This window comes from Thunnus albacares, chromosome 5 (assembly GCF_914725855.1).
Source record: "Thunnus albacares chromosome 5, fThuAlb1.1, whole genome shotgun sequence".
Taxonomy (NCBI): domain Eukaryota; kingdom Metazoa; phylum Chordata; class Actinopteri; order Scombriformes; family Scombridae; genus Thunnus; species Thunnus albacares.
In genome coordinates, this window is record NC_058110.1 from 11,408,193 (window position 1) to 11,644,285 (window position 236,093).

A 236,093-nucleotide genomic window follows, 5' to 3' on the forward strand; every position below is an offset into this window, starting at 1 on the left:
CAAACACGCAACATAGATATAGTGGCCCTCACCGTGGGTAACCTGGTTTCCATGACATGGTCGTGTCTGCCTGTCAAGGTGTGAAAACTATTAACGGCCAGGAGTGACACGAGGAGAGGGTAAGGATGACGGGACGAAATAACAGGAAGACAAATAAAAGGAAACACAAGAAAGCAAAGAAAGGTGTGAGCTCAGAGTGAGGCCGAGGAGGACAGAAGGGAAATAGAAGAATGACAAGTGGAGATTTTTAAAACAGAAGAAAGTGTAACTCTGTGTGACTAATTGGAGAGAACAGAACAGTGACGCAGGCAGGGTTAGAAGTGTTGACTTTGTCTGACTATTCATAGTCAGACAAAGTCAAAAAAAAAAGAAAAAAAGTTGTCCCACAAATTGTGTGAGGTATTTTTAATGTCGAATCATCCTCTGCAGCATTGTCCTATATATGAATTTGTGATTCTGTCAGTAATAGATATAGCAGAATACTGATATATACAACCAAAATTGACAAGTCATGAAATCTTGTACATTAACTTCTTGTGGACAAGAATTGATGTGTTTTGTTTTTGGAAGTGAAAAAGGCTGTTCATTTGATACTTTCTCGACAAATGTAAATATGAAACATATATATGAAGCATTTATGCAATACATTTTTTATTTAATTAATTATTTCTTTCTTTATTATCTGTTTAATATACCAAAACAGTATGTTTTACCCCTGTCTGATTACCTCTTCAAGAAATAAAAGCACGTGAAATGAAAAAATGAACAATGAAATGACTGGACGAAAAAGTGCTAGCATGAAAATGGAAGCAAAACGCTTTTAAAAGATTCATCAGGCAAAACAAAATTGTGTAAAAAATTACCATTAGCCTACACAGAGATTGAACATACTCTGCTTACGTGAAAATGATAGGTAGTGAGTTAACTTCTTATAAAACGGTAGATGTGAGGCTGGATAATTTTGCAGGCTAATGTTTGTGAGCTAGGTAGCTAAGTTAGCGCACTGATCTGCAGCAGCTAAATGTGCTTCATCCCTGCGACAGCTTTCACGTGATTGTAGTCATTGCTCACAAGGCATTTAACTACAATTTTCTCATAATAAATTGAAGAAAATAGATTGGTTAGACTAGCCAGCAGAACCAGGCTGTTGTCATTAGCATGTGTCTGCTACAACTGCATGATAAATTCACCTCTCTTCAAAAAAGAATGAGGTACTTACAGTTTTGCATTTAATTCGTGGTTACAGATTTAGATTTATAGCACGTCCTGTGACATAACTTGTTACCATTATAACTTGTTTCTCCAACATCCAAAACTGCCACTGAAGATATCTACACTAAAGTTTTTATAAATCGCTTGGCAAATCTGAGATATGGGTAGCCGAGGTCAGGGCATAAAGGCCCTTCTCTGTGTTGTGTGCATTGTTAGCTATTGACCAAGTCATGTACAGTACATAAAATCATCTTTATACCTGCTGACCCAACAGGACAATATTAAACAACAGGATTTAAAAAGGGAAGAGATTAAATTAAAACCTGATAATAGACAGGTGAACATTGGTGTGGCCATTTCAAGATGGAGAGCTGAAGATGGATCGATCCATCTTTGGAGTGATGCCAGAGTTGCTTGTTTTTTGTTGGAACCATAACAACCCAGTCTCAAATAACATCATTTTACACTTTCAAATTGCATGCAGTGCATACGCCAAAGTCAATTTTGCATGATGGTACATACATTTTAAAACTTTTCATGTGTAATTTAATGCAGTTGGTTTGTTTTAGACACAAAAACCACTTGGTTAGGGTTAGAGGAAGATCATCCTTTGGGTTAAAACAGTAAAATGCGGTAAAAATGTCCAGACGTGACACTAAAAATCTCTGGTTAAAATGCCAGATGTAACATTAAGGATGTCCAGTTGGTGTTCTTGAACAGTTCTCTTGTGCCGCTTTTGCAACTTTTTGCCAAGTAATATCTATTATCTAGCCAAAAATCACCTTACAAAATACAAGAAAGTCGCATTATATTGACATCACTTCCATGGGAAGGACATGTATCACCTGCAAGCAAAATTGGACTTTGGCTTACGCACACATGCAATTTAGAAGTGTAAAGTCATGTTATTTGTACGAAGACTGAAGAGACCAGCTTGGTAATTAACCAAATTAACCACTTTTATTTAACTAATCAAATTATTGGTATTGGTACAATATTGGTTGTGGTTGCAGTGAAGAAGAACCCTCAGGGAAAATCTGGTTAGTCCATATATACTGTGTATATACTTTATGTCCTGTGCTGATACCATGAGCAAATGAAAATGTGTGTCAGTGCCCACATATGAGCATCTGCATACAGTATGCATGTGTGTCTCCACTCGAATTTGTTCATAAGCATCCTGTGTATGTGCCTCCATATGTGTACACGTGTGTATGTGTGCGTGTGTGCATCTCCACTGAGCTGTCAGTTCAACTGGAGGCTTTCAAACAGGATTTCTGCTGCTTGGCGGAGGTTTATGCCGACGCTGGAGCTTTTGATTCGCCGCTCGCTCACGGAAAGCCATGCATAACAGACTGCTTCCTCTACCGCAGAGAAGAAGAGAAGGGAAAAGGGGGCGAGACAGTGAAGATGAGTGGAGGGAGAAAGTGAAAGGCAGACAGCGAGGAGAGAGGTGGATAAAAGGTGGAGGAAGGAGGAAATATGGACTTGAAATGCCAAGAATGAGGGAGGAAGAGAAAGACGGAGATTGGTGAAGAGGAGGGAAAAACGTATTTCCAGCACTGTGTTGATGATATTTTACCCACATTTCTGTGAAGTTGAAAGGTGGAGTTTGAGACGTGATTATTTCCAACACTTAATGTGAAACTTAATTGCATGTCAGGATTCAGGCAATCGCTTTAAATTCTCACTGCCAGCAACAACCCGGTAATGACATACATTACGACTAATAACGTACATTATTTGTGACCGCTTTTTGGGTCTGCTGTATGATTTCACATAAGCCAGTGTTTCTGCAACTCAATTAGGATTACTGTTAGCAGGGAGCTTTCAGGCGGTTCAAACTGTGTGAAAGAGTTTGCCAGTAATAATTTGCGGCAATAAAGACCTGCTCCCTCTTGAACTGTAATACATTTGGCTTGGTTTCAGCTAGGGGAGCTATTCCGAAGCTGCTGTGTGATGACTTCCTTGGGAGTGATTGAGTTACTGACGAATAATATGATGATCAGATTTTTGTGGGAAAAATTTACAGATTGTGGTTTGGTTAAATAGTGGAAAAGTAAACACGTTCTTCACATTCATCACAGTGTACTAGAGCCTTTTATGTAAAAATAAGTTTGTTCTGAAACATTACATAAACACTTGGGCAGCATTTTGTATTCAAATGACAGAAGAAAAGCAAGAGACAATGGAGCAGTGATGAGCTGACACCAGTCACTATATTTATCTCAGTTCTAGGTGTCGTCTGAATTATAATCATTATCCTCCGTCGGCGGTGATGAAAATATATCCTTTCATTTAGGTCACCGCGGTCATGTCCGTCATTACAGAGAAAATCGTCATTGTTTTTGGTCCTTATGAGCGACCGGCTCCATTCCTCCAGAGGGAAACTGCCATTAGGCTGATAAATATATTATGTCGTTAGCGAGAAATGTAAGAGGTAATTACCAAAGTGTCAGTCCTGTAACCTGTGTCATTAGCGTTATTATTATTATTATTATTATTATTATTATTATTATTATTATTATTATTATTATTATTATTATTATTATTATTATTATTATTATCATCATCATTAGCAGGACTGCTATCAGGAATAGGACAGCCACCATTGGAGCCCCACACACACATTGCTGAGGGGGTTGCATGCATTTATCACTTTGTGGGTTTGAGTTTGTCTCATGGCTGAGCTGGCTTAGATATATTTACACTAAAGGAAGAGACAGGAGTAGACACTAAATTATGGTTGGATTACAGAGAATTACTTTTATAAGCCCTAAAAGATGATTGGAAAGTTCCTGGTGTCATTGCAGTCAAGAGGAAAAGTTAAAAATACTTTTTCCTGTGTGTGTTCCTGCAACTCTACTCCCCAGTTCACTTTCCTGATTTATTGAGCAGCAGTTATTACTTCTGATTGGATTTTTTTTTTTCAGTAGGCTCATGTTGAGACTAGAGGTGGAGTAGTGAGCATGACACAGACGTGACCACAGTAGAGAAAGAGTTGATTATTAGACTAGATTATTTTAGGTGTATTATTTCATGTGTGACAAAATAATCTTCGCAAAGTCCACTTACTAGCTTTTTAAGAGATTTCAGCTGCATCTCACAGACTTCATCAGTGATTGGAACTGGTTAATATGTCATCATGTGACCTTAATGTGGAGCGCTGGTCACATGATACACAATATCATTCAATTTAGGTCACATGATGACAGCTGTGCCTGTTGAAGACAGTGGGATGCGGTTAAAAGCTCCAAAAATGCCAGCAAGTAGATCTAAAATGAAGATTATTTTGTCACACATGTTTTTTGGTTATTTTTATTTTCACAAGATTTCTCCTGTTATACAGTATACAGCATCTTCATTGGGCTATATTCTTATATTCTATATTCTTATGTTAATATTTTATCTTATACATGAAATGTTTTTGTATCCTTTTTTTAACTGAAACAACCCATATTCCTCACAGTTATTACAGTCTTTTAGTGTCATGAATACACAAACTGAAACTTATTTGTTTAGTAGTTATTTCCACTGATGCATTTTTTCCCCCATTTGTCAGAAATGTATTTCTAAATATATTCTCAAACAGAACATCGACATGTGAAGTTCTGGTAATGACGATAATGTTCCCTTTTGCACTTGTGTGCTGTGTGTGCGGGCGTGTGAGTGTGTGACCTCCAACTGTGAGGAAGATGTTTAATTAGCCATGATGAGGTATAGAAATAGCTCACATGTGAAATGGACTGGAATGTTCTCCATATCAGGCATCATGGTGGTGGTGATAAAATGCTCTGACGTCCTCGGCCATATTGACGTAAAATGGTATAAATCCATTTACCTGTGTGTCTCTTTTCTGCCTTTTTTTCCTCAACTTTGTTACATACCGTAACTCATAACTGCCTCTGCCTTTTTCTCACACTGTAACACCTTTTCTCTCTTTTCTTCGTCTTTCCTTCTCATTCACACATTGTTCGAGAAGTCACAGTATGAATCAAAGAGTGAGAGATTGAAAGAGAGATCGGCGCTCACCAAATCTGGATGGATTTGACAAAACTGACAACCAAAGTAGAAATTCTCTTTATATACTAATAATTTGGAACCACGTGTACGTTTTCAAAGAAATGTAATGCCATCTGCATTACATTTTGTATCAACATAATGAGAATATGTTCTGTATATCTGCAATCTTGCAAAATACTGATTATATCTGTAAAATATTCAATAACAACAGATTTCAGCTGCATTCTGTCCACTCAGTATGTTAAACAATTTCATTTAAAAAAGTCAACACTGCTGAAGCGCAAGAGAAAATGTGTTTTCCTAAATTTAAACAGTGTTTTGTTGTCTAAAACTAACCATCATTTGTTTGTCTGCTTTATAATTTTGCTTTATTCCTACACAATTTATTGTGAGTAAGAGTGAGGTGTTTGCATGAAAGAGGCAGCTGTAGATACTGAATGTCTACTACGTTTCCTCTGTCGACTGCACCAGAAGCAGGAAGGGATGTTTGGGTGCAGAGATGGTGGGAAGGAGGCTGGATAGATGGACAGGTTTTTACCTCAATCACCCTCTCACCTTGTCTGTCTCTCTCTGCTTCAACACAGTGTCAGGAACAAGGGGTAAAGTGAGGGATCTGTAAGTCCTGACTGTCAGTGAATCCTTTCACATGCAGGTAACTTATTCCCACATAGAACATAACACTCTTACAGTCTACTTGTGCTTTGTTGTTGGCAGCATGTCATATATTGTAAGATCTAATATTTCAGCTTTTAAATTTTTACTCAGACGCCTAAAATCTTTTTTTTTTTTGCTTTATTGTATGTAAAGTATCTCTAACATAACACTGGAAAAACCCACAAAGGATTTCCTCACAGTTGCTATCTTAACTGCACAATTTGTAAATAAATGAGTCAATATATAAAATCATAATATAATTATGATAATCATAATATGATAATTATAAAAAGATAAGTAAAACTTATTGTTAATCCTGATCTATGTATAAGCAATACCAGGACATCAGTAGTTATTTGTCCCAATGAAATTTGAAAATGCTCAGTAATTTAAAAGTGACACATAAACGGTCATTAATCCACAGTCACGGGTAAACTCCATAAACATAACACACTGTGTGTATGTGGGTTACTGATTACTGAACACAAAGAAGTCACACACACTCACAGAAACAGTGTGTGACAGGCAGTTGCTAAGATTTCAGAGGCGAGAACAGAGGAGCACAATCGTCAGATTCTTCCGGAAACTAATTAATCCACCTCACACACACACACACACACACACACGTTTTTCTATTAGCGGCTCTACGTGCACACTGAGTCTAAAATTAGTACTCAGTCTGTCAAACAACAAACAGGCTACAGGGAGGAAGACGTGCTGCCAAAAGGCTTATATGACTGACTGGCTGAGAGACATCGATGGGATGGATGCAGGTCGCCAACAACCCAACAACAATCGCTCCAAGAAGTATCATCAAACCTTCAGAAGCTTTAAGTCTATTTCACACGCTTAAATCAATTCATTTCCTTTAGTTTGATCTCTCTGACAAGTCTGTTTATATAAGGTGTGAACATTCTACATTTCCCAGGAGTCATTCATTTTAAGTAATGAGACAAGCAGAGAGACCTATGAAGAAGGAGTTATTTAAATTTAATTTAAGTCTTAGTCTTTTAAGTCTAAGGTGAATAACTTACCGCTAATGTCCTACAGCAGGTTTGGAAACACACATGATGTGAACAACATGGGAAGTCAATTTCTCTTCGTCCTTTTTCTCATGTTATTTGTTTAAGTAAACCTGTCAATAAAAGGTAAGAGCTGTGCAGGGAATCAGTGTGCGACACATAGAAAATGAAATAAAGTATCAAAACAAGCTAATGTTTTAAGGCACTCCATTTACATATAACCTTATCTATTTTACTGCTTTCAATTCATTCCGCTGCATGAACATTTAACTACTGATGCCGACCTCTTGAAAGCTTTGAAACGTTGTCTGGTACTCAGGAAGTGATGTGTTTAATGTTTACTGCATGAAAATTTCATTTTTTGGAATAAAAAATGCAACTGGCTGGTTATTAGTTCTGTCTTTTTCTTTAGTTCTTATGTTTAGGTTTCGTCATTCATTTTTTATTCTATGAGATTCTATTAAGTTTTTATTATAACTCTCCTTCCTTGTATAAAATGGTAGAAAAGATGTTGAAGTGACATCACGCTGAATTTAAGAACTGTGAATTGTGATAATCATTCACAGTTGTCTCTTCTCTCACGTCAGGCTCGTTACTTGTTACTTTAACACTGACAGGGTTAGAGTGTCCATTTCCACTGGGCCGCCTACTCAAGGCACTTTGGATAAAAGCTTTTACAGAATTGAATGCATTACTTTCCTTTCACTAATGGCTCATGAAGTCACTTTTATCAGCGTATCCACATCATGGTTCACACTTCAGCATGGAGCTCTATGTTCACTAAAGAAACATTTTAAAACAGATGATATGATGTCATTGATGCATCAGTTCACATGACCACAGGCTGATAATGTATTTCCCATCTCTACGACTCAGAGGACTCATGTGATGTGGTCGAGAACAATCAGTACAGAATGTTTTAGTCTAACAGCAGCCATGAGAAATGAAATGCATTAAGATTTTCTGGTTTGTTCTTCACTTCACTTCACTTTTTCCGGTGTGTCTTTGTTTTTTTCTTTGTGCCATTAAGAGGATGTTACAGTTTAGGGATGTTTGTTCCTTTATTGACAGATGTCTCAAGCTAAAATATTCAGTTTTTGTGGTTGCCACTCGCTCCTTCCACCTCAGCTCCACTCGTGCTCCACCTCTTTTCCTATAGTTGGGTTTACAGTCTTTAGTCAACCTAATCTAGAAAATCTCAAGAGTTGGAGCCAAAGAGCGATAGTTTATCTGTAGAGTAGTTTAGCTGTAATATTAGTTGTAACATTTTAATATAATGGTTTAATGTTGCATTAATGTAACATTGGGCTGAAAGCTAAGTAAAAGGTGAGAGCGGAGGAAGCTAATTCAATGAAGCCTAGTGGTCTGCTATTAACTGAAATACATCACAGTGGCAATGTTATGTATGTTACCTTTCAAATTCTTAAATGCCTCTATGGGAAAGGAAGATGTCACTCTATTTATTCATATTGGGACCAAGGATCCATCTTGTTTCTGTCTCTGGAGCTGATCCGCCGCTTAAAAATCTTAACCAAAACTCCAATCTGTGGTTCAACAATGCTCTGCAAATGAGGGAAGGTGAGCAAATGGTTGCAAAAAAATATGTAACAGCCATGGTCGTTTGTTGAACTTGTTTTTCTCAATTCCAGAACATCTGGAAAAGGTGACAAAATGCAGACATAATTTAGTATTCGCTGCCACAGTGAGGGGCTTTTAACATCTCTCACAGGTGTACTTTTTCAAGGATTGAATAACTCATATAAATGAGTTGCAAATACATGGCGTGTGGGTGTTTCAGTATCCCTCATCCATATTCATAAGAGCTGCAACACTCGGGTTTATCCTTTTAAGGCGCTAAACTGACAACGCCAGCATACAGCACATAAAAACATCAAATGAAAAGGGTTTCATCTGGTTCATTCCAAGATGCTACTTATCCATTTTAGAGAGAAAAATGCTACCTGTAATTTTACAATAGACATTTCTAAAACATTGAGATTTTACTTTTAAAAATAGATATATTTTCCAAGTAAAAATGAGTCACAACTTCAACTGCTAATTTACTTTATAATGATAGTGCAGATTATCTTATAAGGACAGTGATAACATTTTCCTTTGATTATTTTAACTGTTGATCTGGACTCAGTTCACACATATAACGCCCAGTAAAAACCCTTGCTAATCGACTATGTGCAGATGTACATGTATAGTTCAAACCTATTTAGAGCCCAGATTAAGTTCAAATGTAAGAGACAAGTATAATAATGTTACATCTCTTTTTTTGTTACAAACAACAACCAGCCCTAACATGTAATACTATAAAATTTACAATGTTTATACCTGTATTTCAGCACAAGTCATTCCAAAAATCAAGTCACTCATTATAGGTCACAAAGGTCAATTATTGTTCCCACCACTCTTCCTGAGACACTGACCATTATCTCCCTCTGATCCTCCTAATTGGTGTCACTTTCCTAGTTTTGTGTGCTAAATGTTATCTGATGCAACAGACAAGATATGGATGCTGGCAGTGCTTATTAGATTACCAGGACAGAAGGTACATTGATTAGCTATAATCATGATATAGGATGCTGAGTTAAACTATTAATCTGTAGGCAGGAGAAAGTGGTCGAAGGAACTGGAGAAATTTTATCATTATGTGCTTTTATGGTTAAATGCTTAAGGTGGTAAAAGGTTTGTTATGATTAAGGTCATAACAAAATGCTTCATGCTTCTGTTCATTTATCTTATCTAGATTTTTCTCCCTCTCAAGAGTTTTTTTTTAAATCAAGTCAACACCTTTTTAAAAATGTAGAAGAAACCTTGTCCTACTACATGTGCAGCTTGGTGCTTGTTAAACACCAATAATGAAACATACCTGACCTGTTAATATAAAATAATCTTTTCAGCTCGCCCAGCTAAGTCTGCTAAATGTTATCTGATGCAAATGGAATCAGAGCGTAGTACGTTGGATATGGAGCCCAGCGCTGCTTATTAGATTACCAGGACGCACAGTACATTGATTAGCTGTGATAATAATGGATAATGTTCAGTTTAAGTATTAATCCATAGCTACAGACACAACATGGCTGGAGCTCTGCCACATACAGCTGTGGAAAGGTTTGTTTATTTTTAACAAATATTTTGGTGCAGGCAAGGACAGTTGTGACATTTAAAATTAAGTTTTAATATTTATGTGTATTTTCTCCATCTTAAAGAGGGCAAAACACCTCAGAGAATATACATCTTGTATGCACGTTCCTGTGATATTTCCACTCAAAAGCCAGTTTGAAAAAAGTTTCAGAGTCTATCATATTTGGCAATATTTGGATTGTGCAACACTTTTGATGTAGCATTATCATTTAATTATAAATGTGAGCTGTTTGTTGTCATATCATTGCACTCAGTGAAGTAAATAAGCGTACGTGACATGTTTAATCTCATACAGCCATGTGGTTAAGTCACCTTAATGTTGTAAACTGCGTCAGAGGTTTGAAGGTGGGACCGTTTATTAGATTAGCAGGATTGAGGGAACATTGATTAGCAAGGGCAATAATGGAGAAGATAGTGAATGTTAATAGGAGTAGAGAACTAATCCATAATTCATAGGAACCTGAACAATGGCAGGACCAGTACATTAATCTGTACAACATGAAGGAGATAGAAATCAAAGACAGCAAAGCTTTGTGTGCAATGCATGTGTGCTTGAAACTTGTAGAATATTTTTTTGTTTTAGGAAAGTATTTAATAATACGTAGAAGTAACCAAAAATCTTAAAATCAAGCCTCTTCCTCTTCCTCTCTATTGATGTGTGACAAGAACTGAAAACGTTTTCTGTGAACTGAAAAGGTGATGGTTGGATCTTATGCTGTTGTGTTGCATTTCATGTTGTCTTCCAATTTGTCCGACAGGAAATCCCTGTGGGTTCCTTTAAGTAATTAACATCACAATTTATTTCTCTGGCTCCTTGCATGAATAATGTTAAGGCAAGTGGGGATAGCTGTGTGTGTGCATGTCTACACGGTATCTGCATTAGTGACTGTGTCTGTGTTATTTTGTGCATATACAGTACACGTGTAATTTTGTGTGTGTTAATCCCTAAATCAGAGGCTTATCAGCTCCTCCCTCCTTCCACTTCATTAGCATTATCCACCATTATTAACCTGTAGTACTCGCTCTGTTGCTCTTTCTCATGCACACACACACACAGGGTCTCACATACTGTACGAGCATGTCTACGTGAGCAGAGATCAAAGTTTGGTCTTACAGAGATGATCCCACATGAGCCAGACAGCAGCTGCCATACTGAAAGTACAGTAAGCAAATTTAAAACCACACACAGCAAAACCTTCATAGAGTGATGTGTAAAGAATAACAGACATTTCTGTTAAAATTGCAGTAATGTTGACTTTTGCGTGTTTCTGGGTAACTGACACCCTGCTTGTTAAGTGATGACAACATAAAGAACAAAAAACCTCAATGTCCTGCCTGTAGATTATTTAATCTTCATGTTAACATGTTAAACATTAAATATATCAAGAGAAAATGCAGGACTTGAATTATATGAAAAAAAAAATCATCAAGATTAGAAGCACTACAGCTTAATGGTGAATAATTTGTGGAACAGGGCTACACATCTATTCATAAAACAATTACTGTCAGGATTTTGGCTTCTAAAAATACACTTGTTCAGGTCCAATATTGGCACTTTGTGGTTTATCAAATCAGGTGCTCCCTATATTGACAGTCAGACTGTGATTAAATAAAAATAATCTGTCTGACAGAACTTAAGAGTTCTAGTTTATTAAATACGAATGTAATTACCTCCATCAATCAAATACAACAAACAGCCTACCTTTATAAAACTTATAATTTTATGTTTGTTGAATTTGTAGATTCAACTCTGTTGTTGTTTTGGAGTCAGTAAGGTGCTCCTAGCATTTTGTTCATCACTATTTATTACAGGTCAATTCTTTATTTCCATAAGAGGTGAGTTGCTGAGTAATGGGACATTGTGTAAAGCTGACAGTGAACGTGATTATAGGTTTACTACATTAGATGGATTATGATATATCAATTTTATAACATCTATGAATCAGCAACATACCACCAATAAAAAGATACAACTATACCAGTACAGTATGTCAATGTTCTTACCTTGAAAAATATGAGTCATTTACAATGACCCAGCAGTGGATGTTAATTTGTTAGCATGGAGCATCAGGGTGAATAATGTACCGGGTACATACACATGGATGATTCTGGAGCCAATGTTCTCCCCCACAAATGCAAACAAAAAATGAGACACAACAACACAACCGCAGTTGTTTGTTTAATCCAGCAGAGTGTTTATCGTGCTGTCTGCCAACGAAAAGCCCCTGGACCTGACTTCACTTGGAATCAATGGGTGCCAGCATGGCTAATATATCAAACGTAGCCTCGTGCTACTGCACCTTGCACGGTTGTGTTCTCTGTCTGAAGTCTTTCCTGTCTGCTCAGGGAGGATGCAATTTGATTTTTGTCACCAGAAGCTGACTGATAGTTTGAACCCATCACCAAAGGCGAGCATCCACCTGCTCACTCCTCCTCATCCCTCTCTCCATCTCTGAATATCTTGTGACATTAATCCATCCTTTATTTCTTTACTTCTCAGTATATTTTCCCTCCATCCCTTTTTCTGAATGCCAACTACTATAGTGCTTCTTTCTTCATATGACACCTGAGTACAATAAACTCACAAACACACATACACTGTCATGATCTGTGTGCCTTGCCTCGGTACATTAATGGAGATTCTGTTAGCGCCTCAGGTTACTGAGCCTTTACACTCACTGTGTATCACAAATACACACATACACACATTCTATACCTTCTTTCTGTCATTCCTCTCATTCATATATTTTTTCTTCAGTGACTTACTCTTGGCATTACATGCATAAATATCCACATAGTTGAGGCTTGTTGTTATATATATTTTTTCTGAATGTCACCAAAAAATAGGCAGATTTTTTAAAGGAATAGATCTGTTTAAACAGATTTTATCCTGGCTTTTATACTCCAACAAAACCAAATGTTACTGTGGTTCCTGCTAGATTATAGTGAATGTGGTCCTATGGCAACAAAAAGAAGTCAGACAATGTTTCTAGTAGAATAAATTGAGAAGAAAATTCGAAAAAAGTCACAAATAAGCTATTAAAGGTAAGTTCAGGTGAGTATTAAAGGTGAGTTAATAAACATATTAATGTCAATAAATAGAATGTTTCTACTGTCGTGGTATTCTTATGATTTAGATTTTTGTATTTTTACAATCTAATCTTGATCTGCATTAAATCCTTAATTCAATGACGCTCATACGTATGGTAACTAAAAACATCTACAGACATACACAGTATACAGTAGATTAACATTAGCTAATACACAGTTACATGGAGTGTTTCATTCATATGACGTAAGACACTTTATTTGTCATAGTAGGCATAAAACGAAATTATGTTTGGTAATTCTCAGAGACCAGCAGCAATAGAAAACAAGATAAAAACAAAACGCTGCTGTTTAACTGAACGCCAAGCCGCTGCGTCTGTGCGTGCCGCCATCTTGCCATCTTTCTAATTGCAAATTGGACAGAAAACACACACACACTTCCTGCTCTCTTTCTCTCTCTCTTTCTGTCCTCATTTATCTCATGCGCCTCAAGCAATCTCTCTCACTCCTTCACTTTCTCTGTACTGACTCGTTCGCCTCATTCACTGACTTCAATTCAATCTCATTCGAGCCAAAGGTGTATTATTGGCACGAAAAACAAAAGCCAAGTGCCAAAAACAAAAACATCTCTCTCTCTCCTCCCTCGCTGACTCTAACAGCAGGCTAGAAATAATCTTTATCCTGTCTGTCTCTGCCAGATCTGTTTCCTGACTCAAACTTAAGTGTGTTGTGTTAAGAGAATAAATCTCACACAATCTCCTGTGGTTTATCATCTAAACCTGAAACATTCATAGTGACTTCTGTCCGCCCACAGTATTAAATTATATTCATACACTTAGTCCCCAACTATAAATCAACATTATCAGATTATCGATTTATGCAGCCAGAAAACTACAACAATCTTCCCTTGTTTCACATACTTATTGTGGCAATGTAAAGAGGGACATGAAACTCATGAGTTACAGTAAACTGTTTCTCATACACACCTTGACATAGATAAACACCTTTGCACATCACACACACCATGACACAAGTAACAAACACACACACTCGTACACACCTCCTTGTTAAATCTGACCTACCTCAGTGAGGTGTGGGTTGGGGTTGAATCCACACTGGTTACACACGGTGGCCTTACACTGAGTGCAGGTGTTGTAGTTGGGTACAGCCGGTGGGTTGGAGAGCTCTGTGGTGGTGCAAACTGGGCACAGTTTGCTGCTCGGCATGGGTGCGATCTGCGGCAACGAGTAGGGCGAGGTGGGCGTCACACCACGGTCGGGAGACACCGAGGGAGACCGGCCTGTCCTGGAGCCGCCTGAACTGCTGAAGTCAACTTGGAGGTTTCGACGGGAGGCGTGCTGACCGGGACTCTGACCTACATGGCCTCCCATGCTGGACCCAGCTGAAGTGTGACCCATTCCATGGCCTGGCCCTGAGCCCTGCCCCATGCCGGGCCCCTGGCCAGACTGCATGTGTCGGGGGGAACTTGGACTGTCGTGAGTGGCCAGGCGGTAGGGTTCACCGGCTCTGGAACCTATTCCTCCACCAGTGCCTATGCCTGCTCCTCTTCCACCTCCTCCCATTCCTCCTCCTATTCCTCCTCCCATTCCTCCCATTCCTCCTCCTCCTATTCCTCCTCCCATCCCTCCTCCTCCCATCCCTCCCATCCCTCCTCCCATTCCACCCATTCCTCCCATCCCTCCTCCCATTCCTCCTCCTCCTATTCCTCCCATTCCACCTCCTCCTACTCCACCCATTCCTCCTCCTCCATGGCCTCCTTGTTGCATGCCAGGCTTGGGGCTACCCATCTGACCCATCTGACCCCTGGAAGAGAGGGACAAAGCAAAAGAAAAGAGACCATCATTAAATTAGGTTACAACTTTCCAGCTGCTGGTAAATTCTACACAAAACTAAGAGTCTATAGTCATATAATGGCTCTGGAAGGCCGTATCAAAATGCTAAAGCCACCCTTCTAACAGGCTCACAATGACAATGCTAACATGGTGCTTAGCAGGTATAATGTCTATCATGTTCAACATCTTAGTATAGCATTGCTAATTAGCACTAAACACAAAGTACAACTGAAAACTGATGGGAATGTCATTAGTTTTGCAGGTATTTAGCCATGAACCAAACTATTAGAAAAACTGAAATTTTGACCAGATGATGGTGCTAAATTTAACGTCACGGGTCCAAAGTTAATACAGTCCATCCTCTGGGGGCCATGATTGTTCATAGCAAATTTCATGTCAATCCCTTCAATATCTGTCAAGATACTTCAGTATCAATCAAAAATGTCAGCATGGTTGGTGGCACTGTAGGAAAAGTCAGAAGATCACCAAAATCATTAGAATTCATCCTCTAGGAATTTCATGACAATGAATGTAGTAGTTGTAAAGATATCTCACTGTGAACCACAATGTCAACCTAATGGTGGCAAGGAAAAGTCAGGGGTTCACCAACAGAGGATTCATCCTCTGGGAAACATGAACATTTGTTCAACATTTCATGGAAATCCATCCAATAGCTGAAGAGATATATCAGCCTGCACCAAAGTGGTGGACTAACAGACCATCATTGCCATCCCTAGAGCTGCTAGCATGGCTAAATACTGCATTATATCGTCAGTAATATAAAATGGAAATTGGTTGAATTTCATTTACTCCTTACAACACTGAAAACATCATGGACACTGTCTTACTATCAACTGTATCTTTTGAACAGAAAGCAGTGGTGGTTGGATCTTATGCTGTTGTGCTGCAATAGATTAGCTTACTAAGTAACTTACAGGAGTAATCCAGAATTAATTCCAATGCTACATCACTTTGTGGGGTTACAGGTTAATGTTTTTTTTAAAAAGCCGACGAAGACATTCACTATGTAGGCTCTGATAGGCCAGAGTTAGTGGCACTACACTGCAATCCAAGAACAATGTGGTTTCGTTATTTTCACGTCTCCTGCATGGATCATGAACTGATGAGGATGTTAACTTTTTTCTGGGACATGCAGGTTTAGCATCAGTCTTTTATCACAATTTCATGTTTGTGGCCATCATGAGTATATTTAATACCCCTTTTACAAGATTCTTATTTTAAAATGAAATCTGCTTATATCTACCACTGTTTGAAATCAAGGACCCATTATTTCAAAAATGAGTAAGAATTGTATCTACCCCTGTTATCATTGCAAATTGCATATGTACTGTGTGAGAGCTTGACAAGCCTAACAACAGTAACAAAGGGAGTGAAACTCTAACATTTGTGTTTGTCTCTTTAGAACAAAGATCCCATCAGAACAAAATGTTTTAACTACTGACAGTGACTCATTGTTTTGTCAAGTAAGTAACCAAACTGTTATGAGTCCTTTCTGACCTGAAAATGTCTTTCAAAACAGTTTGTGTCAGTGTTTCTTTGAATTTCATTAATTTCTGAATGCAATTATAGTATTGGTAATCTTCTTTCTGTTGCTAGGACAGAGTAAATGTGTTGGCTGATGCCATCCTGGTATGTAATAGAAGAAATATCTTATTTTATCGCATGCATTATTGAATGAATGAGCACTACAGGACAATACAGCTTGATAATTGTCACTGTATTCTAACAAATTAAATTATCTTCTCACTACCAGAGAAACAGCAGCAGAAACAATATTAAAAACCAGCAAAATAATTACTGATTCATTCATTGGTAGCCGCTGAAAGCCATGGAAGGACCCCCAAACATCCACAGGCATCAACAAATTAAAGTGGAACATAACAGACTGCAGCAAGACAGACCACACACACACTTCTATTGTGTGTCAAAGGCAACATGCACACATACACTTCAGGCAGGAGACACAAACACACACCTGAGGGGAAGTAAATCGGTACAAAATTCTGCCTGAGGACACTACTAAATTATTAAAAGAGCTGATGTTAACAATGAAATATTGTATATACTTTTTTTCTTGCATCGGATGATAAAAATAACAACACGAGTGACTCTTCTTGATAGAGAAATGTGAAATGTGACACAAATGTGTTTACAGATAGTGCTGTCACTGCTCTCGAAATTTCTTTGTGATAAAAATCTGATCGTATGAAAAACTTCATCCTGTTACTTTTCTAGTGTGAGTATTTTAAAATGTATCCAACCTTACAAAATTTTTACAAAGATTTAATGCATCACAAATGAGCAAAACGTGTTAACATGTGTAAAGGTGATACTGGTTCATTGACCATCCACAGCAGCAGCAGCAGAGTCGCAGCACAGAGTAACGGAGTGAGACGTTTGTTCTCCCTCCTGCTCTTTGCTGTAAACACACATAGCTGTTAGTGAGCAGCGTCTCTCATGTCTCCCCGAGTCTCAGTGTTTGTTTACGGCGGAAACTGACTCTCTGCCTGCTTAGCCTGCTCTCGGTGTGTCTCTCCAGATAACAGGTGGGTTGCTCAGGTTCTGGCTTGTCCCCCCTCTGTGTGCGCCGCAGCCTCATCTTTCATTCCCAACCTCTTCGGCTTTACCAAGAAGCTGCTTGGTGATAAGTGGAGCGTCCACCTCAAGTGTGCTCAGCAGATGAAGTCAACACCTTTCTTCGCAACACCCTGAGTGACCCAGCAAGAGGGCAGGAGCTTGGCTTCAACAAGCCCTGCACCCCCCACAACTGAGTTCAACATGGATGAACCAAGCTGGAACGAGGTCCAGGAAGTCATTAACGCTGCAAGAGCAACCTCTGCTCTAGGACCCAGCAGAGTATCGTACAGCTTGTATAAACGCTATCTGAGACTCCTCCAGCAACTGTGGAAGATTCTGAGAGTGATCTGGCAAAGAGTTGTCGACCAGTGGAGGTGTGCCAAGGGTGTTTGGATCCCCAAGGAGGAGAACTCCAAAAACATCGAGCAGTTTTGATCTCACTACTCAGCACAGAAGGCAAGATATTTTTCAGCATCTTGTCCCAGCTGAAAAAGTTCCCTCTAAAGAACAATTATATTGACATGTCAGTACAGAAAGATATGATCTCTGGAACATCTGGCAGCTCGGAGCATACAGTGGCAATCAAGCAGCAAAGAGAGAAGAGAAGAGAGAAGCAAAGGGAGGCAAGGGCAAGGTGGTGGTCCTGTGGTTGGACATTGCCAATGCCTACAGGTCCACATCGCACAAGTTGGTTGAGGAGGCTCTTCGAAGACACCATGTTCTCAGCAAGATCAATGACCTCATTCTGGATTAATACAACAACTTCCAGATGAGAGTTACTTCTGGGTCTACAGCATCAGAGTGACACAGGTTTGAAGGGAATCATAACTGGCTGCACCATCTCAGTCATCGTTTTTGCCCTCACCATGAATATGTTGGTCAAGTCAGCAGGCGTGGAGTGCCGCAGACCCCTGACAAAGATCAATGTGTGGCAGCCATCAATCAGAGCTTACACAGATGATCTGACTGTCGAAACATCAGTCAATGGCAGAAGGTGGATCTTAAAAGGACTTGAGAAGATCATCTCATGGGCAAGGATGAGCTATAAACCATTAAAGTCCCACTTCACAATATCCAAATCCACCATCCAAACATTGACAGAACAGCCAGTCAAGACCTTGGGGAAACTCTTTGACTGCAGCCTGTAGGACAATGCTGCCATCTAGCAGAAACCAAAACCAGTGGAGTCCTTGAGGCCTGGCTTACCAGGGTTGACAAATCTGGATTGACTGGTCGTTTTAAGGCTGGAATATACCAGCATGCTGTTCTGCCCAGGGTTTTATGGTCCCTGCAACTATATGATGTCCCTAGGTCAAATGTGGAAGCCCTGGAGAAGAAGATCAGCAGCTATCTGCAAAGGTGGCTTGGCCTGCCAAGGAGCTTAAGCAGTGCTGCTCTGTAAAGGTCCACCAACACTCTACAGCTCTCCTTTGGCTGCCTCAAGGAAAAATTTGTGGTGACATGAACAAGAGAAGCCATGTAATACACCGGGGACCCCAAAAGTAGCAGTAGCTTGCATTGAGGTACCGCTGGTGCCATGACCAGGTGCTCAAGGCAGTTGTGGAAGCAGTAACCACAGCCATCCAGTCCAATAAACACCACCCCAGGAAGAAAATCATCCCTTTTCTCAAAGCTGGAAAGAAACCCTATTCACTACGAATGACAAGACAGTGCCTCCTTTCCACAGGCCCAGACTGGGAGCTGAGAGTGGATCTTGGAAAACAACTAAAGTTCTGTGATCACATTACACAAACAACACTCCGCCCAAACATGACCATCTTCTTCAACACATGGAGGAGGCTCTGGAGAGGAAGCTTGCCAAATACCAGGACCTGATGGAGCAGTGCAGAAGCTGAGGCTGGCAGGCTCTCTGCGAACCAATTGAAGTGGGCTGCCGGGAGTTTGCAGGGCATTCACTCTGAAAAGCTCTGACTGGGCTTGGAATCACCAGAGCAGTGAAGAGGGGGGCCATATGTTCCATCACTGAAACCACAGAGACAGCCACCAGGTGGCTTTGAATAAAAAGGGCAGGCCCATGGCTTGTTGCTGCTGGGATGCAAACTGGGACTTGATGAAATGCCCAAAGCCCCCTTTGACCCAAGGAACATCACCAATGATGCATCCCAGTGCATCCAAGGGATGTATCTTACAACCTATTCAATTAACTATTGGTTAAAGTTAAACTGCGGCCCCAGTGTTGAAGTCACAGACCTATATGACCTTTTAAGGTGCTACAACAATGACACATAACTTCTACATTTGCTGCTGAGGGGAAAGAATGTTTAGGCTTCAGGAAAACCTATACATGCGTTGTTTAAAGCATTTGAACAACCAATGCTGTCACTTTTCTGGGGATGACAGTAACTATTCTATTTTATTCTATTCTATTCTATTTCATTCTATTATCTGTGCTGTCATTGATTTAATGAGTCTAGGTCCAATGTATTAGCAACTTTAAATGGTTAGTGCACACAAAAATTGGAAATTTTGATTTACTGAGACTGAAACACAATGGAGACTGAAAAATGTTCCAGTCTGCTTCTCCTTTCACTAAAAGGTTTTCCTTCTTGTTGACAGTCTGGCCATGACAAAATCTCTCTGTCTGACTTTTTCTCCCTTCCTATTTTCTTGTCTTTCTCTCTACAAACTTTGTTTTCCTTTCTCCATCACAAACCCCCTCTTTTTGCTCAATCTCTCCTCTCTTCATAGTCTCTCTGTCTCACTCTCTATTATCTTTTCAGCCAGCGCTGACCATTGCCATGCTCCCCCAGTGTTTGTTTTTCTTTGTTGAATTTCCTCTTTTTCAACAATTTCATTTCTGCTCTTGAAAGGGAAGCTCACCTTCAGTGACCCTGTGTGTCTTTCTTGTATCATGTCTCCCAGTCAAAGAAATGCCTTTGCGCGTTGCCTTGCAACATTACAATTCACATAGTTGCAGTTCAGGAGCCTTGTACGTAAAAATCTGAGGTATTAAATCTTTGTGCTTTACAAATCTTGATTTTTCAAGGATACTAAAACACTTCTGAATGTTGAATGAAATTCCTTCAATTTTCAGCATTATTGATGGTCATTTTGGTTGAACCATTTGAAGTGGATCAAGTAAAGGTTAACATTTGGCTTATAGGGCAAAGTGATGTCTCTGAAGCAAAAACAAATGGTGACTTTACACTACATGTTCTGTCTGTACAGTGTTATAAATCAAAGCTATACACTCACATAGGAGTGCAGTTTTGTGTGAGAATATAGGTGTGATTATGAGTTTCTATGTGGTGCATGAGTGTGTTTGCATGGTGTGAGTGTGTGTTTGTATGTGTATGTATGTCTGAGGGGGTGACTCAAAAAGAACCTCAAAGCTTGACTGATTCACCCAGCAAAGACATTGAAGAAGGTAGGATAAGAGCCTTAAACTGTCAGAGGAACTGATGATGGGAAATAAGGTACAAAAAAAAAAAAAAAAAAAAAGCAGAGCAGGGAGAACATGAGCTACTGTACACTCCTAGCTAAATTAGTGCTATACTTTGCCAAAAATGGTTCTTTTTGCCACAAACAGCTGTGTTTCAGTTGGGCCCTCTGTTACTATCAGCAACCCCTACTGACTGAGTTGTACAGCAGTCGCAGTTTATTGTTACATCCAGCCTTTTGTCAGATTTGTGACCCTGCAAGCAAGGATTGGCATATTTTCTCTACTCCCCGAATGTCCTTGTTGGAACAGTATCTGTAGGTACTCTTTATTAAAGAACTGTGATTGCTGATTTGTTGATTTAGGTTTTCTATGACCCATTTACTGCTAACCAAGCTCACCATTATGCTAGCTGTTTGTGGCTGAGTTGCTAATACAAACCTTCTAAGTACTGTAAGCATTGAATAGCTGTTGGGCCAACTGTTAGCACTGCACAAAAAGATGCAGATGAGTCCTGGACCTGAACTTGCTCCAACTTTTGCCAGAATGCAATGTAACATAACATAAAAACACAAGACACTCCCTAATAATGTAACAACTGTAGGTTTATATTATGACCATCAGTTTTAATCAACATCATTTCTGAGAAGTCAGTTTGGCATGGCAGACAGCTCTAAATAACAATAGCCACCAATGAACCTCGGCCATTGTTACAAATTCAAAAAACTTTTGTTGTTGTAAACAAAATGTGGTGTCTGCTGAATTCATCCTAAATTGAAGCTGAATCCAAAAGTGAATTGATTTAAACTGAAGATTGTAACATTAGCTCTAGTGATGACACCTTTCTTGCCGAAATGCACTTACGCAGGTGTAAATCTTTTGGACTGATGATTCAACCAGGAGATTTAATGTCATGTGAGTCATGTAACATTGCCAATGGGAAAAGTTATGGGACTTGTGCTTCTGGAACCAGGACGCCCCTGCAATAGGGCCCCCCACTCAAACCTCTATAATGTCACCAGAACCCCAAGAAACACGCCTACACTGATGCAGATCTTTGCATTTTTTTCAATGCAAGGCTGTTTTTGGTCTGAATCCCACTCAGTCTTGTGGACTCTATGTGTATGTTTCATAGATTTGTTGCTATGATTTACTCCCTATGGGGACTTGTTGATCTTTCAGTAGTGATACTTTGATTCTTCCTGGCATGAAGAATGATGTAGCTTGTTTGATGACTACTCTGTACTTTTGTGAATCTACTTTCCCTGTTACTGTAATAATTTGGTTCTAATTCGTATTGATGGTCTCATCTTTTTCAATTCCTTTCCTCAAACTTGAAACATAGCTGTGCACTTATACGTATAGTGAGGGCAGAAGATTTTGTCTGGGACCCATTTTGAAATGGTCTCCATATCCATAAATATACAACCATTTAAAAATAAATCAATGGCTCCAAATTTAATCTGATCAAGCCTCTACTTCATATATGCTGAGTTGTGATTTTTTTGGTGGCACATATAGATGATTTATGTAAAACAAGAATTTTATCTTCTAAAAACATTTTGGCACATACATTTGGCAGTTTCAGTACAAGAAGGTATGTTTTGGCTTTCCAAACGAAGAATGAGGAAGATAGATTGAAGAACAAGATGAATATGAGAGAGAAACAAAATGAAAAAAAAGAAAGTAAAAAATCTAGAGGGAATGGAGGACACAAAGAAGAAACACAGCTGGAGATACTTGTTTTCCAGAAGACACCATCACTAATTGTGAGAAACTGAGTCCAACGTAGATGACAACACAACTAATAGGAACAGTCCTTCTCTCAGTGTGTTTACACATTTCGCCTCTGCGTTGCACTGGGGACATTTATCACTGTCACACCCAGACTTTAATGATCCAATACACATGCTTGTTCAGTCAAAGTGATTTCACCCAGTCCCATTATAACCCTCAATGTACTGTCTGATTGAGGAAGAGAGGGACAAAGCTGGTCAGGCGCAGACGAACAGAGAGAGGGCAAGAGAGAGAGAGAAAGAGAAATGGGAAGAGGATGTCACATTTTCTTACTCTGATCTCCACAGTAAGACAGTTTTCTTAGATTTAAGTTTAAATAATGTCTAAAAAAGTCTTCACTGCAGTGGCCATTTTAGGACTTCTCAGACTCAGACTGCCAGGCTCAACTCTACATTCAGTCTTGCTTTGTCAGGTTTAGTTTGATATCCGTCACTCTTCTACTTTTGATTTCTTTGGATTTGATCAAGTGGTTTTTTTTTTTTAGGTCCATCAAATATCTTCAAACACATTTCTGTTGGTGGCCTTGTAGTGAGAAGTCAGACGAGCTCATTCCTGCCAAACCTCAGGACAGTCAGATGATTGATATGAGATGCTACTTTTACAGCTGGTAGATTTATGAGTTTAAGATTAAAATATGGAGATACAAAGTACAGCTGATGTAGACAGCTTCTTTTTGAAAGTATTATAATTTAGGAATCCACACTTTCATCTACGACACAGTGATTTTTACACACAATGTTTAACGACAATTATGCCTCAGAGAAGGGCGGTTGTGACTTAAGAAGTCATCTATTAATCACAGGATGGCAGTTTGATCCCTTACTTCTCCTATCCACATGTGTAAGTGTCCTTGGGCATAATGGGTAAGACACTGACCCCCATTGCTCCCAGTGATCAGGCCAGCATTTTTAGAGTGCTATATAATTGCAGCCATTAACATTAAAGTGAATACATTTTGAGATAAAGTTAATATATTGTGTTCTTTGCTTAAGACAAGACCACTATACTGAAGCTGACTACATGCTACAAGGAATTATATGGATTATTTTGTTCTCATGCTATCATCACTTGATGGGATGACCAATGAACCAGTCTTCAAACAATGGTGAGTTATTAGATATGATCTTGTGCTGAGGAGACTGCGGTCTGCTGCCTGACTGCAGCTTTTCCATTTGCAATCCCAGAAAATCCCCAGAGGAGGTGCTTTCACTTTTTAATCGATCCCAGCCTTAGTATCCTTCTCGTCCAGTTGATGTGCAGAGCAAACAAAGGTTTGGGTAGGATTTACCTGATCGTGTTCCCTCTAGAGTACACTCCTTATCCGACCTCTAGACATACAGTAAAACAGGTCTATTTGGGATATTGGTGGACCCAAACTAAACATCTATTTCCTCCTCCTCTTTCATTCCTCCTCTGCCTCTATTTCTTCCCACTCTGGGCTGTTGACTGAATTGCTTTTGTACGGCCCATTTATTTCCATCTGCCTCTTTCTCTGCCTCTTTTCTCTCCTTTCTGCCTGCCGTTATTTGTTGTCCCCTCTTCTTCTCCTCTGTTCTCTCTTTTTCCTTTGCCTCTCTTGGTTCTTGTTCTCTCAGTTCTTGAGAGTTATGCTAAATCAGTTTGTGGAGCACAAATCATCTAATTAACCTGAATAGAAAGGATAATACTGTACAAAACTAAAACCTTGTCCATAACATTTGTGTTCTTGGAAGGTCAGCAGACTAACAAGCTTGTTACCACCAGAGTAACCTTAGCTAGTTTGGACTTGGTTAGCTTTTGCTAATTAACAATCCATTGGCTCCTGAAGATAAGCTATAGGACAATCTCTGAATTTCTGTTAAAAATTTCTTAAACAAGAAAACTGTGATTCAACAACTTTCAATCCCTCCTTTCTCTCCTCCTTGTCTCTCACTTGTGTCTGTGTGCTCCTCCTGTTTCCTCTTTTTTTCATTTTCTTCCCTTAGCCCCTTTTATCATATCTATTAATAAATAGCCATTTAACATGAATACAAAAGAAGGCACTTTAAACATGATATTACAAATTAAATGTTTTCACTCACTCTTGTACATAACATTCATGTTCTTGGAAAGTCAGCAGGCTAATTCAATACAATGTGGCTAAGTAGGACTTAGGACAAGAGCAAGGTCAAATTTGACTATTTAAAAGATACAGTAATAGTTTGGCTAGCATGTTGATAGATTAATGGAGTGCTAGTCTACATAAGCTGCTTCCTTGTCTCTGGGTTTAACATTTTTAGACAAGAAAACTTTCACAACAATGGATTATTCATGCTTCTACAGTGGCTAAGCTGCTTTCAAAAAATGTTTGTAGAGCTAAAGTCCCATTATGCTCTTTCCCTCCTACCTTAAGCTGGTTGCAGGAGTGAGACTCTTCCCTCTCTGCTAACCTTCAGTGACCTTCCTACTTGACTCACAACAGCAGAGTCACTCACAAACTGATGCAGGAAACCCATCTTCTGAACAAGTACATCAGGTCACTTTCTGAATCATATCTCATATCTCTGCTCACTCAGACTGTGCTTACCTCTGTCCTCAGCTCTTCACTTTGTGGTCACAGGAAGATTTCCAAGTTCTTTTTCTATTGTTGAGTGTTGTAATGTTAGTGACACTGATATTACTGGATATTCTACTGCTACAGTGTAAGTATATTTAAATTATCAGGTAAATGTCTAAATATTAAAACATGTCAAGCCAACCCATCATTTACACAATCCACCGGTTTCACCTGAGACAGAAAGCTGATAGATTTGCCAGCTTATGTTCTTTTCCCCTCCTGGCTCATCTGACAGATGATTCAACACAACACAAGCACACCCTGCTAATGGCTGTTACTATGGGCACTGGGTCTATTGGATACATGCAAACATATACTGAATGCATGTACAAGAGGAGGAAATGAATGCACATAAATTTAAACACACGTATGCACTTATTTTGCATATATATTGAATGAAAAATAGAGATTTATTTATTCCCATGGGGAAACTGGGCCCTTGCAGCAGCAAATTATAAGGAAGGAAAACTCATGAAAGTGAGAAACAGAAGCAAGAGAACAAAGAAAATATGCACACATGCCCACGCACACATATTCTCACTAGTGCCTGTCACTCTTTTAAGGAGTGAGTGGGCAGCTCAGCAGGCTATTTTCTGTGTGATAAAGGCAGAGTAAGTATATACCACACCGTGTGTTTTTGCTGTATATATGAAAGTGGGAGGAAGATAAGGAAAGGAGTCAGACGTTTGTCATGTCATTGTGATGCTGCAGGGCTTGAATTGACATTTAATCTGGATACACCAGGTGATTTCACTGATTTGCACACTGTCAAGGCGGAAATAATCAATGAAATCAGGCTCTCAATAAAAAACCTACATGTCAGCCTTGGCTCTCTGTGGCACAATTGGACACATCTAATCAATCATATGAGAGGTGGTGATGCCCTACTTTCTCTCTTCTAACAGAATAGCTTGTTTCAATCTCCTACTGAGTAACAGCTAGTCAGTTATACATTTAATATCAATGTTAAAACAGATATATTTTGTAATTAATAATAGTAAAAATGTACCTTCATGGAGGACAATTCTCTCAAACGACTGACTGAAACCAACTACCTACTTTGTCAACAAGTCAACTGACCAGCTAAATGTAGCATCAAGTATCTTATTCTTCATTGAAAAGCAACGAATGAACATCAAAAACAGCAGTACTGAAGCAATGATAAATCTTACAGTGACACTGTAATCCCAAGTATGTCACTTTGGTGTTTGATTCATCCTGCTTAAGCTAACGTTACATAACAGCAGTGTCTGTTGTACACATTCAAGCTCAAAAGTACATAATCTCTTCTTTGACTTTTGGTGGCGATAACACCATGGATAGGAATTTGTCATTAAATGCAAAAAGAACAAGATGAAAACATGACAAAGGGTCAGATCAGGCTAGAAAAAAAGAAGTTCACACGACATGTTGTCCGACCATGTCGAAAGGCAAAGAAGTTTTTATAACTGTTCCAAACGGTCAAACTCGAAAGCCGGGTGAAAAGCCTGCCGTCAAAGGGAGGTGAGATGCAATAATCATTTAAATAATAACAGTTTTAACATAATAACAGGATTAACAGTCTCTTCTGGAAGGCATTAAAAGCCTTTCACTTGGTTGCCACAAATTGTTGTGTAAAGAATGAATAAAAAAGCTTGAAAGAGAAGTTCACACTGTACTCACTGTCTGACCTTCACACAATTGTCCAGTCACTGCATAAAGTGGGTGTGAATGTCAGATTGTCAGTTTCTGAAAGTTACAAAAAAAACTGTCAAACACAGCAACCAACTCTGATGTCAGAAAGGTTTAGGGGGATTTCTGAAGGTGTTCAACTATGCAATGAGAAGTTCTGATGGAGTATGCTGGTAGCTTAAGGCTATTCTTAGCCATAGCTGTAGTTTGAGCCAAAAGCCAATGTTTAGCAGGTATAATGTTTGCAATTATCACCATCTCAGTTTAGTGTGTTAGCATGGTAACATTTGCTAATCAACAAATGCACAGTGGGGGCTGATGGGAATGTCATGTACAGTAAAATATGACCAAATGATGACCTTATGACATTAGATGAAAAGATGGGATCAAGGAAATCATAACAATTCATCCTGATGGGGACATGTGTGTACATGTTGGTGTGCTACAAAAGAAGATGAAATATCATATAATCTGTTTTGTGAGAGAAGAGATTGTCCTGTTTTATGTTTAAAATCAATTCATGCAACACAGTGTGAGTACTTTCAAGATCGATCTGCTTTGCTACTTTAAGTGTATCTATTCACTATAATAAAACTCTTACAGTGCTAATTATGGCATTTAAAATTGCTTTGAGCTTGACCATGTTTAAGAAGCTTTCATATCATGGATGGATGATGGTATTTATCACTTGATGCACTTTACATTAGTAGCAGTAATGTGACATTCGAGAGTAAGACTTAAAATGAAGAGGTTAATGGGTCCAAATAAATAAAGTTTGCTGCCATATTCTTACTTTGCAGACAGAGCATTATTATTATTACATTATTACAGCATGTAAGCACATTGAGATGAAGCTTTGTTATGTAATCAGGGAGTGGCAACATTTCAGCACAGCTGTGCCATTCACTGTAACACTCTGCACATTAACATAAACACAAACACACACACACACACATACAGACTTGGCAGCATGTGTTCTAATATGCTCATGTATGGTATTTATGCACATGTACAACATCAGAACATACACACATACACATCTACACACATACTGTACTAACAGCACGTGTATTGACGGCAGTTAGGCGATGCACTGTAAGGAGCTTTACTACAAATGACTTTGTAATGATCCCACATGGTGCTCAGTAAAGGCCACAAACACAGATGTGAACGGAGGCATATCAGAAGGGTAGTGGATGGAGGATGCTGGCTAACTCAAGTATATAGTTGACCAAACCACCTTTACAGACTTGATTGTTTGAATAAGAAATGTTAGGAGGTGTCCAATTACAGATATGAAGCAGTATAGAAATTAATTATTCATACTTCAGCTATAGCATAGCTCAATCAACTTCCAATGAAGATGGCTCCTTGACAGTAGATGCTCCAGTTGTTTTTAAAAGAGACAATATATTTCCTCCATATATCTCCTCCATATATGTACTGAATTCCAACCTATTTTTTTAATTGGTAGGAAAAAGCAAAACAAGACTTTGCATATAAATAGAGTAGAATAAAACAGAATCATGGTTATGCAAGGCAAGAAAATGTCATCAGAGTCACCACAGCTATAGAAATTCCTCACTGAAATTACATCCAGTGTGTGGCAGTGCAGTCCCATCACACCAGGTGCTTGATGGTCACTGTTTGATTTACAGCCAGAGAGGCTGGAGACCAACACTTACAGCACAAACTGTACTCTACGATACCCAGGTGTCTGTCTATTCACGGGCAAGTGTTACTGTACACACACATGCACGATTACTGTATTTTGCAGCAGTGATACTCTGTCATCCAGATGTCTAATGCACTTCTCCATCTATTTATGTCTTTAACCAATATCTCTGTAACCCTGTGATGCCTTCACAGCAGATGGCAGCTATAAATGACAACTACTGTTCTGCCATTTAACTGTTGTGTGTGCAAACAGTGCATGTGTGTTGCTTTGTTGATATATGTGTTAATGTACAAGCAGACAGTGTGCACAGTGTGGGTCTTGGCTAATGTCATGCATGTGTGTTTCTCCCTGTGCAAAATCGGTCTCCAGCAGATGTGCTCTTCCACATGAACTGAGTGATGAAATGACATCAAAATGCAAGCACACACACACCTGTCTACATTTACCTCTCGGTGTGAGAGCAGGCTTGCAGTGTTTTCAGTATTTAGAGATGCCATCAACGCCACAGTGTGTAACACACTGTTCATTATGAACCATACAAACACACACACACACACACCTGTCTGCACCTACGTGTAGAGCTCACAATCACAATTTGCATACACAAAAACACAAAAACATCTTTCTCTCTCTCTCACTCTCTCTCTCAACACACACACACACACACACACACACAGGGGGGGCAGACAATGATTGAGATGTTGCCTCATCAACTCTCCTCCCAGTCAAATCAAGTCCCCATGAAAGAACAGGCTGAAAAAGAAATTGGATTTTGAAAATTATATTTGTCTGACTGTGACTGAATGACTCGTTAGCTTACCGTCTCTTTGGCAGGCTGACCGGCTGGCTACGTACCTCACCAACCTTCTGGTTGACAGACTTAGTTATTGACTGATTGATTGGCTAGCAGAATGACTGTGAGCTCAATGGCTGACGGGCAAAGTGACTGACTAGCTTAGTTAGAATTAACAGGCTACATGACCATTTCAAAACGTGACCCTCTAATTGGCTGCTGTTTTTTTGGCTGCCCAAATGGCTATAGCCTCAATTGACTGAATGAAATGCTGACTGACTAGCTAGTGAATTGACAGTGGTGCTAACCAGCCAGAAGATTACTTACTGACTGACTGTCCACCTTGTTAGCTGACTAGCTTACAAAGTGGCTTGCTAAAATACTTTCCTTTTTGCTGCTAATTGATTTTATACTGCCATCTTATCCAGGGTCAGATAGGAACAGTGATTTTCAAATTTTAAATTTGCATTAATTTAGATATACTGTAGGTCTGATATACTGTAGGTTTAGTTTCAACACAAGGGGAAACAAATAAGCTAGCTCATCATTTCACACGCATAGCATATATTTGACACACCACATAGATAGAGGACATTGTTGGAGGTATAATTTGCAATAGCAGATGCACAGAAGTTTAACTGCTGGACACAAGATGTCTCCTACTTCACTGTAAAGTCCATTCCCAGTGTTTTTTGCACTGGAGGCTTTAAATTTCCACATCACACTTTTGTAAGTTGAAGCTCAAATATCCAACTGTAGGAACACACTTAAGAAAAACATGTTTTTGAGTGGAGGGGGACTTTAACTAACAGGCCAGCTAATCAACTTTACCAACTGCCAACACTGCTAACTATTGAACTGATTGATGATTTGCTGACTGACAGCCTGTGATTGGTTAGCATGCTAACTGACTGCCAACTGATGATTTACAGCACAGACTGGATAATTTGCTTCGTGACTGTCTGCCTGTCTGCCTGTCTGACTGGTTTTCTAAATACCTGACTGGCTGACTGACTACAGGCGCTGCCTCGGTCATCTTAGGCACTGAAATGAAAGCAGCCAAATTCTGACAAATGGAGGCTGGTGTGGAAATGATCAAAGGGAAAAGCTGTGAGATGCAGGAGAGAGGAGAGAGGGAAGGTCTCCGAGAAGAATTACCCTGCTTAGCATGCTGCTCCACACTTGGAAACCTTTCCCTCACCCTCTCTTTCTCTCTTCTGATACATCCTTACATTTCCACATTAATACATATTTATGCCTGCAGACACACACACACAAATGGAAATCCATTTCAAGGTGTTTCCCCTCTTTCTGTACCTGCTCACTGAATTCAGTCAGACTCTACCACATGATACATCAATATCTACCGATCTGGAGGCTCATCTGTATTTGAGTTGACTAGTGTTGAGGTTGAATCGGTTCATAAAATATCATGTCATGAGCAGATAAACACAAACAACAGCTAATAAAAGACTAGATATGAAAACACAACCTCAAATATCAAAAAAACAAGGACAGATGTCTCTTTCACATTCCAGATGGTATATACAGTCATTTGTCACAAGCAACCTTCAGGCATCTGTTTAAACATAGAAGAGACATCAAAATGGATTCGATTTCAAAATGGAAAAGTACATATCAAACTGACTTTACACACTACATGTTTTTTTCACATTTTGGAATATGAAGAAGCCAGAACACCAGCAGGGGATCAAAGTAGTTTTCCTCCTCTCTCTCCAGAGTTAACTTTTAAAATGCCCCTTGACCATTTCCTCTGCACTTTAATTGAAATTCCTATCAGTGCTGTATCACCTCAGGGGGAGAGGTGAAAAATACATTAAACAGAGGAGAGCAAAATCCAAAGGGAGAGGATGGACAGTGCAGGTGTAAACAGAGAGGAACATGGCAGCTATGTTGCTGTCAGTTTGAACTGAAGAGACTTCAAACAGCAGCACTGTGAGTAAAACATAGATGCAAATATATGCATTTAGAAGTTTGTGTGTGTGTTTGTCTAAGATGATACAGGTATGGTTAAAATTAGGTCAAAAAGGGATTTAAATCAAGTCCTTCAGATATGATTGGATCACTTTCTAAAGTGGGCGGAGTTCAGTAAATACAAAGTGAAGGAGCTGTAGAGGACTGTTGGCCACCACCCACATCCCTCATCCTCTTTGTCGATCAGGAGAAGGATGAATAAATAAATCACCCTTTTAAAGATAATTAAAAAAAAAAAAAAACATTTTGGTAACTGACATCCATTCTGACACCTCCTACTATGATTTTGCTCTGCTAGCTACTATAAAGAGTTAGCTATCAAGTGTGGTTTTATATGATGAGTGGGGTTATCTAGTAGCTCCAAACCACATTTGATTATATGCCCCCGAGTTTAAGATAACTGACGTTTTTTAAACATATATTTGACACATATCATGAGATAACTTAACAATTAATACAGGGACACCAGATTAGAACTTGGAAAATATATTTTTCAATTTACTGTGTCTTTAAGGTTGGGCTCAAGGGTTAAAGTTAGGGATAAAGTTAGGGTTAGGGCACAGGGGATGCATTTGATCATTGAGTCATTGAGAAATATGACTTTATGATAATGAAAAAAAAGGGGAAAGTCCTGCACATTGTCTCACTTACTGATGATGTATTTACTTACTGAAATATTTCACTCTAAACAACCTTCATCAGGTATATGAAGTACAAGTATCACAGTAACTCCATATGAAAGTATCCAATCAGAAACTATCTTTTCTTGAACATAACATATATTTTAAGTTATCCTCAAAAATACAGAGGTCAAAAAATAGTTCAAACACACTCACACCTACTTAAACTCTTGATATCTTTTATCATTTGGAAATTATTGATACACTATTTTTTCCTCTGTCCGTCTTCTTTCTCTTGTCTCCATGTTGAACATTCCCCACTTTGCCCCTCTATGTCTTTCTCTTCCCATTTACAGTTACTGCCCTCGCTCTCCTTTGCCCAGTCACCCCTCTCCTTTCTCTCACTATAATCTTTGTTTACAGAGCGGCTTGTTTAGCCTAAATAAGAGTCATTTTATAATCACTCTCATTAAGTCAACCAACAGGCCCACGAGGGGATCAACAAACACAAAGGCAGCATTGTGTTGCGGGTAAGTGAGCAAATAGCAGGGATAACATATTTCCACTTCACAAAATCAGAGACACACATGAGTGCAACAACAACTACTGTCAAGTTTGATCAAAAATACATGAAACAGACTGAAGTCAAAATGTAGAGTTCTGTTAGAGTTCAGTCTTATCTTACAGACACGTAGAGATGTAAACAAGGGCAGAAACACCACATTAAATTCAATTTTTAACATTAAGCGCTGCATTAATAACCCTAATATTAGCCTTATCAACACAGAACTTTGGGAATAACTTCAAACTTTGTGCTAAATATACATTCACAGATGTCCTCTAAAGGCCTCAGAGCTGTAGACAGAAAAATCTCATGAGAGAAAAAATAAATCAAGGCAAAGAAGTTAACAACAATGTGCCTGAAATAACTCGACATTATTTGAGAGCTCAATTAGTAGGAGACCAAAATTTGCTTGGTAAATAAAGCCTCCAGTTTCAAACTGACGTCATTGATTATATCTGCAGCTATTTCACATCCCTGATGGTCACAAGCAGTATTAGTGGATTTTACTGAAATTTCAGCAGTTACCATTTTTACATGTCACTTTGAAAGTAACATAAGTGTCCAAGTCCCAAACATAGTAGTTGGAAACATTGGTCTCAAAAACTACAATACAAATTCAAAACACAAAAAATGGAAACATATGACCAAAACCACCCTGTAACTTTTCCTCTTCATACTAAGATGTAACAATGTGATAATCAGAATCTGATTATGTGAGATGACGTACATTGGTACAAAAGTACATGTGCACACACACACACATATACAGAATATTGCAGTATAAGTAAATATAACCAATGCCCAGTGTCTCTACTATTAATGGTGAATTTTATCCCCCAGGATTTTAAATTATGTATATTTTCCCATCAAGGAGATACAGTTAGAACAATCCTGTCTCCTAGAAATTATATTTATATGCAATATGTGTTTTAAACATTATGTTCTGTAGGAAAACATAATTTCTGACTGAATTAGGTTCCCTGGCAACAGGATGACATTTATGTATGGCCCACAAGTTTTAGAGAGGTTGTTGGTGTGGATGATGGGTGTAAAAAGTGCAACAACAAAAGCACTTTGGTTAAGGTTGGGGACAGATTGTCATTTTTGTTAAATACTAATTAATAAACACCTCGTCTATGAGTTCTATGAGTTGTCAAAACATAGCTATGAAAAAATTAATCATGTTTTATTTGTTACCCAGGAATACGTTGCAAAAATAAATTTAATATGTTGTCAGTGAACATTTTGCTGATATGTTTAGTATCAACATTTGCGAATTGGCAAATCTTAATTAACAAAATGTTTTTATTATGTGACTAAACTGTCTGCATAACTAGTTATAACTCTCCAACAAAGAGCTCAATGTACTTTACAAAACTAATTCTACTTAGCCAAAAAAATAATTGTGACCTCTATTTAACACTCTATTGTTGAGGGAGGTGAAGCTTAGCTTTAAACTATAGAGTCTCTAACGAATTCAAGAATACGGCAAATTCCTCTGGATTATGATAAAACTAGACATTAACCTCATGCTATGAAAATGACATTTGACACAGTCATTTCTGTCAGCAATTTAAACTGCTCTACGTATTGTGATGAACAGCCAGTAATTTGACATCAGAGCAGCAAATGAAAAGAAAGGTCAAACTATTCCCCAAAATATTCGACTAAATTGCTTTGGTTGCTTTATCACAAACGATGTTGGTAATTAATTAGTCTCCAATCACACAGGACAGACCTTGGTGGCTTCAAAAAACAAAGTGCATACCTCTGCACTGCAGCCCCGATGAGACTACATTTAAGAGAAAACAATTCAAACTGTCAGGTAACAAACAGGTAACACCGAGAAGTTTTGTCATTTCTAAACATTAGTTATGTAATAATCAGTCATTACTGATGTAGTTCAGTTTAAAGTAACTTTGGAAGTAGTTTTAATGTAGTTATTTGGATAAACAGTAAGTCAGTTGTTTCCATGGCAACCGTACCCTTTCACTACGCACTTTGTTTTTTTGTACATCTGACAATAGTACATTTCTGTTTTCTCCTCCCACCTCACTTTTAAATTTTATTTTCTCCAACCAGCCATGTTTTTGCTCTTCTAGCAGTAGCAGGCTATTTCATGCTGCGTGTGTAATAAAAGGATTAATTTGTGCTGCTGAGACTCAGAATGGGCAGTAAATGGGACAGAGGGATATAAATAGAGACTACCTCACTCAACATTTTCTATATCCTGACACAGAATGCTGCAAAAGAGGCAAATAAAAAAAAACAAAAGAACGCTGTTAGCGAAATTCTCCACAATCATCATCATCACCACTGTTGTTGTGTTCCTAATCATGGATCTTTACTATGATTCGGCTGTGGGGGGTTTCTGTTGATGTGTCTTAAATCTCTGTTTCTTACTCGTTGTCGCTGTCTGACTGTGTATATCTGAATATAGCAGAATGATAACTAACTGTGTGGTGACATGTTGGAAACAGGTGTAATAATAACATGATGAGTGGATACTGACTCAGCATGATACAAGGACATCAGAGCAAATGAAGTGTGCTCAGTTGTAATGTTACTTGACCGTGAAATGTACTTGACCATCACTTAAGATGCAATTGAAAGCTCTAAAAAGTTAGTAAGTGGACCTTTATTTCGTTATTAAGATTATTTTGTCAAACTTTGTCCAAGGTCAATAATGATCTTGAATGCTGTATTTTTTCAGTTTGATTGAGTATATGATGTTGTTATTATACCTTAATTTAATGCATGCAAAAGGTATGTTGCAATTACTCATGTAGCAAAGAAGTAATTGCTCCTAAAATTTATACTCACATACAGCTGTTGTATGTATTTAATTGTAACATCACGCAGACTAAATGGCTTTATCAACTTATCTACAAAATGTCCATATTTAACATTTTGTGTCATATTTAATAATTTTCAACTAAACAAACAATTATTTTTTATATTTTGAGCATGGAAATTCATCCTTGACCTTGGGATCAGTATGTGTGAAAATAATCTCAACTCAAAGTCCACTTACTAGCTTTTTCAACCCTATTTCACAGCCTTCATCAGCGAATAGAGTTGTGTGCAGACTATCTTTAACTAGGGGTGTGTCCGAATCCAAATATATTATACGGCAAAGCACAAATAGTGGGTTTTTATGAACATTTATTTCATACAAATATTTTTAAAATTATTCGTTTTCGGGACGAAAAAAAAACACGTCAAATACCAGCACACAGGTCTGTTACATCACTATCTCAGTCTCTCTCTATCAGCAGGTCTCAACGAGGGGAGTCACATCCACCTGCTACATGACGCACATTTCCTTATTTGGACATCACTCCTGGAGTTGGGGGTGTTCCCCAGAGATAAAGCTGAGCTACTGACACATGTGAAATGCTCCCAAGGGACTCTCCATAACCTGTTGTTCCCCTTCTCTTTTCCACAAAGTTAAGTTGTAAAAAATAGGCAATAATGAAAAGTGCAACACAATAATCGCCTTTAAAGTTCTTCCCTACACGTTACACGGTGTTCTGTGTTATGGGTGTATAAACATTTTTCAGTTTAGACTTTGCCGTCCATTTTTAATGCACGATGTATTTATTTTAAGTGGACATATTCCTTTATTTGATCATGTAACATAAGTGCTGTGTGTAGCTTCAGTAACTCAGTAACTATCTGTCATGGCACTGTTTTTTATCATTTTCCTTCTGATCCTGATTAAAATCTGACAAATTGCTTTTCTGGGGTTAGTTTCCTGGATATCTGCAGTACAGTCCGAACAGGCTGCTGGATTAAATTGATTTTAAAAAAAAGTTGTTCTACACAGAAACAGATGGGAAAAATTGTTGCCAGGCTGAAAATGATGCCATTAGGCTTTAGGATGTAGTCGTGAAGTATTTACTTCTGGTTTGATTTTATCACATCGTTAGCCAAAAGGCTCACAGCTGGCAAGCACAAATTAGCACTAAGCTAATTTCACTTGTAATCAAACTAGTTGGTTCGAGGCTTTGGTGTAACATTGATGTGTTGTGTTAATGCATCAACTTAAATCCCAGAGTGCCTGGTGACCTGGTCTGAAATGAGATCCCAGGTTTTAATTGGGCTGCGGCGGCCTGAAGGTCATGAATCTCAGTGAGCACTCAGAGGACTCTGTCACTTCTCAATACAGGGAGAATAAAATCAATAAGGGTGAGACTGATGTTATGAGGTTGCTGTGTGACGGCGAGGATACGCACCCTGTCCTTGGCAGAGCCACGACACGACAGAACTGCTGAACCACAATATGTCCTGCTGGATGTACGCCCCTCTTCCTCTCTCTGTTTTTCCCACCCTCATTTCCATCTCTCTCGCCCTCCTTCTTTCTCTTTGTCTCTCCCTCCTTTATTCTGCTCATTAATTGTCACACAGGACTGTCAAACAGAATCAGAGACAAGCAGGCAGACTGCTCAGCGAGGCCTTCAGAAACATGGAGGTGTTGTACCAAACTTTAAGTGGAGCTGCAGGGCTCGAACACAGCTGCTCACTTCACAGCGAAAACATGACTCACATTTGTCACTTGTATTTTTTATTTTTATGTTAGTGTCGTTCACAGCCTTTACTCGAGCTGTTTCCCTTTTCTCTCGAGTCTATACTTAAAACATTTATGATTGAAGGAATTTGGATCCACATGATATTCTTAAGGAGTGATATCTAAGATCTAAAACAAGACTAGCCAATGTCATTTTAAAGATTTTCCTGGGGGGACTGTCTGTGGGCTACCAAAGTCCGCGGCAGTTTTATAGTTGACAAAAAAACTATTCTGGGCCATTAGTCACAAAGTGGATTCATCTTCTGGGGACCATGAATGTTTCTACAATGTTACATGGCAATCCTCCAAGGAGTTGCTGAGATATTTCAGTCTGGACAAAAGTGGTGGACGGACTGATTGACTGGCATTACCATCCAGAGCAATGCAGCTAGCATGTGAAATAATCATTGTTGATTCACTTTTAATAACAATGCGCAGTGCAAGGAAGCACTGGTTCCAGAGTATGTTTGGTACTACAGGTCGATGTTATGGCCATCAGTTATAAATACTATAAATATAATATTTAAGTTTTGTTCCTGAGAAATCCCATTTCCTCCACCAGTTTAGCATAAGGAATGACTCTAAATACTACAGTGCCGATCATACCCTTAGCAACTGTTGTTATGGTGCAGACACTAGCCAACATCAAAGCATGTTGTCATTACAGTTAGAAAACACTGCATTATAGTTGCTGAATAATTCTGTTTTTGCTTCTTCGTTATCAAGGCATGTAACAGAGTTTTAAGCTCAGTGATTAAAAGATTGTTGCCCAAATGCTCTGCAGGAACTTCTTATGTCCACAGTCTTGTACCTTTGACTTTTTAATTTAAAAAAGTAGACATTTTGTGACACAGTTAGTTATCTTTTGTACTGATTATTCGACCAAAAGAGTTTCATGTGCATTCAATCTGTGGAAGAGCTCTGAACAAAAGTCATTGAACACTGTGTGCAGAAAATGAACCTAACATTCACTTCTGGAGCCCTGCACACGCTTCACTACTGTTAATAGTGGCATAACACTGCTGACCTCTGATTACTGTAATCTATTCTCAACTCATGCACAGCTGAGTTATTCAAGTAATATTCTTAAAGTACAGCTCTATATTACTGGCAGCCTTTAAAAGGTTTTCAGCAGGATGAAGTCACTGAGGAAAGTCTGAGTACTTTTGAGAAAAAATTGTAATTTAGTAAGTAACTCAGTAGCTGACAGAGACTATAGGAAAAGACCATTAATTGAGTTTCAACCTTATGGAAGCTGTAAAATTCTGAAGGTAAAAGCTGCGTTAAGGAGGAGAAATATGCACTTACTGCTTGAACTCAAGAGCCTGAAACATCTTTGTCTTTTTGTGACAGACAATAAACTTTGCATTGGACCAGCGCCCAACTGATACAGTCTCCCTGACATCCTCCTTTCTCATCTTCCTTCTGTTCTTTTCTTGTCTCTCTCTTCCTCCGACTCTCTATATTTTGAGTTCAGCTCAATTTAGTTACTTCATTGTGAATCAAGATCAAACTTGCTCAACAATGACAAAATGAACTGTTGACTCTGGGTTTATCTTCAAGTGGCATATTTAAATGTCGGAGTTTGGGAGTGTGAATGTTTTAGCTTACCCATGCTGGAACAGAATTGGCTCGTTATTGGATTCATGAGCAAAATCAGACAAGTCGGCGTGATAACAGGAACAGAAGCTGCAGCTCCTTTTGAAGCTGCGGAAAAATTACTCACAAACCTTTGAACACATCAACCAAAGTGACCTAAATTCAAAAATCCCATTTTTTCCTAATTTCATGCTGATAACAAAAACATCCCATTTGAGTGTCTTTTGCTGTGCCAAACCTCCCACCAAGTCCAAATGACTGCAGGAGCAGAGCTGTGCTGAAAATCAAACTGTTTCATCCAGAAGAAACCGCCGCTCTACTCGGCTTTGTCAAAGAGCAAAGTATTTAAAACTGCTGATTTTAAAATGGAGAAATTAGCAACTTTGAATTTAAATCTCATGATTTACACTATACAGTAGGTGCACTACAGAATCTGCATGTTGTCACCATCTTTTACTCGCATACAATTATGAATTTAGAATGATGGGTTTGTGTTTATGAGAAAGACTGTTGTAAAAGTTTGTGGAGTTTTTGGCTTTCAGCTACCTTTACCTTTTTTCCCTCATCCAGCATGTTTGAATAAACCACAATGAAGGATAAAGGACGATGCAGTAAATCAATTTAATGCTCCGTAACAAACAAGTAGAAAAGGTTGAAACTTATTGACTATGAAAAAACACTCATTCATCAATAGGCGTCACAATACAGGAGGGAAAGGCTAATGTTAGTTGACACACATATGCACACACACACAAAAACAATGTGCTACTCTAATTTGTTCCAGGTGGTGCTGTGTCTGTACTTCTCAGCTTTAACAAACACACACACACATACATACAGTACATACACATACACTATATTCAGCCCCAACATCAATACAAGTAACATTTTCTGTCAGGTGGCAACAGTGTAATGAGAAAACACAGCGTGACCTTCACTATTGCAGCTGGAGAAAAATGGCAGAGCACAGCATAATATTCTCTGACAAACAAATGAAAGTCAGAGGAAACGTATCCCCCTCTGAACGGAACAAACAGTGAGTGTAGGGTGCCATTTACACACAGGCATCATCAGAGTGTGGACTGAAAAATAGAAATGCACACTTCAACAGTGTTGAGTAAAAACAACCTGAAAAAAACCTTTTAAAAAGTGAGTTTGTTTTGCTGTAAAATTTAATCTGTTCTACATATGTGTCCGGTTTATTATTTTTAATGTTTACACTGAAGAAAAGACTGGCAAGTGTCAGCCAAGCAGCAACCTCCAGGGCTGAAAAATGAAGCCAACGCGAAAGTGCCAAAAACTGCAGTTCCTCAAGTGGCCACTTGAGGCTGGCTCCAAGAGCGAGTCAACCCCCACGATGAAATGCCCAACTTTACGACAGAAATAAATATGTTTACAACCTGGTGCAAAAAACAATTTTGGTCTCTATAGCTAACTTCATGACAACTGTACGGGGGTGAATTTTTATATAACTCACCTGTTTAAATTTTATTAAGGCTTAAAGTTATGCATAATTAAGGGCGTTGCTGCTTTGACTGACAGGTGTGCGCTGTCATAGACAAGTCACTACCACGGCAACAATGTTGGTTAGGTAATGTCACTGTCACTATTTTAGTGTTTTCAGTTCATGAAAGTTAATGTTAACATTTTGATCACCTAAAAACGTCTTGTTCAGAGTTTGGTTGTACTAAAAGACCCTCTACGAAGTCGGATGGTCAGGTTTTGGGGTGATTATATTTTTGTTTTAATGGTTTTAAGCCTGTTTTTAGTTCTAGTGAAAATTAGCATTTGTATTTTCATTCATAGTTAACCATAGACTGTAGATGCACCGTGCTAATCAAGCTAGCAGCTAGTGTTAGGGTCAGCCCCACCCTGTCATCCAAATATGGTCATTTCTGGCTCCAAAAATCCAAGATGGCGACAGTCAAAATGCAAACTCATGGCTTCGGAACGAGTGTCCACAAACCAATGGGTGACGTCATGGTGGCTACATCCATTATTTATTATGGACATATAATGTTATTCTTTTTTTTTTCATTATATAAAATTTTGTTTAAAATTGTAAATATAAAATGGTACCGAGCAGTGCGATTACTAGCTGTTTATGCAGTGCTAAATTGTCAACATTAGTTCAAGTGTGGTATACTTGATAGTATTAGTATATGTAGAATTGGGACACAATCTTGATCTCATCATAACATTTATTCAGTCAGCTGATGACACCTCTTTGCCTCATAATGGCCACTAGGAGACAGATAGGCTAATCATGAGTGAATGAAATAATTAATGACTTTACGGACTTTTATTTTACAATTTACAGAATTAAACTGGAATGACTAAAATACATTTCAACATTCTGTATTGGTGTCAATAGGGGGATAAATAGATATGGGTTTTTGAAGTCTATCATATGGATATTTTTTAGCAAATGTTTTATGCTAGTATTCATTATCACCGATTTTTTTCTGCCAGAAATGAGAAAGTATTGTATACGCATATACAGAGTGTTGGCAGGATTCCAACAGCAGACATAGTAGCTGAATTATACTACAGCCACAACCAGATATATTGAGTGCAGTTGGTTATTTGTACGTCATTACGTACTGAAATGTATTTTTCAAATTACTATCATTCATTTCTGCTTATTGCACAGCCTTTGTTTCTGTGCAGTTTCTGTAAAATGGACTGAACAGCCTCAATGCTTATTACCAGTAGTGGCTTATTTGTTCATTGTTTTCCATGCTAGGTTTACAGGTTTACATGAATTAAGCCTCAATCCATGCCAGCTATGTTGGATTGAAAATGTCCCATGGTAAAGAAACACAAGGAAAGGTGAGAATGAGCACCTGTATCCAGGTAAATGTCAGGGCAGACTGCTGTATGTCAGTCTCTGTCTTCGGGGAGTTCGTTCTAACCAGAGCTGGCTTATTAATCGTCCCTGTTGTGTCGGTTTCTGGCAGAGACAGAGGAGCTGTGCAGTCCGCTTGTTGACCCTGCAGATGTTCACAGTGCGCTAGGTCAACTAAGCTTCAGAGACGACCAGTTTGTTAATACCAGAGCTTTGCCCAGAAAGGATATCTTGGCAGGGTGAGCTGACCTCTCAACCCGCAGTTAGATCACATGACACTAAAATGCCCCATGTGAAACCAATTCCTCCAACATTACCAATATAATGCTCCTACTCTACATGCAACCCACCATCCTGTCTATCACTGGCAGGGGAAATGTAGTCACATACACAGTTTAGTGCTATATGGGTCAACAGGGAGGATGAAAATTCATTTCAACTCGAGTATTTACTGTAACTGCCTGCCAAAAGTGTCCCTCTGCGCATTTACTCTGTATTTTTACTTTGAGTAGAGGAAAGCCCTTCATTCTAGTCCCAGTAGAACCAAATTAGCATACAATGAAAAAGATCTCTGATATCTCAAACATCTACTGTTTCCTTCCTTCTATCCTCTGCCTGAAGAAATGAAAAAGGAAACTTGCTTTTTCCTGATAATTTCCTGTATTCACACTGCCGTCTGTGCACTGTTTAAAATGGATATAATGCTGATGTGATTGAGCCCGGTAGGCAATGATTTGGTGATTTGCAGGTCAAAAGACACTTTGACATCTAGTATAAACTGGACTAAACTTGTTAAAAAAGTAAGTTCTTTAGACCTCTAGGTTGTAGTCTGTAGCGTTTCTTTATTTCAAACAGTCAGTTTCACAATGAAATACAGTTGTTTAAATGCTGTTATACATGTAGACTAGATGTCTAAAAAAACTGTCACTTTTCAACCAAGTTTTAAAGGATAAGTCCGTTGTATTTCAACCTGGCGTCAACCTGTGGTTCAATGTGTCATGCTAGCTTTGCACTCGCTAGCTCCATTATATAGATTCAGCTGCTGAGCCTCCTATAGTTTTTCAAATAAATATGAAATTCACATGAATCATTTCATTTGTTTCTGAGTCTGAATGAAAGTAAACACAGAAACAAGCAGCCTGTAGCAACCATTTCAGGTTGAAATAAACCTGAATTATCCTTTAACCTAAAGGCCTGTATGTATTTTGACCAGCAAAAGACTGTGCTTACTGGGAGGATTCAAAGTTAATTAAAATATTTTGCTGTTTGAATTTCTTAATTTAAAAAATATAAAGGAGGATAAGGAGAAGTTATTACTTATTTATCATCAGGAAAGGGTGTTATTGATCAACCATAAAACATCAATCTCAAAAGTCTAACTGAAAATATTTCAAACATATCAAAAGTATTATTTGAGTGTTTTAGCCAACAGCTCTGCATACAAATGACCTCTTATGGTGAGATAAAGTCCTTATAATGTGGTTTGAAGGGTTATTAAGGAACAAGAATAATTTCTAAAAATCCCTTTTTCAGCCTTGAAGGGGCCAATCAGTAAACTATGGATCGCAGTGATTTTCTCTGCTGCGTAAAAAAGTTTTGGCACTGAGTACCTGAGAGACCTGAGACCTTTGTGGTCTTGAAGTGAAAAACAGGTGCTAAGTGAACTATTTCCTCAAATTTAACCACAGTAAGGTTTTGTAAGCTCTCTTTGACTTTGTAGTGGAGACCAGATTAACAGTTTTTAAGCCCTGTTTGACCCTCGGGTAGACGCCAGACTCTGAATACTCCACCATCATTGTGGAAACTTGCAGTGCTGGCTGAGGTGGTTCACTCTGCTCACTACATGAGGTCAGGACCGACCGTGCTGGTGTCTGTTACAAATCCCTGCTGAGCCCTGGAACAGGACGCATCACTCCAGGACTGACAGCCAAAACCAGGAAGCCTCCATAATCTGGACTTTTGATCCTCCATTCACCGATGCTTAAAAGGTGTGGCGAGATCTGTGATATGAGCTAAATACATACATTGGACTTCCGTGTTGCAATCTTGTAACAAATTTATTATTATAATCATTATTATTATTATCATTATTATCATTATTATTAATTATTGCACCACTGTGTAACTGTCGAGTCACTGTTATGCTAATGTCACATTTTTAGTCTATATGGACGGTGATGTAGCAGTTTTTAAAAGCAAGTTAACTTGACGTTTTTCACAAGAATTGAAGAAATTTTAGAGTTTAAGCGTTATTGTTTGGCCAACAACTTTTACAGCATATTTGTCAATCTCATTTACACTTGTTGCTATTTTTCTGTTTCTATTTGTCACAGATAGGTAGATAATTAGGGAAACTAGCGAGCTCTGTAAGATGACGCTGAAATTCTTAACTTACAAAGCTCCGACTGGATGATTGTTTCTCCAGACATCCAAACAGCCATCAATGGGTAAAAAAACTGCTTCAGTTTTAGTTCTCATGCATGAATCTGTCATCATCACTATCAAATGCTTCCTGTTCTCCCATCACATTTTCGAATAATAATATGCAGTAAAACTCTTTAATAGGTCTGAATTTGACCAAACTTGGTCTCAGTGAGGTTAGAAAAAACTTGGTAGATGTTTTATTATTTATTAAACTATAAAAATGGGGCTGAAATCACATTTTTCAGGCTTGTGTGACAATATTAATTCTCAGTGTGTAAATATAAAGCGTGTCTACCAAGAGAAATTCCTACATGTTCACTTGACAACTGCAGTAGTTTTGATTTTGTCTGTTTTGAATCTCTTGGTTCAAGAATCCAACAGATAATCCATTAGCCACCAGTGTCTTCCCTGTGATTCCACAGATTTCACCCTTCGTCTTGCTGAGATGGCCGTATCGTTTCTGTTCAATTTATTTCTAGGTTTCACTCATAAGCTCCAGTGACAGCATCTATTTGCTGAAAACTAATACTGTCTTGTGCTGTGATATTGTGCTTATTGCCATCTTATCTCCCGATGCAGCCACCCAAACACATTTAGTATTTGGAGGCTCCCACAAACATGGCCTCCCGATAACAGGGCGGGTAAATATATAGAGAGCCTCTGTCTGTCTCTCACCCACTCTCTCACACATTCACAAACACACAGTTTTTAAAAATCTCACTTTCTCAAGCTCACACACTCAACACGCCCACACGCGGAAACACACTCTGTCTCTAACACGTCCACATTAACTTTTGGAGGTCATTTTGTGGATGACTAATGCGAGGTCAGTCTGTGAACAGTCAGGTGATTAAAGATGGTGACTAACAAGCTGCTCACTGCCTTTCTGAGTAAAAACCAGCAAGTTCACCGACAATCTCAGCCCAGACAGTGTTTTTCAACCATCTGGTTTGAGATCCAACATGAGAGGATGGAAAAGATTTCACAGTTCAGTTGGACTCTTTGTGTCCAGTCTTTTTGGTCTGTTGGGTTTGCTCATTCATGTTATTTGAGTTGTATCTTTGAAAGACTGTATTAGATTATTGGTTAGCTTGTAGTGCTGTGTACCTAGGTTTATTTACTTGGAGACAGTTTGATTTATGCTGGGTTGGTATTGAGTGGTGTTGTGTTTCCTGGGTTTTGGTTTGCTCTGTGTTTCCCTTGTGTGTTCCTTCACTCCTCCTGTGTTCATGTGCTCCTCCTCTCACCTGCTCTGCGTTACCCTCGTTAGCCCTGCCCTGCTCCTAGTGTCTTCCCCGGCCTATCAGCTCCCAGCCTGCCCTTGTGTTTATTCGTTTGAATTTAAGTTCAGTCTTTGTCGAGTCGTCTGTTCAGTTAAGTCAGTTCTGTCCTGTCATGTTTGCTCAGTTTCCGTGCCGCCTGCTCAGTCAAATTTTATATTCTGTTCTATTCGGCTCAGCCTGCTTTTGTTTTTGCCTGCAAATCCTGAAATAAAGAAGGTTTTCTTTAGCCCTGCTTTCCACTCTCTGCATTTGGGTCCACCTGCTCCTCAGTACGGGACAACAGTGACAGGATCACACGAGAGAGACATTTTGAAAACATGAAACAACCAATTTAATCTAGACTTTCCTTACGTCCATGTTTGCATACTGCTCGGGTTTTTCTAATGTCAAAGTTCATAATTGTGTTATAGATATACGTTAATCCCAATGGGAAATTGTGACTAGTGACTAAGTATGTCTGGATAAAAATCAAAGACCTTTATAGAACGAGTGTCTTGTGATTGGTAGTGAAAAGCTACAGAGTGAAATATGAAGCTACTTTAGGTACAAAATATAGTCGTCAGTGGAATCCAACTGTTTACCGCCAGTCACAGATCCTTCCCCAAGAATTGAATAGAATATTCAAATTTTGTTTTGGCTTAAGCCATAGAAAGCAACCAAGATTTGTATTAAAATACATATTCAGATCTAATTTGCATTTATTTTTTTGTTGTCATGTGATAACATTTTACCTCCAGTTTTGTTGAGTTTCGTCTCATCTTTAGAGTCACTGTGGGTTGAGAGAAATCTCTGAGCTCATGAACAAGGTTTTTATGTTTAAAGGCCCAGTCCTTTTTAAATCATACCAATTCTGGCTAAATTCACATATATAATTTCAGAGTTTGTTTTAATGAGTGGAAAACTAATCTTTCATAGGGAAGTTTTTCTGCTGTGTGAAAATTCCTGAAAATTGTTATCCAACTTCACAGCTCAATAAGGAGTTTTTTTTTATCCTCTTTTAGCTCATTTTTGTTTGGTTTTACTATATATTTATTGTCTGGTTCAGAACAGAACAGTCTCACCAGTCCTGTTTTCAGCAAACAACTTCTGATAAACACACTGTATACTACAACAAACAGCAGGTGTTGGTGGCAACAAAACCAGCACAGAAATGAGTGAATATTGGACTGTCTATATATTTTTTATATGTATATATAATTTTTATTGACTGATCAACATTAGGCATAGTCTCTCAAGTTGCTTTAAAGGTTTATCAGCCTCCAAATGGCCAAAAATATAAACAAATGTAGCTTTAACATTTATAATTTAGCTATTCTCTAATCTATCATCGATGTATTAAACAATCTACCAAAAAGTGTGAGAGCACCGGCCGGTTCATGTCCTGTATTTTGACTTTTGGTGGTAGCCCTTCTGTTTTCATCCTAATTATGTTGCTGACCAGGATTTGATGTAAAAAATCCTCTCTGCCAACTGATGAACTGAACAGACCAATAAATCCAGAAATCCACAGCTATAGTATATATGTCACCTACCTCTGTGCTAGCTAGCCTGACATTCAAATTTAAATATTGGCCTACGTACATCTACTCAGCATCACAACCAATAATTTTCAACCTTGCCATCGATTTCCACAACAAAACGCTAAAAAGGACAGCCTATAATCAACTCACTCAGCAGATCAGAACCTGAATTGTATCAGCATTCGTTCATCTGCTGATGTAAGTAAAAAAAATCATGTCACTGTCTCTGTGCAGGACTGTCAGCAAAGAGCTTCGATACCATGTTGAGCTGTTCTGTACATTCACACTGAATGCAGCACTGACAGGCTGCTGCTGTTCTGCAAGACGTGAAAGAATAAAGTCACACTTAAACTTGCACACACACACTCATGTACAAACACACGCATGTCCTTCTGGAAAGTGAAAATTGGTCCCAAGTGTGTGGCATGACAGAGAAAGAAAAACAAAAATACAACACACTGTTCACACTCTCTTTTTCTCTTTCCAACTGACACACATACTCACACTCTCCTACACAAGTAGTCTCTCTCTCACTTATTACGCACGGCTTGATAAGTGTGTATGGGGAATAAATTGCAACGACTACGGATAGTCGCAAATCATTGAGCTTCTCTTCACAGTTACTGATCATATACACAAAACAGTGAGGTAGTCAAGCATAATACACACATTTACACAAGTACACACACAAATGTACACACAGCCTTGCCAATATGTGTCTAACAGGCCTGCAAAATGAGTGTGAGTTGAGTCGGATGTAATGTGAACACGTGATGCCACAGCGAGCGAATGGTCTGCGTCCATATGTGCTGTAGACCTAGCTTCTCTCTCTCTATGTCTTTGCTATGCTCGCTCACTCATTTCTTCCTCATTTTCCTTGAGCCATCTGGACTTCCATAACCTCCATTCCCCTCTTCTTTTTCTCTGTCCCCTTTTTCACCTCTCATCTTTCCTTCTTTTTTTTCTCCTTTTGTGTTTTTTCATCCCTTATACATCAGTGCATTCCTTCATCATCACACTCTCTCTCTCTGTTGCTGGAATTTGGGCTTTATCTGTATTTTAAGTGTCTTCCTGGTGTATATTTTGTATGAACTCTCCTTTTTTTCCACTTTTCTCTATTTTCAGTCCTTGTCAAATCTCAGTTTACTTTGTTTGCACGGCCATAATTAAATACACTACTGTATTACCAAAGCATGTTGTAAAACATCTACAATGTAAGTATGAGAAGAAAAAAAATACAATGCATCACATATTTAAAAATATATATATAATATATGAGCATGTTACAGCTTTCATTCCTTTACATTTTTCACAAGGACCTCTTGTGACTGTATGAGTAATGATTGTTGTCAGTCAAGAACAAAGACAGACGCAGTGTGACGTTGTTAAAACTGCAGAACCTCTTAAAGAGGAGGTTGGAGTGGGTGGATGTGTCAAAAAAGCCTGACTTTGAAACTACTGTCCGCTGTCCACATCGTGATTTGTTCCAAGAACTCTGGATCTTAACCAAGAAGTTCTCAGAAAACACTCATATGGATCCTTTTGGAAGACATTGACAAACTACCTGTTTTGTCTTTTAGGTTGTTTGTTTTTCTTCTTTTTTCATTCTGTCTTTGACGACTTTTTATTTTTATATTTTTTTTATAAAATACCTACATCTTTTAATGTCTGCTTTGTACAGTATCTGCTCATCTGTTCAGGGAAACATTTTGGCATTGGTATATATTTATGGTTAGGCAGCTACAACACATGGTTGTTATGGGGAAAGAAAATCATGGTTACCATGAATAAAAACACAAACATTACTTGCAAGACTGTGTCAGAAGGCAAAGTCCAGTCTCTTACATGAAAGTGCTACATGAAGGGCTAGCTACTTCCTGTATTTGCACTGAATGTTGGCATTGGATTAAAGATTCATCTAATATGAGCAGGACCAAAAACTCATAAATGAGAAAATCCTGAATGAATCAGTTTACCATCCTATCACCTGAGTCTGTTTTGTCATTTCACAGTAAGTAGGATCTGGCTGATATAAGTTAGATTTAAACAGGTTTTTATGAATCTGATTTAAGTATTCTCCTGACATTATAATGGATTTTAGTTTATATTGCTGGTTGCTCCTGGATGAGCCCTGACTGGAGGTAACAGTTTTATCCACCCTTTGATTTATCACTACACCATCACTCCCTTCCCCCCTTCCTTTACTTCTGATCCCTTAAGGTTTTATCACATTGTATAGCCGGCTACGCTTCTATTCCCTCCTTTTCTACTCATTATTCTCGCCCATTTCACCTCCTTCAGCTCTCTTTCTCACTCTCAGTATCTCTCTCCTTATCTATACTCCCATACCCTGTGTAGTTCTACGGTTGTATATCACTGTAAAGGCAGGGCCATTTATAGGCTGCTGGTTATTGGGTGAGATGGGGGGCGGGGATGGAGAGAGGCGGCTACAGTAGGGGGGAGGGATGATGGGAAACGGAGGGAAATGTACAGTATATTTACAGGTGCACATTGACATAACTGTATTTTATAGTTAAGCAAACACCTGTTCCTTATGTTTTTATGACATGTTCTGTATGTTAAAGGGTAATCCTGGAGATATTCTGTATTTTCTTTCTGTCGAGGAATTCCATCAAAAGGCCAAAACCAGTAATCAATTGACCCTACAAACAAGTATTGTCAGTATGAATCCAAATCCTGATATAGCTTATTCCTCTGTGCCACAGAGCTAAATGGTTGTCCAAAAAAACATCAATGAGCCTCACCGTTGTACTGAGTGACTTCATTACACCTCTGTAGCTTTTTTTGAGTCAATCCCAAATACACTTTCCTGTTGCCATAAATGCACTAAGAAGTATGAAATATGTATTAATCTGCAGCTTAAAACAGTCCCCTGCTGTCTTAGTAAATTATGAGACATATTTTAATGTTTTTTATGTTATGAAACATGTTTTATGTTCAAGTGACAGAAGCCCTGGTAATATTTAGGTTGTAGTATTTATGAAGGGAGCAAAGGAGGAAATAAGGTGACGTTATTATATAGCAACAAAACATTAAGAAAGTACTTTTTTAACCCAAACCATGATCTTTCCTTAAATCTAATCAACTCCAACCACTCTCTAACCATAGCGTAAAACATTTATTTTTCAACATTTTGTAATACTTTTGGAAAACAAATGATTTCATCTCGCCTATAACTGCCGATATGGCGTCAGATCAGGAAAAACTCTTCTATGTGTCGCCGTGGAATACATGAACCAACAACATATTTTATTGCTTAATTTGGAGAACTCATTGGACAGAAAATGTTGTTAGAAATTGCTAAGCCTTTTGAAACTATATATTTATATATCAAACTACATATTTGTGGTGCATGGTTAAAGATTTACATTTTCAGTTGGAACCATGGCTTCAGGCTGATGGGAAAGTCAGAAAATACTGAGAGACAAACTACATTGTTGGTTTTGGTCTTTTCATTGTATTTGCCTTGTTGCTTTACATTCTCATTGTAAAGAACATTAAATAATAACTGAGACACATGGGAAGGGAGAGAGAGAGAGCAAAAATGGTAAAGAAATGAAAGCATGGGAATGTGCAGAGATAAAAGACTAATGTAATAGCGGGTGAGAGAGACAGAATGATGCCCTCTTTCCTAAAGCATGTATAGGATATAGGGAGATACAGAGAGAAAAAAGGGAGAGAGAGAGAGGAAAAAGAGAGAAGCAAAGCATGCGAGTGTGCAGAGGAGAGAGGGAGTGAGAGAGAGAGAGCGATAGGCAGTCAGGCAGAGCAGTGCAAAAGAAGGAGGGGGTGTGTGAGAGAGTGAGAGGGGCAGGGGGAGAGCAAACACGCTCTGCACGTGATTCAATCTGTTCACATGGCCTTGTATTACGCCTTTATAAATACTTAATGTGAGGCGCTGCGTACTGCAAAACCCCTCGCCTTTTATTCAGAATGAATTTGAAAGGTGGGCGGCGATTTAGAGGTCTGAAACCAGGAGTGCAGAAACCTGCAGAAACACCCACTGTTTTATAAAAGCTACAAAGACGACTGCATCCATAAATAGAGTAATGCACAAATAATGCATCAAGCACGTTCGGCTCTGTTGTCGTTCATAGGGAGCGAGCCGAAGCTGTCATCTGCTCTCTGTGTTATATAATGATGGATGTGCCTGTGCTGCTCTGCTCTCCTACAGAAGCATGAATCAAACCCAGGATGTGCCCTAAATATAACCTGCCGACAGACCCTGGTGTGTGTAAGCCAGCAGTAGCCCTACTCCTGCATTATTTCCACAAAACGTCAACTTGATTAGGTCTCTGTACAGCAGCCTGTCTGTAGAAAGGTTTTTATGGAGGAGATGGCACAGCAAGTTGGGATTGTGGAAAAGCCAAGAGAGGGTTGCATCTGTATTAGCTGAGCCAAGCTAAAGGGGAGACTGGAGCAGCAGTTTGTGTGCTGTATGGGGGAAAGTGATCCGAAATTTTTAGAAAAGCTACTTCTTTACTGTGTAGGCATTCGGTCTGTAATGGTGAGGTTGTAGTTTGTCTACTCCACAGCAACTGTACAGATGTTTTGTCAGGTCATGTCATGTTAAGACACATTTATGTTATGCTCAACATCTCCAGTTTGAGTCCAGCTGTGGATTTTGTTACATATCATTCATCATCTCACTGTCTCTCCCCTCATTTTCTGTCATCTCTCTACTGTCGACTATGGAGTGACTACATAAATACACAAAAAATATATTTATGTATAAAAAAGAAAAACAGCCCATGTTGGTCCATGATTTTTCATACATATAGTGTCCATAAAGTGCCTTTTTTTGTTGTACAAAAGAGATAAGAATGGCGGCATAGTACCACATACTATGATGTATGTTACAATGCGGTTTCATATGCTGTGGCTTGTTATTCTGTTATAGCATGGTATGGATATTTATATAAATATATTTATATATTTCAGGGTTCTGACTGAGTTTACTATCAGTATTGTGCAATAAGATTATATATGAAACTATAATATAGGCTACAGCAGCTTTAATATTGTATTTTCCTCCTCTTAAAGGCTGCATTATTGATTAGTGATTTTTGATTCTATTACTGCTGAGGTCTAAATGTGTCTTCCATTGCATGATATGTTTTGTAATGCTAAGGGGATGCAATAGGCTATGATATGGTATGGTATGGTATGCTACGGTATGGTCGGCAAGCTGTCTGTCAGACGTTTCTACGTCATTAACGTGAAACAGTGGCATTGCTGATAGTACCAGTTCTACACACCCATCATCAAACACACGCCTACATATCCAGGCAAGCCCCTTACCGTACGGACACACACACATACACACACACACACTCACGCACACATGCACAAACGCACACATTCACTATCCTCCCCTCGCTCATGCGGAAACAAGCGAGAGTATGAAGACGCTTCAAGCATCCAAACTGCATCACATCTCCAACATAAATGACAAAAGCGTCCCGGTGTCACATTTCATAATCGACACGTTTAAACGCTGCAGCTTTCAAACGTTGATCGAGAAAAACGAGGGCTCGGTTGTGCGTTTTTTTGCAGCAGCGGCTGTCAAAGACGTGTCCCATGCAACACACTACGCCAAAGCACAACCCGAGCAGAAGGAAGGAGGAAATACTATTACAACAGCACATGACACCGTGGAATAAAATCATATCTGAGATCAGAACAGCAGCCGGAGAGGCTCAGTGATTACAACCGTAGCAGAGAGCACAGGCGCATGCTGGTTGTAAACCACCTTAACATACAATGTCAAACCTAGTTTGGGAAACCACGATATGTGTGTGTGTTCTTTTTTTTAAAAAAAAAAAATGCCATTCAGGCTCAGCGGTGCAGCTTGTAGCGTTTCAGCACCGCGGACAGCTCTCTGGTTTTTCATTTCAGCATCCAGATTGATATCACTCCTCTCCAGCTTGTGACACACCATCAGATGCACGAATGTCTTCCTTAAAATCGTGCGCGGGAGAGGGAAACACTTTGCAACATCCCGTTACTCCTGGAAATGTGAACCAAACGACATCTGGTCTCCTGCTATCTGTCAACCGTTTCCGTGTTAAAACACACACACTGGGTTGTAGGCTAGCGCTGCCCAAAACACTTCACCCAGCCCCCTTCACCCGAAACACACTGCTGCTCCTACCTCGTCATTCCCATCCCGGGGCCTCCGACTCCCATCCCTCCCCCGGCAGCGGTTCCGTTGACCGGTTTCATGTGCTGTCCTGCCCCCGGTCCTGTTGCGGGTCCTCCGGGCATCACCGACCCCATCATCCCGGCGGCTCCCGGCTCACCGCCCTCCATGCTCGCTTCGTTCCCCATCTCGGTCTCGGCTCAGGAGACGGGAGGGAGGTGAAGAGAGGTATCAGGTCAAATCGGCGGTGTTGCTTCTATGTCGCTATGTTGTCTTTTTTATGTAATCTAAAAGAATGAATGGAAAAAAAGGGACAGAACACTGGGAGAGCGAACTCAGCGTTGCTCCTCCATCACCGCCATCATCATCATCATCATCATCATCCTCAGCTTCAGCACCAGTAGGCTGCCTCCTCACGTGATGACGGGAGCGCGCTGCGCGGCCACGGCCACAGTGAAGGGAAATAAAAGCGTAAGAGGCGCGAGAAAGCGAGATTAGATTAGATTAGATCAAAGTTAAATGGGCCCCGTGTAGAAAAGTGGGTCGCAGCAGCAGCAAGATTAGGATACAAGGAGCACTGCGGTGATTAATGGAAAGGAGAGAAGCCACACTCTGACCTCCTATGGCGATTATCTTAAGGCAAACAGACACAAATATAAAGAAAATTTTCATATTTCTCAACGAGGTATTCATTCAGGTTGTTTTGTCCTGAAAATAAAGAGGATGCTCTAAGGTATACTACCACATTTAGGTTTATGTCATCATAAAAGAGGCTAAACTAATTTTAAGATCCTTATCCCTCAATGTAGCGATTAAGCTCAACTAATTCAGCCAGTAGACAAACAGATGTTGAGGGAAAAATAACAATAAAAATGAGACTTTACAGTATTGGGTTGTTGCAGTGTTTGAATTTTCAGCGTTCAGTACGTAAGCGTGGTGTGAAAATGTGCATTTTCGTTTTAAAGTGGCCCAAAAATGTGGAAATGAGCATTACTGTCTATGAAGAGGCTGATAAACTAAGTATTTGTATGTCTGCATTTATCCAAAAACTATTTCCCCATGATTGATTTTTTTTTTTTTTACAGATAGCTATTTGAAGCGCAGAAGTGCGCAACCACAAATATGAGGACGCGCTTTCTCTGCTGATGCTGAGAGAAGTGAAGAGTGAAGGGAGAAAAGGAGGGAGCGAGCTAGAGTATACGTGCGCGCTCACGTGGCACTTTCTCATTTTGAAGAAGGGCATAAAGAGTGACGTGAACGCGCAGAGGCGTCAGGACCGACTGCACTGGATCATCACGTGTCTAAAAACACTCCGTGGTGTTACACACCTGCTGGGTACTCACTGTTTATTCTGGATGAATTCAGGTCAGAATTGAACACAGTCATCTATTTATTTTAGACATATTGGAGGTTGTTTACATCTGCACAGGCTACTTTAGGTCTGTGTGCATTGCAAAAGAGTAAATGGGAGACACCAAGGAGAAAGTGGAGTTCAGCAACAAATCAATGCATTGGCCTAAAACTTTTATTTTTTTTAAATAAATAAATAAATAAATAAATAAATACAACTTTTAACAGCACATTTGTTCATGACATACAAAGTTGTAATGACCAATACTGTTATACATTCATCACTGTTGCAAAATGAAATTAACTCAAATTAAAATTAAGGCTCTGGATTTTTTTTTCTTTTCGTTTTTAGTTTTCTTTTTTTTTTGTTTTGTTTTGTTTTGTTTTTGGGCTTCTTTTTTTTTTTTTTTTTTTTTTACATTTTATCATAAACTGCTGCACTTGCACTAATGGAAATAACAGCATATGTATCATGATTGTCTGTCTCTATGTTCATCACTGTATATATTGTACCTGAATGTTCCTTTTATAGCTGAGTTTCCTTCATTTTGTGCTCACTGAGAGCAGCTGAAATGTTTTCTGTTCAATTCTCCAACAGACCTTTAGATATTCAAACACTATGTGGCCTTTGTCATTTTATATCACATATTAAAACTGCCAAACATTAATATCTGTTGGAGCAGCAGCAGCAAGGACAAAACTACATGAACAGAGACAGCAGCAAATATTTAACAGTGACAAAAACATATTCATGTGAAAGAGGGAGCTTGAAAAAAATACTAAATGAGGAAAAAAGGGTATTAAATCTCCTCTTTACAACAATAATAACAAGGTCAATCAGCCTCCAAGCAGCGTCTCACACCCTCAGCCACTGGGAAAAGTCAACTCTCTGTTCTAATGCCAAGTGTCTCCCTCTGAGGCCAGACTTTATAGAAATGAATAAACTCTGCCCGCAAACTTCATCACCACATGCTGTATATACTGTACAGCATCTCTCAGCATAGAGTAAAAAAGATAAAGTGCTGCTGCAGCTAGAGAACAACAATGCTCCTCTAAGCTTATTTCAGCTGTCACATTTTCCAATCAATACTGTTACTTTTAGTTTTAGCCTAGTTTTCTTTTGGTCACACTTTTGTGTTTGTTCAGGGCTGATACTCAATTCAGCCTCTATCATTTTGACATATTTAATGTTGTACCATATTAAAAGTCTTGGTACTGCTATGCATTTTACACTGAGGACCAACTGTACCTATTGAACTTTTGATAATAACAGAACAAAACAACAATGCTGCCTTCAAATGGAACTTGTAAGGTCATATTTTTGATTTTCTTTGGTGTTGATTCAGTTCGGTTTTGTTAGAATACGTTTGCAAGACTGATAATAAAAAAACGGGCCTTAATCAAATTTCAAATGATTGTGTTTTCTGCCTTTTAACAGGGTGCACCAGAAGAAAAAAAAGATCAGACAAAAGTAACTAAACAAATTAAAAAGCAACTTCTGTGGGTTGAACATTTTTTAAAACACCAGCATATGTCACAACTCAGATCATTTCTACTCACAAACTTATGAAACTTATGAATACCCTTGTATGTGTTGTTGAAACTGTGAAATACAGGGATTCCCAGATAAACAGCACATCAAAGTCAAGAAGAAGCAACAGCATACAGCACTAAAGTACAGTATAACGGAGCAGAAACGGCACTGATTATACACAACAGTGCCAATACAGACACTGGCATGTAATATATGATACACCCTTCTTGTAATAAAAGTTTTCAGCATTAATAAAGATAAATCACAAAATGAGTCATGCAGATATGGCAGATCTGACTCCAAAGTCCAAGGCCATTTGTTCATTCTCAGTCTGTCGATGTTTGACAGATCTGCAGCCAGTGACTTGGACATTTGAGCTTGTACAGTATATTCAGTATTTGTCACGGTGGATTGGAGCAGGTGGACTCAAACGCAGGACGCAGAAGGAACTAAAGAATAACTCTTTATGCAAGGTTCAGGCATGCAGACAAAATAAAACTGAACAGAACAAATGATCAAATAAGGACTGAACAGAACAGCAGGAATACAAACTAATCTGACGAGAGGATAAAGGTGCAGGTGGAGAGATGGGCGGAGAGGTTCAGGTGAGGGGAATGAGGTGATAAAACAGGAGAACAGGAAAGGAGCTGGTTGGCTGAGGAAAACACTGGGAACAGAGCAGGACTCACGAGGCTGATGCAGGGCAGGTGTGGAGGGATAAACAGACAGGAGGAGTGCAGGAACACAGAAGGGAAACAGAGCAAAAGATTCAATGCAGTTTCAGCTGACATGACTGAGTAAAGGTTACATTTTTCTATAAACTATACCTTTAAATAAACACATGATCCCTCTCAAAATGAAACAAAACAAACAAAATGATTAAAGCCAAATTACACAAGGAACAGCACTAATGTGTATAGACCACCTGTATAAAACTCAAACAAGCAATCATTAGTTAAGCAGAAAAAGATGACCAATGTGTATTTTGATTTAAATCTTGTAGAAACTCAACTTCTTAACTCTTGTGCTAGATTTCTGTGAAAGAAAAGTCTGAGGACATCTGGTGAACTGTTGGAGAATTGCAGCTAAGGGACCTGGGGAAGTGGGAATGCAGCTCGAGGAAGTAGCATACAGCCAGATTGTGTCAATATTGTCCTTTGGGAACATGATAGTCTGAAGAGAATCACATCTCAAAGTCTTCATTCAGCACTGACTCTCATTCACATTCAGTGCAGAGCCTGCTTTAACAGATTTTTTGGCCACTAGAGGGCAGCGGACACAAGCTGTGAACATAAAATTGACATATCATCAACTTTTAAAGTTAAAGATATGTATATGCTCATTCACACACAGAGCTGCTCCTTTTAGCTTGGTTTTGGTCACCAATTTTTGAGAAAAATATCTGGCTCTTAAGCTGTTAAACGCTCCACTATGTTCACTAGCTAGTTGCTAACTTTAACGGGTGGTGTACAGTGGGTTTTTGGAGCTATTTAGCTGAAAACCTAACGTTGATGAGAGCGGTGCGAGTAAAAAACGTGGGTCATAAAACCAAAATGATGAACTAAAAGAAGCTGAAATGTTCCATAGAACAGACGTTAACTACAGAGTCAGGTGATGACTCTCTGTGGTTTGTCACAAAGCGTGACCACTCTCACATAGAAGTACTCATGTGATCCATTGTTAATATAAAACATTCATTTATAGCTGCTTTATACTATATGATATAGTAAGTCGATATTTGAGCTTCTGGAGATTCTCCTCACCTTAAATGACTGAACATAGATCATGATATTTGATATCTAAAAACCAGCAGATTATTAGAACCTCAAAGGGTGAGTGGACTTTTTGTATATGTGTAATTTGGGGGAACTGACCCTTTAAAATAAAATAAAAAAGATAAAGATCGAACAAGTGTGGGAGAGTAATGAAAAATCTGTGAATGATACACGTGTGTGGTCTCACTCTGATTGGTCAAAGACTCTGATCACCTGCCATAATATCTTTGTTCAACGCCCTCTAGTTTTAAACAAATCAAACGCCTGTTGAGTCTTGGCTCACCACAGTGACGCAAAGTGAACTTAAGAACCATCTTTGGGAAGCTATGAAATAACCACCAACCAACATTTGTCATTTCTATAGTACCAGACTGCAATGGCAGGAGTCCAAGTGTTCTCTTTTCAATCTGCTATCATGAAGTGGCTGATGAATTGTGGATTCCAACACCCAGTTTCTCATCCAGCATACACTTTCCTGTAGAGACTCCTGGCTGCTCAGGAAACCTGCAACACCAGAATCAATCACTTTGACAGACTGACTCATTGATGCTTCTGTGGGGGCAAATACTTAAGGAGATTAAAATGAGCAACGTGCCAGCCCTCCACTTCACTCTGAGCAAAATGGCCAAGGCAGGGAAACCCTATTGGTCAGCCATGAATGGTTGATTGAATGATTGATAGGCGGGGCCTCAATCAGCACTTTCCCTGCCTAAGTCCAGAGGTAGCAACAGACAAGACTGCTCATGTCATTTATCTCTTTCCAGGGTTCCTGCTCTTCTTTTGACTTCACCTCTTCTCCACAAATAAGTCGGTAAAGAGGCACTAATTGCACCTCTTACTCCTCTCCTTGACTAGTTAAAGGTCCATAATGCTGTTTTGGTCCTTTTCCTACATATTACAGTACTTTCTGACCATTTTCCAAAGAATGCTGTTGTGTTTTTGACATTTACATGGGTTTTCCTACATTCCAGGCAGCCATTCAAAATCAACTTGTCATGAGTTTAAATGCAGGAAGTCTGCAGTGTATTGATGTGTAGGTATGATTTTCATTGTGACGGATTATCTCAAGCAAGTTTTAGGTCTAAACCAGTTGGTTTTCATATCTGTGACAAAGTGGGTGGTACCACACCATTTGTCCCTGTTGTATTGCCATACTTGTCATTTGTTTGTTTAGCCAGTAGAACCTTTTTTTGTAGCATTTCTGGTTTAATCAAGACAGACAAGTATTTAAGTTCACTTATTGCTCACTGATTTAAGTTTTGAGTTATACAGTATATAACAAAACTTAGTACACCCCTGTGCGATATATCAATATCAATATCACTAAAATGTTAAATTATTCAAAATTGTATCGTCTTACAATAATTGTAGTATTTTAAGGTGAAGTGCCAGGTATTTGATCTTATTTGTAATTAAAAACAAACAGGTTAGATAAAGTAAATTGATAAACAGGCCTCAAAGTACAACCTCAATGCAACAAAAGTGAGTACAACTGTGACCACTGAAATTAAAATGATTACACCTGTGACTTTCAATTAAGACTAATTGCCTGAACAAGGTTATAAAAGAACCTGTGAACCTGTGGCCTGGGTTGTGTCTAATGAAACATGGCTCCACATGGTGAGGAATTGCCTGAACAAGTAAGAAACCAGATTGCGAGACATCAAAAAGATGGAAGAGGGTGCAAGATCATCAGTAGGCTACTGAACAGAAGCCAAAACACAGTTGCAGCAGTGGTTAGGAGGTAAAGGAGGACCCCTACTACCAATAACAGAAGGTGTAGTGGCCATCCTCGAAAAATGGCAGCATGCAGAATTCACTAATTATGCAACCTTGAATCGAAAAACAGACGGGCAAGTGCTTCTGACTTGGCACAAGGATTATCTGTGGAAATTGATGTTTCAGTGCTCACACAGCTACACACGATGTCCAAAAAGAAAACCATTGCTCACAAAACAGCAAGATTAAAATTTGCCAAAGACCATGAAAAGAAAACTGATGAATACTGGCAGCACATTCTTTGGTCAAATGAAGCCAAAATAAGTTAGTTTGGATCAGATGGGGTCCAGCATGTTTGGCGTGCTGATATGGGGCTGCATGAGTTCCAAAGGTTTAGGAGAGATGACCTTTAAAGATGGCACTATGAATGCAAGTTTGTGTACATAAATACTTAATGAAAAGATTACTCCCAGTCTCAAGACGGTTGGCAGGAGAGGGATTTTCCAACATGACAATGATCCCAAACACACAAAAAATCACACAAGAGCTTTTAAAGAGGAAAAAAGGGAAATCTATGACGTGACCAAGTATGTCCCCTGACCTGAATCTAAAAGAACACCTTTAGAGTATTTTAAAGAGCAAGGCAGAGCAAAACCCCTCCTGCAAAGAGCAGCTGAAAACAATGAATGATAGAACATCCCTCTGCAGATTTGTTCTGGACTGGTATCATCAATGTTCAGGAGGATTGAATCTGTCATCAGAAGTAGAGGCAGGCGTATTGAAAATTAAAAGAATGGAGTGTGCTGACTTTTGTTGCAGTTCGTTCTTAAATATGGACCTCGCATTATAGTTAAATTAGTCAAACATTCTGTTTTTCAATGAATTGACTTAATTTGTCGTAGGTTTTGTCTGAAAAACTAATTAACATAAGTCTAATTTCTTTGTTTTCATTTCATTTTTTGGGGGGGGGGGGGGTTGTTTTTTGGTCACATTTGTCTGAATAAGTCACTTTTTTTAGTCACAGAATAAGTCTGAGTCTGCCTCACAATATCATACAGTGGAAGGCATGGAAACCAGTGGATACGCCCACACAAAACAGAATCTGAAACACTATGGTAGGCCTATGCTTTAGAAAATGGTTGGTAGTTTAAAATACTCATCATTTGCAATCAATAGACTAATAAATGCAAAAACACCGCACTGTAAGAGCTTGATGGCCTAAGTTAGCAGCTAAATGTTACTGACAATTATTTTACCTTAATGCTAACCTTATGACAGCCAAAGTTAACCAGTACACAAACAAAGATGGTGAGCGTCAAAGAGTTATTTTCATGTAGTGTTAATTTAATTGAAATAGCAGATGAAAACAGTTATGGATTTGATGTTTTGCCATCATAGTCCACACAGACCACAGTTTCTTTCCTTTGTATGTGACATTAATTTTTGTAGGTCACATTCACACAAGATGAACATACAGCAACAAATCTGTCACTCGTATTTTTCTGTTTCTCTCAGTATGATGAAGCAGAAGTCTTTCATTCCAAAAGGTCAAATTGCAAAATGAAAATCAATGTCAATCCATTTCAAAATATGCCATCCAAAAATTTGCTTTGAGACATCGTAAAAGCAAGAAATCCACAGAGCCACCTTGTGATTCTGTTAGAAAACAAATTAATATATTTATTTCCCTGTGATGTTGCAGGGTTGCCAAATAGAGATCATGGCCAACTGGACAAGCCGCAACATTGGTTGTTTACATTTCACTCAATACATGTTTGGTTTTAAAATGAAGATGTTAAAGTCTGGGTTTTAGTTTGTCGGTACTTCAGAGGGCCTTGGAGAAAGTCTGAGTTGAAAGGAATAACGGAAAAGGCTTCTGGTTGTTATCCTTCTTTGCAGAAACTTTTATCCCAAATCAAATACATTTAGAGGGAAACAGACATATGTGGACTGTTAAATATTTCCGAAACCACAGGCGATTTCTCCTCTATAATGTGACTTTTTATAAATGCACTGCATAATGCAAATATTTATGGCAATAATTTATAATACTACACTACAGGAAGCATAAAGAGATGCTGTTCTTGCTTCTCTTTCTCCTTTTATCAATTCTCTTTCTTCTCCCTCAGTGAAAGTCAGCCTTCTCTACTCATTTGAATGTAAACGTGAACATAATCATAAATGATTTAACTTAGAGATAAAGAATTTAGTTTATATTTCTGAACCCCACAGAATTTGAAGCAGTCATCAACTCTTGCCTTAATGTTTCTCAAACAGCTATGCCTCACAAAAGAGTTACACCACCCTTTTCTCTTCTTTTCATCCCCTGAATGGAGAGTTAATTACTGTAATGTGTGTGATGGGAAAGATTTGGTCCTTGTCAGCATTCTGTTTGGGCAGCATCCCAGTGTATCCTGCGGCAGAGCAGACAAAGTGGAATCTGTAATGGTTATAGTGAAGGTGAAAGGTTGATATTAGGCTTGTTTTAAAAATATAACATGTCAGAGATTATTTGATATTGGTTTAAAACTGCACTATAACCAGTTTTACTATCAGATTATTTTGCATCCAAGTCACTGCTGTTTTCTTCTTTTTGTATTTGTATTCTTCTTACCTAATGCAGTTTGTAAGTCTGGTGCAGAGTGTGAAATACCTTGGCAGAAGAGAAAGGATAGTCGTGAAGGTAAATTAGGTCATTAGGACAACACGATAACACTTCGACACAAAGCAGCTGGTTTTTAGTAGAACAACGGTTTGTCATATATTTATTTTTCACAGTTGATGGAAGTGAACAAATTTGTTCTTGATCACTTACTTGGACAGCTCCCCAGGAAACTATCCACTCACCCTTGAAAGTTTGATATGATGACAGTATCTGTGCCAGAGCAATCATCTCTTAAGAAGTCTGCTTCTCAAAAATCACTGAGGTGTCAGTGGATCCCACAGTTTCCTAATGGAAGCAATAAAGAAATGTTGGCAAGCAGAGGGTTCGGTAGTGTAACCAAAATCACGATGGGGGTACTCACCCATGCTGGGGCACAGAAATGTAGTTTTGGTGTAGCAAGGTTGAAGCAAAGAGGTATAAATATTGGAAGAATATATACATAGCAGGGGTGTGCCCAAACACAAATACATTATTCGGGAAAGTACAAATAGTTGTGTTATGGGTGCATTAATAGGTAGAGGTCTGTCTGTAAAGAGGCGATGAGTAAAGTTTTAGTTCAGTAGTCAGCGCAGTCATCTATGATCTGGGAGTCTCCAGTTCAAGAAGTAGGATAGTTTATTCATGAACACTTATTGTAACATTTTAATTGTCTAAAATTAAAAGCGTAATAAAAAAACAGGATTTTTAAGCCTCTTTTCACTTTTATTTGAATACAAATACAAATAATTTTGCTGCCTCAACAAATACAGATACAGATACAAATACTGGGCTCTCTGAACATCCCTGTACATAGAGTACATGAGGACATGATGCTTTTATTTCTTGCATCGATGTTGGCAATAAATATGGAATTTATGTATGAGTAAAATACTGTGTGAACTTAAGGCTGAAGTTAGTGAATCTGTACTCTTTTGGGAAATACTGATTCACTGTTTATCACTGGTATTGGATTTGACATAAGGCCTCTCAACAAGACTCTGTTTTTACATAAAGCAGCATATGGCAGAGCAGATAAGTGAGCAACCAAGCTGACACGTGATTTCCTCTTTGCTGCAGTACACACACACACAGAGAGAGAGAGAGAGAGGGAGAGAGAGAGAGAGAGAGAGAGAGAGAGAGAGAGAGAGAGAGAGAAAACTGAAATTGAAAACGAACTGAACTTCATCAGAATCACATGATAATTTTCTGGTGAGTAAGGCAAACATGTTGAAATAAGTTAATAATAAGTTTCATTCAGTATCAGCTTTGAAAACTAACATCATTATCTGTCCAGTGCCGACAACATTTGACCGATTGTAGATTAGACATTTTTTGAGGAATAATATTCGCCAAACGTATAGTGAGAAAATATCAGATATGGATATCTGTTTATAAAAAATTAGGTCATCCGTTATGGCATTCTGTCTGAAAACAGAACAGATTTTACAGAACTGTCTCATTACTAACTACTACTAACCTTTTTTTTACTCAATCCTTAAACTAAAACCTTAAACTACTCTTATATTTAGAGCTTTTAGAGGTTATTACAATATCTCTGTGGCAGTTAGTAGAATTCTTGTGTTTGAACTATAGATGAAAACTGAGTGTCTGCAAGTATTAAAGTCTTATTGTATTGAATGCAGTTTAATCAAAAACGCCTAGGCCTTATCAAAGTCTTAAATTTAATTTACAAAGGACTTGAATATTTTCTCTTGCATGTTGTAGACAGGAACATTAGTTATAAAATGTTTTTGTATCTGATTTAAGTTGAAAAACTTGAAGTGATTAATTTTTTTATTAAAGGTATACTATGCAGGATTTTCCTAAAAGACAATGTATAGATTCATACAGAAGTAATTGCTCTCAATCATCATTTATGACACACTAGAAGTCTGTGTCAGTGTATTTATCTGCAGAGACCCTGCCCTCTGCCTGTAATTCATTATTAGGGCATGAGCATCGAGTGGTGCGAAGGCCCTATTGTATTTCAAAGAATTATGGCCCAAGCACAAAAGTGCCAGGGGCCCAATGGTCCCTGGCACGAAGTGCCAGGAAATCTTTTGTTTTTGTAGAGATTATTATTATTCTCTGTTGCCATCACATTTTTTAGGGACTTGCAATGCTTGAAAACTCACAAAAATTGGCTGACACATCAGATCTGGCAAAAATTGCAAAGTTCTGTAGTGATTGGGCTCAGGTATGGCCAGCAGGCTCCATAGCACCCCTAAACGCAAGGCCATGTTGGGATAAAGTTGCTTGGATGTTCCTGAAATTTGATGTGATCATTGCTCTCATCATTTTGGACATAATACATATATTTTCAAATTTTTCCACCGGACAGGAAGTCAGACATTTTGGATTTCATGCATCAATTTTCATTTTACAAACATGAACAGTACGAAAATACATGAAACTTTGCACCTATGTTCAAACTAGTGAGAATTTTGATGATAGTGCCTCCTAATTACTTTGATATGGGTCTTTGGTTTGGGTGTGGCAAAATGGGTGTTTTCTGGGTGCCCCCCAGAAAATATCAAAATCAAAGCCACCACCTTTAGATCTGACTTACACTACTGTGCAAATGTTTTAGGCACTAAAAGTAAAGTGAGAATGCTTAAAAAAATATTGCTATAAATTGTTTTAATTGATCGATTAACTTCTTACAAAGTTGAGTAAACAACGGAAATCAATATTTGCTGTGAGCAGCTTTGCCTTTAAAACAGCAGCAGGTCGCCTCGGTACACTTTAACACAGTTTTTCATGGTAACTTGCAGGTAGGTTGTTGTAACCATCTTGGAGAGAGAGATGTGCTTTTGTGGATTTATTATTTAGGCCATCTCAGGTGCTTCTTCACGTGATCCCAGATTGACTCCATGATGTTGAGGGCTCTGTGGGGGCCAAACCATACCATCTGTTACAGGACTCATCATTCTTCTTGTTGCTGAAAATAGTTCTTTATGATTCTAGCTGTATGCTTGGGGTCATTGTCATGTCAAAAATAAATTTGGGACCGATCAGACACCTCCTTGATTGTATTGCATAATGGATAAGAATCTAAATATCTGGGATGCCTAAAACTTTTGCATAGTACTGTATATATATGAAATTTGTTAGGCAGATGTAACATCTCCAGACTTAGGTGACATCTATGTAGCATCTTTGTGATGCTAAATTGCAAAGCTACAGAATTTTCATGGAACACCCTCAGCGTGGTGCGCCAGTCAATTTTGCCCAAAATATGAAACAGGAAGTTGTTGTAATTCAACTTTACATCATCCAATCCACCCCAAATTTCTCGTGCTTGATAAGAGTCAAGGCCTGAACACCTCTACATGTCAATATTGATTCATAGTCATAGCGCCACCTACTTACAACAGGAAGTCATCCTTATGTGGCAAACGTCATCCGATTTACGTGAAATTTACATGGTGTGTTCTACACACGATATACAGTAACATAACATAATTAGTAGGTGTTCTCTAGTGCCACATAGAGGGCACACAAAGTGATATTTAACTCCTTTGTGCAATGTCCAATATTCATGAAAATGCTGTATGTCAGACGACCTTGACTACATGTAGCGATACCATGGCTCCCTCCATCATGTGCGGCCTGTTCATTGCTGCTTGCAGCTTTATTTTACTAACTCAGATGGTTAATAAAATATGAAAATGCATATGCCTGTCAGGCAAAAACTCACAAAACTTTGCACATGCATCAGAAGTTATGAAAATTGATATCTTGTATAGGTCTTGGGCTTATGTGTTATACTATAACGACTTTATTTGCATAGCACCTTTCATACATAAAATGCAGTTCAAAGTGCTTTACAACAAAAGAAATTACATGCACCAGATGCTTCACTGGAAAAAGAAATAAAATGAACATAAAAACATGTAAATGTACAACTGATGGAAAATAAAACCCATTTGATAAAAATAAAAATAAGATAAAATAAAGTGAAAATAGAATATATAGAATGTGTACCTCAGTGGTAGTAGCGAAAACTCATAAAGTATTTCACCATGTGCACACAATCTATAAATCAGCACCTAGGTCTCTGAAGCCATATGCATAATAAGCCCTCCCTTTTCCCAACGGACACAGACTCACCACCGGTCTTGGTTAACCGAAATAAGCCTCTTTAATCTTACCCCAAAACGTCTTCCCACAGGTTTAACCTCACCGTGGGTCTTATCTGTGTCTGGCACAACCTGACACCCACCCACCCTTAGTGGTGCCGTGGGGGTTAAAAAAACACACACCAGTCTTTTTTTCTCAAACCAACCAACCATTGACCTCAGCACCCATGTAACATAAGATGGAAAATAAACTCACTTGATAATATTAATAAAAACGAGATAAAATAAAGTGAAAACAGAATACATAGAATGCAAACTTCAGTGGTGGTAATTTGAGACCTAATAAGGAAAAACTCAAAGTATTAGGCCATATGTACACAATCTATAAATCAGCACCTAGGTCTCTGAAGCCATAAGCATAACAGACCTCCCTTTTCCCAAAGGACACAGAGCCATACCCTAAGCCCTCGAGGTTCATTTCAACTAGACATACAAAATTTGGTTGGCAGATGTACTTTCATGGTACCATTAGTCAGTTTTCTAGAAAACAGCATACATTCTGTTTTATCTGAGTTTATCAGCAATTAAAGATCAATCAATGTTTGCTGTACCACACAGAAATCAATACACAAGTTTTGAACCATCTAGGCAACAGAGGGAACTATTGTAGATGAATTGTGCTGTGTCACTTTATCACCTAATTCATTTAAGAAAACTGTGAATAACAGTGGGCCTAAAATGGAACCCTGTGGCACACCTTTGTTAACACTCATAAAGCTGGACTGATGGCCATCAGAACAACAGCTTGAGTTCTACCACTGACATAATTTGTGAACCAATTACAAGTCTTTTCATCAACCCCAACATATTCTAGGCGTTTCAAAAGAATTTGATGGTCAACAGCATTGAAAGCCTTAGATAAATCAGTTAAAAGGGTAACACAGTCCCGCCTGTAATCTAATGCACTATCAACATCATTCAAGACTTTTGATGCTGCCATCACAGTACTATGCTCAGCTCTAAATCCTGATTGATAAGATTTTAAAATCGAGTGTTGAGCTAAGAAGGTTCTTACCTGATCATTTACCAGTTTCTCTAACTCTTTAGCTAGACATGATAGTTTAGAAATTGGTCGATAGTTATGTAGCTAATTTTACTGATCCCCTTTATGTAAAGGCTGTCTTTCAAATGTCAGAGGTGCCTCCTGTTACCATAGTCAGATTAAATAGATAAGTTCAATCAACTAAAAATGGAGATGCTAATAATAAAAGCCTTGGCTCTAAATGTTCAGCCTCAGGGCACGTCTTTGGATTAACAGAACAAAGAGCATTAAATATTTCAAGATGCATAAAAGGCTTCAATGAAAAGGTCTGAGTGCCCAAATTGTTTGTCCAGTAATGTGCACTATGATCAGAGATAGAGGGAGGAAATCCAGCAATTTCAAATGACTAACCTGATGCAATAAAATATTCATGCATCACATATTTTCTTCCCAACTGACACAGCGGTGGAACCTTGAACTATTTCATTGGGTAAGGATCAAGTAGTATTATGTGATAATGATTTAAACATTTTCCAAAAATATGCTGGGTTTCCTTTACTTTCAGATAGTGCAGAGACATAGAATTAAGATTTAGCATTTAGAATAAGAGTGAGACACTTATTACACTGTTGACGAAAAATTTTGTCAGTCAGAGGATAATGTTGTTCGTTCTTTGCACCATGCAGCATCCCTTTCATGTAACATTTCAGTAATTTCCAAACAAACCCAAGGATTGTTCCTGTTTTTGACCCTGAATTTCTTAAAAGATGCATGTTTTTCTACAATAGAATTCAATGTTTTTATAAAATAATCCAAGGCCAAGTGTGGATCAGGAATTGCCATGGTAAACCCAATATAACTATTGAACAAAAACAAAAATGCTTGTTCATAAAAGTGTTTAAAATTCTTTTTGATAGTTATACATGGTTTTGATCTTTGTAATTTCATGTAATGGATGCATGCAGTTGGGCAGTTTCTGCTCCTCAAAACTGGTACTTTAATGTAACAGAGCATAACTTAATGTGGAGTGTCGGAGGGAGGGGGAGAAATATGGTGCTGCACATAACAAGTGTATGGCCACGGATGTATCATAAGACAAGATCAGTCAAGTTATTTTTAGAGTGAGTGGAGCGGTTTCTGAAGCTGTCACAAGTATTCATAGCGATAAGTGCATCTTTAAATTGAGAGTGATGTGCGTATTTATGCACATGGTACAGCAGCAGCAACTTCATTAATACCCAGGGGCCAGATGCATAAAACTCTGTCTATTCATGATTTAAACTGTATGTACACACAAAGCCAGAAATATGCAGTTGTATTCTTTTTGTCAGATATATAAAGCTGTGCGTATGCATGGTTCTGTTTTATACATCTCAGTGATTGTGGAACTGGGCACATGCACATGATCCTCGTTTCCACTCCCACAATGAGCCATCAATGGGTGAAGACACATCCTGATCCAGCTGTTTTCATATCAACATGATGCCTGCTCCAGTCTGTACATTCTACTGCTGTGTTTTTTAGATATATATTGTATAGTCTGAATATACGTTCATATTTCTATCTCCAGTGGATTGGAAAAGTGTTTTACTTCTTTAGGGGAGATGTCAATCAAAGACAGTCTATACAGGCCCACACACTGCTAAGTAGAGGTCTAATCAAGCAAAATAGGCAAAAACATCTCTGTGGGTCTATCATTAGGGGCCTTTAAACTGGGAGAAGCAGAAGAATTAAAAAATACATTGTTATGACCCAGCCTCAGAGAAACCCTGGCGCAACATGAAAATGACACTCCCTCTCCCCAGCTCCCAAGAAACAGCAGCAACTAAGGATTTTGCAGCCTTTAAATGTTTATTTCATAGTTGTGGTTTCAGGGTGAGTTAACAGCTAAACAACAAACACAAGGGAACTAAAGCTAATCAACCTAAAATTACCTATTTAAACATAAAGAAACAAAAATACAAATCACTGACATAACTCCTAACTTAACAGAAACAGGAGGAAAGATATTAAACAAAAATGCCATCCACCCCTACAGAGACTGGGCTGTTTAATATATTTACAAAGTTATTTACAATACTGCACACAGTGGGACAGAGAAGCAGAGCAACAACAGCAACAACAATAACAATAGATACATGACTAGCAACGACAAACAGCAGCAACAGCAGGAACCGCAGGAGAAGGACATCCCCACGTTAGCGTGGTCCGTGGGGTTTCCTGTGGATGAGAAAGCACAAAGAACTCCGGGGAAGAAGTCAAGTTAGTAACATGCATTAATGGTAAATGAATACATACAGATGGAGAGGAGGAGAGGTGGAGGAGGAGAGAGGCCTATAGCAGCATAACTAAGGGCTGGTCCAAGGCGAGCTTGGTCGGCCCTAACTATAAGCTTTATCAAAAAGGAAAGTTTTAAGTCTACTCTTAAACGTAGAGAGGGTGTCTGCCCCCCCGGACCGAATCTGGAAGATGGTTCTGCAAGAGAGGAGCTTGATAGCTGAAGGCTCTGCCTATCATTCTACTTTTAAAGAGACAGTAGGAACCACCAGTAAGCCTGCATTCTGGGAGCACAGTTTCTGGTGGGGTAATATGGTACTATGACCTCTCAATAATTACAGAGATCAATGGCATAGAACCAACAGCAAGCGCACCAAAAGTAGTTACAAAAAATGACCAACAGGTGTTGCACTGTGTTAACCTCCTCATCAATAGGTTTGTACACTCAATGTCTCAAAAATAAATAGAAATGTGGATATGTTGACAGCTAGACAAAAAACAGGCATCTATAGATAGGCATTTATGCAGTAACTAATCTACACAGACGCATCATATGAAGCGTCAACTATTGTGCAGTAAATCAGTTTGGGACATCTCATCCAGGTAGCATCAGTTAGGATCAAGCTCTCACTGGACAGTGGCCTCCATCAGCTGTGATCATGTGGAGCCGCTTGATAACTGGCAAAACACACTCAATGTAATTCTGCAGACTGGTTAGAGATTCATCCCACCTGATAGGAAGGGACTGCTTTACAGCTATCATGGAGATAGGACGAATAATTTCCGCCCACTAATAACTTTGTCGATATACATTTGACATTTGAATATTGTATTGAGGTAGACTTGAAAAAGTCCAAACCTATCCTTGAATCTACTTAAATTTTAAGAATGCTACAGGAGGCGTTCAAGTTCGTTTTCCCATACAATATGTTATGTCAACACTGTTCTGAGAGATATTGACATTTCTGTGGGTGTACTGAGAAGTTACACTGCTGGTCTTGAAGAACTCAGAGACTACGAAGGGCCAGAGTGCATCTCATGTTCATGAACATTTTGTTCCTAGACTGAAAATGAAAAAGTAATAATTATTACACAAATAATTATACGTCACACAAACATCAAGCACAAAACAGTGTAACAGTTCGACTAATGTAATTTCCAAAAAAGAATATAATTATGATGGTTCTATTTTTTTTAAACAACCATAGTTGCCCAAGCCAGTGTTTGAGAATTATATATATAAAAATGTTTGTGGTCATGTTTCCAGACTTTACAAACTTGCCAGGGTTGTAAAATACTGACTTGCGGTATTATAAAGTGCGATGCAGCGTTTTGGCATCTGAATAGTCTCAAAACACATGGATCTATCCCTCCAACTGGACTTCTTGTATCATATTTCATTATCTCACTGCTACCTGAAGCAACATGCCAACACTAATACAGACCATTTTTGGTCTGAACAGGGTTCAGACAGATATTCAGTCTGGTAATAGCTCATAAAAAGCATTGATTCTACATATTCTTGAATAATTCAATACAAATATACTACTCCTGATGCAGAGAAAATCAAATTTAAAACATACCTCTGATTGCTGTACAAAGGGCAATGTCAGTCAATTTGATCCTGCGGGAACAGATTTATCAAAAAATATAAAATAATTTGTGTTACAGTCCTAATTACGAATTATTCCAGTTAACAAGGATTTCACAATGAAATGCTTTAGTGACTTTTTAAATACAGAATGTAAATATTTATCTGATTTACCAATACAATAGCCGCTTTCTGGTGAGTGAGTGATTTAGTCCTAGATGTGCACAAAAAGTGTCAAATAATGTTTATATAAAGTTAACCTCGTACATGAATGGGGAAATGTATGTAAATATATTGGATAGTTGCTTTTAAATACTATCAAATAATGTTTATATAAAGTAAACCTCATACATTTATGGGAAAAGCCTGTAAATATATTGGAGAGTTGCTTGTAATTACTGTCAAATAATGTCTATATAAAGTAATTAAAATTTATTTAATATTAAAATTATGTTTTTGTAATCTATTATCACGTGATCTTATTTTTTTGTACAGTATAAAACCAACATTTACCAGGAATTTACTGTGAATAGATTGGATAATCACATAAAATAAAAGCTTAAAGCTCTCAAGATACCATTAATGAGTGTTAAAGGAGAGTAATTTGAATGTAATTTTACATAATTTTTCTGTGTTTTACATCCAGAAATCTGTACTTTGATGGGGAGTTCTTGTGGATGGATTGGATAATCCTATGAATTTACCAAAGATTACAGTATGAAAACAAGAGTCTTCATTTAAATTAGGTAATTTTAAGGTAGTTCTGCAATCTTTTTCATTTTTTGTGCAGATTTATACATTTGTTTAACATTCTAGCAATGTTTTATAATATTTTCTTTTTATCTTACAATGGTTTGACTGTAAAAATGTAGACAATGTCCAAAGTAAATATCTGTATTTTTAAAATAAATCTCTGTAGAATAACTAAAGGTTTTTTTTTACTGTTATTTGACGGTAAGTGTTTGGCATTTTTTGCAGCCAGACTTTTTACCATTTTTTAAAGATTTTTTTTTACAGTGTGGCTTCAAAATGGTAGTTCTTACTATTTTCCAGCTGATTGAGCAATTTTCTCCTGTTTGCCCTGAAGAACAAATACATACCTTTAGAAATTCTCTCCACTAGGGGCTATGCCAGGGGCATTTCATGCATTATCAAGTTTTGCAGGACATTGTAGCAAATTTATTCATCTGAAAATCGTTTGTTTGTATTGATATGGATATCCAAGGGTGATATATGTGTGTGTATGGAAAAATTAGTGTGTGTGTGTGTGTGTGTGTGTGTGTGTGGTAGCAGCTGTGTGTGTTTCTGCATGGTTGTGTATGTGTGTTTAGATGTGTTTGAAAAACTATATGTGTAAGAGGTTTAGGGCAGAGGATGTGTACATGTGTAATACCAATAGTGAACCAGGTGTTATATGGGAAGCCAATTAGGGTGAAAACATTGAAATACATGCATATATGCATTGAAAACATGCACACTGAAAGCATACACACTGAACATTTTCACACCTCACCACCTTCACACACAGCAGGATAAAGACTACTTGTGTGTGTGTGGATCTGAGTGTTAGCCTGTAAAATAATTTCAGTGCATCTGGAAGTTGTAGTGTAACAGGAAGGCAGGTTGAGTTTTAAATCTAGACCTTATGTTATCTTGCATAGATTGGATGCAGTACACAACACAGACGAAAAAATCATAAATTTCGTCAATATTGGTAGTAACCCATGGCTGATCACAGGCTAAAAGGCCAACTACAATTAATAGTAATAACTGCATCTTCATCTTTGAAAGGACAACACCATAGAGCTATGTAGGTACAGATTGCGCTCTGGATCGAAGCCTTCCTGTTACACTGAAACAACTTCCAGGCCACTGAAAAATATTTATGTGCACACACTCAGACACACACACACATGCGCAGGGGGCTCCATGCCAGACCATTTTCAGTGTATCCAGAAGTTAGTTCATTGCAACAGGAAGGTCTAGATTTAAAACTCAACCTGCCTTCTTCTTACATTACAACAACTTGCAGGTGCACTGAAATTATTTTACATGCACACACCCAGATACACACACACACAAGTAGATAGGCTACTTGTGTAGCCCTGCTGTGTGTGAAGATGGTGGGTTGTGACAATTTTCAGTGTGTACTGTATGTGCACATTTTTAGTGTGTATGTGCATGTTTTCAATGCATGTGTGCTATGGGTGTGCCCGTATACAAATACATTATTCAGCAAAGTACAAATAGTGTTTTTTATGAATATGTGTTTCATACAAATATTTTTAAAAATTATCTGTTTTTGGGAAGAAAAAAACCACGTCAAACACCAGTGCGCAGGTCGGTTACATTGCTATCTCCGTCTCTCTTCTCTGCTCTGCTGTTATGTCTATCAGCAGGTCTCAACGAGGGGAGTCTCATCCACCTGCTACATGACGCATATTTCCTAATTTGGAAATCACTCCCAGAGTTGTGGGTGTTCCCCAGAGATAAAGCTGAGCTTCTGACACATGTGAAGTGCTCCCAATGGACTCTCCATAACCTGTTGTTCCCCTTCTCCTTTCCACAAAGTTAAGTTGTAAAAAATAGGCAATAAATAAAAACGGGCAAAGCAAGAATTGCCTTTGAAGTTCTTCCCTACACATTACACGCTGAGCTGTCTCTGTGTTATGGGTGTATAAAGAGGTAGAGGTCTGTCTGTAATGAGGTGATGAGTTAAGTTTTAGCTCAGTGGTCAGGGCAGTCATCTATGATCTGGGAGTCTCCAGTTCAAGATTGGGTGAGGGGACCTCCTTCATAAGGTAGTTTATTCATGACGAGTTATTTTAACACTTAAATTTTCTAAAATTAAAAGCATAATAAAAACAAAACAGAATTTTTAAGCATCTTTCCACTTTTATTCGAATACATATACAAATACAAATAATTTTGCTGCCTCAGCAAATACAGATACAAATACAAATACTGGGCTCTCTGCACATCCCTGGTGTGTTCACATTGTCAATGTCCATGTGCACATATTTCAATGTTTTCACCCTGATCGGCCTCCCATACATAGCAGTAGCTTTTAAACACACACACACACACACAGGAGTGGGGAAAGAGAAGTATGGCATTATATTTGTGCCTCATTACTGAGCGTACAATGAGAAATTCTGAATCTATTCTGTGCTCAACAAATATATTTGCATGTTTGATATTATGCACATTCTGTACATGTACACTGTCAAGTTGACGAGTGTGCAGGCACACCAGAGAGAGCACAGAGCCGAGATGCTGAGATGTTGTTGTTTTTTGGAAAAAAAAACAGATTTTTATTTACTCAAATTAAACTTTTTTTGTGATATGTGCTCGCAAAAATGTGTTCAAAATGTACCATTGCACGCTGAGGAATGAGGCACAACTATATCCCAACAGAGAAGAGCAAGCATGTACCTTGCAACAATGAATGATACTGATGATTAGACAATAAACACACGATTCAAGTTGAAAGTGGAATTAATAAACTTTTCTCGCATGTGACATTATTGCATTTTTATAGCAGTAGAAGTTCAGGTGCAACAACTAACATTATTGATTGCTTTGTTGTAGACATAACACTGCACTGCATAACAACATGCACAACACCAGGACTACACCTGAATGCTGATTGATGGTATTAGTTACACCTGTCTGACTTTGACAAGTCAAAATATCCACTGTGAAACATGTCTGCTGTTCACTTGACCTCTCACTGTACAAATGTATTACATTTCATAGGTACAAATTTGGCTTGAATAACTGTAATATATTTTTCATTTGGTGATGTGTGAATTTAAACTGGTAGAATTGAGAGACATTAGTAACGTGAGAAATCACTATCCACATTTTACACTATTACAATCAATTTACTCTAAATACTATTCTGTTAAAGCAAATGGTATACAAGAAATAAATGTATTTTACTATTTTCTAACAGAAAATGATACAAGGAATATGCAGACGGACATCAATCAAACTGTGGCCCAGTTTGGATGTCTGTCTGGAGTCTTGACCACTGAACTTCACACTGAACTGACTTTAATTGAAGGCAATTAGTGCTTCAGTGCAGGAGGGTGTGAGGGCTCCAAACGCTGTGTGAATGGCACAGCACTTTGTGAAATCATGTGATCTGGAAGGTTTCATATTTCCTATGTATTTTAATTAATGGATAATTTGTATTGTTTGTATTACAGGTGTATTTATATTCATGGCATGAAAACTTTCTATGTCTATGTTTTACACTTCCAGAGTTCCTGTCATCTGTGCAGTTTTACAGGATGAGTGGCTCCATCTAGTGTACATAAGAGGTTTACACAAATGAACATTCAGACTGTTTTTCTGTCAGATTGCCTTTCTGTCTCTCTGATTGAATTTGATTGCAGTCAACCATCTTGAGCTGTCCACATTAAATTGTAATCATCTGGAATCTTTCCCATCATCACCTTTTATACATGATGCGGACACGTCATGATGGTCCCACAATACTGTTCCTGAGAAGCAGTGCATGTCAGCCAGACTTAAGGCCCAAACGGGTCCTTTTTGAAGGGGGTTTGCCAAGAATGCTTGTGACTGTAATCCTATCTAAAACCCTCTCTCCAACTCTCTTCTTTTCCCCTTTGTGTGCATATCTTGGTTTCTCTTCACTTGATGACCTTCTTGCTTCCATGTTTTTATGTCCCTGCTGTTGCAATCTTAAAACTGTAGCAACCCAAGAGCTAACCATTGATCTTTGTATCCTGTTTGTCTATTTGGTGCCAGACAAAACAATATGAATATATGCTTTTTTTACATGGGTTCCAAACAGGGATAAAGTCATTGGGGGAGTGGAGACATATTTTTGGATTGCAAAATAAATCACCCTATGCCTCTACGTCAGTGTTTACGTTTTCAGAAAATGTGTGCTAATTAAATTTCTCGCTAAAGCTGATGAGCGATCTCCACTAAAGTGATCACAATTGTAAATTAAATTAGGTGTTTGATTAATTTGCACAGAATAAAGCAGCATCATTCATTAATTTTATTCAAGCAGCATAAAATTAATGTAAATGTAGGCAATCTGTTGATAAATGCCTTTGCATTTTAAATGTGATTTATTATTAAGTTATCATAATTGTCCATCTGTCGAAAATAAATGAAGCTGCATTGATATCACAGAAACAAATGTATTTGGCTGTATGAAAATTAAATCATTGCTGTGCAGTGCTGATGTCTGTTTACTCAGTGTGTATTCTGTTTTCTTTCCAAGAGAGGTGTGAACGTGTGTGTGTGTGTCTGTGTGTGCATTTTTGTTACCTCTTGGTGATCGTTTCCAATATAAACACCGACCTTGTTGGGACCAGTAGTCCTCATGGGCACCAAAGCACCGTCCTAATGAGGCAAAATGTCATTTCTGAGGTCCTGGTTAAGATTAGGGTTTGGCTGTCCACAATGAATGGAAGTCAATGCAATGTCCTACCAAGGATAGCTATGCAAACTTCTGTGTGCGTGTGTGTGTGTGTGTGTGTGTGTGTGTGTGTGTGTGTGTGTCTGTGTGTGTGTGTCTGTGTGTGTGTGGGTGGTTAAATTCAATTTCAAAGGTCTCAAAGCCATCACGGGGGAATAACGATGAAACTGAAATGAGACAGGAAGAAAGTGAGAAAGAGAATAAAAGAAAAAGAAAGATGGCCAAGCCTCAATGCTTGTTCCAATTTCCTGAGCAGCCAGTGGCGTCCATCTCTTCTGTCACTCCAGAGATATCTAACATCAATCACACACACATGTATTTTCTACTTTTTTCAACTTTTCCATTTCTGGCAACCTTGCTACACAGACAGACACCTCTTGTCTCACAAATCCAGAATGGTTGGAGAATGATGGACGTCAATGAATGTAAGAGGAGGAGTTGATAGAAATGTAATCAAAGAGAGATGGTGGCAAAAAGGCATAGAGAGAAGAAAACTGCACAAATATTGCACATAGTAGAGGATGGAGCAACTTGCCACAGTAATTGAGGCAGAAAACATAGAAGAGGAAATCGGAGGGAGAGAAAGAAGGAAGCAAGAAAGGAAGGAAATGGATCGTTATTGGAGAGGGGGAAAGTGGAGAGGGAGAAAGATAGTGTGGAGAAGATGGAGAAAGCATAAATGAATGAGAGGACTGAAAGGAAGGAGAATAAGAGTAAAAAAGAAAGTGAAAGCCCTTTTTGCTTTGTGTTGTTTATGGAAATTTCCAAATGAGTGCTGTGCAGTGTTACCTAGACTATCTTTGGCCTTTCAGAGTAACTGATCAATGCATCTGGGATGAAAAGCTGCCGATAACATAATTGAGGGAGACAGAGTCCTCCCTCCCTGCCCTCCTCCATTCCTTTGTGGTTGTTGCTCGTGTTACTCCTCATCCCACCAATCTCGTTACTTCTGATCTTTACGGCAACAAACAGCTGTTAGCCAGAGACATGCTAAAAAGGTTTTGTAGGTATGTGGTAGGTAGGTAGGAAATGAAAATATGCAATACATTTTTTTTTTTTAAATAATTGGATTTTATGTACCGATCATTTATCAGCATTGTTTGTCACCCACAGAGATTTTGTCATACTTCTCTGTGTGTTATTCTCTCAGTATAGATACTTGATTTCACTAAAAGTTACTCTCACTCTAAACTGAAATCTGTCAATAAATTAAAGGTGCAATCCCAAACATTTGTCCATCTCATCCTCTTGGCTCATCCCACTGCTGAAAGTTGCATAATCCAGTGTTATGCAAAGCACTGCAAACTGTTGGCCAGTAGAGGGCAGTGTATGAATGAGAGAAAGAGATGGTACAGTGCAGTACAAGGAGGATGTTACAGCACTACTCATCAGGCAAAGGTGCCCAGTAATCCACCTGCTGATCAATTTTTTTTTGTTTTATAAGGTAGAGTTGGTCAGTCGGGAAAACAAGCGAAAAGTGAAAAGTTGTCAAAAAAACAAAAATAGAATAAAAAATATTGTGGCAGATGTGCAGATTGATGGACAGTGTTCATATCTGTAGTTGAGTTAGTGTTATAATCAGTTTGTAGTACTGTTTTCAGATAACAGTCTGTTATCGTATCTATGTAAATCCCCACTTTACTTATTATTTAGTTAAGTGGTGAAACAAATCACTGTATGTATCTCTGGGCTACAGCGAGAGTATCACACAGGTATGATAAGTTGTTGCCCCTGTCTGTGGTCAAATAATAGGTCTAAATAAGACTGTATAGTGAAAACTTAAGTCAATTTAATCTAAAGTGAAGTAAAATCCTCAGATGTATCTTGAATGAGTATTCATAACTAAGATTGCTTACAGAACTCTGGCTGATAAAAGCAGGTTTGAGAAATTCTAGTGATTCTACTCAGGAAGGATTTATAGAGGTGTCCTTCCACATATTTAATGCCAAGAGTGTGATTTTTGTTTCAGCTTTAATCCAGAAATAATGAACACAAACACACACACAACAAAAAACCCTCAAAAACACATTATAAAACAAAAATGTGAATTGACAATAACATAGATACTTTTTCTTGTTTCTTCTTGGGACATTTTCACGGTGTTCATTTATGGGGAAACAATCTTTTTAGTGGAGAGGAGTCACTACTAAATACTTTTGCGGCAACAAAACCAATTTGGATTCTAATAATTAATTACAATGGTGTAGTCCAATTTGGTCATGAATACATTTTGCCTGATATATATCATTTTATGTTGTAGTCATACAGAATTTCACTTATTTTAGTAAGAAAGGGGTCAATTTGCTTCCTGTCAGGAACTGATCCCACCTTGCTCACCTCACAGTGTTCACCCTGACTGAGCACAGGTATAACTAATAACAATGATGATGGCATATATTTAGTGTAGGTATGCCAGTAACTGGGCCAGTATGCACAATACCATTTTCCTGGAACTGGCACGCTAACAAAACTCCATTATTTATTATTAGTCATACCCGTGTTTGATAAGTCAAAATGTGACAATGAAATCTGGTCTGACATCAGATAGCAGCTAAATGTAAACAGCGATAAAAGTTGTCCCACCCAATACGGGTGTAATGAAAATATGGGTGAGCTGAAGAGATGTCAGTCGCAGTCTGAACACACCCAGACAGTGAACTGTGTAGAGTGGAAGTCTAATCAGCAAAACTTGTGAACACCTGTGTGAGTGGACCAGCTGTACTGAGGCTCACAGATCATATATATATATATTTAATTGCTTTATTCATTTTTAAAGTTTTAATGTTAGTATTTTCACTAGTTTAGTTTTTTTTAATTACTTTTCCTTTTTTAATCAACATTTTTATCTAAGTAACTTATCTGTGTTTCTTGGTGCTTAGGATATGTTATATGTGTTTTTGCTTAGCGATATAGGTCTCTACTTCAATATATTTCCGAGTCTAAATAAAGGTTGAATGAATGAATGAATGAATGAATATCAGTGCTCTATTCCAAGAGCATATTTGGATAATATGTCTGAGTGTAAATGCAAATGGGTCTTTTTACAACATCAGTCCATTTGAGGACATTCTAGGTTTAAAGCCCCCAACACACACCCACAGTACACCATTTCCTTCTCAGGACAGTGTGAGCGTGTACAGACTGTGCTTGTGTAACATCTGTCTCACTTTCCTGCAACGTAAATACTTTTTGCATATAGAGATTGGTGCCATGATGTAATTTCCAGCATAACTCCACCCAACTTCACCATGAGGATGGTCAGATTAACTGGAAACACTTGAGTGGGTGTGCAGGGTCTTTAACTCAGACACCCTGCAGACGTTTCAACTGTATATTTTACTTCACTAAAGAGGTAATATATTTATATTACTACTTATTGAATTAATTTGATTTTTTTCAAGCCTATTTTAAAACAGCATCTCACAAACGTGATGAAAATTGCATATTTGTATTTTTTTTTTTTTTTTTTTTTTTTGAAGACTCAACCTGAAAACTTAAGTCAGCAGTTTGTGAACATGATCATATATACCTGCACGTGCTCTATTACTTTATAATATATTAAACATATATATTTTTTATTTATTTATTTTTTCAATGATATGAAATAGAAACAAAATAACAGGTAAAACAGCAGTGTACGTTATCTAACATAAATACTCAGATCTGCTTCACTTGTGTAGTTCCGCAGCTCTCGTGCCTCCAGTGACCCACAACACTTTGGATGCTCGTGCACTTCCGGAACTTTCGTAATGGCTTTTTTTTGTGCAGAGCGCAGGGACCAACAGGACCGACCCTCCTCTTTTTAGCAAAAAAAAAAAAAACTGATGAATGAGTGAAAGCGGCCAAGCCTGCCCTGCATCTCATTACCACTTCAGAAATAAAAGCTTTTTGCTTTGGAGGGACCCACAGCAGAATCGGGACGGAAGGTGAGAAAATGTTCCGGGTTTTATATCCGCTTACAAAATGTTTTCTTTCAGTGAAACCTTTTTTTTTTTTTCTCTGTTCGCATCTCTTGGTGCGAGAGTGCGGAGCGTCAGTTTGGGTCCAGACAATAGAGGAGCATGCTGCACTCGTGCAGCTCTGTCTGCATTGCTGTTGCAGCCTCCTTCCGTGTTATGAAACAAGCAAAGCACGCTGCTTTCTTTCTCTTTTTTTTCCTCCATAACAATCCCTCGGAACAAGCCGTATCCGCGCCAGAGATGAAACCAGCGGGACACATGAGCAGAGAGAGTTGACACATCTGCGGTTAAATAGCCTCGCGGAGCCACTCATTTGTGGCTGTGTTACCTAACAGGCAGTTAGGCTATAAGGGCACGCCAAAAAAGGAAGTGGCTTATATAAAGAGTTATGCAAATTGATGCTTAAATGTCAACTTTGCCTTTCCATAAACACTTACAGGATATGACCAGTGATATGTTTGTGGCTGAACCCCGTAAAGTTGTTTTCAGTTGTCAGTGAACTTTTTGTGCAGGGGGACAGAGTCAGATATAGTCCATGTTTTGCAGTAGAGGAGCTCAGAGGTTAAAGAACAGCCAGGGAGCCTCAGGGTGACTCACGGCTCTGTATGGCACTTTTGTATTTCCAGGCATCCAGCTGAAAATAAAAATCTGGCATGATTTGCAGTGAGTGCAGCTGTAGAATCAGCTGTAATCGCAAACATCAGAGATTTCAAGCTGGTAACCGCAGGAGGTGGGAGGGTTAATAACTTGAAGCCCTGCTAGTAGATTCTGTTTCCTGTGTACACTCACTTTCAGGAGAAAATGTTCACTGTTGCAGGTTTTGACAGAGGTGATCATATGTGACAGAGAAAATGGTACTGAAAAGGTGACAGGTGTGTGTGTGTGTGTGTGTGTGTACCTCTCCTAATGCTTGACAACAAATAACACACCAGAGCTGTAGACTTGGGACTTAACACCTGGTGGCATAACGTCTTAGCCATGCAGTATTACTTTGTCGTCTGATTAAGAAGTTGAATTTGGGTAACATTTTGCATTCAGGCTACCAGAACAAGCTCATGTTTATTTGTTTGTGAGATTGAAGGAATAAAAACTTGGTCGCATTCTGTTTTCAGACTGTACGATATCAATTTGAGGTATGTTAAGGTCAATGTGCCGCTTTTATGCTTTGAAAATGCAAAGTCACACAAATCTCATTTTCATTTAGCCTCCATCATTTTGTTTTGTGTGTTCCATGGATGTATTAAGGTCTTTTTTCGTGAAACCTTATTAAAAAAAATGTCACAAAATGTCACACTGCATTCTGCATCATTTCATGTCGTACTCTGATTGGTTGTTTTGTAGATGTGGGTCGTAGCAGCAGTCGCGTTGTGAGAAATTGCTCCTAAATTTCTGTTGTTGTCAGAATTTTGCCTCAGGCTGTCTTTTGATCTCCAAAGCTCCACATCAGTCATCGGTGGACGTGTCTCACAGTGCGATCTAGGACCACCTGGTTTGAAAAATTTCACCACGTTTCTCTCACGATTGTCAACTTTTGTCTCACACAGTCCAGAAGTATAACTGTGTAAAAGAGACATTACAAGAACACTTAAATGTGACTGAGCCATCGTTGATGTCATTAGTTTCTGGTTTAAACAGAATAGCTGTAGTGAAAAAGGGTGTATTAGCTGAGAATTCAGTGTTTCCCACAGAACGAGGTTGGGACACACACACACACACACAGGCTAACATGCTAACCGGCTCAGAAAGCTGTCCAGAGTTGGACTTGTTTGGTTTTTGCGCACTTTGTACCTTTTTTTTTTTTTTTCAACTCTTGTCCCAAATTCAAAATTGTCTTTGGTTTTACTGGTGGACACAAACCAATGCTAAAGGTGCATGCCACCACCTACTGTAAGGTGTGTAACATCATGCTTGCAAGATCACAAGTATAGCTCCTGTCTGGTTGATTGACACTTGAACTGCTCAGGCTTTTTCTTCTGTACCCACTTTCCCTCATGTACTGTATCTTGACTAGTGATTACCTCATTTCCCACACTGCTCTTTTTACAAGATTTGAAGAAGGTCGAGAGCTAGTCACAAGCATTAGGAGAGAAATACTGAGAGGTAAAACGCTGAAGAGAGAAAGGTGTTCAGGTTGAGCAAAAGGGGAAAAAAAGCAACATTTGTAGCTGCAGTGCATTCTGGTCAGTTGAGGTTGCTGCGGGTGTTGCCTCTTGTACTTTGGATTTCTGTCTGTATGAGTGTATGTGTGTAAAACGGCAGCTCAGACAGAAGACCTTGCAGTTCGATATCAAGGGATCTGCAAAAAAATGCTGACATTTAGTGTAGAAATTTTAGGTAATTTTTTTTTTTTTTTTCCTGAAGCTGCAAAGGAAACACGTCATCTGTAATCTCTGGCGAGAACATACACAACAAAATAACTAAATAAAAGCTGCTATTTCCTAAATGTCCTTAATATATGTAAAACTTTTTAACTTCAGGCTGTGCTCTCCTTGAATTACTGGCTGTGATTTGGTGAAGCTGTATCAAATAATGTAGCTTTCTTTGTTGCTGTCGGTCTTTTTTGGGGGGTTTTGTAACGCTGAACAGCCATTTTTGTTCCAAATCACATACTGTATCAGGTTGAACGACCTGCGGCAGGAAGATTATGTTCTAATAGTCTCAGGCGTTTCTGTGTGCTCCTGCTGTCAGTGTTGATTCAGAGACTTTGTTCTTTTAATCTGACCTTGGATCAGATATCCAGTGAACCACTTCAGCCAGACGCAACCTGAGCCGATGAAACCCTCTCGCTGTCTTTCCTTTTTCTTCTTTCTTTCTTTTTTTTCTTGAACTTTCATTTTTTCAGGCAACCTCCAACAGAACAGCGGAAGAAAAGATCTTGCATGCATAAAGTGTAGAATTAGTTTACTTTTGCCATTTGTGAGAGGTTTATTTGTGCTTGTTTGCATCTGTGTCTTCTTGAGTGAAGGTCAGTCTGTCTTTAAGAATCTTAAACCATAACTGAATGTCAAAGGTTGTTTTTTTTTGTTGTTTTTCCATTTCATTGTCGTGGTGGAGGTAGAGTATATGTGCTGTTGTGAAGGTTACAATATGTTTGCTCATTGAAAACATTTTTCAGAGTACATGTGTGTCTAGTTTAAAGATTTACATTCAAGTGTCACATTTAATTACATTTATCTGGTGCAAACTCTCAAATCAAAAGCAAAGTTGTCATTCCTGATTATGTTGATGTTCTGTTGTTTCTCATTTGGTTATCTATGCATTTTCCAAAAATGATAATTCAGTTAAAGAACGCTGAGGAAAATTACAATGTTTACAGATTTGCTTTAACTTGATAGGTAGCTGGTTTTGAACACCGGCCAAGATTAGTTTTGTTTGAATTTTAGACCCGTTTAGACCAGATTATCTCTGTAATTTCGGAAAGATGATCTGTGGGCGCTTCTATGGCGCTCTCCTTTTCATCACTCCCTTCACCCTTACATCACTCCTTCGATCTGTTCCTACTAACGAGCTCAGCGGGTGGCTGAGTACAGGAACAGAGCGCTCAAAACAGCACAGGAGTGATGGAAGGATGGAGGGAGGGAGGGAGGGAGGGAGGGAGGAGGATGTCTACTGCTGGTCTGCTTGACATTTATGCACATTAACAGCAGCCGTACATCAGATGAGATTTCATCTGTTTGTCTATGAGAGGGGAGGAACAGCATGTGTGCAGCATGGGTGGCGATGTCAATCAGACACGCTGTGTGACGGGCAAAAGTTGAAACTACTAGTAAGTAAATGATGACAATATTTAGTTCTCACACTTGAGTAAAGAAAGCTGTTTCTAAGATTTTTATCTCTAGTCTGACGTTGAATGGAAAATGGACATTACAGCAAACACAGTAATGGAGAAAAATGCTCTACTTAAGCTTTTGTTGGCGTTAACAAGTCATGCAACAGTTAGCCTGCGAGCCTAAACATCCCATTACTTTCAAATAGCTCTAGCCATGTAGTATACAAAAGAAAACACAGTGTCAATGGTTTGGTTTTCAGACACACGAAAAGGTTATTTAACAATTATATTAAGTTAAAATCAAGAAGAAAGTGAATAAAGAATGGAAAATAGTCTGTGTGAAACAAACTTGATTGACTCAAATGATGTCTAATGTTGGTGCAACTTGATCCAAAATGAAGTGATTATGTTTGATGTGCATATACTCTATCTAGGGATATATAAAAGTTTTTATTAATTCTGGAGTAACACTAATGCTGTTTGGTGATTTGTGTGTCCTGATGGGATTTTCATGATAATATTAAATATGCAACATGCACCTTGTATTAAAATGAAAGCTGTAAACAGAGAAAATCTTAACAAAAAGTGTTTGAAGGAAGCCTCGGGTAGAGTGGGGAAAGAGCTGATGGGTCAGCTCTGGGGAAAAAAAAAAAAAAGATTGTGAAACAACAAGCCAGTGCAAATTACTGCATGTAAAATATTTGCCTTGGGGTTGTAGATGTGTCTCAGAATAAGAATTATGTAACAGCAAATTACATTCTGAACATTTTTGTGCAGGATATGATGTCTGTCAAAGACAAAGTAGATGAACTTAATTAATATTTGTCCTCATATCATTAAATAAAACATTTAGACTGAGATAAATGTAGCTGTAAATTGTGAGTCTTAATCTAGAGTGTCAGGGAAGAAGAAGATAATGACTCCCTTTCACTGGTAGATGATGAAAAAAGGGATTGGAAGACCAGGTCTCGCTGACCCACGCTGCTTCTCAAAGCTCATTGAAAACCAAAACAGCAGGTGAAGGATGGAAGCGTTGTCGTCTTTTTGACCTACACTACTTGAAAACAGCAAGGGGGAGAGTAATGGATGCTGGGCAGAGTGATCTTACTGACATCCACCGCTCATACTCAGAGATGAGTGAAACATCACAGCAGGGAGTTAAGATTCAAGGAGAGATTTAGTGACAGTTACTCTCTCTTCCTTACTGCCAGAGAGTTTAAATCACCGAAGCAGAATGAGTGAAAGAATGTAGGGCAACTGAGACTCTGACCTCCACTGCTTCTCATGTTTTAGTAATTCTTAAAAACAACATGTAGGGAGCGGATGGACTGCTGTGTGTCTGACTTGCCATACCTCGTTTGTCAACTTACTGTAACTTCTTTAATCTTTTAAATATTTAACAAGGAGAGGAATGAGGAGGGATCTGGTCAGGAGTGTCTAGTTTTTTTGTCTCATGGCGTGACACCGGTCTCGTCAAGAGAGAGGAGATACAGAATTTGGGAAAAGATTGAATCCACGTCTCTGTGATTCATCTTGTTATAGTCATGAAGCTACAAGGATAAAGGGATGGATGCTATCTGGCTTTCAGCATTGAACTGCTGTATGGTATAATTGTCTAAAACTGGAGGTGGAAGGATAGATCTCTGGCTGTTCGGCTCTCTCTTCTGTTCATGTTTGATGACCATGAAACAGTCAGCAATCAAAGCAAAGTTGGATGAAAGGATGGAAGCGATAACAGCAGCAGGGTGTCTCAGTCGTCACAGGAACGTTCTCACAAGTGAAAGGTCGCAGACTCACAGACGGTTCACGTCCCTGACACAGTGTCTGTAAGTGTGACATTTGGTTTGTTGTATTGGAGCGAATTACAGTAAATAATATTTTCTGTACACTTTGAGGATGTAATATTAGAAACATCATGTACAGGTGCACCTCATGAACTGGTAACTCAGTTTATCTTCTGCACTTTTTAAATGACAGGCGATTTTGTAATCACAGCTATTAGAAAAGTAGTTGTAAAGTTGAAAATAGGGCTTTAACTATTGATTATTTTCATTATTGAGTAACGTATAGATTATATTTTTCTTAATCATTTTTAGATTGTAATTTTTCAAGTTACCAGAACACAAAGTGAAGACTTTGCTTATTTTTTTCTGGGGAAAAAGGTCAAAACGTAGGCAAAGTGGTGCTTTGAGCTAAATGCTAATGCTAGCCTGCTCACAATTACAATGCTAACATGCTGATGTTTAGCAGCTAATGTTGTGACCCTGGTCTTAGTTTAGTGTGCTTGCATGCTAACATGCTAATTAGCACAAAAGGCAAAGTACAGCTAAAAGTGCTGCTAAAAGATGCAAAGAGCTGATTTTCAGTGGGTTCAGCAGCACTAACGGTCCTCTCACATTACAGGTAACATTTAATCTGATTTAACGTTAAAGTCATTAGTATCACTTAATGGAGCTTCAGTTTTCTGACGATCGTTGATTCAATGAATGCATTTGTTTTCTGCTAACACGATGAAGTCAGGGTGAAGGCTGATCAACCCGCCTTTTTTTTTACAAAGAAGTAGAAGCAATTAATAGCACAAGTATTGTGAAGTTATCAGATAACGTGTGTACTGTTCAATCAGCAACAGTAAAATAAATGCATTTATCTCTGAAAGCACGTATGCAGAGATGAGTGTTATAGCTCAAGGCCGTGTGTGGGCTGATAGCTGCAGTAAGGTAAAAGACTGAGCGTATGGTTGCCTTTTTTTTTTTTTTTTTTTTTGCCTCACAACTGTTTTGCCTTTCATAGAAAACCTCTACTGAGTCAGTGCTGTGAAAAAATCCCTCATACTGCTGATACACTCCCTTCATGCTTCATCCTGCAGGGAATATCTAAACTTTTAATGATTTAACGTTGTCTCTCTCAGTCTGTGCTCGCTCGTAAGTTCTCCCCCCAGAGTCGAGACTATTATTGATGAGCGCAAGCCTGTTTGGATTTGTCAGATTTTTAGTGCTACGTCTCTGAGAAGAGGGAGTGTCTCTCTCTCTCTCTTTATGTGTGTGTGTGTGTGTGTGTGTGTGTGTTTCATTTTTGAGAAATCAGTTTTTTTTCTCCCATCAGCTTGGTATGAAAAATGACTCTATATACTACGATACCCATTATTGATCAGTCTGCTGAGGATTTTCTTGATATATTGTGAAATGTCAAAAAACACCCATGACAATTTCTCAGGGCCCAAGGTGACATCTTCAAATGTCTGTTTTGTAAAACCCTAAAATATTCAATTTACTATCATATATGACAAAGAAAAGCAGTGAAACCACATATTTGTGAAGCTGGTGAACCAGGGAATGTTTGGCATTTTTGCTTGAAAAATGATTGAAAAGATTGATTATCAAAATAGTTGCCAATGAATTAGTTGATTGACTATTTTTTTTCTGCCCTTTTTTACTAAGTTAAGATCAGCGGCAAGGTACTGTGTTATGTTAGTGGGGGTCCACTCAAATATAGAGGGATGATTGCGTTGTTATGTGTGTGTGTGTGTGTGTGTGTGTGTGTGTATGTGTGTGTTATTTGCTTAACCTAATAGCTCTTTAGGAGTGTGCGTTACTGTTTAGCAGCTCTGTCTCTGAAAGTTGCATAACTGGTCTGTGTGTGTATGTGTGTGTGTGTGTGTGTGTGTGTGTGTGTGTGTGTGTGTGTGTGTGTGTGTGTGTGTGTGTGTGTGTGTGTGTGTGTGTGTGTGTGTGTGTGTGTGTGTGTGTGTGTGTGTGTTTTCAGGTCATGTGAATTGATTTCTTGAATGTGTGTCACAACTGTAAACTGAATATTCTCGATTCTAGTGTGTGTGTGTGTCTGGATTACATTTACAGTTGTTAGTCTCAATGTTTCTCATTTGTTGACCAGTAAACTCAGATAAGCTGGGCTCTCTCTCGTGTGTGTTTGTGTGTGTGTGTGTGTGTGTGTGTGTACACCTGTTATTGTATATTATCATTAGTCATTTGTTGATCAGTATCCATGGCTGACCTCGTGCTCAACTGTTAATCTTCATCTCTGTGTCTCATCTAAATTATAGCACTGTGCTTGTGTGTGTGTGTGTCTGTGTGTGCGTGTACACGCCCGACCCCATGTTGTTATTCTTGTCTGAACTCATTTGTCGGGCTGACAGTAATGTCCAGTCAGAGTGAGTGTCTGTCATGTTTGTCCCTGTTTAAATAACAGGATGTGTATTTTTTTGAGGATGACTCAGTAGCCTCAACAAGTAGTACTGCAACTAACGGTTATTTCATTATCAATTAATCTGGTGATTATTTTATCGATTTATCACTGAATTTGTCTTTGAATTGTCAGATAAAAGTGAAAATGTCCACTATAACTTACCACAGCTGAAGGAGATGTATCCAGATGTTTTAGTTTTCTCCGATCTCCAGTTGTCCAAAACTCAAAGATATGCAGTTTACTATCATATACGACAGAGAAAAGCAGCAAATTCTCACATGTAGCATTTTAGCTTGAAAAATGACTAAAACGATTAATCAATCAAAATTGTTGCTGATTCATTTTCTTTCAATCGACTAATCAATAAGTTGACAAATCAGCATGACAAGCTTTTATCTATGATGTGTGAAACCTTAAACCACTGTGTCAACCTGTAGGCTGTATAGATCAAAAACAAAAAAGTATTTGTCTGGTCATTGATTCATGTGGAAACCGACACGATCAAGTTGTTATGGTGATTATTTTGTAACAGCAGCCGAACCGACTGGACACAAAGTTGAGCAGCAGGTAAATATGAAATCTGTCCTCATGACAAAAGTATGAAATAGGTGTCAGAAGACGTGTTTGATCCCAGAATGTTTTATTTTCATGTGAGCTTCAGTTGCAGCGCAGCACTGGAGTCATTGCAGGTGGCTTTAATGCCACAGCAAACACATGCCGCCTCTGCATGTGTTGACATATTTGTGTACTTACCGTGTGATGGCTCCAAAGCTTTTTACTTCTTACTTGCATCCTCATGAGTAGCTCAGATAACTGCTGAGTCTTACTAATCTGCTATTTAGCTCTGCAGACTTTGTTTTTGTCCTATTAATGATTAAGCTCAGGGGTCAGAAAGGGTCAATGTGAATACACAAAACACGGTTTCAGTAATGAGGAAGCTAATACTTAAAATATTAATGAATGAAGACTTAATACTTAAATCTTTTAATTGCAAAATATAACTGTCAATATACACGTACGAGTGCATTTGATGATATTTTAATTATTCAGTTAATCTGTTGATTATTTTTTCGATATTGATTTCTTCTATAAAATGTCAGAAAATAGTGAAAAATGCCATCATAGTTTCTCTGAGTTCACCAAGGTGACTCATTGTTTGTTTTGTCCAACCAAAAGTCCAAAACACAAAGAGATTCAGTTTACCATGATACATAAGAGAAAAGCTGCAAATCACTAAATTTGAGAAGCTGGACGCAGCGAACAAGGCCGTAGACGGGGAACATTAGATACCCAAAAATGACACATTGGTTAATGAAAGATTGAGCTCAGGAGCAAATTAACACACCATCAACATATTAACTGTTGAATGATCCCAATTTGCTTCTTTTGGTTCAGCAGCAGTTCTGTTGACATAATCTGTCTTCCACATTGTGCTTGGTTTTCCTTGATGGATCTCCTTTTTTTTTTTTTCTTTCTTTGGCGGTCTGTCTTAATGTTTTTAATACGTCTGATAGACCTGAGAGGGGAGATGGAAGTTGGCAGAGACAGATGGGAAAATGGAAGATTGGATTTCTTTTAATAAACATTTGTTGGAGCTTTTTGTGGTTGTAAAAAAAGAATCTGTCTAGGATCTTGATAGTGGAATGAAATTGTACCTGTCGAGAAAAATGACTAAAGCACATAATTCATTGATAACTATTGAGGCCATCTTTTGTAGAGCATTTTTTCAAATAGAGACTTACATTTCACGTTTCACCTGAACTCTTCCGTTTCAGTCCAATCATCTCCTCTTCACACTGAGGCCGTCACTAGTGGTTTGTGTTTTTTTTTTTTTTTTAAAGCCCCTTCCTGTTGTGGCCGAGGTTTGAGGTAGCATACATAGGTTGAGCACAGGAGGACCCTTCCCCTCCAGTGTTCCCATGTGAACCCTAAACAACCCCAGTGAACCCAGTAAACCCTCTCTGATTGGCTGAAGAGCAGCCAGTAGCATCCAGTCAGAGATCATCTTGGCTCACTGATCTCAGATCCCTCCCCCGCTGCTTCTCGACCCCTCCTCATTCAACTGAATGGACTCACAGAGTATTGATCAAGTGTGTGAGCGCCTGCGTTCCTTAGATGGTCATTCTCCTCTTATGATGCAATGCAGATTTCAGAACAAAATGAGCGCAGTGTTTTGACCTACATTTATCAGTAACATGAATAAATTAGAAGAATTTCTAGGTTTCTAACATCTTGGAATAAAGAATATGATCAGTGGTGGGTGGGGTTTCTTTCTTCTCTCTCATTGGGTTTTTTTTTTTTTGTGAAATTGAGCTCAGATGCTGCAGGTCAAAAGGAGGTGGGCGGGGATTAGATATGACACCCAGGTGGGGTTGTCCCGAGGGTTTATCTGTTTAAAAATATCCTCTGGAGCGAGTCGGTGCAGGTCAGCATTGTTCACTGATCCAGGTCAGTCATTTGTGTCTGTGTGTGTGTGTGTGTGTGACCTCTTAGCATTAAATGCAGGCTAATCCTGAGTAAACTCGTAGGTGTTATAGGTATTTACAGGTTCAAAGACAGAATTAGAAAACGTGTGTCTGAGCAGCTTCAGGGCCAAATTAGAATCAACAGGCTGCAGATGTTGCAAGAATATTTTACAGGTCAGGTACTTTTAGCTTGGCTTTGGCCAAATTTAGATGAACTAGGGGTCGTGGTTATTCGAATGTGTGTTCTTTAACATAATACAAACAAAAGCATATTGACAACTAACACAGTGTGGTGGTTAGAAAAATTTTAAGTCTATTTTTTAAATGTCAGTTAGCAGTGAAACAATTTAACAATTTATTAATCGATCAGTTTCATTTGCAGAAAATTAGTTTACAGCAGTAATCAGCTTATTAAATATGCAATAACTGATTTTTTGGCCACTTTGGGGCCTCAGAGGAACAACATGGATGTTTAATCACATTTTAAGCTGATGTGGTGAACTTGTTAGCATGAGTTGGCCCTTAAAACATCCAGCAGCTACGAAGCAACATTAGCATTAATTTTGTCTTGTTTGTGTCCAAATGTTTGTTGGTTTGTTTAATATTCATTGTCCTGTTAACTCTAGTTTGGTCTCTACCAAATCTTGAGGGAAATATTTGTCTCTTAAGTTGCTAAATGCTCCACTGTGTTCACCAGCTAGTCACTGACTTTCACTGTCTGCGTTTGGTGCCACGTAAAGCTGCAATGATTAATCGATTAGCTGCCAACTATTAAATTAATCGTCAACTATTTCATAATCGATTGATTGTTTTGAGTCGTTTTTTAAGAAAATGTGTCCAAATTCTCTGATTCCAGCATCTTAAATGTTAACATTTTCTGCTTTTTTTTAAGTCCTCTGTGACAATAAACTGAATATCTTTGAGTTGTGGACCTTTGATTGAGACAAAACAAAACATTTGAGGACGTCACCTTGGGTTTTAGAAAACAGTGATGGACATTTTTCACCATTTTCTTACATTTTGTAGACCAAACAACAGATCAATTAATTGAGAAAATCAACAGATTAATCATTAACAGATTAATTAATAATTAATAATGTAAACAATCATTAGTTGCAGCCCTGGTGCTGTGCAGCTAGTTTTTTTTCCCCTGAAAACAGTGAGAAATGGCATTATGAGAGCAGTGAGACTGAACTACAACAGTAAGGTCATGGAAAACCAAAACAAAGAGCTGAAATGATGGTGGATTGATCACTATAAGTTGATTTTTAAAGACATTTATCAAGGAAATATGCCAAACAATTGGTAATTCCTCTTTCTCAAAATGTAAATTAGACTGTTCTGTGTTTTATATAATTGTAAATTGAATGTTTTGGGGATTTGGACAATTGTTAAGACAAAAGAAGCAATTTGACAATGTCACCTTAGGCTCCAGGAGCAAGAGATATTGATATTTTTATCCCCCACACATTGCTACAACCTCTCTTCTCTGTCGTGGCCCCGGAGCAGTGGGATAAACTCCCACTTAAGTCAGGACAGCAGAGTGGTTCTCCTGTAAACCCACCTTTTCAGACAACATGGCAACATCCTGTGATAGCACTTAGTATTTAGCCAAATGAAAATAATATAATGTTCTATTTTGACATTATTTAGATTAAACAGCTATAAAGTGGCGGTCAGATCTCTCTCCTGACATGTAAGGAGTACAGAGTCAAACCCACAAAGGAAACATGCTTTTAGAGCCATAAACCCTCAACAATACTGGAATTAAAAATATATGTATCACTCACAAATAAATAACATCACAACATTATTTAAGTATTTGCAGGGGATACTGGAGTCAAGACTTAAACCTTTTAGAAACTATACTACCCTAACACACACACTGTGTAAAGATAGAGGATTTGGTAATGCAGTGTGTATTTGAACAGTACTGTATGTGTGTTATTTTGGCTTTGAACCAAAGCAACCTAACTTGATTGGTTAGCCCCCCTCCCTCACCACCACCAGGCTTCACTATTGTGTAATTCTGTTACACAAGCGAGAGGATGTGATGCAGATCTTCTAAGTCTGTAAGCCAGTCCAATATAAAAGGAAGGTGTTATACAATACCCATTTTCAAAGCCATAAATTGAAGCGTCGGTGGTTTTATTATTCTCGCAAATAGTCGTTTGTGCGTTTGAATAAAGGGGCGGCGCTCGGTCAGCTGACACTGGTGCAGTGCGCCATCAGTCAGTCTGGCTGTTAGTGGGTCTATCAAAGGAGACTGTAAATGAAAGGAAAAGTTTATTCTATTTATTTATAGTTTTGAGGGTTTTTTTCCATCTCATTTTCTGGAACTATGTTTTTTTTTTCTCATAAACAGAATTTTTTATTTTATTTTTAGCTTTTGTGTATTTTCCCAACCACATCTGTTTTAATAAAAAAAAATCACTTCCATCATTTGAGAGGGTGAAGGAGAGGTACAAGGGAACATAAGAGCTGTGATCAGTCATCTCTTAATTTAAATTATAAACCGAAGCTGCCGTTCCGTCTTCATTCTGATGTTTCATCACGACTCGTTTTTAAAAATACTCCAAAGATTCTGTGTTTTGAACAAATTCGACCCAGATTTGAACTCAGAGTTTAAAAGGAACACATCTTCCCACATCTGACTTTTGAGGAAAATTTGACTTTGATGCAGTTCATGTTCTTAATTCCCACCCCTACCCCCCGTTGTCTCACTTTCTGTCGGTCTCCTACCTCAGTTAAATCTGCCTTGAGCTCCTGCAGGGTTTATAATGAGGCCTCGGTACACAGTGTTCAACACTACTGACGTGTGAACTTAGGGTACGAGGCCATTGTGTGTATGTGTGTGCGAGGCCATTGTGATAGGGGTCTTGACAATGCAGCACAGGTCCCTACGAATGTAGAGGTGCAATTGTATGTGTGTGACCTGCTGAGGAGTAAGACTGTGGTGACTTTCAAGCTGACTTTCGTGCTTTGTGAAAGAGAGGGAGGCAGGAATGGTTAAATTAGAGGTACTGTGTGTGTGTGTGTGTGTGTGTGTACAATGTCCTTGCATCTTGGCATACATCTTGTATAACTTTTTTTTTTTTTCTAGTAAGCTGAACGGTGGCATTATTAGCCAGATCTTATGTAAGGCAGCTTATGCAAGCAGCTGTCTTTGCACTGCCCCCCCTCCTTATCATTCGTTTTATTTCGCTCTTTTTTTTTTTGCCTCCCTCTTTCTGTACTTCTCCGTCTCTCTCTCTCTCTCTCTCTCTCTCTCATTCTCTCTCTCTCTCTCTGTCAGGGGCTTTCAAGATGTAATTACATGGTTTACGTGGATACATGTGCAAAGTTGAAGGTCTACTATATTTTGTCCATTAAACCCTCAGGAGGTAACATTTCTGTGCAAGAATGCATCTATGTTGTTTATCTAAATCACAAGCCGGGGCTGCGACATAAAGAAAAGTACAGAGCCTGTACGTTCACTGTGTTCAACAAGAACACAAGTGTGCCAGAAGATAAGGTCTAAGGCATGTGTTAAAATGCCATATTACATCATTTCTGAGACATGAAGAACAAAATAAAATAAAAAAGAACAGCAGATACACTCGGTTCATTGGGTTTATATTCAATACTGAAAACAAGAATTGTAGATTTTATAGACTTTCAGGTTGCTGCAGGTTGTTGGTTGCTGTTTTCTGGGAAGAACTTCTACTCATTGACAGCAGAGAGTTTCCCCAAAAGTCAAAGAATGTATTTGTTGTTGTTTGGAGGTGGAAATGTGCTGGAAAATAACAATATATTCACAAGTACATTTCTGATGAGCAAAGTTGTTTTTCCAGTCTGTACAATCAGCATTATTCTGGCCAAATGTTTAATCAGTCTGCATACTCGGTTTCATTTTCACACTTTCACACATTTCTTTTTCATTTAGTATAGAAACCAAAAAGAAAAAGATAAATGCAATATACAGTACAGATACACTTGGGGGAAGATCTGATCTGTGTGCAGCCCAAATAAATATTAAAAGCACAAAATCACACATCAGTCTAACCCTATAGAAGATAATTATTATCATTATAGTCTGTATTCCTCCACAGGCTCCCTGTGGCTACTAGTATCAGTTGCAAGATCCTGATTGTAGATTACAGAGCTCAGAATGTGCTGCGACCTGTTTACCTGCAGGATGCAATGAAAACTCCACACTGGAGCCACCTTCTCACAAAGGGACCTCAAAGGAAACCCTAGCAGGAAAAAACTAATAGACTGCACAAATTAGCATAGATGACTGATTACCAAAAGTGCAAACAAGTCAATAAAACAAAAGAGTGTCCTCAGTGTCCTTTGACATTAAAATACTTGTTTTTTTTCATTGGTGCAATATAACAGAACTCAACAAAAGACAGAAAAAAGACAGAAAAACAATATATATATGTGTGTGTCTTAGTAAAGTGTTGGGCCACCATGTGTTGCCAGAACAGCTTCAATGTACCTTTGCATTGATTCTACAGTCTCTGAACTCTTCTGGAGCGATGAACATCATTCTTCAAAAAGATATTCCCTCATTTGGTGTTTTGATGATGATGGTGGTGAAGAGCGCTGTTTAACATGTCAGTCCAAAATCTGCCATAGGTGTTCAATTGGATTGAGATGTGGTGACTATGAAGGCCATAACATATGATTCACATCATTTTCATACTCATCAAACCATTCAGTGACCCCTCGTGCCCTGTGAATTGGGGCATTGTCATCCTGGAAGAGACCACTCCCATCAAGATAGAAATATTTCATCATAGGATAAAGGTGATCACTCAGAACAACTTTGTATTGATTTGCAGTGACCCTTCCGTCTAAGAGGACATGTGGACCCAAACCATGCCAGCAAAATGCCCCCACAGCATAACAGAGCCACCAGATCCCCTCACAGTAGGAGTCAAGCATTCAGGCTTGTACCGTTCTCTTGGTGTACGCCACATATGCACTCGCCCACTCGTCGAGAATATGTTGAAGGATGACTCATCTGACAATATCACGTTTTTCCACCTCTCTATAGACCAGTACCTATAGGTTTATGCACCACTGAACTCTCAAATGTGCTTCATCTTTATAATGAGGGGTTTATGCACTGCAACACTACTATAACATCCCTCACTGTGTAATTGTCGACGGACTATTCTTGCTGAGACAGTCTGATCACGACCTGCATTGACATTCTCAGTCACCTGAGGAAGAGTTTCTGTTTTTCATTACATATCACACTAATGCACAAGCATCAGGGTCATCAAATGTGTGTCGACCACAATTTCCGACCCTATTTACTGAAGTCTTTCCCACAGATCTAAATGCAGATGTCACTTTAGTCACTGTTCCTGTTGAAACACCAGTCAGTCGAACAGTTTTTGTGACTGAATCTCCTGCCATCGGTGCCCCAACAATGAACCGTCTTTCAAAGTCACTTAGATCTTTTCTTCTTGCCATCTTGATACAAAATCAGAGTCAACTGGGCCTGCTCAGCATTTTTTATACATGACACAGAGCATGACTGGATGTTAATTGCTTAGTTGTACCATGCAGTGCACCTGTGTGGAAGCATCTGCATTTATTATGTTCCTACACTCATTTATTCAGGTTTTTTCTTTAATGTGTCACCCGTCTCTATTTATAAAGAGAGAAAGAGTGAGGAGAGAGGGAGAATAATTAGAAAGTACTAACAATAAATAATAATAGTAACAATAATAATAATATGAACAATAGTAACAATCACAGTAACAGTGGAATGTGGGGGCGGTCCGTGTCTTGTGGGGTTATCATTCATGAGGCTACCTGGCCAACAGACCCAGAGACCATCTGGTTCCAGATTATCTGATGTAGTGATTTGCTGCTTTTTCTGTGTTTTATGTGATTTTTAAATTGAATATATTTGGGTTTTTGACTGCTGCTGGTTCAAGCAAGACATTTGAAGACGTCATCTTGAGCTCTCAGAACTCGTTATGGATAGTTTACACTATTTTTCAGACATTTAGACTAAACGATTAATCAATGAATCGACAAAGAGAGATTGATAATCTGGAAAAGTTAAGAGGCATCACGTTATTTTAGAAACAACCAAAGAAAGTGATGATAAACGTACAGCATTTGTCTATACTGTACTTGTCTTTACTACTTTTTGACAGTTTTAAGGACTTAGTTTACTAGACTTCAGTACCTTTTACAGCAACATCTGCTGTTGTTGCTGTTGTTGCTGTTGCTGTTGTGTCCATGTGCCTTAAGATATTCACCAAGTGATGCATCACTTACTTTGGGAGGAAAACCCACATGTATGCAGTGATCTAATGCTGGTTCAGGCCACAGTGTTCTATTTTTTCCTGGAGATATTTAGGTTATCTCACCCCCTCCCCCCTCTTGGTCACAGGGGTGTTTTTAGGACACCAGACAGACCAGACTGCTCCCCTCCCCCCTGCCTCTCTATCAACCCCCCTCTCCCACATCTCCTTCTGTCTTTGTCCACCTCCCCCATCATCCTTCATCTCCTCCCCTTTTATTTTTATGTCCCGCTCTGTGCTTTTTCTATTTTGCCCTCATCAGCATCTTGTTTCCATATTCGCTGAATTTAAATAGCTTCTCACTTTGTCTGGCTCAACCAAAAGTAATGCTGTACTCCAGTAATGAAATGTTGGCTGAATCAGACGTCCTTGGAACACCTCCTTGGCCCGCTGTGTGATGTTATGTAAGGTAAGATGGCGTAGAGCAGAGGTTTTCAAAGTGGGAGGCGGGCCTCCCCAGGGGGGCTCCAAACAGTTTCAGGGGAGGCTCAGTGAATGGAAGTGAACAAATACAACATTAGTTATCAAAAGGAGATCAAGTAGAATAGCCTCGATGTGTGTGTTTTGGTTAAATAGATAGTTTAGAGATGTAGTAGTTTTGGGGAATTTTACTGTTTTTCCCACTTTCCCAGAGTCAGAAACTAATAAAAGCCTTTTTTATGTATTGGGTGTAGTCTGAAGTTATGTCAAACAGCAATATTACGCTATCTTGGCTCAGTTGTTGAGTGTCTATAGGATCAAATAACATAATCATGAGCCAATAGGCATTCAGGAATTGAGTGAAACTAAGCAAGTAAACTAAGAGGGGTGAGGGGGCGTCTTTTTTCCAAGCTTTGTTTGGGAGGCCCACAGTCTCAGGCTTGGTGTAGAGGGTAAAACAGGAAAGTTTTTTCTTTTTTCAACTTTCAACTTTCAACTTTCTGTATGTGAGTATTTTCAAGGCGTTGGAGTTTGAACAGTTTGAATGTATTTGTGAGGTCATGAGAGTCGTGCATATGACATCAGGAAGTCTTTCTTCTCTCACTGTTGCAGGATTTAGGACTTAACAAAACAAAAAAATATCTTAACAATCCTGATCTCAACAAACAAAATGTTATCAAAATGGAAAAAATTTGGAAAGAGGCTGTGTTCATTTAAGTTAAATGAAACATTCAACCGGTCTGTGGTTATGAAGCATATGAAGTTGAAGTTGTAATTCTTAAGATTTCAGTCCTGGTTGATCTGGCGACACCTGTGGTTACTGGTGGTAATTACAACTGTGTTTCAGTAACACAGGTCACAGAGTTCTGTTCATGGATGTATTAAAGAGAACTGGACACTGCCCATGTGGTCTTCCACAGTACATGAAATGTGCCTATGCACGCTGGCTTTTCTTTTCCACATTATATCCAGTATGTGCATGCAGTTTTTCCTATGAATCCTTTGCATGCGTGTCTAGACAATTTGAATCCCACTCAGGATGTGCGGACTCTGCCAGTAAAAATAAAAACGACTTGAGGAGCTTACAAAATGCATACACATACAGTAGATTAACTGTTGCTGAAAAAACACAGACCGTCAATAGCATTTAATTTTTGGTATTTGGTACAATGAAAACCTTCTGGATCATAAGTTGTGAGTCATATTAAAATGTGTTTGACAAAGCAAGCTAGTTTAGTGCAAGCTAGCTTGTAAATAACATGGACATTATGACAGTATCTCTTGACTAAATATCTGCTTCAAAATCAATATTGATCAAAATCAATATCTGCCGTCAGTCAAAGAATTAATGAATGTTGTGTTAAAGAGCGCTTTAAGATGCTACACTGCCTGTGTTAAGTGTTGCACTGTGAACAATTGTTGTATTTACATTCAAAAAGTGCTCAATTCCCATGATCTAGTAGGGTTTTTTTTTTTTTTTACACAGAAATAACATCAATTGGGTTCTATAATCTGGCATTTTGATCTAAATGTAGAGAACATCAACTCTCCAAACAGGTCTAAACATAGATAATAGTGTTCTGCTGTATCAAGTTTCAGCTCTTTTTGTCTGGAGCCACCTAAACGCTCCTCTCGTCTCATTTCACTTTTCACTGATTCCAAGTGTTAACTGTCTTGTTCAAAGTCAAAACAGGGCCTCTCATCAGTGCGAAGCTGATGGAAACACCTTGTGAAATTTTGTGTTTCCTTTAAGGTTAAGTTTTTACAAGGGGTGGGCACAACAGCATGAACACCTGCACAGTATAATGCAATCCAGTGCAACGGCCCAGCAATAAATTCTACCTCTCTGAAGTGTTTTTTAATACTGTGTCAAAAATATTTACTCACCTCTGTGTTCATTTTTGAGTTTAAGTTGAAGGAAGGGAAGTATTTAATGTGTTCCTATTTGTTTGTACTCCCTGTGGACATACTTCACAGAACTGAATCGATACACAATTTAGAGGAACGTTAAACACAAGCTTCACAGGGCGGTTGCATTGGATTGCATTTATTGTACAGGTGTTAATATGTCCACCTCCAGGTATTTAATAAGGTTGTGTCAGGTAAGAGGAAAGAGAAGTTGGTGTCTAACCTACATGGAGCCACTCAAAGCAGCAAACATATACTGTAGTGTTACATAACTGTTATTTTACAGCCTGAAGGCTCCACATGAACAGAACAGTTTGGCCTGCTTTTCTATGATGTATAAAGTTACATAAAGCATGATGGCAATGAATCAAGTGGTTTTTGGCTGGATGTGACTTCCAAGTAATGTAGGGTAATAACAAGCTGTACAATGTGTCTGCAGGAGTGTCACATGACCTACTTTTAAATATGTGTAAGTCAAGTCAGAGTTAGAAAATGTTTTTAACAAAAAAGATTCTTTACAATCTGCTGACAATTAACCTGCTTTTTGTTGAGTTTTTTTGTAGTAAGAAACCTAATTTTCTTCTCATTTTGTGCAATCATGCACTCTGCATTACAACAGCTAAAACATATGGTGGCCAGCAAGGGCAAACACACTGCAACTTAAGAAAACACATGCACATAGACAAAACACAAGCAAATTAAGAAAACATCTTCATCAATTTGGCAATATATGCACAACATTTAGAAAACTTGCTGCAAATACTACAACACAACACATTACCGAAATAACAAAGGAAGTGTTTCCAGAGGACACTAAAGAGTGATGAACACGTCAATAACTCATAAGCGAAACATTAAAACATAAACGAGGCCTCTTTCCTACCGTAGTAAGGTAGACAACGAGTTACAACATTATTTTCACCAAAACGAGTCGTCCTTCAGGCTGGACTAATAACATTGGTCTCTATGTACAGCCGGCTGTGAGACGAGGGCGCAGGGACCGTCTAAAAATTGCAACACCAAAAAAAGATACTTCAAAGAATATTCCTCTGGAAACACTTCCGTTGTCATTTCTGTAATGTGTTGTGTTGTGGTATTTGTAGCACGTTTTCTAAATGCTGCGCATATGTTGTCAAATTGATGATATTTCTTAATTTGCTTGTGTTTTGTCTGTTTGCATTCGTTTTCTTAAGTTGCAGCACGTTTGACCTTGTCGGCCACCATAAAAACAAGAGTTTTCTGTGCATTTTAAAGGTGGATAAACTTTAATTATTTGTAATTGTTGTAAGCAAAGTTTTAGATTTCATAATAAACTGAAAGGACTGTTACTTACAGTATGTACCAGTAATACTTTAGCCTGTGTGAGCTTTTGAAGGCAGGTTTTTCCAACCAGTACTAAGATAGTTACTCTGTTCAGCTTTGAATGGCATCACAAGACATACTGTAGATGTACAAACAATACGCTCAAACACACCAGTCATCAGCACACATGAAGACCAAAGACGTTGCCACCATAATCTGTAGAAACCACTTCTCTGGCATGCACATGTTATGTAAGGACACATAAAGATGTCACCGATCCCAGTACTGTATGTGCTTGTTGCCAATTTACGGCACTACGAGCTCCCAACAGTGGTTAGTCTGTGGTTGATGACAGGGTCGTAGTTTCAAATGCTCTTCAGCTTTTTTTTTGAGGAACAAACCAAGCAAGCAAGGCCGGTTTTTAGATCAGAGTGAGAGATGAAGGTCGGTTTCTGGCTGACCAGAATTCCAGCGCAGCATAAATCTTCCTTTCAGGAGTTAGTTTACCTTCTTTTTATTTTCATTGACTCTCTTTTTTATGCTTCCATAAACTTTTCCAAAGGAAATTATGTGAGGGAACATATATGAGGGTTCTTAAAGGCAAAAATAGAGTAAAATTATTTGTTTGTTTTTGAAAACAAAGTATTTTTGTCAGTGACAGCTGCAACAAGTAGTTAATTAATAGATAATAGATAGTTGATCAGCAGAAAATTAACCGCCAACTACTTTGATAATCGATTGTTCATTTTTAGTAAATTTTTAAAGAAAAAATACTAAAATGCTCTAAATGTGAATATATTCTGGGGGTTTTTGTTTTCTATGACAGTAAACTGAATATCTGGGTTGTAGACTGTTATTGAACATTTTTCACCATTTTCTGACATTTATAGACCATACAACTAATCAATCAGTCGAGAAAATAATCAACAGATCAATCTGTAATGAAAATCATTAGTTGCAGCCCTGTTTACTAGCTTGCAGTCTTCTTCTCTGCCTTTGTTCATGCATTATAACGGTCTGCAGATCATTTGAATAATGTGCTATCATTGGCAGGACTATGTATGACATCACCCGCGTTCACGAAACAAACAAAATGGGACCCATTGATAAAGAAACTGCTCCATAGCGCTACTATAGGTCAGAAACCCCACAGGGTACCTTTAATGGGAGACAACAGTGAACAGTTAATGTTCTGTCAACAACAGTATTTATCTGTCGACCTCTGGCGATCATGTGAGAAATGACTGTGGTCTCCAGAAAACAACAGCTTCGGTCATTTATCAAAGGAGCATAATGTCAGAGGCAAAGGTGGACCATAGTGTGCTGTTTGTATCGCCACAGAAAGTCTAGGGAAGAGGTCATGGTGGACTTTTGGGTCATACAAAGCGTCTGAAGCCGCTCTGTCTCCCAACAGTAACCACTGGTTTCATTTAACCATAAAGGTGATCTTTTCTTCAGTAGTGGCAGGAAACAACTACTTGTTGAGGATCAGCGCAGCAGCAATGACTTCCAAAGTGTGGTCAGGGGGAAGCGCCACAAAGTCCTTGAGCTGATTTGAGGAGGTTTCAGAGGAAAATGGGCAGCAGTGGTATTTCACTCCCTTGAACGTTTGAATGGAATAAAATGAGATTTAATGAGAGCATGATGATTATTTTGCTCTCTACCTTCCTGCTATCCTGCAGTATTTCACAGTTATACAGTCAGTCATCTCCAACAAAACTTTTATAAGGTTGCAACTCTACCATCTGATACATAGGAAAACATCCCTAATCAATATATATCCTGTGTGTGTTTTATTTGGTAGTTCACCAGGTCTTTGGTTACTGGTTTTCAATCCAGCAATCAGTCCGTGATGTCTAGCTTGGTTGAATTTATGAGGCTTGTAAAAACCCCACTGTCGGGCCAGTAAGTCAACTTGGCCGGTGCTACCTGTTGTGTAATCTGCTGTGTAACGTTATGCAAGGTGAGCTGGCAGGTGATCAAGAGTAAACCTTGCTGAGATACGACTCTGCGTCTGGGCTCATCTGAGTGGGAGTGCATATTATTTAAAGCCTCTGGTTTTACCCAAGCGAGATAACTAAGGCGATAATTCTTGTTCATGGTGGTAGATGTATGCCCAAGGAAATGTTTTATTAATACACAGTGGTAAATTTATGTTTTTCTTTTCTTCACATCGCTCAGAACTTCTGAAGGTTTCTTTGTTACTGTTGATGACGATAGCAGTAATGTGAGATTTTTTACTCATTTTCTGCTTTGAAAAGCATAATTTAAATGATGACTCTTGTATGTAACAAAGGTATAGTTCTGTAAAACAAAGGAGGAAGAAAACTTTGCTTTTACCAAGCCACAGCTGATAATGAAAGGCGCGACTGTAGTCTGTGATTTTAGTTTATGATTGTTTCACTCTGGCACAGATGAAGGCCTGTGACTAATGTGAGGGTAATTTTCCCGCTGCTGAGAGACGGAGCTTTAAAAGCACCCTAGAAACTCTTGAAAGGGCTTCACCTTCTTCATTGTGTCTCTCTCTCTGGTACATTTCCTTCTGTCCATCTGCTCTGCAGATCCGTCTTTCATCCGCAGAACATCATCTTTCATAGGCTGCCTTTAAAATACTCCTGTCATTTTTTTTTTTTTTTTAGTTTATTCAAAACCCTGAAGTTAAACTTTGAGCAGCAAGAACAAAAACATTTGATGTATTGTCTTCTGTCAGGAGAATACACAAACCATATGAGAATAGACTTGGTGAAATTAACTCCAAAATGTCTGCAAATGACAAAATCACAAGTGCTATTCTCCTTGTCCACTTGAAAATAATTAACTGAGCTGTATTTTTCAGCACTGTCACTTTGGTAATATGGTTTCTGATGTTTGGTCCACATGTCATTGATATTTTGAATGTAATTAAAGAGTATGTAGCAGTAAGATGTTATACTATCTTCTTTTTCAGATCTCTGTATTTTATATATTAGATCAGATCTCATCTGTCCCTCTACAGACTCTCACTCAGTTGTGTTCGGATCATTTGTAAACTAGTCAACACTTATAAGGACTTTGACCGATATCACTCCGTATCAGTTTCCTTCTTCCTTCTTACGAGAAAAGCTTCAAACTGTTAGTGCTGACAAAGAAATGGCAGAGGAACAAAGTCTTTATGTTCTTCTATCTCTACTCTTTGTTTCAGTTGTGTGTAGTACAGCCATGCTGAGGTAGCAGCAGCCTGGAGGTCAGGATGTCTGAAGAGGAGCAGCAGCTGAATGAGAGGAAGAGGGAGCGAGAGATCTGCTACGTCACTGATGAAGAAGAAGAAGAAGAAGAGAACGATGGAGATGATGAAGATGAGGGGATACCTGGTGAGTCAAAACAGTGGATTGAGACCTAAAACACTACTGATCATCATTTCACAACGTTCACATAATATTAACTGTTAAAAAGTGCCGCCTACATGCAAACCTACTGTTGAAATCCTCATGTGTCGTCGAAATGAGGTTACATAACGCTCTACATATTGATGCATCATTGCATTTTATGTCAAAAAGGCTACTCCTACAAGAATGTAGGATAACGGTATATTTTAACAACCTTTAAACAATCTTTAGTCAGAAAGTGGTACCAAAAATAAATTTGAACTGAGGAATTCAGAGGGAAAAAAATCATTTTTTTTTGTACCTCACCGTTTGAGACACAAGACAAGTCTATTATATAAGTGTATATTATTATTACAGCTGTAAACCTTTAATTAAATTTTATAGAAATCTCTTAATTAGTTTTCAAGATATCCTGCCAATCAACAAATGAGACCAAAGACAAAAACATTGTGGAGAGGATAATATATTGATAAATATATGCAGTGACATGATATAATTTATAATATTTAAAACAAAAAATGATGCAATTTTTACACTCAAACAGCAGCAACAGTGCATATTGTGCTGTATTTCAGCAACTTCTTTAAGTTAGGTTGCATTCACGGCATGTTTGGAGCACTTAATTTCAGCTGTTTTGGTTAAAATTCTTTGGGGCAATTGCAGACAATCTCATCAGAAATCTGGTGGCTCCAAATCACCATCTATACACTTAATGTAAGAATTGTGTCATCTTCTATGAAAGCTGAAGAAATGATCAAGAGAGGGAACATAATCACTCAAGAAAACAGTCTAAACACAAAGGTTTATGGGTAAGGAGGCAGATGTTGACACCTGACAGATTGATTTAACAAGAAATAAACCAAACCAGCTGTAGTTTGACTCAGTTTTCTTTTCTCTTTGTCTACATCAACAAAATTTACAGCTTTTAACATGTTGAAACTGCATTTATAGACACTTTTTGTCAACATTGCTGTTAGATCAAACTGAAGCAGTGGCATTACTGTCTTCATTTGTGACCGGAGCAGCTCTCTACATCAACCTTTTGCCTTTTTACCTTCTGTCCTCCCTCAAGAACAAACTCTTCTAAACGACCTCGTCTCCCCCTCTCCTCTCATTTCTTCTCTTGCCAGTACGCGTTACATAACCCAATGAATCATCTATTAGTTCTATTAGATGCTGAATCGTCTGTGTGTGTGGGGGGGAGATGTGTCTCTAGTGTGTTTTTTGTGTAGGAGGTAAGATTTAAACTTTGGTTAGATAACTTAAATAGCGTCAGTCTTTGGATGACTTTGACCTTATTACGGAGAGAGAAATTTACAGTTCTATCAGAAAGCGCCCTGTTAACTTATCGTCTCGCATTTCATAAACTTCACATCGCATAGTGATGTTTCTCACACACTCTGAGTGCTTTTTCAGTTGATTTGCAGGAGAATATATCTCAGGCTCTTAAGTATTTTGAGTCATCTTAATGAGAGAGACAAAGAGTGAGATTTACTGCAGGAATAATAATAACTTCCCCCGTTCATTGTCATGTTTATGTGCACGTGTGTTCTTGTACTTTGTGTTCTTGTAAAACTTGAGTTTTAGACCTTTAAAGGGAACACATTATGTGTGGTTCTCACTTTTTTTTAAAGGGCTGTTTGAGGGTTAACACTTGGATTTAGGTTACGGTTAGAATTAGGTTAAAGTTAAGGTTTGGCAGGTAATGGATTATGTAAATGAGGGTCCTCACAAGTATAGAATTACAAATTTTGTGTGGTTCATCCTGTCCCAGTCTGGTTTTTGGTCTATCAGTCTGCCTTTGAGAGGTTACACAAGCAAATTATGAAGATAAACCATCCCACCCTGTGTACACAAACGCTGCGTTTATTTCCTCATCTTTTCCTGGATGTCTTTACTGTTTATTTTTCTGTCTTTATCATTTCATGTCACCTATTTTCTTTGAAAGATAAGAGTTTCTGAAGCCCTAAAATGCTGGCAAACAGAGCAACACAGAAAAATAACTAGAATATGTTAAAAACAGTGATCATATCACTTTAAAATAAAAAGGAATAATACAAGTATTTGGAGAAAATACTTTGGTCTTACCAAGACTCACAGAAGAGGAGTGATTTTTAAATGTAATCTCTCTGCACACTCTCTTTAGCATTTCTAACAGTGCTTCCGGTCTTTATGCTAAACGGTGACGTCTAGTTTAGCACAAAGGCTGGAGGCAAGGAATTTCAAAAACTACAGCACTGAAATGTTACTTAAAGAAAAAAAAAAAAGAGAAAGAAAACAAACCTAACCCTAATCCTGGAGGCAGAGTTCAAGAATATCCCCCCCACTCCCCCCACCCCTTTAAAGCTCACTAATGAACACTGTATCTTCTTCGTTTAATCCGTACACATACAAAAATTTGAAAATGACAATTTGTAGTTTTGGCAGTCTATGGTGAAAATGCTTTCTGGGCCCTGAGGATTTTTTCAGTTTTGCCAAGGCTGACTCACTGAATCCCGTTTAGCTCTTTTGGCACATGAAGTTTGTCATGAGGAGTATTACTCATCCTGTTAAAACAGTTGTATAATGTCCTCTGTAGGCTCTGGAACAGCATTTAAACGTCTGGAAAAATGACCCTGATTATGTCAGTTTTAACTTAGAGGACAGAAATCCAAACTGGGGCGTGGAGTTTAAAAGATGTAGGCATTTACCGGGAAGGGGAAGTCTACTGAAAGATGTTATTTAGTATAATGAAAAGTCAAAGATACCTCAACCTGGGTTTCTTTGATTTTGACTATTCTTTTTTTAAAATATGTCTCTTGCAAACCTCTCAGGTTTTGGAGGTGCAACACTAAATCAATCAATCAATCAATCAATTTTTATTTATATAGCGCCAAATCACAACAGAAGTCATCTCAAGGCACTTTTCACATAGAGAAGGTCAAGACCGTACTCTTTAATTTACAGAGACCCAACAATTCCCCCCATGAGCAAGCACTTGGCGACAGCGGTAAGGAAAAACTCCCCTTTAACGGGTAAAAACCGTTAATGGACGACAACTTTTAATTGTATGGAATAGCCCTTTAATAAATCCATGGATTAGCCAAATGCTTTCTGTGACATCACAGATTGAAGTTTCCAGCCTCTAGAGAGCTGCAGGCTTCTCATTACTGTGAGTCAGTGTTGGATAACCCTTTAATGTGACAGATTGCTTGTTATGTTTAGGCCGAGACAGCAGAGACCTGTGAACCTGTGAAGAACTCTTAACACACACACACACACTTGCTTTCTGTTTCCTCTTGTCAACCATGCACACCTCTTTCTTCTCGTTCTCCTCTCTCTCACACACACAGATTGTACATGTTGTCCTAATTACAGCAGTAGTACCTTGTTTGATGCCATATTTGTAATGCTGTCTGTGCAGTTATGTAGCCTTTCACGGGGTGCGTGCTTGTGTGTGTGTGTTTGTGTGAGAGCAAGAGAGAGAGAGACAGAGAGAGAGAGAGAGAACCGGAGAGATGATGATGAACCATTAATCATCAACAAAAAGGGGTTCATGTTGTTTCTGCTTCCGTGCTCGGGCTTATAAAACATTTTCACAGTTGTGCAACACTTTGTATAACTGACCCAGTGGAGCAGCGGAGGTGGCAGAAGCCTAAAGGCTACACGAGGGGGTTTGGGGTTTTGACGTCATCCCTCAGGAAGCCGGAAAAATCCCTGTGTCTCATTTTGACATTAATAAATGAGCACTAAGAAATGAATACACTGATAATTATATTGAATTATCTTGTTGTTGTATTGCAGTTCTGCAGGTAATGTTGTGAAAACTCTTCCTTGTTGGTGTGTTCAGGAAGTTTTAACATCCAAGATCTGGTGTCAAACACTGGAGTTTCCCAACAAATACATCAAACAAGCCCCCTTTTGTTTGGAACTAGGGCTGCAACTAACAGTTATTTTCATTACCAGTTAATCTTCCGATTATTTGATCAATCAATCGATTAACCGTCTGGTCTATAAAATGTCTGTAAATAATGAAAAATTACCATTATAGTTCTCCAGAGTCAAAGATGACGTCTTCAAACGTCTTGTTTCGTCTAACAGTCCAAAACACAGAAATATTCAGTTTATTGTCTTATATGAAGCTGAAACCTGATATTTTTTGGCATTTTTGCTCAAAAAGTGACTGAAACATTATTCAATTGTCAAAATAGTTGCCGATTTATTTTCTGTTGATCAACTAATCGATTAATAGACTAATCGTTGCACACTAAATACTGAAATTTCAAAGCTCCACTTATGAGTCCACAGTGACCTTTTGTAGCCAAGAGGCAGCTATTCACACTTCAACTGCAGTAACTACATGTTGTTTTAAAGTCTGGTCTAAATTCAGCTCCTGATGCGCCCACCTTCACTGACTTCACATCTTTTATTTTCATGCAGTACTGAAGTAGGAAATAAATCTCAAGACCTCTGATCTGCCTTTGAATATTGGTGGCGTGTTAGTTATGTAAAGGTTATCAGTCCTGAGGTGAGTGAACCGAGCAGATGCATAACAGAAACATTTATTTAAGTACGTTTCTTCCCTTTTTGATATTTCTTCTTTCCATAAAACAGAAACTAACATGTTACCATAAATCTTCTTTATTTAGTCATTTTAACTGTAATTGTTGTAATTGCGTTGCTTGTATCTGTGACATTAAACAGAATTGGCCAGCTACTACTTACAGTTTCGTTTTATATTTGTAAGCAGAGGTCGGTTCAAATTCTACTTTGGACTTTGGTTATTTTCCTTTTTGAGCCACTTTGTTATGTTAAGGGAAAGCTGGTTTGCTGTATTGATTTACGGCACAGATCAAGAGGAGCACAAAGAGCTGAAGCTCTCACAGTTTGTCGTCTTGGCAGGTGGTGGAAGGAGTGAAAAGTGTGATGGGGGGGGAAAAATTACATTTACGTGTTTATCTTCTTCACTTTGCAAATCCATTTTTCTCTTGTGACATCATCACCCCCGCTGTCTCCTGCGTCTGTCCCACGGTTGCCGTAACAACCGTCACTAGGACGCTGGTCCCCTCAGAGTTGTGACCGTTTCCTCCTCTTGGTTCAACATCCCCTTTACTTTAGTCCTCCGTCTTTCATTCTCCATTTTCCCCTTCTTCTTCTTCTTCTTCTTCTTCTTCTTTTCATCCTTCTTCTTTATTTTCTCCTCTCATCTTCGTTCATTTACTTTCATCCCTCTCCATGTGATGCACTCTTTCATTTTAATTTATTCTTCTTCAAACTCCTTTGTCTTCATTTTTATGTCCTTACGTATGTCAGTCATCTGTATTTTAATGGTTTCTTGTTCTTCTTTCCCTCAGTTTCAGTCTTTTAAAGCATCTACATGTTCTTTCTCATTTACGTTCTTCACTGCTTTTTAAACAACAACTTTTAGTTTTACCAATCGATAAAAAGTTGAGAGTTTAGGGGGGGAAAGAGTAGAATATAGGAACAAAGAAAGTAATGATAAAGTGAGAGAGAGTTTAATATTCATGTGACAGCATTAGCCCAAACAGAAAATATAGGAATGGAAAAAAAAAAGACTGTTTTGTTGATTATGAAAAAACAAATTCTATAAACATCATTATAGATTTTTGTGAAAAATACGAGTTTTTAACAAGATTGATAGTACCAGCATCATGATATTCTGTCATATTGTTGTTGATCGTTTACAAAAGTGCTTAATTCAACATCTGTTTCCTGAAGGTTTTAACCACTCGTTGTCATGTAGCTCTCCTCTCTGACGCACAGGAAGTGATGCTTTTTATATTTCTGTTTTTTCCAGTCTGTTGTTTGTTTGGTTTGTTTTTTTGCAGAAGGTCAGGTAAATGTCTAAAAAGCTGAATAACTAGTATGTTCGTCAGCATCACAGTTTTCTCTCTGCAGAGGTTTGGGGTTGTCATGGTGATCACTGGCACCACATTCAAGCATTGTTAAAAATATCGCTGAGAATAGAAACGGCTTTATTTAGCCATGGGGTTGAAATGTAAAAGGCTGCCCACCTGATAGGAGGTGATAATTATTCCATAACGGAGACGTTTGATGAAATAAACCTGTTTTGCCCGTCATCAGTTCTACGTTTTTCCATACAGCTATAGAACTGGTTACGATGCTCCCATATCTTAGATTAATGTTTCTGTGCTCCCTGCCTGTATATAGGAAGTCTTCTAGTCGGTGTGGCTTCATGCTGCCTCTATAGCCCTCCAAATGACCTCTGATTCTTTCAAACATGCAGTGGTCTAATTTGAAAAGCATAATAATAAGAACTAAAATTCGGCCTCCAGTGAGTTTGCTTCCTAATAAGGTTGTAAGTTTGATTTCTGCATCCTTTCCACCCCAGATCTGTAATTAATTTCTGTGATAAATTTAGGTGGTGGCGCCACAGGGATCATAAAGAACAAAAAATTAATCAAAAATGTTCATTTTGACAGAACCAAGTTATGGTTTGATGTGTGCAAGATTTCTGCACCAATCTCTAATCTAACAAGACAGGACAGATCAGAGTTATTGGGCTTCAGAGGGATTTATCACATCATACGTAGACATGTGATTTAAAAAAAAAAAAAGTGATAAAAATGATGAACTTCAAGCTTTTGGGAAGCACCTTCAACGGAAAACACAAACAGACCCAGAAAAATACTGATAACACGCGTGCACACACTCATCCCAGAGAAAACAGGAAGTGTGTGTGTGTGTGTGTGTGTGTGTGTGTGTGTGTTTGTGCGCGCGCAAGAAGTAGAGAGGCCATTTGTCAAAAAGTGACATTGAGAAATGACTCGGGGAGGTGAGACCAGTCCCCCAAAATAGAATCCTCCTGTTCAGCAACACAATGCTGCTGGGATGCCTGTTCTGGGTCAGGTGTGTGTGTGTGTGTGTGTGTGTGTGTGTGTGTGTGTGTGTGTGTGTGTGTGTTTGTGTGTGTGTGTGTGTGTGTGTGTGTGTGTGTGCGTCCACCTTCTCACTGTGCATCTAAGGGGGTAGGTGTGTGTGACTCCGTGTGTGAACAGATTGAAGGGTGTGCGCTTCGTGTTATTGGCTCTTCGCAGCTCAGATGAAGCTGTCATGAGGTTTAGTCACATCTTTCATAAGACACACACACACACACACACACCAACACACTGACTCCAGAGAGCAGGGGAGTAATAGTCTGTTAATTAGCCTGTTGCTCCCCTGCCTGTGTGTAGGCGTAGGTAAGCAGAGTGCTCTCTCTCTCTCTCTCTCGACTTCAAACTGAAGAAAAACAAGTAAACATGTTTCCTCCCACGAATGTTACAGACACCTGGTGCTTTAATCAGTGACAAAATCCATCAACTCTCCAACTTCTAACAAAATTGGACCAGAAGAACACCAGGTAGTCCCTTTTAGGGTCATTGTTCAAATTGCATTTTTCACTTTCTTTCCAACATCCAAATGAATAAAAAACATGAAGTTGGAAACAAACTGTGTAAAAACAATGTGGAGGAGCATCATTGGCCTCTCAGAACATGATATTTTATTATTATTCATCAAGAAAAAGGAAACACAACTCCAAATGAATAATAATGTCGCTCTGTGTCAACTGGATGTGTGAATAGGCAACTTTTTGCTATCACATCAGCCATAACTTTTACAAGGAACAAATGAATGGAGTGAAATACTCTTTATATTGTTGAAATGAACTTAACAGGGCATCTACATGAGTGCGATGCAGCATGATGTTAATAAATCTTCAATTTGTGTACATCTGTTGACTCTATTCAAGGTGTTGCAAACGGGTGAAGGTATTTAGGCTTGTTCATGCTAGAGCTGCAACACTCAGTCGATTAGTCGATCAAAAATTAAACTATTTTAATAATCGACTTATCCCTTTAGTCATTTTTTCAGCAAAAATGCTAAACATTTGCTTGTTCTAGCCTCTCAAATGCAAAGATTTGTTGCATGTTTCTGTTTTAAATCATTGTAAACTGAATATCTTTGAGTTTTGGACTGTTGGTCAGACAAAACAAGAAGACATCATCTTGAGCTGCAGAATATTACAACAGGCATTTTTCACTATTATCTGACATTTTATAGACTAAGTGATTAATTGATTAATGGAGAAAATAATTGGCAGATTCATCGATAATGAAAATAATTATCAGTTGCAGTCCTAGTTAATGCTGCAAGAAAGTTGTTAAACATTGTCCACATTGTTGCCAAGCTGTGATTGATTGAAAGGAACTGTGGATCAGTTAATTTAGGGGAAACAACAAACCTTTACTTTATTATATGTAAAGATGTTACATATTTCTTTTCTTATGCTGCAAATTGAATGAGATTACAATACTGTAAATTTACTGCTGGTTACATGAATTTCTGTATGTAACACAATAAATGAAAGTACATTTTATTCTGCATACAGTAAATGATCCTATAGACCTTTTGATTTTGATAGTAATATCTGACGGTGGTGATATTGATAGATTGATAAAAACTGATCAAAACACCACTTCACATTTCATAACATCATGTTTTGTTTAGTGTGTGTGTGTGTGTGCGTGTGCATGCGTGTGTGAACTGATCAAGAGCTGCACAGAGTGAAGTGTAGGAGGTGAAACAGTAACACCAGCTGGTCTACATACTGGCACACCAGACTGCAGATCACGTCGTGTTTGCGTGTGTGTGTGTGTGTTTGTGTGTGTGTGTGACAACGAGATGCGGTTTTGTGTGGAAGCAGACTAAGGATCAGGTGACACTCTGGCTCAAACTGGTTATGAGTAATAATAAGTCATCAGCAAAACCATCTGCCATCATTGTTTCAGTCATATGTGAGCTGTGGGCTCGGAGCTCCTCTCTGAATTCATCATTTTCACGTTTTTCATCGTACTGTAGAGTCAGACTGATCTCACTGACATTGGTTTATTTATACTCATTTATACTCAGATGGTGATCGGCCCCTTGGAGCATCGTCTGGAGAAAATCTGTGAGTCTCTTTTGGTGTGAAAAGTTAACAGATTCAGTCTGAGCCGCACTCATCAAGCCACCAACTGATCTGATCATGAACATATTTTATATTTCTTCTACTGAACAGCTTCAATCCAAGACTGGAGATCACCAATAGTAAATGACTTGAGTGAGTTTAAAGGGAGGTTTTTTTGTTTTGTAGCGGGGTGAACAGTAGACTGTATACTAGGGGTGTGCCCGAATACAAATACATTATTCGGCAAAGCACAAATAGTGGGTTTTATACAAATATTTGTTTCAGACAAATATTTTTAAAAATATTTGTTTTTGGAAAGAAAAAAAAAAACATGGCAAATACCAGTTCGCAGGTCGGTTACATCGTTATCTCAGTCTCTCTCCTCTGCTCCACTGTTACATCTATCAGGGGTAAGTCCCAAGAGACTCTCCATAACCTGTTGTTCCTCTTCTCCTTTCCACAAAGTTGGGTTGTAAAAAAAAAAAGGCAGTAAATGAAAAGTGCAAAACAAGAATCACCTTTGAAGTTCTTCTACATATTACACGCTGTGCCGTCTCTGTGTTATGGGTGTATAAATAGGTAGAGGTCTGTCTGCAATGAGGCGATGAATAAAGTTTTAGTTCAGTAGTCAGCGCAGTCGTCTATGATCTGGGAGACTCCAGTTCGAGACCCAGTGTGAGGACCTCCTTCATAAGGTATTTCATTCATCAACACTCATTGTAACACTTTTCTAAAATCACAATTTTCTAAAATTAAAAGTGTAATAAATACAAAAACAGGATTTTTAAGCCTTTTCCCACTTTTATTCAAATATAAATACAAATAATTTTGCTGCCTCAACAAGTACAGATAGAAATACAAATACTGGGCTCTCTGCACATCCCTAGTGTAAACAAAGATGGACGTCATGACAGCCTCCCAAAAGTGAAGCCAGAACATCTTGATGGCCCCCTGGTGGCTGGCTGAGTGTAGGTAATAAGTCCCACCTCCTCCATGTTAGCGGATGTGACATGAGCCAAACTAAAAAGTTAGGTCGTTCTAATCACGCTAACGTTTGTCCAAGTGCTCATTTTTCTGATAAGTTTGTTTTTAATTAGTTATTTGATGATATAAAAAGGGGGTGTGGTGTCATGATTGATAGCTGTGACAGCCGCTCTCAAACCTCCGTCAGGTGGCGGGGCGGCTGAGGGGGCGTGTCCCGCGGGCCGTCATCTCACCGCCTGACTCTACTGCACAGACTCTGGTTCCAAATTACGTCACACAAGCAAGATGGCTGCTCCTGGAAAGGAGATATTTTGGCTTCACCTTTGCATAGCAGCAGGAAGTGGAGACGCGTCGTCCATATTTATATACAGTCAATAGTATGAACAGACATGAGATTATTTAATTTGCCTAAAATAAATAAATAGAATAGAATAATAGTTTACAGTGAGGCTATATGAATGAAACAAAATAACAGTCACATAAGAATTAGCATCTGGGAACACAGTGAATGTTATTGAACTACTATTAACTTTTTATATGATGAAGTCATCTAATCTTTGTTCTCTTTTCTAATTTAAGGTGACTCTTTCTAGTTACATTCAAAGTCTTCTTTTGAGAAATTATGTAAATTTTTTGATATTCTCTGCTAATTATCATGAAATGCAGGTGAAATTCTTAAAGGGGACATATTATATATGTTATGTTACTCATATACTGTCATGATGTTGGATATCTCTGTTAAACATAGTTCCAAAACTTGAGGTTAACATATGTAGAAATTAACATATGAACGCTTAATTTGCGACTTTTTTTTCCTACCTAATGTCAGTTCGTTGTTCAGGTTGTTGATAAGGTTTTTCCATGTGTTGTCTGTCTTGTCCACTCACTTGTATAAATCCTTTTAATAGCTCCAGAACAGCAACTAAACTATATAACTCTAAATGAATTAACCTTGTAGGATTTCTGTTGTCTCGCTCATTAAGACATCATTGATAAATGAGAAGCAGAGCTCCTGTGTGTCTTCATACTGCTCTAAAACTATGTTGGTTTTGTTAAGTCAACAGAAATAGCAGCCACTGAGGTCAGGTCAGGGATTTTAGTCATAGTTAAACTGGTTTAACAACTTAAGCTAAAAATGAAAACTTCCTGTCATCCACCCTCTTGTCCCTCTTCACTCTAAAGACTAAACCTCACACCGTCAGCCTCCGCCAGCGCTGTCCACCTCGGTCATGTGAGCCCCGCCTCTTGTTACAAGCCTGGATTATACTTTCTGTAACTATAAACACAAATTTGTTCTGTGAGTGGATTCCTGGGATCACAACTCAAACCATTAACTTCAACAATACGCTACATAATCGCTTTTCACTCAGTTACTTCGTTGTGACTCGACTGAAACAAACGTGACGAGTAGTGTGTTTAAATACAGTTGTGAAGTTTTATTCAGGAACACCTGTACACACATTCACACTCAACAGCTGACCAGTACAACCACTATCTGATCCCATTTTTGAGCTGCTGGGCGCCTTTTGTCTCGGTGATCATCATTAGCATGAGTATTAAGCTTGAGCTCACAGTAAACGGCATCCTGGGGTGTGAATGGGGGTTCAGGTCTTTGCTCAAAGATACCTCAGCAGTGGTAGTAGTGAGGGAGGGGCATGCACTGCTCTATCTCTCTCCCCTCAGGTCATAAGACCCCTCCTCTAACCTACAAACAGTAACTTAACACCAGGCTGTGAAGCAGTGTTTTGCTGCCTGCTCTGGTTCAAAGTTTTAAGCCCAACAGGAATGTCACAGGGTCCTGGAGTACACCTGTAATTACTGCACTAAAACTGCACTAAAGCTTCAGTAAAAACAAACTTCTGTCTGTCATATGACGAATCGTCTGACCACGTCGAAGTCTGATTTGAATGATGACAGTCTGCCAGCTCAGCGCGGCTGCCAGTGCAGGAGGCTCAGTACAAATGGGGATCATGTTTAAACAGACATATAAGACTTTTCACTCGCATTCGGTTACACACATAAAAAGTGTCAGAAGTAGTTGTTTCTGTTTCTGTTGTCAAGACGTTGGAAATAGTTGCATCTCATAAATAGTACTTGTTAACCAACAATCATTCCCAAGATGCTTCACTGCAGTCTGACAGCAGCTCTGCTGTGTATTCGGCCATATTGATTTAAATAAGTGATCACAGAAGGTTTGAGGCGACATAAAGTTGCTCTAAACTTGTGCAGGTTTAAGTCATTGTTTTACAAAACCTCAGCACTTTAAGATATGGATTTTTAGTCTGGACGGAGGCCTGAAAGGAGAGAGAAAGATTACACATCCAGTGGCTTAGTGTGGACGTGCTCTTTAGTTTTAAGCACATTGAGCACTTTTTTTTGCTGCCCAGCTGTATTTACCGACCACTATTGGTACCAGTTACTTTGTAGATTTAGAGTTTACATGCAAAACACATGATCATCTTATACAATCTGATTCTTTTTATTGATTTGAAATACCCAACAGGATATAAAGAAATTAAAATTCGCTCCATGTTAACCAGCTACATCATTAAAATGCTGCTTTCATGTCGATGCTTCAGTAATAATAATCCAATCATGTAACACTCTGTAGGGGCCGTTGTGCATTTGATACTTTTATTATTTTTATACCGTGGTTTTTTTTTTTTTTGTTACTTGACTTCGAGAATTTTCTCTATCTCTCCCTCTCTCTCTCTCTCTCTCTCTCTCTCTCTATCTCTCTCTCTCTCTCTCTCTCTCTCTCTCTCTCTCTATCTCTATCTCTTTCTTTCTGTCTCTCTCTCTCTTTCTGTCCATTGGTCAATCAAGGTTATATAAACAGTGAAATGTGAGCTTTCCGTCCTCACAGGAGGCGTGGCTGGAAACCATAACTGTGGTAGTGTGGCAAAGGTGAATGTGTGTGTGTGTGTGTGTATGTATGTGTGTGTGTGTGAGTGTATGTATGTGTGTGTGAATGTGAGCATTTTCATACGTTGCCAGGCAGTCCTCTGCTTCACATTGCTGCTGTCACCGCCTCCTCCTCTTCCTCCTCCTCTCTCCTCCCCCGCCTCACTATTTCTCACTCTTCTGTCCCTCCCCCAAGCACAGTCGCAATGTGGGTTAGTGTGTCTGGCCATGTGAGATTGGGCTCTCGCCTTCCGCCTTGTGTGTGTATGTGTGTGTGTGTGTGTGTGTGGGGGGGGGGGTGATCTGTGAAGGATAATCCCAGACCACCACCGTGGGTTTAAAAGGGTCCTGAAGTTCACAGGAGTGTTTTGAAACAGCCCCCTCCCCTTGTTGTCAATAATTTTCTTTCTCCTGCTTTTTACTCTCATTGATTTCATCTTTTCATCTGTTCCACTTCTTTCTATGCTTAGCTCACTCTTTCTTTTTCCCACTTTTTTTTATCCATCCTTTATTCCTTTCTTGTTTTCATAATGTCACTCCTCTTTTCTCTTCACTTTCCTCTCAATATTTTTCTCTTTTCTTGTGTATTTACTCCATAATTGTCTGTAAATCTCCTCAACATTGATGGTTTTTCACGTTCATGTGTTGCTTAAGTTTACTGCCGGTAGTAGTTGTAGTGTTTATAGTGCACTTATTGGTGTTAACGATGTGCGATACTGTCCTGTAAAGCCAAACTAGAATTTTCCGATGTGTGCGCTGACCAGAAAGTAGCACATGACTTAATTCATCTCCGCTCTTTCCCCCCCTCCCCCTCTTTTTTATCATCCTCCTACACTTTCTTCATTTCATTTTCTTGATTTCCTCTGCCTTTTTTTCCCACATTTCTCCTCCATCACCTCCCTCTTTGTCCAATTTATTGCCTTGTTCCGATTAACAGGATCATAGAAAGGCCTGCATGGTTTGTACTCACATGTTAACATTTTAGTTTCTCAGATCTGTAGTTGCAAAGTAACTGTTGCATATTAGCAATTGGACATCACTAAGTAAGTAATTTTATGCCTCACTCTGATGGTGTTTAATATTGGGATTCATTACACAGATAAATGACAGCATTGTGTAAAATAATTATGATTTTGGCTGGTCAAAATCTTCCTCTTCCCTTACAGTTTATCTTCATACTTACATATTTCAATCTTGTCATCACTTTGAGGGATTTAATTTCATTTTGAATGCCAGTTATTGTTCAAAGATGTCATGACTTAACAAGATTTCAGTTAAATAATCGCAAATCAGCAAGACCTTTCATAGCAGTAAACAAACACGATTATAATTGTAAATCCCTGCACTCGTCCTCTTTCTCCTCTCCATTCTCTCACCCTATTTTCTTTTTTCTGTCTCCTCCTCTGCCCGTCTTTTCCTGGTTGAACCCCATTACCCCTGTTACCTAAGGCAGCCTCTCTGGAGTGGGCGTGGCTTATTGACATCACACGCACTCCTGTGTCAGTTGGCCTGGGGGAGGGGAGAAAGAGAGGGAGGAGGAAGGCAGGAAAGCAGGACAGAAGGGGGGGTTTCCTACACACGGTAGGCCAAGGCAGCTTTCAGCGACTCATTGTTTTGTAATTGTCCCAATGGCCTTCTGTCCTCACTGGAGTGCCGGTAAAGCTGCCAGACGAGGCTAGAGCTAGAGGTTGAGAGCCTCACACACACACACACACGCTTTGACACGCTCGGTTCAGACTGGACAGTGAGGAAGTGTGTTAGCAGCATGAAGGGAGGACACACACCAGATGGAGTAAGTTTCTAAGAGTAGAAGAAGGAGGCATGGATCTCTCAGCAGAGTAGGAGACAAAAAAAACCCAAAAACTTTCGACCACATGACATGGGTGAGTAGTTGAAATTTGACTGTGTAACTGCTTTTCTGGTTGGTTGACAGTTTTTTTTTTTTTTTTTTCCCCACCCAGCTGTGTGTCTGTTTCTTCTCATCTCTCTGTTAGTCGTGATATCTCTGCTGTTGTATGTCTTATCAGTGTATGTATGTATGCTGCCAAAGGGGGTTTTCTATCATACTGACCTATATGTAGTGCACTGCCAAGTCTGTGGCCGGGCCACTCAGGCAGAACAGAGCAGAGCTCAGAGGTTTCATAAGGCATGTTATGAAATAGATGCAGGAGTTGTCCTTGTTCCCAAAAAAAGTGTATCCTTGTCTCTATTCACAAGGAGTTTTATATCATTTTATGTGGATTAAACTTTCATTTCTGAGGGTAAATTTCCCTCCAGTCAAGCAGAAAAGCTTCAGTTGCCGTTACAAGAAGATGCCTTAATATAGTTTTCATTCTAAATCAGTTTTTTGGATATAAAAGTAGCTTCCAGTCATAGTATAATGAGCCATTTAACCCAGGGTCTAAAGTGTTCCCTGTAAGTGTTTCCTCAGGTCTGTGACAAACTGTAACAAATTATTATAGAAATCAGATGAATTTGCTTCTGGACACATGACGCTCACTAATGGCTGTTTTGTTGCCAGTGTGTTTTACACAGCGTTTATGTTAACAACCACACATAAAACATAACTGAGCTGTTGGACAAATGTGCCTTTCCACAGGCGAGGTTGTGTCGAAAAACCTGATTTTTACTGACGTCATTTTAAACATTTTGTGAGTGTAGTTTGTTGCTTAACTGCCTCCTGCTGTAACAGTAGTATGAGAGGTTTGATATGCTAGTTGTACATGTTGGTAGTGTATGTAAGTGGGGGTTGATCTGGTTTTGTAAGTAAGATTTGAGTCTTTTTCTTCTCTTTTGGTTATTGTGTAGTTTTTAACAACTATTGTTTGACACATTTCCTGGTTTCAATACAAACTTTAGTGTAAATGACCTTTTAAAATACAGCATTTGTTTTATAACGTCAAAGTCTTATAATTGTGTGTATACATAACATATGAATTACTGTGTTCAAGACAGAAGGATTATATATGGATCATTGATCATGTGACTTTTGAGACTTGAGGGTTTTTTTTAGAAGTTGGTGTGCAGGTGTTTCAGAGACTTCAGGTGCATCCACGTTTCCTTCACTTGTGTCTTAGTTGCTCCCACTGAGGATGCATAGAGAGACACAAGGAAACCACGCGAGCAGAGAGGAAACAAGGAAATATGTTTTTAGAGAAATGAGATGTTCTTTCCTCTGAAGCGTAACATGAAGCAATGACGTTTTTGCATTTCTGATGACGGCAGCAGCTCATCACAGCTGGATCAGCTGTAAGTTGGCTTTAACAGCTGTAGCGACTTTTGACGGAGTGTGTGTCTGCACAAAGGTGCACAGTTATTACTGCCGAAGCAGCTGTTTCCTCTGTGCAGTCTGTTACCTGTTTAACAAACACCTGCATTCTGTATTTACACTGTGTACTGTGTCCTGCTCAGAGGCACAGGAACCATTTCTACTGGCAGAATGCGTTTAGATTATTAATTATTTGCATCTGTATTAATATTGTGATTGTGAATAATTTTTTTAATAACCCAGAATATGATCAGGGCATCTTTTGAACACTCAAAATTATTTATTAGGCTAAATGTTTCAGGGAAAATGGAAATTATGTACGTCATATCAAACCCGACACTCAGGAATTTTCAGCCTCGAATGTGACTGACTGGAAATGACGATAAATGAAATATAAATGTGTTTAAAATGTATTTCTTGCTGACAGACAGACTCTTTAAATTTATCCATGATAAAAGAAATAACAGATCATGGAAAGAAAAATCTTTCTAATAAATGAAGAAAGTTGTTTATGGTTCTTTTTTCTGATCAGACCTACAATCAACACAGATCCGGTTCTGTCATATAAGAGAGTTCGTGTGTATGAAGTCAAATATCTTGATGAAGCACTTTAAACCGTGTCAGATTCTATTCAGCTAGAAGTTACACATGAATCAATAGTATGTTTGCGTGTAAAGTTCCATCTATACATGACATCTAGCTTATACAAACACATATCAGTGCTTTAGAGTGTGGTTGTGTGTTTGCGCTGTTTCTCAAAGCAGTTGTCAGTGTAAGTGGCCTTTGCACCTACAAATGACAATCATTTTCAGTTTCTTTTTTTCAGCTGACTATCCAATCACTTTACTGTTTTTTTTTTTTTTTTACTGACTAATAAACATAAAAACTGACAGCATGACTGTGTGGGTGGCTGCTTCCGTACATGCTCTGTATTCCTGGGTGTGTTATGGAGGAGTGTTTTTTTTTTTTTTTTTTTAATTGTTTTTTTGTTTTTTTTGTTTGGGAAGGGTGGGGGTGAAGGGGAATGAGGGATAGTCGGCCGTATGAGTCCCCCCTCAGTGGGGCCCCAGCTCCAGCATGAAGGGTTATGTAAGTTTTTCAGCTGCCAGCCCTCCCGCCTGCCTCTGCCTCACATTCACATTGTTATTGACTAGAGAGGAGCGCACAGAGCATCCAGCCAGTAGTCAGTGAGTCAGTCAGTCACTGAGGCAGTAGATTAAAGAGCAGCCGAGTGTAAAACAAGGTTGAGAGGAGGAGAAATACACCTCCTGTTTGCTTTTTTTTTTAAAAGAGTTTTTCCCCTGAAAGAGGAGGCAGTTGGTTCAGAGAGTTTGACAGGGAGTTAGAGAGCAAGAGATCCGAGAGGAGAGGAAAAAAGGACAAGCAGAGGAGACCAGTTCTTCTCTTTACTCAATAACCATGCTGCTCCTGGACGAGTCCGAGTCATTTGCAGGTAAGTGACATCATCACTCTGACCTTTTTGAGGGAGGGTTGGCGAAGGGATGCATCCCTGAGCTCGAGGAAAGGGATAGAAAGTTTCCAAGAAAAATGTGGGGAAATGGTGCAAAAGTGATTGAGAGTTGTTTTTTTTTTTTAAGTGGGAGAGAAGAGAGGAAGACCGTAAAGCTTTGAAATTCGGTTGATGCTTTGAGAACAGGAAGAAACTGCTCCTCAGCTGCAGAGGTGCTTCCCAGCTGCATCCTGTTCAAAGAAAGACATCATGAATGAAAGCCAGAAATGAGGTGAATGGGGAGAAAAAATAGGACTGAAAAAGACAAGATGGCCAGAAAAAGGGATCTTAAACATTAGAAACCGTCATAGAAGTGTCCAGAATGTGCAGCAGTAGTTGACTGATGCTCGTTAAGTTACTTAACCTTGTTGTGTAACACTGGATCCATACCCACTTAAGCATGCAGTGTCTATCTCTGTTCTTCTTCTCTCTGTTTTCTCTCTCTACACTTCTCTCTCTTCTCATTCTCTCTCCTGTCACTCACACTCATCCGTCCCCGCTCCCTCAACTCGATTCCTTCCATTTTAAATCTTTTCGGTCGCCCTCCCACCATCTTTCAGCCGGTCTCTCCCACGCGTGCCCGGCCGCCTCTCTCTCGTGTTCTCTGGTGTTGTCATCCCAGGCCCGCCGCCCATTGGCTGTTTCTACGGTTACCTAAACCAATGCCGGTGCATGATTGGTGGATGTGGGTAGGATTGGGCCATGCTGGAAATGTGAGCATGTGGAGGCAGGAAAACATATGGTTCATCAGACCAGTGGGTTAGGGGGTTAAACGCGTGAGGAGGCAGGCAGGGACAGAGCGCCTCTGCAGTGTGTCTGGATGAATGAAAGTATAATCTGTGAGGAAGGTTTTTTGTTTTGTTTTGGGGTTTTTTTAACAACATGCTTCATTTCCTCATGTATTCGCTCAAAGGCACTCAGGAACTAATTTATCTCAAAAAACCTCAAATCAATAATAAGACTCAAGTTAATTATTTTCCAACTTCTAAAGACCTGTACGCTTTTTAACAGTCTAAAACAATGTGTCTTATGTGCAGTTAATAGACCACATTCACAGGCATGTATTCAGAAAGCTTCGTTCAAATGGTACCATAAGTTGTGTATCTATTTGTGACTCTGCAAGTTCTGTCTCCTGATCTCATCTCATTTGGAAGTGTGTGTCTGCACATTGGATTTGAAATGAAACCATTAGTGTGAGGTAAAGTGCAGGCTTGTAGCTTTAATTTACCCTACCTTTTGTACATAAATACTGAAAGTAGGGTAAAAGGTCAAGTGGACTGAGGACATGGTTGACTTTGCCAGCAGAGAATGTTCCAGAAATCTCCTTGGTTACCATATCTGAATGTTTATGATCGTTGTCCGGGTGCATTGTTCGAAGTTTCCTGTATCGTTCACCCAGTATGGATGTGAACCCTCAGAAATAAAAGCTGCAGGTTAACACTTTAAACTCATAATCATTATTTTATTTCAGCTCTGGTGTTCTGTACTGCAGAGACACAACAGTGAAAAACATATCACTGTTTTGACTGTAGACAGTCTGCACTGTATCTGCCTGTATTGGACATCAGACAAGGAGATACTGTGTTAGTGTGAACGTTGACCTAAAGGTTGCAAAAGCTGTTGGAGTTCATTTTTCCCCGGGCTATAGATGTAACAAGATAAAAGCTGCTATTGAAGAATTCAAAAAAACATTTGTCTGAAAAGGTCATCAGGTATTCAGGATTTCTGAATGGATCAGTCAAGGATTTACACTTTTTATCCTGTAAAAAAAAAAAAAAATCCTTGTTTGTTTCAATGTCGCTGGTGGTTTACAGTGTCCCGCTCTGTCTGCCTTTCACTGTGTTGGCATTTGTTTAGAAAGGCATTCACTGGGATCCATTATTGAGAATTAACTAATGTCTACATGCTCGTAATTCTTGGGATTGCTCTGGGTGTTTGGCTCACTGTGAAAGGAGACACTATATGCCTTATCATCGCTGTGAACAATGCATGTTGAATAATGATAAAGGCTAAAAGAACACACTGTTCTCCCTCAAATCCATTGTGGAGGTTGTGTGTGTGTGTGTGGTTTTTTTTTTTGCACATCTTCCTGTGGGTATTATCTGTCGATCAGGGACAAACTGCTTATTGTGAGAAGAAAAAAAAAAAAGTGAGACATTTGAAGAGCAGTGACACCTCAGTGGTACAATGTAACAGGAAGGAGACTGTTGTGCTGAATCTTTTTTTATCCATGCTGCGCGGCACGCTCTGTTCGGTTGTAATTGGCCTCAGCATGCCGGGCAGGAACAACCTGTCCTGTTCAGACCAGCGCCAGGGTCCAAGCCAAACGCCGGGAGCACGTGTAGTCTGGCTGCTTTCATAACACCACAGCGCTGAGGATGTAGGCTTCGCCGGGCTAGCCGCATGGCTTTTATTGCCACTTCCTTAATGTCGTCAATCCCTGTCAGATCATAAAGCTGCTTTCTTTATTCTCCTTCAAGGTAAATTTCCTCCTTTTTTTTAAGTTCTCTTTTTTATTTCACCACTGCACAGTGCTCTCACTGTGTTCTCTCTCTTTCTATGTGCTTTTTTGTTTTAAAAATATATTCCCCATAAGTGCAGCTTTCACCCTTCATGCTGCACTCTTGCTCCTTCACTTGAATAAAAACCTGTTGTCTCTGTCTTACCTTATAAAAGCCTCTCTCTCTCTCTCTCTGTCTTTCACCATCAGTCTCTCCCTCTCAGTTAATGTCTGCAGTACTGTATAGTGTTACATTACTGCAGTCTTGTGATCAGAGAGTGAACATCATGAGGGCAGTGCCTGTGCTAAGCCAGAATCAGTCACATTATTTCACTCCGCATCCAAATACTGTCTTATTAAATCCTGAAGAGCCTTTTCTGTGTAAAACCTGAATAATCAGTGGCAGATTCTATTGCTGCTTCAGAGAAATGCTTCTTCGTGTGATGCAGAAGGTTTGAATCAGCCATTGTGACAGCTGAAATGCTACCAGCATGTTTTATCCACTGCTCATGTTGCACTGTCAATGTTTGTAGTAGACTGTATATAAGGATGGATGTAGCGAGGTGTGACGTCACCTGTTGGTTTGCATTGAAGCTGGTTTGAAGCCCAGAGTTGTCTCTTATGGTCGGAGCCATCTTTTCCATTTGGAGCCAGGGACCTTCTAAGTAAGGTGTGCTGGGTGCCGCGACCCCAGAACAAAGGGAAAGCTAGCTTATTTGGAACACCGCGCGGTGCACACTTTGGCTAATGTTAGCTACTTTAGCTAAATTGTGTTGGTAAGTAGGTATATAGAGCCTTTATAGAATATTCCCTTTTCCTGCCTTTTAGTAAGAGATATTGTGAATGGGGGAATAGAATGATTTACATTTTTAATGTGTATAGAAATTGTCAAATAACATTATACAGAAAGTCCCAGAGCCGGGGAGAGCAGCAGGTGAGCAAACTGTCAATCAGTCAACGCCCACACTGCAGAAATCAAAGCTTACTTAAAGTCTTCAAATCTTATTAACAATAAATTCCAAAATGACCACCAGCCTGAATACCACCAGCCTGAATATAGCAATTGTGACCATAAGGATTCGTTTAAAGAAATGATTGAGTATTTCTAGACAGAAGTTGACACTTTTTGAATGGGAGTCAAGTGGAGACTGGAACTTTTTGGAGCCAGCATCTAATGGCGGATTTTAAGGTACTTCAGCCTTGAGTCTTGGTGATTGACAGTTGGTTTGAAGCAACAACACACAAGATGGAAGTTACAAACCACTTTGCCGATTTGAATCGTTTCACTGGTGTAAATGCATGTAGTCACTGATGATGATGTGTTTTTTTTCTAAGTTATCTGATCACATCAGTGTGCATGCGCATTATATGTGCATTATATGTGCATTAGTGAGCGATCACATCACTGTCCATAACGCCGTGACATGGCGGTGCTGCTCCTGACATTTAGTTCAGTCGGTTACTGGTTCAATCCAGTACAAATCCTGACCTATATAAACACTGTGTATAAGTTTGACAGCTCGGCAGCCATCTACCTGCGACAGTTAACACATCGGTATCGTCTCTGTGGCCTTCACAGTCTTTCAATAAGCATTCAGCTGTGAAATAACACACTATATATCACAACTGAGCTGACAGTTGCTCTTTCAGTCACTATTGTGGAGAGCTGAAGTGCAAAAAGCTACTGATTCAGTTCATTCTGAAGATGCAGTGTTGAAGTTTTGTTCATACATGTACCCTTTGTACTCCTGTAGTAGCAAGCTGCCATGACACTTGACCACTTTAGAAAGTAAAAAAAAGTTTTGTATTTTAGCTTCACATTGTTGTTATTTGAAGTCAGAATGCAGTTTGACAAACTGAGAGTCTGCACCGATAGACCCAGACAGAAATGGCAGTTTGGAGTATGATGAAGGCATAAAGGTTTTGGTGGTTTGGTTTTTGTGGCATTTGTTCAGAGGCTGAAAGTACCCACAGCATCCTGAACGCTGCCAAAAAAAAGGGGTATATGTAACAGGCTATATTATGACCAGCACAGTGATAATGCGTGGCAGCTTCCCAATCTGTGTATTAGGTCCTCTCCTCTCACTCCTCCTCCTCCTCCCTCCTCTTCCTCCTCTTCAGCAGCAGTGACACACTGGCCTACAAACAGCCATTCTACCTCGCCTCACCCCTCTGCTGCTCTCTCTCTCTCTCTCCATCACACGTTGGTTGTCTCTCTGCTGTCTTTCTGTTTCTCTCTTCGTCCTTTTGTCGTGTTTTTCTTTCACCGCCTCATCGTTTCTCTGACACACACACATGTGTGCAGCCAGCAGGAGGGTTTCATAACTCACCTGCCTCGCTCTAATAAAGCAGCCTTAATAACTCATTCAGGGCAGTCTGTTACATAACGTGTGTGTGTGTGTGTGTGTCAGTTTGTGTGTGTGTGTGTGTTGTCATGCTGAGAGCTTTAGATACATTTTTTTTTTTATCTTTCTCAAGGCAAGTTATATAACCCAGTTAAATCTTGGTCTGTCTTCAGAAAGAAAACCACAACTGCTTTTCCAGCGGTTTGTCTTTCTGTTAGATCTTTATAATATTTTTCCTCAGTTCACTCCTGCAGACGTTGTGATCGACTGACTGAAAGTTCAAACAAAAAAGATGCGGAAGTGTCAATTGCGGTCTGTAGATAAAACACCAAATGTTTTGTAATTTTGCTTTTAATCCTTCCTGTTTTTTTCATTTTTGCTTCAGTTAAGACAATTTTGGCAGTTGTGTTTTGTGTGTTTTTGATGTTTATCACATCTTAAGCTTTGCATCATAACCCACAGAGACACTGTAGCCCCTCCTCGTTTTCACAACCTGAGGAAACATTCAGGGAGTACTTAGAGTTACACCCACCAAGGACAGTAATGTGTTAATTTAAAGGAATTCATTCAAACCGTGTCTTCTTATTTATCTGTTCATCAGTCCGACAGTCTGTCTACCTGCATCACAGTGTCTGCCTGTGTCTCCTTCCACCCGTCTGTCTGATCCGTCCACCTTAAATCATCTCTGTCAGTTTTATTGTCGTCACAATTTGGAAAACAGTCGTAAAAGTAACAGAACTGTATGAACTCTGCTTAACAGCAGGAATGAGGCGGAAAATCCTGACACCGATAGACCACACACTGTCACACACTCACAGATACACATGCTTGTACACACACAGGGCAGACACACTCCACGTATGTGCAGCTGTGTGTGTGTGTGACTGTGTGTACGATACTCGTGTGTGTGTGTAGATGTTCTGTTTTCTCTACTTTTGAGTGAATTCGTTTGGGTCTGCCAGCTTTTGCAAGCGTGTTCTGCGTGTCTGTGACGTGGTACATCTATGTGTGTGTGTGTGTGTGTGTGTGTGCGTGCGTACAGGACGTGAGGTTCTTGTGAACATGCTGGTTGTGTAACAGCCAGAGGCAGCAGTTACATAAGCGTCCCCTCTCGTCTGACCAGCCTCAGCGTCGGTGGCCTGTCTGTCTGTTAGAGAGCAACTTTCTGAGTAAGACTGAGACTGCGCGCTCATATGTGTGTGTGTGTGTGTGTGCGTGTGCGTGTGTGTGTGTGTGCCAACAAGCAGACTAATGGGACTCTTAATAAAACGGGTCATCTCATTGTGTGCAGCAGCCTCTTGAGGCGCCTCGAGGCAGAAATAAAAGAGAGAATTAAAGTTGTGTTGCATGTTGACCTCGACTTTTAACACAAGCTACTGACCTCATTAACACTTTGACATTCGTCTGTGACCCGTCTCCATTCTCCATTTTTCTCTCTTTGGAAATGAGAAGACTTGAATTTTATTGTCAGTATGATGCACCATCATCTGCAGCAGTTCCATTTGTATGTATATTACCACTCATTACCTCCTATTTGTTTTCCATCCTGTTTGTTTGTATCACAGCAGGATAATCTTACTGAATTTCAATGAAGTTTGGTAGAAAATGAGGCGATGGACCAGAAAATCAGTGATTATTTTATTTGTGCGGCTTGATGAATCATTTATCACTTATTTGCCTTGTTTCAAGATAAAAAAAAACTTTGAACATTCTCTCTATTTCCTCCTTAACTACTTACCTGAATCATCTTATCTTAAGTGTTTTGATCCTCATCAATATACAAACACACATTGAAAATTTCTACCATTAAAAATGGGATTTTGCTCTTTGAGCGCTCTCTATTTTCTCTTATGATTCAGATATGATTTCCAATTGCAAAACCTCATAAGCAGTCAGCCTCTGTAACTACAGAACAGATGTGACGTCAGCCTGTCAAAACGCCAGCTTTGTCAGTCAGTCAGACAGGTGTAATTACACTTTTACACCTTAATGACAGCAGTATGCTGAATGTCTCAAGGATGTCTTCCTGCCCTGAGAGGCATTACTCTGTGTTTTATAACCGTACATCAGCGGATTATGTAACAAGGAGGATAGAACGGCCCAGTGAGCACGTTCAGACATGTACCTGGACGACAGGAAAGAGTATAAATAGGTAAGGTGGGAGATAACAAAGGAAGAAAGATGAGGAGAATTAACACGTAACATGGCAGGAAGGGAGGTAGAAGTTAGGAGAGGATGAAGCAGATAAATCAAGAGGAGAGGTGTGAAGGAGAAATACAAGTAGAGGAGAAGAAAGGTGGGTGAGCGAGAAGGTTTATCAAGGTTTGTGGAGAGGTGGTAGATGGAAAGGTGGGAGGAAAAACAGAGCCAGGTAATTGAAGAGGAGAGAGGAGAAGGTGGGAGAGTCGGATGATGAGGAAAGACAGGAAGTTGAAGAGGGAAGAAAACAGCTGAGAGATGAGGTGAAGTGGAAGAAGGAATAGATGGCAAGGTGAGAAGAAAACACAAAGGATGTGATAGAGAGAGGGTCAGATGTGACCATCAACCACAGATTTTAGTGTCATTTGGAGCACAGTGATAGAACTGGACATGCACATGAACAGCTCTACATTAGAAATGCACAAAAGTAGCACATATTGTATGTTTTGACTGTCCCATTTACACCAATTTCACCCCCAAAATACCCAGATGTTTTAGAAAAAATAAATCAACCTGTTCTCTCACCAGCATCTCAAAAGTCAGAGGCTACACAGGCCATTTAGGTTTTCCAAAACATGTTGGATAACTAGACCACAACAACATTTATGGTTCCCGGTAGCCAGGGATCAAAATTGATAAATTTCCAGCTGAAAGTCTCAGGACGGTTTTTCGGATGAAATGATTAGATGAATCCTTTTGATTCTCTGTTACAGTGAATCCTGTGTCCCTCTGCTTCCTGTCTATTTCCTGGAATCCCCTGTATGTTGGATAAGGAGATTTTGTCCTCTATGTGTGTGTGTGTGTGTGTTTGTGTGACGTAGAGGATTCTCCGCCACTTCGTAGTAAATATCTGCCGTCATCTGTAATCTGCTTACGTAGACAGCAGGTGGTGGGTTGGAGGGCGAGATGCAGACAGACGGTCCATGTCATTTTATTTATTAATTTGATGTTTTTCAGCGTGTAGGTCAGTGACTCACAGGGAAGCAGGTTGAGGCAGGAAGGGCAGAAAAGTTCAGACATATATAAGATGGGTTTATGTTTGAAGGTAAGCACACAGGTCACCTCTGTGTGTTTGTGTTGCAGTATGGGTAAGTAATAAAACGGAACCTGATGTGTAGGTCAAGTGCTGAGGACCTCGTATTTCCTGTATTTGTGTTTGTGTGCGTCTGTCCCTGCGTGCCCTCAGCTGTCTGACTTCATGATACGGATGCAAATAAATCTCATAAAGGCATCGAATATCTCTTCAAAGTTTCCATCAGCATCTGATCATTTAAAACCAGCGCTTGTCAAGCTGCAAGTCATGACCCAAAAACAGATTTCTGATGTTTTCTTGATGGGATTTTACATGATAACTACTATTTTGTGTTTCAGGAGAAAAAAACCCATCCATTTGAGTTTGTATCAGTGGTTTCAAAAAGCTCGACAACCCTTAAAGTAATGTTTTTAATGTTTACCAAATCTTTTGAGTGTCAAACATCCCACTTCTTCTCTTTGTGTGTGATGTCAGCTTGTATCAAACCTTTACATACTGGGTGCTTGACACTCAAAAGGTAGTTATTAGGTGAATTATCACTTTAGCAAGACAAGTGCCCCAAAATTAAATGAATAAAAACTCTGAAAAAAGTTGGAAATTTTTGTTGTAATATTTAAACATTAAAGTAAAATGTCTTCAAAACTTCAAATCATGTCTTAAAACATTCAATCACTCCACAAATTGGGCTGAAATTGCTGCATTTTGGCTCATAAGTTTTGTATGAAACCAGACTGCAGGGGGGAGTCTGCTCTGTCACAGTCACAGTCTGTATTTATTATTAATGGAGCAGATAAGGAAATTGTTATTGGACGACTTTACAGATTACAATCTTCACTCGAGTTTCAAGCTCGAGGGCAGACGTTTTTTCAAACACACCAATCTGTTTTTTTTTTTTTTTCAACCACTGATTGTTTTCAAGAAACCCTTGTTCAGTGCAGTGTGACGCAGTTTTCATTGCCGTCCGAGTGAAAACTCTGTATCACAAACTTATCAGTTTTCCCAGAGCCAAGAGAAACAGGATGTGCAGTTTAGAATTTATCCAGGGACGTATTGAAAGGGTTTTCACACCTAAAAGTAACAGAAATTAGTCAGACAACAAAGGATACAGCAGTCCTTGAGTTGATGGGAAAACATATTGTGAGGTTTTTATACGTTATGTAAAGATAAAGCTCATTAAAGAGGGGAAGAATGTTTGGTTTCTCTTTTTCATCCTGTATATTTTTGTGTTTTTAATCTTTCCTGTTGTCTCTCTTTCTCCCTCTTCTCCTTCCTCTCTGTATAAAAGTGACACACTTGAGGGAATTCCACTTATTCACAACACACACACACACACACACACACACACACACACACACACACACACACACACACACACACACAGCGTCGTCGCATGGTTGCGGTGTTATGTTCGTCAGCGCAGTACAGAGGAGTTATATAAACACTTAACATAAACGTCAATGTGGTTATATAACCTTGTGGTTGCAGAAGACATTCCCCCACTGCAACCCCCCCCTTCTGATACACACACACACACACACAAAATACCCACTAATCATGATTTTGTTGCCGATGGCCGCGCATTCTTTAGAGCCACATATCTCTCAAGTAAAGAACCGTTGTGTTGTTTTCCTGAGGAGCAGCACGTCTTTAACCCGCCGGGAGTGTCCAGCAGAACAAATTAATGGCTTAGGAAAAAGTGCTGCAGGTGTTGTTTACTCTCTGACACTTTCTGACTGCTGATGATTCAGCATTTCACCACGACATCCTTGGTTGCTCGCTTCCTTTGCTCAGTGTCTGTGCTGCCAGAGGTCGAGGTTTCACCTGCATTAATACACTACCCTAACTCACTTTGCCTACGTATTGTCACGATTGTTTTGTTCCCTCTTCTTCGTGCCTGCGTCCTCTCCTCATCACGCATCGCAGCAGAATATTTGGCTCAGTCGCCTAGCAACAATCGGCGCTCCGAACTCCAATTGTCACCTTAAGATAACACCTCCATTGGACTCACGCACAGGAGAGTGTTTCTTAATGAGGTGGGCAGGCATCAGAGGCTGAATTTAGACCAGAATTCAAAACAACATGTGGTTATTTCAGTTGGAAGTGTGAATAGCTGCGTCTTGACTGTTCAGCAACAGGTCATTGTGAACTCATTATTGAGTTTTGGAAATTCTGATCAAGCCAAGGATTCTTCTACTGACCCGTTTGTGAAAACAAAGGTTTGACAGAAATTGGAGTTGCAAAGCTTTCATTAGCTCATACTCAATTGTGGGCGCAAGTTAGAGCCAAAAAAAAACTCAGTCAGTGGGGAGGATGGAACATTTCATTAGTTATATAACATGTTGTGAATTTGTATTGTTGTTTGGTGTGTGTGTGTGTGTGTGTGTGTGTGTGTGTGTGTTACTTCACCTTGACAGCTTCTAAACTGCTCCATGAAACACAAAGCCACAGCTGCTCCATTTTGAATCCAACAGTTTCTGTTCAAGCTCAAATCCCTGCTCCATCTTCATGTTGACATCTCTTGTAATTTTTTCAAAGTTGAGTTTAATCCTCTGAACACCTGGAAGTACAAAACATTAATATAACAGTGACAGGGTTTTATAGAAAATCGATGGATGGATGGATAAATATTCAGTACGTATGTAATTCAGAGGTTATGAAACTTGATTTTTTTCCTGCATGCTCTTCTGCGTGACCTCTCTGTAGTTCCTTTTAAAATTAGTTTTTAAATACAGTGGAACAGTATTTATAGCACCAAGTGTTTGGCTGAATGCCAGTTTGGATTCAAAGTGACAAATGTTACGTAAGCTGCAGAAGACTGATGCCAGAGTGACACTGTTATATAAAAATCCAAACTCAAATGTAAAGAAGTTCCATCCTGATCAGTTTAGCGGTCTGCTGTTAATGTACACATACAGTATATAAGGATTGTTTCCATTATCAGTTAGTCTATTGATTATTTTTCGATTAATTGGCTAGTCTCCTAACAAGAAGAAATAGTGATAAATGCCCAAATCCAATCACTAGTTTTAGTATTATTTTTCCTTTTTGCTTAATTTCTTTTTTGATAACTTATTAAATAATTAAAAAGTCATACTTCCTCCGTGATACCATGATAATTTACACAAATATATCATTAATAATATCTTGTTTTTGGATTTACGTTACTTTAAGCATAAACACCTGAATACAGCAGAGAAATCCCTATTTAATACAATATCTGTAACTCAACCCATCATTTTAGGAATAATATACACCATATGTGAATGATCCCGTTCATAGAAAGATACATGAGCACAAGCCAACGACATAAAATCACTGCCGGTGTGATAGTGATGGGTTTTCTCTCCTCTTCCAGCTGCTCTAACAGCCAACTGGAGACTCTTATCTGTTCTAAAACAGATACATTTCTCTGGTAAAAAACACATTAAAGTGGTTGTTAAAATGTTTTGCCTCTGTCAGAAACTATTGCCAATATGCTAACGGACTGTTCCACCACATCCCACAGAAATCCTTCACAGAATTATCAGTTCATAAGAGGAAACAGCTGCGCCTCTGATGCACTAAATTATCATCTTATTTATTTTAGTTAGTATATTTCATATTGCATAATGCGTTTTTTAAATAGAAAACTAAACTGGCCGCAGCACTTGTCGGCTTATTAGTTATAAATAAAATAATAAAATGATCAAGACACTCAAATATAGACTAAATCATCTTGAAATCAAGTGTTGCACCTGTGCGGGGACACCATATGTGGAGACAGTGTGTGTCCAACAGCTAATAAAATCATAGTTCGTAAAATATTTCATAAATCTGCTCCTAGTATCTGTCTTCCCTCCCCCGTCTGTCTCCCTCGGTGGTGAATAATTCCTGGACTTTTTGTCCTCTTGACCTGAGCAGAGGAAACAGACCTGCTTCCTAGAATCTACATCTGTGTGTGCTTGTTTGTGAGTGTCACTACTATGTTTTTTTAATGTTTGTGTGTGTGTGTGTGTGTGTGTGTCCGCCCCCTCTCTCACTCTGAAGTACATCTCTCTTTTTCTCTTTGAATGATGACCTCGCTTTCATCTCTCTCCTCTCTCCTCTTTCCCTTCCTGTCTGCCCCCTCAACGTCTCTTTGAGTGCTCATCCTTGTGTGTGTGTGTGTGTGTGTGTGTGTTTGTGTGCGTGTGTGTGTGTGTGTGTGTGTGTGTGTGTGCAGTGATGTTGAGGCTCTGTGCATTTCGGGAATCGTTATATAACTGCTCTGTAAGGTAGAGTTGGAGAAAGGGAAAAGAAAATGGAAGATGGGGTCTTTGAGTGAATGTTTAATTCAAATCCATGTCATCTTCATGTAAACACACACGTTATTTTTCCGCTCTTATCTCTAACGGATACAGTTATCATCAAAACTGCAGTTTCATGAAAGCTTTTCCAATTGCGGTTTAAAACATGCAATGTATGGTGGCTAATTCCTGGAAAAGAAATGATGTGTTTTTTGTTTCCTATTTGTTTTTGGTTGAAATAAATGGAAGAACAGAGCAGTTAGCATTAGCATTTAAAGCTAAACAAGAGGAAGATGTCACCTTTTGATTTACAAGAACGTCCGGCCTATTTTTGATTTTGATTGTTAATCATTTGAAACTTATCTCACATGTAAAGTTTATAAATTAGCAACTTTACATTAAAGATCATTTGTGTCCTTCCAGGCACCTGTAGCCAGAAGAATGTCTTTCTGTCTAACTCCATTAATGACATTGTTTTGTTCTTGTTTGTTTGTCAGCAGGATCATATGTGTAAATCCAACTCATGGACACTGATGAAGTGGCTGAAAGCAAACCTCATCAGTTTTGTCTCATTGTTTTCATAGTAAAACCTCCACACAATACAGCTTTAAACCTGGTGGTTAGGAACAAGTGATAGATTTTGGTGCAGAGTGTTTTTTTTTTTTTTAGCTTTGAGCTACATTCTCCTGAATGATTGCACTCACTTCAATGATAAAGCAAGACTAAGAGTCTACATCCATGCCAGCAGCTCTGTTAGGCTGTTATGTACTTTGGCACAGCGGTGCTTTTGAGCTTAATGCTCCTTAGACCTGATCGAAATTGGGGTTGACCCAATCAGACCCAGAGAGAACACCAACACTGGCAGCAGCTTGATCCTACACCAGTAAATGAGCAGTCGCAGTCAGAGAGAGCACTTTAAAATATCATTTTTTTCCTCCACTTCAAAGTTCACATCCTTCATCTCACCTCAAAAAACACATATTTCTCCTGTGATGGATATGACGCGTCACATGACCAGCTGATGACGAGTATGTATGAATGTGTTTTGATGCTGATCTATTTGCAGATTATGATATGAAAGTATTTTCATCATCAGCGTGTCAAAATTAGAGAATTGTGCAGCCTCTGACACTAAATGTTGTATGTCTGTATGTTTTTAGTATGTTTGTGATGTAACTGATCTTAATTCACTCTGAAATGCTAGTGTCCACATGCACTTAGATACATAAGTACGCCACACACACATACACACATACACACGATCACCACCGAGACAGACTGGTGTCATTAGCAGCCAGATCAAGAAGTTTGTTATCACGTAGATGGACTGAAGGGGCGTTTTATGTAAGTTGTTTTTCAACTGGCAGTGAGCTCATCACCAGCCTCCATGCTCTGTGTGTGTGTGTGTGTGTGTATATGTGTGTTCTGGCTCATAACCAGGATTAGCTAGCTTTATTGCTCCACAGACCTGCTCTGATGTGCCCCACAGACACTCTCTCCTTTCATCTTCTCCTCCCTCCATTAGCTTTTTTCTTTCCTTCGCTTTTGTCTTTCTCATCTCCCAAATCTGCACATTATCTGTCTTTATCCAATCTTGCATCCCGTCTCTCTCCCCCGTTTGTGTTTGTGTTGCGTGTGTGTGTGTGTGTTTTCCTCCGACTTGTGTTTCGGTGCACATTTCTGTGAACATTTCTCTCATTCTCACAATGTGGGAAACTGAAACTCAGTTTATCAAGTGTCATTCAGTGAACATGTCTTGTATTTCTTCGTGTGTGTGTGTGTGTTGATACAGAAAAATCTTGTGGCAGTGTGTTCTTGTTTGTCCAGTCATCCCAGGCAGATTTCTTGGCAGAACTGTCCTACTCATTTGTGTGTGTGTGTGTGTGTGTGTGTGTGTGTGTGTGTGTGTGTTCGTCATTTATGTGTGTTGGTTTATATTCTTTTATGAACATTTGTCCTGTGTGTGCGTGTGTGTTTATGTGTGTTAACGTGTGGGTTTGTGTGTGTGTGTCCGTGTTTGTGTCCTGTCTTGTGTTTCGTAAGCCGTCCATATTTATGATCCAGCTCTTACATAAGCCTCAGATCTAGTTCAGTGTGTCTCTGACAGAACAACTGAGACAGAAAGAGAGAAAGAGAGAGTGAGAGAGAGAGAGAAAGAGGAGTGGGAGAAAAGGACAAAGAGGAAGAAGAAAGGTTAAAAGTGAAAGAGGCAGATTGAGGGCAGGAGAAACAGAGAGAGAACCAGAAATTATTTAGAGAGAAATAATACAGTCGGATGAGAGTTAAAGGTGCCATACTGTGCAGTTTTCATACTTTTATATTGACTTATGTTTTGGCTCAGGATGAGAGGAACCTTCTTCATGGTGATTTGCAAATGCAGTTTTGTTAAAAGTTAATTTAAATTCATTTGAAAGCTTAAGTTGTCGCAGGCTCTGGCTGACAACAGCAGCTCCTGTGATTCAAATGAGTCAAACCACTTTGATGGAAATTTCCATTTCACATCACACAGTAAACAGGCCTGACTGGAGAGACGTCAACAACTCAGTTCCTAGTAAATATAAGACACACTACAAAGATTTGTGAATACATTCAATATTTGATCTTATATAAATGAGTACAATACTGGACTTGTTAAAGTGGGAAAGGAGCGTGATCACAAATTTGAGTTTATCCCTTAATATTGTGCCAAAATCAAATATTTTCTTAAATAAAGGTGGCCAGATGTTGCTCTATGATGTCTCTCAAGCTCTTTTTAGAAAGGATTTGGGTTTTTCATCAAGATTCTGAAACTGCAAAGCAAACTTTACTTTACATTCACCAGAACAGAATATAAGTCTAAATATTTGGTTGTATGTGGTCACATGTGGACGGAGTGTTGCATCTACGCCTCCGAACATTGTTAACAAGCACAGAACTGAACAGGGAACAAACCATAATGGGAAAATTGTATAGTGCCTATCCAATAAAACGAGCCGCACGCTCGGCTGAAAGGATCTGCAGAGTCGACTTGGGATCGTTCACATCACCCCATGATTCATTTATGATTTATTTTACTCTTTTTTTTTATTGGCAGTTATGATTAGTAGATGTGTGACTGCAGGTGTAATCAGTTACAAGTTGAGCTGGCGTTTGACGGCCAGAGGAGCCCACTTACTGAATCTAATGACACAACCGGTCTCTCCAGCTGAGCCCTGAAGAGGGAGGGAGGTCCTTGACGTTGCGCATCCTAATATTTTTGGTGATTTTAGTTTTTTGAGTCATGAAGCCATAACAATCAACAAAAAGTCACAAAAACTGGTTGTTATTGCAACCATAGCAACAGAGGTCCCCTATCATTAAAAAAAAAGTAGTTTTTCAACTCTTTCTTAACCCCAATTAGGTCGATTTTGTGCCGAAACTGAAACGAGTTTGTAAAATGATTCAGAATAGTAGAGGATAAGAATCTAAAGTAGCAACAGACCACATGAACAATATTTCCTTTTTTTTATGACATTATCAATAACCATCACCCGTCCTCATCTTGTCTCCTCTCACAGACCAGTCCCACAGTGCCCCCTTCAGCTCCGAGAATGAGGCTCAGGGAGGCGACCCCGCTGCGTGGCAGTGCACCACTCCCCCATCTACCTCACCATCGGGGGAGACGCCGGCCCACCCTCCCCCCTCCCAGCGGGCGTCCAGACCCCGCTCCAGACCGGCCAGCCAAAGCCCCTCCCCTCCCTCTGCTCTGACAGGAACCAAGAAGAGGAGCTCCAAACCGGCACACATGAGACGCAACATCAGGTACTGAACTCGACACCCTAACTGTAACTCCGAAGATCATGAAATCCTTAAGAAACTGTAACATTAAGCTGCCATCATTTCTCAAACATCATGCGATCTGACTGAGTTTCTTTCAGTCATTTTTGAGCTTCATGTTCAGAAATGAGTCTGACTCATTGCTTTGAAACCAGTCAACCTCGATATGAAAGGGGTTACTGGACGATTCCTAGAGTATGTTGCTGCTGAGATGCAGAGTAAACTAACACTCACTTATTTAACACTTACAGTATAACATTTACTGAATAATGGGATTCCTTGTTCCCACCATGTCTTTTTTACCTTCTTCTTCTCTTCCCTCATCCATGATTTCACTCTCATTTTAAACAACTGAAGCGTGGGCCAAATACTGATGAAATCTGTCCATGATTATATAGTTAAACATGCTCAGTCTGCAGGTTTCCTCCACTTGCCAGTAATCAGGATACAGCTCAGCCTCAACTATGCAGTTTCTTTTACATAACAGCATCTTTACAATAATATCAAACATATGTCTGAGATGCAAATTCATGGCTCAGATCTCTGCCTTTAGTTCCTTGTTGTTAAGTCAGTATTTGTGTATGTAGAGTAATTAAGCAGTGGAGTAATTTCCTTTCGAGTTTGGTGCTTGTCTAATTACATGGCATCACTGACTAACGACCGTTTTTCTAATCAGAATGAGTAGAACAAAATACATTTCCCCATAATTTCAACTATTTGTCATCTCTCTAATATCTCTGTCTCCCTAAAATAATGAAATTTTCCAGCTGAAAATTAGCTAGAAATGAGCGCCAGTCGGAGGTAGTGGCGGAATGAAAACAACATTAATGATCAATATAGCGAATTATGGGTTCGTAATTCCTGTTGCCAAATGAAATTCATGGAAGTTTTAATGACATCTGATAATTTAGATTATACCTGCATTCATCAATTTTTGACCACTAGAGGGCAGAAGAACTCAAAAACAAGCTAACAGTGTGTTAGCGAACAGGTTATTTACCAACATTAGCATTAATATTTTCTACCTATCAGTAAATGTAAGTCAAATATTCACCTCTCCTTTTAGCTGTGGTTTGGTTTCCACCAATTCCTGAGAAAAATATCCGGCTTCAGCTCCTAGACGTTTAGCTGTTTTCACTAGATAGTTCCTAACTTTGTGCTGGGCAGGTAGCATACAGTAGGTTTTATTAGAGCTTGATAACTGAAGCGACGCACTTCTGCTGGAAACAGGTTAATGAGAGAGCTGAACTATACAGATAAAAACTAATACAAGGAGCTACAATATACAGTCATTTGATTCCATGTTAAAGGGATAGTTCGTATTTTTTGAAGTGGGGTTGTATGAAGTAGTTATCCATAGTCAGTGTATTTATTACCTGCAGTAGATTTGCTTCGTATTCCTACGCATGCCGTGCACTGTTTTATGCTGCAACAGCACTTTCTGACCCCAAACAGCTGATCTACGGCGTAATACAGTGCGTGGCATGCGTAGGAATACAGAGGTTCCACAGAATGTAGTGCCAAAGGAAAGGGTTGTCTGACGGCAAGGTAAAGCGGTGAAATATTCTAAATATAGCCGCTTATAAAAATATAGCCGCTTAAACTGATATTGATTTTTTTAGACAGGCTTTTTTTTGGTGGCTAATATACATTTTGCTGCTGGCTCTATCCACAGCAGTACATTGCTTAGCTTCTGTGCCGGTAGTTCTATCTGCGTCTCCAAATTGGACCCAAATCTACTGCAGGTAATACACTGACTAAGGATAACTATCTCATACAACCCCACTTCAAAAAATCCAAACTGTTTCTTTAATATTCACAAAATACTGATTAATGCAGCTTTAAAGAAAGCAATTCCTGTCATTGACTGATTTTGCTTGATTTGCTTATATCAATGTTATTCTTCTTTGTGTCTGCGTAGGAAGTTACTGAGGGAGCACCAGTTGGAGGCAGTGACCAAAGCCGCCCAGCAGGAAGAGCTGGAAAGGAGGCGACGTCTGGAGCAAGGGAGAAAGCAGGATTTCCCTGTACCGCTGCTGCCTGAATATGAAACTGGTGAGAGCGTGTATCCAAATATACAGAAATGCCTCCATACTAAGTATGTTTTATCCAGATCTTTGAATAACTAGTTATACATGTTTGGTACAACTAGGTTTGTACGAGCTACGTTGCTGCAGATATTTTGAGGCTTTCCGCTGTCCCACGAAGCCAACATGATTTTCTTACCTGTCTTTCTATTCTTCCCTTTCTGCCCCTCATTTCCTCCCAATCTTCTGTCCCTGTCGTCCGTCTGTCCTCTTCCATTCTTCACTCTTTTGATCTGCTGCTTCTTACCTCTCCCTCTGTCCAGATGACATGACAAAGCATGTGTCGTCATCGGCGGCATCAACGGTATCACAGCAAGAGGTGAAGTCAGCCAGACAGGAAGTTATCTGCCTGGACTCCAGCAGTACTGGCATCAGCGAGGACGACAGCAAGACCGACGTACACACCTCCGCTACTATAGAGCACACACACAAAACAGGTGAGCAACGCTAACGCTTGAAATCCTTTTCAAAGATGTTAAAACAAGTACAAAACAGCAATCAGAGTGAAAGATGTGGGCCTGTTTTCTCTATAGCGTCATTACCTTGAAATGAATGTGCTTAGGGTTAGAGATACAGCAGGTAGGTTACAGTATTTTGCATTGATGTTTAATATTTTAAGTGAATCTTTGATCACATTACTGTCAGCAAGTGCCGTATTTTTTCACCACCGTTTATAAGAATTCTTCAAAAGTGAAAACAACTAAATCCTAACCTGTGTAACTTCATGACAATTTGGAAGACTGGTGTTAAAATGTTATTATTCAGCCATCAGGCAGAGGAGGCCGTGGCTCAGGTTTATTGTAATTACAAAAAAATTATTAAAAAATAGCAAAACAAATAGAAAACAAAACTTTACAGATTAGAAAAAGAGACCAAAAAAACTCACCCTCTTGGAGATATATGATATCCAATGAAGTCCAGCCCCTTTTTTCATATTAACAGGCAGAATTTATACCAGTGAATAATGACAGAGACGTTCAGTAGCCACAATGGTGCACCACACGTCGCAGGTTATGACGTAATCTGGGCCTGTGATTGTGTAAGTGGGCTAGTGGGTCAGATTCCTGTGGAAGGTCATGACAGCAGCTACAGACACGGAGCTGTGAGGTTTATTTATTATCCATCATGCAGTTGTATATTCTGAGCTGTTCGCATAGCTGGGCAAAGCCATAAATAAACCACATGCTAATTCTTAAAATGCCTAAAGAGCACAGTGTGAGCTTCAGTACAATGTGTGAGGAGTTATGTTACAGATGTTTGGAAAAAGTTACACCTACTTCTAGCCAAAGCTTTAGTAATTAAAGGATAAGTTCGCTGAAACATTGTTTCCCATAATTTATCATTTTGCCTCAGACAGTTTTGTTGGTAGCTTCAGTTTTCTTTATTCTTTGGCAGCTTAAACGGTCCAATAGGGAAATGTTAAGAGCTTCAAAAACCATAAGTAACAGTTAAAAAGAAACAGAAACTATATATATATTCCACTAATAAAAATTGCATCTCAAACTATGTGTTTTTTTTATCAGGTTTGACTGACTTCTGACCAAGCCAGAAAGAGGAAGTTGTGCAAAACGCAACTTGATTGTTTCCTCAAAAACACAAAGTTCCCAGCATAATTACACAAATATTTATATGTTGTACTGATAAGAAGATCACAAAGCTTGCTTCATCGATCTGTTTCTAGTTTTCGTTCGTAGGTTTCTGTTACAGAGTTATCATGAATAGAGCTGCAATGATGATGCATGATATTTGACAAACGAGAGGTGTTGCTGTATCTTCGGTATTTTGCTCTTAATCTGTTTAGTTAACAGTTAAAAAGTTGAAAATTTAGGAAGGGGGATCTGCACAGCGAGGGGGAAAAGAATGGCAATTAAACCTTTCAAACATCACTTGATGTGAGAAGAATCTCCTTGATAATTTTGAATTGAACACTTATGGAGTGAAGAGTGTGTTTTGAAAGCATTTTGGTTTTGTAAGTGTTATTGATTGTCCCTTTGGACTGTGTTTAAAGCTGCTGCTGCCAAGTTTCTCAGAACTGAAGCTATCATTGAGGTTTTACAATGCATAATTATGAAATGATGAAACACTGTTTTATTAAAGTCTGAGTTTAGAAACAGTGAAGCTCCAGTGTGCAACTCCTGACCTTAAATCCCAACTGACACCAAAATAAATCTTGATGTTTGCATTTTTTTATCCTGATGAACATTTATTGCAGCTGCACACATTCAGACCTTTCAGCTGCCCAGTTCAACCACAGGCCGTAAAGCTAATCCACTGGCGCCATTTGAGGTCCAATACTTTGCCCACCTGGCAGTCACTGAGGAAATGATCCATCAAAGGCAAATATCGCTTCAACAGTTTCAGTAATTTGCCAGTTTTCTAGTGAAAACCTCACATCTCTAAAACATCAGTCTCTCTGAGTTTAAGTAAAGCAGTCTTGATAGCCTCATGACAGCCATGGGTTTATTAAATTACACACGCTGTTGCAAATTGCTTTCTGAGCCCAGGGGTCTGGAAAGTCGGCGCATTAAACGGCCGCATCAGCTTGAATTTGCAGGGTAAAAAAAAAAACTGTATTGAAAAACAACTCTAATTTGAATTATGTTTTTACTCAGAAACACAGCAGAGAATATTTCATACAAGGTTAATAGTTGAGTGTTAAAAAACTGCTTCTCTTTAATGACTTAACACGTATTTCAGCCTCCCTGTTGTCTCTAAAGACAATATAAAGGAAGTTGTTTCACACGGAAACTTTGCAAACACTTGATGTTCAAGTAGCAGCAGATTTCTTTCAAGTTTATAAAACAGAAATTCTTTCAAGGGTGAACAGACTCTTCAGTCTTATTGGAAAAATTTAAACCCAATTACAGTAACTCTCCCTGCACAAATTTAAACAACCGAGGTCAAAAATCTCCTCAGTTCCCGTTAAGTGCGTGTGTGTGTGTTTGTGTGTTGGGCTGTTTTTAAAAGTGGAGGGAGTTTTAGTAGATTAGCTTCCATGTGCATCAGAATATTTAAAACCTCCACAGGGTACATCATGTACCGTTCTCTTATTGCTCGAGCGCACAGACACACACAAACGCAGAGACACACACACACACACACACAAAGCAACTGAAACAGTCAAGGATAAACACAGACTTCAACACACACTCAGTTAGGGATAAACACACGTACGTCTGCACCGAAAGAAGAGACGGAGGACAACACATACACATGCGACACAAATGAGAGAGAGAGAGAGAGAGAGAGACGGGATGAGTGACTAAACAAAGACAGATAATATGTAGATTTAGGAGATGAGAAAGACAAAAAGCGAAGGAGAGAAGAAAGCTAATGAAGGGAGGAGCGGATGAAAGGAGAGAGTGTCTGTGGGCCGGATCAGAGCGGGTCTGTGGAGCAATAAAGCTGGCTAATCCTGGTTATGAGCCAGAACACACACGTATAATCACACACACACACACACACACGCACACACACGCTGGAACACACACACACACACACACACACACACACACACACTCACACCACAGTGGCACAGTGACATTTCTAGTTGGGGTTGCATAACCAGTCTCCCCCTCCGCTCTAATCCTACTTGTATAACCAGCCATTCACTGCAGTTATATAAGCGCACTCTCTCTCTCTCTCTCTCTCTCTCTCTCTCGCTCTCTCTCTCGCTCTCTCTCTCTCTCTCTCTCTCTCACACACACACTAACATACTGACACACACACACACATCTCTCCTCGTTGTGCCCTCGCAGGCTGCCAGCTTGTGTAACTTTCACCACTTGATACCGTTGACGTCCTTTTTTATCAGATATGGATTTTGCTCACCGCATAGACACACACACCCACACCCACACACACACACACACACACACACACGCACACAATCTGTGACGTCCATGTTTGATGTAAGCTGCACTCATGACGGAGCCACCTTGTCACTTGAGATGAGGGTCAAGGCCAAATAATAATACAGTAATAACTGACAAAAGAAAAGCTGCAGCACAGGTTTCCTGCTTTTCTGCACTTTCAACTTTGAAATAAAGGCGACGTTGCCAAAAAACTAATCTTAAAAAAATGTTCAAAGTGCGTGCATATCTCTAATACTTCCCCTTTACCCTCCTGTTCCTCATCTCCTCCTCCCTCGCCCTCTCTGTGCAGACGTGATCGACCTGAGCTCGGGCGAGGACGACGCCGTCGCTCACGTCAGCAGCGAGTCCACCAACGAGGAAGAAGAGAGCGAGCCGAGCGGCGCGCACGCCAATGACGCCCTCAACCGACCGGATGCCCAGGGCAGGGTGCTGGTCAACTTGAACCATCCAGATACAGAGAAGGACATTTTCCTGTCGCCACAGCTGGCGCGAGTAGTCAAACCTCACCAGGTATTATTACTGCTGCACTCGAAGCAAACGTCAGGTCCTTTCGTCTAGTCGTCGTGCACCATTTTCAGATTTGTATATAAAGGAAATTGAGATTGTTATATTTCAAGTTTCTTAATATCAGCAAAATCCCAAATGCTGTGTCCAAATGTGCCTTTAATTTGGGTTTCTACTGTGCCATACTGTGAGAATTCTCCTCTGTCGGGTCTTATCAGTCAAGGACAGCTCGCTGAGTGTGATCTTTCTCCTCCTCAGATCGGTGGAATCCGCTTCCTGTACGACAACCTGGTGGAGTCGGTGGAGCGTTTCGGCAGCAGCAGCGGATTCGGCTGTATCCTCGCTCACAGCATGGGCCTGGGTAAAACGCTGCAGGTCATCTCCTTCATCGACGTCCTGTTCAAACACACCCAGGCACACACCGTGCTCGCCATCGTACCTGTAAGCACCTGCGGATACAATGTTGGAATACAAAGATTATAAAAAGTGTGAAGGATTGGATGGAAGTGAATTAATCGTGTAATCGGGTGAATTAACAGATGAGTGATTCGGACACACGTTGTGATTTATGTGGTAAAGAAGAAATGAATGAAACAACTGATTGAATCAATGGCTGAATTAAAGAACAAGTGCTCTGACGGAAACACACAATATTCCATGAATGTGAATATGAACATGTGAATAAAAGAATTAATAAAAAGTGTTGAAATGGGCTCCATTCACAACTGATTATCATTGATCATAGATTTATTTATCAATTATTTTTGGATGAAGGATATGGAAATATTACAAACTATCTCAGCACACAATTAGCGTCACTTATTTAGTCTTATTAGTGATGAAAAATCCAAAGTATTCAATCTAAAATCATACAAAACTAAGAAAATCATGTATTTTTTAAGCATTTATGAAGCTGTTATGAACATGTTTGGTATTTTTATTTAAATGTCAAAATTGAGTGATAAACTTATGACTGCAAACATTTCCTGTAAATCAAATGCTTAGTTGATCATTTCAGAACAAGATTAGACGAGAACAGCATCAACATGGAGACTAGAAGGCAACGAGGACTGTAGATTAAATCAGATTATTTATCTGTTCATTTCATCCCAGGTCAACACGCTGCAGAACTGGCTGGCTGAGTTCAACATGTGGGTCCCGCCCCCTGAGTCGTTACCCCCGGATGCCGACCCCGGACTGGTGAAGCCTCGCAACTTTAAGGTTCACATCCTCAACGACGAACACAAGTGAGTAACAGGAAAAAGAGCGCTTTTAGCTCTTCCTGTGTGAAGTCTTTTACACAAACACCTGCTTTGAACACAGTCACCTAAAGAAAAACATATATTACGATATCTTCCTTCAGAGTAGATAAAGAGCAGCGTTATCAATCCAATAGTAAACACAAACAACCTGATTTTAAAGCTATCTCATCAGGGGAAGGAGGAAATGTTCTTTGCACTTTATCCCCATCTGGCTCATCCTCTCTTCCTTCTCTCCATCATCCTCTTTATCGACAGCTGCTTTTGTTGGAAAGATTTTCCGATTCCTGTGTGTGCGTGAGTGGGATTAGGGAGGGAGAGAGGGAGGAAGGAAGGAAGGAATGATAAAAGATGAGCGGGCATTTCCATGAAACAGCCATGTCTGAAAGTGACACAGTAACCTCATTCTGTCTCGCGCTGGCATCTCTGCTCAAAATTAACTTTACCAAGCATTTGTTTCTATTGTTCAGACACTACTCACAAATGATTGTCACTCATTTTGTAAAGAATTGATGTATTACTGTTTTAATTATTGACTACAATGCAGTAAATTATCTCTTTTAATTCTTGTGCACTTGAAGGTGCCACAAATTGAATTATAGCATTTATAAATCATTAACACATTTACTTGGAGAATGACAGGAAATCAGTTTTGTGGAACATGAGCAGTAACTCAATTTATCCTTTCTTACGTTACCCAGGAACACAGCGACCAGGGCCAAGGTGGTGGAGGACTGGGCTCAGGAAGGAGGGGTGTTGCTCATGGGCTACGAGATGTACCGCCTCCTGTCGCTGAAGAAGAGCTTCGTGGCCGGGAGGAAGAAGAAGAGCAAGAAAACAGCGGGACCTGTCGTCATCGACCTGGACGAAGAGGACAGACAACAGGAACTGCTCAAAGGTGGGAGAGATGAGGAGGAGGAGAAGAGAAAGGGAAAGAAGGAGGGAACAGGGAGGACACAGAGAGAGGAACAGAGGATAAAGAGGAGGACGTAGAAAAGAGAGAGAAACAGATACAAATCTAAAAATGTTTCAAAAAAATTTAGGAGCACCATTGTTAAATATCATTAGAAATATGTCAAAGGTAAAATATCATATCATCAACTGTCCTCTTCCTCCAGGTATCGAGCGAGCATTGGCCCGGCCTGGTCCAGATGTAGTGATCTGCGACGAGGGCCATCGCATCAAGAACTGCCACGCCAGCACATCTCAGGCTCTGAAGAACATCCGGACCCGACGCCGCGTGGTCCTGACCGGCTATCCGCTCCAGAACAACCTGATTGAGTACTGGTGCATGGTCGATTTCGTCCGACCTGACTTCCTAGGTACGGGGCGAGATATTTGTCTTACAGTATTTGTTTATTGTCAGGGATGCTTTTTCAAAATGACACAGTGAGATTAGCATTAAAATGTTGGTTGTTGTTAAGATCAAACACCTAATTCTTTTTCGAACAACTGTTTTTACATCATTCCAGGTACGCGGCAGGAGTTCAGTAACATGTTTGAGCGTCCCATTCTGAACGGGCAGTGTGTGGACAGCACTCCTCAGGACATCCAGCTGATGAGGTACCGGAGCCATGTCCTGCACAGCCTGCTGGAGGGCTTCGTACAGAGGTGAGACAGCTGCCGTTAGAAACACACCATCACTGCCCAGAAAACAAAACCTGACCTCTATTTAATATTTGGCTCTGTCAGATCTGACAGTAGCCCACAGCAGCTGAAAAATTGTAGTACTAGTCATTTTATTTCATTTCTTTTTTGAGTAAAGTTGAATTTTTTTTTTTTTAGTAACATCTGACAAATATTTACTGTTACTTGTTTTTAATCCAGACGAGGCCACGATGTCCTGAAGGACCAGCTGCCCTCTAAGGAGGAGCATGTGATCCTGGTGCGTCTGTCCCCCCTGCAGAGGGCGCTCTACACAGAGTTCATGAACCGCTTCAGAGAGGCGGGAAACACCGGCTGGCTCAGCCTCAACCCGCTGAAGGCTTTCTGCGTCTGCTGCAAGGTGAGAAGGAGGGCATGTGTGTACAATTAATCAGTTATTTTACTTACAATTAGAGGATAAACGTTAAAATTACTGCTATAAATGTCCTCTGGTTTCTGTAGGAGTTCCTGCTGTCTTTGTAGCACCCAAGTTACTATCTAAGTCAGCATGTTTCAACACGAATGTCACCACAGTAAATTCCTGTATATTATAGTTGGCAAAGCCAGTGATTCTCACCTTGAGACAAGTGTTTTCACACCTTGATCTCCTGTTTATTCTTCAGATTTGGAACCATCCAGACGTGCTGTATGAGGCCTTACAGAAGGAAAACCTGGCCAGCGACCAAGACTTAGACCTTGATGACATCACTTCCGCAGGACCCGCCCGATGTCCGACCGCACCCAATCAAAAGTCCAAGCCCCTGGAAAATCCAAACCCCATTGGTGGTCTGAGCCTCAACCAGTTGCAGGAGAAAGCCAATCAGGTCATCACTTACGAATGGGTATGTTGAAAGAAACGAGTTTTGGAGCACGTGTAATACTCAAGTATTTTTGTTTTTGCTCCCTGTAACACCAAACCTCTCGACCACAAAGTCAGAACATTGTGTTCTCCCTTTATTGAGATGAGATGAAGAGGAATCCAAACAGATTAACTTTACATTAATCCATAATGGCCCAGTTCAAAGACGGCTAGAATGATCAATTTACACTACATGATTTACTTATTACAAGTAAAGTCTTTGTAACTTATTAAACTTTCTGCTAGAAAGCACTGGAACTTTTCAGTGATATAACTCCAAAAATATTGTTGCCTCTGGGCATGTTCAGTACTATGTGGTGGGCTTGCTTAAGACCTTGTGAGATAATAAGCTCACGTGTTTTTTAGTTGAACAGAAGTTGAACGTCACTGTACCTTCACTTCATCATCTAATGAGTCTCATCATTCTGTCTCTGCTACATTGCCAGGCGAAGGACATCATGTATGACTACAAGCCCGGCGTCCTGGAGAACTCGGCTAAGATGGTGCTGCTGTTCCACCTGATAGAGGAGAGCGTCAGGAAGGGAGACAAACTCCTAGTCTTCAGGTAAAAGACCAGACAACATGGAGGCACACATCTGGATAATACAACATTTTGAGATTTCTGTTATTTTCTTTATTGAAGTTATTTTCATACTTCCTGTATGTGATTGAACAAATCAAAAAAACTGACTGAAAAGAAAAAGATTTGTGGGAAGAAGTTGGAATATAAAGTGATTACTGAAGCGTTTCACCTAAAATTGCCCCCATCACAGCTTTTCTCAGCTTTTATCCTTTGTTTTGGTTTAATTCAACTTTGGATTACATTCACATTCTTAAGCTTTCCGGCATGTGATCCAATCTCTAAATTTACCTCTGTCTGCCTCCTGCAGCCAGAGTTTGTCCACGCTGACAGTGATCGAGGATTTCCTGGCTAAGAGACCTGTGCCTCCCTCGCCCAACACATCCAGCAGAGACAGACCCAACCAGAACTGGGTCCGCAACCTCAACTACTACAGTAAGTGGTCGTATATTATGATGTTTTCAGTCATTTGTACCATGAACTCACTGTTGTCATGGCAAGGAGATTCACTTCAAGAGGAGTAGACAGGTTAAAGTTATTTTAAGCACATAACCGGGTGACACATATGGTACAAAAAGGTGGAAGAAAGGAAGAAGCTTTTCAGTTCGAGAGGAACATAGCTTTTAGCACACTTAAATTACATACTCATAAATTTTCTTTTTGACTACAGTGATTTAGTTTTACAGTGGTGTTACTCCTCTCATTGACTTAGAATAAGTGCTGCCACCTGGTGGTGCTCATAATAACAGTCATCCATTATTTCTTGAGTATAAGTGACTAAAAGACCAGTCGCTTTGTCAACAAAGTAAGTTAATTTAGTTTCATTTAAGTTTTTATATCCATGTTTATTTTATCTTGTACATTTTTAGGCATTTTAAGCCTTTGTTATAGTGACAGCAGAAAGACTAGACAGGAAACAAGGGGGGAGAGAGACGGGGGATGACAAGTTGGGCAGTATTACATAACACTGTCCTTGATTCTGTACTAAAAAAAGAGCAAGTAAATAAATAAAGAAGAATTACAATGAGGAAAGGAAGATGGAAAAACACAGAATAAGAACTTTTAATTGTATATTAACTGAATATCTCAAAGCATCACAGCATGCTAAGCTACTGAACCACCCTGTTTTAACTCTGCATTGGTTGTGTGATGTTTTGAAGGACTGGATGGAAGCACAACAGCCTCAGAGAGAGAGAGACTCATAAACCAGTTCAATGATCCCACCAACACCTCAGCATGGGTCTTCTTGCTGTCAACCAGGTAACACACACACGCAGTAATATAAATGGCAGAAAATGGATGTGAATTATTAACATCAGAATGTAATATAACAATAACAAACATAATCCAATTGTGCACCTCAGGGCTGGATGTCTGGGTGTGAACCTGATCGGGGCGAACCGCGTGGTGGTGTTTGATGCCTCCTGGAACCCGTGCCACGACGCCCAGGCCGTGTGCCGGGTCTACCGCTACGGCCAGAAGAAGCTGTGTCACATCTACCGACTGGTGTGCGACTTCACGCTGGAGAAGAAGATCTATGACCGCCAGATCTCCAAACAGGGCATGTCAGGTGAGTTGAAAACACATTGACTTGTTATGTTTGGATATCACCTTTAGGAGAGAGTTCTAATGTGCAGGTGTTTTTTATTTCCTGTCTTTCAGACGAAAGATGTGGAAGAAGAACCAATATAGACACTAAAGAAGGAATGAAGTGAGAAAAAAGAAGGAAGAGAAATTGAACCACATATAAAACAGAAAAATATGAAAAAGACTATAAAATGTATTAAACACACCACACTCAAACTGTGTAAATGTCTTTCTAAATATACAAATATTGTATGTTCTGACATTTCTCTCATGAATCTTTGCTATTACATATATACATACAGTACAATATAATATCACTACCTCTAGCTGATATCTTTGTCAAACACAGACCTTCTGAAAACCCCAATCAAGGCTGTTCTTCAACAGACAGACCCCCCAAAACTCAATAATCGGCTTTGTGTTGAAACCCAAGGTCTTCTGCCAAGAGGCTCTTGTCTGACAGAGTAAACTGTCTCAAGTGTTTGCTGTAAGCTTTGACTGGCGAGACAGACACATTGAGGTCGCCGATGCATTGGAGAGCTTGAAATCAGCCTTTTAACCCACTTTTTTTTAACAATTTGCTCTTCTTTTCCCTCCATTTCTCTCTGCTCCTCTCAACCCTTCGTCTTTTCTTTCTTCTTTTCTCCCTCTGTCCATCAGACCGGGTGGTGGATGACCTGAACCCTGTGCTGACCTTCACCAGGAGGGAGGTGGATTCTCTTCTTCATTTTGTGGAGGAGGAGCCAGACCCCTCCCAGGTCCAGCTGCAGCCTCATGACAGCTTGGAGAGCATCCTCAGGAAGGCGCTGTACCTCTATCCTCGCCTGATTACTAAGGTATTTGAACAGTGGAGGCCTGTGCCCTCTATAGGTGTTTAAAAGTAGGACATGTGGGGATGTTTTTGGCCGCTTCACTGTCCCCTAGTGTGCAATTTTTGCATCGCTCATCTTGATTGACAGTTCTCTACTAATTTAATAAGTCACTTGCCGTCATGGTGGCTTTTTGAATGAACATGTGAAAGTGTCAGAATTCATTTTCTGAATAAATTTGAGGAAAGAACTAGGCCATTCAGTTGCTATTATGTTTTGTTTCACATTCATTCAACAGTTTTTATCAGCTCATAAGTTTCAGTTTCATTGAGTCACCTAATTAAATCTGCTGGATTCTCGGCGGAGAGTTTCCAAGTTAAACTTCGACAGTAAAAACTAGGCTCACGAGATTGTTATCTGGCTGTTTGAGGCAAAGAATCTCCCTCTTGGGTTTAATGTATGTTGTTGCTGCAAATTTACTGGCAAGAGCAAAACACTCACCACCTCTCTGTCCCGCCTCCTTTCAGCAACCGTTCCCCCATGAATCCCTGCTGATGGACCGCAGGGAGCTGAAGCTGAGCAGCGTTGAGAAGAAAGCAGCGAGGAAGGGTTATGAAGAGGAGAAAAGGGCGTCTGTGCCGTACACTCGCCCTTCCTACGCTCACTACTACCCCGCCAGTGACCAGAGCCTCACCAACATCCCAGCCTTCAGCCAGAGAAACTGGTCAGTGACTCAACTTGGTCACAGCTGCAATGGCTGCTAAGTCTATTTTAGTTCATATATCATTTGACCTTTCAAAGGACTCTTGAGTTATGGGTACAAATAGACGTAAAGGCCTTACAACGAACTGATTAGCAAGTGTATCTAGTAGTAAAACCTGGTTTAAAAAATGAACTTAAGACAGGTCTAATAGAGAAATAACCTTTCTACTCAGGCGACCACCTCCTCGCACTGAGGAGAAGCTTGTGGCCAGTGTCCGGCCAGTCCAGTCTACTCCAGTTCCCATGATGCCCCGCCAGGCATCTGCAGGCTCTGCCCCAGGCAATGATTCATCAGGATCCAGCATCGGAGGCTTTCCTGTCAACTGCTTGCAGAAGGCCGGGGTGTTTGTACAGAAGATCGTCACCACTACTGGTAGGCAAACTTCCAATACTTTAACCTGTTTGTTTATTCTTATTTCCTCCTCACATTTCTTAAATATTTCCACCAAAATCTTCCTCTTTCCCTGACATTAGAGGAAGAATAATTGATGTTTCTTACTACTCTTGGTAAAATTGTGTTTCTTGGTCTCTTTTAGACATAGTGATCCCAGGCACCAACAGCTCAACAGATGTCCAGGCCAGGATCACCGCTGGGGAGAGTATCCATGTCATCAGGGGCACCAAAGGTAACCAGTCACTGCACGCTATCACAAAACCTCTTTATTATACTCTAGAAAACATTTGTGGGTGACCGCAATAATCAGTCGTTAAAACATTTGGTTGCTCTGGCTTCTCAAATGTGAGATTTGGCTTTTTTCTTACATGATAAATATATTTGGGTTTTGGGACTGTTGTTTAGACAAAACTATCAGTCTCATTTAGCTTTTTGTGTGGACTTATCATTTATTTCACCTTTCTCTGTTTTAGGGACTTACATCAGGACATCTGATGGACGGATTTATGCCATCAGAGCAGCTAACAAGATCAAGACAACAGAGGAGAGTACTACAGCACCACCCAAAGGTAGGATGATGCATTGACCATAACTGAACTCCAATTTAAACACATGAGCCTCAGTTAGACAAGCAGAAATGTAAATGTATACGACTACTACTGCTACACAAACTCATGGGCTGAAGAAAATATTATTGCCATTATGCTGTTGTTTAAGTAAATCCAACCCATTTAAAGGGTTTAATTCTTTTCCAAAAATCTAATATCAAACCACTTGTTCTTCTTCTCAAGACTCCCAGGCCCCAGCAGAGGAGGTGTCAACCAATGGCAGTAACGGTTGCCTCTCACCTGACAGGAAGCAGCAGGAACCCTCCAAGACTCTGCCCCGCCCTCTTTCACCTGACAGCCCAGAGATCATCAGCGAGTTGCAGCGCTACACAGGTGGCACAGGAGCCAGTGCCACCGCAGGCCCTGGAGATCAACCAGTGAGGGAGGCCGAGAGCAACGTGAAAAACCTGCCGTCTGCCAAACTGGTTCAGACCAATGGCAGCAATGCAAATATGAGTCAGCACGATGCCTCTGTGACTAATGTCATCCAGCCCAACATGGATGCCACTGCTGCCCAAGACCTTAGAACAGGCTCCAAGCGTCAAGCCTCTACCCCGTCCCTGGATGAGCGGCCCAGCAAGCAGCCCTCTGCTGGCAAACACTCCTCAGCCTCTCTGGGCTCACAAGGCTTCCCCTTCACCGGGGGCTACGGCCTCCCTCCTCTGGGCCTCAACCCCGCCATGTTGGCTGGGTCACTGGGTCACCCGCTCTTCATGGGTGCAGGCTCGCCTTATTTCCATACTCAACTGGGGGACCCTGGCTTCATGTACCCCGATCTGTTTGGCCTGGGTGGAGCCGGCGCAGTCCCCCCCTCATCCTCCTCCTCCACATCGACGTCATCAACCGCTACTGCCGTCTCATCTTCCTCATCACTGTCATCCTCTACATCAAATAAAGCTGCCAGTTCAGTTCCAGGTGCCCTGCCACCGTTCATGCTGAGCCCCAGCATGGCGGGCATGGCGGGCATGGCTGGGATGCTTCCTCCAGGCTTCCCTCTCTCTTACAGTCAGTCTCTGGCCAGCCTCTACACAGGGTCGATGCTCCCTGGTGGGCTGCCAGGTCCAGCTGCCACTCCTGGTCCAGCTGGAGCCAGCTTTCTCTCACAGTACCCTCCAACTGCTGCCTCCAGCTCATCCTCATCTTCCCCTTCCTCCTTCTCCTCCTCAGCACGGTCTGACGGCCACCGAGCCCCAGTGCTGGTGAACGGTGGGAATGTTAGCAGAGCCAGCAGCTCTGATGACGACGATAATGATGATGTAATTGAGGTGAGGGGACAGTGACAGATGAAAGATGTGGTTGTTTGAGCAAGCTTGATTCAATTTCATAATCAACATAATAGGATGACGTCCTATTTGCCAGGATGCAGGCTTTAAAGGGCCTGTGGCTGAGGCCGTGAGGGAAATAGACAAAAATTGAAAGACAGATAAAGCGATGACAACTGAGCCCCTGCTATACTTTAAGTGTTTCCTCTGTTTGTCTCCACTGCCTTGGAGATACAGTCTGAATGGAGATTGAACACAGACTGGACACAGAGCGACAAATCTTTATGCTGAATATCTGAGAAAGAAGATGAAACCTGAGAAAGAAGATCCAGAGGGAAGAGGAAAATGAAAATTGAAGAGGACTTTGAGCTTCCAGGTTTTTGTCCAATACTGGCATTGAAATACTAATCACTGGACTTAGTACTGCTGAGTGTGGGCCTGCAGTGACCACAGATGGCCACTAGTTGTACTGTTGACTTTAGAGATTCTAGTTCTGCAGCTTTGTTAATTGTCAAGACTCTTTTGCTTTTTTTCAGCTAATTTTAAAAAAAAAAATGATGGTAGGGTGGAATTGCTTATAAAAAAGGTTTGATAAGTAAGTTAGCTGGTAGTAACGTTTGTTAAACATCAGTAACTTAAATGGTATTGTTTGTCACTTGTCAAATATTGCTACTGAATATTTGTTAAAATGGTAAAAGAAAAGGAAAAAAGATCAAACAGAACCTTTAGAAAGCATTTTGATTGAACTTAATAATTCACTGCCAGGACAGGAGTATTGTATGTTTTTAGAAAAAAAAAAGACACAGGATCATCTTGAATTATTGAAGAAGCGGTTTAGACTTGAGGGTGAGGTTGAAGACAATTACTGAAACCTTAAAACGCTAATGAAAGAATGTATGCTTAATCAAATGCCTTTAAACCAGGCCTTTTTGAAAAGACTCCTTCTATTTAGGCATCAGACGTGGGAAGATCTGATTTTTCCTTTTTTGTGTATTTTATATTTATGTAATCTCTTTTACTTAAAAAAGAAAATCATTGCCTAAAAACAGCCAGGTGAAAATGAGAAAAAAAACTGTGTTCTAGCGAGGTGTCCTCCTTGTAGCGGAGAAACAACAAACAGAAAATGCCTTTTTGCCTCCATCTTTCTGAATGTGAACTGTGAGAGAGGAGAGTTAAAGAGAGACAGACGGTCACCGCGGCTCTCTGAATCTCACCCACAGTCTTACTGTAGCCTAGCGAAAAACGATGCAAAACACTCACTCAAGCCTATATGTATTCGTACAACCCCAGAGGAATTAAGCTTGCAAACCCTGAGTTTTGGTTACGCTCGTGTCGTTACTGTGTTCGTATCTGTGTGTTGTGTTCTCGGGGGTTACAAAAGGACAAAAAACTTGGACAAAAAAACTAACTCGGTTTGGTAATTCGTTCTTACCGACAACCCAGATTCCACTTCTTCTCTGCTGTTTTTCCTGTCTCATCTCATTTTTGTGAATAGAGGTCATTGTGAAACCAAACCGATTGTGGAGAGATGGTGTCGCTTTGCCAAAAAAAAAATGAGAAATGCACAAGCACATCAAACAACCTCCATCAAAGAGGATTGCGTCTTTAGAGACCAAATAATGTCGTCAACAATGTAGAATTGAAAAATCCACCACAGCAACACAATACGCTCTCTCTACAGCCTCCTCACAGCCACAGTCAAGAAGTACATATCCATCTCTCTGTACGACCTTTCAGATAACACTGTACACTGTACTGCACTGTAAAAGAGACACAAATCTGTATACGTCTGTAGACTGGTTGAAAGCTGTGGAAAGCTCCAGTACGTGACCAAGTTCCCTTTAGATCGACCGTAAACCATCATTCTGCTGTTCCAATTGATGCCCTCTGATCACACAATCTGATCTACTGCCTCACCCAAACTTATAAACGGGGATGGTCAGCACTGATGCGGAAAATCTTCTCCTCCAAAATGGCTGCGGCAAGAGCTTTAAAACCCACCAGCTCTTTTGTCGAAAAACGAAACCCAAGCAAAGACTAAGCATCTTCCTCTTCCATGTATCTGTTCTTCATACTGAAATTGTTAGTTTACTTATGTTTCATTTTTGTTCTTCTCTTTTTACAATGTTTGAATTTACCAAATTAATTTATTTATGACGGTGCATATTTATTCATTTGTATTTTTATTTTTGTACAATGTTTTTTTTTTTTTTTTTTTTTTTTGGCTTCCTTTTGTCGCTTTTCTTGTTTGTAATATTAATATGGTCACATTACTATTGTTGTTACTACAGTTGGAAAAAAATGCTTTGATTTCTTGTGTTTGGAGATTTTTTTTTTTTTCTTTAAAGAAGTGATAATCTGCTGGTCTGACCCAGCATGTGTGCACCGTGCAGAACTTGCATGTGGACCAACCAATCAGTGCATCGCTGTGCACGTTAATAATCAGGATAGCATTTTTAAGAAGGCTTGAGTAAATATCATATCCTGTCTACGATCGCTCTGATCAGCTTTTGATCATGAGAATCCCAGAAAAAGATACCAGGGATATGTTGATATTAATTGTGATACTGAGCTCAGAGTCCTTCATCAGAATATCCTGCCGATTTGTTCACAATTGGGATATAAATCGTAAATACTTGATCTGAATAATTGAGCCATTTGTGTCCATTGAAATGAAGCTCAAATAACAAGTAATGGGTCAGAAACTGAGGCAGAAAAGAAAGAAAAACAATAATATCAAGTGCTTTGCTATCCTTTTTTTTTTTGTGTGTTGCCCATTTCCATATCATCAGAAATGTCCATCTGTGTGTCGTCCCTATGATGGCAAACAAGCGAGTTTGCTCAGTTTGCTCAGTGTTGAACTGTTCAATTGTCAGCTTGGCGTTTGCTGCGTCGACTGACTTCTCTTTTATTTCACAGCTTTCTACTTGAATTTACATATTTATTTATACAAATCGATTCGGTCGGACAAGCCGAGCCAACCGTCTGAATTCCATTTTTAGCTGAGGAGAAGATTGAACGCTGCTGTCTTTGAGGATTGGCTCTGGTCAAAGCCTGTTGTGTAGTTTATCGATGGACAATGTGTATGACCTTGCATTACTTTTTTTTTTTTTTTTTTTTTTGAAGTTTGTAAATAAAAAGAAACATGTTCCAAATTGTACTTTTCACAATTTCTTTACATTAGTAGCAGATGTAGTACCCCCCCCCCCCCACCCCCCAACATACACACACACACACACACACACACACACACACACACGCAGGCAGCCAAGCACATATATAAAGTTGAGACTGTTCCTAGAGGATAAGTTACACTTTTACAGTCACATCACAAGAAAATAATTAGCTTCCAACCACAGTCACTATATGTATTATAAACAAGTACAAATAACATATAGAATTTCAACACAGTAATCTATATTGTATTTGAATTGTTGAACATTGCATGCCTTTTGTCAGTTAGCACAGGTGGAATCAAATATAAGATCTAAGACTTGCGGTAGAGTCACTTTGGGCTCAGTTTAAAATAGAAAAATTACCCAAAAGCCCCAAAACATTTTTAGAAAGCCGCTGCTGTATGTTTGATTTGAATTAAGGTTCTGGGTCCTTTTTTTTTTTTTTTTTTTTTTTTTCCCTTCAAATACATAATCATCAAATCATGATGAACAAAAGATTATGGTGTCATCACTGCAATGCAGATTGTGTAATCAGCCCCAGACAGAAATTAAACTTAATTACTTAATTTTTTCAATTCATTTTTAAGAATGTACTGCAGATATTTAAAACAACACCTCTACTAAAATCTTATAGTGTCATTTTAATGATCTTTTAATTAAGCTCCCTTGACAACAAGATGAATATGGATACTACATGAACAAAAGCGACATCCTTTTTTTTTCAGATGGACACTATTTATATTATATTCTTGGCTGTTTAACAGCCAAGCAAAGAAGGTAATTCAATAATTATAATCAACACAGGAAGGTGCTCCTTTATCATATCTTACTGATAAATTTCCCACCTTAATGCAGGGTTAAGTCTCTGTTTGTCGGTGGCGTCCTGTATAATATATTCCACCCACAAGAAGAGGACAATGAACTAAAGAAACAGTTGTATCGACTTTCATGCCCACTGAAAGGTGTCTGAATGATAATAATGTTGTTTCATTCAATATATGTCCTGTACATAAAGAACCATGATTTAAATTAACCCTGCACACTAGCTGTGGACAATTATTTGATTGCAGAACTTGACTGCCTAACTATGTTATATATTAACACCTGCACTTTTAGTATATCTCATTTGATACATACATTTAATGCAAAATTTACCCTTTCCCCATAGAACTAGGATTTTAGAACTAAATGGTGCCTACTAATCAAATTTATTGTCCGGAGTACTTAAATTTATCAGCCACAGCCGGAAATAAATCAGTTTTTCGCTGGTGGCAGTTTCCCAGCCTGAACATGACAGCAGAGCTCGCTATGTGACTTCACTTTTAGAGTGCATGGGTTCCCAAGTTATGTATAAAGGTGTTGTATATGTAACTGCTTAATTTCTGGAATCTGCACAGCATGTATCATGAAGCACAATGACTATCATTACATACATCTATAGTTTTATATATATGTTCAATAACGCCTGTGTGGTCTTCTTTATAGTTCTTTTCCTGTAAAATTTGGGTGAAGGTTGGTGTTAAGTCTATGTCCCTGTTCTATGTTTCCTTGTTTCAGCCTATTTGTATGTAGTTTGTCTTTTTCTGTAAATGTGATGTGACTTCTGAATAAAATGTACAGGTCTGTTATTTTTGTGTCTTCTTCACTAAATTGATTGAATTATTTTATCCCATTCAAGTTAGCGGAGGGCTAAACCGGAAGTTATCTGACTTGGCCAGCAGAAGTCTCTGGTGCACTCGCTCTAAGAAGTGAAATCTAATTCGTGGTTCCATTCTCACAACATCAGCGTGCAGCAAATTTTCAAGTCTGTCTTAAAACAATAGTCAGGAGCCCAAAGTAACATTGAAATAGGATTTTCTTGTTGTAATCATTCCTCCTGTTCATACTGATTTCATAATGCACTTACAATGTAAGTGATGGAGACCAAAATCCACAGTCCTCCTTCTGTGCAAAAATGTATTTAAAAGTTTATCTGAAGCTAATATGAAGCTTCAGAAAGAAATAAATGAGTCAAATCAAGTAGATATCTTTCATCGTTACAGTCTTTTTAGTGCCAAAGTCCCTCTTTGTTTCTATACTTCTACTGCAGCTCAACAGGGAAACACAAAGAGGGAATTTGATGCTAAAAAAGACTAGTAAATGTAAAAGTAAAAGTAAATGTGGCAGATATCCACCTGATATGACTAACTCAGACTGTTGAAGCCTCATATAAGCTTCACATCAACTTTAAAATGAACGTTTGCGCAAAATGACTGTGTGGACACACTGTGGATTTTGGCCCCATCACTTACATTGAAAGCACATTTGAAGGGGATCTTTTAACAGCCAGTATGAACAGGAGGAATGATTACAGTGAGGAAAACCTCTTTCACTGTTCACATGGACACCTGACTGTAGTTTTAAAAAGACCAAAATTGTAAACCTGTCCTCTACCAAGAGCAAATGTATGGATCTTTCGAAAATGTGCTGGCGCACTGGTAGTGCCAATGGCCGCCAAAGCTAAGTATCCCAGAGTGCATTTTGCACCGACCCAGCAATGGCAGAAATTAAGCTGTTGTAAGTAGGACAACAGCTTGTAGGACTGTTAATACGTCACTTTATTAAGATTTCATATTTTTTTCAGAGGAGAAAGTAGGCATTTAGCTTCCCAGTATGTGGTCAGTTTACCCAAATAATGCCTATTTGGAAATTTGCTCTAAGTTTTCGGAGGAGCCGCTGGCTGTGTGAGACCAGCTGGTCGGCATACATCATAAAGCATGTGTTGACAGTGTTTCTGTAATTACTCTCACTGCCAGAAGGGGGAGACAAAAGTTTCACACTGCAGGTTTAAGCCTGTTTTTTGCTAACAAATAGTACCATTAGCATTATCACAATTAATCATAGACTGTAAATGCACCGTACTAACCAAGCTAGCAACTAGCAGCTAGCAGCTAGCGTTGGGGTTTTGCTGCAATCCAGCATAATCATAACTCAGGAAAAAAACGACCCTGACCCAAAATTACCTTTTCATCAATTTTTACTTCATGTGGTGTTTTTGTTGTGAAACATGCTATACTTTGTGGTTTGCATTTCCATCTCCATTCAGTTCAGATTTGTGGTTGATAGAAGTCATGCATCTCTTTTAAAGTGTGCTAATCTGTTCAATTAGCTGCTGTAGTGATAGGTTGGAATCAAACCCTGCATGTACATGGCCCTCCAAACATCAGTTTACTGCAGGCATCCATGTTTTCCTGAGCTGATGCACTGGGATGCATTTAGATTGGAAGTCGGGAATACCAACTCGGAACTATCAACTTCTGACTTTCAATGGATTGCAGCATTAGCTCCAACCTTTTGTCCAAATATGGTCACTTCTGGCTCCAAAAATCCAAGATGGCAACGATCAAAATGCTCAAATACAAACTCAAGGCTTCAAAACCATGGATGTATAAAGAGAACTAGATACAGCGTTGGACGTGGGGCCCCGTTTATTCCTATTAAAGTTGTTCAGTGGTGCATGAAGCCAAAAAATTCAACTTCTTCCACATTGCTTCTGTGTCTGTGGGGCCCATTTAGCAAGCACACTAGTGACTTTCGCTAGCCAAGCTGGCTACTTTAGCCCTCCGGCTAATTTGAATGGAGATAAAACAATTCAATAGTACAGTTCTTCTAGACTTTCGAAATGTGATCGGACCGAACGGATCAAATTCTGATAGTGAGACGAGTCATTTCATGGGAGTTGTGACACCCAAACAAATGTATCCACTAATTTACAGACGGTCTCTTTCACAATGTAAGTCTATGGGAAAAAGTCTTTTTGGGCCCAATAGTGTCACGTGACGTTGTAATTACACGGTTTAGCCGCTATGTCAAATTGGCTTCAAAGCCTGGCACTCTTCCTGTATCCAGTTCTCTTTGTACATCCATGTTCAAAACAGGAATCCACAAACCAATGGGTGGCTTCACTGTGGCTATGTTCTTTTTTTTAAATTTTTTTTTATGGATTTTTTTTTTTATGGTCTATGGATTTACACAACATACTGCATGATCAAACTACAACTCATGTTGTATTTGCCTACCAAATTTTGTGCAAATTCGAGCTTGTTTTCATGAGATACAAGGATTGTATCTGTATGCCTTAAAATGACACTATATGGAGAAAAAACAAAGCCACGTGGCTCGCAAAGTACAAAATTACAAATGTTTGTGATACTTATTTACGTTTACATTCCAGATAATCTTTTGACACCATATAAAAAGGGCTAGTATGAAAAAGTGGATTTCGCAATTTTTCGCAAGTATGCCACAAAATTTCGAGCTATAATAGTCATGACCCATTTCACATCATGCATCTCAGTATACCGAAGACATGGATCTAAAGCTCTCTCATTTGTCTTTAACTTTGTAAAAATGTGCACATTGTGAGACTAAGCGCGTTTGACTGTATTATAGCACACCCCTATGGTTGCCATAAGTATTTTTTTCTGAACCTGATTCGCACAGTCTAATACCTACCCATGAAATTTTACAATTGCAACGTTTACGGATTAGGACGTACAACAGCCTTTTCATAATAATAATAATAATAATAATAATAATAATAATAATAATAATCCGACCCCTAATTATGAGATGGCTGGAGTTGTGCAAAGGCCTGTGCTTTAGAAGTCGTTAAGAAGAACTCGGTTTCCCAGCGTGCACTGGTGTGAAAACGTTACGTGACTTGACGTTTTTTCACCGATTGTTGATGACGGTGGCAGACGGCGCAAGTCAGTAGCTGAGTGGTGTTCACGGGAGGAGGAGTGCCTGCCAGGATAATATCATTTTCTCCAGCAACCTGCTGTCCAAAGACGGAAGAACTATATTATAGACGAATGAAGCTGAGGTAGTGCGACAAACCTCTGAACTATACGCGAATTAACGCTGGTTCAGAAGGGTCTCTGACACTGTTTTGAAGGCCTGTTGCTAGTTACGGGAAATCCTCGGGCTAGCCCGGGAGACACCGGGCCGAGAGAGCGCAGAGGACCAGGACTGGATCTCCGTGGGCTGGTTGGTCGATCTGGTTTTAATGTACCTATCTTGTAATCAAACGAGGACGTAACCTCTCCTGCTCCTCCGTGGCGCACATAAATCAGCGTCAACTCAAAGACACTTTCAGCTTGACAGCTAGCTAACGTTAGCTCTCCTGTGTTTACAAGCTAAGCTCAGCCGATACCCTCTGAAGAAGTTGGCACTTGGGTGTATTTGTTTCAGCTACGATTTGACATATTTGGCTTTTACCACCTGCCTGCTAGCTAGTGGTGACTTGTAAACTTATTCAGCTTCTGTCTACACCGACTGAAGGTCGCCAGCTAGGCTAACGTTAAATCAAAAGGTGTCCTAGCTAAGGTTATCACTTCTTCAGTCTTATCTACTGCAGCCCAAAGTTTGTTACCTTGTTGGACTGTAAGAATCAGCCCAGTTGTTTGTTTTTTCATTGTCCTTAACTCTTTCAATACTACACAAAGGTGAAAATCTTGTAAAGAGTTGAAGTCACTCGTTGATTTAAACAGAGGCTGCAAACCTTTACTGAGTTATTTACTAAAGCTGTCTTAAACCAGCTGACAGTATCCCGGATGAAGACTCACAGAGAAGTGTGGATTGTGATGCTGTCAGGACTCACAGGTGTTGCCTGTTCTGCTTGGCATTATTAATCTCACACCAACATTTAATCTCTGCTGCAACAGAAGCAACTGGTTTGCAGTTTTTTGGGCTTATTTGCTCAAAAAGCATCCTCTCCAAAACAGATCACCATGAATCGCTACCTGCCTGTGGCACGACAGCACTTCCTGGCTGCCCTAGCCAGCACCAGTGTGGTAGTAAAATCAATAAGTGCTGTGGTGGTTCTCCTGTACCTGCTGGCATGGGCTGTTGACACTCCGTACGCTCTGGGGGTGACCCCAGGCTACCTCTTTCCTCCGAACTTCTGGGTGTGGACGCTGGTGACCCATGGGGTGGTGGAGCAGCATGTCTGGGGCGTGGCGGCCAATGTGGGGACAGTTATGGCCTGTGGACGCCTGCTGGAGCCTTTGTGGGGCGCTCTGGAGCTCCTGATCTTTTTCGCAGTTGTTAATGTATCTGCAGGCCTCCTGGCAGGTCTCTCCTACCTCCTCACCTATGTGGCCACCTTTGACCTGGATTTCCTGTTTGCTGTGCGAGTCCACGGGGCAGCCGGGTTCCTGGGAGGCGTCTTGGTGGCACTGAAGCAGACCATGGGGGATACTACAGTGCTCAGAGTGCCACAGGTGAGGCTAACACACAACAAAAGTCATATCTGATCCGCATTGGTGCATATTGGCAGGGGTATGCTCCTCTATTGAGCTTGTAAAAAATACCAGACCAGTGAGGAACGGGACATCATAATTAAGTACACTCTAACAAATACATTGAGATTACAAGGGTGTTTCTTCCAGTTGATTGTCACCTTTGAGGCTAATTTATAGTGTTGCTGTGGAAAATCCTGTTCTGTGTGTTTCATATCTCACCGACATTGCTGCTACCTAACATGTAGCCTTAAAATAGACAACTGAATTTAATCAACACCTCTAACAGTCAGAATTCAATAACATACTAGCCTCAAACTGGTATCTACTGCAAGGCTATTGTATAGAAGATTGTCAGTTATTTTGTTTGTACAGTCCCTTTTCAGTTACTGTGATCATGCAATCATACTCTGCCATATAAGCCAGGGGTTTACAGGCTCGCCTTGTTTGAGCTGTTGAATGTTTGCTCTACTTGGCCTGCGTTGCCTGGTTTAGGCATGTGATTCTCTTCCAAATTTGGTCTACAGTGTGATCTGTTAATTTACATTTTCAGATTTAATCTGATGCTCTTTTGCAGAGCAGCATTTCCAGTTTCCAGATAAAGGTTTAGTTTGTTATTTTGGTTTTTTTTTTTCTGAAGCACATGTTAGCTACACATTCCTAATTTGTCTCTTAAACTACCAAGCCACTCAACTTAAGCTGCCATTATTTTTGCTTGTTATGAGTTATTATAAAACTCGGTTATGTACTCCCATCAAAACGCTGGTGGATCTTGAATATGTGTTTCATTTTCTGAATCTAGCTGATTTGAGTGAATTGTGGGAACTGGAAGCCATGGTGGTCTGTAGACGAAATGATAGCTGCCCCTTTGCCTGCTCATTTTTGTTCACAAGAGCTAAAACCTGTCTCCCCCTCCCATCTTAGGTAAGACTCAAAGCAGCACCAGCTTTAGTCCTCCTCCTCCTGGCTTTACTGCGCCTATCTGGGCTGCTTGAGAGCTCTGCCCCCCTGGCTGCATACAGCTACGGTGCCCTGTCTGGCTGGGTTTACCTACGCTTCTACCAGAGGCACAGCCGGGGCCGCGGGGACATGTCGGACCACTTTGCTTTTGCAAGTTTCTTCCCGGAGGCTCTGCAGCCTGCCGTGGGGCTGCTGGCGGGGCTGGTCCACGCAGTGCTGGTCAAGTTGAAGGTGTGCAGGAAGATGGTGAAGAGATACGACGTGGGGGCGCCCTCCTCCATCACAATCAGCCTGCCAGGGACGGACCCACAAGATGCAGAGAGGAGGAGGTGAGTCAGAGCAAAGAAGAAGGAGTTATACATTTACATCTGCAGACATGCATTATGATGTGATGCTAAAGTTAGTCTCATATTGGTGTACCTTGTCGTTAAGTGTCTGATCTTGGGCAATTAGTGTCTAGTTGGATGGAGGTTCCTCCCTGACCTGTTGCATAAAAGCATTTGGTAACATTTGATTTTGTCATTATTGTGATTCAACTGAAAGAGTCAGAGTTGCCATCAGGCCAGAGTGAGCCTCATATGTAATAATATGAAACCATTATCATCAGAAACCTGTCTTGGTTAGTCCAGAACGCATCCAAGTATCAGAAGAGAGAACTAAAATATGCACACACAGCTGCATAGTTAATGAAAGACGCCAGTCAGAGAAGAGACACAGGAACTGTTTAGTTTTATTTACTCAGGGAAGGTTTGCTGAGCCTCTGTGCTCTTTTTCAGTTCTGCTCTTCAAACAGTTCACACGTGTTCTACGTGTGAACTCTACAACACACGAACCCGTACACACACTCACAAACAGTACCTGCTTTCAAGCTGTCAGCGGTTATTTTTCCTCCTGTCCCATTGTCTTGCAGACACACTTCCAAGCTGTCATACCGTTTCTGTTACAGATGGGTGTCATTGCACACACACACACACACACACACACACACACATACACACACATACACACACACACACACACATACACACAAACTGTATCCTGTAATTATCAAGGATCATTTCATATTTTGACAACACACATAGAAATCCATTTTTAATATCTAAATGTTTAGTTTGTAAAAATGCTTTTATAAGTGTAACTGGTTGTTCTTGTATTTTTACCAGCAGCTTGTTGAGCTTCCTTATGTTTCAGTCTGCATCACTACTCGTCTTGTCGGTTCTTCCAGTATGACACACATCAGCTAAAGCTGCCATGTGAATGAAGTTTAGGCCTCTGTTAAATGCTTGATTTTGTTGAGCTGGTGATTGAGAGGTTTGCCCTCTGCTGAAGCGTGATTGAAAGTCACTGGTACTTCCCCACTGGATAAGTGGGGAGATTTAATTAAGAAAAGATGAGTTTCGTTCCAAAAATGACATCAGCCATTTGAGAAATGATCTGTTCATTCAAAGTGATTGCTAGTATTAAAGCACAGTGTTGGATAAAAGTGGATTTTTTTACAATCACATAACTAGTTATAGATACCTACATTGTGAATTCATACATTTACTAGACCATTCCAATTAAATAGGACACTTAATCAGAAGTAAGTGTCCTACATAAGTCTATTGTTTATCTCTTTGAGGATGAATCTATGTCCGGGATTTTCAAAGTGTTGCAAAGAGACTCAGTGTTCCAGTAATTTAAGATTCTAAGAATTAGTAATGTAATAAAAACATTGATAGTGCAAGTTGAAAAGGGTTCATATTAATAAATTGTTCTATTATTAATCTTTGTTCCTTGTCTTGCTTTGATTTGGGTGATAATCATCCCCTCACTTTTGGAATTATAGTTCCCATAGTGCTGTGGGGGATGTAAACAGGAAGTATGTTTCAATGAATTCAATTAGTTAACTTTAGCCTTGTTTTGTTTTTGCTTTGTTTGTATTTTGGCAAATTGGCGCCATCAGAAGTATATTGAATTAGCTGTTATTAGTTCCTGTTTGCAGTGTAGGCATAAATGTACAGACAACTATCACTGGATAACCTTTATACTGAAGAAAACTTCAAAATGTGATGATGCTCAGAGCTATAGGCATATCCTTGGGAAGTGTAAGTCACACCGAATCTTAAAGTGTGTATCATGTCTGTTTTTTCACATTTGTCTAAGTTACTTAAAGGAGTACGAGTTTTGCAATCTTGCAAATTGCACTGAAACAATCAAAAGCAGGCTAGTCCTGTTGCACAGCTGTACTTCCCTCTGATATTAATGAAGAACATCTCTCTTTCCCTCCTCCTCCTCCTCCTCCCAGACAACTGGCCCTCAAGGCTCTGAACGAGCGTCTAAAGCGTGTGGAGGACCAGTCGGCCTGGCCCAGCATGGACGACGAGGAGGACGAGGACGAGGACGAGGTCAGAACCGACACGCAGCCGCTCCTCCCGAGCGGGCGCGACCCTTCCTCCTCCACGTCGAGACCGGCGGGGGCACCCATCGGCATCTCCCTCTCCTCCACCTCTTCATCCTCCATGTCACAGAGCGGCGGAGCGCAACCCACGGGCGGAACGCAACACCCAGAGTCGAGCATTATCAGCTTCGAGGATGCACCTTCCAGATCGTAACCAATAGACAGATACGCACGCTCTGTTCGGCGTCACTGGCAGGTATACTAGCGCATTCAGAGTCTCTGACTAGTGTACGACTTTATTCAGTGAGGGCGATTAGGCATACACTCGATATCGCGCACACACAAACACATACGACATCTTTGACCAGTTCATACACACGACCGTGCGCTCACAAACACTCTGTCAATGTCATTGTGAAGCCCAAACGGGCGGTAACTGTACAGTGCTTTCAGTTCAGACATGTTGGTTGTAAATGCTCAGTGTAGTCGGGCAAACTTGACACTTAATTCTTCTCTTCCTTCTTGCATACGACCGAAAGTCAACCAGAAATCCTGTCTTATCCGGACTCAATCCCAACTTGCTGAGCTCTGTCCACTGCTTCATGTGTCTCTTTCTCTTGCTTTCTGAATAAATAACAAAAATGGGGGTAAAATATTTTTTTTTTTTTTTTTTTTTTGTAAATGTTTTTTTTTTTTTTTTTCGGAGCAGATGACAGAGACTCGCTCCGAATTCTCGTTTCCCGATGAAAGGCCGACTCTACGCGCACCGGTTCGATAATCTCCGAGAAGTGACTGTAAGCGAGATTAGCTTTAGGTTCACGTGTTCTGCATATGTAAACTGGTGTGTAACAGAGGAAGTGTGAAAGCATGCATTCAGCACCAGCTGCTGGAGCGGAGGAAAGAAGCTGCTGCAGGTCAGTCCTGCTGATGAACTATGATATAAAACTTCAAGATTTGAAGAAGTGCCAGGTAAAAAGAATATTCTGGACCAGGTTCATTTGCCGCCTGTTGTCTCTCTTGGAACAGCAGGCAGAAAAATGGACTTTCTACCCTTTTTTTTTCTTCTTTTTTTTTTAAATCCCTGGGTTGTTGTTCAATGGATAATGTTTTTTTCCTTCTAGGTCTGTTCATCAGTAAACAAAAACAACTAACATTAGGAAATTTTAATGGTGTTGCACTCGTACACAGATCTGTGGATTATGATGATGATTCTTTCTTCTTCTTCTATGAGTTAAGATGATATTTTTGCGTTAATTCTTGGAGTATCATCTTGTACCCTTTTTCACTTCCACCTTCTAGGATCTGCAGCGATATGAGAATCAGCAATAGCTATTTAATCATCTGAGTGCTTATACAGAGAGAAGTGGTCAGCGTCCGTCACGGTTATGTTCGTCATTTGGCACAATCACAAATCTGGAGAAGTGATCAAATGCATAAAAAGTAGAGAACGGCCTTGTTAAAATCACAATGAGTCATGAGTTGTAGATTCAGAGGTTGTATCTGTGCCGTGTCAAACTCTGCTCTGATTAGTTGTATCTCAGAGACTGACCCGTGAGCATGAATGACGACATAGGCGGAGGACGCACTGATCAGTAGTCAGCCTGGCCGAGGTTTCATCACATGCACGTGTAGCATCTCTCATTTCTAAAATCACAGTGTCAAGCAAGGGCCGCTGGTGAATAATTTGCTAGTGAAGTTGATTAGCAAATAAATTGTTTCATCTAGAAAGTTCCATGAATTCACGGCAGCCCAAAAAGGTCAGCGAGTCATTCATTTTGTAGACAGTCATCACTGCAGATGTCGCAGTCTATTAGGATAACAATCACATTATTGAATGTCCAATTTCCCACCTGTCCTCGATGATTCAAGTCCGCCGCGGCTGATAAATTATTTCAGACGCCGCGATCACAGTGACGACAAACCGCTAATTTATTTTTAAACTTGTGATCACAAGGTAGAAAATGTTTCCAAATAAAAATGAGAATTTTCACATATTTAACAAGGAGGATGAAGCGTGTGAAGTTCACATGATCTCTCACCCTGTAGGAGTCACTTCAGTCTGTCATCCGGGAACACCAGCCCAGTAAGATTAGTTGCACATTGTTCCTGGTCTGACAGCTGTCGTGTCGTCATGGTAGCCAATGCCTTAATTTCACAAAACATCTCGGAGACAAAAAAAAAAAAAAAAAATGTGATGGATGGTCTCTGCTGTTTGGTATTGAATATGAAAAGTTTAGAGTAGAATTGCAGATGAAGAAAATGAAATTGGGGAACTAAACAAAATGATCCCAGTATAGAAATATGTTGTTACATATTTAATTCAAATATATGAGTTCTTTTTTTGTTCCTATTTAATATTCTCATGTTTGTTTTGTGAGAAATAATCTTGCAGTGGCCTTAATGATCATTTTATTAGCCACTGACTAAGCAAACATCATATTGAAAAGAGACCAAAATCATCCAATCACATGTAACTAAAGGCACAGTGAGTCATTTATGACCTTTATCGCCCTCCATAATTAAACGGTAGGACTTCATCAACGAACCTCCTCCTCCTCCTCCTCCTAGCAACTGCAGTGTGTGATTTGCAAAAACAAAGTCAGAGTTCATATAGTAGACAGCCAACAGAAATATCCTGCATCCAAAAGACTGTGAAAGTAGAGCTTTTAATTTAATTTTGGGGATTCCAAATCTGAGCACCCAAAGAAGTTCATTAGTGTCCTTATTTAATCTCTAGAAATGCCAAGTAAAAACATTTTTATTCATAAGTGTGGGGAATTTGTGGAATTTGTCAAATAGGAGAAAAAAAAAGTTGGAATAAAGGTTATAATGTAAACAATCAGCCCACAGACTCAGTCTGAGGGTCTGGAGTTGAACTTGGCAGATACATTTTATAGTGTTGTTTTGAGGAAGAACATTTCAGGATCGGGCCTTTTTTGCTTTTCACTGACAAATAAAAAGCAGAAAACGTGCTACATGATGTGATGTGCAAATATGGAATAAGCAAAAGATATACAGGGACCTGAAATGATGTCCAAGCTTCTATAACGTCCCCGGTTTAGTAACATGATCCTGAGAGAACGTTGATCGTACCTGAAATGTTGAGAGGAAAAAAAAAAGTCTGATATTCAAACATGATGGTTCTCATCTGATCCTGATTTCTATACTGTTCTCCTTCATGCTTGAATCTTTGAGCATGTTCCAAATTAAAGCATCATCAAGCACTGCAAATTCAGATGAAGTGTGTAGAGCTCGAGTTTGGCCTCTGAAATCCAAACATTTAAGTTTTTTTTTTTTTTTTAATGTTTTGTTTTTTTACCTGATGGAAACGTGTATGATGGGAAGCGATAAGCCATATTAGACTGGAGTGATGAAATTCTGTGTGTTCTATCCTGTGTTTCCTCTTGTTCATTCTGCTCTTTTCACTGTGCTCTTTATTTAGCTAGTAGTCGTTTACGTCGGATGAGTGGGGCCATTATTTAATTAAATATGAATGAATGATAGTATTTACATGAATGAATGGACGCAGGAACGAGAGGAAGGGCTTGACGCTATCCCTTGTCCACAAGCTGAGTCACATCCAGCTTTAAAGTGAACATCTGAAATCTCCATCTGCATTCTACCACCAAATGTATCCACAGTAGCAAAGGATGTAAACCAGTACATAACTACATATAGTACAGTTACAGTTGTATGGTGTTATTCTCATATTTTTTTTTTTTTAACCAGTTTAATAATATTCATCGTTGAGCTTTAGCTGCTGACCCAACTCAGCTTGCATCACACGATAAAAATCAGCCAAGCAGCAAAAGAAAAGCTAGCAAGGACACTGGTATATAACTGGAATTGTGTCATTTGACCAGTGAAAAGACACGGGAACATCGTCGTTACCGGTCTGAGGTTTCAGGTTGTGCTCGGTCGGTCTGACTTCCACTCGCCATCCCTGTTCTCCTGTTCCCCTCTGATTTATCTCTCTATTTTCTGGCTCTGAACGTCCTCTAAGAGAAGAAAGGAATGCAATTACATAGTGTCTTTATGAATAATGGCAATGTACGGTTGGTGTATACAAACCATAAAAGCTGCAGGCGAAGGATAATTAATGATGTCAGTGCTGTTACTACATTGCCGCGGCTTCAGTCTACAGTGGCCGGCCTCTGTCAGTCAACGAGCAAGCACATAAACGCTATCACTGTAATTTGACTGCATACACAGTTTGTAAGTGTTCTCTCCTGCACACCAGTATCATGTCATTACTACAGACACACCACAGACAGGTAGACTCTTCTTTAAACTTTAGGAAGCGCTTTCTCTGTTTTTCCTTGGTTGGTTTCTTGCCAAAGTGGCAGATAGAGAGGACAAAATACCCAAATTTATCTGGAACTGGAGTTAACAGGCTTTTAATGTAACTAGACAATGAAAAAAAGTCTCTGTGACAATTTAAAATACAAATGTTCACATCGTTCATTTGCCAGTTTTCATTTGTATTTGTGACAAATGAGAAAATTGCTAAAAAGATGCTGTACAAATTGATTTACTAATGATTATTGGAGTGCTTCATATTTTGCTACCTTGAGGCGGCGTCCAGTGCCTCTGGACTTTTATTCGGGAAACATCTCTGTACTGGTTTTCAGAACCAGTGCCTCCATTGAGAAGCCTCGTTTTCTATCTTTAAACAGGAGTATTTTATACAGATGCTGGTGCCCAAGTCAAGAATTTAGCTACATGACTGCATCAGCATGACGTATAATCAATAATCACTCGATATGGTATATATATTCAGGAGCTTTGGGAGCTTTTGATGTGGATAAAGTTCTTTCAGCCACATTGGCAGACAACATATTACCTTCAAAATGTAATAGTTTAATAAAGAGACTATGGGCGACACTGGCCTCCATGACTTGCGGATGAAAGCCGTTTCCCTGCCCTGTGAGGAGCGACAGATTACAGATGGTTTCTAATTCTGTTGGCAAAGGTGTTCATTCACAACTAGGTTTTTCCTTTTTTTTTTTTTTTTTTTTTTAAAAAAAAATAGTTCTCACTACTTTCATTTTCCTCATCTGTCCCTATTTTTGCACCAACAGATCTTGTTCACACTAATGACAGTCTCTTTCTCTCTGTACTGTGACTGTTGCACAGACTTTTCAGTTTTAGTTTTCAGATATATTTCTTTATCTCTATATGAAATAAAAGACGATTGTATGAAATTAGTGTTTCGTTCATTGTTGTATGATCACTTTCCTGCTGTGGATGGATGTGTGATTTTATAAGGAGGAGATGGTGAGATGGTTAAAGACTGACCTGTTACACCATAACAACTATGTATCCGAGGAAACACAATATTCTACCAGATCCTGTATATTTGAAAAACTAACATATTGAAATCTAGTTTGAAATACACACTTTTTGTCAATTGGGTATTGTGCACAAATTTGGTAAGCCTTGTATTAACAGGTAAATTAATTTTACACACATTTCTCCTTATGTACAGATGGGGTTATCACGTAGTGGATCAGTTGACAGTCCTGTAAAATAATAGCCACAGATTCAATAACCTTTTAACCTGTACTCTCAAACCTAATGATATACAGCATGTTGCACCAGGAAGTGCCACAATATTATGCCACGACACAAAATAACTCAAAATTAAGAGGTTGGAAAGAGTACCGGAATATCCTTCTAAAGTCAAAGTTGACCTTAATGCTAATAAAAACTACAAAGGTAGCTATTTTGAGGACTATTCTGACTATGGTTACAATAAAAATATATAAATTACTACCACCCTGCTGCAATACACTGGTGCAAAAGTGGTGACCATAATAAAATAGACTCATATTAAACCTTAACTAAATGAAATGTCATCCTGATTGTGCTGTAACAAAATAAACAGTAGGTTACTCTAATTAATTCTCTATTTTCACTCTATTTTTGCATTTCCAAAGGTAATGCAGTGCGATACTATATCAAAAAGTGAAGGTGACATTACTGATTATACTATAAAAACGACCAAATTACATACCTTAATACCTTTTAGTGAGATTGTTTTGTTAATTGCTGTTTCCAAGGTCAAGAATGAAATTTCAGTCTCAATTTTTAAGCCAACATGGACGACAAGTCCTTAAAGTGCTCATAGAAACAGAAATTTGACAGCACCATGACAACTGGGCAAAGCCCATCTGCTGAGGAATATAATGTGATATGATTGAAAGCTCCAGAAAGAATCAAGAAGACACTTTTAATCTCATCTACTCAGTTACAGCATCAGCAGTGCTCAGAGTGTCTGTCCACCCTCACAAATGGTCCAATTACAGCCGGGTGATTTGCTTCTATTCTCTTTATTCTCAAACTCTCTGTCTTTTAAACATGTATTACATTGTTTTTATTATTTATTACATTATTACATTTGATTGCATGACATTTAAGATTAAGATTACATTACATTTATATTAAAGACTCCTCTAATTCTCTGAATTTGGTTAGTTACCCAAACTGACCGCCAGGTGGGGCAGTGAGTACAAACTACTGCTGTGATAGTTTCCTCCACTGACTCAGTGAGAGAAAGTTACAGTCATCAGTGGTGGTAAAGCTCAGTAATGGGCTCAGTTAACTCAGATTAAGGGTGTAATACAAAAGGTTCAAAGTTATTTACATTCTCCATAGGGGCATAATCCCTCTGCATTTAATTTATGTTGTGTCCATTACTGTGAATACTCGTTACCATCCCTTCTTTTCAGCCAGAAGCTAAAATTAGTGCATTAGTTGTTTATATACTGGGAACCAGTAGTGGTAGCTGAGATACAAGGCGACACAAATAGACCAGTGACTCATTTTGGGTCCCAGTTAGTGGTTTTAGAAACACTGATTTAGATTACAGGTAGAATTATAAACCCAAATTATTGCATATCTGTTTTGATATTTTAAAAACATAATCCTAATCCTTTAGCGTTAAATTTAAAACATGTTAATCCCCTGAAAGTACGGAGCTAAGGGGGGAATTAGGGGAAATACTCTCAGTTTTCACAAATAAAATAAAGGTTTCACAAATCTGAAACTGTGTTTTAATGACTGGAGTCTCCTTGGTAGTCTAGTCCAGATTTGACAGGTTGAAGTATAGTGGTTTTTGATCTAGACCTGGTCTAATGTGGTTTGGGTGGGGAAAAAGCAGTGAAATTGCCTTTTTCTGTGTGTCTGTTTCCATGAGCAAAACAGAGGTTTCACTTTGCTGCGATGTGTAACTGACTTTGCAGCCTGCAGTAGACACACCATGGCACCTCGTGCCCGCGCAGGTGTGGCTCTCACGCTCGTGCCCGCCCACCCAGCTACATACTACAAACCCCGGCTGCGCGCTCCCGTGAAGTAATTCATTGTATCAGATTGAGACGGGAGGAAGCAGCGAGAGACTCGACTGGTCGGCGAAGCGACTCTGCCCGTGAAACACAGAAAACTCCGACTGCTAGCCACATAAACTGCAGGTAAACTACTTTCTGGAATACCACACGATTATAAAATGCTACTTAGCTTTATATTGTTCAATTTTAAAGCGGACAGGATTGTTTTTTAAAGTTGTCCGGAGCTGTGAGAGGCCGTGCTAACAAAGCTAGCGAGGCTAGCTAACGGTAGCTAAGTTAGCTTTTCCCCTAACCGACCTCAATATCGACGCCGCTTCCGCACTTGCCACACAGTTGTGCGGCGGACAAAGCTGCTTTATTCTGAATATTTGAAGTCCTGTGACCGAAACGCCATAGCTAGACTGTACCCAGAGCTGTTACTCAACTGTGGAAACTAAAGTAGTGATTGTAAACTAAACCGTGAAGACTGGCCTGGATTGGCGAAAAAGCCGTAGCCAAACAATGAGGCTGTTTTCCTGACTTGCCTCGGCTGACCAGGCGGCTCATCGACGTTTCACCGTCACTTCACGAAAGGCTACGAGAGGTGGATGTTAATTTACTGGTAGCATGTTAAACACTTTAAGGGTGAAGTGAACCGCCGGTGTACTTTATTTAAACACTAAAAATGCATGTCATTTCGCACTGTATGATTTAGAACATGTCAGTGACAATAGATAATCATTCAGCACACAGCCTCTACTTGGTGGGGGATTATAAGTTTTATGCATTTCTAATAATAGTTTTTGTTATAGCCAATCTTCTCCCCCGAGAAGTCATAGGTGTATTGTATGTGGGTGTCGCCTGGTGTTTAGTTTGGACTGGGGCCACCCTCCCATTCTTCCACTGCGGACACACTAGCCATCTGTTGCCTCTGTGATGACGCCATCTTTCTGGTGACCCACCCAGTGGCTAGCTGGTTTAAAAACAGTGTTGGGCTAGACACTGGAGCTCTCACAGGCAAGACACACAACTTTTCCTCAACGTTGTCAATGGTGGCTAATAGTTGTAAAATAGTTGACGTCCTGCGGCTGGGTGATCCTGACGAAATCATCAGGGTGTTTGGTTATTGATGATGTGTCAGTATTCTGGGTGTGAGGTGTTGCTTTCATACAGTGGTTAATCTAAGCTAGGAGCTTAATATGGTCTTGGAGAAAAAAGAATAACGTATATGTCAAGTTGGCAGAAGCATTTCTTGTTCATTTCACCCAGACCAAAATCTCATCACTAATAACTAAAGCATTAGACAATATTGAAATCTAGAAGCACAGCATTAATCTGTTTGACATCCATGCCTGGTTCTACACAAGGACCTTTTGCAAGCTGACTCATGCAAACATAAACATATTATTGCAAATGGACCATATTTAGACAGGTGCTCAGTCAAATCTTGTTGTAATTGTAATATTTTCCTATTGTATTTTCTTGTCTCATGTAGAGAAGCGTTTATAAGACATTGTAGCTCCTTTTGCAGCATCCGGAGAGGGGAGGGGAGGGGGTGAGGGGGCGAGGCAGGTTTCACACACTGTCACCCTTGGAGCTGTTAACTAAAATCACATCCTTTCCTCCATCATAACGGAGGCAGATGACAGTGACTGATCAATATCTAATTTCATCAAAGGGCTGGTTAATAAATTTGAAAAAAACGGTCATGGATTCCTTTGCAATACATGCGTCAGTATTTGTATGATAACAAATAAAAGCTCAAGATTTACTAAAGTACATGGATTATCCATATCATGCTGTTTTTGTTATCTAGAGGTTTGTACTAAAAAAGATAGTTACATTTTGTTAATTGTCAGAGCTTCGAATCCACTACAATTTAATTGTGTCACAGCTGAATTTTGTCTCTCTCTTCCAAAAGGATTATATTTAAAACGTTATCAGCGGTATGTATCAGCAGTGTTTTCCGGTGCAGCAGCTACTCGTCATAGTCCTAATGGTCCATTTATTTGAGCTATTTAAATCTTTTTTGTTTTGACTAGGTCTCAATACAGAAGCATATTTATTAACAAGGATCTGTTTATTGAGCTTCAAAGTTGACATTAATGATTGTAGAGGTGGTTTGAATGGATCTTGGCAGCAGATTCAGTGATTCAATTAGGAATATGGTCAGTCTGGTTAAGATCTTTGACATGTTCTTGACCACAGGCATGTTGTTGCTGCCGTCTACAACACGTAGGTTGAACAGATTGTCGCATTTCTCCAACAACCCTAATAGAGAGCACAGATCATCAGTCTCCACAATGGAGATATTTTGCATATTGTATTTTTCATGAATGCGTGTGCCTCACACAGTGGTTAAAATAATAATAAAAAACAATAATAATATGCTGTTCCTGACACAGTAATGGATTAATTCAGAATTTCACCGCCCACACAAACGCATGTCAGGTGGCAGAAGAAAAACACCTGCCAGGTTTATGTCAGGCGCTGAAATATTCATCAGCCGGCAGTCGTTACCCATCATTAAGCAGGAGCTAATCTCCACCTTAAGACCTCTCGGGGTATTTCCTGGTATAAACACACACATGTGTTTAGATGCAACTGTTGCCTCTGTGTGGTTTTCTAAAGGACAGGCGGATGAATCATCGAGCACACAGTATCCGTTTTAATAATACATCTAAAGCTGTGTCATATAAGGAAACGATGCAGAATGAATGGTGTTTCACTTAACTCATGATTTGATCAGCAAAAACACCACAGAATGGTTTTGTGTTGGATGGAGACTGGTTTGCGTGGACACATGAGTGGGTTTGACTGATTGTCTGTTGAGTTTGATAGGGTGACAGTTGACATGATTTATCATGTTGGATATTGGACCATCCCCAAGGTAGAGACTCGATTGAAAGACGAGGCCTATCGTGCATTGTCTTTGTTTAAAAATTGTGTAGGTTGTGTGGGTTATTCAGATAACTAGCTAAAGCGGATTGGAAGAGCTGCTTTGTCAAAATAAGAACATCAGTTTTTTTTGTTCTTTTTTCATAAAGGAGCACAATCAGTGCTGGTTCATGACTCTGGACCCAGAAAGCGAATCACAAAATTGTCAAGAAGCCTTTCCAGTCGTCCTCCTCCGACAGTGTTTATCACAGGAGTGTTCCCTTTCACTCTATCTATCCCTCTCTGTTAATTTGATCCTGTCGGGGTTATCCGCTGTCTCTCTCCTTATCTGCTGTTTGTCTGTCTCTTTTAATTTTATCTCATGGTCTCTTGTTGGCTAATATGCATTATGGGGTAGAGATGTGTACGTTCGGCCCCGTCGTTATCTACCAAGATTATAATCCATGGACATGGTTGTCCACAGGCTGGAGTTGGTGGTTCATCTCTATGTGAACCACTTCCAGTGTTAGTCAAACCATCTGGGCTGTCTGGCAGATTCAGTATGACTAACATGTTAGCAACAGCCGCATAATGCTGTGTGGGTAATTGTTAATGTGTGTGTGCGTGTGCTGATTAGGTGCAGCTCATGGTTTTACTTTTGAGGAATTATTTTACTACGTAGGTTTTAGATCGGCTTCCTATGCATCAAAACGTTGATGGATCCCAATCCAGTTTCTCCCAGAATGTTGAATTTTTTTCTTCCAAGGTTCGCCTTTTATATACTTAAAACCTGTAAGACAAATTCTTAGTTTCATTATGATTTTAATTAATTGTAAGATGCAAGTGTCAATTAATAGTTAGATCAATAATGAATACTAACAAAATACTGTCAGAACTGGTTTTATTTTGTGGCTACACCTGCTGAAATATCCTTTGGGTGAGATATTAAACCTGTTCATTCATCCTTGAGTGTCTCACCAGGTGGCTTACACCACAACCAAGCATTAAAAAATTAAAAAGCATGTATAAGATCAAATTATGAGAACAAAAAGATACTTATGGACACTACTTCACCGTTATTGATGTAACTCTTATGCGGTTTTGTTGTAATATCCCTTTTCTGTGGAATGGTTTCATTGTGTTTTCCGACTATGCAGGAATAATGAATCATCACAAGTTGTTCATGACTCCGTTTGATTAGTTCAAAATTATGGACCACTGCCTGTTAACCACCTCATTATTATCATACCACCATTACATTTGCACCAGAGCATGTGCTGTGTTTCCACTATTGTTTATTCTCCTGTTCTTTTGAAAGGAGGAGTTCAGACACAACAGTCTCCACCGCTAATGGAGATTTTCCTGTTGTGTTGCATTTTTTAATTGTCATTGTGTCCCTGTTGATGTGTTTTGTCTAGATTATTCCCCTGTTAAGTGTTTTCCTGCATCTTGTTCTTGGCGAGGAAAAGGTTTACATACTAACATGTATCAACTGTTACTGACATTTATACCTATAAGCCTCCTTAAATTATTACCAGACTCCTGTTAGCTGTTATCAGCTCTAAAGAAACAATTAGCGGCTTTAATGACTTGCTTAAAGGCACCAAGGCAGCATTTGTTGAAAGGAGGACACATTGATATTTACCCATTTTATCCGCTGGTCAAATGATTCAAACATTGACCATACATCTGCCTCTAGGCTACAGCTGCCCCCATTTCTGTCTTTTCCTTTCTCCTCAAGTCATAGAGGGAATGGTCTAATATTTTTTGACACGGCTGTCCTACTTAGAGCGTCCGTCTACCATTTATAGGATGCTTGTAGCACCTCACATTGCTTTGGTGCATTTCAGGGTCAGAAATTAATGGGACTCGGACCAAAAATGCTCTGAAATTGAAAGTCAGTTTTATCAGGGGGCAATAAATGACTATAACATTAGAGTACTTTTGTCTTTATTTCAACCAACTCATTTTCATTAGCAAAGGACACAACCGGAAGCTGCAGACAGTTTTCAACAGCTGAATATGTCAGTCGCATACAAACTGCTGTATGGACAAAAAATAAAACAAAAAAACTCAAGAGGAAGGAAGAGGGGCTGGTTGGGGCCAGAGACGATCGTCTTATGCAAGGCATGCCGGTTTCTAGACATAGAAAGTTTTGAAACAGATTTTAGCAGTGCAAGAATATTTTTTTGGCAATGTGCCATCAATCGACTTATTCAATGATACGGCCCCTCAAAATAACCCCAGATCACTGATCAAATGGACAACAAGCAAAAGTGACGCAGGGAATTGATCCTCTAATCCTGGCTGTCGTAGTGCCGTGTTACAGCTCTAGAAATGCTGCAGATCAAAACCGCATTTCAGCTGATGGATTCAAACCTGAGAGGTGTCGGGGAGTTTGCTCTCCACCACACCTCCAGCTGACTCACTGTGATGGAGATAGCAGGGCAGAGAGATGTGATTGACACTGGACGGTGCTGTGCCTTCCTGGATCAAGGGGAAAATAACCTCTCAGGGATACGATTTATTACCTTCTCTATGTGAGGTCCTGTTGTCCTTGTGTAGTTAGGAAGTACACAGTACATGTACTGTGTTATTTTCAAAGTTGTGTCTCTGCCGCAGCGTCACCATGACAAATGAGGTGCGTTTGATGTGTACTGGGTGAATAAAGTGATTGTGTTGGGACACAGTTCCTGTTCATGTCTGAAGGGAAATCGCTGTTTTCCTGTGTTTTGATCACACTGTGTTGTTGGTTTAACTTGACAGTGATTCTGGTTATTTTCAATAGTTTATGCACTGGTGAATAAGCTTTTTTGACTGAGAATTTAGTCATTTTTAAGTTTGTGGGTCCAATTCAGTAGAAAATCCATAACATTTGTCTCTAGTTCCTGTTTGACACTTTCTGTCGAATGTCATTTCTCAATACAGAGTCATCCAGGCTGCTCGCAGCCAATGACACAAGACTACATGTCACTAATTTGCCTTAACTTCCCTTTACTCAGTTAGGCAAGCTCTCACACCCACACTGAAACGTCTATTGAGTCTTTTACAGTCAGAAATGTATTACTGGAACCTCGGGTAAGTTTTACTTCCTGGTGGCTCACATTTTATAGTGCTGTGCTGTAATGACGCCTTTTAATGCCCTATGTTGTGCAAGGATGGATGGGAACCTACAGTGCACAGCTGTTTTGGGGATATTGATGTAATCATGACGCAGCAGCCTCTACCCACTTATTATCCTGATGTTGGCATGCTAAATCATCATAAATCATAACCAGACAGTTGACAATAGAATTTCATGTTTGGACAACAAGAGCCAACAGATCACCGCTCACACATACAGATCACCGCTCACACGTACAGATCACCGCTCACACGTACAGACACAAATGCATTACATGCTGCTCGCCTTTAGGATGTTTGTGTGGTTTCAGGTTTCCATTTACACATATTGTCCTCAATCTTTGTGGCTCACAAGCCCCCAAGTCAAAACAGATTGATGCGTCTTGTCAGGTTACTTGTGCAGTTATTAAATAAGCCTCATGGTTTGTGAGCTTTCCTTATTTCAAGGCATTACTCGTATATATGAAGACCATTATATTTCTGACTTGGATTTTTTTCAGATTGCATTAATCATCTCAAAACCCATAGAGACTCTGAACCTCAGGTGGAGATTCTCTGCTTTCCACCTACGTGGTTAAAAGTGTCAAGCACAGTGTTGCATCGCACGCCTGCACTATGCAACACCGCTCAACATATACTCTTCCCTTCATGCCTCAAATGTCACACATTACTTTCATATTTCCTTTTGCCGTTGGCTTAAAATTGACTAGTGAGTTAATTCACCACAAGAGAGAGTTTGTTGTGTTCTTCACAGATGTGGCTTTGGATTGTCAAATAGGCGATTCTCCTCAATGCCATGCCTTTCCTCTGATTCTTTGATCATAACCTTTACCTCCTCCCTCAGGGATGGCAGCCATCCGTAAGAAACTGGTGATAGTGGGGGATGGAGCTTGTGGAAAGACCTGCCTTCTGATTGTCTTCAGCAAGGACCAGTTCCCTGAGGTCTACGTCCCCACTGTGTTTGAGAACTACGTGGCTGACATAGAAGTGGACGGCAAACAGGTAAGAGATTTGCAGTGATTCTGTGTCACTATTTGTCTTTCCCCTTTAATGTCACGTCAGAGTAGACGTTCAATCACATTCCAAGCTGTTGTACCAACTAGCTGAGCGACTATTGTTCTTGGTAAGGAAATGTCATTTAGTGACTGCTACTTAGCTAAAACAAATAACGCACAAAGGATCAAATAAGTAATGAGAAGTCCAGAGAATTTGCACTTTTTCTTGAGATTATTGCAGAGTCTGCGTGGGTCTACTTACTGTCGCGTTTGTGTTATCAGGGCGGTTTTGTTTCGTGGGCGCGTAGTCATGCTCAAGGCTTAAATTCTTCTTTAAGGGACTAGTGTTCCTGAGGAAGTGTTGATAAGACTAGTTCACATCTTCCTTCACATTGCAGTACTCATCTGCTAAGTCTTATTCTACAGATAGTTTCGGTTGAGCCCAGTCAAAAGCTGTTAAATGAAATGTCAAAATATTTTCCATTATTCTGATAACTCCTGGGTGTTAAGTCTGTATTTTACTCTAAATGCAATCAATTGTTATGCTAAGTCACACTAAGCAAGGCTCCAGTTATTGATTTTGTTTGGTAGCTGTGTGTGCACATCCATCCATATATGGTTTAGGTAAACACATTGATCGTAGTGTCATTAAAGGTTTAGGATTGAATCCAGTGTAATTCACAAATTAGAGTCGTATATCAAACTCCTTGTGACTTTTAGGTTCACGATGTACTGTATGTGTGCTGCTCTCTGCCCAACTCATCTTTCACAAACCCACATGTCCTGACCTCATTCTGGGTTAATAGGATTCTGGCTCATTGAGTCTTTATTAGCTTGTTGATTTTGTGATCCGCTGTGCTGCTGCGGAGGAGTCGACCACCATTGGCCAAATCTTGCCAATAAACGAGTAATTGACACATAAATTGCTTTTTGCGGTTAATTGTCTGCTGATAATATAATTGTGTGTTTGTGTGTGTGTGTCTGTATTTATATGAATTTTAAAATGAGCTCTTCAAAACCTAAACAGAGTAGTTCAGTTTGTGAATGAAGTGATACCTGATAAGTTTAGATTTACCAGGTCAAAAACTGCCAAAATGTAGGGATTCAACTAAGCATAAAAGTAAGATTTTAACCCCATATTCATTCACTAAAAAGTAGTTTGCACACTCAAATCCATTTAGATGTTTTATTCGGCTCAGTGTGCAAAATCTGTCTTCATTCAAATTCTATTTAAAAGTGAATAAATAAAAGGAAATTCTATACTTGTATTTTGATCATAATATAAGACCACTTCAAGGTAGCCAAACATTTTACCACCATCACAGAGACACACCACCTACAATTCATAATGGTTCATTCTTTGCTTTTCACCTCATACTCCTTAAATTCTTTATTATGATGCATTAAATTCAGATCGGAGTCTGTTCAGGTCCTCGTTTATTATCTCCTTTATTTGTTGAGTGAGCTGCCTTCAACATGAAAGTTCTGTTGATTAATATTAACTTCTGTCCTTCTCTTTTTCTTTTTTCTTCCTCTTTTCTCCGTACTCCCTTTGTCTCTGTGTCTGTGTCTGTGTCTGTGTCTGTGTCTGTGTCTGTGTGTGTGTGTGTGTGTGTGTGTGTGTGTGTGTGTGTGTGTGTGTGTGTCAGGTGGAGCTGGCTCTCTGGGACACAGCAGGTCAGGAGGACTACGACAGGCTGAGACCTCTCTCCTATCCAGACACTGACGTCATTCTCATGTGCTTCTCCATAGACAGCCCTGACAGCTTGGGTGAGTACACACCACAAACACACACCTACACATTCATGCATGACGTAAACCGCCACAGCTCGGCCTCTCCCATGTCACTCCCCCACCTTTCCGTTCTCATTAGAAGTTTTCTTCGAGGTCTGCAGGTTCTGTGTTCGTCCTGTGGTGACTCTTATTACCATTTGTAGAGGAACTGCTTACATTTGCACACTCACGTATACACCAGCACACTCTGAGATAAATCATATGGCATGCAGTGAAACTACAAGTCACGCGTTTCCTCTCATTATGATTATGAACAGCACTTTCCTGGTCATATGGAAATGGCTTTCCATAAAATACGGTGATAAAAGCTGCAGATAATTAAAGTGCCAGACATTAATGAAACAAGATTAAATGAGAGGAAAATGTCAGCTACTATTGTCATAAAACAAAGGCTTATTGTACTAAAGCTCTCATTTATAACTACACGGCCATTCTTCAGAAACTACATTCCTGTTTTAAACAGCATTTTTGCTGACCAAGTAAGACAGGTTTTTCTTTTTTTTTAAACCTTGATGCTCAGTGGAGATATGGAAGCTATTCTTTGTGTTTTTTCTGTCTGTGTTCAGAAGCAAGATTATCTTTGCAGTGACTCACATGTCGGTCTTCCTCGCTTCCTCCGATTTAACTCTGTTAACTGGTCTCCTGTTGCTACAATGTTTATCCCGTTGCTTGAAAAATGGAAATATAGTTAAGAGTCATCACTTACTGTAATGGGCCCTGCAGTGAATCATAGTCTGACAATCAACATTAGTTAAGAGATACACACACAAAATGATATGTAGGTGTTTGTCCAGTGATTATTGATCTATTCTCTCCCTCTCTGGTCCTTCTTTCTTTCACAGAAAACATTCCAGAGAAGTGGACCCCAGAGGTCAAACACTTCTGTCCCAACGTTCCCATCATCCTGGTAGGAAACAAGAAAGACCTGCGCAACGACGAGCACACACGCCGAGAGCTGGCCAAGATGAAGCAGGTACCTGAATTACTCCCTTTTGCTTGTGTTTAGACATGTTCATTTAATAGAGATTTATCAGTATTTTGGGTGTTCTGCTGACAAGGGCCATTTGTGACTAAATACCATTTTAGATGTATGTTTTGTTAAAACCATTCATGAGGCATTAAAACTGTCAAACAACTACAACAGAAAAAATAAAGTGGGTACAAGGTGTATTTTGTGTATATTACACAATTTCAATACTTTGACAATTTCCATGTTTACCAAGACAAAACAGGCAAATGCACGACTCTGTTTCTTATGCACACAGATGGGCATAAAATTCCAGCTTGTAGTTCAACCCTCCAGCATTTCATCGATGCATCTCGACTTTAAAATAGCTTTCCCCTCGTTCAGCCGTATCTACCATTAATGACTCGGAACAAAGCAGCTTTCATTTGTATTTATACTAGTAGTTATCTTGCATCATACACAAATGTTCAAGAGTACAGCGAGTACGTTCCTAAACCAAAGTCTTCTCTCCATCCAATAGGAGCCAGTGAAGTCGGAGGAGGGCAGGGACATGGCAGGCCGGATTGCAGCATTCGGCTACATGGAGTGCTCTGCTAAGACCAAGGACGGCGTGCGAGAGGTGTTCGAGATGGCCACCAGGGCAGCGCTCCAGGCCCGCCGTGGAAAGAAGAGCAATAAATGTGTACTGCTGTAATATGGCAGACATATTTGGACTGTTTTTACCCTGGGCTACTGTATCCGGGGCTAGGGCTCGGGAGGGACAGAGGGATTACTAGATGGGAGAGGGAGGGAGGGGAAGCAAAGAGTGCAGTAAACGACTACCGCTGTAAAATGGCTGTTTGTTGGACTGAATTTACCCTGGGACTTGGGTTTGGGAAGCTTTGATGGAGAGGGACGGGTGGGTGGAAGGATGGATGGGGGAGGAGGGAGCACAGTAAATGACTACCGCTGTAAAACATCGGGCTCTTTAGCTGTGGGCTAAAGCAAGCCACTTAACACTGATACAGATCATTAGGGATCCTGGACCTTTCTAAATATCTATCTGACTGGTAAAACCGATAAAGTTGCTGGTAAATTATGGGATGTTTTGGGTGACTGTTCAGTTTGGAAAACAAAGGTTTAGTGTCCTGCCTGGATGACTTGACAGAAGGACAGGGGCAAACAGTAAATAAGTACCACTATTAATGGCTTGTCCCTGGTATTATGGCTCGTGCGGTGTGTAGTGGGACAGGTGAAGGGATGGGAAGAGTGAAGTGCAGTACTTGGGTTCTGTACTGTATAGTACTGTATACACCAAACCAGGGCAAAGCTTTCAGTTTTCATGGTTCTACAGCTTATTTGTTGTAAGCTGTAGTTACGTCGGCAGGTTATCTGAACAGCTCCAAAAGTAGACAAATCACCAGTAAATTGTGTTAATCAAGTGCTCCTTAAAATGGTGCTTTAGACAGGTTTGAGGTCGATCAGCTTGCAGTTCAAATTAAGAGCATTTAAAAAAAAAAATGTGTATTTGTGTTTTAAAATAAGGCATTTAGAAAAGTTGAATCCAGTGTTAAAGAAGTGGTCAGGTGCTGTCAGGTGCTCAGGTCTTATGTGGTGTATTATCAGAGAGCTGCGTGCTCACATGTCCTGCTCAGTGCCATTTAGTCTCTCACTGTGGCTAATCCTGTGCTTACAGACTCACAGTGACAAACACATTGAGCCCTGCTCTTACAGAGATGATCTGTTCCAATCACCTAATACTGAATGCTCTATATTATTATAAAAACTACAGCTACTAGTGTACAGTTTGAATCGAAAGACAATTGCCCTCAGTGATGTTTTAAAGTAAAACCACTTACTGTGCATAATCATCTGATCTGTTATACAAAGCGGCTCCAGTCACCACCTGTATTCCAGCAGCTGCTTCCAATATTAGTTATCTTACCACAGCAGTGTTGCAGGGGGCAGCGTAAACTTACTTCCATAGGAAGGAGCAGCATTGTGACATCCTCAATGGCCGCGCAAGACATTCAAATGATCCACCTGCTGGTGAATCTTTACTGTGGTTGGTTTGTCTACTTTAGGAGGTGATCAGTTATCACCTGAAGGTTCTTTTAAAAGTTCATTCATCAAAGAATCAGTGGAAGCAGCAGGTGAACTGTGATCACAGCAGCTTCCTGCCCTGCACAGTACAACCTGACCAAACTCTTCCTACGGCTCAGCTCCCATCCCTTCCTGTTCCACATCACTGACTGCTGGTGCTCATCTTCCCCTGGTTTGAGACCAGGACAAAGATAAAGGAGAGGAGAGTATTGTGTTTACATGCACACCACTGATCTCCTTATTTTGTGTGTGTGTGTAGGCATGTGTAAAGGTCAAATGTACAATAACCAGAACTAGTTCATGTTTGAGGAAAATAAAGGTGCCTGGGATGTTATCCACCATATTTAGACATGTCTGCCTTTAACTGGTTAACTGTTGGTACCTGCCATCTGCATAAACAGTTAAATTTAGAAAGACAAACATGACACGTGTGACATGACCTTTTTATCCAGAATACTGTGCACGTAAATACCAGAATTGTCAGGTTGGGCAGCCTGATAGATTTTGGAGTACTACATGCAGGTCATCTGCATCACTAACTAGCAGAGTGAGAACCTGCATTATGGTGGAAATGTTTTCATCTGGGGTATTTTTGTCTGCTCTATCAGGGTTTTTGATTCTAAAAACGGTAAGAGTGGCCAGTCATTTATCAGCCACCAGCCTTTCCTGACTCTTCTGTGTTTTACTGCCAGATTCAGGCTCTCTTGACAGTGTTTGACCCTCCTGTTCTTCTTCCTGGCCAACAGGGAGGACCCTGTTCCAGAAACCTAGTCTTGTGTTGTTGTTTTTACACTTTATTTCCTTGCTTTTTAAAAGAAAAATGTCATAAATATGTTGTCTATCAGTATTTAAAAATAGGAGGTGGAAGACTAGGGGACTGCTAATGTGTCGTTGCTTTAGTTTATTCTTCTTTTGTGCTTTTTTCTGATGATTTACTGTTGTGGTTTCGACCCATCAATCATCCCTGCCAAATGCTGTTGTTAGGCAGTCAGGAGAAAGGCTGGCCTCTCGGCTGCCTGTCTAGAGCGTCGCTAGGACCACATGCGCTGGCTCTTTTTCTGTTTGTTTGTTTTGAACACAAACTTGGCTGAAATGACTAAAGGAAAAAAAAAAAACTTAGTCTCCTTATTATGTACAAAATCATTTTTATTTCTTGTTTTTATTGTATTTTTAAATCATAATTTGGATGCTGAAGCAGTCATGTTAACAAAGGAACAGGAAAACCAAGCTGTATGCAAAGTCTGTAAATATGAAATGTGGGTTTGTTCATACTAGACTATACACACGCACAGGACTGGAAATTGTATTTGTAAACTAGCTTTGGTTTGTGTAATAAATTACTTTCTATAACAACCAGCTGCTATTCATTGTGGTCTCAGGTGGGACGGAGAGGGAGCTCTTGAGTTCAATCAATACACATTAAGTATGAATGGAGTGACGCATTAGAGGGTTTATGAAGTGGTGTCTCACGATCATAATCCTCTCTGGAGACAGTCTGGATATGACACAAGTGTATAACACATGGCATGACAAATGAAAGAAAAGGAGAAGAATTATCTAAAAAAAAAACTTGAGGGGAAGAGAAACTATGATGTCACTGGTTGTGAGAATTGTATTTCTTGTTGGTGACTTGAGCTGAGAACCACATCAAGAGCCACATATAAGCTTCACATAAACGCTTAAATCCATTTTTGCACGAAATGACTGTGTGGACATTGAAAGCACATTTGAAGAGGATCTTTTAACAGCCAGTATGAACAGGAGGAATGATTACAACAAGGAAAACCTCTTTCAGCGTTCATATGATCACCTGACTTGTTTTAAGACACTTGAACCTGTCCTTGAAGAAGCTACACCCCTAAATCCCAAATGTACAACCCATTTCACTGTCAAGTATTCAAAAACATCAACATATTTAGGATACATGGGTTCTGTTGAACGGTATGTGGCAACAACCATCTATAATAGTAACCAGTGAGACATGTAGCAATGAGTTTTAAATCCTTATGGTGCCAAGATACAGACCAAAGAAGCAATAAAATCTCACTACAGAACATATTGATTGGCTGAGAATCCAACACAGTCTGTTCTGATCATATAAAACCAAGGAGAGCAAGCACAGTGACACCCTGAATGTCACCCAAACCCCCAAGATAGATTTTTAGATTTGAGCTAAATATCAAAGCACCACATCAACAGACCTCTTTTACCACAACTACTTCACACATGTGACCGACTGTGGGGCTGTCAGCTGTTTCTTTGTGAACTGTGTGTTTTAATTAGAATCTGTTATTGAACTTAACCGAGACAAAAACAACAGGATGTTGGCAGAATTAACTACATTTATCAAAAGCATTTTGTCTTGGTAACTGGGGCTGAGGTGAAGTTAAAACACTGAAAAGTTTCGATCTCGAAAGCACATCAGTAGTTGTGTTTAAAGTGAGACTGTGTGACTCTTGAAAGATGAAGTAACACGATTCTATTCTCAAAGATGAAAAGCTGAATTCATTAAGAGTAAAACACACTATTCTTCATTTCAGTAGACTCGGGGGGGGGGTTTGGTATGACTGAATGAGTTTGCTGACTTCCTGACTCTTGTCGACTTGTGTTACCGTTATTCACCATAATTAAGTGTGTCACAAACAAACATTTAAATGTTTTCTTTATCACCGAAGTAAAACGAAAAGTAAACACAGTTACCCCGCCAGACATGAATTGAAATTCAATGTGTCATCCTCGTAATTGCAGCTTGTGTAGTCTCGCTTCAAAGAAAGACAAACAATTTCTCATTCACTTTCCTCCAATCACCATACCAGACTTTTTATAAAACCCAGACAGGACACCGATCATTAGGACGATTGCTGCTTGAAGAGCAGAAAGCAGCGTCACAACCGATCAGAGAGATTTTTTTTACCAGCGGCTTCACACACTGAGGCCTGTGCTGCAGAGAGAGAGAGAGAGAGGGTGAGAGAGCGGAGTGTGTGGGATGCAGAGGTGAACCAATATCAGCCTGTGTGGGATGATGCTGGATGTTTTGGAGTAATATCCAGGAGCCCGCGAGCGTGTGTGCGGAGAGTTAGTGGAGCTACTCCTGTAACCAACAATAAAAAGGTGGTAGTTGTGTAAGTCAGCGCAGAGGAGCGGAGGAGCGGAAATCCAAGAATAAAACAGATTAAATCCATGTGCATTAACTTTCTCATGTAGAAACTACACTTTTACAGTTCTGATGTGGAACAGATGGCAGGAAAAAAAAATCTGTTTCTGTTTTTGAAAACTGAAACTAAATGAATCAGTTTATTTTTGATGCCTTGTAAGCATCGAGGACAACAAGATGGGAATGAGAATGAAGTAAAACACTAAATATAATAACACCAAACCTCAAGGGGGTATTTCAAACAAGAGAGGAAAGCATGTAGACACAAATACACCTATTTTATCTCCACTGTGCAGGCATATTTACTATTACTATCAGATATCAGAAATAATATATGCAAGGATGAGGTTCAACAGCTTTTTTAAACCACTTAAATCCTTTGTTTCCCTCTTTCCTCCCTCTCCTGCTTTCATTCCCTCCACCGATCACAGGTCAAACTCTAGTTTCCAGCTTATTACATCAGAGAGGTGCCTGCAGTGACCTTTGGCAGCTTATATAGGAGACTAGTGTTGTATGGTAGGAGGAGGAAGAGGAGGAAGAGGTGGGGGGGCTAAACAGATATACAAAATGGATGGATGGATAGTAGGAGGAAGCCTCCAATGTTGGATTACAAGAGGCGCAGTGGGTAGATGTGAGAGGACACAAGAAGTCAGCTTGTGCTTCTCTGACTGAAAAAGTCTCCCTTCGAATAAGACAGTACTTTCTACTCTTACTGTAATACTGCCGTCAAACTGCATTTCTACTGTACAGTGGATTAGGAGGGAAGTCTGAAATCCATAGCAAACAGAGCTGACACCTGAAATGACAGGTGTTTATCCTCTTCAGTAAAGCCACACGGCACACAGCATGGCAAGGCAGCAGTAGGCAATTGGATTTTCACAGTAGGAAACGGCTGCAGTCTCCGAGAGATTTGTGTCATATGGGGGAAGATTGAAGATGTGGAAGCTTCCTCTTTTGAACATTTGTAGCATTTTTTATCACCCGTGTAGAGCAGCAGCATACTGCTTACAAGCGGCTCACACTGCTGCCATCCATAATTACCCCAACTAATGTCAAAATTATTCATGAACAAATGCTACTAGCTATCTCCTTTTCTACAGTTAATGACTCAAAGATTGTGCTCTGAATTATAAAAGACCTTAACACGGAGGACGACTTGTCGTAAACACAGCGGTGTGAGGCAGCATTTATATTTAAGGATCGTTACAATGAATTTAAGGCTTATTATGTGCTCACTGCAACTTCAATGCTCTGCGAGGGGAAATGACTGAGGCCTCTTGAGAGATATTCAGACCGAAACCAAAGAGTCAGAAAGGAAGGAAGGAAGTTCGTCACTGCCTACTCCACCCAAAACGCGGGCACCATGAAACACGAAGCTCTGCCTCTGGTGCAACACTTTGAGAGGAATGAGCTGGAGGGAGGCTGCTGCTGTCTGTGTCTCCCTCTCTCTCTCTCTCTATGAGTGTGTATGTGTGTGTGTTTCTCCCTCTCCCTCTCCCTCTCCCTCTCTCTCTCTCTCTCTCTCTCTCCCTCTCTGCTCCTCCGGCTGCCGGCCTGAGAGGAGTGGAGCACATCGTGGTTCAACCGCCGGCTTTATATACCGCTCTATTTTTAGCCCCTTACGAGCCCAACTATTTTTAACCAATATGAGCTCATCGCCCGCCCGACTTGTCCAATGGGATGAGAGGGAGAAGGAGGGAGCTGTCCAATGGGAGGGAGGGAGAGGAGAGAGGAGGCGGGTTATACAAGAGCCTATTATCTGCAGTGACACAGCCAGCGAGCGACGGAGGCGGCAATAAGGCAGACATCTCACTCTGCCACTTTTCCAATGTACCACAAACTGTTGAATATAGTGAGCCAGAGTGCACCAGTTTAGAAGCTGTTTCACTATCTTCAACCAGACAATGTGGTTTTTTAAAAGAGGGAAACATGATAGTGAGGCTTTCTGTCTATATTAAGATAAATTAGCATGTTATGGCTTTTAGAATTTGAGTATGTTATCATTTGAATAATGATAAAACTACTGTTATTTTGTTAGCATTCAACAACATCAAATTATGTTTCCTGTCAGAGCAGATATAGTCAATCCTTCTGGGTTTCTGGCGAATCATGGCTTTCATATTTTTTCAGGATGGTCTCCTTTGTATGGTGGCCCTGAGATGCAAAACACAACAACATTTCAGAAAACATAACAACATTTTGGTAGAGACAACATTTCTTGGATGTGATTGGACAGGACCCAAGTCAATCCAGAGTTCAAACATTTGTATTTGGTTAATTGTTGTCCCTGCACTGATCAGTGAGGATCATTTAACTGATGAGATTCCCCATCCAGAAAACATTTATCAGACAATCATGTAAGGAAGAAAACAGGAGTCTGTTTTTTTTTTAAACTAAATATTTTATGTAAATTTTCTACCATAATTATAAAAGAATTATGATAATGATTATCCTTAATGTTTGTACGTACATAAACTTTAATTATGCCAAATGTGTTAACACCTTCTTTTTGAATTGCTTTTATTCTGTCCAATTAGAATACATTTACTTTTGGGGGGTCAGTCAAAATGTTTTCTATGAGTGAATGAGTGTCCTGACTGTGTTACTTATGTTCATCATGTCATTGACATCTGGGACTGTGTGACTTCAACTGATGCAGTGACAAATTTCTCCTCTGAGACAATAAACTTGCAGTTTAATTTTATATGAATGTATGAGTAAATCCTAAATACTATAGTAATCTGTTTCTTACTATTTCAAATCTCCCTGGGCAATATATAATAGCTGGCGACTTTAATTCAATTAATTCAGCTCAAATAACACTCACACCAGATTGAAGAAGACAATGCACTATTTTATTAAAGATTTAAATTTGTTGGATAAATGGAGACAGCTTTACCTACTTCAATAACTGGCAGGATAAACATTCTAAAAATGAACATACTCCCTAAATTTCTCTATTTATTCCAGGATATCCCCCTACAACCTCTTCTTCATCTTTATTTACTAGAATTAAGAAACTGTTTACCAACTTTATTTGGCAAAATAAATGTCCCAGATTACGTTTATCTTTATTATATCTACCATATGACTGAAGAGCAGCTCAACTGCGGTCCATCATGTTTTAATTTTCATCTGAAAGCCCTCCTGCTTGGATGGATTTGGAATCTTGTTCTGTTAAACCAAACTTACCATTGCATTTGTATTTGCATTCAGCAGATCGCAAATACCTAAGAAAAAATACAGATAACCCTGTTGTATCGAATATGATTAATGTTTGGTTTGACACTTGTAAATACTTGAACATTAATTCCTCCTGGTCACACTTCAGTCCCATATGGGATAATGTCAACGTTAAACCAGGGAAAAGAAATCCAGGATTTCGGGTATGGGCTGAAAAAGGGTTAAGGAAAGTGCAAGACATGTACAGGGAAGATGAAGTATTTATGTCCTTTGCAGAAATATCAATCAAATATGACCAAATAATCATTTTTTCAAATATCTTCAACTTAGGAGCTTTATGTCCTCATCTCAAAACCATTCATTAGATATACCTGTCATTTCCTCATTAGAGGTAGCAACCGTAGGACATTGTTATGGTAAAGGTTAATTTCATCTTTGTATGACTTGTTTGTGTCTGGGTCTGATGAATCCTCAGAATCTAAATTAAGATTATGGAAGAAAGATATAGATGACGAAATATGTTTAGAGGACTGGAGAGAGGCCTGTAAGAAGGTTCCTGATACTTGTGTCAAGTGTACTGAGGCAAGAAGGACATTGTACCACTGTGTATGGGAATGTGTGAAAGTGAAATTCTTTTGGCAAGATATTATTAATATGATTGATCAAATGTGATCAAAAACATTACCACTGGATCCTAAGCTTCTCGTTCTGGGTTTATATCCTACCAACCTAAACTTACAAAGTAAAGAGCTTACATTCGTAGACATACGTATATTACAAGCTAAATGTATAATTGCTATTAATTGGAAAAATGCTGATGGGCCAAGAATCGGAATGTGGATTAAAGAAATGGCGTCAAACATGTCAATGGAAAAGATAATGTACATTGTTAGACGTTAACAAAATGTCTTTATATTTGGAGACCTTTTATGTACTTCTTAAGACATGATGTTAATGTTGGTAATCTGCTTCAGCAGGAACAAACTCTGAGGGAGTAAGGTAGCATAACAATCTTGTACACAGACTTCAGGAACACACTTTACTTTATTTATTTTAATTTATGTGATTATTATTATTATTATTACTTTTTTTGTTTATTTGTTTGTTTGTATGTATGTATTCAGTTGAGAGGGATGGAGGATCGGGGGGGACAGGGTGAAAAATGTTTGCTATGTTCTATATAACTGCTACAATTTGATGTGTAATGCAAACTGAAAACCAATAAATATATTACTTACAACAAAAAGTAGACTGCTCCTCTCATATTTCCCACTGAAATGTTATTTTTTTCTCATAATATTAGGAGTTTATTCTCATAGAGCAATGAACCTTTTCAAAGCAATGATATTATTTCCTCAAAATCTCAAAACTATTATATTATTAAAATATTTTTTTCCCCTCATTGTGTCCCTAATACTCCGTTATCATTCAAAATGCCATGTTGGGCTGCAGTTGTGTTTTGTGTGCTTTTATTTTTTAAATAGAAAGCATCCAGTCTTGCATTTTATCATGAAAGGTTTAATCTGACCATGTCACATGACAATAAAAAGGTCTAATGATGACATCACATTCTGAACTCCAGTGATGACGCTGTCATGTGTCCTTTGAGATGTCATACGGAATGTTTACATCGTAAAGGACAAACTCAGCCTGTTGCAACTTGGACTCAAACAGAGAGACATCTCTCAGTACAAAGAGAGCGCCCACTGAAGAAACGACAGTTCAAGTAGTACGAAAACTGAACTAGCACATCTCCACAAGCAGCAAATATCGCTACACTATTTGTGTTAAAGCGTCATGCAGAAAAGCAACATGTCAAGAGTTGAGGTAAGAATTTTTCAGCAAGAAATGCTTTCAGGCAAACTTTTTTCAATTGCTATCTGCTTCATCTTTTATCTAAAGCTCAGACAAAAATCCTTGTGAATATTTCTTGACACAAGGGATTTTTAATAAACAACTCACGTTGCTAGCCTGATGTTCTATTATACATTTGTGTGTTGAGGATATTTAACTTCACTATTGAGTGAGTGTATTTAAGTGAAATACACAAACTATATTTTAGTGTACTTTGTCACAAGAATGTGGGTGTTTTGGTCAAGGCTTTGGCACATGCGTTTAATGTTTTGAGTGACTAATGGCCATTTGCAGCTTAAATGAAGTGCTGTGCTGTCATGTGATAATTACACTTAATATTTTGATCATTTTAATGGAAAGAGATAATGAAGTGATGGAAGAAAGTGTATCTTGAAAATCATTTACTTGTAGTTGTTAAGGCTTTAGATAAAATATGAAGACTTGAGAGAAATGCTCCATATACATATACTGTGCAGTGCATGTACATGCTGTTGTGAGAATAATGATTATCATTCAGGGCAGCAAATAAGAACAAGTATAAAGCCATTTCTCACATCCTGTTAGATATATTCAGATATATTTTCACTTACATTTTCTCTTAGGCCAATGAAAGAGATTTTTTTATGGCTACAGTACATTCAACTGTATTGATAAATATAATGATGAAAGACCTCTTTTGTCTTTTTGTATGTATCCAAAGTAAGGATGGGACAGTATTTTTACCTGCATGTACATTTCTGTCTTTCAGACACCTTTCCAAGTGCTGCACCAAGACTCTGCCAGTGGTCCAGACCATGTCAGCCAAGCTGAAACGGCGGAGCAGAACCAGCACACTCCCGGTAGAGTCCTGCAGGCCCTGCGGCGAGCCCTGTTGGACTCCAAAACAGTAAACCAGCAGTTGGCCGCAGAAAATTCTGCTCTGAAGGAGCAGATGGCCTGCAGAGAGATCGACTGGGAGCAGAAGTATCAGGAACTGCTGGATGAAAAAGCCATTTTGGTGAAGACGGCAAACAAAAATCACCAGCAGTTTGATGATCATTGCAGGAAGATGGACATGAAACTGAGAGGAAAGGAGGAGGAAGTCCACTCCCTTAAGAAAGATCTGCATCACCATAAAGCAGAGATCAGGAGGGTCATCAAGTATTGGCAGCAAGAATATGAAAAGATGACGGCCTTCTGGAAGAGCGAAAATGATAAGATATCAAAAGTCTGCCAGGAGGAAAAGGCAGAGCTGGAATGCTCATCCAACAAGACTGTCACTGAGTTGAAGGCAACATGGGAAAGCAAGTGGTCTCAACAGGAGAAGGTCCTCGCCGAACAAAAAACTGTGCAGGAGGACTTAGAGAGGAAGTTGAGCCAAGTCACCCATGAAAAGCAAGACCTGATCTCCGTAGTAAGGGAGAAAAAGAAGGCTCTTGTAGAGAATATGTTCCAGCTGAGCCAAAGAGAAGTAGCCAGCAAACAAAGTGAGGCAGCGTGGAGAAGAAAATATGAATCTCTAGAAGATGGATTGAAAACGGAGATGCAGAGACAAAGACAGCAACTGGAAGATGAGTGGCGCCATAAGGCCAGCCAGATGGAAGAGGAGATAAAGCTCCTGAATGAAGAAAATGCCCAACTTCAGGTACGTCACATCAGCTGATCATTTTGATTTGAATCATAACCTGTTGGATTTTGTTTCAGTTTGTTTGAGATTGAACCTTCGGACGCAGAAAACACTGAATTGTATGTTGTCTGTCTTTTCAGGAGCTGGCCAAGAAAACAGATAAAGAAAAGGCAAGAATGAAAAAGGAGGAAAAGAAGGCGCAGAAAGAAATAGAGAAGAGACTGAAGAGGGAGAGAAAAGAGGAGGAGGAGAGAATGAAGAAAGAAAAAGCAGAACATGAGAAGATGGAGAAGGAAAGATTGAAGAAAGCAAAGAAAGAGGAGGAGGAGAGGGAGAAGAAAGAGAAGAAGGAGAGGAAGGAGAGGGAAAAAAGAGAGAAAAAAGAAAAGAAAGAGGAGGAGAAGAAGGAGAAGAAGGAGAGGAAGGAGAGGGAAAAAAGAGAGAAGGAAAGGAGAGATGAGTGACATCCTTTCTCCCTTCCTAACTGCCCCCCTTCCCCAACCTCTTCTCTTTCACCCCTACCCGACAAACCATCCCAACCCCTCTACCCCTTTACCCCATAAACCTCTCCCATCTCTTTTCCTCCCGTCCAGACTCTCCCCCGTCTCCCTCTCTCAGGAAATTATCTCTCTCATCTCGTCTCATCCATCCATCCACCAATTCAGCCTATGTCACCCTCCTTCTCTCCTCTACAAGGGCAACACGGTGGTCCAGTAATTATGTTTGCAGCTTCACAGGAAGAAGAAGCCACTCAGCTTCTTCTTCCTGTGAAGCTTAATACTGTACTATCAATAAAAAATTAACAGAAAAGGTTTTCAATATCTATCTTATATGACTCTCTGTAAACTGATGATGACTCTTCATTTTCACCCTAACACAATGTAAAAGTAGTTGACACTATAAATTTAGATGACAATGAACTTTTGGTTTTGGTACTTGATTTGCCATTAATGCAGTTGCTCACAAATGTATTTTACACAGACTGAAGGAACACATTGTAGTGTCTGGAAATGTTTTGAACTGGTTTGCCTCTTATCTCTCTGACAGAGAGCTCTTTGCCACAAGTAATGATCATTTCTGATAACACTCTTAAATAATTTGTGGGGTTTCCCAGGGATCAGTGTTGGGGCCACTAATTTTTAATGTACATATGTTGTCTCAGAAGTAAACTTTAGGGGTCATGTGGGGTCATCGATTCTGCTTTTTATCATCTCAAAAATATGAAATGAATAAATTGAATACAACATCTCAACCCTAAATTATTTTTCAAATAATATATTTATTGTTTGTTGCCATGGTGAATACTGTTCAGCCTAGAGTCAACAGTAGCTTGAAACTTATACAGTATAAATGTCTCATGCATACATGCATAACTCCTGTTAAATTGCATATGTTTAATGATAACATTCCTGATACTTGTGTCAAGTGTAATGAGGCAAGAAGGACATTGTACCACTGTGTATGGGAATGTGTGAAAGTGAAATTCTTTTGGCAAGATATTATTAATGTAACCCAGTAGAGAATTGGGTCCAATTATATCTTTATTTTTCTATAGTTTCCTTATTTATCTCATTTTCATTTGTTAATCAATCTGTCAATCACTTATTTTACACACACACACAGTCCTTATTTGTCATATCAACTAGAGTAAACTTATGATTAATTAGAGGGAGTTAAGTCCCATCCTCTCTTCACACAGAAGTCAGTGAGTTGCAGTGCGGGTAAAACAGCAGCGGTCGGAGCGGATGAGAAATAGAGAGTTAGAACAGCGATTATTAACATATCCATGAGATAAAATACTCTTCTGAAGACGTCAGAGGTGTGCGAGGGTCCGTGAGCCAGGAGTAGTAGTACTTTTGGCATTATCGTCTTGGTGAGTTGCCGAGCTAATTAGCGCCAGCGCATGCTAACTGTATTAGCCACACTGTGAGTTAATGTGTGAGGTGGCAGAAAACGTGTCTGTGCTCCAGAAATGCTTGAACTTGGCTTATTACTGCTGCTCACTGTTTCTGTTAACTATCTTAAGAGTTAAAAACTGAATATTATTGCTCTGATCATTTAGAAGAAGTAAGGTATGATGTTTATTTTGATACTGTGTGTGTAGTTATATTGAGATACATCGTATGATGAAACTGATGGATAAGTTCATTTATAACTAAAAGTTAAAACATCATAATTCATGGGCTAACAGCTAAAATTCATGTTGATTAAATTCATGTATAAAAAGGTTGATTAAAATGTGGGAAATACTTACATTGAGAAAAAAAACAACTGTACAGTTAAAAGAGAGAATTCATTTAATCATTATTGTGCTACAGTAATGTGTTGAGAATTATTATATTACTATGGCCATTAGAGAAAAGTAGTGACGTCATGAAAATAACAGTCCTGTCTTCATGCAGGCTAGGTTTTTTTGAGAACTAGAGAACTGGATCTGGATTCTCCTTGTGGATGGGAGATGGTGAGCCCCCAGTGAGATCTCTTCTTAACCTAAGGAGTGAGGAACCGAGACCTGAGAAGAGGACTTGGTATCTTTTTTTTGCTTCCACTCAAGTATCAGTGTGGTAGGACCACCACACATCCGACTACTTGAATTTTTCCCCCTGACTTGACATAAAACATTGACTTGAGTGCGCTGACTGATATCGCAAAGACATTAAAGGGACATTACACTCATGGACGCTTTCAATTCAAGTTCTGCTGAAAGACTGTGAAATCTTGAGATATTGATGATAATTGCACTGCATTTTATGTTCATGTTTTATAACTTGGTACAGTAAACTTACCTCAACACTCCTCGTGGCTCCATTTATCTGTTTTGTCTGTCATTCCCTTTTCAACCCTCCCATTACGAACCTAGCCCCTGGTCCATATATTCTTTATTCTTTACCCTGTAGCACCTAGTGGGTTACATTAATATGATTGATCAAATGTGATCAAAGACATTACCACTGGATCCTAAGCTTCTCGTTCTGGATTTATATCCTACCAACCTAAACTTACAAAGTAAAGAGCTTACATTCGTAGACATGCGTATATTACAAGCTAAATGTATAATTGCTATTAATTGGAAAAATGCTGATGGGCCAAGAATCGCAATGTGGATTAAAGAAATGGCGTCAAACATGTCAATGGAAAAGATAACGTACATTATTAGACGTTAACAAAATGTCTTTATATTTGGAGACCTTTTATGTACTTCTTAAGACATGATGTTAATGTTGGTAATCTGCTTCAGCAGGAACAAACTCTGAGGGAGTAAGGTAGCATAACAATCTTGTACACAGACTTGAGGAACACACTTTACTTTATTTATTTGATTTGATTAGATTATTATTATTATTATTACTTTTTTTGTTCATTTGTTTGTTTTTATGTATGTATTCAGTTGAGAGGGATGGAGGATCGGGGGGGGGGACAGGGTGAAAAATGTTTGCTATGTTCTATATAACTGCTACAATTTGATGTGTAATGCAAACTGAAAACCAATAAATATATTACTTACAAAAAAAGTAGACTGCTCCTCTCATATTTCCCACTGAAATGTTATTTTTTTTCTCATAATATTAGGAGTTTATTCTCATAGAGCAATGAACCTTTTCAAAGCAATGATATTATTTCCTCAAAATCTCAAAACTATTATATTATCAAAATATTTTTTTCCCCTCATTGTGTCCCTAATACTCCGTTATCATTCAAAATGCCATGTTGGGCTGCAGTTGTGTTTTGTGTGCTTTTATTTTTGAAATCGAAAGCATCCAGTCTTGAATTTTATCATGAAAGGTTTAATCTGACCATGTCACATGACAATAAAAAGGTCTAATGATGACATCACATTCTGAACTCCAGTGATGACTCTGTCATGTGTCCTTTGAGATGTCATACACAATGTTTACATCGTAAAGGACAAACTCAGCCTGTTGCAACTTGGACTCAAACAGAGAGACATCTCTCAGTACAAAGAGAGCGCCCACTGAAGAAACGACAGTTCAAGTAGTACGAAAACTGAACTAGCACATCTCCACAAGCAACAAATATCGCTACACTATTTGTGTTAAAGCGTCATGCAGAAAAGCAACATGTCAAGAGTTGAGGTAAGAATTTTTCAGCAAGAAATGCTTTCAGGCAAACTTTTTTCAATTGCTATCTGCTTCATCTTTTATCTAAAGCTCAGACAAAAATCCTTGTGAATATTTCTTGACACAAGGGATTTTTAATAAACAACTCACGTTGCTAGCCTGATGTTCTACTATACATTTGTGTGTTGAGGATATTTAACTTCACTATTGAGTGAGTGTATTTAAGTGAAATACAGAAACTATATTTTAGTGCACTTTGTCACAAGAATGTGAGTGTTTTGGTCAAGGCTTTGGCACATGCATTTAATGTTTTGAGTGACTAATGGCCATTTGCAGCTTAAATGAAGTGCTGTGCTGTCATGTGATAATTACACTTAATATTTTGATCATTTTAATGGAAAGAGATAATGAAGTGAAGGAAGAAAGTGTATCTTGAAAATCATTTACTTGTAGTTGTTAAGGCTTTAGATAAAATATGAAGACTTGAGAGAAATGCTCCATATACATATACTGTGCAGTGCATGTACATGCTGTTGTGAGAATAATGATTATCATTCAGGGCAGCAAATAAGAACAAGTGTAAAGCCATTTCTCACATCCTGTTAGATATATTCAGATATATTTTCACTTACATTTTCTCTTAGGCCAATGAAACAGATTTTTTTATGGTTACAGTACATTCAACTGTATTGATAAATATAATGATGAAAGACCTCTTGTCTTTTTGTATGTATCCAAAGTAAGGATGGGTCAGTATTTTTACCTGCATGTACATTTCTGTCTTTCAGACACCTTTCCAAGTGCTGCACCAAGACTCTGCCAGTGGTCCAGACCATGTCAGCCAAGCTGAAACGGCAGAGCAGAACCAGCACACTCCCGGTAGAGTCCTGCAGGCCCTGCGGCGAGCCCTGTTGGACTCCAAAACAGTGAACCAGCAGTTGGCCGCAGAAAATTCTGCTCTGAAGGAGCAGATGGCCTGCAGAGAGATCGACTGGGAGCAGAAGTATCAGGAACTGCTGGATGAAAAAGCCATTTTGGTGAAGACGGCAAACAAAAATCACCAGCAGTTTGATGATCATTGCAGGAAGATGGACATGAAACTGAGGGCAAAGGAGGAGGAAGTCCACTCCCTTAAGAAAGATCTGCATCACCATAAAGTAGAGATCAGGAGGGTCATCAAGTATTGGCAGCAAGAATATGAAAAGATGACGGCCTTCTGGAAGAGCGAAAATGATAAGATATCAAAAGTCTGCCAGGAGGAAAAGGCAGAGCTGGAATGCTCATCCAACAAGACTGTCACTGAGTTGAAGGCAACATGGGAAAGCAAGTGGTCTCAACAGGAGAAGGTCCTCGCCGAACAAAAAAGTCTGCAGGAGGACTTAGAGAGGAAGTTGAGCCAAGTCACCCATGAAAAGCAAGACCTGATCTCTGTAGTAAGGGAGAAAAAGAAGGCTCTTGTAGAGAATATGTTCCAGCTGAGCCAAAGAGAAGTAGCCAGCAAACAAAGTGAGGCAGCGTGGAGAAGAAAATATGAATCTCTAGAAGATGGATTGAAAATGGAGATGCAGAGACAAAGACAGCAACTGGAAGACGAGTGGCGCCATAAGGCCAGCCAGATGGAAGAGGAGATAAAGCTCCTGAATGAAGAAAATGCCCAACTTCAGGTACGTCACATCAGCTGATCATTTTGATTTGAATCATAACCTGTTGGATTTTGTTTCAGTTTGTTTGAGATTGAACCTTCGGACGCAGAAAACACTGAATTGTATGTTGTCTTTCTTTTCAGGAGCTGGCCAAGAAAACAGATAAAGAAAAGGCAAGAATGAAAAAGGAGGAAAAGAAGGCGCAGAAAGAAATAGAGAAGAGACTGAAGAGGGAGAGAAAAGAGGAGGAGGAGAGAATGAAGAAAGAAAAAGCAGAACATGAGAAGATGGAGAAGGAAAGATTGAAGAAAGCAAAGAAAGAGGAGGAGGAGAGGGAGAAGAAAGAGAAGAAGGAGAGGAAGGAGAGGGAAAAAAGAGAGAAAAAAGAAAAGAAAGAGGAGGAGAAGAAGGAGAAGAAGGAGAGGAAGGAGAGGGAAAAAAGAGAGAAGGAAAGGAGAGATGACTGACATCCTTTCTCCCTTCCTAACCGCCCCCCTTCCCCAACCTCTTCTCTTTCACCCCTACCCGACAAACCATCCCAACCCCTCTACCCCTTTACCCCATAAACCTCTCCCATCTCTTTTCCTCCCGTCCAGACTCTCCCCCGTCTCCCTCTCTCAGGAAATTCTCTCTCGTCTCGTCTCGTCATCTCGTCTCATCCATCCATCCATCCATCAATTCAGCCTATGTCACCCTCCTTCTCTCCTCTACAAGGGCAACACGGTGGTCCAGTAATTACGTTTGCAGCTTCACAAGAAGAAGAAGCCACTCAGCTTCTTCTTCCTGTGAAGCTTAATACTGTACTATCAATAAAAAATTAACAGAAAAGGTTTTCAATATCTATCTTATATGACTCTCTGTAAACTGATGATGACTCTTCATTTTCACCCTAACACAATGTAAAAGTAGTTGACACTATAAATTTAGATGACAATGAACTTTTGGTTTTGGTACTTGATTTGCCATTAATGCAGTTGCTCACAAATGTATTTTACACAGACTGAAGGAACACATTATAGTGTCTGGAAATGTTTTGAACTGGTTTGCCTCTTATCACTCTGACAGAGAGCTCTTTGCCACAAGTAATGATCATTTCTGATAACACTCTTAAATAATTTGTGGGGTTTCCCAGGGATCAGTGTTGGGGCCACTAATTTTTAATGTACACATGTTGTCTCAGATGTAAACGTTAGGGGTCATGTGGGGTCATCAATTCTGCTTTTTATCATCTCAAAAATATGAAATGAATAAATTGAATACAACAGCTCAACCCTAAATTATTTTTCAAATAATATATTTATTGTTTGTTGCCTTGGTAACTACTGTTCAGCCTAGAGTCAACAGTAGCTTGAAACTTATACAGTATAAATGGCTCATGCATACATGCATAACTCCTGTTAAATTGCATATGTTTAATGATAACATTCCTGATACTTGTGTCAAGTGTAATGAGGCAAGAAGGACTTTGTACCACTGTGTATGGGAATGTGTGAAAGTGAAATTCTTTTGGCAAGATATTATTAATGTAACCCAGTAGAGAATTGGGTCCAATTATATCTTTATTTTTCTATAGTTTCCTTATTTATCTCATTTTCATCACTTACTTTACACACACACACACACACAGTCCTTATTTGTCATATCAACTAGAGTAAACTTATGATTAATTAGAGGGAGTTAAGTCCCATCCTCTCTTCACACAGAAGTCAGTGAGTTGCAGCGCGGGTAAAACAGCAGCGGTCGGAGCGGATGAGAAATAGAGAGTTAGAACAGCGATTATTAACATATCCATGAGATAAAATACTCTTCTGAAGACGTCAGAGGTGTGCGAGGGTCCGTGAGCCAGGAGTAGTAGTACTTTTGGCATTATCGTCTTGGTGAGTTGCCGAGCTAATTAGCGCCAGCGCATGCTAACTGTATTAGCCACACTGTGAGTTAATGTGTGAGGTGGCAGAAAACGTGTCTGTGCTCCGGAAATGCTTGAACTTGGCTTATTACTGCTGCTCACTGTTTCTGTTAACTATCTTAAGAGTTAAAAACTGAATATTATTGCTCTGATCATTTAAAAGAAGTAAGGTATGATGTTTATTTTGATACTGTGTGTGTAGTTATATTGAGATACATCGTATGATGAAACTGATGGATAAGTTCATTTATAACTAAAAGTTAAAACATCATAATTCATGGGTTAACAGCTAAAATTCATGTTGATTAAATTCATGTATAAAAAGGTTGATTAAAATGTGGGAAATACTTACATTGAGATAAAAACAACTGTACAGTTAAAAGAGAATTCATTTAATCATTATTGTGCTACAGTAATGTGTTGAATTATTATATTACTATGGCCATTAGAGAAAAGTAGTGACGTCATGAAAATAACAGTCCTGTCTTCATGCAGGCTAGGTTTTTTTGAGAACTAGAGAACTGGATCTGGATTCTCCCTGTGGATGGGAGATGGTGAGCCCCCAGTGAGATCTCTTCTTAACCTAAGGAGTGAGGAACCGAGACCTGAGAAGAGGATCTCGTATCTTTTTTTTGCTTCCACTCAACTATCAGTGTGGTAGGACCACCACACATCCGACTACTTGAATTTTTCCCCCTGACTTGACATAAAACATTGACTTGAGCGCGCTGACTGATATCGCAAAGACATTAAAGGGACATTACACTCATGGACGCTTTCAATTCAAGTTCTGCTGAAAGACTGTGAAATCTTGAGATATTGATGATAATTGCACTGCATTTTATGTTCATGTTTAATAACTTGGTACAGTAAACTTACCTCAACGTTCCTCATGGCTCCATTTATCTGTTTTGTCTGTCATTCCCTTTTCAACCCTCCCATTACGAACCTAGCCCCTGGTCCATATATTCTTTATTCTTTACCCTGTAGCACCTAGTGGGTTACATTAATATGATTGATCAAATGTTATCAAAGACATTACCACTGGATCCTAAGCTTCTCGTTCTGGGTTTATATCCTACCAACCTAAACTTACAAAGTAAAGAGCTTACATTTGTAGACATGCGTGTATTACAAGCTAAATGTATAATTGCTATTAATTGTAAAAATGCTGATGGGCCAAGAATCGCAATGTGGATTAAAGAAATGGCGTCAAACATGTCAATGGAAAAGATAACGTACATTGTTAGACGTAAACAAAATGTCTTTATATTTGGAGACCTTTTATGTACTTCTTAAGACATGATGTTAATGTTGGTAATCTGCTTCAGCAGGAACAAACTCTGAGGGAGTAAGGTAGCATAACTATCTTGTACACAGACTTCAGGAACACACTTTATTTATTTGATTTGATTAGATTATTATTATTATTATTACTTTTTTTGTTCATTTGTTTGTTTGTATGTATGTATTCAGTTGAAAGGGATGGAGGATCGGGGGGGACAGGGTGAAAAATGTTTGCTATGTTCTATATAACTGCTACAATTTGATGTGTAATGCAAACTGAAAACCAATAAATATATTTCTTACAAAAAAAGTACACTGCTCCTCTCATATTTCCCACTGAAATGTTATTTTTTTCTCATAATATTAGGAGTTTATTCTCATAGAGCAATGAACCTTTTCAAAGCAATGATATTATTTCCTCAAAATCTCAAAACTATTATATTATCAAAATATTTTTTTCCCCTCATTGTGTCCCTAATACTCCGTTATCATTCAAAATGCCATGTTGGGCTGCACTTGTGTTTTGTGTGCTTTTATTTTTTAAATCGAAAGCATCCAGTCTTGCATTTTATCATGAAAGGTTTAATCTGACCATGTCACATGACAATAAAAAGGTCTAATGATGACATCACATTCTGAACTCAAGTGATGACTCTGTCATGTGTCCTTTGAGATGTCATACGGAATGTTTACATCGTAAAGGACAAACTCAGCCTGTTGCAACTTGGACTCAAACAGAGAGACATCTCTCAGTACAAAGAGAGCGCCCACTGAAGAAACGACAGTTCAAGTAGTACGAAAACTGAACTAGCACATCTCCACAAGCAACAAATATCGCTACACTATTTGTGTTAAAGCGTCATGCAGAAAAGCAACATGTCAAGAGTTGAGGTAAGAATTTTTCAGCAAGAAATGCTTTCAGGCAAACTTTTTTCAATTGCTATCTGCTTCATCTTTTATCTAAAGCTCAGACAAAAATCCTTGTGAATATTTCTTGACACAAGGGATTTTTAATAAACAACTCACGTTGCTAGCCTGATGTGCTACTATACATTTGTGTGTTGAGGATATTTAACTTCACTATTGAGTGAGTGTATTTAAGTGAAATACAGAAACTATATTTTAGTGTACTTTGTCACAAGAATGTGAGTGTTTTGGTCAAGGCTTTGGCACATGCATTTAATGTTTTGAGTGACTAATGGCCATTTGCAGCTTAAATGAAGTGCTGTGCTGTCATGTGATAATTACACTTAATATTTTGATCATTTTAATGGAAAGAGATAATGAAGTGATGGAAGAAAGTGTATGTTGAAAATCATTTACTTGTAGTTGTTAAGGCTTTAGATAAAATATGAAGACTTGAGAGAAATGCTCCATATACATATACTGTGCAGTGCATGTACATGCTGTTGTGAGAATAATGATTATCATTCAGGGCAGCAAATAAGAACAAGTGTAAAGCCATTTCTCACATCCTGTTAGATATATTCAGATATATTTTCACTTACATTTTCTCTTAGGCCAATGAAAGAGATTTTTTTATGGCTACAGTACATTCAACTGTATTGATAAATATAATGATGAAAGACCTCTTGTCTTTTTGTATGTATCCAAAGTAAGGATGGGACAGTATTTTTACCTGCATGTACATTTCTGTCTTTCAGACACCTTTCCAAGTGCTGCACCAAGACTCTGCCAGTGGTCCAGACCATGTCAGCCAAGCTGAAACGGCGGAGCAGAACCAGCACACTCCCGGTAGAGTCCTGCAGGCCCTGCGGCGAGCCCTGTTGGACTCCAAAACAGTAAACCAGCAGTTGGCCGCAGAAAATTCTGCTCTGAAGGAGCAGATGGCCTGCAGAGAGATCGACTGGGAGCACAAGTATCAGGAACTGCTGGATGAAAAAGCCATTTTGGTGAAGAACGCAAACAAAAATCACCAGCAGTTTGATGATCATTGCAGGAAGATGGACATGAAACTGAGAGGAAAGGAGGAGGAAGTCCACTCCCTTAAGAAAGATCTGCATCACCATAAAGCAGAGATCAGGAGGGTCATCAAGTATTGGCAGCAAGAATATGAAAAGGTGACGGCCTTCTGGAAGAGCGAAAATGAAAAGATATCAAAAGTCTGCCAGGAGGAAAAGGCAGAGCTGGAATGCTCATCCAACAAGACTGTCACTGAGTTGAAGGCAACATGGGAAAGCAAGTGGTCTCAACAGGAGAAGGTCCTCGCCGAACAAAAAACTCTGCAGGAGGACTTAGAGAGGAAGTTGAGCCAAGTCACCCATGAAAAGCAAGACCTGATCTCCGTAGTAAGGGAGAAAAAGAAGGCTCTTGTAGAGAATATGTTCCAGCTGAGCCAAAGAGAAGTAGCCAGCAAACAAAGTGAGGCAGCGTGGAGAAGAAAATATGAATCTCTAGAAGATGGATTCAAAATGGAGATGCAGAGACAAAGACAGCAACTGGAAGACGAGTGGCGCCATAAGGCCAGCCAGATGGAAGAGGAGATAAAGCTCCTGAATGAAGAAAATGCCCAACTTCAGGTACGTCACATCAGCTGATCATTTTGATTTGAATCATAACCTGTTGGATTTTGTTTCAGTTTGTTTCAGATTGAACCTTCGGACGCAGAAAACACTGAATTGTATGTTGTCTGTCTTTTCAGGAGCTGGCCAAGAAAACAGATAAAGAAAAGGCAAGAATGAAAAAGGAGGAAAAGAAGGCGCAGAAAGAAATAGAGAAGAGACTGAAGAGGGAGAGAAAAGAGGAGGAGGAGAGAATGAAGAAAGAAAAAGCAGAGCATGAGAAGATGGAGAAGGAAAGATTGAAGAAAGCAAAGAAAGAGGAGGAGGAGAGGGAGAAGAAAGAGAAGAAAGAGAGGAAGGAGAGGGAAAAAAGAGAGAAAAAAGAAAAGAAAGAGGAGGAGAAGAAGGAGAAGAAGGAGAGGAAGGAGAGGGAAAAAAGAGAGAAGGAACGGAGAGATGAGTGACATCCTTTCTCCCTTCCTAACTGCCCCCCTTCCCCAACCTCTTCTCTTTCAACCCTACCCGACAAACCATCCCAACCCCTCTACTCCTTTACCCCATAAACCTCTCCCATCTCTTTTCCTCCCGTCCAGACTCCCCCCCGTCTCCCTCTCTCAGGAAATTCTCTCTCTCATCTCGTCTCATCCATCCATCCATCCATCAATTCAGCCTATGTCACCCTCCTTCTCTCCTCTACAAGGGCAACACGGTGGTCCAGTAATTACGTTTGCAGCTTCACAAGAAGAAGAAGCCACTCAGCTTCTTCTTCCTGTGAAGCTTAGTACTGTACTATCAATAAAAAAATAACAGAAAAGGTTTTCAATATCTATCTTATATGACTCTCTGTAAACTGATGATGACTCTTCATTTTCACCCTAACACAATGTAAAAGTAGTTGACACTATAAATTTAGATGACAATGAACTTTTGGGTTAGGTACTTGATTTGCCATTAATGCAGTTGCTCACAAATGTATTTTACACAGACTGAAGGAACACATTGTAGTGTCTGGAAATGTTTTGAACTGGTTTGCCTCTTATCTCTCTGACAGAGAGCTCTTTGCCACAAGTAATGATCATTTCTGATAACACTCTTAAATAATTTGTGGGGTTTCCCAGGGATCAGTGTTGGGGCCACTAATTTTTAATGTATATATGTTGTCTCAGAAGTAAACGTTAGGGGTCATGTGGGGTCATCAATTCTGCTTTTTATCATCTCAAAAATATGAAATGAATAAAATGAATACAACAGCTCAACCCTAAATTATTTTTCAAATAATATATTTATTGTTTGTTGCCATGGTGAATACTGTTCAGCCTAGAGTCAACAGTAGCTTGAAACTTATACAGTATAAATGGCTCATGCATACATGCATAACTCCTGTTAAATTGCATATGTTTAATGATAACATTCCTGATACTTGTGTCAAGTGTAATGAGGCAAGAAGGACATTGTACCACTGTGTATGGGAATGTGTGAAAGTGAAATTCTTTTGGCAAGATATTATTAATATGATTGATCAAATGTTATCAAAGACATTACCACTGGATCCTAAGCTTCTGGTTCTGGGTTTATATCCTACCAACCTAAACTTACAAAGTAAATCAATCAATCAATCAATCAATTTTTATTTATATATCGCCATATCACAACAAAAGTCATCTCAAGGCACTTTTCACATAGAGAAGGTCAAGATCGTACTCTTTAATTTACAGAGACCCAACAATTCCCCCATGAGCAAGTACTTGGCGACAGCGGTAAGGAAAAACTCCCCTTTAACGGGTAGAAACCTCAAGCAGACCCCGGCTCTTGGTGGGTGGCCATCTGCTTTGACCGGTTGGGTTGAGAGAGAGAAAGAGAGAGGGAAAGGGGGAGGGGGGACAGGAGAGCAACAATCACAACAACAACAATAAGTATAAGTATCAATAGCCAGGGAAGGATGCCATCAGGACTGTGAAGGACCGCGAAGGCTCGGCCCAGAACCCAGGTTTTCCTGTGAGATGAGAAAGCTCAAAAAACTCTGGGGAAGAAGCAAAGTTAGTGACATGCATTGATGTTACATGAATGCATACAGATGGAGAGGAGGAGGAGGAGAGAGGAGCTCAGTGCATCATGGGAAGTCCCCCAGCAGTCTAGGCCTATAGCAGCATAACTAAGGACTGATCCAAGGTGAGCCTGGTCGGCCCTAACTATAAGCTTTATCAAAAAGGAAAGTTTTAAGCCTACTCTTAAACATAGAGAGGGTGTCTGCACCCCGGACTGAATCTGGTAGATGGTTCCATAGAAGAGGAGGCTGATAGCTAAAGGCTCTGCCTCCCATTCTACTTTTAAAGACTGTAGGGACCACCAGTAAGCCTGCATACTGGGAGCGCAGTGTTCTAGTGGGATAATATGGTACTATGAGCTCTTCAAGATATGATGGTGCCTGACCGTTAAGGGCTTTGTAAGTTAGGAGAAGGATTTTAAATTCTATTCTAGATTTTACAGGAAGCCAATGTAGCGAAGCTAAAATGGGAGAAATGTGGTCTTTTTTTCTAGTTTTAGTCAATACACGTGCAGCTGCATTCTGGTCCAGCTGGAGAGTCTTTAGAGACTTGTTAGAGCAGCCTGATAATAAGGAATTGCAATAATCCAGCCTAGAAGTAACAAATGCATGAACTAGTTTTTCTGCATCTTTTAGGGACAGGATGTGCCTGATTTTTGCGATATTACGTAAGTGAAAAAAAGTATTCCTTGAGACTTGATTTATGTGGGAGTTAAAGGACATATCCTGATCAAAGATAACTCCCAGATTCCTTACGGTGGTGCTGGAGGCCAGGGTAATGCCATCCAGAGCAGCTATATCATTAGATAATGTGTTTCTAAGGTGTTTAGGTTTCAGTTTTATCTGAATTTAGTAGTAGAAAATTGCAGGTCATCCATGTCTTTATGTCGTTAAGGCATGCTTGGAGTTTGTTTAACTGATTGGGTTCATCTGGCTTCATTGATAAATATAACTGGGTGTCATCTGCATAACAATGAAAATTTATGGAGTGTTTCCTAATAATATTACCTAAAGGAAGCATATACAAGGTGAATAGAATTGGTCCAAGTACAGAACCTTGTGGAACTCCGTGTCTAACTTTTGCCTTCACGGAGAATTCATAATTAACATGTACAAACTGAAATTGGTCTGATAAATATGACTTAAACCAGCTTAATGCAGTTCCTTTAATGCCAATTAAATGTTCCAGTCTCTACAAAAGGACTTGATGTTCAATTGTGTCGAATGCGGCACTAAGATCTAACAGGACAAGTATAGAGACAAATCCTTTGTCTGATGCAGTTAGGAGGTCATTTGTGACTTTCACCAGTGCTGTCTCTGTGCTATGATGCGCTCTAAATCCTGACTGAAAATCCTCAAATAAACTATTGTTATGTAGAAAGTCACATAACTGATTAGAGACTGCTTTCTCAAGGATCTTAAATAGAAATGGAAGGTTAGATATGGGTCTATAATTGGCTAAAACACCTGAATCAAGAGTAGGCTTCTTAAGAAGAGGTTTAATTACAGCTACTTTAAAGGACTGTGGTACATAGCCTGTTACTAAAGACAGATTGATCATATCTAGTAAAGAAGTGCTCACTAAGGGTAAGGCTTCCTTAAGCAGCCTAGTTGGGATGGGATCTAAGAGACAGGTTATTGGTTTAGCTGAACAAATCATTGAAGTTAGTTCAGGAAAGTCTACTGGAGAAAAACAGTCCAAATATATGTCAGGATTTACAGCTGTTTCTAAGGTGCCTGTGTTTGGGGAGAGAACGGTGCCTGTTGAGGGCAGGAGGTGGTAAATTGTGTCTCTAATAGTTAGAATTTTATCATTAAAGAAGCTCATAAAGTCGTTACTACTGAGAGCTATAGGAATACATGGATCAATAGAGTTATGACTCTTTGTCAGCCTGGCCAAAGTGCTGAAAAGGAACCTAGGGCTGTTTTTATTCTCTTCTATTAATGCTGAGTAATAGGCGGCTCTGGCATGACAGAGGGCCTTCCTATGTTATAAGACTATCTTGCCAGACTAAGCGAGATTCTTCTACTTTGGTGGAACGCCAAATCCTTTCCAATTTTCGCGATGTTTGCTTTAATTTGCGGGTTTGGGAGTTATACCATGGAGCTAACCTCTTATGTTTTATTATCTTCTTTTTTAAGGAGGCGATGGAGTCAAGTGTTTTTCTTAATGAGCCTGCAGCACTATCAACAAGATTATCAATTTGGGAGGGACTAAAGTTAACATAAGAGTCCTCTGTAGTATTGAGATATGGCAGTGAATTCAGTACTGATGGAATTGCTTCCTTAAATTTATCTACAACACTATCAGAGAGACATCTAGTGAGGACATTTTTGTCTAATGGTGTGTAGTCCAGTAATAGGAATTCAAAAGTTATTAAAAAATGATCTGATAGAATAGGATTTGTGGAAAAATTATTAAATGAAATGAAATTAAATTTCAATCCCATAAATCAGAACAAAGTCTAGGGTGTGGTTAAGATGGTGAGTGGGATTATATACACACTGAGAGAAGCCAATTGAGTCTAATAATGAGATAAATGCAGTGCTGAGACTGTCACTATCAACGTCCACATGAATATTAAAATCACCTACTATAATTACTTTATCTGTACAAAGGACTAAATACGACAAAAACTCTGTGAATTCAGATAGGAATTCAGAGTACGGACCAGGAGGACGGTACACTATAACAAATAGAACTGGCTGTAAAGTTTTCCAGGTTGGCTGAGAGAGACTAACAACAAGGCTTTCAAATGAGTTATAATTAAATTTAGGTCTAGGGTTGATGATTAGGCTTGAGTTGAAAATGGCTGCAACTCCTCCTCCTCGGCCAGTGTCTCGAGGAATATGAGTATTAATATGACTGGGGGGAGTGGATTCATTTAGGCTGACATATTCTTCATGTCACAGCCAGGTTTCAGTAAGACAAAATAAATCAATATGATGATCTGAAATTAAATCGTTTACTAAAACAGCTTTAGATGATAGAGATCTAATGTTCAAGAGTCCACATTTAATTATCTTATTTTGTTGTACTATTGCAGTAGTGGTTTTAATTTTTACTAGATTTTCATGAATGACTCTTCTTTTGTTTACTTTGGATTTAATTGATTTATGTGGTCGGGGGACAGACACAGTCTCTATGTGGTTTTGGGTGGGTAACTGCTCTAATGGAAGCGCAGAGAAGAGTGTAGGACTGCAGCTCTGCCTCCTGGTCTCAACTCTGGGTTGTCATGGTTTTGGTCTACTAATAAACTTGGCCATATTTCTAGATATGAGAGCAGCTCCATCCAAAGTGGGATGTATGCCATCTCTCCTAATCAGACCAGGTCTTCCCCAGAAAGTCTGCCAATTATCTATGAAGCCCACATCGTTTGCTGGACACCACCTCGACAACCAGCGGTTGAATTGTGACATGCGGCTATACATGTCATCACTGGTCAGATTAGGGAGCGGTCCAGAGAAAATTACGGAGTCCGACATTGTTTTTGCAAATGTACACACCGACTCAACATTAATTTTGGTGACCTCCGATTGGCATAATCGGGAGTCATTGCCACCGACATGGATGACAATCGTGCCATATTTACGTTTATTCTTAGCCAGCAGTTTTAAATTTGACTCAATGTCGCCCGCTCTGGCCCCAGGAATACATTTAACTATGGCTGCTGGTGTCGCTAACTTCACGTTTCTGACTATGGAGCTGCCAATAATCAGAGTTTGTTTCTCAGCGGGTGTGTCACTGAGTGGGGAGAACCTGTTAGAAACATGAACTGGTTGGTGGTGAACCGTGGGCTTCTGCTTAGGGCTATGCTTCCTTCGGACAGTCACCCAGCCACCCTGGTTTCCCGGCTGCTCGGGAGCTACCGTGGGAGTGGGAGCTACGCTAGGTCGGCCCGCACCGGATACTGGGGGCTGGCTAACTACGTTAGCTGCTGATTGTTTTTCCATGGTGCGGAGCCGCGCTTCCAATTCACTAAGCCTTGCCTCCACTACTGCAAATAAACTACACTTATTACACGTACCACTATCACTAAAGGAAGCAGAGGAATAACTAAACATTTGACACACCGAGCAAGAGAGAGCAGGAGAATGAGAGGGAGAGAGAGAAGCCATCGCTAACTGCTTAGTTTAAGTTAGCTGCTAGTGCTAGCTGCAGAGCTAAAATTCTGCTTTTTATCATCTCAAAAATATGAAATGAATAAATTGAATACAACAGCTCAACCCTAAATTATTTTTCAAATAATATATTTATTGTTTGTTGCCTTGGTGAATACTGTTCAGCCTAGAGTCAACAGTAGCTTGAAACTTATAAACTATAAATGGCTCATGCATACATGCATAACTCCTGTTAAATTGCACATGTTTAATGATAACATTCTTGATACTTGTGTGAAGTGTAATGAGGCAAGAAGGACATTGTACCACTGTGTATGGGAATGTGTGAAAGTGAAATTCTTTTGGCAAGATATTATTAATATGATTGATCAAATGTGATCAAAGACATTACCACTGGATCCTAAGCTTCTGGTTCTGGGTTTATATCCTACCAACCTAAACTTACAAAATAAAGAGCTTACATTCGTAGACATACGTATATTACAAGCTAAATGTATGATCGCTATTAATTGGAAAAATGCTGATGGGCCAAGAATCGCAATGTTGATTAAAGAAATGGCGTCAAACATGTCAATGGAAAAGATAACGTACATTGTTAGACGTTAACAAAATGTCTTTATATTTGGAGACCTTTTATGTACTTCTTAAGACATGATGTTAATGTTGGTAATCTGCTTCAGCAGGAACAAACTCTGAGGGAGTAAGGTAGCATAACAATCTTGTACAGACTTGAGGAACACACTTTACTTTATTTTATTTTATTTGATTATTATTATTATTACTTTTTTGTTCATTTGTTTGTTTGTATGTATGTATTCAGCTGAAAGGGATGGAGGATCGGGGGGGGGGCAGGTGAAAAATGTTTGCTATGTTCTATATAACTGCTACAATTTGATGTGTAATGCAAACTGAAAACCAATAAATATATTACTTACAAAAAAAGTAGACTGCTCCTCTGTTATTTTTTTTCTCATAATATTAGGAGTTTATTCTCATAGAGCAATGAACCTTTTCAAAGCAATGATATTATTTCCTCAAAATCTCAAAACTATTATATTATCAAAATATTTTTTTCACCTCATTGTGTCCCTAATACTCCGTTATCATTCAAAATGCCATGTTGGGCTGCACTTGTGTTTTGTGTGCTTTTATTTTTTAAATCGAAAGCATCCAGTCTTGCATTTTATGATGAAAGGTTTAATCTGACCATGTCACATGACAATAAAAAGGTCTAATGATGACATCACATTCTGAACTCAAGTGATGACTCTGTCATGTGTCCTTTGAGATGTCATACGGAATGTTTACATCGTAAAGGACAAACTCAGCCTGTTGCAACTTGGACTCAAACAGAGAGACATCTCTCAGTACAAAGAGAGCGCCCACTGAAGAAACGACAGTTCAAGTAGTACCAAAACTGAACTAGCACATCTCCACAAGCAACAAATATCGCTACACTATTTGTGTTAAAGCGTCATGCAGAAAAGCAACATGTCAAGAGTTGAGGTAAGAATTTTTCAGCAAGAAATGCTTTCAGGCAAACTTTTTTCAATTGCTATCTGCTTCATCTTTTATCTAAAGCTCAGACAAAAATCCTTGTGAATATTTCTTGACACAAGGGATTTTTAATAAACAATTCACGTTGCTAGCTTGATGCTCTACTATACATTTGTGTGTTGAGGATATTTAACTTCACTATTGAGTGAGTGTATTTAAGTGAAATACAGAAACTATATTTTAGTGTACTTTGTCACAAGAATGTGAGTGTTTTGGTCAAGGCTTTGGCACATGCATTTAATGTTTTGAGTGACTAATGGCCATTTGCAGCTTAAATGAAGTGCTGTGCTGTCATGTGATAATTACACTTAATATTTTGATCATTTTAATGGAAAGAGATAATGAAGTGATGGAAGAAAGTGTATGTTGAAAATCATTTCCTTGTAGTTGTTAAGGCTTTAGATAAAATATGAAGACTTGAGAGAAATGCTCCATATACATATACTGTGCAGTGCATGTACATGCTGTTGTGAGAATAATGATTATCATTCAGGGCAGCAAATAAGAACAAGTGTAAAGCCATTTCTCACATCCTGTTAGATATATTCAGATATATTTTCACTTACATTTTCTCTTAGGCCAATGAAACAGATTTTTTTATGGTTACAGTACATTCAACTGTATTGATAAATATAATGATGAAAGACCTCTTGTCTTTTTGTATGTATCCAAAGTAAGGATGGGTCAGTATTTTTACCTGCATGTACATTTCTGTCTTTCAGACACCTTTCCAAGTGCTGCACCAAGACTCTGCCAGTGGTCCAGACCATGTCAGCCAAGCTGAAACGGCAGAGCAGAACCAGCACACTCCCGGTAGAGTCCTGCAGGCCCTGCGGCGAGCCCTGTTGGACTCCAAAACAGTGAACCAGCAGTTGGCCGCAGAAAATTCTGCTCTGAAGGAGCAGATGGCCTGCAGAGAGATCGACTGGGAGCAGAAGTATCAGGAACTGCTGGATGAAAAAGCCATTTTGGTGAAGACGGCAAACAAAAATCACCAGCAGTTTGATGATCATTGCAGGAAGATGGACATGAAACTGAGGGCAAAGGAGGAGGAAGTCCACTCCCTTAAGAAAGATCTGCATCACCATAAAGTAGAGATCAGGAGGGTCATCAAGTATTGGCAGCAAGAATATGAAAAGATGACGGCCTTCTGGAAGAGCGAAAATGATAAGATATCAAAAGTCTGCCAGGAGGAAAAGGCAGAGCTGGAATGCTCATCCAACAAGACTGTCACTGAGTTGAAGGCAACATGGGAAAGCAAGTGGTCTCAACAGGAGAAGGTCCTCGCCGAACAAAAAAGTCTGCAGGAGGACTTAGAGAGGAAGTTGAGCCAAGTCACCCATGAAAAGCAAGACCTGATCTCTGTAGTAAGGGAGAAAAAGAAGGCTCTTGTAGAGAATATGTTCCAGCTGAGCCAAAGAGAAGTAGCCAGCAAACAAAGTGAGGCAGCGTGGAGAAGAAAATATGAATCTCTAGAAGATGGATTCAAAATGGAGATGCAGAGACAAAGACAGCAACTGGAAGAAGAGTGGCGCCATAAGGCCAGCCAGATGGAAGAGGAGATAAAGCTCCTGAATGAAGAAAATGCCCAACTTCAGGTACGTCACATCAGCTGATCATTTTGATTTGAATAATAACCTGTTGGATTTTGTTTCAGTTTGTTTGAGATTGAACCTTCGGACGCAGAAAACACTGAATTGTATGTTGTCTTTCTTTTCAGGAGCTGGCCAAGAAAACAGATAAAGAAAAGGCAAGAATGAAAAAGGAGGAAAAGAAGGCGCAGAAAGAAATAGAGAAGAGACTGAAGAGGGAGAGAAAAGAGGAGGAGGAGAGAATGAAGAAAGAAAAAGCAGAACATGAGAAGATGGAGAAGGAAAGATTGAAGAAAGCAAAGAAAGAGGCGGAGGAGAGGGAGAAGAAAGAGAAGAAGGAGAGGAAGGAGAGGGAAAAAAGAGAGAAAAAAGAAAAGAAAGAGGAGGAGAAGAAGGAGAAGAAGGAGAGGAAGGAGAGGGAAAAAAGAGAGAAGGAAAGGAGAGATGAGTGACATCCTTTCTCCCTTCCTAACCGCCCCCCTTCCCCAACCTCTTCTCTTTCACCCCTACCCGACAAACCATCCCAACCCCTCTACCCCTTTACCCCATAAACCTCTCCCATCTCTTTTCCTCCCGTCCAGACTCTCCCCCGCCTCCCTCTCTCAGGAAATTCTCTCTCTCATCTCGTCTCATCCGTCCATCCATCAATTCAGCCTATGTCACCCTCCTTCTCTCCTCTACAAGGGCAACACGGTGGTCCAGTAATTACGTTTGCAGCTTCACAAGAAGAAGAAGCCACTCAGCTTCTTCTTCCTGTGAAGCTTAGTACTGTACTATCAATAAAAAATTAACAGAAAAGGTTTTCAATATCTATCTTATATGACTCTCTGTAAACTGATGATGACTCTTCATTTTCACCCTAACACAATGTAAAAGTAGTTGACACTATAAATTTAGATGACAATGAACTTTTGGTTTAGGTACTTGATTTGCCATTAATGCAGTTGCTCACAAATGTATTTTACACAGACTGAAGGAACACATTATAGTGTCTGGAAATGTTTTGAACTGGTTTGCCTCTTATCTCTCTGACAGAGAGCTCTTTGCCACAAGTAATGACCATTTCTGATAACACTCTTAAATAATTTGTGGGGTTTCCCAGGGATCAGTGTTGGGGCCACTAATTTTTAATGTACATATATTGTCTCAGAAGTAAACGTTAGGGGTCATGTGGGGTCATCAATTCTGCTTTTTATCATCTCAAAAATATGAAATGAATAAAATGAATACAACAGCTCAACCCTAAATTATTTTTCAAATAATATATTTATTGATTGTTGCCTTGGTAACTACTGTTCAGCCTAGAGTCAACAGTAGCTTGAAACTTATACAGTATAAATGGCTCATGCATACATGCATAACTCCTGTTAAATTGCACATGTTTAATGATAACATTCCTGATACTTGTGTCAAGTGTAATGAGTGAAGAAGGACATTGTACCACTGTGTATGGGAATGTGTGAAAGTGAAATTCTTTTGGCAAGATATTATTAATATAACCCAGTAGAGAATTGGGTCCAATTATATCTTTATTTTTCTATAGTTTCCTTATTTATCTCATTTTCATCACTTACTTTACACACACACACACACACAGTCCTTATTTGTCATATCAACTAGAGTAAACTTATGATTAATTAGAGGGAGTTAAGTCCCATCCTCTCTTCACACAGAAGTCAGTGAGTTGCAGCGCGGGTAAAACAGCAGCGGTCGGAGCGGATGAGAAATAGAGAGTTAGAACAGCGATTATTAACATATCCATGAGATAAAATACTCTTCTGAAGACGTCAGAGGTGTGCGAGGGTCCGTGAGCCTGGAGTAGTAGTACTTTTGGCATTATCGTCTTGGTGAATTGCCGAGCTAATTAGCGCTAGCGCATGCTAACTGTATTAGCCACACTGTGAGTTGATGTGTGAGGTGGCAGAAAACGTGTCTGTGCTCCAGAAATGCTTGAACTTGGCTTATCACTGCTGCTCACTGTTTCTGTTAACTATCTTAAGAGTTAAAAACTGAATATTATTGCTCTGATAATTTAAAAGAAGTAAGGTATGATGTTTATTTTGATACTGTGTGTGTAGTTATATTGAGATACATCGTATGATGAAACTGATGGATAAGTTCATTTATAACTAAAAGTTAAAACATCATAATTCATGGGTTAACAGCTAAAATTAATGTTGATTAAATTCATGTATAAAAAGGTTGATAAAAATGTGTAAAATGTGGGAAATACTTACATTGAGATAAAAACAACTGTACAGTTAAAAGAGAGAATTCATTTAATCATTATTGTGCTACAGTAATGTGTTGAGAATTATTATATTACTATGGCCATTAGAGAAAAGTAGTGACGTCATGAAAATAACAGTCCTGTCTTCATGCAGGCTGGGTTTTTTTGAGAACTAGAGAACTGGATCTGGATTCTCCCTGTGGATGGGAGATGGCGAGCCCCCAGTGAGATCTCTTCTTAACCTAAGGAGTGAGGAACCGAGACCTGAGAAGAGGACCTGGTATCTTTTTTTGCTTCCACTCAAGTATCAGTGTGGTAGGACCACCACACATCCGACTACTTGAATTTTTCCCCCTGACTTGACATAAAACATTGACTTGAGCGAGCTGACTGATATTGCAAAGACATTAAGGGACATTACACTCATGGACGCTTTCAATTCAAGTTCTGCTGAAAGACTGTGAAATCTTGAGATATTGATGATAATTGCACTGCATTTTATGTTCATGTTTTATAACTTGGTACAGTAAACTTACCTCAACGTTCCTCGTGGCTCCATTTATCTGTTTTGTCTGTCATTCCCTTTTCAACCCTCCCATTACGAACCTAGCCCCTGGTCCATATATTCTTTATTCTTTACCCTGTAGCACCTAGTGGGTTACATGAATATGATTGATCAAATGTTATCAAAGACATTACCACTGGATCCTAAGCTTCTCGTTCTGGGTTTATATCCTACCAACCTAAACTTACAAAGTAAAGAGCTTACATTTGTAGACATGCGTGTATTACAAGCTAAATGTATAATTGCTATTAATTGTAAAAATGCTGATGGGCCAAGAATCGCAATGTGGATTAAAGAAATGGCGTCAAACATGTCAATGGAAAAGATAACGTACATTGTTAGACATTAACAAAATGTCTTTATATTTGGAGACCTTTTATGTACTTCTTAAGACATGACGTTAATGTTGGTAATCTGCTTCAGCAGGAACAAACTCTGAGGGAGTAAGGTAGCATAACAATCTTGTACACAGACTTGAGGAACACACCTTATTTGATTTGATTTGATTATTATTATTATTACTTTTTTTGTTTATTTGTTTGTTTGTATGTATGTATTCAGTTGAAAGGGATGGAGGATCGGGGGGACAGGGTGAAAAATGTTTGCTATGTTCTATATAACTGCTACAATTTGATGTGTAATGCAAACTGAAAACCAACAAATATATTACTTACAACAAAAAGTAGACTGCTCCTCTCATATTTCCCACTGAAATGTTATTTTTTTCTCATAATATTAGGAGTTTATTCTCATAGAGTAATGAACCTTTTCAAAGCAATGATATTATTTCCTCAAAATCTCAAAACTATTATATTATCAAAATATTTTTTTCCCCTCATTGTGTCTCTAATACTCCATTATCATTCAAAAAGCCATGTTGGGCTGCACTTGTGTTTTGTGTGCTTTTATTTTTTAAATCGAAAGCATCCAGTCTTGCATTTTATCATGAAAGGTTTAATCTGACCATGTCACATGACAATAAAAAGGTCTAATGATGACATCACATTCTGAACTCAAGTGATGACTCTGTCATGTGTCCTTTGAGATGTCATACGGAATGTTTACATCGTAAAGGACAAACTCAGCCTGTTGCAACTTGGACTCAAACAGAGAGACATCTCTCAGTACAAAGAGAGCGCCCACTGAAGAAACGACAGTTCAAGTAGTACCAAAACTGAACTAGCACATCTCCACAAGCAACAAATATCGCTACACTATTTGTGTTAAAGCGTCATGCAGAAAAGCAACATGTCAAGAGTTGAGGTAAGAATTTTTCAGCAAGAAATGCTTTCAGGCAAACTTTTTTCAATTGCTATCTGCTTCATCTTTTATCTAAAGCTCAGACAAAAATCCTTGTGAATATTTCTTGACACAAGGGATTTTTAATAAACAACTCACGTTGCTAGCCTGATGTTCTACTATACATTTGTGTGTTGAGGATATTTAACTTCACTATTGAGTGAGTGTATTTAAGTGAAATACACAAACTATATTTTAGTGTACTTTGTCACAAGAATGTGAGTGTTTTGGTCAAGGCTTTGGCACATGCATTTAATGTTTTGAGTGACTAATGGCCATTTGCAGCTTAAATGAAGTGCTGTGCTGTCATGTGATAATTACACTTAATATTTTGATCATTTTAATGGAAAGAGATAATGAAGTGATGGAAGAAAGTGTATCTTGAAAATCATTTCCTTGTAGTTGTTAAGGCTTTAGATAAAATATGAAGACTTGAGAGAAATGCTCCATATACATATACTGTGCAGTGCATGTACATGCTGTTGTGAGAATAATGATTATCATTCAGGGCAGCAAATAAGAACAAGTGTAAAGCCCTTTCTCACATCCTGTTAGATATATTCAGATATGTTTTCACTTACATTTTCTCTTAGGCCAATGAAAGAGATTTTTTTATGGCTACAGTACATTCAACTGTATTGATAAATATAATGATGAAAGACCTCTTGTCTTTTTGTATGTATCCAAAGTAAGGATGGGACAGTATTTTTACCTGCATGTACATTTCTGTCTTTCAGACACCTTTCCAAGTGCTGCACCAAGACTCTGCCAGTGGTCCAGACCATGTCAGCCAAGCTGAAACGGCGGAGCAGAACCAGCACACTCCCGGTAGAGTCCTGCAGGCCCTGCGGCGAGCCCTGTTGGACTCCAAAACAGTAAACCAGCAGTTGGCCGCAGAAAATTCTGCTCTGAAGGAGCAGATGGCCTGCAGAGAGATCGACTGGGAGCACAAGTATCAGGAACTGCTGGATGAAAAAGCCATTTTGGTGAAGACGGCAAACAAAAATCACCAGCAGTTTGATGATCATTGCAGAAAGATGGACATGAAACTGAGAGGAAAGGTGGAGGAAGTCCACTCGCTTAGGAAAGATCTGCATCACCATAAAGTAGAGATCAGGAGGGTCATCAAGTATTGGCAGCAAGAATATGAAAAGATGACGGCCTTCTGGAAGAGCGAAAATGATAAGATATCAAAGGTCTGCCAGGAGGAAAAGGCAGAGCTGGAATGCTCATCCAACAAGACTGTCACTGAGTTGAAGGCAACATGGGAAAGCAAGTGGTCTCAACAGGAGAAGGTCCTCGCTGAACAAAAAACTCTGCAGGAGGACTTAGAGAGGAAGTTGAGCCAAGTCACCCATGAAAAGCAAGACCTGATCTCCGTAGTAAGGGAGAAAAAGAAGGCTCTTGTAGAGAATATGTTCCAGCTGAGCCAAAGAGAAGTAGCCAGCAAACAAAGTGAGGCAGCGTGGAGAAGAAAATATGAATCTCTAGAAGATGGATTCAAAATGGAGATGCAGAGACAAAGACAGCAACTGGAAGAAGAGTGGCGCCATAAGGCCAGCCAGATGGAGGAGGAGATAAAGCTCCTGAATGAAGAAAATGCCCAACTTCAGGTACGTCACATCAGCTGATCATTTTGATTTGAATAATAACCTGTTGGATTTTGTTTCAGTTTGTTTCAGATTGAACCTTCGGACGCAGAAAACACTGAATTGTATGTTGTCTGTCTTTTCAGGAGCTGGCCAAGAAAACAGATAAAGAAAAGGCAAGAATGAAAAAGGAGGAAAAGAAGGCACAGAAAGAAATAGAGAAGAGACTGAAGAGGGAGAGAAAAGAGGAGGAGGAGAGAATGAAGAAAGAAAAAGCAGAACATGAGAAGATGGAGAAGGAAAGATTGAAGAAAGCAAAGAAAGAGGAGGAGGAGAGGGAGAAGAAAGAGAAGAAGGAGAGGAAGGAGAGGGAAAAAAGAGAGAAAAAAGAAAAGAAAGAGGAGGAGAAGAAGGAGAAGAAGGAGAGGAAGGAGAGGGAAAAAAGAGAGAAGGAAAGGAGAGATGAGTGACATCCTTTCTCCCTTCCTAACCGCCCCCCTTCCCCAACCTCTTCTCTTTCACCCCTACCCGACAAACCATCCCAACCCCTCTACCCCTTTACCCCATAAACCTCTCCCATCTCTTTTCCTCCCGTCCAGACTCTCCCCCGCCTCCCTCTCTCAGGAAATTCTCTCTCTCATCTCGTCTCATCCATCCATCCACCAATTCAGCCTATGTCACCCTCCTTCTCTCCTCTACAAGGGCAACACGGTGGTCCAGTAATTACGTTTGCAGCTTCACAAGAAGAAGAAGCCACTCAGCTTCTTCTTCCTGTGAAGCTTAATACTGTACTATCAATAAAAAATTAACAGAAAAGGTTTTCAATATCTATCTTATATGACTCTCTGTAAACTGATGATGACTCTTCATTTTCACCCTAACACAATGTAAAAGTAGTTGACACTATAAATTTAGATGACAATGAACTTTTGGTTTAGGTACTTGATTTGCCATTAATGCAGTTGCTCACAGATTTATTTTACACAGACTGAAGGAACACATTATAGTGTCTGGAAATGTTTTGAACTGGTTTGCCTCTTATCTCTCTGACAGAGAGCTCTTTGCCACAAGTAATGATCATTTCTGATAACACTCTTAAATAATTTGTGGGGTTTCCCAGGGATCAGTGTTGGGGCCACTAATTTTTAATGTACATATATTGTCTCAGAAGTAAACGTTAGGGGTCATGTGGGGTCATCAATTCTGCTTTTTATCATCTCAAAAATATGAAATGAATAAAATGAATACAACAGCTCAACCCTAAATTATTTTTCAAATAATATATTTATTGTTTGTTGCCTTGGTGACTACTGTTCAGCCTAGAGTCAACAGTAGCTTGAAACTTATACAGTATAAATGTCTCATGCATACATGCATAACTCCTGTTAAATTGCATATGTTTAATGATAACATTCCTGATACTTGTGTCAAGTGTAATGAGGCAAGAAGGACATTGTACCACTGTGTATGGGAATGTGTGAAAGTGAAATTCTTTTGGCAAGATATTATTAATGTAACCCAGTAGAGAATTGGGTCCAATTATATCTTTATTTTTCTATAGTTTCCTTATTTATCTCATTTTCATTTGTTAATCAATCTGTCAATCACGTATTTTACACACACACACACACACAGTCCTTATTTGTCATATCAACTAGAGTAAACTTATGATTAATTAGAGGGAGTTAAGTCCCATCCTCTCTTCACACAGAAGTCAGTGAGTTGCAGCGCGGGTAAAACAGCAGCAGTCGGAGTGGATGAGAAATAGAGAGTTAGAACAGCGATTATTAACATATCCATGAGATAAAATACTCTTCTGAAGACGTCAGAGGTGTGCGAGGGTCCGTGAGCCTGGAGTAGTAGTACTTTTGGCATTATCGTCTTGGTGAGTTGCCGAGCTAATTAGCGCTAGCGCATGCTAACTGTATTAGCCACACTGTGAGTTAATGTGTGAGGTGGCAGAAAACGTGTCTGTGCTCCAGAAATGCTTGAACTTGGCTTATCACTGCTGCTCACTGTTTCTGTTAACTATCTTAAGAGTTAAAAACTGAATATTATTGCTCTGATAATTTAAAAGAAGTAAGGTATGATGTTTATTTTGATACTGTGTGTGTAGTTATATTGAGATACATCGTATGATGAAACTGATGGATAAGTTCATTTATAACTAAAAGTTAAAACATCATAATTCATGGGCTAACAGCTAAAATTCATGTTGATTAAATTCATGTATAAAAAGGTTGATTAAAATGTGGGAAATACTTACATTGAGATAAAAAAAACAACTGTACAGTTAAAAGAGAGAATTCATTTAATCATTATTGTGCTACAGTAATGTGTTGAATTATTATATTACTATGGCCATTAGAGAAAAGTAGTGACGTCATGAAAATAACAGTCCTGTCTTCATGCAGGCTGGGTTTTTTTGAGAACTAGAGAACTGGATCTGGATTCTCCTTGTGGATGGGAGATGGCGAGCCCCCAGTGAGATCTCTTCTTAACCTAAGGAGTGAGGAACCGAGACCTGAGAAGAGGACCTGGTATCTTTTTTTGCTTCCACTCAAGTATCAGTGTGGTAGGACCACCACACATCCGACTACTTGAATTTTTCCCCCTGACTTGACATAAAACATTGACTTGAGCGCGGTGACTGATATTGCAAAGACATTAAGGGACATTACACTCATGGACGCTTTCAATTCAAGTTCTGCTGAAAGACTGTGAAATCTTGAGATATTGATGATAATTGCACTGCATTTTATGTTCATGTTTTATAACTTGGTACAGTAAACTTACCTCAACGTTCCTCGTGGCTCCATTTATCTGTTTTGTCTGTCATTCCCTTTTCAACCCTCCCATTACGAACCTAGCCCCTGGTCCATATATTCTTTATTCTTTACCCTGTAGCACCTAGTGGGTTACATGAATATGATTGATCAAATGTTATCAAAGACATTACCACTGGATCCTAAGCTTCTCGTTCTGGGTTTATATCCTACCAACCTAAACTTACAAAGTAAAGAGCTCACATTCGTAGACATGCGTATATTACAAGCTAAATGTATAATTGCTATTAATTGGAAAAATGCTGATGGGCCAAGAATCGCAATGTGGATTAAAGAAATGGCGTCAAACATGTCAATGGAAAAGATAACGTACATTGTTAGACGTTAACAAAATGTCTTTATATTTAGAGACCTTTTATGTACTTCTTAAGACATGATGTTAATGTTGGTAATCTGCTTCAGCAGGAACAAACTCTGAGGGAGTAAGGTAGCATAACTATCTTGTACACAGACTTGAGGAACACACTTTACTTTATTTATTTGATTTGATTAGATTATTATTATTATTATTACTTTTTTTGTTCATTTGTTTGTTTTTATGTATGTATTCAGTTGAGAGGGATGGAGGATCGGGGGGGACAGGGTGAAAAATGTTTGCTATGTTCTATATAACTGCTACAATTTGATGTGTAATGCAAACTGAAAACCAATAAATATATTACTTACAACAAAAAGTAGACTGCTCCTCTCATATTTCCCACTGAAATGTTATTTTTTTCTCATAATATTAGGAGTTTATTCTCATAGAGCAATGAACCTTTTCAAAGCAATGATATTATTTCCTCAAAATCTCAAAACTATTATATTATCAAAATATTTTTTTCCCCTCATTGTGTCTCTAATACTCCATTATCATTCAAAATGCCATGTTGGGCTGCAGTTGTGTTTTGTGTGCTTTTATTTTTGAAATCGAAAGCATCCAGTCTTGCATTTTATCATGAAAGGTTTAATCTGACCATGTCACATGACAATAAAAAGGTCTAATGATGACATCACATTCTGAACTCCAGTGATGACGCTGTCATGTGTCCTTTGAGATGTCATACGGAATGTTTACATCGTAAAGGACAAACTCAGCCTGTTGCAACTTGGACTCAAACAGAGAGACATCTCTCAGTACAAAGAGAGCGCCCACTGAAGAAACGACAGTTCAAGTAGTACCAAAACTGAACTAGCACATCTCCACAAGCAACAAATATCGCTACACTATTTGTGTTAAAGCATCATGCAGAAAAGCAACATGTCAAGAGTTGAGGTAAGAATTTTTCAGCAAGAAATGCTTTCAGGCAAACTTTTTTCAATTGCTATCTGCTTCATCTTTTATCTAAAGCTCAGACAAAAATCCTTGTGAATATTTCTTGACACAAGGGATTTTTAATAAACAACTCACGTTGCTAGCCTGATGTGCTACTATACATTTGTGTGTTGAGGATATTTAACTTCACTATTGAGTGAGTGTATTTAAGTGAAATACACAAACTATATTTTAGTGCACTTTGTCACAAGAATGTGAGTGTTTTGGTCAAGGCTTTGGCACATGCATTTAATGTTTTGAGTGACTAATGGCCATTTGCAGCTTAAATGAAGTGCTGTGCTGTCATGTGATAATTACACTTAATATTTTGATCATTTTAATGGAAAGAGATAATGAAGTGATGGAAGAAAGTGTATCTTGAAAATCATTTACTTGTAGTTGTTAAGGCTTTAGATAAAATATGAAGACTTGAGAGAAATGCTCCATATACATATACTGTGCAGTGCATGTACATGCTGTTGTGAGAATAATGATTATCATTCAGGGCAGCAAATAAGAACAAGTGTAAAGCCATTTCTCACATCCTGTTAGATATATTCAGATATATTTTCACTTACATTTTCTCTTAGGTGAATGAAAGAGATTTTTTTATGGCTACAGTACATTCAACTGTATTGATAAATATAATGATGAAAGACCTCTTGTCTTTTTGTATGTATCCAAAGTAAGGATGGGACAGTATTTTTACCTGCATGTACATTTCTGTCTTTCAGACACCTTTCCAAGTGCTGCACCAAGACTCTGCCAGTGGTCCAGACCATGTCAGCCAAGCTGAAACGGCGGAGCAGAACCAGCACACTCCCGGTAGAGTCCTGCAGGCCCTGCGGCGAGCCCTGTTGGACTCCAAAACAGTAAACCAGCAGTTGGCCGCAGAAAATTCTGCTCTGAAGGAGCAGATGGCCTGCAGAGAGATCGACTGGGAGCACAAGTATCAGGAACTGCTGGATGAAAAAGCCATTTTGGTGAAGACTGCAAACAAAAATCACCAGCAGTTTGATGATCATTGCAGGAAGATGGACATGAAACTGAGAGGAAAGGAGGAGGAAGTCCACTCCCTTAAGAAAGATCTGCATCACCATAAAGTAGAGATCAGGAGGGTCATCAAGTATTGGCAGCAAGAATATGAAAAGATGACGGCCTTCTGGAAGAGCGAAAATGAAAAGATATCAAAAGTCTGCCAGGAGGAAAAGGCAGAGCTGGAATGCTCATCCAACAAGACTGTCACTGAGTTGAAGGCAACATGGGAAAGCAAGTGGTCTCAACAGGAGAAGGTCCTCGCCGAACAAAAAACTGTGCAGGAGGACTTAGAGAGGAAGTTGAGCCAAGTCACCCATGAAAAGCAAGACCTGATCTCCGTAGTAAGGGAGAAAAAGAAGGCTCTTGTAGAGAATATGTTCCAGCTGAGCCAAAGAGAAGTAGCCAGCAAACAAAGTGAGGCAGCGTGGAGAAGAAAATATGAATCTCTAGAAGATGGATTGAAAACGGAGATGCAGAGACAAAGACAGCAACTGGAAGACGAGTGGCGCCATAAGGCCAGCCAGATGGAAGAGGAGATAAAGCTCCTGAATGAAGAAAATGCCCAACTTCAGGTACGTCACATCAGCTGATCATTTTGATTTGAATAATAACCTGTTGGATTTTGTTTCAGTTTGTTTGAGATTGAACCTTCGGACGCAGAAAACACTGAATTGTATGTTGTTTTTCTTTTCAGGAGCTGGCCAAGAAAACAGATAAAGAAAAGGCAAGAATGAAAAAGGAGGAAAAGAAGGCGCAGAAAGAAATAGAGAAGAGACTGAAGAGGGAGAGAAAAGAGGAGGAGGAGAGAATGAAGAAAGAAAAAGCAGAACATGAGAAGATGGAGAAGGAAAGATTGAAGAAAGCAAAGAAAGAGGATGAGGAGAGGGAGAAGAAAGAGAAGAAGGAGAGGAAGGAGAGGGAAAAAAGAGAGAAAAAAGAAAAGAAAGAGGAGGAGAAGAAGGAGAAGAAGGAGAGGAAGGAGAGGGAAAAAAGAGAGAAGGAAAGGAGAGATGAGTGACATCCTTTCTCCCTTCCTATCCGCCCCCCTTCCCCAACCTCTTCTCTTTCACCCCTACCCGACAAACCATCCCAACCCCTCTACCCCTTTACCCCATAAACCTCTCCCATCTCTTTTCCTCCCGTCCAGACTCTCCCCCGCCTCCCTCTCTCAGGAAATTCTCTCTCTCATCTCGTCTCATCCATCCATCCATCAATTCAGCCTATGTCACCCTCCTTCTCTCCTCTACAAGGGCAACACGGTGGTCCAGTAATTACGTTTGCAGCCTCACAAGAAGAAGAAGCCACTCAGCTTCTTCTTCCTGTGAAGCTTAGTACTGTACTATCAATAAAAAATTAACAGAAAAGGTTTTCAATATCTATCTTATATGACTCTCTGTAAACTGATGATGACTCTTCATGTTTTTAACTGGTTTGCCTCTTATCTCTCTGACAGAGAGCTCTTTGCCACAAGTAATGATCATTTCTGATAACACTCTTAAATAATTTGTGGGGTTTCCCAGGGATCAGTGTTGGGGCCACTAATTTTTAATGTACATATATGTTGTCTCAGAAGTAAACTTTAGGGGTCATGTGGGGTCATCAATTCTGCTTTTTATCATCTCAAAAATATGAAATGAATAAATTGAATACAACAGCTCAACCCTAAATTATTTTTCAAATAATATATTTATTGTTTGTTGCCATGGTGAATACTGTTCAGCCTAGAGTCAACAGTAGCTTGAAACTTCTACAGTATAAATGGCTCATGCATACATGCATAACTCCTGTTAAATTGCATATGTTTAATGATAACATTCCTGATACTTGTGTCAAGTGTAATGAGGCAAGAAGGACATTGTACCACTGTGTATGGGAATGTGTGAAAGTGAAATTCTTTTGGCAAGATATTATTAATATGATTGATCAAATGTTATCAAAGACATTACCACTGGATCCTAAGCTTCTCGTTCTGGGTTTATATCCTACCAACCTAAACTTACAAAGTAAATCAATCAATCATTCAGTCAATTTTTATTTATATAGCGACATATCACAACAAAAGTCATCTCAAGGCACTTTTCACATAGAGAAGGTTAAGACCGTACTCTTCAATTTACAGAGACCCAACAATTCCCCCATGAGCAAGTACTTGGCGACAGCGGTAAGGAAAAACTCCCCTTTAACGGGTAGAAACCTCAAGCAGACCCCGGCTCTTGGTGGGCGGCCATCTGCTTTGATCGGTTGGGTTGAGAGAGAGAAAGAGAGAGGGAAAGAGGGAGGGGGGACAGAAGAACAACAATCATAACAACAACAATAAGTATAAGTATCAATAGCCAGGGAAGGATGCCATCAGGACTGTGAAGGACCGTGAAGGCTCGGCCCAGGACCCGGGGTTCCTGTGAGATGAGAAAGCACAAAAAACTCCGGGGAAGAAGCAAAGTTAGTGACATGCATTGATGTTACATGAATGCATACAGATGGAGAGGAGGAGGAGGAGAGAGGAGCTCAGTGCATCATGGGAAGTCCCCCAGCAGTCTAGGCCTATAGCAGCATAACTAAGGGCTGATCCAAGGCGAGCCTGGTCGGCCCTAACTATAAGCTTTATCAAAAAAGGAAAGTTTTAAGCCTACTCTTAAACATAGAGAGGGTGTCTGCACCCCGGACTGAATCTGGTAGATGGTTCCATAGAAGAGGAGCCTGATAGCTGAAGGCTCTGCCTCCCATTCTACTTTTAAAGACTGTAGGGACCACCAGTAAGCCTGCATACTGGGAGCGCAGTGTTCTAGTGGGATAATATGGTATTATGAGCTTTTCAAGATATGATGGTGCCTGACCATTAAGGGCTTTGTAAGTTAGGAGAAGGATTTTAAATTCTATTCTAGATTTTACAGGAAGCCAATGTAGCGAAGCTAAAATGGGAGAAATGTGGTCTCTTTTTCTAGTTTTAGTCAATACACGTGCAGCTGCATTCTGGACCAGCTGGAGAGTCTTTAGAGACTTGTTAGGGCAGCCTGATAGTAAGGAATTGCAATAATCCAGCCTAGAAGTAACAAATACGTCAACTAGTTTTTCTGCATCTTTTAGGGACAGGATGTTCCTGATTTTTGCGATATTACGTAAGTGAAAAAAGGCCTTTTGAGATTTGTCCTTGAAATTTGTTTCATGTGGGAGTTAAAGGACATATCCTGATCAAAGATAACTCCCAGATTCCTTACGGTGGTGCTGGAGGCCAGGGTAATGCCATCTAGAGTAGCTATATCATTAGATAATGTGTTTCTAAGGTGTTTAGGGCCAAGCACAATAACTTCAGTTTTATCTGAGTTTAGTAGTAGAGAATCGCAGGTCATCCAGGTCTTTATGTCCTTAAGGCATGCTTGGAGTTTGTTTAACTGATTGGGTTCATCTGGCTTCATTGATAAATATAATTGGGTGTCATCTGCATAACAATGAAAATTTATGGAGTGTTTCCTAATAATATTACTTAAAGGAAGCATATACAAGGTGAATAGTATTGGTCCAAGTACAGAACCTTGTGGAACTCCGTGTCTAACTTTTGCCTTCACGGAGGATTCATCATTAACATGTACAAACTGAAATCGGTCTGATAAATAGGATTTAAACCAGCTTAATGCAGTTCCTTTAATGCCAATTAAATGTTCCAGTCTCTGCAAAAGGATTTGATGGTCAATGGTGTCGAATGCGGCACTAAGATCTAACAGGACAAGTATAGAGACAAATCCTTTGTCCGATGCAATCAGGAGGTCATTTGTGACTTTCACCAGTGCTGTCTCTGTGCTATGATGCGCTCTAAATCCTGACTGAAAATCCTCAAATAAACTATTGTTATGTAGAAAGTCACATAACTGATTAGATTTAATTGATTTATGTGGTCGGGGGACAGACACAGTCTCTATGTGGTTTTGGGTGGGTAACTGCTCTAATGGAAGCGCAGAGAAGCGTGTAGGACTGCAGCTCTGCCTCCTGGTCTCAACTCTGGGTTGTCATGGTTTTGGTCTACTAATAAACTTGGCCATATTTCTAGATATGAGAGCAGCTCCATCCAAAGTGGGATGTATGCCATCTCTCCTAATCAGACCAGGTCTTCCCCAGAAAGTCTGCCAATTATCTATGAAGCCCACATCGTTTGTTGGACACCACCTCGACAACCAGCGGTTGAATTGTGACATGTGGCTATACATGTCATCACTGGTCATATTAGGCAGCGGTCCAGAGAAAATTACGGAGTCCGACATTGTTTTTGCAAATGTACACACCGACTCAACATTAATTTTGGTGATCTCCGATTGGCGTAATCGGGAGTCGTTGCCGCCGACATGGATGACAATAGTACCATATTTACGTTTATCCTTAGCCAGCAGTTTTAAATTTGACTCAATGTCGCCCGCTCTGGCCCCAGGAATACATTTAACTATGGCTGGTGGTGTCGCTAACTTCACGTTTCTGACTATGGAGCTGCCAATAATCAGAGTTTGTTTCTCAGCGGGTGTGTCACTGAGTGGGGAGAACCTGTTAGAAACATGAACTGGTTGGTGGTGAACCGTGGGCTTCTGCTTAGGGCTATGCTTCCTTCGGACAGTCACCCAGCCGCCCTGGCTTCCCGGCTGCTCGGGAGCTACCGCGGGAGTGGGAGGTACGCTAGGTCGGCCCGCACCGGATACTGGGGGCTGGCTAACTACGTTAGCTGCTGATTGTTTTTCCATGGTGTGGAGCCGCGCTTCCAATTCACTAAGCCTTGCCTCCCGTACTGCAAATAAACTACACTTATTACACGTACCACTATCACTAAAGGAGGCAGAGGAATAACTACACATTTGACACACCGAGCAAGAGAGAGCAGGAGAACGAGAGGGAGAGAGAGAAGCCATCGCTAACTGCTTAGTTTAAGTTAGCTGCTAATGCTAGCTGCAGAGCTAAAATTCTGCTTTTTATCATCTCAAAAATATGAAATGAATAAATTGAATACAACAGCTCAACCCTAAATTATTTTTCAAATAATATATTTATTGTTTGTTGCCTTGGTGAATACTGTTCAGCCTAGAGTCAACAGTAGCTTGAAACTTATACAGTATCAATGGCTCATGCATACATGCATAACTCCTGTTAAATTGCATATGTTTAATGATAACATTCCTGATACTTGTGTCAAGTGTAATGAGACAAGAAGGACATTGTACCACTGTGTATGGGAATGTGTGAAAGTGAAATTCTTTTGGCAAGATATTATTAATATGATTGATCAAATGTGATCAAAGACATTACCACTGGATCCTAAGCTTCTCGTTCTGGGTTTATATCCTACCAACCTAAACTTACAAAGTAAAGAGCTTACATTCGTAGACATGCGTATATTACAAGCTAAATGTATAATCCCTATTAATTGGAAAAATGCTGATGGGCCAAAAATCGGAATGTGGATTAAAGAAATGGCGTCAAACATGTCAATGGAAAAGATAACGTACATTGTTAGACATTAACAAAATGTCTTTATATTTGGAGACCTTTTATGTACTTCTTAAGACATGATGTTAATGTTGGTAATCTGCTTCAGCAGGAACAAACTCTGAGGGAGTAAGGTAGCATAACTATCTTGTACACAGACTTGAGGAACACACTTTATTTGTTTTATTTTATTTGATTATTATTATTATTATTACTTTTTTAATTTATTTGTTTGTTTGTATGTATGTATTCAGCTGAAAGGGATGGAGGATCGGGGGGACAGGGTGAAAAATGTTTGCTATGTTCTATATAACTGCTACAATTTGATGTGTAATGCAAACTGAAAACCAATAAATATATTACTTACAACAAAAAGTAGACTGCTCCTCTCATATTTCCCACTGAAATGTTATTTTTTTTCTCATAATATTAGGAGTTTATTCTCATAGAGCAATGAACCTTTTCAAAGCAATGATATTATTTCCTCAAAATCTCAAAACTATTATATTATCAAAATATTTTTTTCCCCTCATTGTGTCCCTAATACTCCGTTATCATTCAAAAAGCCATGTTGGGCTGCACTTGTGTTTTGTGTGCTTTTATTTTTGAAATCGAAAGCATCCAGTCTTGCATTTTATCATGAAAGGTTTAATCTGACCATGTCACATGACAATAAAAAGGTCTAATGATGACATCACATTCTGAACTCCAGTGATGACGCTGTCATGTGTCCTTTGAGATGTCATACGGAATGTTTACATCGTAAAGGACAAACTCAGCCTGTTGCAACTTGGACTCAAACAGAGAGACATCTCTCAGTACAAAGAGAGCGCCCACTGAAGAAACGACAGTTCAAGTAGTACGAAAACTGAACTAGCACATCTCCACAAGCAACAAATATCGCTACACTATTTGTGTTAAAGCGTCATGCAGAAAAGCAACATGTCAAGAGTTGAGGTAAGAATTTTTCAGCAAGAAATGCTTTCAGGCAAACTTTTTTCAATTGCTATCTGCTTCATCTTTTATCTAAAGCTCAGACAAAAATCCTTGTGAATATTTCTTGACACAAGGGATTTTTAATAAACAACTCACGTTGCTAGCCTGATGTTCTATTATACATTTGTGTGTTGAGGATATTTAACTTCACTATTGAGTGAGTGTATTTAAGTGAAATACACAAACTATATTTTAGTGTACTTTGTCACAAGAATGTGAGTGTTTTGGTCAAGGCTTTGGCACATGCATTTAATGTTTTGAGTGACTAATGGCCATTTGCAGCTTAAATGAAGTGCTGTGCTGTCATGTGATAATTACACTTAATATTTTGATCATTTTAATGGAAAGAGATAATGAAGTGATGGAAGAAAGTGTATCTTGAAAATCATTTCCTTGTAGTTGTTAAGGCTTTAGATAAAATATGAAGACTTGAGAGAAATGCTCCATATACATATACTGTGCAGTGCATGTACATGCTGTTGTGAGAATAATGATTATCATTCAGGGCAGCAAATAAGAACAAGTGTAAAGCCATTTCTCACATCCTGTTAGATATATTCAGATATATTTTCACTTACATTTTCTCTTAGGCCAATGAAACATATTTTTTTATGGTTACAGTACATTCAACTGTATTGATAAATATAATGATGAAAGACCTCTTGTCTTTTTGTATGTATCCAAAGTAAGGATGGGACAGTATTTTTACCTGCATGTACATTTCTGTCTTTCAGACACCTTTCCAAGTGCTGCACCAAGACTCTGCCCGTGGTCCAGACCATGTCAGCCAAGCTGAAACGGCGGAGCAGAACCAGCACACTCCCGGTAGAGTCCTGCAGGCCCTGCGGCGAGCCCTGTTGGACTCCAAAACAGTAAACCAGCAGTTGGCCGCAGAAAATTCTGCTCTGAAGGAGCAGATGGCCTGCAGAGAGATCGACTGGGAGCACAAGTATCAGGAACTGCTGGATGAAAAAGCCATTTTGGTGAAGAACGCAAACAAAAATCACCAGCAGTTTGATGATCATTGCAGGAAGATGGACATGAAACTGAGAGGAAAGGAGGAGGAAGTCCACTCCCTTAAGAAAGATCTGCATCACCATAAAGCAGAGATCAGGAGGGTCATCAAGTATTGGCAGCAAGAATATGAAAAGGTGACGGCCTTCTGGAAGAGCGAAAATGAAAAGATATCAAAAGTCTGCCAGGAGGAAAAGGCAGAGCTGGAATGCTCATCCAACAAGACTGTCACTGAGTTGAAGGCAACATGGGAAAGCAAGTGGTCTCAACAGGAGAAGGTCCTCGCTGAACAAAAAACTCTGCAGGAGGACTTAGAGAGGAAGTTGAGCCAAGTCACCCATGAAAAGCAAGACCTGATCTCCGTAGTAAGGGAGAAAAAGAAGGCTCTTGTAGAGAATATGTTCCAGCTGAGCCAAAGAGAAGTAGCCAGCAAACAAAGTGAGGCAGCGTGGAGAAGAAAATATGAATCTCTAGAAGATGGATTCAAAACGGAGATGCAGAGACAAAGACAGCAACTGGAAGACGAGTGGCGCCATAAGGCCAGCCAGATGGAAGAGGAGATAAAGCTCCTGAATGAAGAAAATGCCCAACTTCAGGTACGTCACATCAGCTGATCATTTTGATTTCAATAATAACCTGTTGGATTTTGTTTCAGTTTGTTTGAGATTGAACCTTCGGACTCAGAAAACACTGAATTGTATGTTGTCTGTCTTTTCAGGAGCTGGCCAAGAAAACAGATAAAGAAAAGGCAAGAATGAAAAAGGAGGAAAAGAAGGCGCAGAAAGAAATAGAGAAGAGACTGAAGAGGGAGAGAAAAGAGGAGGAGGAGAGAATGAAGAAAGAAAAAGCAGAACATGAGAAGATGGAGAAGGAAAGATTGAAGAAAGCAAAGAAAGAGGAGGAGGAGAGGGAGAAGAAAGAGAAGAAGGAGAGGAAGGAGAGGGAAAAAAGAGAGAAAAAAGAAAAGAAAGAGGAGGAGAAGAAGGAGAAGAAGGAGAGGAAGGAGAGGGAAAAAAGAGAGAAGGA

General features: G+C 39.4%; 6 protein-coding genes, 1 long non-coding RNA gene and 1 pseudogene across 11 annotated transcripts; 7 read left to right on the forward strand and 1 right to left on the reverse strand.

Annotated features, from left to right (window-relative positions):
• Positions 1 to 17,302: 17,302 nt before the first annotated feature.
• Positions 17,303 to 19,635, forward strand: LOC122982258 (annotated as a pseudogene).
• A 50,872-nt stretch (positions 19,636 to 70,507) lies between these two features.
• Positions 70,508 to 71,298, reverse strand: LOC122982898. The gene is made up of 3 exons (XR_006403551.1): positions 71,253 to 71,298; positions 71,071 to 71,111; positions 70,508 to 70,551 (listed from the first exon to the last, which is right to left on the reverse strand). It is a non-coding gene; the product is annotated as an uncharacterized LOC122982898 (long non-coding RNA).
• Positions 71,299 to 80,209: 8,911 nt separating this feature from the next.
• LOC122981981 (helicase ARIP4-like) lies at positions 80,210 to 159,031 on the forward strand. Of its 5 annotated transcripts, none has more exons than XM_044350879.1 (23): positions 80,210 to 80,468; positions 104,061 to 104,229; positions 137,739 to 137,982; positions 139,919 to 140,052; positions 140,348 to 140,521; positions 144,249 to 144,469; positions 144,722 to 144,904; positions 145,577 to 145,710; positions 146,424 to 146,620; positions 146,841 to 147,044; positions 147,195 to 147,333; positions 147,550 to 147,727; positions 147,990 to 148,208; positions 148,672 to 148,790; positions 149,116 to 149,240; positions 149,966 to 150,065; positions 150,170 to 150,375; positions 151,053 to 151,228; positions 151,729 to 151,925; positions 152,137 to 152,336; positions 152,500 to 152,589; positions 152,831 to 152,926; positions 153,149 to 159,031. In XM_044350879.1, the coding sequence occupies exons 2-23, from the start codon at positions 104,109 to 104,111 to the stop codon at positions 154,243 to 154,245; spliced, it is 4,554 nt and encodes a 1,517-aa protein (XP_044206814.1). In that variant the 5' UTR covers positions 80,210 to 80,468; positions 104,061 to 104,108; the 3' UTR covers positions 154,246 to 159,031. The 5 variants fall into 5 exon arrangements, with proteins under 5 accessions (XP_044206814.1, XP_044206815.1, XP_044206816.1 ...); XM_044350880.1 differs by lacking the exon at positions 80,210 to 80,468 and adding an exon at positions 86,078 to 86,096; XM_044350881.1 differs by lacking the exons at positions 80,210 to 80,468; positions 104,061 to 104,229 and adding an exon at positions 113,122 to 113,197.
• Positions 159,032 to 162,102: 3,071 nt separating this feature from the next.
• tmem115 (transmembrane protein 115) lies at positions 162,103 to 172,041 on the forward strand. The gene is made up of 3 exons (XM_044352060.1): positions 162,103 to 163,666; positions 164,609 to 164,973; positions 166,932 to 172,041. The coding sequence occupies exons 1-3, from the start codon at positions 163,175 to 163,177 to the stop codon at positions 167,236 to 167,238; spliced, it is 1,164 nt and encodes a 387-aa protein (XP_044207995.1). The 5' UTR covers positions 162,103 to 163,174; the 3' UTR covers positions 167,239 to 172,041.
• Positions 172,042 to 174,361: 2,320 nt separating this feature from the next.
• rhoab (ras homolog gene family, member Ab) lies at positions 174,362 to 187,540 on the forward strand. The gene is made up of 5 exons (XM_044351088.1): positions 174,362 to 174,493; positions 181,194 to 181,351; positions 182,994 to 183,114; positions 183,981 to 184,111; positions 184,626 to 187,540. Exons 2-5 carry the CDS (start codon positions 181,196 to 181,198, stop codon positions 184,797 to 184,799), a joined length of 582 nt encoding a protein of 193 aa, XP_044207023.1. The 5' UTR covers positions 174,362 to 174,493; positions 181,194 to 181,195; the 3' UTR covers positions 184,800 to 187,540.
• A 6,627-nt stretch (positions 187,541 to 194,167) lies between these two features.
• On the forward strand, positions 194,168 to 195,892 carry LOC122982259. Its single transcript, XM_044351444.1, has 3 exons — positions 194,168 to 194,351; positions 195,127 to 195,771; positions 195,881 to 195,892. Exons 1-3 carry the CDS (start codon positions 194,322 to 194,324, stop codon positions 195,890 to 195,892), a joined length of 687 nt encoding a protein of 228 aa, XP_044207379.1. The 5' UTR covers positions 194,168 to 194,321.
• A 24,721-nt stretch (positions 195,893 to 220,613) lies between these two features.
• LOC122982260 (nuclear matrix constituent protein 1a-like) lies at positions 220,614 to 222,461 on the forward strand. The gene is made up of 2 exons (XM_044351446.1): positions 220,614 to 220,794; positions 221,568 to 222,461. Exons 1-2 carry the CDS (start codon positions 220,765 to 220,767, stop codon positions 222,459 to 222,461), a joined length of 924 nt encoding a protein of 307 aa, XP_044207381.1. The 5' UTR covers positions 220,614 to 220,764.
• A 4,026-nt stretch (positions 222,462 to 226,487) lies between these two features.
• Positions 226,488 to 228,187, forward strand: LOC122982261 (nuclear matrix constituent protein 1a-like). Its single transcript, XM_044351447.1, has 2 exons — positions 226,488 to 226,520; positions 227,294 to 228,187. The coding sequence occupies exons 1-2, from the start codon at positions 226,491 to 226,493 to the stop codon at positions 228,185 to 228,187; spliced, it is 924 nt and encodes a 307-aa protein (XP_044207382.1). The 5' UTR covers positions 226,488 to 226,490.
• The last annotated feature ends 7,906 nt before the right edge of the window (positions 228,188 to 236,093 follow it).

Excerpts from the sequence above, each read along its gene's own strand:
- LOC122981981 (XM_044350879.1), top strand. The coding sequence starts at position 104,109 with ATGTCTGAAGAGGAGCAGCAGCTGAATGAGAGGAAGAGGGAGCGAGAG. Across the intron at positions 147,334-147,549 it reads CTGGAGGGCTTCGTACAGAG|ACGAGGCCACGATGTCCTGA; the intron begins GTGAGACAGCTG and ends TTTTTAATCCAG. Across the intron at positions 151,229-151,728 it reads ATCCTCGCCTGATTACTAAG|CAACCGTTCCCCCATGAATC; the intron begins GTATTTGAACAG and ends GCCTCCTTTCAG.
- tmem115 (XM_044352060.1), top strand. The coding sequence starts at position 163,175 with ATGAATCGCTACCTGCCTGTGGCACGACAGCACTTCCTGGCTGCCCTA. Across the intron at positions 163,667-164,608 it reads CAGTGCTCAGAGTGCCACAG|GTAAGACTCAAAGCAGCACC; the intron begins GTGAGGCTAACA and ends CTCCCATCTTAG. Across the intron at positions 164,974-166,931 it reads CAAGATGCAGAGAGGAGGAG|ACAACTGGCCCTCAAGGCTC; the intron begins GTGAGTCAGAGC and ends TCCTCCTCCCAG.
- rhoab (XM_044351088.1), top strand. The coding sequence starts at position 181,196 with ATGGCAGCCATCCGTAAGAAACTGGTGATAGTGGGGGATGGAGCTTGT. Across the intron at positions 181,352-182,993 it reads TAGAAGTGGACGGCAAACAG|GTGGAGCTGGCTCTCTGGGA; the intron begins GTAAGAGATTTG and ends TGTGTGTGTCAG. Across the intron at positions 183,115-183,980 it reads AGACAGCCCTGACAGCTTGG|AAAACATTCCAGAGAAGTGG; the intron begins GTGAGTACACAC and ends TTTCTTTCACAG.
- LOC122982259 (XM_044351444.1), top strand. The coding sequence starts at position 194,322 with ATGCAGAAAAGCAACATGTCAAGAGTTGAG. Across the intron at positions 194,352-195,126 it reads GCAACATGTCAAGAGTTGAG|ACACCTTTCCAAGTGCTGCA; the intron begins GTAAGAATTTTT and ends TCTGTCTTTCAG.
- LOC122982260 (XM_044351446.1), top strand. The coding sequence starts at position 220,765 with ATGCAGAAAAGCAACATGTCAAGAGTTGAG. Across the intron at positions 220,795-221,567 it reads GCAACATGTCAAGAGTTGAG|ACACCTTTCCAAGTGCTGCA; the intron begins GTAAGAATTTTT and ends TCTGTCTTTCAG.
- LOC122982261 (XM_044351447.1), top strand. The coding sequence starts at position 226,491 with ATGCAGAAAAGCAACATGTCAAGAGTTGAG. Across the intron at positions 226,521-227,293 it reads GCAACATGTCAAGAGTTGAG|ACACCTTTCCAAGTGCTGCA; the intron begins GTAAGAATTTTT and ends TCTGTCTTTCAG.